Source organism: Zalophus californianus, chromosome X, assembly GCF_009762305.2.
Source record: "Zalophus californianus isolate mZalCal1 chromosome X, mZalCal1.pri.v2, whole genome shotgun sequence".
NCBI classification, from domain to species: Eukaryota; Metazoa; Chordata; class Mammalia; order Carnivora; family Otariidae; genus Zalophus; species Zalophus californianus.
The window spans coordinates 57,891,494-58,179,851 of record NC_045612.1 but is presented as its reverse complement, the minus strand read 5'-3'; the positions used below and the strand labels follow the sequence as shown (position 1 = coordinate 58,179,851).

Here is a 288,358-nt window from a genome sequence, read left to right as displayed (position 1 = left end):
TTCTTTCTTTTTTTTTAAAGATTTTATTTATTTATTTGACAGGGAGAGACACAGCGAGAGAGGAAATACAAGCAGGGGGAGTGGGAGAGGGAGAAGCAGGCTTCCCGCAGAGCAGGGAGCCCGATGTGGGACTCGATCCCAAGACCCTGGGATCACGACCTGAGCTGAAGCCAGAGGCTTAACGATTGAGCCACCCAGGAGCCCCTGGCCTTTCCTTTCTATTGAAAAAATTCTCTTTAACATTTCTTGAAAACACTGTTTTAGTAGTGATAAACACCTTTAAGTTTTGTTTAGGAAACTCTTTCATTATGCTTTCATGCTATGATAGCCTATCTTGATAGAGTATTCTTGGTTACAGATTTTTTCCTTTCAGACTTTGAATTAATCACCACACTCTTCTGGCTTGCAAATTTTCTGCTGAAAAATCAGAGGATAGCCTTAAGCAGTTTCCCTTGTATGGAACTGTTTTCTTTTGCTGCATTTAAAAGTCTTTATCACTAATTTTTTTAAGTTTTTATATTAATTCTATATAGTTAACATACAGTGTTATATTATGTTCAGGTGTACAATATAGTAATTCAACACTTCCATACATCACCCTGTGCTCATCAGGACAAGTGGACTTCTTAATCCCCATCACCTATTTAACCTGTTCTGTACCCCCTCCACTCTGATAACCATCAGATTGTTCCCTATATTTAAGAGACTGTTTCTTGCTTTCTCTCTCTCTCTCTTGCTTTATCCATTTGCTTCTTTGTTTTGTCTCTCAAATTCTACATATGAGAAAAATCATATGGTATTCATCTTTCTCTGACTGATTTATTTCACTTAGCATTATACTCTCTAGCTCCATCCGTGTGGGTCCCTGGGACTACCTCTCAGAGAACTGCTGTGGGTGTGCACCAAGGGAGGCTGTGGTTTTCAGCAGTGCATACAGTAGTGGAGACTCTTTGTCCTGGAGGGTTTATTAAAGGGCAGACTGTGAATTTTCTGTTCTGTGCCAGAGGTTTGGCTGCAGCCATTTTTGCTCTGATCATCTGAAGAGAACAGGAAACCCCCCAAGGAAAAAAAGCTACACAGAAGACTGGTTTCCACTGGGCCCATACCACTGACAGGGGGTGGGAAAACTCCACCCATGCAGGGTTACTTGAGAAACAGCGGGGCAGGCCCCTCTCCCAGAAGACAGGCTGGAAGAACAGGTGGACAACAATTCTATGGATTCCATAAGACTGTAAAATCCTAATGCTAGGGGAAAATTATATATTGAGCTACAGGTGTGGCCTCGTCAATTGTTTATTTTTCAGATAAAATTCTCCTTTCCTTTTTCTTTTTTTCCTTTTCTTATGCTTTATCACTGTTTTTTTCCTCTTTTTAACTTCTCATCTCAACTAGATGTTTATTATATCAACTTATATTTCATAGTTGCTTTTTAAATTGTATTTTTTCACACCTGTATTTTTTATAGATATATGCTTTATTGTAGTCCTTTTTACACTATTCAATTTTACCTTTATATATATACGTTTTACTTTCCTTATAATATTGGGACATAATGTCTTCTAACACAAGACGAAAATACACCCAGAAACAGCTGAAACACACCATTTTGTCCACTCTAAGAGATTATAACCCCCATTCCTCCCCGATTTTTAATTTTTTAATTTATAAATTTTATCCTTGTGTTTTATTTTGGCTTTGTTTTCTAAGTGGTGGTTTCGGACCATTCCAGATTTTGCTAGGGTGTATGTTGCTTGGGTCATGGTTGATATCTTGGACTATGGTCATTCACTGAATCATCCCTCAACAGAATGACTAGCAGGAGGAACTCTCAACAGAGAAAAGAAAGAGAGACAATGTCCTCTGCCACAGAACTAATGTATATGGATATAAGCAAGATGTCAGAGGTAGATTTTAGGATAGAAATCATAAAGTCAATAGGCAGGCTTGAAAAAAGCATTAGTGACAATATAGAATCTCTAAGAGCAGAAATGAGATCTAATCAAGCCAAACTAAAAAATGCTATGAATGAGATCCAGTCTAAACTAGATTCTCTAACAGCCAGGGTAAATGAGGCAGAAGATAAAACTAGTGATCTAGAAGATAAGCTGATGGAAAGAAAGGAAGCTGAGGAAAACAGAGATAGGCTGCTAGTAGCACATGAGAAAAGGCTTGAAGAGATTAATGATTCCATAAAATGTTACAATATCAAACTTATTGGGATTCCAAATGGGGTGGGGGGGTCTAGAAGGTATATTTGAGCAAATCATAGCTGAGAACTTCCCTAATCTGGGGAAGGAAACAAGCCTTTGAGTCCAAGAGACAGAGAGGACCACTCCAAAATCAAAAAAATAGATCAACACCCTGACATATATTAGTGAAGCTTGTAAATTTTACACCCAAGGAAACAATCCTTAGAATAACCAGGGAGAGGAGGTTCCTTACATATGGAGGGATGAACATCAGAAAAACATCACACCTGTCCACAGAAGCCTGACAAACCAGAAAGGGCTGGCAAGACATATTCAAGGTACTAAATAAAAAGAATATGCAACCAAGAATACTTTATCCAGCAAGGCTGTCATTGAGAATGGATGGAGAGATAAAGACCTTTCAGGACAGGCAGAAACTGAAAGAATATGGGACCAGCAAGCCAGCACTGCAAGAAATATTAAGGGGGAATTTGTAAGCGAGGAGAGAACTAAAGAATCACATAGACCAGAAACAAAAAGAGAAAATCTATAGAAACAGGGACATTACAGGTTATACAATGGCACTAAATTCATATCTTTCAATAGTTACTCTGAATGTAAATGGGCTGAATGCTCCCATCAAAAGAAACAGGGTTTCAGATTGATTAAAAAGCAGGACCCATCCATATGCTGTCTAAAACAGACTCATTTTGAACTTAAAGACACCTTCAGCTTGAAACTAAGGACATGGTCACAGCTTTGTAATATAGCTTGAAATCGGGCAACGTGATGCCCCCAACTTTTTTTTCTTTTTCAATATTTCCTTGGTGATTCAGGGTCTTTTCTGATTCCATTCAAATTTTAGAATTGTTTCTTCCAGCAATTTGAAAAATGTCATTGGAATTTTGATCAGGATGGCATTGAAGGTATAGATTGTTCTGGGTAGCATAGACATTTTAACAATGTTTATTCTTCTGATCCATGAGCATGGAATGTTTTTCCATGTTTTTGTGTCTTCTTCAATTCCTTTCATGAGTGTTCTGTAGTTCCTAGAGTATAGATCCTTTACCTGTTTGGTTACGTTTACTCTGAGGTATCTTATGTCTTTTGGTGCTATTGAAAACGGAATCGTTTCTCTAATTTCTCTTTCTACAGTTGCATTGTTAGTGTATAAGAAAGCAACTGATTTCTATGCATTGATTTTGTATCCTCCCACATTACTGAATTGCTGTATGAGTTCTAGTAATTTGGGGGTGGAGTTTTTTCGGTTTTCCACATAAAGTATCACGTCATCTGAGAAAAGAGAGACTTTGTTCTTTGCCAATTTGAATACTTTTTATTTCTTTTTGTTGTCTGATTGTGTTGCTAGTACTTCTAGTACTATGTTGAACAATAATGGCGAGAGTGGGCATCCTTAACGTGTTCCTGATCTTAGGGAAAGGCTCTCAGCTTTTCCCCATTGAGGATGATATTCACTGTGGGTTTTTCATAGATGGATTTTATGAACTTGAGGAATGTTCCCTCTATCCCTATACTCTGAAGTGTTTTAATCAGGAAAGGATGCTGTATTTTGTGAAATGATTTTTCTGCATCAATTAAGAGGACCATATGGTTCTTCTCTCTCCTCTTATTAATGTTTTATCACATCGATTGATTTGCAAATGTTGAATCACCCTTGCATCCCAAGACACCATGGTACTGGCACAAAAACAGACATATAGACCAATGGAACAGAATAGAGAACCCAGATATGGACCCTCAACTCTATGGTCAAATAATCTTCAACAAAGCAGGAAAAAATATGCAATGGAAAAAAGACAGTTTCTTCAATAAATGGTGCTGGGAAAATTGGACAGCCACATGCAGAAGAATGAAACTCAACTATTCTCTAACACCATACACAAAGATAAACTCAAAGTGGATGAAAGACCTCAGTGTGAGACAGGAATCCATCAAAATCCTAGAGGAGAACATAGGCAGTAACGTCCTTGACATCATCCACAGCAACTTCTTTCAAGATAAATCTCCAAAAGCTAGTGAAACAAAAACAAAAATGAACTTTTGGGACTTCATCAAGATGAAAATCTTCTGCACAGCAAATGAAACAGTCAACAAAACAAAGAGGCAATCCATAGAATGGGAGAAGATATTTGCAAATGACACTCTGTAGTGTCAGGGCTACAGGGCTAAAGGGCTGGTATCCAAGATCTATAAATAACTTCTCAAACTCAACACCCAAAAAACAAATAATCAAGTCAAAAAATGGGCAGAAGACCTGAAAAGACACTTCTCTGAAGAAGACATACAAATGGCTAATAGACACATGAAAAAATATTCATCATCATTAGCCATCAGGGAAATTCAAATCAAAACCACATTGAGATACCACCTTACACCAGTTAGAGTGGCAAAAATTTACAAGGCAAGAAACAACAAATGTTGGAGAGGTTGTGGAGAAAGGGGAACCCTCTTACACTCTTGGTGGGAATGCAAGTTGGTACAGCCACTTTGGAAAACAGTGTGGACGTTCCTCAAAAAATTAAAAATAGAGCTATCCTATGACCCAGCAATTGCACTCCTGGGTACTTACCCCAAAGACACAGATGTAGTGAAAAGAAGGGCCATATGCACCCCAATGTTCATAACAGCAATGGCCACAATAGCCAAACTGTAGAAAGAGCCAAGATGCCCTTCAACAGATGAATGGATAAAGAAGATGTGGTCCATATATACAATGGAATATTACTCAACCATCAAAAAGGATGAATACCCAACTTTTACATCAACATGGATGGGACTGGAGGAGATTGTGCTATGTGAAAAAAGTCAAGCAGAGAAAGTCAATTATTATATGGTTTCACTTATTTGTGGAACATAAGGAATAGCATGGAGGACATTAGGAGAAGGAAGGGAAAAATGAATGGGGGGAAATCGGAGGTAGAGATGAACCATGAGAGACTATGGACTCTGAGAAATAAACAGAATTTTAGAGGGAAGTAGTGGGGGGCGATGAGTTAGCCCAGTGATGGATATTAAGGAGGGCAAGTACTGCACGGAGCACTGGGTGTTATATGAAAACAATGGATCCTGGATCACCACATCAAAAACTAATGATGTATTGAATGGTGACTAACATAACATAATAAAATTTAAAAAGTTAAAGAAAAAAGAAACTAAGGAGATGGAGAACCATTTACCACACTAATAGACCTCAAAAGAAAGCTGGGGCAGCAATCTTCATATCATACAAATTAGATCTTAAACCAAAGACAATAGTAATAGATGTAGAAAGACACTATATCATACTTAAAGTGTCTATCCAAGAAGAAGATCTAACAATTGTAAATATTTATGCCCTAACTTGGGAGCAGCTAATTATATAAACCAATTAATAACCAAAATAAAGAAACATATTGATAATAATATATTAATAGTAGGAGACTTCAACACTCCACTCACAGCAATAGATCATCTAAGCAGATTAACAGAAAAAGGAGAGCTTTGAATGACACATTGGACAGATGGACTTCACAGATATATACAGAACATTCTGTCCTAAAACAACAGAATATTCATTCTTCTTGAGTGCACATGGAACTTCTTCAGAATATATCACATACTAGGTCACAAATCAGGTCTCAACCACCAGCAAAAGACTGAGATTATTACCTGCATATTTTCAGACCACAGTGCTGTGAAACTGGAACTCAACCACAAGAAGAAACTTGGAAGGAACTCAAACACTTGGAAGTTAATGAGCACTCAGCTACAAAATGATTGGGTCAACCAGGAAATTAAAAAAGAACTTAACTTATTGAAACTAATGAGAATGAAAACACATTGGTACAAAATCCATGGGATACTACAAAGGCGGTTTTAAGAGGGAAATACATAGCCATTCAATCCTCTCTCAAAAAATTAGAAAAATCCCAAATGCACAAGCTAAACTTACACCTAAAAGACTTGTAGAATGAACAGCAATTAAGGCCTAAATCAAGCAGGAGAAGAGAAATAATAAAGATTAGAGCAGAAATCAATGAACTAAGAAACAGAAAAACAGTAGAACAGAAAAAAACAACAACTAGAAGCTAGTTCTTTGAAAGACTTAATAAGATCGATAAACCACTGGTCAGATTTATACAAAAGAAAATGGAAAGGACCCAAATCAACAAAGTTATGAATGAAAGGAGAGCGATCACAGCCAACACCAAGGAAATAGAAACAATTCTTAGAAATTATTACCAGCAACGATATGCAAATAAATGAGGCAATCTGGAGAAATAGATGCATTCCTGGAAACTTATAAATTACCAAGACTGAAACAGGAAGAAATAGAGAATCTGAATAGACAATAACAAGTAAGGAAATTGAGAAGTAATCAAACTTCCCCAAAAACAAGAGTCCAGGGCTTTCCAGGGGAATTCTACCAAACATTTAAAGAAATAATACCTATTCTACTGGAGCTGTTTCAAAAAAAAAAAAAAAAAGAAAGAAAGAAATACAAGGAAAACTTCCAAACTCATCCTATGAGGCCAGCATTACCCTGATCCCAAAACCAGAAAAAGACCCTGGCAAAAAGGAGAATTACAGACCAATATCTCTGCTGAACATGGATGCCAAAATACTCAAGATCCTAGCCAATAGGATCCAACAGTACATTAAAAGGTTTATCCACCATGACCAGGTGGGATTTATTCCTGGGAAGCAAGGATGGCTCAACATTCACAAATCAATCATCATGATAGAGGACATTAATGAAAGAAAAGACAAGAACCCTATGATCCTCTCCATTGGTGAAGAAAAAGCGTTTGACAAAATATAGCATCCTTTCTTGATTAAAACTCTTCAAATTATAGGGATAGAAGGTATATTCCTCAATATCATAAAAGCCATCTATGAAAAACCCACTCAAATATCATTCTCAATGGGGAAAAACTGAGAATTTTCCCTTAAGGGCAGGAACATGACAGGGATGCCCACTCTCACCACTATTGTTCAACATAGTACTAGAAGTCCTAGCTTCAGCAATCAGCCAACAAAAAAAAATAAATAAAAGGCATTCAAATTAGCAAAGAAGAAATCAAACTCTCACTCTTCGCAGATGACATGATACTTTATGTAGAAATCTCAAAAATCTCCACCCCCAAATTAATAGAACTCATACAGAAATTCAGCCAAGTGGCATGATACAAACTCAATGCCCAGAAATTAGTTGCATTTCTATACACTAACAATGTAACTGAAGAAACAGAAATTAAGGAATTGATTCCATTACAATAGCACCAAAAACCATAAGACACCTAGGAATAAACCTAATCAAAGAAGTAAAGGATCTATACACTATAAACTATAGAACTTATGAAAGAATTGGAGGAAGTCACAAAGACTTGGAGAAACATTCCATGCTCATGGACTGGAAGAATAAACATTGTGAAAATATTTACACTGCCCAGAGCAATTTACACTTTCATTGCAATCCTTATTAAAATATCATTGACATTTTTCACAGAGCAGGAACAAACAATTCTAAATTTTGTATGGAACCAGAAAAGACCCCAAATCGCCAGGTGATTGTTGAAAAAGAAAACCAAAGCTGTGGGCATAACGATGCCTGACTACGAGCTATATTACAAAGCTGTCATCATCAAAACAGTATAGTCCTGGCACAAAAACAGACACATAGACCAATGGAACAGAACAGAGAGCCCAGAAATGGACCGTCAACTCTATGGTCAACTAATCTTCGACAAAGCAGGAAAGAATGTCCAATGGAAGAAGACAGTCTCTTCAACAAATGGTGTTGGGAATATTGGACAGCCACATGCAGAAGAATGAAACTGGACCATCCTTTTACACCATACACAAAGTTAAACTCAAAATGATCTCAATATGAGACATGAATCCATCAAAATCCTAGAGGAGAACATAGGCAGTAACATTTTTGACATCGGCCTCAGCAACTCCTTTCAAGAGCCGTCTCTAAACACAAGGGAAACAAAAGCAAAAATGATCTTTTGGGAATTCAAGTTAAAAAGCTTCTGCACAGCAAAGTCAACAAAATTAAGAGGCAAACCAGGGAATGGGAAATTATGTTTGCAAATGCTATTTCAGATAAAGGGCTGGTATTTAAGATCTATAAAGAACTTCTCAAACTCAACACCCAGAAAACAAATAATCCAGTCAAGAAATGGGCAGAAGACATGAACAGACACTTCTCCAAAGAAGACATACAAATGGCTAACAGACACAGAAAATGTTCAACATCACTAGCCATCAGGGAAATACAAATCAAAACCACAATGAGATACTACCTTACACCAGTTAGAATGGTAAAAATTAACAAGACAGGAAACAACAAATGTTGATGAGGATGTGGAGAAAGAGGAACTCTCGACACTGTTGGTGGGAATGCAAACTTGTACAGCCACTCTGGAAAACAGTATGGAGGTTGCTGAAGACTTTAAAAATAGAACTACCCTATGACCTAGCAATTGCACTCTTCAGTTTTTACCCCGTAACACAAATTTAGTGAAAAGAAGAGGCACAGGCACCCCAATTTTCATAGCAACAATATCCACAATAGCCAAACTGTGGAAGGAGCTGAGATGCCCTTCAACAGATGAATGGATACAGAAGATGTGGTTCCTATATACAATGGAATATTACTCAGCTGTGAGAAAGGATGAATACCTACCATTTGCATCAACATGGATGGAACTGGAGGGGATTATGCTAAGTGAAATAAATCAAGCAGAGAAGGACAATTATCATATGGTTTCACTCAGATGAGGGACATAAGGAATAGTGCTGAGGAGTATAGGGGAAGGGAGGCAAAACTGAATGGAAGAAATCAGAGAGGGAGACAAATCATGAGAAACTCTGGACTCTGGGAAACAAACTGATGGTAACAGAAGGGAGGTGGTGGGGGGATGAAGTAGCTGGGCGATAGGTATTAAGGAGCGCATGAGTTGTGGTGTGCACTGAGTGTTATATGCAACTAATGAATGTTGAACACTACATGAAAAACTCTTGATGTGGGGCGCCTGGGTGGCTCAGTCATTAAGTGTCTGCCTTCGGCTCAGGTCATGATCCCATGGTCCTGGGATCAAGCCCCTCATCGGGCTCCCTGCTCAGCCGGGAAACCTGCTTCTCCCTCTCCCACTCCCTCTGCTTGTGTTCCCTCTCTCACTGTCTCTCTCTCTGTCAAATAAATAAATAAATAAAATCTTAAAAAACATTAATGGTGTACTGTATGTTGGCTAACTGAACATAATAATAAAAAAAAGTGTTTGGAAGAAGTCACCTGTAAATCCATCTTGCCCTGGACTTTTGCTTTTTGGGAATTTTTGATTACTGACATAATTTCTTTGCTTGTTATCAGTCTGTTCAATATTTCTATTTTTTCCCGTTTCAGTTTTGGTAGTTCATATTTCTAGGAATTTATCCATTTATTCTACATTGTCCAATTTGTTGGCATATAGTTTTTCATAATATTCTTTTTTTATCACTTGTATTTTTGTGGTATTTGTTATTTTTTCTCATTCATTTGAGTCCTTTCTCTATTTTTCCTGATAAGTCTGGCTAGAGGTTTATAAATTTTATTGATATTTTTCAAAGAACCAACTCCTAGTTTCATTGATCTGTTCTTTTTTTTTTTAGTTTCTATATCATATATTTCTGCTCTAATCTATTATTTCATTCTTTCTGCCAGTTTTAAATTTTGTTTGTTCTTTTTTTTCTTTTTAAAAATATGTATTTACTTGAAGGGGGAAATCAGAGGGGGAACCAAACCATGAAAGACTATGGACTCTGAGAAACAAACTGAAGGTTCTATAGGGGAGGGGAGTGGGGGGATGGGTTAGCCTGGTGATGAGTATTAAAGAGGGCACATATTGAATGGAGCACTGGGTGTTATATACAAACAATGAATCATGGAACACTACATCAAAAAATAATGATGTAATGTATGGTGATTAACATAACATAATAAAATAAAATTTAAAATATATATATGTGTATTTACTTATTTTAGAGAGAGACAGTATGAGTGGGAGGAGTGGGAGAGGCAGAGGGATAGGAGGAGAGAAACACAGGTAGACTCTGAGCTGAGCCCAGTGTGTGATGTGGGGCTCTATCTTACGACCTGAGCTGAAGCCTAGAGTTGGATGCATAACTGACTGTGCCACCCAGGTGCACCTGTTGTTCTTTTTCTAGTTCCTTTAGGTGTAAAGTTAGGTTGTTTATTTGAAATTTTTCTTGCTTCTTGAAGTAGGTCTGCATTGCTAGAAACTTCCCTCTCAGAACCACTTTTGCAGCACCTCAAATATATGGACTGTCGTGTTTTCATATTCATTTGCTTCCATATACTTTTTTATATATTTTCTTATTTCTTGGTTGCCATATTCATTGTTTAGTAGCATGTTATTTAACTTCCATGTATTTTTTGTTTTTCCATATTTTTCCCTTGTGGTTGACTTCTAATTCCATAGAAGAATGGAGAGAGGCTGTTCCCTCTTCATGAAGTGCGTCTGTGAGAGGTGGCATTGCCTCTTCAGGGACAAAATTCACCATTTCCCTCTCCCACTGCTCAGCATACATGCAGAGAAAACCTGCTAGGGCAGCTCAGCTGGACACTGGCTGTTTAGACTGCTTTGCTCCAAATGCCATGCCCCTTCACTCTGGCATCACCGCCCTTCTGGGTCAAAACTGCATCAGTCCCAGGACAGTAGGATCCTCTCTCAGAAGACCAGTGCATGTGCCTGCCACACCAGGTCCCTAAAGTTTGGAGTTTTAAAAGTCAGGTGGCTTGGCTTGGAAAGAACCCAAAGTGCACTGAATTGCTCCAGGCAGGTAGGCAACCTGGAGACAGTGTGATAACAGTGATCTGAAAAATGCCTAAGACACACAAGGGGAAATTGTTAGCTCTTCTGGGAGGTCTTCCTGAGAGCAGAGATCATTGGAATCCCTTTTCCTGGGACAAAAGAGCTGAATGGAACCATTTTCTGGCCCCCTTTCTCTCTCTCCTTCTTCTGGATTCCTATGATATGAATATTATTACATTTGCTGGAGTCACTGAGTTCCCTAAGATAGAGTTTCCCAGACAAACAAAAACTAAAGGAGTTAGTGACCACTAAACCAGCTCTGCAAGAAATATTAAAGGGGACTCTGAGTGGGAAGGAAAAACCAAAAGTGACAAAGACTAGAAAGGAAGAGAGAAAACCTCCAGAAACAATGACAAAACAAGTAAAAAATGGCAATAAATACATATCTATCAATAATTGCTTTGAATGTAAATGGACTAACTACTCCAATCAAAAAACATAAGGTGCCAGAATGGATAAAAAAACAAGGCCTATCTATATGCTCCCTAAGGACACCCATGTTAGACCTAAGGACATCTGCAGATTGAAAGTAAGAGAATGGAGAAACATTTATCATGCAAATGGATGTCAAAAGAAGGCACAAGCATGGGGAGTGGTAGGCAGAGGGAAAGGAAGAAACAGGCTCCCTGCTGAGCAGAGAGCCCAATGTGGGGCTCCATCCCAGGATTCTGGGATCATGACCTGAGCAGAAGGCAGACGCTTAATCCACTGAACCACCCAGGTGCCCCAAATAAATAAAATCTTAAAAAAAATAAGTCAGAGAAAGACAAATACCATATGATTTCACTCATATGTGGAATTTAAGAAACAGATTAACATAGGGGAAGGGAAGGGAAAACAAAATAAGATAAAACAGAGGGAGGCAAACCATAAGAGACTCTTAACTATAGGAAACAAACTGAGGGGTGCTGGAGAGGAGTTGGGTGGGGGGATGGGGTAATTGGGTGATGGACATTAGGGAGGGCATTTGATGTACTGAGCACTGGGTGTTATATGCAACTAATGAATCACTAAATTCTACCCTTGAAACTAATAATACACTATATGTTAAGTACCTGAATTTAAGTTAAAAATGTTGAAAAAAAAGTTAGGTGGAGCATGTTCATGCTGGTTGCCAGAGATAACTGAGGATCTAGGCTGGTTGGGGGGGGGGAGAAATAGAGAAATTGTACCTGCCATTCTTTCATTCTTGGAAACATCTCTTAAAGATCCCTGCCCTTCCAGCATACATTCTGAGATTAGTAAGGAAATTGCATTCAAATATACCCAGAAGGTTTTCAGACTGTTGCTTTTATACTATATTTCAGTGGGGTTGTTTGTTATGCTATCTCTTTAACGGTGGGAACTCAGTTTCCTATCACCCTCCAGCTCTCCCATAGTTGAGCCTGCCAGTTTTTAAAGTACCCAGAGTTAAGTCCTGGTGGTTGTAAAAAAAAACTTTCAAAGTTAAGTCCCACTAGTTTTCAAAGCCAAATTTTATGGAGACTTGTCTTCCAACTGCAGGTCCCCCATGCATGAGGTACCTGGTGTGAGGCCTTCTCCTCCCTTTTTGCCATGATTGTGGCACCCTCCCATTTGTGGTTTGTCTTGCTGGGAGTTTGGTTCCCTACCAAGTCTTTGCCCTTCCTACTGTTTTTGAAGTGGTCTCCTCTCTACCATTAATTGTGGAAAGTCTGTTCGACCAGTCTTCTAGTCATTTTTCTGGGTTAGATGAACTGATGAGGCTGTATCTAGGTGTGTCCGTTGTATGAAGGGAGCTTAGAATCCTCCTACTCCACCATCTCCTGAGCAGCCTCACTATCTGATGAATTTTTTTATCTTCATTTGAGGTTTTGTTTTATTCTTTCATTTGGAACATATTCTTCTGTATCCTCATTTTGCCTAACTTTCTAATTGTTCCCATATATTGTGTAAATCAGTTATATCTTCCAGTCTTGAAGGAGTGGCTTTATGCTAAAGCTTTGGATTACAGTAGCACATACACCCCCCCTGGTCACCTGAGCCAGGTGTCCCAGCAGTGACCCCTGTGTGGGCTACATGCATTCTTCCATAGTTGCTGCATCACAATTGGTGTAGACTTGCTGTTATATAGGGGTGACCCCCAGTATGGCTGTCTGTAAGGTCCAGCTGTGACTGCTACAAGCTTGCTAGTGAGTGGGTCTGGCCCTCAACCCATCTAGCTGAGAGGCCCAACCACAACAATTGTGGGTATGCTGATGTATGGGGTTGAATCCCAACATGGCTGGCTGCCAGGCCTGGCCATGACAGCTATGGGTGCACTGGTGGGCAAAGCAGGCCTCCTGTGTGGCTTGCTGTGAAGTAGATATTCTAGTGTGGTGGGCTGGTCCCTTGGGACAGGAGCCCTTGGGATGGGCTCCAGTGCCAGTTGAGGATGTCCACAAGGAGTTTCAGGGCTGTGAGCTGCTTGAGAGGGCCTCTGCTACTGGCCAAGCCTGTCCACCAGGATTGGCAAGGTAGTGCGATGCTGGGGACAGGCTCTGGCCCAGTGGGTGGTTTGGGTGAGGTGAATTCTCAGAAGTAAGTCAGGACGGGGCAAGCTGTGCTTATACAGTAGATGGAGAATGTTAGAAATAGGGCTCACCAGCACTGGGCCAGCTAGGTAGAAGGGAGGTGCTAAATAACCAAAAGGTACCTGCCAGTGCTTCTGTCCCCAGAGAATGTTCCAATAGATCCCTGCCTCTCTGCACCCACCTTAGAATTAGTCAGTGGATCCTCGCGTGTAACCCAGGTATTTTTCAAACTGTTGCCTCTATGCCAGGATTCAGAATGAGTGATATTGTGTGCACATCCTTTAAGAGCAGAGTTGCAGTTTCCTAGTGCCCTCCAGTTCTCCTGAACATAAGCTTTGTTGGTTTTCAAAGCCACACACTATGGGGTCTCATTTTTATCATGCAGGTCCCTCAGGCTGTGGATTCTGGTGTGGGGTTCAAACCCCCCATTCCTCAAGGAGAATTTCTGCAATTGTGATACCCCTCCTGCTTGTGGGTTGCTGTGCTGGAGGTGTGGGTCTTGAACAAATCACATCTCCATCCCTCCTACCATCTCCAGGTGATTTTTTTTCTTTATATCTTTAGTTGTGTATGATCTGTTCTGCTAGTCTTCGGTTCATTCTCAGAGATAGTGGTTCTATATGTAGTTGTAGATTTGGGTGTAGATTTTGACAGGAGAAGATTAGTTCAGGGTCTTCCTATTCCACCATCTTGATCCTACCCTTGAATCTTGTTTCTTTTCACATCTTGTCATTTTATATTTAAAAACTCAACATTTTATGTGATATATTGTAGGAGCTCTGGATTCTTATTTTTTTTTCCCTGAAGCTGGTTGTTGTTGCTAGTTTTATTTCATTTATTTGTAGCTTTTCGGTGGAATCTGTCTCCCCCATGCTTTGTGCTCTCTGGTGCTTGGGCTTATTTTTTAAATCATTTTGTTCCTTTTAAGCCTGGCTTCCTAGGAGTCACCTCTGTGTTTTCATAATTTAATTGTCAGCTAAAAATTGGTCGAGGTTGTGCTCAAATAACTTGTGTCAGTAGGCATCCACCCACTGCTGTTGGATTTGTGTGTGATTTTATGTATATGTACAAATTCAGGTCATTTTCAAGTACTGCCCAGACATTAATTTCCACCAAATCCTTTCAGGTCTCCCTTTGTATTGTAACCTCCTGGACAGGCTAGGAGAGCTCCACCAGAGGTCTCTCATATCCAAAATTTTTCACTTAAGTTTCAGCTGGTTGTTCAGTCTGCCACTGACTCCGACCAGGGCTTCACCCTGAGATTACCATTGCTGCTAGCTTTTCCTGCTCATCTTCTACTGAGGTAGCTGCTTTTATTGACAGTGCCATTTGACATAGGTTTTTCATTCTCTACTCCAAATCAAGTCAGCCCCTTCTACCAGTGATGCTGCTGATTTCCACTGCCAGGTCCACTGTAATAGAAATACCTTACACTGATATGGTGATGGGATGGGAGAAGTCCCAGACAAGAATGCCACAGACTTTCATTGTTCATTCCTGAAATTCAGTTTTACATGAATAAATGTTTCTCGATTTGTTGGTTGCTTTTGTTCTGTTCCAGATCCTTGAAATGGTGACTTTTTTAAAAAAACAATACTGTAAAGTTTTAGAGTTGTTTGAGAGCAGAGAATTTTTGCTGCCCTCATTACTACACCATAGTCAGAAGTCCCCACATTAAAAATATTACCTATGATTTTGAATTCTCATTAGTTCTTAGGGTTTCTATTTAACTATTCTGAACTAATAAGAAACAATTATTCAATGCATCAAATATTTGTTGAACACTAAAAATGGGCTTACGTGGGGTGCCTGGGTGACTCAGTCGTTAAGCATCTGCCTTCAGCTCAGGTCATGATCCTAGGGTCCTGGGATCAAGCCCTGCATCAGGCTCCCTGCTCCGAGGGAAGCCTGCTTCTCCCTCTCCCACTCCCCTGCTTGTGTTCCCTCTCTCACTGTGTTTCTCTCTGTCAAATAAACAAATAATATCTTTAAAAAATTAAGATAAAAAAATAAGTAAGATAAAAATGGGCTTACTTGGTTTACATCCTATATCACAAAGCCAAACACAATAGCTTCTCTCAGTATTACAATTCAGTGTGTCTAAATAACATAAAGGCATGGCTCTGGAGCTTTAGGATGCATAAAATTCACCCAGGGTACCTGTTAAAACTGTAGATTTCTGGCCAAGAGGAATTTATTTGTAGATTCTGATTCAACAGATTTAGGGTAGAACCCAGGAAACTATTTTAAAGAAGGTTCTCCAATAATTCTGGTGCAATTGGTCCAAAGACTGTACTGGAGAAATACTAAGAATGAAAGCTGTTGTGCTAGTTTGGCAACAAAAATACTAAAATCGGAATTATACAGAGAAGATTAGCATAGCCTCTGCACCAGGATAACACACAAAATTGTGAAGCATTCCATTAAAAAAATGAAGGCTATGACCTGAAAAAAAATGGGCATGTGTTCCACTTATACTTTTATATGGAACATCCAGATAATTGAGATTGAAGTATTTTACTTGGTTTTTGCTATACTTATATTATACGTGCCCTTCTCACATCATCAGTTTGGACATATTGCTGGTAGTCTATTGTGTTAGCTACGGTTTTGTCTGCTTAACATGATTTTCTTCCACCTCATTCTTTCTCTACTAATAGAACATTTTTCTTGTTAGGTTGACTTCTCTGACTGACTGGAGAAGTTTTAAGATAATAAGCATTTTCAATAAGAATATCCCATTTTCTTGTCCAAAATGATTAGTTCAGGAATGGGCAAGTGATCTAAGCCACTCTGTGGGGGAAATTGCTAGAACTCTTGCTGGAACTTGAGTAAGAAATTCTAGCTCTGTAATTAAAAGATATAAAGATGGTGTAAATCTATATTTGTTAATACAATGGGAGGGAATTTTCCAAAAGATAAAGCACACGGAGAAAATCGGAGTCAAGGAGGAAAAGTGAGAACTATCCTTTGAGTGGCTGGAAACAAATGTGCTTGAAGCTCTGGACTTTCCAATAGGTTTCTCTCTTATTTAAACTAGTTTGAGTTGGGTTATCCTTCGCTTGAAACTGAAATTGTCATAGTGTACTTTGCCTTTGAGTAATATTTCCATCTGCTCCACTCACACCATTAGTCCCCCGCTCCTGGTCTCTCTCTCTCTCTTTCTCACACACACACACTCCCTCTTTGTCAGTAGTTCTGAGTATAGCTTCCATATTAAAAAGACATATTGAATCTCTTTCTTAGATCTTAACATGAATTTATCACAATATATTTTTATAAAAAGTAAGATCTAACATGTAATGTCCATAGATGAATTACAAAGGATTTAAATTCTCCAATTTTGCCTAAACTCTACTCTTTTGAATTCTTATTTTACCCTAAATAACTAAAAAGCTAAGGAATACACTTGTTTCATCTTCCCCACCATCCTATGCTGTCTTTAGTGCTCCAACCTCTCTCACTTTTCCTAATGTTTTAGTTTTTCCCACGTGTTTCAAAATTCAAGGATATCTTTCTGGATTCTGGCACACCTTCATATGTATTCTGAGTTCCTTAGACTATTCCACACTGTTCTGCTCACAGTATCCTAACTTTGGAAGAGTAAAAAGAACCAAGTTGCAATTTCTTTCTTTCTGCAATACCTCCTCTTAAAAAGGGCATGACTCATCCTTAGTACCAGTAACCTGGGAAAGCTTTCCCAATCCATCCATAAATCACTAGCTATCAGGGAAATACAAATCAAAACCACAATGAGATACCACCTTACACCAAGTTAGAATGGCAAAAATTAACAAGGCAGGAAACAACAAATGTTGGCCAGGATGTAAAGAAAGGGGAACCCTCTGACACTGTCGGTGGGAATGTAAGCTGGTACAGCCACTCTGAAAAACAGTATGGAGGTTCCTCAAGATGTTAAAAATAGAGCTACCCTATGACCCAGAAATTGCACTACTAGGTATTTACCCCAAAGATACAGATGTAGTGAAAGAAGGGGCACATGCACCTCAATGTTCATAACAGCAATGTCTGCAATAGCCAAACTGTGGAAGGAGCCAAGATGCCCTTCAACAGATGACTGGATAAAGAAGGTGTGGTACATATATACAATGGAATATTATTCAGCCATCAGAAAGGATGACTACCCACGATTTGCATCAACATGTATGGAACTGGAGGAAACTATGCTAAGTGAAGTAAGTCAAACATAGAAAGACAATTATCATATGGTTTCACTCATATGTGGAACATAAGCAATAGCATGGAGGACCATAGGGAAAGGGAGGGAAATATGAAGGGGGGGAATCAGAGAGGGAGATGAACCATGAGAGACTATGGACCCCGGGAAACAAGGTTTCAGAGAGGAGAAGGTGAGGGATGAGGTAACAGAGTGATGGGTACTAAGGAGGGCACGTTTTGTGATGAGCACTGGGTGTTATATGCAACTAATGAATCATTGAACACTACATCAAAAACTAATGGTGTACTATACAGTGGCTAACTGACCATAATGAAAGAAAAAGAAAAACAAAGCCCCCCTCAATAGTAACTTGTGGATTACAGTACCAGCATCCTTTATCCACCACTCCTAACCCTTTGCAGTTATATATTTATACACCCATGTGCTTCCTTCCATTTTCCTTAGTTTTCTCTCCCTTCTCTAGACACAAAGAACTATAAATGAGGACGTTTATACCTATGAGCATAGATTTCTTATCTCATTTAATAATAGAAAAATACATAAGACTCAATGGCATACATTCTTATAAGAATGCCAATTTCAAATAGGCATAAAATGAATATTTTTGAAAGAACTTAAAATAATGTATTTCATAGTCAGAACTATTTTAGTAAAAAATAATATGACTTTTTTTAACACTTGGTCATAAACAGGAAAGCTCACAGCCTTATCAAGCAAGAATATAATGACATTAACATTTGGACATAATTGAAGAATGAGCCAGTTTTCCTTCTGCTAGCAAATCATGTACAGAAATAAAATAAAATGTCATTTTGTGTTACACTTTAATTAACTCTGTTTTTATTAAACCCCAAACGAAGCAGAGTTTCTGTAGGTCAATTAAAGTGGCTTAAAAAAATAAGAAAAGTATTAGTGATGGAAGTGATACTTCTTTTGGGAAACATCTGCTCTTCTATCACATATCATTACAGCTATATTTGATTTTCCACACAGAAAATTGTTTGCACCTGTCTTCAGCATTTTTTTCCAGCACACATTTACAGCATATCATTAACACTCACTCTTTCTTCTGCTAAACCACACTTCATACTATTGAATCAGTGTTGCTATTCATGTCAGAAGAAGGTGATCTAGCCATTTATCACTGTTCTGGCAACGTTTATGTACCTGGACTCAGGTAATCTCTTCAGAAGGCATTAGAATGGATTGCTTGCACTGAGTGTTGCCAATCAGGCTGCATAATTAAATCAGGCAGAATAAATAGTTTGAGTTGCATACCAAGATTATGCACTTTCAAAGATATACTGGCACTTTTGATTGCATTCTATTGCCACATTATATCAGATTATTTAGAGCCTTTGGAAAATATGATCTTTATATGCTACTTTTGACACACCAGTTAACCTTGAATAGTGCCACTTAACTCAAATTTCAATCTTTTGCTCACTTCCCAGAATCTTTTAAGAATTGAACAGGGCCATATCTCTTGCATTAGGTGAAAAAGGATGCGATCTCTCATTTCCAGGATATAATCTAGACTCTTTAGCAAACAACCTGGGCCTGATTGATCCAGTTTACCTCTCAGGGCCCAATTTTCATGGGCAAGATGGCCCACTTAAGATGGGACTCATTTAATTTTGTTGAAATATTTGACTAGGTATTCATTTACCTGATGGTGTAACATACTCTGCACTGCTCTGTGATAGTGAAAACTGCACCTATAAACCTTTTTCTCATCAACCTACATTATTAGACTAGAAGATTCTAAATATGAAATATGTTACTTTCTTTTAATGGAAGTCAAATAAGAAAACTCTGCCTCAGTGAGGTTATAGATGGTTATCATAGCATTTCTACTCTAAAGTTGTTGGTTAAAAAATTCTACAGAAATTGAACAACTAAAATTGTCCAATATGTGCTTTAAATAAATGAGAGAGATTTGCATCAAAATCAAGCATTTGACAGCTGCTCTCTCTTTTTAGTTTAACCCCCTAAATGAAGGAGACAATGAAAGGGTAGTGGAGGAAAAGGGTCAGGAAATGTGGGTACTATGTATTTAGATTTATTTATTACTTTTATAAAATTCAAATACCAAACCACCATAGGTTTTAAATGTCCTGGCTTTGGAACCAGATTGCTTGGGTTCAAGCCTTGGTTTGCTTCTTGGCTGTGTGATGTCAGCCAAGTTATTTAACCTCTTTATGCTGCAGTTTCTTCATCTGTAAAAATGGGGATAATAATAGAGCCTCCTTCACGATTCGAATTATGTATATAAAACACCTGAAAAATGCCTGTTACAGGTATTGCTATGTGTTAGTTACTAGCTAATTATTAATCTTAGTAAATCATAAAATTGAGTTAATAAAAGTTAAACCTGACTTTCAAAAAAACACATATCTCATTCTAAAGAGAAGATTGCTTTGCTTGTTGTATTTTTTTCTATTGACCTCATTTGTTTAATTGTTAGATATTTTGTCTGACCTCTCCCCTGCTTTCAGATTTAGATTGTCTAGAAATGAAAACTCCTATTTCAGCAGGCATATCATACCTGCCACTCAGCATGTTCAAGTTGAATGAAAGCAGCATTTGCAACATACAAACTTCAGCTTATTGACCCAATTTAACTTGGATCCATGCTGAAAGCTCTGATTGAAATTTTGAAATCCTTTTGCTGATGATCAATTTTAGGAAGTTCCCATCTCCTGAAAGCTTACCAGTCTAAACTATATGGCAGATACATGAAGCAGAATAAGTAGACATTTCTTTGCTGGAAAAATGAGTAGGAAGAAGATAGAATCCTGTTTTTTGCAAGTTACAAGTGTACACAGTAATTAATTTTTTGCCATCATACCAGTGCTAAGATGGTTCCTTATCTAAACGGTATCTTTTTAGCTCTAAAATTCCATGATTTCCCAATCAGAAACTATTATGTTACAAAATGCTTTCGACCAAACCCTATATAGCCTAAATAAACTTTATTTCTAATCCTATCTTTAGCAAAATCTTCTTTATTTTATTATAAGTACTCAATTTAAAACTGAACTGAATTCAGAATGTACAACTTATTTAAATTAGTATCAAGTGTGTTGTGTACTTGAAAGAAAACACTGGAGAATTTTGATCTGCTTTAGGCAAAGCAAAAAGAAAAACTGAGAAACTCTCAAGGCTTTCTCTACTAGTATAAGTCCATTGTCCTTAAAGGAGCATCTTTATTCTGTCATAGGATCATTTATCAAGATACTAATTCAGGTTTGTTCCCACATTTTGTAGACATTTTTCTCTTCCTCATTCCAAGAAAGAAGACACACTTTGTATTCTGAGTTCTGAGCAACTTGTTTCAGAGTATGGTAGGATTCTTTTAAGATTTTATTTATTTATTTGACAGAAAGTGAGAGAGTACAAGCAGGGGGAGAGGCAGAGGGAGGGGGAGAGGCAAAGGGAGAGGGAGAAGCAGGCTCCCCACCAAGCAGGGAGCCTGACATGGGGCTTGATCCCCAGGACCCTGGGATCATGACCTAAGCCAAAGGCAGACACTTAACCAACCAAGCCACCCAGGTGCCCCAGAGTGTGGTAGTTTTTTAATGGATTTAGTGTTGCCGTAGAAGAATTGTAGGATGCAAGATTCAGAGAAAGTCTAGACCTGTCTTTGCTGAGAACAGTTATATAATTCTAAAATACACAAAACCAAGACTTAAGAAAACATAATTCAGAAACCTTCAGATGACTTCAATACAGTTTCTGCTCTCAAGGAGCTCTCCAGTCTACTGAACAGACAGACCTGTAAAAAAACAGGCAATGGTAATGCTAGGCAATAAAATGAGGTATAGGGAATATACTTTAACTTGGCACTTAACCTGGACTGGTGGTAACAGGGAAAGCTTCTGGGCAAGGTGATGCCTAAGAGTCTTAATGTAAAAGATATCCAGGCAGAGAAAAGCATTCAAGAAAGTAAGAATGTCATGAACAAATGCACAAGCAAGAGAGCATGGCACCTTCAATGGACTGCAAATAATGCTGAATTGTAGGAGCTTAGACTGTGAAGTGGTAAAGATAGGGGTTAGAAAGATATTGAAAGATTTCAAGCAGAGGAATGATGTGGTCATATTTGCATTTTAGAAAGTCTGTACTGGTAGCACTGTGTTAAAAAGATTGTAGGGGATCACAAGTGGTGGCAAGAAGATCAGTTCAGTTAGCAGACTAGTGCCCAGGTCCAGCTGAAAGGTGATAATATTTTAGACAACAGCAGAGACAGTTGGGATAGAAAAGAAAAGACATATTAAAGACAAATTTTGAAGTAGACTCATAATGATTTGGTGACAAGAATTAGCATGGAGTAGTGAAAAAGACAAAAGAAAACAAGATGATTCTTAGGTTTCAGGTTATGGTTAACAAGCTGGTTTCATATGAGTGCCATTTCTTTTCTTTTCTTTTTTTAAATTTTTATTTAAATACCAGTTAGCTAATATACAGTGTAATATTAACTTAAGGTGTACAATATAGTGATTCAACACTTCCATACAATGCCTAGTGCTCACCACAGGAAGTGCACTCCTTAAGCCTCATCACTTATTTTACCCACCACCCCACCTCCTTTCTGCTAACCATCAGTGTCCTATAGTTAAGAGTCTGTTTCTTGGTTTGCCTCCCTCTCTCTTTTTCTCCTTTGCTTCTTTGTTTTGTTTCTTCAATACCACATAGGAGTGAAATTATATGGTATTTCTCTTTGTCTTAGCATGATACATTCTAGCTCCATCCACTTTGCTGCGTATGGCAAGATATCATTCTCTTTGATGGCTGAATAATATTCATATATATATATATATATATATATATATATATATATATATTCTTTTTCTTTATCCATTCATCAGTCAATGAACGTTGGGCTCTTTCAATACTTTGGGATTGTTGATAATGCTGCTATAAACATTAGGGGGATGTACACATTTGAAATAGTATTTTTGGATTCTTTGGGTAAATACATAGTACTGCTATTGATGGGTTGTAGGGTAGTTCTATTATGAACTGTTTGAGTAACCTTCATACTGTTTTTCAGAGTGGCTGCCCCAGTTTGCACTCCCACCAAAAGTGTAGGAGGTTTCCCCATTCTCCACATCCTCACCAACATCTGTTGTTTCCTGTGTTAGTAATTTTAGCCATTCTGACAAAAGCAAGGTGATATCTCATCATAATTTTGATTTGTATTTCCTTGATGATGAGTGGTGTTGAGCATCACTTCATATGTCTGTTGCCCATCTGTATGTCTTCTTTGGAAAAATATCTATTCATGTCTTTTGCCCATTTCTTAACTAGATTATTTCTTTTTTGGGTGTTGAGTTTGATAAGTTCTTTATAGATTTTATATACTAATCCTTTATCAGATACATTATTTGCAAATATCTTCTTTTTTCCATAGGCTTCCTTTTAGTTTTGGTGATTGTTTCCTTCACTGTCAGAAGTTTGATATCTTGAAGTCCCAGTAGATCATTTTGCTTTTGTTTCTCTTGCTCCCAGAAATGTGCCTAGTAAGAAATTGCTATGGCCAGGGGTGCCTGGGTGGCTCAGGCATTAAGCGTCTGCCTTCAGCTCAGGTCATGATACCAGGGTCCTGGGATAGAGCCCCGCATCAGGCTCCCTGCTCCGCAGGAGGCCTAATTCTCCCTCTCCTGTGCCCCTTTCTTGTGTTCCCTCTCTCACTGTCTCTCTTTGTCAAATAAATAAATAAAATCTTTTTTAAAAAAGGAAAAAAAGAAATTACTGTGGCTAATGTCAAACAGGTTGCTGCCTGTGTTTTCCTCTAGGATTTTGATGGTTTCCTGACTCACATTTAGGTCTTTCATCCATTTTGAATTTATTTTTGTGTATGGTGTAAGAAAGTCGTCCAGTTCATTCTTCTTCATGTTGCTGTCCAGTTTTCCCAACACCATTTGTTGAAGAGACTGTCATATTTCCAATGGATATTATTTCCTGCTTTGTCAAAGATTAGCTAACCATTCAGTTGTGGGGCTATTTCTGGGTTTTCCATTCTGTTCCATTGATCTCTGTGTCTAGTTTTGTGCCAGTACAATACTGTCTTGATCACTACAACTTTGTAATATAGCTTGAAGTCTGGAATTGTGATGTCTCCAGCTTTGTTTTTTTTTTTTCTCAAGATTGCTTTGGATTCCAACTGATCCCTGGAATTGAGCTGGATATCTACCAGACCAGTCTGAGCACCCACAAAATCACCCTGAGATGTAAGAAGATAGATCTGGATCTCCACAAACAGAATATCACAGGCAGTTGGTTTCGAGGTATGAAGCGGGGAGCCATGATTCCATGGGCAGATATCAGAGAATAAACAGCAGCGAGAGGGAACCTGGCTGCGGGGATCCTACACCACCGGTGAGCGACATCCTTGTGTGCAGGGGACAGGGCAAAGACTCCCAGACCGGTAGCGGTGGGGAAAGGACTTTAGGGCAGCTTCCCGGACAGAAACTGGAATGGCGCAGGATCACACATGAAACCTGGGAGTGGCTGGCGACTTTAGAAGTACAAAGGGCAGAGAGGTGCCCCGACCTGGAGGCAGGACTGGGAGCTCGGCGGAGGGGCACACAACCCAAGATGCTGCAGTTTATAGCAGCACAGACAGAAATGGAGAGTGTGGGCTGGAGAGCTCACTGAAGAACAGACTGCAATCTCTCTGCTCTGAGGCAGAGGGGTGGAAACGGTCTCTTCTGCTCTCTCAGAACAGATGTGGAAACCTGCCAGGGAAAGACGCCAGAGAACAAAAGCCCCCCAAAAAGGGTTCCCACCGAGCCCATGCCCTGCCACAGGGGAACAGGGCAACTTTGCCCAAACGCTATTGCCTGAATAACAGATGGCAGGCCCCTCCCCCAGAAGAAAAGCTGTGAGAACAAGGGGCCAGCAACCCTAAGGTCCCTAGAAAACAGGTGCATCCTGCTTGGATTCTGGTTAATAATTTGACTCTATACATTTCCTCAACCACCCATCAGCAAAATACCTAGGAAGAGGAACCCCCAAAATAAGAAAGACTCAGAGATTATGAGTTATGCCACAGATATACAAATGGATGCAGATATAACGAAGATGTCGGAGATGGAATTCAGGGTAGCAATTGTGAAAGACTATACCTAGAAGGGAGAAATCAATTAATGGCAACATAGAGTCTCTAAGGGCAGAAATGAAAGCTGAATTGGCAGAAATTAAAAATGCTATCAATGAGATCCAATCCAATCTAGATAATCTAACAGCTAGGGTAAGTAAGGCAGAAGAAAGAATTACTGACCTGGAAGACAATTTAATAGATAAAGAGGGAAAAGAGGAGGCCAGGGAAAAACAACTCAGAATCCATGAAAATAGAATCAGAGAAATAAGTGACACCATGAAGCATTCCAATGTCAGAATTATTTGAATCCCGGAGGGAGTGGAGAGAGAGAGAGAGGACTAGAAGATATATTTGAGCAAATCATAGCTGAGAACGTCCCTAATCTGGGGAATGAAACAAACATTCGTGTCCTAGAGGCAGAGAGGACCCCTCCCAAGATCAAGGAAAACATGCCAACACCCTGGCATGTAATAGTAAAACTTGCAAATCTTAGAACCAAAGAAACCATCTCCAGGGCAGTTAGGGGGAAGAGATTCCTTACATACAGAGGGAGGAACAACAGAATAACGTCAGACTTATCCACAGAGACCTGGCAAGTCAGAAAGACCTGGCAAGACATATTCAGGGTACTAAACCAGAAGAACAGGCAGCCAAGAATACTTTATTAGGCAAGGCTGTCATTTAGAATGGATGGAGAGATGCAAAGCTTCCATGACCGGCAGACACCGAAAGAATATGTGACCACTAAGCCAGCCCTGCAAGAAATATTAAGGGGTGGGGTCCTATAAAAGGAGAAAGACCCCAAGAGTGATATACAACAGAAATTTACAAAGACAATCTATAAAAACAACATCTTCACAGGCAACATGATGACAATTCATATCTTTCAATAATCACTCTCAACGTGAACGGCCTAAATGCTCCCATAAAACAGCACAGCGTTTCAGATTGGACAAAAAGCCAGGACCCATCCATATGCTGTCTACAGGAGACTCATTTGGAACCTAAACATACATCCAGACTGAAAGTGAAGGGATGGAGATCCATCTTCCATGCCAGTGGACCTCAAAAGAAAGTAGGGGTAGCAATTCTTATATCAGGCAAATGAGATTTTAAACCAAAGTCTGTAGTTAGAGACACAGAAGGACACTATATCATTCTTAAAGGATCGATCCAAAAAGAAGATCTAACAATTGTAAATATTTATGCCCCCAACATGGGAGCAGCCATCTACATAAGCCAAGTGTTAACCAAAATAAAGAGTCACATTGATAACAATACGTTAATTGTAAGAGACCTCAATACTCCACTCTCAGCAATAGACAGATCATCTAAGCAGAAAAGCAACAAAGAAACAAGAGCTTTGAATGACATACTGGACCAGATGGACCTCATAGATATTTACAGAACATTCCACCCTAAAACAACAGAATACTCCTTCTTCTCGAGCACACATGGAACGTTTTCCAGAATAGACCATATACAGGGTCACAAATCAAGTCTCAACCAATACCAAAAGATTGAGATTATTCCCTGCATATTCTCAGACCACAATGCTTTAAAACTGGAACTCAAACACAAGAAAAAATTTGGCAGAAATTCAAACACTTGGAAGCTAAAGGACACTCTTCTCAAGAATGTTTGGGTCAACCAGGAAATCAAAGAAGAAAAACAATTCATGGAAACCAATGAAAATGAAAAAACATCCGTCCAAAACCTATGGGATAGTGCAAAGGAAGTCCTAAGGGGGAAATAAATAGCCATCCAAGCCTCACTCAAAAAAATAGAAAAATCCCGAATTCACCAACTAACTACACCTTAAAGAACAAGAGAAAAAGCAACAAACAATGTCTAAGCCATGCATTAGAAGAGAAATAATTAAGATTAGAACAGAGATCAATGAATTAGAAACCAGAAACACAGTAGGTCATATCAATGAAACCAGAAGTTGGTTCTTTGAAGAATTAATAAGATCGATAAACCACTGGCCAGACATATCCAAAAGAAAAGAGAAAGAACCCAAATTAATAAAATTAGGAATGAAAGGGGAGAGATCATGACTAACGCCAAGGAAATAGAAACAATTATTAGAAATTAGTATCAACAAATATATGCCAATAAACTGAGCAATCTGGAAGAAATGGAGGCCTTCCTGGAAACCTATAAGCTGCCAAGACTGAAACAGGAAGAAATTGACAACATGAATAGGCCAATAACCAGGAATGAGACTGAAGCAGTGATCAAAAACCTCCCAACAGGGGCGCCTGGGTGGCTCAGTTGGTTAAGCAACTGCCTTCAGCTCAGGTCATGATCCTGGAGTCCCGGGATTGAGTCCCACATCGGGCTCCCTGCTCAGCGGGGAGTCTGCTTCTCCCTCTGACCCTCTTCCCTATCGTGCTTTCTGTCTCTCATTCTCCTCTCTCCCAAATAAATAAATAAAATCTTTAAAAAAATACCTCCCAATAAACAAGAGTCCAGGGCCTCAAGGATTCCCTGGGGAATTCTACCAAACATTCAAAGAAGAAATAATACCTATTCTACTGAAGCTGTTTCAAAAAATAGAAACAGAAGGAAAACTTCCAAACTCATTCTATGAGGCCAGCATTACCTTAATCCCCAAGCCAGGCAAAGACCCCATCAAAAAGGAGAATTTCAGATGCATATCAGTGATGAATATGGATTCCAAAATCCTCAACAAAATCCTAGCTAATAGGATCCAAAAATACATTAAAAGGATCATCCACCACGACCAACTGGGATTTATAGCCGGGATGCAAGTTTGGTTCAACATTTGCAAATCAACCAATGTGATAGAACACATTAATAAGAGGAGAGAGAAGAAATATATGGTCCTCTCAATTGATGGAGAAAAAGCATTTGACAAAATACAACATCCTTTCCTGATTAAAACTCTTCAGAGTATAGGGATAGAGAGAACATTCCTCAAGTTCATAAAATCCATCTATGAAAACCCCACAATGAATATCATCCTCAATGGGGAAAAGCTGAGAGCATTTCCCTTAAGATCAGGAACACATCAAAGATGCCCACTCTCGCCATTATTGTTCAACATAGTAATAGAAGTCCTAGCAACAGCAATCAGACAACAAAAAGAAATAAAAGCTATTCAAATTAGCAAAGAAGTCAAAGTCTCTCTTTTCGCAGATGATGTGATACTTTATGTGGAAAACCCAAAAGACTCCACCCCCAAATTACTAGAACTCATACAGCAATTCAGTAATGTGGCAGGATACAAAACCCATGCACAGAAATCAGTTGCTTTCTTATACACTAACAATGCAACTGTAGAAAGAAAAATTATAGAAACGATTCCATTTACAATAGCACCAAAAACCATAAGATACCTCAGAATAAACCTAACTAAAGAGGTAAAGGATCTGTACTCTAGGAACTACAGAACACTCATGAAAGAAATTGAAGAAGACACAAAAAGATGGAAAAATATTCTGTGCTCATGGATCGGAAGAATAAACATTGTTAAAATGTCTATGCTGCTGAGAGCAATCTATACTTTCAATGTCATCCCGATTAAAATTCCAATGACATTTTTCAAAGTGCTGGAACAAACAATCTTAAAATTTGTATGGAATCAAAAAAGACCCCGAATTTCCAAGGAAATGTTGAAAAAGAAAAACAAGTTTGGGTGCATCACATTGCCCAATTTCAAGCTATATTACAAAGCTGTGATCTCCAAGACAGTGTGGTACTGGCACAAAAAAAGACATATAGACCAATGGAACAGAATAGAGAGCCCAGATATGGACCCACAACTCTATGGTCATATAATCTTCAACAAAGCAGGAAAAAATATACAATGGAAAAAAGAGAGTCTCTTCACTAAATGGTACTGGAAAATTGGACAGCCACATGCAGAAGAATGAAACTTGACCATTCTCTAACACTATACACAAAGATAAACTCAAAATGGATCAAAGACCTCAATGTGAGACAGGAATCCACAATAATCCTAGAGGAGAACATAGGCAGTAACCTCTTTGACATCTGCCACAGCAACTTCTTTCAAGACACATCTCCAAAAGCTAGTGAAACAAAAGCAAAAATGAACTTTTGGGACTTCATCAAGATAAAAAACTTCTGTACAGCTAAGGAAATAGTCAACAAAACAAAGAGGCAACCCACAGAATGGGAGAAGATATTTGCAAATGACACTACAGATGAAGGGCTGGTATCCAAGATCTATAAACAACTTCTCAAACTCAACACCCAAAAGACAAATAAGTCAAAAAATGGGCAAAAGACATAAAAGACACTTCTCTGAGAAAGACATACAAATGGCTAACAGATACATGAAAAAATGTTCATCATCATTAGCCACCAGGGAAATTCAAATCAAAACCACATTGAGATACCACCTTACACCAGTTAGAATGGCAAAAATTGACAAGGCATGAAACAACAAATGATGGAGAGGGTGTGGAGAAAGGGGACCCCCCTTACACTGTTGGTGGAAATGCAAGTTGGTACGGAATTTGGAAAATAGTGTGGAGGTTCCTCAAAAAATTAAAAACAGAGCTACCCTATGACCCAGCAATTGCACTCCTGGGTATTTACCCCAAAGACACAGATGTAGTGAAAAGAAGGTCCATATGCACCTCAATGTCCATAGCAGCAATGTCCACAATAGCCAAACTGTGGAAAGAGCCAAGATGCCCTTCAACAGATGAATGGATAAAGAAGATGTGGTCCATATATACAATGGAATATGACTCAGCCATCAGAAAGGATGAATACCCGGAAAGGCGGAGCAAGATGGCGAAGGAGTAGGAGACCTGGATTTCCTCTGGTCTCAGGAATTCAGCTGAATAGGGATCAAACCATTCTGAACACCTACGAACTCAACAGGAGACCGAAGAAGAGAGTAGCAACAACTCTCTGAACAGAGAAGCGACCACTTACTGGAAGGTAGGACGTGCAGAGAAGTGAATCTGAGGCGATATTCGGGAGGATAGACGGCGGGGGAGGGGGCCTCCATCGGCCGTTTCTGGCAAGTGATAGAGTCGCGGAGTACGAAATTGGAACTTTTAGAAGCCGGCTCCGCTGAGGGACGTCGCTCCAATGGCTAAGCGGAGGGTGGAACCCTCACGGGACAGTGTGGTCTGAGGACCCTCGGGGTCACAGAAAGACCGGGGGTGCTTGAGTGCAGCAGAGCTCCCAGGTATTGGAGCGGGGAAGCCGACTGCAGAGACAGAGCCAAGGCGCAGGCTCTCAGCTCGGGGTTGCCATAAACTGTGATATGTGGCCCAGTCAACCACTGCTCCTCCAGCAGGGACCCAACAAGCGGCAGATCCGGGGAGACTTCCCTCCCTCCCCCGGGAGGAGCGGCACAGAAGCGCACCGCAGGGATCTGCTGGGTTTGGAGACTCCACACAGGGTCGAGTGCCAGAGATAGAAATGCTTGGTCACAGGCCGGATGAGCACGCAGTGCGGCTGAAGACCAGGGAGACGGGAGTGATTGCTTTTCTCTGGGGGCGCACTGAGGACCGGGACCCTGAGTTCTCAGCTCCTCCGAGTGGAGATTAGGAGGCCACCATTTTCACCCTGGTCCTCCAAAGCTGTACCAGAGCTTGCAGGGAACAAAAGCTCCTGAGAGCAAACCCGAGCAGCTTGCTTAGGCCGGACTGACAAGGGTGGGGCAATTCCGCCTCCAGCAAAGACAATTGAGAGCTACGGCAACAGGCCCCTCCCCCAGAAGATAAGCCCGAACAGCCAGTAAGCCAAGACCAAGTTTACCGATCAAGGAGAATGGGAGAACTTCAGCGATAGGGGAATACTGCACATAGAATTCATGGTTTTTTTTTTACCATGATTGATTAGTTTTTCAAAGTTAATTTTTTTAACTTTTTTTAAAATTTTTCTTTTTCCCTTTTTCAACCAACATCTTACCAATCCCTTTAAAAAAAAAAAACATTTGGGGCGCCTGGGTGGCTCAGTCAGTTAAGCGACTGCCTTCGGCTCAGGTCATGATCCTGGAGTCCCGGGATCGAGTCCCGCATCGGGCTCCCTGCTCAGCGAGGGGCCTGCTTCTCCCTCTAACCCTCCCCCCTCTCATGTACTCTCTCTCTCTCTCTCATTCTTACTCTCTCAAAATAAATAAATAAATCTTTAAAAAAAAAAAAAAAAAACATTTTTTATCTTTCATTTTTAAAGTCATATTTTATCCCATCATAGTAGTTACCCTTATTTTTGGCATATATATATAAGTTGTTCTCTCTTTAAAATTTTGAGATACAGTTTCTACTAACAGATCAATATATACCCTAAATCACTAGTGTATGGCTTTGTTCTAGTCTCCTGCCTGATCACATTCTCTACCTTTTTTTTCTTTCGTTTATCTTTTTCTTTTTTTTCTTAAATCTTCTTTCTTTTTTCAAACAACTTCTTATCATCAATCCCTTTTATAAAATCTTTTATAATTTTCATCTTTACAGTCATCTTCCATCCCTTCGTTGTATCAACCCTTATTTTGTACATATATAAGTCTTTCTTCCTTTAAAATTTTAGGAGACAGTTTTTTCTAACAGACCAAAATACGCCCAAAATCTAGTGTGTGGCATTGATCTATGCATTAGCCTGATCATATTCTGTTTTTTGTATACTGTTCTGTTTTTGTTTTTATCTTTTTCTTTTTGTTTTTTTTTTTCTTTCTTTTCTCTTACTTTTTTCTTTCGTTCCCTTTCTTTTCCCCTGGTTTCAGTTCTTTTCTGATTTCTTTAGAGTATATTTGCTGGGGACATTGTTAACCTGTTAGCATTTTGTTCTCTCATTCATCTATTCTCCTCTGGACAAAATGACAAGACAAAAAATTCACAGCAAAAAGAACAAGAGATAGTACCGTCAGCCAGGGACCTACTCAACATGGACATTAGTATGATGTCGGACCTAGAGTTCAGAATCATGACTTTAAAGATACTAGCCGGGCTTGAAAAAAGCGTGGAAGTTATTAGAGAAACCTTTTCTGGAGAAATAAAAGAACTAAAATCTAACCAAGTCGAAATCAAAAAGGCTATTGATGAGGTGCAATCAAAAATGGGGGCACTAACTGCTAGGATAAATGAGGCAGAAGAGAGAATCAGCGATATAGAAGACCAAATGATGGAAAATAAAGAGGCTGAGACAAAGAGAGAAAAACAACTACAGGATCATGAGGGCAGAATTCGAGAGATAAGCAATACTATAAGATGAAACAATATTAGAATAATTGGGATCCCAGAAGAAGAAGAAAGAGAGAGAGGGGCAGAAGGTATATTGGAGCAAATAATAGCAGAGAACTTCCCTAATGTGAGGAGGGAAACAGGCATCAAAATCCAGGAGGCACAGAGAACCCCTCTCAAAATCAATAAAAATAGGTCAACATCCCGACATCGAATAGTAAAACTTACGAGTCTCAGAGACAAAGAGAAAATCCTGAAAGCAGCTCGAGAGAAGAGATATGTAACCTACAATGGTAGAAATATTAGATTGGCAACAGACCTATCCACAGAGACCTGGCAGGCCAGAAAGGACTGGCATGATATCTTCAGAGCACTAAACGAGAAAAATATGCAGCCAAGAATACTATATCCGGCTAGGCTCTCATTGAAAATTGAAGGGGAGATAAAAAGCTTACAGGACAAACAAAAACTAAAGGAATTTGCAAACACGAAACCAGCCCTCCAAGAAATATTGAAAGGGGTCCTCTATTCAAAGACAGAGCCTAAAAGCAGTATAGGACAGAAAGGAACACAGACAATATACAGTAACAGTCACCTTACAGGCAATACAATGGCACTAAATTCATACCTTTCAATAGTTACCCTGAATGTAAATGGGCTAAATGCCCCAATCAAAAGACATAGGCTATCAGATTGGATTAAAAAACAAGACCCATAGATATGCTGTCTGCAAGAGACTCATTTTAAACCCAAAGACACCCCCAGATTGAAAGTGAGGGGGTGGAAAACCATTTACCATGCTAATGGACACCAAAAGAAAGCTGGGGTGGCAATCCTTATATCAGAAAAATTAGATTTTAAAACAAAGACTGTAATAAGAGATGAGGAAGGACACTATATCCTAATTAAAGGGACTATCCAACAAGAAGATCTAACAATTGTAAATATCTATGCCCCAAACATGGGAGCAGGCAATTAATAACAAAAGTGAAGAAACACATTGACAACAATACAATAATAGTGGGGGACTTTAACACCCCCTGACTGAAATGGACAGATCATCTAAGCAAAAGATCAACAAGGAAATAAAGACTTTAAATGAAACACTGGACCAAATGGACTTCACAGACATATTCAGAACATTCCATCCCAAAGCAACGGAATACACATTCTTCTCTAGTGCCCATGGAACATTCTCCAGAATTGATCACATCCTAGGTCACAAATCAGGTCTCAACCGGTACTAACAGATTGGGATTATTCCCTGCATGTTTTCAGACCACAATGCTTTGAAACTAGAACTCAATCTCAAGAGGAAAGACGGAATGAACTCAAATACATGGAGGCTAAAGAGCATCCTACTAAGGAATGAATGGGTCAACCACTAAATTAAAGGGGAGGCGGGTGGGGGGATGGGTTAGCCTGGTGATAGGTATTAAAGAGGGCACATTCTGGGTGGAGCACTGGGTGTTATGCACAAACAATGAATCATGGAACACTACATCAAAAACTAATGATGTAATGTATGGTGATTAACGTAATAAAAATTATTTAAAAAAAGAAAGAAAAAAACCTAAAAACAAACAAGCAAAAAATTACTGACAACTACAATGTACATCTCCTTGTAAAACCCTTCATTTTCATTAAAATTTAAAAATGATTCTGGTGGTTGGCTCCAAAAAAAAAAATTTCATGGAAACCAATGAAAATGAAAACACAACTGTTCAAAATCTTTGGGATACAGCAAAGGCAGTCCTGAGAGGAAAGTATATAGCAATACAAGCCTTTCTCAAGAAACAAGAAAGGTCTCAAATACACATCCTAACCTTACACCTAAGGGAGCTGGAGAAAGAACAGCAAATAAAGCCTAAACCCAGCAGGAGAAAAGAAATAATAAGGATCAGAGCAGAAATCAATGAACTAGAAACCAAAAGAACAGTAGAACAGATCAACAAAACTAGGAACTGGTTCTTTGAAAGAATTAACAAGACTGATAAACCCCTGGCCAGACTTATCAAAAAGAAAAGAGAAATGACCCAAATCAACAAAATCATGAATGAAAGAGGAGCGATCACAACCAACACCAAAGAAATACAAACAATTATAAAAACATATTATGAGCAACTCTATGCCAGCAAATTAGATAACCTGGAAGAAATGGGTGCATTCCTAGAGATGTATCAACTACCAAAACTGAACCAGGAAGACATAGAAAACCTGAACAGACCTATAGCCACTAAAGAAATTAAAGCAGTCATCAAAAATCTCCCAAGAAACAAAAGCCCAGGGCCAGATGGCTTCCCAGGGGAATTCTATCAGACATTTAAAGAAGAATTAATACCTATTCTCCTGAAACTGTTCCAAAAAAATAGAAATGGAAGGAGAACTTCCAAACTCATTTTATGAGGCCACCATTACTTTGATCCAAAAACGAGACAAAGACCCCATCAAAAAGGAGAATTACAGACCAATATCCTTGATGAACATGGATGCAAAAATTCTCACCAAAATACTAGCCAAAAGGATCCAACAGTACATTAAAAGGATTATTCACCATGACCAAGTGGGATTTATCCCTGGGCTGCAAGCCTGGTTAAACATCCGCAAATCAATCAACGTGATACAATACATTAACAAAAGAAAGAACAAGAATCATATGATCCTCTCAATAGATGCAGAAAAAGCATTTGACAAAGTACAGCATCCTTTCTTGATCAAAGCTCTTCAGAGTATAGGGATAGAGGGTACACACCTCAAAATCATAAAAGCCATCTATGAAAAACCTACAGTGAATATCATTCTCAATGGGGAAAAGCTGAGAGCTTTTCCCCTAAGGTCAGGAACGCGGCAGGGATGTCCACTCTCACCACTGCTATTCAACATAGTATTAGAAGTCCTAGCCACATCAATCAGACAACAAAAAGAAATCAAAGGCATCCAAATCGGCAAAGAGGAAGTCAAACTCTCACTTTTTGCAGATGATATGATACTGTATGTGAAAAACCCAAAAGACTCCACCCCAAAACTGCTAGAACTCATACAGGAATTCAGTAAAGTAGCAGGATATAAAATCAATGCACAGAAATCAGTGGCATTCCTATACACCAACAACAAGACAGAAGAGAGACAAATCAAGGAGTCGATCCCATTTACAAATTGCACCCAAAACCATAAGATACCTAGAAATAAATTTAACCAAAGAGGCAAGGGATCTGTACTCAGAAAACTATAAAATACTCATGAAAGAAATTGAAGAAGACACAAAGAAATGGAAAAACGTTCCATGCTCATGGATTGGAAGAACAAATATTGTGAAGATGTCCATGCTACCTAGAGCAATCTACACATTTAATGCAATCCCCATCAAAATACCGTCCACTTTTTTCAAAGAAATGGAACAAATAATCCTAAAATTTGTATGGAACCAGAAGAGACCCCGAATAGCCAGAGGAATATTGAAAAAGAAAAGCAAAGCTGATGGCATCCCAATTCCGGACTTCCAGCTCTATTACAAAGCTGTTATCATCAAGACAGTATGATACTGGCACAAAAACAGACACATAGATCAATGGAACAGAATCGAGAGCCCAGAAATGGACTCTCAACTCTATGGTCAACTAATCTTTGACAAAGCAGGAAAGAATGTCTAATGGAAAAAGTCTCTTCAACAAATGGTGTTGGGAAAATTGGACAGCCACATGCAGAAGAATGAAACTGGACCATTTCCTTACACCACACACAAAAATAGACTCCAAATGGTTGAAAGACCTAAACGTGAGACAAGAGTCCATCAAAATCCTAAAGGAGAACACAGGTAGCAACCTCTTCAACCTCAGCCGCAGCAACTTCTTCCTAGACACATCGCCAAAGGCAAGGGAATCAAGGGCAAAAATGAACTATTGGGATTTCATCAAGATAAAAAGCTTTTGCACAGCAAAAGGAACAGTCCACAAAACCAAAAGACAACCTACAGAATGGGAGAAAATATTTGCAAATGACATATCAGATAAAGGGCTAGTATCCAAAATCTATAAAGAACTTATCAAACTCAACACCCAAAGAACAAATAATCCAATCAAGAAATGGGCAGAAGACATGAACAGACATTTTTCCAAAGAAGACATCCAAATGGGCAACAGACACATGAAAAAGTGCTCAACATCGCTCGGCATCAGCGAAATCCAAATCAAAACCTCGATGAGATCCGACCTCACACAAGTCAGAATGGCTAAAATTAACAAGTCAGGAAATGACAGATGTTGGTAGGGATGCGGAGAAAGGGGAACCCTCCTACACTGTTGGTAGGAATGCAAGCTGGTGCAACCCCTCTGGAAAACAGTATGGAGGTTCCTCAAAAAGTTGAAAATTGAGCTACCATATGATCCAGCAATTGTACTACTGGGTATTTACCACAAAGATACAAATGTAGGGATCAGAAGGGGTACATGCACCCCAATGTTTATAGCAGTAATGTCCACAATAGCCAAACTGTGGAAAGAGCCAAGATGTCCATCAACAGATGAATGGATAAAGAAGAAGTGGTATATATACACAATGGAATATTATGCTGCCATCAAAAGGAATGAGATCTTGCCATTTGCAACGACGTGGATGGAACTGGAGGGTGTCATGCTGAGTGAAATAAGTCAATCAGAGAAAGACATGTATCATATGACCTCACTGATATGAGGAATTCTTAATCTCAGGAAACAAACTGAGTGTTGCTGGAGTGATGGGGGTGGGAGGGATGGGGTGGTTGGGTGATAGACATTGGGTGGGGTGTGTTCTATGGTGAGCACTGCGAATTGTGCAAGACTGTTGAATCACAGATCTGTACTTCTGAGACAAATAATGCAACATATGTTAAGAATAATGAAAAAGAAGAGGATAGCAGGAGATGAAGAATGAAGGGGAGTAAGTCGGAGGGGGAGACGAACGATGAGAGACGATGGACTCTGAAAAACAAACTGAGGGTTCTAGAGGGGAGGAGGGTGGGGGGATGTGTTAGCTTGGTGATGGGTATTAAAGAGGGCACATTCTGCGTGGAGCACTGGGTGTTATATGTAAACAATGAATCATGGAACACTACATCAAGAACTAAGATGTAATGTATGGTGATTAACATAACAATAAAAAATTTAAAAAAATTTAAAAAAAAAGAAAGGATGAATACCCAAATTTTACATCAACATGGATGGGACTGGAGGAGATTAAGTTAAGTGAAATAAGTCAAGCAGAGAAAGTCAATTATCATATGATTTCACTTACTTGTGGAACACAAGGAATAGCATGGAGCACATTATGAGAAGGAAGGGAAAAATGAAGTGTGGGATATTGGAGGGGGACATGAACCATGAGAGACTATGGACTCTGAGAAACAGGGTTTTAGAGGGGAGGGGAAGGAGGTCTGGGTTAGCCTGGTGATGGGCATTAAGGAGGCCACGTACTGCATGGAGCACTGGGTGTCATACAAAAACAATAGATCATGAATCACATCAAAAACTAATGATGTCTTGTATGGTGACTAACATAACATAATAAAATTTAAAAAATTAAATAAAAAAAGATTGTTTTGGCAATTTGGGTTCTTTTGTGGTTCCATACAAGTTTTACAGTTGTTTGTTCTAGCTCTGTGGAAAATGTTTGTTTTTCTAATCTAGGAGTATGGAATGTTTTTCATTTCTTTGTGTCATCCTCAGTATAGTCTTCAGAGTACACATCTTTTACCTCTTTGACTGGGTTTATTCCTTGGTATCTTATGGGTTTTGGTGCAATTGTAAATGGGATGGATCCCCTGATTTCTCTGCTACATAATTATTGGTGTATAGAAAATCAGTAGATATTTGTATGTTGATTTTTGTATCCTGTGATATTGCTGAATTCATGTGTGAGTTCTAGCAAATTTTTGGTGGAGTCTTTTGGGTTTTCTATATAGAGTTATCATGTCATCTGGGAATGGAGAAAGTTTGACTTCTTCCTTGCCAATTTGGATGACTTTTATTTTTTGTTTTGTCTGATTGCTGTGGTTAGGACTTCCAGTACTATGTTAATTAACAATGGTGAGAGTGGACATCTCCTGACTGTAGAGGAAAAGCTCTCAGTTTTTCCCCATTGAGGATGATATTAGCTGTGGGACTTTGTATATAGCCTTTATGATGTTATGTTCCCTCTATCCCTACTTTGTAGAGAGATTTTATCAAGAATGAATGTTGTACTTCCTATCCTTTCCTTTATTAATGTGGTGTATCACATTGATTGGTTTATGAATATTGAACCACCCTTGCTGGTCAGGAATAAATTCTACTTGATTGAGGTGATTAACTCTTGTAAGGTACTGTTGGATTTTATTTGCTAAAATCATATTGAGAATTTTTGCATCCATGTTCTTCAGGGATATTGGCTGGTAATTCTCCTTTTTAGTGGGGTCTTTGGTTTTAGAATCAAGGTAATGCTGGCTTTGTAGAATGAGTTTGGAAGTTTTCCTTCCATTTCTATTTTTTGGAACAGTTTGAGAAGAACAGGTATCAACTCTTCTTTAAATGTTTCGTAGAATTTGCCTGTATAGTCATTTGGCACAGGACTTTTGTTTGTTGTGACATTTTTGAATACTGATTCAATTTCATTGCTGGTTATGGTCTATTCATATTTTCTATTTCTTCCTGTTTCAGTTTTCATAGTTTATATGTTTGTAGAAATTTATCCATTTTTTTCCAGATTGCCCAGTTTGTTGGCATATAATTTTTCATAAGAGTCTCATAATTCTTTGTACTTCTGTGGTGTTTGTTATAATCTCTCCTCTTTAATTCATGTTTTTATTTATTTGGGTCCTTTCTCTTTTCTTTTTGATAAGTCTGGCTAAGGGTTTATCAATTTCATTAATTCTTTCAAGGAACCAGCTCTTAGTTTCACTGATCTGTTCTACTGCTTTTGTTTGTTTGTTTCTATATCATTTATTTCTGCTCTAATCGTTACTTCCTTTCTTCTCTTGGTTTTAGTCTTTACTTGCTATTCTTCCTCTGGCTCCTTTAGGTGTAAGGTTAGATATTTGAGACTTTTCTTGCTTATTGAGGTAGACTGTATTGCTATATACGTCCCTCTTATGACTGCTTTTGCTGCATCCCAAAAGTTTTGGGCTGTTGAGTTCTCATTTTCATTTGTTTCCATGTATTTTTTTTTAATTTCTTCTTGCATTTCCTGGTTAACACACTCATTCTCTAGTAAGATGTTCTTTTCCTCCATGTATTTGTGGTCTTTCCAAATTTTTTTTCTTGTGGTTGTCTTCAAGTTTCATAGCATTGTGGTCAGAAAATATGCATGGTATGATTTCAATCTTTTTTTTTAATTTGTTGAGGCTTGATTTATGACCCAGTTTGTGATCTATTCTGGAGAATGACCCATGTGCACTTGAGAAGAATGTGTGTTCTGCTGTTTTAAGATGAAATGTTTTGAATATATCTACTAAGTACATCTGGTCCAGTGTGTCATTCAAAGCCATTGTTTCCTTGTTGATTTTCTGGTTTGATGATCTGTCCATTGCTGTAAGTGGGTTGTTAAGGTCCCCTACTATTATTGTATTGTTATCAATGAGTTCTTTTATGTTTTATTAATTATTTTATATGTTTCAGTGCTCCCAATTTGTGGGCATACATATTTACAGTTGTTAGATCTTCTTATGGGATAGAACCCTTAATTATGATATAGTGCCCTTCTTTATCTCTTGTTATAGGCTTTGTTTTAAAGTCTAGTTTTTCTGATATAAGTATGGCTACTCTGGTTTTCATCCATTTGCATAATAGATGTTTCTCCATCATATCACTTTCAATCTGCAGATGTCTTTAGGTCTGAAATCAGTCTCTTGTAGGCATCATATAGATGGGTTTTGTATTTTTATCCATTCTGATACCCTATATCTTTCCATTGGAGCATTTGGTCCATTTACATTCAGAGTGATTATGGATAGATAAGAGTTTAGTTCCATTGTATTATTTGTCAAGTTGTTGTTTCTGGAGATTTTCTCTGTATTTCCCTAGTCTTTGTTTCTTTTAATCCTTCTTTCTCACTCAAAGAGTCCCCTTTAATATTTCTTGCAGGGCTGATTTAGTGTTCATAAACTCCTTTAGTTTTGTTTGTCTGGGAAGCTCTTTATCTCTCCTTCTATTCTGAATGACAGCCTTGCTGGATGAAGTATTCTTGGCTGCATATTTTTCCCATCCAGCATATTGAATATTTCATGCCACTCTCCTCTGGCCTGCTAAGTTTCTGTTGATAAGTCTGCTGCTAACCTGATATAAGGATTTCTTTCCCCTTGCTGGTATCCAGATGTTTCCCTTATCTCTGTATTTTGCAAATTTTTCTGATATATCTTGGTGTTGACCTCCTTTTGTTGATTTCATGGGAGTTCTCTGTGCCTCCTGGATTTGGATATTTGTTTCCTTTGCAGATTAGGGAAGTTTTCAGTTAAAATTTACTCAAATAAAACTTCTGCCCCCTTTTCCCTCTCATCTTTTTCTGAGAATCCTGATACAAATGTTATTATGCTTTATGGAGTCAGAGTTCCCTGTCTACATTTGTGACCCAATATTTTTCTTTCCCTCTTCTTTTTAGCTTCATTATTTTCCATAATTTTATCTTCTATATCACTTATTCATTACTCCATTTCATCCATCCTTGTGCTCATTACATCCAGTGAGCTTTGCATCTCAGTTATAGTGGTTTTTGTTTTGGCCTGACTAGTTCTTAAGTCTTTTATCTCTGTAGTAAGGAACTGGTGTCTTCTAGGCTTTTCTCAAGCCCAGCTAGTACCCTTATGATTATTGTTTTAAATTCTTTCTCAGGCATATTACTTATATCTGTTTTGATTAGCTCCCTAGCCATGACCTCTTGTTCTTTCTTTTGGGGTGAATCCCTCCATCTTGGCATTTTGTCTAGGTTTCTGTCTTCTCTGTGTTAGGAAATTCTGTTATGTCTTCTGCTTCTGAGAGTAATGGCTATATAAAGAAAATGTCATATGCTGACCAGGGCATGGTTCTTCCAGAAGTGTTTCTGGTGTATGCTGTTTGCACTCTGTTATTGTGTTGGAGCCGCACTTTCCCTCAGGTCAGTCCTCTGTAGTGTTTCACCTTGTCTGCAGTGGGGAGTGTTTGCACCTTGTCCGATGTGTGGCGAGTTTTAACTACATGGGTTTTGGTCTCCTTGTTAGGAGGCCAGATCCTATTTCCAGTAGAGCTGAATGTTTACAGCACTTTATGATCACTAGACTTGATGAATGTGTGTGTGTGGGGGTTGTGCTTGTCTTCTGGGGGAGTGACATGCTGCTTGTCTGCCTCTCAAGCACACTTGTGCTAGTTCAGACTCACCTGCAGAACACAGGGGGTTAGGCTTGATATAAGTGGCTCAAGCCTCCACTGTGGGCACTGTGCTGCTTACTGAAGTTCCTCCAAGCTGATGCAATGAGGGAAAAATTGTGTCAGCCAGCTTTCTTGGCCCTCAAAAGGAGAGTTTGGGCCCCCTGCTTTTCAGGAAGCCCTCACAGACTAGCACATAATCTTCCCTCATTTGTCCCAAGCTTCCCTCAGATCCCTGCCTTCATCTTGTCTATGTCTGTGGCATCTGCCCATATGACGGTACATTGTTCCTGTTTTATCTCAGGTGTGCTGGCTGGTTTTCAAAACTCCAAATTTTAGAGACTCGGCATGGCCTGGACCTGTGCTGATACCCTCAGACAGGGTCTCACTGTGCTGTGGTTGGTGCCGGTTTTTTCCGTAAGGCCAGTCCCATGGACTTCCTGGGGCTTGGAGTTTATGGTAAAGTGCAGCAAAAAGCTGGTGTCCAGGTCCAGGTTAGCTGCCCTCAACAGGTATCTCTGCTCATATGCTAATGAATGGGGCAGCTCAATGGCACCTGCTGAGGTGTCCTCAGAGAGGCAGTGCTGCCTCTCCCAAATACCCTCCAAGATGGGGAACTCTCTCTCCCAGCAGGATCCAGGGGTTCCTCAGACCACACTCTCCACTACTGGTCCTCTGCCCTCCTTCACAGGAGCACCTCTACACCCACCAGCCTCCACCTGGGAATGGTGCTGATTTCTAAAACTTTATTCTTTGATCTCTGCTGCTTGTGAAAATTTGCAATAATCAGCCCCTCTCGTTTTCCCCATCAATGATTTTGGGGAAGTGTTTTCTTTGTGCAATGCCCTGTGTTCGGTTACTCTCTCTCTCTCTCTTTCTCTCCTCTCCACCTGATCGGGGCTCCCTACCTTCTGTAGCACCGCTGATTCTTTTCCCCCCAAATCATGTCTCTACATCTGCGTTGCATGATGTGGCCTCTTTTCTCCCTCTAGTTGTACAGTTTGTTATCTCAGTTCTCAGATTAATTTCCTATGTGTTCAGAATGATTTGATATTTATCCAGCTGTGTTTGAGGGACAAGACAAGCATAGGGTTCTACTACTGTGCCATCTTAACTCCTCCCTCATGATTTATTTCTCCTATAATCATATCTCCATGCCCACTACCTTCCATGATGTGGCCTCTTTTCTCCCTCTAGCTGTTCAGTTTGTTCTCTCAGTCCTCAGATTTCTTGGGTGTTTGGAATGATTTGATATTTATCTAGCTGTGTTTCAGGGATGAGGCAAGCAGAGGGTCCTCCTACTATTCTGCCATTTTCTCTCCTCTCCAGTGTTTAATCCATTTTTAGCTTACCTTTGTGTGTGGTGGGAAAAAGTGGCCCAGTTTCATTCTTTTGCATGTAGCTGCCTAGTTTTCCCAACACCATTTGTGGAAGAGGCTATCTTTTCTCCATTGTATGTTCTTGCTTCCTTTGTCATAGATTAATTTACTATAAAAATGTGGGTTTATTTCTGAATTATTTTCTTTTATTGATTTATGTGTCTATTTTTTGTCAGTATCATACTGTTGCAATTCCTGCAGCTTTGTATTATATCTTGAATTTTGGCATTGTGATACCTCCAGTTTTGTTCTTCTTTGTTAAGATTGTTTTGGCTCTTCGGGGTCTCTTCAGGTTCCATACAAAATTTAGGATTGTGTGTTCTAGTTCTGTGAAAAATGCTGATGGTATTTTAATAGGGATTTCATTGAATCTGTAGATTGCTTTGGGTAGTATGGGCATTTTAACAATAATTGTCCTTTAATCCATGAGCATGGAATATCTTTCCATTTGTGCCATTTTCAATTTCTTTCATCAGTGCTTTCTAGTTTTCAGAGTACAGGTCTTCCACCTCTCTGTTTAAGTTTATTCTTAGGTATTTTATTCTTTTTGGTGCAGTTGTAAGTGGGATTGTTTTCTTAATTTCTCTATTGTTACTTCATTATTAGTGTCTAGAAATGCAACAGATTTCTGCGTGCTAATTTTGTATCCTGCAAATTTACTGAATTCTTTTATTACTTCTAATAGGTTTTTTGGTGGAGTCTTTCAGGATCTCAATATGTAGCATTATGTCTTCAGCAACATATAAAACTTTTACTTCCTTACCAATTTGAATGTCTTTTATTTATTTTTGTCTGATTGCTGCATCTTTTTTATTCTGATTTTTTTCATTTAACATTAAAGAGTGTTCATTGACATATGTTGATTGTCTCTCCTTAGTTTGTTTCTAGGGAGTGTTTTGGAAAACAGTGTTTTGGACTGTAGATAATACTGTTTCCAGGGAAAAATAAGACAAGGGCTTTGTGCATGTTAAACCTGAATCTAAAATAATTTTACCTATCACCAAAGGAAGTTACAACTGGGAACAAAGAAGACTCTACAAAGGATACTCTTACACCATAAAAAGTAAAAGACAAAAAAGAGTTTACATGACTCATATAACAAAAAGTTCATAAGTAAGTAGACCAAGTCTGTTACAGGTCCCAGTGATGCCCTCAAGGATCCAGGCTCTATCTTTCTACTCTGCCATTCCTTTTTTTTTTTCTTTAATTCCAGTATAACATACAGTATTATATTGATTTCGGGTATACAATATAGAGATTCAACAATTGTATACATTATTCAGTAGTCATCAAGATAAATGTACTCTTAATCCCCTTCACTTATTTCACCCATCTCCCTTCTGGTAAATATCTGTTTATTCTCCCTCGTTAAAAATCTGTTTCTTGGTTAGTCTCTTTATTTTTCCTTTGCTCATTTGTTTTGTTTCTTAAATTCAACATATAGTATTTGTTTTTCTCTGACTTACTTCACTTAGCATTATACTCTCTAGGTCCATCCATGTTGCTACAAATGACAAGATTTCATTCTTTCTTATGGCCAAATAATATTCCATTGTATGTATGTATGTGTATATATACCACTTTCTTTATCTGTTCATCAATCGATGAAAATGGGCTGCTTCCATAATTGGCTATTGTAAATAATACTGCAATAAACATAGGATGCATATATCATTTGGAATTAGTGTTTTCATATTCTTTGAGTAAATACCAAGTAGTGCTTGCAATAGCAACACACTGGAAACACCTAAATATTCATTAATAATAATTGGTTAGAGACTTCCAGGAAGATGGTGGAGTAGGAGGACCCTAAACCCATCTTGTCTCGTGGATACAACTAGATAACACTCACATCACCACAAATAATTCAGAAAATGACCCAAATACTGGCAGAATAAACTCCACAAATAAATGTAGAGAAGAGGCCACATCAAAGAGGATAGGAAGGGCAGAAATTTGGTGAGAAGCTAAATCTGACAGATCTGGGCATAAGACAGAGGGAGCTGTGGGTGTAGAGAGGAGCAAGAAAAAGACTATCAAACTGGGGACCCTGCACAGGGAAGACGAATCCCCATAGCATTTGCTTTTGAAAGTCAGAGAGGCCAAATTTCATGAGGCACAAGTCTCCTCCAATAAAACCAACCCAAGGAGGTCCACACCATGACACATAGTAATTAAAATGGCAACAAGTAGTGATAAAGAAAATATTTAAAAGCAGCAAGAGAAAAGAAGACAGCTACATACAAGGGAAACACCACAAGGTTATCAGCAGGTTTTACAGCAGAAATGTTGCAGGCTAGAAGAAAGTGTCATGATATATTCAAAGTGCTGAAAGGGAAAATTCTGCAGCCTAGAATATTGAATCCAGCAAGGTTATCATTCAGAATAGAAGGAGAGGTAAAGAATTTTCCAGACAAACAAAAATTAAAGGAGTTCATGACCAATAAATCAGCCCTGCAGGAAATATTAAAGGAGACTCTTTGAGTGGAAATATCAGTAATGGAACTCACAAAATAAAAGGATGTAGAACATGACACCATATACCTAAAACATGAGGGGAGAGGAGTAAAATATGGGTTCAAACTTAAGCAAACATAACTTAAAATAAACTGCTACATGCAGATGTTATATACAAACTTAGTGGTAATGACAAGTCAAAGACCAGTAATAAATATGCAAACAATAAAAACAAAGGAATCCAAATATATCAGTAAAAAAAAAAAAAAAGAAAAAAAGAAAAGCCAAAAATCCATGAAGGAGAGCAACAGAAGGAAGGATCAGAGAAAACTACAAAATCCACCATAAAACAAGTAACAAAATGGCAATAAATGCATATCTATCAATGATTACTCTGAATGTAAATGGACTAAATGCTCCAGTCAGAAGACATAGGGTGACAGAATGGATAAAAAAACAAGACCCACCAGGACACCTGGGTGTCTTAGGTGGTTAAGCATCTGACTCTTGATTTCAGTTCAGGTTATGATCTCAGCGTTGTGAGATTGAGTCCTGTGTTGGGCTTTGTGCTGGGTGTGGAGCCTGCTTAAGATTTTCCCTCTCCCTCTTCCTCTGTCCCTCCCTCCTGCTCACGTATGCACTCTCTCACACTCTAAAACAAAACAATACAAGACCCATTTATATGTTTCATATGACAGACTCATTTCAGAACTAGACACCAGCAGATTGAAAGTGAGGGGATGAAGAAACACTTGTTATGGAAATGCATATCGACAGAAAGCTGTGGTAGCAAAACTTGTATATATCAGACAAAATAGACTTTAAAACAAAGACTGTAACAAGAGACAAAGAAAGACACTATATAATAATAAAGGGAACAGGGCACCTGGGTGGCTCAGTCAGTTGAGCATCTGCCTTTGGCTCAGGTCATGATCCTGGGGTCCTGGGATTGAGCCCCACATCAGGCTCCCTGCTCAGTGGGGAGCCTGCTTCTCCTTCTCCCCCCACCCGTGCTCTTTCTCACTATCTCTCTCCCTCTCTCAAATAAACTCTTGAAGAAAATAATAATAATAAAGGGGACAGTCCAACAAGAAGACATAACAATTCTAAATATTTATGCACCCAACATGTGAGCACCCAAATACATAAAGCTGTTAGTAACAAACATAAAAGAACTAATCAATAGTAATACAATAATAGTAGAGGCTTTTAACACCCCACTTACACCAAAGGACAGATCATCTAAACAGAAAAATCAATAAGGAAACAATGGCTTTGAATGACACACTGGGCCAGATGGACTTAACAGATATATTCAGAACATTCCATCTTGAAACAGCAGAATATGCATTCTTTTCAAGTGGGCATGGAAAATTCTCCAGAATAGATAACATATTAGGCCACAAAACAAGCTTTAACAAATTAAAAAAGATCAAAGTCATACCATGCATCTTTTCCAACCAAAACACTGTAAAACTAGAAGTCAACCACAAGAAAAAATATGGAAAGACCACAAATACATGGAAGTTAAATAACAGGTTACTAAACAATGAATGGGTCAACCAGGAAATCAAAGAAGAAATTTAAAAAATTACATGGAAATAAATGAAGATGATAACGCAGTGTTCCAAAATATTTGGGATGCAACAAAAGCAGTCCTAAGAGGGATGTTTATAGCAATACAGGTCTAACTCAAGAAAAAGAAAAATCTCAAATAAACAACCTAACCTTATACCTATAGGAGTTAGAGAAAGAACAAACAAAACCCAAAACCAGCAGAAGGAAGGAAATAATAAAGACTAGAGCAGAAATAAATTATGTAGAAACTAAACAAAAACAAAACAAATGAACAAACAAAAATAGAACAGATCAACGAAGATCTGGTTCTTTGAAAAGATCAACAAAATTAATAAACCTCTAGCCAGATTCATCAGAAAAAAAGAGAGAGGATTCAAACAAAATCACTAATTAAAGAGGAGAAATAATAAAAACACCACAGAAATAGAAACAATTGTAAGGGAATATTATGAAATATTACATGCCAAAAAACTGAACAACTTAGAAGAAATGGATAAATTCCTAGAAACATATAAACTACCAAAACTGACACAGAAAGAAAATTTAAAAAGACCAATAACCAGCAAAGAACTTGAATCAATAACAAAAAAACTCCCAATAAACAAAAGTCCAAGCCCAGATGGCTTCACAGGTGAATTCTACCAAATATTTAAAGAAGAGTTACTACCTAATCTTCTCAAACTATTTCAAAAAATAGAAGAAGGTATACTTCTAAATTCATTCTATGAGGCCAGCATTATCATGATACTAAAACCAGATAAAGTTACCAAAAAAAAAGAGAGAGAGAACTACAGGCCAATATTTCTGAGGAACATAGGTACAGAAATCCTCAACAAAATATTAGGAAACTGAATCCAACAATACATTTTAAAAAATCACTTGACCTGAGATCAAGAGTCAGATATTCAACAATAGCCACCCTATGGCGAGAGCCTAAATCTCCCTCAACTGAAGAATGGATAAAGAAGATGTGGTGTATATTTATATATATATAAAATAAAAATAACTGTATATACATACACACACACACACACACACACACACACACACACACACACACACACAATGGAATATTACTCAGCCATCAAAATAATGAAATCTTGCCATTTGCAGTGACATGAATGGAGACAGAATGTATTATGCTAAGTGACATAAGTCTGTCAGAAAAAGACAAATACCATATGATCTCACTCATATGTGGAATTTAGAAAGAAAAAAGGTGAACATATGGGAAGGGGGAAAAGAAAAAAAGAAGAGAGGGAAACAAGCCATAAGAGACTCTTAATGATAGAGAACAAACTGAGGGTTGATGGAGGGAGTTGGATGGGGGATGGGCTAGATGGGTGACAGGTATTAAAGAGATCACTTGTCTCCAATGTTCATAGCAGCAATGTCCACAATAGCCAAATTATGGAAAGAGCCTAGATGTCCATTAACAGATGAATGGATAAAGAAGATGTGGTATATATATATATATATATATATATATATATATACACATATACATACATACATACAATGGAATATTATGCAGCCATCAAAAATAAAATCTTGCCATTTGCAATGACATGGATGGAAGTAGAGGGTATTATGCTAAGTGAAGTAAGTCAGTCAGAGAAAGACAAATATCATATGATCTCACTGATATGAGGAATTTGAGAAACAAGACAGAGGATCACAGGGGAAGGGAGAGAAAAATGAAACAAGATGAAACCAGAGAGGGAGAAAAACCATAAGAGACTCTTAATCTCAGGAAACAAACTGAGGGTTGCTGGAATGGAAGGAGCTGGGAGGAATGGGGTGCCTGGGTGATGGACACTGGGGAAGGTGTGTGCTATGGTGAACACTGTGAATTGTGTAAGACTGATGAATCACAGACCTGTACCCCTGAAACAAATAATACATTATATGTTAATAAAAAAATATATATATAAAAGAGGGCACTTGTTATGATGAGCACCGGGTGTTGTATGTAAGTGATGAATCACTGAATTCTACTCCAGAATTCAATATTACACTGTATGTTCACTAACTAATATTTAAATTAAAAAAAATCATTCATTATAATCAAGTGGGATTTATTCCTTGAATGCAAGGGAGGTTAAATATTCACAAATCAATCAGTGTGAAACATCACATCAATAAGAGAGGATAAAAATCATATGATCATTCAAGAGATGTAGAAAAAGCATTTGACAAAGTACAACATCCATTCATGATAAGCACATCAACAAAGTAAGTTTAGAAGGAACATACCTCAACAGAATAGAGGCCATGCATGAAAATCCCATACCACACATCATATTCAATTGGGAAAAACCAAGAGCTTTTCCCCTAAGGTCAGGAACAAGACAAGGATGTGGACTCTCAGCACTTTTATTATTCAATATAGTTGGAAGTCCAAGCCAGAGCAATCAGACAACAAAAAGAAATAAAAGGCATCCAAATTGGTAAGGAAGAAATAAAACTTTTACTATTTGCAGATGACATAATATTATATTTACAAAACCTGAAAGACTCCACCAAATAACTACAAGCACTGATAAATAAATTCAGTAAAGTAACAGGACACAAAATCAATGTAGCATTTTTATACATCAATAATGAAGCAGCAGAAAGACATATTAAGAAAATAATCTTATTTACAATTGCACCAAAAAGAATAATATACCTAGGAATAAACTTAATTAAAGAGGTGAAAGACTTGTATTCTGAAAACTATAAAACATTCATGAAAGATGTTGAAGACAGCACAATCAAATGGAAAGATTTCCCATTCTCATGGATTGGAACAACAAATATTGTTAAAACATCTGTACCACCCAAAGCAATCTACAGATTTAATACAATCCCTATCAAAATACCAACAGCATTTTTCAGAGAACTAGGACAAACAATCCTAAAATTTGTACAGAACCACAAAAGACCCCAAATAGCCAAGGCAGTTCTGAAAATGAAAAGCAAAACTGTAGGTATCACAATTCCAGACTTCAAGTTATATTATAAAGCTGTAGTCATCAAAACAGCATGGTACTGGTCCGAAAGAAAAGACACATAGATCAGTAGAACAGAATACAAAACACAGAAATAAACCCACAAGTATATCATTGACAAATCAGGAAAGAATGTGCAATAGGAAAGTCTCTTCAACAAATGGTGTTGGGAAAACTGGACATCTACATGCAAAACAATGAAACAGGACCCCTTTCTTACACCATATATAAAAATAAAATCAATATGGATTAAACACCTAAATGTGAGACCTAAAACAATAAATATCCTAGAAGAGCACAGGCAGTAATTTTTCTGACATTGGCCACAGCAACATTTTTCTAGTTATGTCTCTCGAGGCAAGGGGAACAAAAGTAAAAATAATTGTGACTACATCAAAATAAAAACCTTCTGCACAGCAAATGAAATAATCAATAAAACTGAAAGGTAACCTACAGAATGGGAGAAGATATTTCCAAATGACATATCCAAAAAACAGTATCCAAAATATATAAAGACCTTGTACAACCCAACACCACACCAAAAACAAATAACCCTACTTAAAAATGGGCAGAAGACTAAGAAACAAAACTGAAGAATATGAGGGAAGGGGAGAAAAAAATAAAATAAGATAAAAACAGAGAGGGAGGTAAACCATAAGAGACTTATAACTATAGGGAGCAAACTGAGGGTTGCTGGAGGGGTGGTGTGTGGAGAGATGGAGTAATTGGGTGATGGGCATTACAGAGGGCAGTTGATGTGATGAGCACTGGGTGTTATATGCAACTGATTAATCACTAAATTTTACCTCCAAAACTAATAATACATTATATGTTACCTAAAACTTAAATATAAATAAAATATAAAAATTGTAAAAAAAAAAAAAATGGGCAGAAGACATGAAAAGACATTTCTCCAAAGAAGACATACAGATGGCCAACAGACACATGAAAAGATGCTAATCATCACTTATCATCAGGGATATGCAAATCAAAACTACAAGAGATATCACCTCACACCTATCAGAATGGCTAAAATCAATAATACAAGAAACAGCAGGTGTTGAAAAAAGCAACACTTGTGCACTGTTTGTAGGAATGCAAACTGGTGCAGTCACTCTGCAAAACAGTACAGAACTTTCTCAAAAAAGTTAAAAATAGAACTACCCTACAATCTGATAATCATGCTACTGGGTATTTACCCCTGAAATACAAAAACACTAATTCAAGGGCATACATGCACCTCTCTGTTTACTGAAGCACTGTTTACAACAGCCAATTGTGAAGTAGCCCATGTGTCCATCAATAGATAAATGGAGAAATAAGTTGTGATACACACACACACAATGGGATATGATTCAGCCATGAAAAAAGAATGAAATTTTGCCATTTGCAACAAGATGGATGGATCTAGAAGGGCATAATGCTAACCAAAAAAAATCAGTCATTGAAAGACATATACCATATAATTTCACTCACATGTGGAATTTAAGAAACAAAACAAGTAAAGTTAAAAGAGAGACACACACCAAGCAACAGGTGCTAACTATACTGATGGTTACCAGAGTGGAGGTGGATGGGAGGGTGGATGAAATAGGTGATGGGGATTAAAGTATACATTTATCATGATGAGTACTGAGTAATGTATAGAATTGTATTGTACAGTTGAAACTAATATAACACTGTATGTTAATATACTGGAATTAAAATAAAAAACTTAAAAATAATAATGATTAAGTGGACTTCATACCATGGAACACTATGCAGCAATTAAAAGGGTGGATGCAAATTTTTATGTATTGGTGTTCTATGTCTAAGATATATATATGTGTATATATATATATTTTAAAAACTCCAGGTACAGAACTATGATATGAACCAATTTATGTTTTTAAAAAGTGGAAGAAATTGATGCATTCCTGGAAATTTATAAACTACAAAGACTGAAACAGGAAGAAGTAGAACATCTGAACAAACCAATAACCAGCAAGGAAATTGAAGCAGTAATCAAAAACCTCCCAAGAAGTCTTCCCAGGGGAATTCTACCAAATATTTAAAGAAGAAATAATACCTAATCTACTGAAGCTCTTTCAAAAAAGAAAGAAAGAAAGAGAAAGAAAGAAGAAAGAAAGAAAGAAAGAAAGAAAGAAAGAAAGAAAGAAAGAAAGAAAGAAAGAAAGAAAGAAAGAAAGAAAGAAAGAAAGGGAAAGAAAAGAAATACAGGAAAACTTCCAAACTCGTTCTATGAGGCCAGCATTACCTTGATCCCAAAACCAGGCAAAGACCCCATCAAAAAGGAGAATTACAGACCAATATCTCTGATGAACATGGATGCCAAATACTCACCAAGATACTAGCAAATAGGATCCAATAGTACACTAAAAGGATTATTCGCCAAGACCAAATGGGATTTATTCCTGGGATACAAGGGTGGTTCAATATTTACAAATCAATCCATGTGATAGGGCACATTAATAAAAGAAAAGACAAGAACAGTATGATCCTCTCCATTGATGCAGAGAAAGCATTTGACAAAATACAGCATCACTTCCTGATTAAAACTCTTCAGAGTACAGGGATAGAGGGAACACACCTCAATATCATAAAAGCTATCTATGAAGAGCCCACAGCAAATATCATTCTCAAGGGGAAAAACTAAGAGCTTTTCCCTTAAGGGCAGGTACATGACAGGGATGCCCACTCTCACCACTATTGTTCAACACAGTACTAGAAATCCTAGCTTCAGCAATCAGACAACAAAAAGAAATAAAAGGTATTCAAATTGGCAAAGAAGTCAAAATCTCTCTCTTTGCAGATGACAAGATACTTTATGTGGAAAATCCAAAAGACTCCACCCCAGAATTGCTACAACTCATACACAGATTCAGCAACATGGCAGGATACAAAATCAAGGCACAGTTGCATTTCCATTCACTAACAATATGTCTGAAGAAAGAGAAATTAAGGAATCAGTCCCATTTACAATTGCACCAAAACCCACAAGATACCTAGGAAGAAATTTAAACAAAGAGGTAGAAGATCTCTACTCTACAGTATAGAAACTACAGAACACTTATGAAAGAAATGAGGGAAGACACAAAGATGGAAAAGGATTCCATGCTCATGGATTGGAAGAATAAACATAGTGAAAATGTCTATGCCGCCCAGAGCAATCTACACATTTAATGCAATCCTTATCAAAATACCATCAACATTTTTCACAGAGCTGGAACAAACAACCCTAAAATCTGTATGGAACCAGGAAAACCCTGAATCACCAGGGGAATGTTGAAAAAGAAAACCAAAGCTGGGGGCATAACGATGCCTGACTTAGAGCTATATTACAAAGCTGTAATCACCAAGACACCATGGTACTGGCACAAAAACAGACATAGATCAATGGAACAGAATAGAGAGGCCATAAATGGACCCTCAACTCTATGGTCAACTAGTCTTTGACAAAGCAGGAAATAATATACAATGGAAAAAAGACAGCCTCTTCAATAATTGGTGCTGGGAAAATTGGACAGCCACAAGCAAAAGAATGAAACTGGACCATTCTCTCGCACCATAAACAAAGAAAAACTCAAAATGGATGAAAGACCTAACTGTGAGACAGGAATCCATCAAAATCTGAGAGGAAAACACAGGCAGTAACCTCTTTGACCTTGGCCACAGCAACTTCTTCCAAGATACGACCCCTGAGGCAAGGGAAAAAAAGCAAAAATGAACTTTTGGGACTTCATCAAGATAAAACGCTTCTGCACAGCAAAAGAAACAGTCAACAAAACTAAAATGCAACTTAAGGAATGGGAGAAGATATTTGCAAATGACATTACAGAAAAAAGGCTGGTATCCAAGATCTATAAAGAACTTCTCAAACTCAACATCCCAAAAACAAATAATCCAGTCAAAAAGTAGGCAAAAGACATGAACAGACACTTCTCAAAAAAAGAAATAAATATGGCTAACAGACATATGAAAAAATGCTCCACATCACTTGCCATCAGGGAAGTGCAAGTCAAAACCAAAATGAGATATCACCTTACACCAGTTAGAATGGTCAAAAGTAAGAAGACAGGAACCAACAAATGTTGGAGAGGATGTGGAGAAAGGGGAACACTCTTACACTGTTGGTGGGAATGCAAGCTGGTACAGCCACTCTGGAAAACAGTATGGTGGTTCCTCAAGATGTTAAAAATAGAGCTACCCTATGATGCAGCAATTGCACTACTGGGTATTTACCTCAAAGACAGATGTACTGAAAAGAAGGGCCAGATGCACCCCAATGTTCATAGCAGCAATATCTGCAATAGCCAAACTGTGGAAAGAGCTGAGATGCTCTTCAACAGATGAATTCATAAAGAAGATGTGGTCCATATATACAATGGAATATTACTCAGCCATCAGAAATGATGAATACCTACCATTTGCATCGACATGGTTGGAACTGAAGGGGATTATGCTAAGTGAAAATAGTTAAGTATTCAAAAAAATATACTCATTGTGTCTGTATGTTCATGTGTGTATACAGTTTCACATCTCAAGAGGAGTGATATTAGAAGGGGTGAATGAATATCTAAAAAATGTAGACAATTAAAAAATATAAGGAAAAAGATTATTCATAAAATCACACTATTCAAAATAACTATTACCATTTTGTGGGCACTTATCTGGACTTTGCACATACATACACATATGCATATAGACTTTCATTTTTTTCTTTTTTAAATTTTTTATTGTTATGTTAATCCCCATACATTATATAATTAGTTTTTGATGTAACGTTTCATGATTCATTGTTTGGGTATAACACCCAGTGCTCCATGCAGAAAGTGCCCTCTTTAATACCCATCACCAGGCTAACCCATCCTCCCACCTTCCTCCCCTCTAGAACCCTCAGTTTGTTTTTCAGAGTCCATCGTCTCTCATGGTTCGGCTCCCCCTCCGATTCCCCCCCTTCATTCCTCCCCTCCTACTATTTTCTTCTTTTTTTTAACATATATTATTTGTTTCAGAGGTACAGACCTGTGATTCAACAGTCTTGCACAATTCACAGCGCTCACCATAGCACATACCCTCTCCAATGTCTATCACCCAGCCACCCCATCTCTCCCAAACCCCACCACTCCAGGAACACTCAGTTTGTTTCCTGAGATTAAGAATTCCTCATATCAATGAGGTCATATGATACATGTCTTTCTCTGATTGACTTATTTCGTTCAGCATAACACCCTCCAGTTCCATCCATGCTTTGTGCAAATGGTAAGATCTCATTCCTTTCGATGGCTGCATAATATTCCATTGTATATATATACCACTTCATCTTTATCCATTCATCTGTTGATGGACATCTTGGCTCTTTCCACAGTTTGGCTATTGTGGACATTGCTGCTATATACATCGGGGTGCACGTACCCCTTCAGATCCCTACATTTGTATCTTTGGGGTAAATACCCAATAGTACAATTGCTGGTTCTTATGGTAGCTCTATTTTCAACTTTTTGAGGAACCTCCATACTGTTTTCCAGAGTGGCTGCACCACCTTGCATTCCCACCAACAATGTAGGAGGGGTGCCCTTTCTTCACATTCCCGACAACATCTGTCGTTTCCTGACTTTTTTTTTTTTTTTTAAAGATTTTATTTATTTATTTGAGAGAGAGAGAGAACGAGAGATAGAAAGCACTAGAGGGAAGAGGGTCAGAGGGAGAAGCAGAGCAGGAAGCCCGATGTGGGACTCGATCCCGGGACTCCAGGATCATGACCTGAGCCGAAGGCAGTCGCTCAACCAACTGAGCCACCCAGGCGCCCCCTGACTTTTTAATTTTAACCATTCTGACTGGTGTGAGGTGGTATCTCATTGAAGTTTTGATTAGGATTTCCCTGATGCCGAGCGATGTTGGGCACTTTTTCATGTGTCTGTTGGCTATTTGGATGTCTTTTGAAAAATGTCTGTTCATGTCTTCTGCCTATATCTTGATTGGATCATTTTTTCTTTGGGTGTTGAGTTTGATAAGTTCTTTATAGATTTTGGATACTAGCCCTTTATCTGATATGTCATTTGCAAATATCTTCTCCCATTCTATCGGTTGTCTTTTGGTTTTGTGGACTCTTTCTTTTGCTGTGCAGAAGCTTTTTATCTTGATGGAGTCCCAATAGTTCATTTCTGCCCTGGCTTCCCTTGCCTTTGGCGATGTTTCTAGGAAGAAGTTGCTGCAGCTGAGGTGGAAGAGGTTGCTACCTGTGTTCTCCTTTAGGATTTTGATGGACGCCTGTCTCACATTTAGGTCTTTCAACAATTTGGAGTCTATTTTTGTGTGTGGTGTAAGGAAATGGTCCAGTTTTATTCTTCCGCATGTGGCTGTCCAATTTTCCCAACACCATTTGTTGAAGAGACTGTCTTTTTTCCATTGGATATTCTTTCCTGCTTTGTTGAAGATAAGTTGACCATAGAGTTGAAGGTCCATTCCTGGGTTCTCTATTCTGTTCCATTGATCTATGTGTCTCTTTTTGTGCCAAGACCATGATGTCTTGATGATGACAGCTTTGTAATAGAGCTGGAAGTCTAGAATTTTGATGCCACCAGCTTTGCTTTGCTTTTTCAACATTCCTCTAGCTATTCAGGGTCTTTTCTGGTTCCATACAAATTTTAGGATTGTTTCTTCCATTTATTTGAAAAAAGTGGATGGTATTTGGTAGGGATTGCATTAAATGTGTAGATTGCTCTAGATAGCATTGACATTTTCACAATATTTGTTCTTCCAATCCATGAGCATGGAACGTTTTTCCATTTCTTTGTGTCTTTCCCCATTTCTTTCATGAGTATTTATAGTTTTCTGAGTACAGATTCTTTGCCTCTTTGGTTAGATTTATTCCTAGGTATCTTATGGTTTTGGGTGCAATTGTAAATGGGATTGAATCTATAAATGCTTTTTCTTCTGTCTTGTTGTTGGTGTATAGGAATGCCACTGATTTCTGTGCATTGATTTTATATCCTGCCACTTTACTGAATTTCTGTATGAGTTCTAGCACGTTTGGGGTCGGGTTTTTTGGGTTTTCCACATAAAGTGTCATAACATCTGCAAAGAATGAGAGTTTGACTTCTTTGCTAATTCGAATGCTTTTTATTTCTTTTTGTTGTCTGATTGCTGTGGCTAGTACTTCTAGTACTATGTTGAATAGCAGTGGTGATAGTGGACATCCCTGCCATGTTCCTGACCTTAGGGGGAAAGCTCTGAGTTTTTCCCCATTGAGAATAAATTTCACTGTGTGTTCTTTATAGATGGCTTTTATGATTTTGAGGTATGTACCCTCTATCCCTATACTCTGAAGAGTTTTGATCAAGAAGGGATGCTGTACTTTGTCAAATGCTTTTTCTGCATCTATTGAGGGGATCATATGGTTCTTGTTCTTTCTTTTATTAATGTATTGTATCACATTGATTGATTTGTGGATGTTGAACTAACCTTGCAGCCCAGGGATAAATCCTACCTGGTCGTGGTGAATAATCCTTCTAATGTACTGTTGGATCTTATTGGCTAGTAATTTGGTGAGAATTTTTGCATCCATGTTCATCAGGGATATTGGTCTGTAATTCTCCTTTTTGATGGGGTCTTTGTCTGGTTTTGGGATCAAGGTAGTGCTGGCCTCATCAAATGAGTTTGGAAGTTTTCCTTCCATTTCTATTTTTTGGAACAGTTTCAGGAGAATAGGTATTAATTCTTCTTTAAATGTCGGATAGAATTCCCCTGGGAAGCCATCTGGCCCTGGGCTTTTGTTTCTTGGGAGATTTTTGATGACTGCTTCAATTTCCTTAGTGGTTATAGGTCTGTTCAGGTTTTCTATGTCTTCCTGGTTCAGTTTTGGTAGTTGATACATCTCTAGGAATGCATCCATTTCTTCCAGATTATCTTATTTGCTGGCATACAGTTGCTCATAGTATGTTCTTATAATTGTTTGTATTTCTTTGGTGTTGGTTGTGATTGCTCCTCTTTCATTCCTGATTTTATTATTTGGGTCATTTCTCTTTTCCTTTTGATAAGTCTGGCCAGCGGTTCATCAATCTTGTCAATTCTTTCAAAGAACCAGCTCCTAGTTTCGTTGATCTGTTCTACTGTTCTTTTGGTTTCTATTTCATTGATTTCTGCTCTGATCTTTATTATTTCTCTTCTCCTGCTGGGTTTAGGCTATATTTGCTGTTCTTTCTCCAGCTCCTTTAGGTTTAGGGTTCGGTTGTGTATTTGAGACCTTTCTTGTTTCTTAAGAAGGGCTTGTATTGCTATATACTTTCCTCTTAGGACTCCCTTTGCTGCACCCCAAAGATTTTCAACAGGTGTGTTTTCATTTTCATTTGTTTCCATGAATTTTTTTTAATTCTTCTTTAATTTCCTGGTTGACCCATTCATTCTTTAGTAGGATGCTCTTTAGCCTCCATGTATTTGAGTTCTTTCCAACTTTCCTCCTGTGATTGAGTTTTAGTCTCAAAGCACTGTAGTCTGAAAATATACAGGGAATGATCCCAATCTTTGGTACCAGTTGAAACCTGATTTGTGACCTAGGATGTGATGTATTCTGGAGAATGTTATATGGAAACTAGAAAAGAATGTGTATTCTGCTGCTTTGGGATGGAATGTTCTGAATATATCTGTGAAGTCCATTTGGTCCAGTCCATCTGTCCATTTCAGTGAGATGGGTGTTAAATTCCCCCACTATTGTTGTATTGCTGTCAATGTGTTTCTTTGCTTTTGTTATTAATTGGCTTATATATGTGGCTGCTCCCATGTTAGGGGCATAGATATTTACAGTTGTTAGATCTTCTTGTGGATAGACCCTTTAAGTATGATATAGTATCCTTCCTCATCTGTTATTATACTCTTTGGTTTAAAATCTAATTTTTCTGATATAAGGATTGCCATCCCAGCTTTCTTTTGGTGTCCATTAACATGGTAAATTGTCTTCCACCCCCTCACTTTCAATCTGGAGCTGTCTTTGGGTCTAAAATGAGTCTCTTGCAGACAGCATATCGATGGGTCTTGTTTTTTTATCCAATCTGATACTCTGTGTCTTTTGATTGGTGTATCTAGCCCATTCACATTCAGAGTAACTTTTGGAAGATATGAATTTAGTGCCATTGTATTGCCTGTAAGGTGACTGTTACTGTATATTGTCTGTGTTCCTTTCTGGTGTATGTTACTTCTGGGCTCTCTCTTTGCTTAGAGGACCCCTTTCAATATTTTTTGTTGGGATGGTTTCATGTTTGCAAATTCCTTATTTTTTGTTTTTCCTGGAAGCTTTTTATCTCTCCCTCTACTTTCAATGACAGCCTAGCTAGATATAGTATTCTTGGCTGCATATTTTTCTCATTTATTGCTCTGAAGATATCATGCCAATCCTTTCTCACCTGCCAGGTCTCTGTGGATAGGTCTGTGCCAATCTAATGTTTCTACCATTGTTGGTTACAGCTCTCTTTTCCTGAGCTGCTTTCAGGATTTTCTCTTTGTCTCTGAGACTTGTAAGTTTTACTATTAGATGTCGGGGTGCTGACCTCTTTTTATTGATTTTGAGGGGGGTTCTCTGTGCCTCCTGGATTTTGATGTCTGTTTCTTTCCCCAAATTAGGGAAGTTCTCTGCTATAATTTGCTCCAATATACCTTCTGCCCTTCTCTCTCTATCTTCTTCTTCTGGGATCCCAATTATTCTAATATTGTCTCATCTTATGGTATCACTTATCTGTCGAATTCTGCCCTTATGATCCAGTAGTTGCTTATCTCTCTTTTTCTCAGCTTCCTTATTTTCCATCATTTGGTCTTCTATATCGTTAATTCTCTCTCCTGCCTCATTTATCCTAGCAGTTAGAGCCTCCATTTTTTTATTGCACCTCATTAATAGCCTTTTTGATTTTGACTTGGTTAGATTTCAGTTCTTTTATTTCTCCAGAAAGGGTTTCTCCAATATCTTCTATGGTTTTTTCAAGCCCAGCTAGTATCTTTATAATAGTCATTCTGAACTCTAGTTCCGACATCTTACTGATGTCCGTATTGATTAGGTCCCTGGCAGTCGGTACTGCCTCTTGTTCTTTTTTTGAGGTGATTTTTTCCGTCTTGTCTTTTTGTCCAGAGAAGAATAGATGAATGAGAGAACAAAATGCTAACAGGGTAACAATGACCCCAGAAAAATATACACTAAGCAAATCAGAAGAGACCTGAAACCAGGGGAAAAGGAAGTGAAAGAAAGAAAAAAGAAAAAAAAAGATAAAGATAAAACAAGTAACTGCCCTCCTTAATAGCCATCACCCATTTAACCCATCCACCCGCACACCTACCCTCCAACAACCCTCAGTTTGTCCTCCATAGTTAAGGGTCTGTTCTATAGTTTGCCTCTCTCTTTTTTTTTACTCCTATGTTCACATGTTTGGTTTATTAAATTCCATATATGAGTGAAATCATATGGTATTTGCCTTTCTCTGACTTATTTCACTTATCATAATATTTCCTAGCTCCATCCATGTTGTTGCAAATGGCAAGATTTCATTGTTTTGGATGGCTGAGTAATATTCCATTCTATATAATAGATTATATATATATATATATATACCATTCTTCTTTGTCCATTCAGCAGTTGATGGACATTTGGTTTCTTTCCATAGTTTGGCTATTGTTGATAATGCTGCTATAAGCATTGGGTGCATGATTCCCTTTGAATCAGTATTTTAGTATCCTTCAGGTAAATACCTCGTTGTGCAACTTCTGGGTCATAGGGTAGTTTTACTTTAACTTTTTGAAGAATCTCAATACTGTTTTCCACAGTGGCTGCACCAGAGTTTGCATTCCCACCAACAGTATAAGAGGGTTTCCCTTTTTCCACATCCTCAGCATCATCTGTTGTTTCCTCTGTTATTAATTTTAGCCATTCTGACAGGTGTGATATCTCATTGTAATTTTCCTTTGTATTTCCATGATGATAAGTGACGTTGAACATCTGTTCATGTGTCTGTTACCTATCTGTATGTCTTCTTTGGAAAAATATCTATTCATGCTTTCTGGCCCATTTCTTAACTAGATTATTTGGTTTTTGGGTGTTGACTTGATAAGTTCTTTATAGATTTTGGATACTAACCTTTCATCAAATATGTCATTTACAAACATCTACCATTCTGAAGGTTGCCTTTTACTTTTGTTGATATTTCCTTCACTGTGCAGAAGCTTTTTATCTTGATGAAGTTCCATCATTTCATTTTTGTGTATTTCCCTTGCCTCTTGAGACATGTCTAGTAAGAACTGGCTACAGCTGATGTCAAAGAGGATGCTGCCTGTGTTCTCTTAGTATTTTGTTCGTCTCCTATCTCACATTTAGGTCTTTCATTCATTTTGAATTTATTTTTGTGTGTGGTGTAAGAAAGTGGTCCAGTTTCATTCTTCTGCATGTTGCTTTCCAGTTTTCCCAACACCATTTGTTGAAGAGACTGTCTAATTTCCAGTGGATATTCTTTCATGCTTTGACAAGGATTAGTTAACCATTCAGTTGTGGGTCCACTTCTGGGTTTTCTATTCTGTTCCATTGATCTATGTGTTGGTTTTTGTGCCAGTACCATACTGTCTTAATCACCACAGCTTTGTAATATAACTTGAAGTCCAGAAATGTGGTGCTTCTAGCTTTGCTTTTCTTTTTCAAAATTACTTTGGCTATTTGGTTTCTTTTGTGGTTCCATACAAATTTTAAGATTATTTGTTCTAGCTCTGTGCAAAATGCTGATGGTATTTTGATATGAATTGCATTAAATGTGTATATTGCTTTGGGTAGTATAGACATTTTAACAGTGTTTGTTTTTCCTATCCATGAGTATGGAATGCTTTTCATTTCTTTGTGTCATCCTCAATTTCTTTCATAAGTATTCTATAGTTTTCAGAGTACAAATCTCTCTTTGGTTAGGTTTATTCCTAGATATCTTACAGTTTCTGGTGTAATTGTAAATGGGATCGATTCCTTGATTTCACTTTCTGCTGCTTCATTATAGGTGTATAGAAATGCAACAGATTTCAGTACATTGACTTTATATCCTGTGACTTTACTGAATTCGTGTATCAGTTTTAGCAATTTGTTGGTGGAGTCTTTCGGGATTTCTACATAGGGTATCATGTTGTCTGTGAAAAGTGAAGGTTTGACTTTTCCTTGCTGATTTGTTGCCTTTTATTTCTTACTGTTCTCTGATTGCTGAGGCTAAGACTTCCAGTATTATGTTAAATATAAATGGTGAGAGTGGACATCCCTGTCTTGTTCCTGACTGTAAAGGAAAAGCTCTCAGTTTTTCCCCATTGAGGATGATATTAGCTGTGGGTGTTTTGTATATGGCCTTTGTGATACTGAGTTTTGTTCCTTCTATCTTTACTTTTTTGAGGGTTTTTATCAAAAATGAATGCTGTACTTTGTCAAATGCTTCTTCTGCATCTGTTGAGAGGATCCTATGGTTCTCATCCTTTCTTTTATTAATGTGTATCATGTTGAATGATTTGCAAATATTGAACTTCCCTTGGAGCCCAGAAATAAACCCCACTTGATCATGGTGAATGATTCTTTTAATGTGCTGTTGGATTCAAGTTGCTACCTTCTTGTTGATAAGTTTTGCATTCATTTTTCATCAGGGATATTGGCCTGTAATTCTCCTTCTTAGTGGACTTTGATTTTAGAATCAAGGTAATGCTGGCCTCAGAAAATGAGTTTGGAGGTCTTCCTTCCTTCCTTCCTTCCTTCCTTCCTTCCTTCCTTCCTTCCTTCCTTCCTTCCTTCCTTCCCTCCCTCCCTCCCTCCCTCCTTCCTTCCTTCCCTCTCTTTCTTTCTTTCCTTTTCTTCTTTCTTTCTTCTTTCTTTCTTTTCTTTCTTTCTTCTTTCTTTCTTTCTTTCTTTCTTTCTTTCTTTCTTTCTTTCTTTCTTTCTTTCTTTCTTTCTTTCTTTCTTTCTTTCTTTCTTTCTTTCTTTCTTTCTTTCTTTCTTCCTTTCTTTCTTTCCTTTCTTTCTTTTTCCTTTCTTTTTCTTTTCTTTCTTTTGGAACTGTTTGAGAAGAATAGATATTGACTCTTCTTTGAATGCTTGGTAGATTTGCCCTGGGAAGCCATCTGGTCCTGGAATTTTGTTTGTTGGGAGATTTTTGATTATTGATTCAATTTCTTGCTGGTTATGGGTCTGTTCAATTTTCTATTTCTTATTTCAGTTTTGGTTGTTTACATGTTTCTAAGAATTTATCCATTTATTCCAGATTTCTCAATTTGTTGGTATATAATTTTTCATAATATTCTCTTTTAACTGTTTGTATTTCCGTGGTGTTGGTTGAGATCTCTCCTCTTTTGTCTGTGATTTTGTTTATTTCGGTTTTTTTCTCTTTTCTTTTTGATAAGTTTGGCTAGGGTTTTATCAATTTTATTAATTCTTTCAAAGAACCTGTTCCTACTTTCATTGATCTGTTCTTCTGGGTTTTTGTTATTGTTGTTGTTGTTTCTATATCATTTATTTGTGCTCTAATCTTTGTTTCCCTTCTGCGGGCTTCAGCCTTCATTTGCTCTTCTTCTTGTTGCTCTTTTAGGGGTAAGGTTAGGTTGTGTATTTAAGATTTGCTTTTTGAGGTATTATTATATACTTTCTTCTTATGACTGTTTTTGCTGCATTCTAAAGGTTTTGGGCTATCATGTTTTCATTTTCATTTGTTTCCATGTATTTTTTTTAATTTCTTCTTTCATTTCCTGGTTAACCCACTCATTCTTTAGTAAGATGTTCTTTAACCTCCATGTTTTTGTGGTCTTTCCAAATTTATTTTCTTGTGGTTTTCTTCAAGTTTCGTAGCATGGTGGTCAGAAAATATGCATGGTATAATCTCAATCTTTTTTTTTTTTTATTTGTTGAGTCCTGATTTGTGACCCAGTATGTGATCTATTGTGGAGACTATCCCATTTGCACTCAAAAATATTGTGTATTCTGCTGCTTTAGGATGAAATATTCTGACTGTATCTGTGAAGTCCATCTGGTCCAGTGTGCCATTCAAAGCCATTGTTTCCTTGTTGATTTTCTGCTTAGATGATCTGTTCATTGCTGTAAGTGGAATGTTAAAGTCCCCTACTATTAATGTATTAATATCAATGAGTTATTTTGTGTTTGTTATTGTTCCATATATTTGGGTGTTCCCAAGTTGGTGGCATGAATATTTACAATTGTTAGATCTTTTTGTTGGATAGACCCCTTAGTTATGATATAGTGCCCTTCTTCATCCCTCATTATAGTCTTTGGTTTAAAATCTAGTTTTTCTGATATAATTATGACTACTCTGGCTTTCTTTCAACATCCATTAGCAGGATAAATGGTACTCCATCACCTCACTTTCAATCTGCAGGTGTCCTTAGGTCTAAAATGAGTCTCTTGTAGGCAGCATATAGATGGGTCTTATTGTTGTTGTTTTTAAAGATTTATTTATTCATTCTAGAGAGAGAAGTGAGTGGGGGGAGAGGCAGGAGAGAGGGAGAGAAAGAATCTCAAGCCGAATCTGCGCTGAGCACAGAGCCCCATGCAGGGGTTGATGTCATGACCCTGAGATCATGGCCTGAGCTGAAACCAAGAGTTGGACACCTAACTGACTGAGCCACCCTGGCGCCCCTTTTTGTTGTTGTTGTTACTGTTGTTTTTATCCATTCTGATACCCTATGTCTTTTGATTGGCACATTTTGTCTATTTACATTCAGAATAATTATTGATAGATATGAATTTAATTCCATTGTATTGCCTATTAAGTCGTTGTTTCTGGAGATTTTTTTCTGTTCCTTTCTAGTCTTTATCCATTTTGGTCTTTTTTTCACACTCAAAGACTCCCTTTAATATTCTTGCAGGGCTGGTTTAGTGGTCACAAACTTCTTTTGTTTTTGTTTGGGAAACACTTTATCTTCTATTCTGAATGACAGCCTTGTTGGATCAAGTATTCTTGGCTGCATATTTTTCCCCTTCAGCACGTTGCCACTTTCTTCTGGCCTGCCAAGTTTCTGTGGACCGATTTGCTGCTAACCTGATTTATCTTCCCTTGTAGGTTAGGGTTTTCTTTTCCCTTGCTGCTTTCAGGATTCTTTCCTCATCTCTGTATTTTGCAAATTTAACTGTGATATGTCTTGGTGTTGGCTTGCTTTTGTGGTTTTGATGGGAGTTCTCTGTGTCTCCTAGATTTGGATGTCTGTTTCATTCCCCAGATCAGGGAAGTTTTCAGCTAAAATTTCCTCAAGTAGACCTTTTGCCCCTTTTTTGCTCTCTTCTCTGCAACTCCTATGATATGAATGTTATTACACTTTATGGATATGCTGAGTTCCCTAAATCTACATTTGTGATCCAATTTTTTTCTTTTCCTCTTCTTTTCAGCTTCATTATTTTCCATAATTTTATCCTCAGTATCACTGAAGTATCACCTCTGCCTCTTCTATCCTTGTGGTCATTACATCCTGTCAGTTTTGCATCTTGGTTGTAGCAATTTTATTTCTTCCTGGCTAGTTTTTTGGTCCTTTATCTCTGTGGTAAGGGACTCCCTGGTGTCTTCTATGCTTTTCTCAAACCCACCTAGTATCCTTATGATTGTGTTTTATCTTCTTGATCAGGTATATTATTTATATGTTTCAATTAGATATCTGGCCATGACCTTTTCTTGTTCTTTCTTTGGGATGTATTCCTCCATCTTCGCATTTTACCTAGGTCTCTGTCTTCTCTATGTTAGGAAAGCCTGTTATGTTTCATGCTCCTGAGTGTAATGGCTTTATTAAGAAGAGGTCATATACTGTCCAGGGTCTGGTGCTTCAGGAAGTGTTTCTGGTATATGCTGTGTGTACTCTGGTGCTGTGCTTTGGCTGCTCTTTACCTCAGTTGTGTCCTCTGCAGTTTCTCCTTGTCTTTAGGTCAGTACTCTGCAGAGTTTCTCCTTGCCTGCAGTGGGGAATGTTTGGACTTTGGCAAGAGTGTGGTGAGCTTTAACGAGGTGTGCTCTGTCTGCTTAAAAGAGATCTGATCCTATTTCCATGAGAGCTGAAGTTTTGCAGAACTCTATGGTCAGGATACATGGCACATGAGGAGGTTTTGTGGTGGTCTTCTGGAGGAGGGGCCCACTGCTCTGGTTCTCAGGCATGCTTGCCCTATAAAAGCAGACACCTGCAGAGTGCAGGGGGGCAGGGCTTTTTGTAAGTGGTTGAGGTTTCTACCAGTGGCACTGTGCCGCTTACTGAAGTTAGTTTATGCTGAGGGGTTGGGGAGATAAATGGCGCCAGCGCCCTCCACTGTCACTGAGAAGGGAGTTCCTGTCCATCCCTGTCTGGGAAGTCCTCCCAAAAGAGCAACAATCTCACCTCATGTGTCCTAAGCATCCCTCAGATCCCTGCTTTCACCCTGTGTCCAGGCGGTCTGCCCACCCAGCAGCCCCGCTTGTGTTCTATCCCATGCAGTCTGGCTGAGTTTTAAAACTCCAACTTTAGGGAACTGGTGTGGCAGGGACCTGCACTTATCCTCTGGGGTAGGGTCTCAGCATGCTGGGACCGATGCATTTTTGTTTCAGAAGGACAGCTGCACCAAAGCACAAGGGAGTGGATTTTGGAGTAAAGTGCAGCGAAGAGCCAGTATCCAGGTTAGCTGCCCTCAGCAGGTTTCTCTGCACCTATGTTGGGGGATGGGGGAGGGTAATGATGCCCACAGGACCTTTTGTCCTTGGAGAGGCAATGCCACCTCTCCCACATGCTCTCCAAGGAGAGGGAACCATGTCTCCGGTGTCCCAAGGGATCTTCATATCAGGACATCCACTACTGGCCTGTCCTTCTCCATGGGAGCACTGCAGCCCCCACCAGGCTCCACACCAGCCATGGCATGGACCTCTAAAACTCCAGTCTTTGAGCCTTTCTGGTTGTAAAAACTCACGAAAATCAGCCCCTCCCATTTTCCCAGTCAATGTCTTTGTGGAAGTGTTTTCCTTGTGCAATCCCATGTGCTCCTCTCTCCCTCTTGCCTCTCTCATCTCCATGATGAGGGCTCTCTCCCCTCTGCAGCACCTGCAATCCTTTCTCCTCCAAATCGTATCTCTGCACCTCCTACCTTCCACAGTGTGGCGTCTTCTCTCCCTCTAGCTGTGAACTTTGTTCTGTCAGTCCTCAGATTTCTTGGGTATTCAGGATGATTTGATATTTTTGTAGCTGTGTTTGAGGGATGAGGCAAGCCTAGGTCCTCCTACTACTCCATCATCTTTCCAGACATGTTTATTTAGTTAAAACTTGGTGTTTGCAAGTACCAAATCAATACACGTTTCTTGAACATCAAAGGAAATCTTATTATGAGGAATCAGGAGTGTCTCAAAAAACTGAAGAGCAGCAATGATACTGGGTCTCCGAGAGGACTGATCTTGGAATTAGAAACTTCACAGAAACCAATGCTAGGTTCACCTGGCAATTCAGTGTCTCATCAGTGCTTCTTTCTTTGCAAACTGCCTTTGCTCCCCTGGCCACCTGGTAGAAGATATAGCTGCTCATAGCTAATTTTCATTATGGGCCAGTCACTCAGAACGTCAAACTCTTGATGAGTCCCAATTCCAAAGTGCTTCAGGGCCGTTTCCACCCTAGATTGAAACTAGTATGGCCAGAGGAGCAGGGTTATGCAGGACATGCATGGTCATGAGCCAAGGGTTGTTTAGGTCCTGGAGATACATGGATGAATAGCAGGGTCCCTACCTTCAAGTTGTTCACTATCTAGGAGACTGGAATAAAATCAGGAAACTTGGAATTCAGTGAGATAAAGGCTTTATGAGCAGTACTGTAGGGAGCACAGAGGGAAAAGTAAATTTGCCAAGTGAGGTTAACAAGTGTTGGCAGTTGAAATAATATTAAATATGGGTTTTAAAGGCAGAATAGAAAGTTTATTAGAAGAAAAGGGGTATAGTGGTAGCAGAGAGACGTCAGGGCATTCCAGAATGGATATATGCAAAGGGCCAAAGAGGTTGAAGATCCTGAGGAATTCATTGTGACTGAAGTGTGAGGAGAGGTAGAATGATAGATGAAGGCAAACCGAAATATGTTTTTTGGGGGAGTGTGGTCTCATATGCAATGCTAAGGAAGTCAGATTGTAATTAGTATGGAAAAGGTTTTAGGGAGAGAGTGACATGATCAGGGCTATTATTTGTATTTAAGTGAAACTCTACCACTAGAAGGGCAGATAGATATAGCTCATTACGATGAGAAAGAGTATAATCTTGTTACTAGATCACAACCATGTTTCAGTGCACAAAGAATTTAGAGGAGCAATCCAAATCTTTGTGTGACCTTGGACAAATCATTTTATCTCTCTGTCCTTCAGTTTCATCATCAAGATCCTCATCTGTAAAAGACAGAATGATTAATAGCTACATGTTGTTTTGAGGTTAAAAGTGTTAATAGAATAGTGCCTGGTACATAGGAGGCACTGCAAGTGTCACCCTTCATTTCCTTTTCTTCTCTCTACCTGGACCTCAGAGTCCCAAGCTACACCCTGTCACAACCATATTTGGTGTAGGCTAAGGATGCACACTCAAGAGCTTCACTCTTACTTAACTTTGGTGTGTTATTATGCTAAATAACTCCAACTCACCATGTGTAAGCCTGAGAAGGAATCCATGCAGTGGTTTCTGGAACCACCATTGGAATAGAATGTGGAACTTTGTGTCAAGAAGACCAACCGTAGGGGCACCTGGGTGGCTCAGTCATTAAGTGTCTGCCTTCGGCTCAGGTCATGATCCCAGGGTTCTGGGATCGAGCCTCATATTGGGCTCCCTGCTCGGCGGGAAGCCTGCTTCTCCCTCTACCACACCCCTTGCTTGTGTTCCCTCTCTCGCTGTCTGTCAAATAAATAAAAAATCTTGAAAAAAAAAAGACCAACCGTAATAATTAATCTGAAAGAAAATGAAAACAGTGAGTTGTGGAAATAGAGGAAGCTGTGATCAGGAAGATATTCCTGAAATAAAAACAGTAAGATTTTGCGTCCAGCTGAATGAATGTGGGGATTGAAGATTTGTAATTCTACATATATGTGAGCAAGATAGACCTTTTTATACTTCTGTATCTACTTCAATTAAAAAAATTGTCTACATTTCAGATGGTAGCTACACTTGTGGTGAGCATAGAATAACCTATAGGGATGTTGAATCACTATGTTGTACTCCTGAAACTAATGTTAACATGAACTATACTCAAATTAAAAAAAAAATTAAAAAATCTATTCACATTTCAATTGACTTATTAACTTGTTCCACTGGTAGCTCTAATTGGATAAAAACAACTGATCTCCACTCAGTAGTAGCCCTTGAAGAAGAATGGGGGATCTACTACCCCATCAGCAACAATTTTTGAGAGCAACAGTTGCTAAGAGTTGAACTATATTGTTAATATAGGAAATAAGATTGAATTTTTGATGTGGATAATTGGGGCATGTTATATTTTACAATATGTATATATTCAGTTTAGTTTCTAAAAAAATAAGATTATATTCAACAGATTCCCATAGATAGCAGTCACAAGCCCAAATATGTACAGGTACCAGAGAGGTTTCATGTTGGAAATTAGTAGCAGTCTCCATGTTGCAACATCTGAAAACATGAAGATAGAAACACTGTAGAGGTTAAAAAGCATTAAAATTTTATCATTGATCTTTAATCAAGAAAGTACAAAGTATAGGTTATGTAAGTTGCAAGAATATAAATTTCCCCACTCCATGTGACTCAGTAATGCTATTTTCATTTTCAATTTGAGATAGAGACTCTCTAAACATGCTTATTTTTCCCAAATTTGCCCTTGTACCAAGGTTGCTCAGCAAAATTCTTTATCTCTCTGACCCTAGAAGCCATTGACCTAAGGTAATAAATTCAAATACGTTATTTTTATAGCCCATGGTTTCAAAACATTATAAAACAAAATTTAGGACAGGACTGAACATATAAGTCCTCCTTTTCAGAAATAGAAAAGTAGTTGTGTTGTAAAGTAAGATACTACCTATAGGTTATTATTAATCAATAGACTTTTATTTACCATTTAAAAATTTTGCTATGTAAAGTTTTAAATACAAAAATACAAAATAGAAAAAATCCAAACCCATATAGCATAACCTAGATTTAATCATTAATATTTTATGTATTTGCTTCACCTATTTTTAAAAAATCTCTAACAGATGCTTTTTAAAATTTTAACATTACCACACCCAGTAGTTAAAATTAATTCCTTGATGTCAACTAACACCCAGGCAAAGTTCAATCCTTACAATTGTCTCAAATGTTTTTTTTCTAACAAAAGTTTCATTTATTCAAAGCAATGTCCAAAGTCAGCATGTTGCACTTGGCTGATACATCTCTAAAGTCTCCTTTAATCTGTAACAGTGCTCCCTTCATTTTTTTCTGTGCAAGTTATTTGTTGATAAAGTCAGGTTATTTGTCCTTTAGAATTTTATACATTGTATCTTCATGGTGTCATTTAATAAGCTCTTCAATCCCAATGTTTACAAATTGGTAGTTAGATCTAGAGGCTTGATTATATTCAGATTGAGTTTTTAATTTCTATTTTGGCAAGAATTCTTCCCAGTTAGTGCTGTGTACTGCTATTACAACACAACAGGAGGTTTATAACATCTTATTTTCTCCTTGTAGTGATTTTTAAGATTGATCACTAGGTTCAGGTGATGTCTGCATCAAACTTTCACCTTAAGGTTTTAGTAACCACTGATAATCACTGCCTAGGTCCATTACTACACTGGGTTTACAAAATGGTGATTTTTCTATCATTCTTCATGTAATTATTAATGGTGATTTTTCTATAAGAATTTTCCTTCAACAACTATTTGAATACCCTGAAATAGTTTGCATAGGAAAGATACAATAATTGCTTCTTTCATATTAGTTTCTAGAATAAAAGGTTGGTGCCATAGCAAGATGAAAAAGTATTTAATAGATATTAGTATATAATAGAAATGGGAAGAGAAAATTAAGAGGTAGTATTTTATCTTTTCAAGCTCTATGAACAAATCCTGTGCCAATTTAGGTACAGTCTATTTTTTTTCCACACATGAAAATCCTGAATAGAACAATTTATTAACAATTCATTAATGCTTCTAGATCAGCAAGTGTCCAAGTCTAAAGAATATTTCTTTTAGGGGTCAACTGTCTGAGAGGAAGAGGATTTACACATGCACGTCCCATTAACATTAATAGGAGTTACCAGCATAAATCCCCCTGCAGTGATAGGTGAAAAGACTCTTACAGGCTACTAGGATTCAAGTTCTAATGATTATCTGTCAAATAGCCCTAAGAATCATCACCACCAGAAAAAGCAAACACGGCAACTTGTATGGGAAGAGCATCTCATTGCAGCCCTACAGCCAAACTATATTAATGGAAAGAAAACTGGCCTTAAAAAATGTGATTTGGGGGGGGGGGGAGGCGTCTGGGTGGCTCAGTCGGTTAATCAGCAGAGTCTTGATTTTGGTTCAGATCATGATCTCAGGGTCATGGGATCGTGCCCAGCATCAGGCTGTGCTCAGCATGGAGGAATCTGTTCCTCTCCTTCTGCTCCTCCCCTTGTCCTATCTATCTCTAATATAAATAAAATCTTTTAAAAAAATGTGACATGGGATGTTAAGGGTTAAACCATTTAACATTTTATTTAATTTTTTTAATGATTTCATTTATTTCTTTGACAGAAAGAGAGCACAAGCAGGGGGAGCTGCAGAGGGAGAGGAAGACGCAGGCTCCCCGCTGAGCAGGGAGCCTGATGTGAGGCTCGATTTCAGGACTCTGGGATCATGACCTGAGCTGAAGGCAGACGCTTAACCAACTGAGCCCCCCAGGGGCCCCTAACTTTTTAAAAAGCCACCATACAGTACATCATTAGTTTTTGACATAGTGTTCCATGATTCATTGTTTGCATATGGTGACTAAAATATAAAATAAAATTTAAAAAAGAACTAAAGCATAAACAGATGCTAGTAAAATATAAAAAAAATAAAAAATAAAAAAGCCATCATTAAAGAGAATTCAAACATCAAATCACTTGTTTAAAAAAAAAAAGTGTGAATACTGTATGAGCTCCAAGGTGTTTGAAGGATAATACAGCTATTTGTTTAAAAATTCAATTAACCTTATTTTCCCAAATTTGATTTATGAATAATCTCACAAATTGTCAGTTTTGAAGGAGTCCTGTTATCTTCTGAATGCATTCTGAGAAGCTTTAGGAAACTACCTGGAATTGACAGAAAATGTCACTCTGCTTTAATTATTTGATCCAAGAGCAAATCAGAGTTCAATGAATGATTTCTGTACACGAGGAACACCAGCAGTCTCTTATTTATTTCAAGTAAATTGTTGTGGACTCAACCACCACAGAGAAAAACATTTCAGGTTCTCATTCAACAAATATGAAAAACATTTCATATTCTCATATACTAAGTGAGATGTGAAAACAGTTTGTAGGCAATGTACTATAAAGCCATAGCCCATGCCTCAAGCACCAATTTCAAACAGAATGAGATCTGATGCTGGCTTCTAGAACAATTTGCTAAGTAAATCAACCCAGGTATCATTTGATTTTGCCTTTCTCACAAACCTGACAAAGTTGACAAGTGCTTAGAAACAAAACCAAGTATACAGCTGGACAATTGTTTAAATAATAGACTGATATCAACAAATCAGTTCCAAGACAATCTTTAATTTCTTGGTATATATGCAAAGTTTTAATAGTAAAAAATAGGAAACCACACTTGAAAGGCATCACTTTTATTTCTTCTGAAAACTTACTGCTACAGTGTGAAAATTATGAATAATCATACTTATGCCTTTGAAGTGCATATAAGAAAATTAACCTAGAGATAAATTATTCAATATCAATGCAGTAAATGACTTATAAATATAAGAAAATATTTAATTCCTGCTTTAAAGCATCAATACTACTTACTGATCAAATTTCAACAACATTTTTTGAGGTCTTTGGGACTTTAGACAAAGGGCTGCCTTTTGGGGAACTATAGGTATGACAGAAGTTATAATCATTACCATGGTCATTATTTTAAATAAAAGGCTGCTAATCTCAGAAACTACCATTCTAGAAGTTAACCATTAACATGGCCATTTTACTATGGGTAACTAAATATCATCAGAGATGGGGAAAATTTTAACTCAGTTTTTCTATAGAAAAATGCCTACATTTATAATATCTACCTACCTACCTATTTGCTTTTCTGGGCAGGCATGCCAACTAGATAAAGACACAGTAGCAACACAGGGTAACTGGTTTTCATGTAGATCACTAAACTGAATGTTATCATTTTTGGTTAATAAGCAGCATGTATAACTAAACATTTTAAACATATGAATCAAGATTCTTTGATGACAATATTCAAAATTTTAAATTAGCTACTGAGATTTCTGTATCACATATAACATATTAACTTTATTCATATAACTTCAGGCTTATGGTTTTACAACAAAACCAAAAGGTTTTTCCTTTTTTGGCTTAAAACTATGAAAAAAGATTTATTTGCAGTAATTAAGATAGCTGAAAAGAAAGCTCTTAGAATAATTTCTATTATATTCTGAGGCAACAAGAAATATCTAAAGTTCTCTACCACAATGTTTTTAACAGTTGTGTAATATTTTAATCACCATTAATCATATTCAGGAGCTTTTAAACACTTAAATAGTATTTAATAAATAACCCGGAAGAGAGATTATGATGCTGGCTAATGGATAAAATAAGGTACAATATGGGTTGGGCCATGAGACCACAGAGCATCTCCTTCCTTGTCTACATATAGATAGCTGCAGTAAAGCTATCATAGTCTTTCTAGTTATTATTCTGGCCTACCCTGATTGGTTGCTTTCATAAATGTGTATGCTGCATTCAAAAGGCCTTAACTCTTAGACTATAACAAAGTACAATATCTTAATTGGTGCAACTTACTGCAATTGTATTCAGACTCAATACTTTCATATAGTGGAACCTTGTATATTGCTTGTATTGAGGGGCAGGGAAAATACCTGGTGCTTCAAGGTAGGTATTGTGCATTTAGCACATGGCATAGTTGGGTTTCAGGAAACATGATTTGACTTAAGATCTGAATCTATATAGCAAAATGGATTATAATGTGATTCTGCTATCCCTAATTTGTAGGACATTATAAAACGGGAAGAGAGGGAGAGGGCCAAAGAGATAGGAGATGGGGTGTACAATGGCAGAGGAGTTAGGAGCAGCCTGAGAGGCTGGGAAGGTTTTCCTTCCATCTGGATTCAGCTATATCCACAGGGGATTGGAAAGGTGAGGCAAGAGCTACATTCCTTGTTTCTTTCCATTTTCTATGAATCTGTGACCTGACAGAACTAGCCTCCTTTAAGATCTCTGAAATCTGGAGAGGTCATAGCCTCACAGCAACTATGTGCTTTCTACTGTAGCAATGGCTCTCTCATTGGTAATGTAGGCCAGAATGCACAATAAACTTTTTATATATTTAATTATTGAAATAAATCCAAAGTATTGCTCAAATAGAGCAAACCATCAGAACTTGGCATCCGGAAAAATTTTAACAGTCACTGTCACTGTAACTAGATTTGCTGGCTACGTATAGCCCCAACATTTTTATGTTAAGTGTATATTAAGGTTTACTAATGGTCATACTGTATTCAGAGTCCTTAGTGGTTCAGGTTTACCTAGCAGAAGAGGAATATGAAGAATTTAGAGTGCTTTCCTTACTAACATTCAAAACCACAATTCCATGTTACTATGCTTACTGGTCTACAAGACTATAAAATACTCATTTAGGAAACAGATTTTTTTTTTTTTTGGCTTAGTTGCAATAAAAACACTGTGCTCTATTGTGTTGGGGGGAGTTGACAGCAAACAATTATTTGCTGCAACAGATTTTTGATATTCACCTCCAAGTCAAGGGGAAAACAACTTTTTTTCCCCCCAGAACTACCATTCTAAGGATTGAACTGCATTTATCTTCAAAATTATTCTCCTACAGTAGGCAACATGTTACTCTTTCTACCTTACATATGGAGAAAGTGAGGCCTATTAAGTTAAAGAATTTGTCTAATATCATCAATAGTATAGCTAGAACTAAATTGGGTCCATACACAATTAGGCTTTAGTTACCTGACCAGACAGATTTCCACATACTGATGAGCATATCCAAATCTTTCCTTCCATTTCTTCAGTCCTATAAGCTTTCCTAGTGCGTAAATGATTCACATACAAATATCACTACTAACAAAAAATGTTGAGTAATGGATTCATGGTTTATTTGTAAAAATGTATACTTTAATATTGGCATTTTTAAGAGTTCTCAAGATAGAAAACAAACCAAACCTCTATTCCAAACACAGGCTCCTGCCTCGATCATGATACTTTAGCTTTCCTCAACTACATTTACATGTGCTTTTATCATTGGTGTCATCATGCCCATACCCATGAAGAAAATAGAATTAAAATAATCAAAGGGAATATGTGATCTGATTCTGAAGATGTGGCTTTCAAACAAAGATCCAAAGTGGTAAGCAAAAGCTTTCTGAATATGACAGAATTATTAACAATGCATAGGTACACTTTCATATCCATAGCTACTATACTCCTGGGAACCCATCCATTTATATTTATCTGCTAATTCTACAGGTTTGGTAACTTAAAGCAAGCAAGCCAATGTGCTTTATAAGTGTTTTGTGTTCTTACAATGTCCTCTTTAAGGAAAATCCCCTTTTGGATTTCTATGACCTGCTTCTCTCGGTAATTATGTCAACTGGCTGCTGTTTTCTAACATTTTTCAAACAGTTCTTCCATGAAGAAGACTGAGGCCAGGAGGGATTTCCAAAGTGGGATATTCAGTTTGGCATATATCCATTACTGAGAGGCCTCCTCTGGGTTTCCCAGGCTTGTGCTTTCCTTGGGAGTCTCTGAGTTAGCTTCTGGTATGACACTGAATTCAGAAGTCTCTGATTGTAAACTGTCCCCATCAATGATAATGTCTTCAGGATTTGGTGGGGGTGGACAGAAGTCTTCATTGGGGCAGATTAGCTGGAAAAGTGTTTCAGCCTGGCAAGGGAAGAAAGGACAAAATAGTTTTTGGGTATCAGCTTAAAATGTATATGCCTTTCTGAAATTATTTAAAAAATGAAGTATCACCCTTGAAAATTTCTTCAAGTTATAGACCTTTATCAAGTATACATGACCTTCTAAAAATCTGCTTTCAGAATTCCGTGACTTCTCTCCAATTCTATGCATGCATTCAGGCCCACTATTAAGTATATCAGTACTTGATCAGATTATCAAGTGTTAGATAGCTGAGAGTTTAAGGACATTCATTCTACACATCGGTAGAAATACAATTTCCTTTAATATTCTTTATGTAAATTCCCAATAGAGTCTATTTGTGATAGCTGTACAATTAAACTTGGCATAAAATAATCTTAACAAGGGCGCCTGGGTGGCTCAGTTGGTTAAGCGACTGCCTTCGGCTCAGGTCATGATCCTGGAGTCCCGGGATTGAGTCCCACATCGGGATCCCTGCTCAGCAGGGAGTCTGCTTCTCCCTCTGACCCTCCCCCCTCTCATGCTATCTCATTCTCTCAAATAAAATAAAAAAATAAAATAATTTTAACAAGTCATTATTAAAATCAAGAAAATTCTTATTTGTTCAACTATTTGCTTTTCTGGTATAATTTAACTACCCCCCCCCCCCGGGCTTTAAGGAGTATAACATGGTGTTCAAGATGACGGACTCTGAATAGAAGGCCATGTGTAAATGCTGGCTCTGCCAATTAGTAGCAATGCAATTTGGGGGAATGCTTAATAAACTTTTGAGCCTTGCTTTCCTTGTCTATGAAAAGGCAGACTAAGCCTCTATATATGGTAGCTGTCATCTCTGTTAATAAGTTAAAAAGTCAAGATTTTATTTTTAAAGATTTTATTTGAGAGAGACAGAGACAGAGAGAGAAAGAGACTGCGCACACATGTGAGTGCAAGCGGGGGGCGGGGGGAGGAGCAGGGGCAAGAGGGAGAGAATCTCCAGCAGACTCCACCAACATTGGCCAATGCGGGCCTATGTGGGGGCTTGATCTCGTGGACCTGAGCCGAAACCAAGTCAAACGCTTAACCAACTGAGCCACCCAGGAGCCCCAGAATGTCAAGATCTAAGCTGAGCTTAGTCTGGCAGGGTAAGAGAATAAGAAACTGAATGTGATTTTAATGAAGAAACTAAATATTTGAGATGCCTACTTTACTCTCCACCCCAGGAACTCACCACAGGTCTTTGCTGGAGAAACTTAGCTCTTAGAAGCAGGAGGACTGAGGTCAAAGCCTCTATCTCATCCTTTAGTTCCTCTTTTTGTCTTTTATCTCAACCTTGTCTGCCTATAGAAGTTCTCCCTCCCTCTTACTTCCTTTCACTCTCAGGAAGCAATCAATGGCCAAATCCTGACAATCTTATCTCTTAGTTCTTGACTCCCTTTTTTTTTCCTTCCCTATAGATATAGCCCAGGCATACATCATCTTTCCCTTAGATAACTGCAACATCTCAGAACTGGTCACCTTGCCTCTAGGTTTACCCCATGTAATCCATTTCCATGCTGCCTTCAGAAGGGGTCTATGGAAATGAAATTCTGGTTATGCCACTCTCTGGCTTAAAACTCTTCATTGACTCCCCATTTCTTAAAAGGATAAAAATCCAAGATCTTTGCTATGGCATACAAAACCCTACAAGCCTCTTTCTCTGGTCTTATCATTTACTCCATCCCATCTTCAACTTTCAGACTTTTTGCTTCACTAATACCTATTTATGTGCACTTTCTTAAACACGTCATGATGTTTCTATCATGGGTTGGTGCAGATGCTGGAATGTTTCAATTATCTTCCATTTGTATGGGGAATTGCTACTCATCTTTTATAGTCCTCTCTGCAAAGTTCTCTGACTCCTAAATAGACCTCATGGCTCCTTTGTATTATTTTTGAACTTTGTACATTATTCTATTATTGCATATACTGTACTGCACTGTCATTTGTTTACATGTTCTCCTTTACTAGACAGTGATTCCTTCAGGGATGACAAGGACTGAAGGAATCAACTCTGGATCCTTAGTTCCTGGTATGGAGTAGTATTCCAATATACATTTTTTAAAAAATGAACTAAAGAACTTTTAAAACTGTATATTGTAGAAATGCTGAACATAAATATAATAATTATTATTACTACTTTACTTCTATTCTAGTTCCTCTGTGTCTCACACCTTCTCTCCCTTCTGTTACCTACCTGTAGGATACATTTTCCTCTGGATCTCAGTCCCTGTGGCTGATTCCACACTCTGTTTCCATATATCCTTGTCATAATCTGTCTCCTAGGACTGCTAACCAATTGCAGGCTGCTGCACCACCCTTATTTGTTTTCTACCTGCTTGTGGAACTCTCACCATCAGCCCATCTGCCATTGGCCCTCACTGATGCCAATTTCCTACAGCCAGTCTCCAAAACCCTTCCCATCTCCTCTCTCTTACTGCTGGAACCTTTGAAGGTCAACTGCCATGCTCTGGAAGGCCTATCTAATATTTCTTGGTCTGTTGTATTTCATTTGTCAACTAAGCCTCAATTGTGAGAGCTGTCAGAAGTAGAGGTTAGTTGAGAGGAGTTATTAACTTTTAATCCTTTTTGCTCCCCCTCCCCACCTTTTTTAGAGAGAGAGAAAACATGAGCGGGGAGGGGTAGAGTGAGAGGGAGAGAATCACAAGCAGGCTTCATGCTCAGCATGGAGCATGATTCTGAGATCATGACCTGAGCTGAAATCAAGAGTCAGAGGCTCAACCGACTGAACCATCTGGGCACCCCAATCCTTCTTGCCCTTTTAAACCAAAAGCTAGCTTAAAGAGTAGAGTTTCGTGTAGTTAAAAAAATTAAAAAGGCATAATTATATTGTGACTTGGTTTCTTTATATTGAGAAGTATAGAGAGGACACACTGAGTTACTGAAGACATTCCCATGTTTATTTAACATACATCTAGACAAAACAAAAAAAATATTTTGTCAATCTAGCAGTTTAATATATTTAGGATGTATCCACATTAACAAGAGGAAAGTAGCACAGCACAGTAGATGACTGTATAAGCACTGGGGTCCAACAGATCTGAGTTAAAGTTCTGGCTCACAAATTTACCAGATCTATGATCTTTGGACAAGTTATTTAGCCCCTCTGGGTCTTAGTTTCCTTATCTTGGGCATGTCACAGATACTTACCTCATAGGGTTCTGAGGACCAAATGAAATAATATACATGTGATGTTTAGGATATTGTCTGGTACACAGAAAATGCTCAGTGAATGGTAGCTTTAAAAAATGTGACACCTAAAATTTCCCTCTCCTTCAATGGCATGAGAAAGTGAACGATACTGCAATATGTGAGCAACTTGATAGGTCATATGATCTATAAAACTAGTCTTCAACTTACAAATTCTGTACCAAAAGTCATAAACATATTGCTAATATGCCATAAAGACAACATTCTAAATGGTGGTAAGGCTGCCCCCATCAGCCAATTTAAACCATTTTACACCTGAAATATAATACAAAGAGTACATTACTATGGTAGTGGCACCTCCTAGGAGATGGGGGCTCCTGAAGGAGGAGTGAGCTATCAATGATCTTGGGAGTAGAGAACTATAGACCAGTCTGTTCATCAGTATGTGTGGGTAAATGAGACACTACCTGTATTAAGAAAAGAGATATCATATGTCAGTTTCAGAAAAAAAAGAAAAAATTAAGTAACAAACTATAAATACCAGCAAGTCACAGAATCACAATTTTCACTTAGGCTACTTATGCTAGCATCACTGTGGTGATAATAATGTCTTGGTGTGCTCCTCCTGCACACAACTTTAACTTGTATTAAACACAGACCACTTTATATTTTTTAGTATGTTTTCAAATCACATGGATTGGTGCAGATGATGGAATGTTTCAATTATGTGTTCCATATGAACACAAGGGAGACAGGTCTATGCTATGCAACATCTATACGTTTACAAATAGGAAAAGCAAATGCAAACTTGCTAACTGGTAAAATAAAGCATTTGTGAAAAAAAAAGAAGTCTGCGGGTGCTTATGTTTACTATGTAGACAAAGCCTAGGTGATGCTCTAAGAGCTTTTATCGACAATTTGGAAAACAGAAGTTATCAATTAGTGACTAGGCTGAACATAGGATGAAATACTGGAATTAGAACACAAGTTTATTTAAATACACTGGCTATTTGTAAATATTATTACTGATGCCCTTCAAAATAGGTATTATTTCTCCCCAAACTGATGTGAGGTTTAAAGCTATATAACAATTTAAAACTACTCACATTTACTAGTATATAATTAGTACCAAAAGTAGCATTATTATTGTTTTATACTAGGATTAAACACTAAAATCTATCTTCTTGGGAGCAAATTACCTCATAACAAAATTATCCTTTAATTATAATCTTCTAGCTGTTTGTTAAGATCACATTAGCATTTGTATAATGAGCCCTTATGTAAAAGACCTTCCCATTTTGGTTAAAAAAAAACATTACAGTCCACTCAGGAATAAAAATGACCTAAGCTAGGGACACCTGGGTGGCTCAGTCAGTTAAGCATCCTACTCTTGATTTCAGCTCAGGTCATGATCTCAGAGTCAGGAGATGGAGCCCTGCCATCAGGCTCTGTGCTCAGTGGGGAGTCTGCTTCTCTCCCTCTCTCTCTGCCCCTCTGCACACATGCTCTCTAAAATTAATAAATAAATCTTTTTAGAAAAATGACCTAAGCTATCTGCCTGAAAACATGTTGGTGATTCTGCTTGGAAAAAAATGGATCATCAAAGCAAAAATGCCTTGGTCATTTTAAGCCATAAATGTGGAACTTGAACCATCTTAGGTTCCTATTAAACTAACAGAATGAATGATGGGTGACTTCCCACTTCTGATATCACTGATTGAATAGGATTATCAAGGATCACCACTAGACTCTGAAGAGAGAAACAAAGAATGTGGCAAAAAAAACTATAGATACATGGGGTCATGGCCTTGCCACTATGATTAAAAATTAAAGGGTCAATGAGGCCATTTGCTCCTATGAGATCCCTGCCACTAGTTGGACTGAAACTTCCATCTGTGGTCTTAATGTTAAATTATCCACTTGCTGATTCAATAGACAGATATGCCAACTGTATCTGTGAAAAGTTTAGACTTGTGCCTCAAAAAAATATATTTTATGTTCTCTTCCTGTCAGGTACAGAGAAGTGTATTTATATATACAAATGGATCTTCATCTGAATGGAATCATAGTTCACTTTTGTCAGCTTGTGTTGGCTTACGCTGTACCAGTTCATAGCCCTGCCCAGAAGTGCTGTCACAAAATTCCACCTTGATTTAACATATTCCTCAGCAGCTATGACAGTAACTTCTGGGACACCAGCTTGTGTCAAAACATTAAAGGAATCATGTTAACTCTGAAAAACTGTAAGTTACATATTCTTTTCCAAAATAAGAAAATGTTTTAAGATCAATTAAAAATTATATTTTGTATGTGATTAGTTACTTGGTTACACTCCTTTTAAAATGACTCAGAGGTTAACAAAGAAAAATGGTTAGTATATTTCAAAATAATAAAACAACAGGCCTACAGTTTAAATTAGAAGGAGGGCATGTACTGCATGGAGCACTGGGTGTTATATGAAAACAATAAATTGTGGATCACTACATCAAAAACTAATGATGTACTCTATGGTGACTAACATAATAAAATAAAATAAAATTTAAAAAAAAGCAATGTTTCTTTAGAAAACTGGCATAACTTTAATTTTTCAGAATGTGTATTTCTAACATCTTCCATCCTTATTCCCACAATGGAACTCATAAATGCTCTCTTGCAAATTCATCATTATAGTCAAGAATGTGAAAATATTGGATACTATATTTAAAGTATATTTAAAGAAGTTTGGTCATTTATAGGAAAAAGTTTGGGGGCAAGTTATAGAGATGGTGTTAAATGACAGAGACACTTTTCTAGTCTTTTTTCCCACATCCCAGAGGAAAAAAACAATTCACTTTCCCAACCACACCAACTTTTTAACAGAAAATGAGAAACACGAACAGCTTACCTGTTTGACTGCATTATCATTTCCTAAACCACAGTCTGGACCAGAGCAGACATAAACGTTGGAAGGTAAATCATTATAAGAGTTCCTGCTGACATCTGAAGAATCTCTCATATTGAAGTAAAGAGCCCACAGAAGTCTTGGTTTTTCAACTTCTTCATTTTCTAAATGTAGGCATAAATTTTACTTACATCTATAGCACAATAAGCCTGTCAATTAATACAATACATAGCCAATTACTAACAAAGCCATGATTATATAGTGTAGTAAATCAGAGCTTTGTATGTAAAAAACAGTAAATCTTTATCCACACACTCTAATACATGTATATATTTCAAGCAGTGATGGCTTTTCAACCTAAGACAAGTTAGATTTTAAAAATTATTTTGATTACAAGTTACTTAGATGTAAGTCCAATTGTGTTCTCTTGGATTTCTATTATTTCTCCACAGCAGTATCAAAGCATTTCTGAACACATTCATCCTTAAATTATGCCACTGAAGATAACAAATTTTTTTATGTTTCACATAAACAAACTAACTTGAAAAAATTATTAAGTCAATGATCTATACAGGATTATGAGATGTCTAGAAGACATCTATAGAGACAGGAAGTAGATTAGTGGTTGCTTAGGGCTGGGGGAACTGGGGTGAGGGATGACTGTTACCAGGTGTGGGGTTTCTATTTTGGGTGATGGAAATATTCTAGAATTTACTGTGGTGATGTTTGAACCATTTGGTGAATATATTAAAAAACATTGAATTTTACACTTTAGGTGGGTGAACTGTATAGTACCGTGGATTATATCTCAATAAAGCAGTTATTAAAAATATATATCCAGGATTAACACATTGATACCATAACTCACTAACACTTTGTCCTACTGGATTATAAAAGTCATGGCAACCAACAACAAAAATAAGGTTGTGAGACTTAAAGTTGTTTTAGCACATATTCTCTCATTTAACAGTGAGCATCTATTATGTGTGGTAGGCTTGGGCTAGGAGACAGAGATGCACAGATAAAGAAGAGTTAGTCCTTAGTCTCCTGATTTTTCATGTTCCCTAATACAGAGAGGGCCTAGCACACAACAGACATTCAATGAACAATTTCTATATTGATTTTCATCCTGTTTTCAGGTATAATCAAAGTATGATGTGCTTATTAAAAGGTTCTACCTTATTAATACCTAAAAACTATTCTTTGCAATCTTAATAATTATTTCCTTGCCACTCTTCCTTAGAAATGTTATTAAATTTTCTTTGCTTGAAATATTGCTGTTAATATATTTATTGACTACAGAATTTTCTTTAGCCTGAATCTGAACAAAAATTCAAATTCTGTATAATGGTAACAATAGATGTATATTAAATTACTCAAGACCATGCAGTACCTTGTGAATCATAAAGAAAATACAAAAGGTATAATTAATTAATTAGCTCTTATTGTTAAATTGGTAATTAATGTAGCGAAATTCACAGCTAATTGCAGCATTCAATTAATAAGAATGCCCAATTCCTCAATTCAGGATAAACAGGATTTTGTTATATTTAAAATATCTCCACTACAAGAATACCAAACATGTTATTTTTCTAGTTCATTTTGAATAATCCATAATTATTAGTGTGACAGGATAAAGAAACTCTGAATGGAAGAAGTGATTCCTTATGATGTCCCTTCCTAATGCTAAGATATATTGAATCTAAGGTATCACTAACTTCATGTAAACACATGAAAGATGGTGAAACCTATTTACTGACAAAATAAAGGAACTTAAGGAACTCGTATTTCACAGCTAAAACCATATGGCTCTTAGTAAATTTATTGGTTTTAAGTTTAGTTTCACTAAATCTTATGGGAAGACAATTAAACATACCGCCTATGATTTGCAACACCAGACTCCAGGAGCACTGCAGAAAGAAAAGTGGGCTAAGGTCTGGAATTTCCTTTAATATTGCCCAGTCCATTTCTAAGCATACATTAAGAGAGTTTATCTTGTATTTCATGAAAGTTCCAGCTCAAAGGAGGGCTTTCACTCAAAAGAAGTTGGGAAAAATGAATAATCCAATAGATTATAGGAAAGAAATTTCATAGAGGTTGAAGCATTGAGAAGGAACCATGAGAGAGATGAAAAGTTGACATAGGCTGAAGATAAATGCTCTAGATAGAAGAGAGTTATCAGGCTTTGACCTTAAAACCCTCAAAATGACATATAATTGCTTCATCTTTCTTTGAGGTCAGCTGGAAGGCAGAGAGATAGTTGAAAAAATAACATGCAGTTGTGAACTACACAGTTGTCAAAGAAATATTAAAGCTGCTGAGGTTTGGCTAGGAATACATCACCTAACCAGGAACAAAACTGGTTTTCTGTAATAGCTCATTTCATCAGTTAGATAATGTAAAGGACTGAACAAGTGAAAGGTAATTTAGAATAAGACCTTAGGCAAATTAAACTGAGATAAGTACAAAATAAGGTAGGCAGAAAAAAAAATCAACAATGGCATACCAAATACAAGCAATAAATGGTCTACAGTTACATGCCATATTTAGGAATAGACTATTTTAGCAACACAGCAGAGGAGTGTGAGGACAAGAGTGTAAGAGACTGTCACAGCTGTGACCTACTCTGGATACAACAAATACAAAAAGGAATTAAGATAAGGCATTTGACTTCTGAGCCCAACAATTACCTAACATCCTTATCAGCCACGGACCTCAAAATAACACCTGTAAGGGTAATTTTTGTTTTTAGGTAGTTTTGTTTTTTTGAGATAGGACATGAGTGAGATGGGATGAGATAATTCCACATGCCATGCACAATCAAGGGAAAAAGAGAACATGGTGCAGTAATGATACTACACTGTAGACATTTCAATATATAGTACTAATGAAATTCTTGTTTCAATTCATATAGAAAAATCTCAACTTCCTGGGTAAAATAGGAAACCACTGAGGATAGTTATACCATTGCTCACTCAGTCCTTTGAAGGGTATTCTGAAGTCTGGAAGAACTAATCCAGACTGGTATGAATGGTTAGCAATCACCTAATTTTCTTACCTATACAATCAGGTTCATTAGACATAATAACACCTGAAAATTCTTTGGACAAGGAAATAGGGAAGGGTTTAGAGATCTCTGATGTTCTTAAAGGAGGCCAGGGGGTTTAGAGATCTTTGATGTTCTTAAAGGAGGTTGGGAGGTAGGGCTCTTGGAAGTATTGGTACAATTGCGTCTTAAGACAGTATATGTCAAGAGCTCCAGCTGATACCTTAAATGTGAAAAAGTAACAGAAAGAATAGAGGGAATACCATTCACAAACCTACTGAAATTTCTTATATACATCAGCAAAGAAGTACTGTATTTGAGAAGAGAACATGATCTTTTACAATAAATAAACTTCCTTGCAAGGTAACTAGGCTGACTTTCACAAAGGCTTATGAAGCACAGCACTAAACAGAATGTAGAACTCTAAAAGAAAAAATAAGCTCAAGTAATGTTATTCCTTTGGCACACATTTTAAAACAAACATTAGGAGAAGGAAGGGAAAAATGAAGGGGGGAAATCGGAGGGGGAGATGAACCATGAGAGACTATGGACTCCGAGAAACAGGGTTTTAGAGGGAAGGGGGGCGGGGGGATGGGTTAGCTGGTGATGAGTATTAAGGAGGGGCATGTACTGCATGGAGCACTGGGTGTTATATGGAAACAATGAATCATGGATCACTACATCAAAAACTAATGATGTATTGTATGGTGACTAACATAACATAATAAAATTAAAAAAAATAAAACTATTTACAATGCTCTAAAGCATAAGATTTCATATCACTATCAAGTAATTAAAACATAATAATAAAAGCCACTAATCTGTGAAAATAGGTGCTTTTGCTACAGAGAAGAATGTGCTTTAATGCACTAAAAGTTGATACTGCTCATAAAGTTCTTTCTCATTTAGGCAGGAAAATGAATTGAGCTCTCTTCTCCAGGTGACTTTGCCTCTTTGACCTGCCATGGCCCAGTGCTCACTTTATCTGGTGATTCATTTTCAATAACTCCAACAGTATTTGTTCTGACATTTTAATTAAAATATGACCACTACCTCATCCTGATGATAAAAAGGCCTATGTGTCAGTGAAAACTAGCTTTTTAGTGCCTCAGTGCACCTGAGGACCCCTCTGAGCACATAGTTCTTACTAAAGAATTTCACTCAGGTTCTAAACAATACATCATTTCAAAATGGGATCACTTTAACCATTAAGATTAATGTTTAAAAATCTAAAATGACTAGAGGATGCTAAATAATGAATATGTGATTTCCTCAGCTTTTTTTTTTTTTAAAGAAAATTAAATGCATTTAAAACATGAAGAACAATGATACAAGATTCAAATTTAGTGTATTATTGGGACTATCACAAAATGAAATTAAAACAAAAAATTATTAAAAATTTCAGAAACAAGGAAAAAATTCAGTTTTTAAAAGCAAGGTAATCAAAGCCAAGGATAAAACCATGATTCCATATTAGGTTTAAGAATATTCTCAGGTATCAAAACTTCGCAATCAAATTTTTAACAAAAATTCAAACACATATATGAGACTTTCCAATGAATAAAATGTAAATATGAAACAAACTAAATTCCAAACTAAAGTGAAATAAAGTTTCAGATTTCAGGATTTTATTCACGTAGCTGAAAAAAAAAATAATTATACTGGTATTAGTTCTTAAAACGGAGTTTTCTTATGTAAATATAAATGTCCCACTACATACTATCTCTGCATTAAGAAAACAAATAAGACACATAGGAGATGAACTAAAAGAAAATACAACAGGTAGGAGTAAATAAATGGTTGCCTGAACAAACATAACATCCAAAGGAAATAAAGATATATGACTCAGTGAGGAAACTGGTCATGATTCAAGTGGACATGCAAATCCTAAAATGAAAATCATCCTTGCTTCATATAAATGTATAATATCCATTAGGCTACTTTTTGATCACTTACACCCTAAATACACTACAATTTACTCCATTCATAGCTATAAGAGCTCCCCTATGAGGAGAAAAATTTAAAAATTTGTGGTTGAAAAACATTTTTCCACCATGAATAAGTAGCATAGTGGCACATATATTTTGAGAGCTAAATATTTATCACATCACTAGCAAGCTACACATTAAAGGACAATTAGGAGGGATTCTGACATTTGTCAATTAATACTGTAATATTATCTCAGCTTTTTTTTAAATAAAGATAACTTTTTCTGATAAAGGTATACTCTCTGTATAATATCTGTAAAATGAAGAAAATTAAAAGGAAAAAAATAAAAGTTGTCCATAATTCCACCAAAACTGAGAGATTTACAGGCAGTCTTTTTCCTATGCATGTGAGTATGTATGCATATAAATGTATATTTTTTGCACCTAATTATACATGTTGTGTGTGAAACATATTTTTCCTTTACCATTACAGAGTGAACATTTGCCCATTTTTAGGAAGAGAATGTGCTCCTTCATGCTACTAAAACGTGTAATACATCACATTTCAGTCCAGGTTGCAGAAACCTTCACGAGATACCTAAGAGGAGTAAAGTTGTTATATTACCTTTTCATCATGAATCGCTGATTATTATTCTTACCTATCTCCGTTTCAGTATATGGAGTAAACAATTTCTGCACAACTGGTTCTAAATCTTCTCTTGCTGTTTTAGAAGATGTACAAGTCAAATGAACCAGATCTGTTTAAAAAAAAAATATCTTGAGTTCCTATTACACACATTTGGCACTAAACTGGTGCCAGGGGAAACAGAGACCTAAGCAAGTCATGGCTCCTGCCTTTAAGGAATTTATAATCTAGTGATGGAACATGTAGAAACCATAACAATATGCTGTATGTGTTAATAGCTAAAATATGTGTTAACTAATAAAGAGCACACTAAGACACAAGAGGAAGTAGCAGTTGGTGGTTCATTTTATAAAACTAGCAGAGTAGAAAAGCTTAGGAAACCACTTATTCATAGAAAGAGCTTAACTTATCCTTATAACATTCCCAAAGAGGCTGGATAAAGGAAGAGGCTGGATAAAGGATTGCTAAGCAAAGTAGAAGTATGTAAAAAAGAATGAAATGGAGTATTTACCTAGAGAACACACTTCATATTCTTCAGATGGAAGAATCCATTTATATAAACTTTACTGATAAGTTAACATATCTATTCATTATAGGGTTTTCTTTTTTCTTTAAATTTATTGTTATGTTAATCACCATACATGATTAGTTTTGTTTTTTTTTAAGATTTTATTTATTTGACAGAGAGAGAGACAGCGAGAGAAGGAACACAAGCAGGGGGAGTGGGAGAGGGAGAAGCAGGCTTCCCGCCGAGCAGGGAGCCCGATATGGGGCTTGATCCCAGGACCCTGAGATCATGACCTGAGCCGAAAGCAGACGCTTAACGACTGAGCCACCCAGGCGCCCCCATCATTAGTTTTTGATGTAGTGTTCCATGATTCATTGTTTATCTATAACACCCAGTGCTCCACACAGAACGTGCCCTCTTTAATACCCATCACCAGCCTAACCCATCCCCCCACCCCCTCCCCTCTAGAACCCTCAGTTTGTTTTTCAGAGTCCATCATCTCTCATGGTTCGTCTCCCCCACCGATTTCCCCCCCTTCATTCTTACCCTTTCTTTTTTTTTCTTAACATATATTGCATTATTTGTTTCAGAGGTACAGATCTGTGATTCAACAGTCTTGCACAATTCACAGCGCTCACCATAGCACATACCCTCCCCAATGTCTACCACCCAGACACCCATCCCTCCCACCCCACCCCCACTCCAGCAATCCTCAGTTTGTTTCCTGAGATTAAGAATCCCTCATATCAGTGAGGTCATATGATACATGTCTTTCTTTGATTGACTTATTTCACTCAGCCTAACACCCTCCAGTTCCATCCACGTCGTTGCAAATGGCAAGATCTCATTCCTTTTGATGGCTGCATATCAAAACCTCAATGAGATACCACCTCCCACCAGTCAGAATGGCTAAAATTAACAAGTCAGGAAACAACAGATGTTGGTGGGGATGCGGAGAAAGGGGAATCCTCCTACACTGTTGGTGGGAATGCAAGCTGGTGCAACCACTCTGGAAAACAGTATGGAGGTTCCTCAAAAAGTTGAAAATAGAGCTACCGTACGATCCAGCAATTGCACTACTGGGTATTTACCTCATTATAGGGTTTTCTAAGAAACCTTTTCGGGGAACACTGCTGGCTAGGTTTGAGTGATACATATACTTGAAAGTCCATAAAATGGCACAATTTAAAGCAGTATATAGTATTTTCAGAAATCCCAAATCACTTCCTTTTTCCATTTACAGATTCATGGGGCCTGGCCTTGGAGAATGTTTGCGTTAGAGAATATCATGAACAAAAAAGGCCCTTCGTAGGAGTAAAGTACTGTAGCCTAATACACTTAGAATTGCTAAAGCCCAACACACAAATATAAAGTAAGGACAAACAGTTTTGTGTACTGAAAGAAAGGACTAAGGGGATCCCCAATGGGAGAAATTCTTATGGTCCAGGAAAGGGCTTGGGGCAGGATAAAATGATAACTGAAAGAATATACTAGAGAAGAGTATAAGTACTGAGAAATTCTTTCCCCTAAAACACCGGTAGAAAAGTATACTCACTTCTTTTCTGAAAGTTTAGACCAGTAGACTTTATTTTTAAACCCCAGGAAGACAGTTCAAAGCTTATCATGGAAGTTGACATCAGAAGTGGAGGCTTATTATTAAAATTCCATTCTAAGCATGAACTGAGGACTCTTAATAACCATCTGAGCTAAAATCAAATTTTGTAGATTTTTTTCAGGTCCACCAAAAAAAGTGATATTCTAAGAAGGTTTCTATTTTATTTGAGTATAGTTTTTACATGATTGTAACAATGATTCCTATTGATTCTGGGATACAATAGGACGTATGGTACTAATCATTTCAAAAGGTATAATAACCTTCACAACAAAATTATTCCTAATTAACTAAAATTTTCCAAATGCTATATAACTTTGCTGGGGAGTTTAAACTCCCTACGTAATTGCTGAATTAAATGGGGTATATAACTACAAAGGCAGAAATTCCTGATAAAATTTGAGAGAAACTGTCCTGTCTCATAAAATACCAATACCCATGCCAAAGTTCTCAATTTTCCAGTTCTTCCTATTCAGTTAATGTGTACTAGAGAAAAAGCAGATGAACATGAATATAAATAAAAGTATATTTTTAATATCTTAAGGGTAGACTACTGGTTCCATTTAACAGGATATATAAAAGAAATATATAATGGAGTAATTACATCCTTATGTTTTGTAACAATATTATCATAGTTTGGTTCAGGGAGTGCCACCAAAAATTTCTAGTAGTCAAGTCAGATTATCATCTTACACTTAATGAGTTTTATACCAATTCTTAGAAAGAGGGGTGCCTGGGTGGCTCAGCTGGTTAAGCATCTGCCTTTGGCTCAGGTCATGATCCCTGTGTCCTGGGATCAAGCCCCTTGTCCAGCTCCCTGCTCAGCGGGAAGTCTGCTTCTCCCTCTTCCTTTGCCTCTCCCCCCAGTCATGCTCTCTCTCTCAAATAATAAAATCTTTATTTACAAAATAAAATAAAAATAAAAAATAATATAAAATAAAAGCAAAAAACAATTCTTAGAAATACTAAAACATTCATAACCTGAATTGTAATGTCTGAACATGATTCTGATTAGATGCTACATTATTAATTGACCTAAAAATTTAAGTTATAAACAACTATTTTTTTCTCCCTACACTTCCTACTTTTCCTGTTATGATCAAAGTAATATAGACTACTATTTAGTAAGTTATATATGAACCGCATAGTAACCACAAACCCCAAAACTATAAATAGATACACCAAAAATTAGGAGAAAGAAAGTCAAACATAACACTACAGAAACTCATCAATCACAAAGAAAGTAAGAAAGCAAGAGAGGGAAAAGAACTACAAAACAACCACAAAACAATTAACAAAATGGCAATAGAGATACCTAGCAATAATTACTTTAAATGCATTATGTGACTTTAATTCTTCTCCAAAAAATTAACTTGCTCAATAAATGCTAAAAATGACTACAAGTTATATCAGATGGGGCAAGTGCTTTCCTAAAAGCATTATACTTATTAATACAAATCAATAACTATTACTAAGATTGTAGAAGATACATCAGAAGTGAAAATATTACCCATTGGCAGCATGTGATATTATAACGGACTCAAAAATTTTTAAACCTTGGCTCTTTTATAAACTATGCTCCTATTAACTTCATTTAGCAACTGCTTAAAGTCTTAATGGTCTTAAAAATGATGAAATGTATTCTCTATCACAATTTCTCTGCTGGCAATAATACTTAGATTTGATTGGCATTAAAGAAGCCTTAGTGCAATATATGCTTTAATTCATAGAATAAAACAGTAACACTTGAAAAAGTTTGGTGAATGGAGTGCTAGTCACAATCAGTACTACTGAAACAAAGATATCTGAAGTTCACAAGTCTGACATCACTCAACACGAAACTAGAAATACAACCACGCTTTCATTTTAGTTCTCTAAAACTTCCTGGTCAAAACAGCATCTGTCCCAATGCAGTGAGACCCTCCCCCAAAAGAACAGTGCAGGCCCCCGCCACAGCACTTCCCTAAAGTTTGGAGTTTTAAAAGTTAGCAGGCTTGGGGTAAATACCCAGTAGTGCAATTGCTGGGTCATAGGGTAGTTCTATTTTCAACTTTTTGAGGAACCTCCATACTGTTTTCCAGAGTGGCTGCACCAGCTTGCATTCCCACTAACAGTGTAGGAGGGTTCCCCTTTCTCCGTACCCTTGCCAACATCTGTCATTTCCTGACTTGTTAATTTTAGCCATTCTGACTGGTGTGAGGTGGTATCACATTGAGGTTTTGATTTGGATTTCCCTGATGCTGAGCAATGTTGAGCACTTTTTCAAGTGTCTGCTTGCCATTTGGACGTCTTCTTTGGAAAAATGTCTGTTCATGTCTTCTGCCCATTTCTTGATTGGATTATTTGTTCTTTGAGTGTTGAGTTTGATAAGTTCTTTATAGATTTTGGACAGTGCTCACCATAGCACATACTTTCCCTAATGTCTATCACCCAGCAACCCCATCCCTACCACTCCCCACCACTCCAGCAACCCTTAGTTTGTTTCCTGAGATTAAGAATTCCTCATTTCAGTGAGATCATATGATACGTGTCTTTCTCTGATTGACTTATTTCACATAGCATAATACCCTCTCATTCCATCCACGTCATTGCAAATGGCAAGATTTTGGTTTTTTTGATGGCTGCGTTAATATTCCATTGTATATACAGACCACATCTTATTTATCCATTCATCTGTTGATGGACATCTTGGCTCTTTCCATAGTTTGGATATTGTGGACATTGCTGATATAAACATTGGGGTGCACGTACCCCTTCAGATCACTACATTTGGGGGGTGGGAGGGATGGGGTGGCTGGGTGATAGACAATTGGGAGGATATGTGCTATGCTGAGCGCTGGGAATTGTGTAAGACTGATGAGTCACAGACCTGTACCTCTGAAACAAATAATACATTATATGTTGAAAAGCAAAAAAGTATGAAGGGAAAAATGAAGGGGGGGAATTGGAGGGGGAGATGAACCATGAGAGACTATGGACGCTGAGAAACAAACTGAGGATTCTAGAGGGGAGGGGGGTGGGGGTATGGGTTAGCCTGGTGATGGGTATTAAAGAGGGCACATATTGAATGGAGCACTGGGTGTTATATGCAAACAATGAATCATGGAACACTATATCAAAATTTAATGATGTACTGTATGGTGATTAACATAACATAGTAAAATAAAATTAAAAAAAAGTAAAGCACCCACCCTGCACCATTAAAAAAAAAAAAAAAAAAGGTAGCAGGCTTTGCTGGGATAGAGCCCAAAGTTCACTGCACTGCTCCAGGCAGGCAAACAACGCAGAGGCAGCATGAAAACACGTATCTGAAAAACGCTTGGAACGTACAAGAAGAAATTATTCCCTCTTCTGGGAGTGCTTCCCTGAGAAGAGCAGCACAGAGACCACTCTCCAGGAACAAAGGGTGGCTGGCTGGTGCCATTTCCCTCCTCCACCAAGTCCTACCCACCCTGCACTCTGCTGGAACTACTTTTCTCCTGCAACTGTGCATAAGTCCCAGTGCAACAGGCTCCTGCCAGAAAACCAATAGAAATCCCGACACACACAATGTATACTGACCAGAGAGTTCAGCAAGGCTTCAGTTCTAGTGGAAGTAGCACCAGGTTTCATTTAACAAGTAGACCAGAATACACCTAGTTAAAAGTCCCTACACACTGGCCAAGATCCAAACAATCCCCACTGCAGGCAAGGAGAGCCTCTGCAGAGGCTTGCTTGAAGGACAGAACAGTGGAAACACAGCAGCAGAGTGCACACAGCACACACCAGAGACACTTGCCAGGCCCTGAACACTATATGACACCTTCATAAAGTCATTACTCTCAGGAGAAGGAAACATAAGAGACTTTTCTAAAACAGAGAAGAAGACAGAGACTTACATAAAATGCCCAGATGTAAAAATTCATCTCAAAAGAAAGAACAAGAAAAGTTCACAGACAGGGATGAAATTTAAACAGATATAAGTGGGGAGTCTGCTTCTCCCTCTTCCTGCTACTCCCTCTGCTTGTGCTCTCTCTCTGATAAATAAATAAAATCTTAAAAAAAAAGAAAAAGATTTCTGGGGTTGTGTCAGAAGGATACAGGAGCACTGGCCAAAGGTTCGAGAGATGGGAAAAGATGGTGGAGTAGGGGTCCCTATTCTAAGCGGTCCCCGGAATTGAACTGGATATCCACCAGAACACTCTGAACATCCATGGAATCAGCCTGAGATGTAAGAAGATAGATCTGGAACTCTACAAACAGAATATTGCAGGCGGCTGGTTTCGAGGTAGGGAGCGGGGAGCCGTGATTCTGCGGGCAGATATCTGAAGATAAAAGGAAGGGGGAGGGAGCCGAGCCCTCGGGATCCTAAACCGCTGGTGAGCGACAGCCTCCTGAGCTGGGGACGGGGCACACACTCGCAGACTGGTAGAAACGGGGAAAGGACTTTAGGCGACCGCTGGGACTGAAGCTGGAGCGGTGGGGCTGCGCGTGTGAACTGGGGGCAGCTGGCAGATTTAGAAGCACAAAGGGCAGAGACGTGCCCTGACCTGGAGGCAAGGACTGGGAGTGCTGTGGAGGGGCGCACAACCCAAGACGCTGCAGTTCATAGCAGCACGGACAGAAACGGAGAGAGTGTGGCCTGGAGAGCTCATTGAAGAACAGAATGCGATCTCTCTGCTCTGAGGTAGAGGGTTGGAAATGGTCTCTTCTGCTCTCACGGAAGAGACGCGGAAAGCCTCCAGAGAAAAAAAGCCCCAAAAACCTGGTTTACACTGAGCCTGTCGCCCACCACAGGGGGCAGGGCAACTCTGCCCAAACAGGGTTGCCTGAGTAACAGCGTGCCAGGCCCCTCTCCCAAAACACAGGCTGAGAAAACAAGAGGCCAGCAACACTAAGGTCCCTACAAAACAGGTGCATTTCGCTTAGATTGTGTTCAATAATTTGGACTCTATATATACCCTCAACCACCCATCAACAGAATGACTAGGAGGAGGAACCCCCAAAATAGGAAAGACTCAGAGACTATGACTTATGCCACAGATTTACAAATGTATTCAGATATAACCAAGATGTCGGAGGTGGAATTCAGGTTAGCAATTGTGAAGACAATAGCTAGACTGGAGAAGTCAATTAATGGCTACACAGAGTCTCTAAGGGCAGAAATGAAAGCTGAACTGGTAGAACTTAAAAATGCTATCAATGAGATCTAATCTAATCTAGAAAATCTAACAGGTAGGGTAAGTGAGGCAGAAGACCAACTAATAGACAAAAAGGGAAAAGAGGAGGCCAGGGAAAAACAACTGAGAATCCATGAAAATAGAATCAGAGAAATAAGCGACAGAATGAAAGGTTCCAGTGTCAGAATCATTGGGATCCCTGAGGGGATGGAGAGAGAGACAGGACTAGAAGATATATTGGAGGAAACTGTAGCTGAGAACTTCCCTAATCTGTGGAATGAAACAAACATTCCTGTCCTAGAGGCAGAGAGGACCCCTCCCAAGATCAAGGAAAACAGGCCAACGCCCCAGCATGTAATAAAAAAACTTGCAAATCACAGAACCAAGGAAACCATCTTAAGGGCAGTTAGAGGGAAGAGATTCCTTACGTACAGAGGGAGGAACATCAGAATAATGTCAGACCTATCCAGAGACACCTGGCAAGCCAGAAAGGCCTGACAAGACATATTCAGGGTACTAAGCAAGAACATGCAGCTAAGAATACTTTATCCAGCAAGGCTGTCATTTAGAATGGATGGAGAGATGCAGAGCTTTCAAGACCGGCAGAAACGGAAAGAATATGTGACCAGTCTGATGGCCTTGCAAGAAATATTAAGGGGGGTTCTATAAAAGGAGAAAGACCTGAAGAGTGATACAGAAAAGAAATTGGGGCACCTGGGTGGCTCAGTCGTTAAGCGTCTGCCATTGGCTCAGGTCATGGTCCCAGGGTCCTGGGATCAAGCCCTGCATTGGGCTCCATCTTCGGTGGGAAGCCTGCTTCTCCCTCTCCCACTCCCCCTTCTTGTGTTCCCTCTTTCGCTGTGTCTCTGTCAAATAAATAAATATTAAAAAAAAAAAGAAAAGAAATTTACAGGGACCATCTATAAAAACAAGGTCTTCACAGGCAATATGATGATAATTAATTCATATCTTCCAATAATCACTCTCAACGTGAACAGCCTAAATGCTCCCATAAAAAGACACAGGGATGCAGACTGGATAAAAAGACAGGACCCATCCACATGCTGTCTATAAGAGACTCATTCTGAACCTAAAGATACATTCAGACTGAATGTGAAGGGATGGAGATCCATCTTCCAGGCCAGCAGACCTCAAAAGAAAGCTGGGGTAGCAATTCTTACATCAGACAAACTAGATTTTAAACTAAAGACTGTAGTTAGAGACACAGAAGGACACTATATCATTCTTAAAGGGTCTATCCAACAAGATTTAACAACTGTAAATATCTACACTCCCAACATGGGAGCAGCCATCTATATAAGCCAACTGTTAACCAAAATAGTCATATTGATAACAATACATTAATTGGAAGAGACCTCAATACTCCACTCTCAGCAATGGACAGATCATCTAAGCAGAAAATCAACAAAGAAACAAGAGCTTTGAATGACACACTGGACCAGATGGACCTCATAGATAAATACAGAACATTCCACCCTAAAACAACAGAATACTCACTCTTCTTGAGTGCACATGGAACTTTCTCCACAACAGACCACATACTGGGTCACAAATCAGGTCTCAACTGATATCAAAAGATGGAGATTACTCCCTGCATATTCTCAGACCATAATGCTTTAAAACGAACTCAATCACAAGAAAAAATTTGGAAGATATTCAAACATTTGGAAGCTAAAGACCACTCTGCTCAAGAATGTTTGGGTCAACCAGGAAATCAAAGAAGAACTTAAACAATTCATGGAAACCAGTGAGAACGAAAACACATTGGTTCAAAACCTATGGGATGCTGCAAAGGCGGTCCTAAGGGGGAAATACACAGCCATCTAAGCCTCACTCGAAAAAATAGAAAAATCCCGAATTCACCAACTAACTCTACACCTTAAAGAACTAGAGAAAAAGCAACAAACGATGTCTAAGCCATGCATTAGAAGAGAAATAACTGAGATTAGAGCAGAGATCACGGAATTAGAAACCAGAAACGCAGTAGATCAGATCAACGAAACTAGTAGTTGGTACTTTGAAAGAATTAATAAGATCGATAAACAACTGGCTAGACTTATCCAAAAGAAAAAAGACCCAAATTAATAAAATTATGAATGAAAGGGGACATCATGACTAACACCAAGGAAATAAACAATTATTAGAAATTATTATTAACAACTATATGCCAATAAACTGAGCAATCTGGATGAAATGGAGGCCTTCCTGGAAACCTGTAAGCTGCCAAGACTGAAACAGGAAGAAAGTGACAACTTTAACAGGCCAAAAACCAGTAAGAAGATTGAAGCAGTGATCAAAAACCTCCCAAAAAACAAGAGTCCAGGGCCTGATGGATTCCCTGGGGAATTCTACCAAACATTCAAAGAAGAAATAATATCTATTCTCCTGACGCTGTTTAAAAAAAAAAAAAACAGAAACGGAATTAAAGCTTCCAGACTCATTCTATGATGCCAGCATTACCTTAATCCCCAAACGAGGCAAAGAGCCCATCAAAAAGGAGAATTTCAAATAGATATCCCTGATGAATATGGATTCCAAAATCCTCAACAAAATCCTAGCTAATAGGATCCAACAATGTATTAAAAGGAACATCCATCACAACCAAGTGGGATTTATCCCCGGGATGCAGGGGTGGTTCAACATTTGCAAATCAATGAATGTGAGAGAACACATTAATAAGAGGAGAGAGAAGAACCATATGGTCCTCTCAATTGATGCAGAAAAAGCATCTGACAAAATACAACATCCTTTCTTGATTAAAACTCTTCAGAGTATAGGGATAGAGGGAACATTCCTCACGCTCATAAAATCCATCTATGAAAAACCCACAGCGAATATCATTCTCAATGGGGAAAAGCTGAGAGCCTTTCCCTTAAGATAAGGAACAGGACAAGGATGCCCACTCTCGCCACGATTGTTCAACATAGTACTAAAAGTCCTAGCAACAGCAATCAGACAACAAAAAGAAATAAAATGTATTCAGATTGGCAATGAAGAAGTCAAACTCTCTCTTTTCACAGATGACATGATATTTTACGTGGAAAACCCAAAAGACTCCACCCCCAAATTACTAAAACTCATACAGCAATTCAGTAATGTGGCAGGATACAAAATCCATGCACAGAAATCAGTTGCTTTCTTACTAACAATGCAACTGTAGAAAGAGAAATTAGAGAAACGATTCCATTTACAATAGCACCAAAAACCGTAAGCTGCCTCGGAATAAATCCGTAAGGATCAATACTCTAGGAACTACAGAACACTCATGAAAGAAATTGAAGAAGACACAAAAAGATGGAAAAACATTCCATGCTCATGGATTGGAAGAATAAAGATTGTTAAAATGTCTATGCTACCCAGAGCAATCTATACCTTCAATGCCATCCTGATCAAAATTCCAATGACATTTTTCAACATGCTGGAACAAACAGTCCTAAAATTTGTATGGAATCAGAAAAGACCCCGAATCGCCAAGGAAATGTTGAAAAAGAAAAACAAAAGCTGGGGCATCACACTGCCCAATTTCAAGCTGTATTACAAAGCTGTGATCACCAAGACAGCATGGTACTGGCACAAAAATAGACATATCGACCAATGGAACAGAACAGAGAACCCACATATGGACCCTCAACTCTACGGTCAAATAATCTTCAACAAAGCAGGAAAAAATATGCAATGAAAAAAAGACAGTCTGTTAAATAAATGGTGCTGAGAAAATTGGACAGCCACATGCAGAAGAATGAAACTCGACCATTCTCTAACACCATACACAAAGACAAACTCAAAATGGATGAAAGACCTCAATGTGTGTCAGGAATCCATCAAAATCCTAGAGCAGAACATAGGCAGTAACTGCTTTGACATCGCCCACAGCAACTTCTTTCAAGTTACATCTCCAAAAGCCAGTGAAACAAAAGCAAAAATGAACTTTTGGGACTTCATCAAGATAAAAAGCTTCTACACAGCAAAGTCAACAAAACATAGAGGCAACCCACAGAATGGGAGAAGATATTTGCAAATGACACTACAGATAAAGGGCTGGTATCCAAGATCTATAAAGAACTCAAACTCAACACCCAAAAAACAAATAATCAAGTCTAAAAATGGGCAGGAGACATGAAAAGACACTTCTCTAAAGACGACATACAAATGGCTAACAGACACATGAAAAAATGTTCACCATCATTAGCCATCAGGGATATTCAAATCAAAACCACATTGAGATACCACCTTACACCAGTTAGAATCGCAAAAATTGACAAGGCAAGAAACAACAAATGTTTGAGAGGTTGTAGAGAAAGGGGAACCCTTTTACACTGTTGGTGGGAATGCAAGTTGGTACAGCCACTTTGGAAAACAGTGTGGAGGTTCCTCAGAAAATTAAAAATAGAGCTACCCTATGACCCAGCAATTGCACTCCCCGGTATTTACCCCAAAGACACAGATGTAGTGAAAAGAAGGGCCATATGCACCCCACTGTTCACAGCAGCAATGTCTGCAACAGCCAAACTGTGGAAAGAGCCGAGATGGCCTTCAACAGATGAATGGATAAAGAAGATGTGGTCCATAAACAATGGAATATTACTCAGCCATCAGAAAGGATGAATACCCAACTTTTATATTAGCATGGATGGGAGTGGAGGAGATTATGGTAAGTGGAAAAAGTGAAGCATAGAAAGTTAATTATCATATGGTTTCACTTATTTGTGGAGCATAAGGAATAGCATGGAGGACATCAAGAGAAGGAAGGGAAAAATGAAGGGGGCAAATCGGAGGGATAGATGAACCATGAGAGACTATGGACTCTGAGAAGTAAACAGGGTTTTAGAGGCGAGGGTCGTGGGGTGGCTATGGGTATTAAGGAGGGCACGTACTGCATGGAGCACTGGGTGTTATATGAAAACAATGAATCGTCGATCACTACATCAAAAACTAATGATGTACTGTATGGTGACTAATAATAAAATAAATGACATAATAACATATATAATAATAAATATAATAACATAATAAAATAAAATGAAAAAAAAAAACCCAGATATAAGTAAAATGCCTGGAGATTTTAAAGCAATAATCATAATGATACTCACCAGGCTTGAGAATAGAATAGAAGACTTCAGGGAGGCCCATACCACAGAGATAAAAAGTCAGAAATGAAAAATGCAATAACTGAGTTTTTTTTTTTAAACTGAGATTCTAAAAAGACTGGATGTAATGACAACAAGGATAGAAGAAGCAGAGGAATGAATGAGTGACATAGAAAACAGAATAATGGCAAATAATGAAGAAGAACAAAACAGAGAAAGAAGACTTATTGAGCACGAGAACAGACAGGGAACTCAGTGATTCCATCAAAAGTAGTAACATTTGTATGGTAAGAATCCAACAAAAAAAAAAGAGAGAAAAGGGGGCAGAAGCTTTATTTGAGGAAATAATAGATAAAAACCTCCCTAATATAAGGAACGAAATAGACATCCAAATCCAGGAGGCACACAGAACTCTCACTAAAATCAACAAAAGCAGGCCAACACTAAGACATAGTGTAGTGAAATTTGCAAAATATAGTGATAAAGAAAAAATCCTAAGAACAGTAAGACAAGTCCCTAACTTACAAGGGAAGGCCCAAAAGGCTAGCTGCAGATCATTCCACAAAATTGGCAAGCCAGAAAGGAGTGGCATAATATATTCAACTTCCTGAATGGGAAAAATCTGCAGCAAAGAATACTCTATCCAGCAAAGCTATCATTCAGAATAGGAGAGATAAAGAGCTTCCCAGAGAAACAAAAACTAAAGGAGTTTGTGACCACTAAACCAACCCTGAAAAAAATATTAAAGGGGACTCTTTGGGAAGGAAAAAGTGACAAAGACTAAAAAGAACAGAAAAAATCTCCAGAAAATGACAAAACAATAAAATAGCAGTAATAAAATTCATATCTATCAATAATTACTCTGAATGAAAATGGACTAAACACTCCATTCAAAAGACATAGGGTATAAGAATGGATTAAAAAAACAATACTCATCTATATGCTGCCTATAAGAGACTCATTTTAGATCTAAAAATGCCTGCAGATTGAAAGTGAGGGGATGGAGAAATATTTCTCATGCAAATGAAAGTCAAAAGAAAGATGGAGTAACAATACTTGTATCAGACAAACTAGATTTTAAACCAAATGCCTTAACAAGATGAAGAAGGGCACTATATCATAATAAAGGGGACTATCCAAGAAGATCAAACAATTAAACTTATGCCCCAACAGGGGAACACCAAATATATAGAACAATTAATAACAAACTAAAAGGCAGTAATTAATAATACAATAGTAGGGGATCTTAAACATCCCACTTATAGCAATGGACAGATCATTTAAGCAGAAAATCAACAAGGAAACAATGACTTTGAATGACACACTGGATCAGATGGACTTAACAGATATCCAACTTAAAGCAGAATACACATTCTTTTCTAATGCACAGGGGACATTCTCCAGAATAGATCACACATTATATAAAAAAAATCAAGCCTCAACAAGTACAAAAAGACAGATCACACCTATTCTATGAAAACTGAAGTCAACCACAAGAAAAATTTGGAAAGACCACAAATACATGGATTTTAAACAACATGCTACTAACAAATGGTCCACCCAGGAAATCAAAGAAGAAGAAAAAACCATGGAAACAAATGAAAATGAAAACACAATGGTTCAAAACCTTTGGGATGCAGCAAAAGTGGTCATAAGAGGGAAGTATACAGCAATACAGGCCTACCTCAAGAAAAAAGAAAAATCTCAAATACACAACTAACCTTACACCTAAAGCAGCTAGAATAAGAACCATGAACAAAGCCAAAAGCTAGCAGAAGAAAGGAAATAATAAAGATTAAAGCAGAAATAAATGATACAGAAATTAAAATAACCAGTAAAACAGATTAATGGAACCAGGAGCTGGTTCTTTGAAAGAATTAATAAAATTGATAAACCCCAGCCAGACTTATCAAAAAGAAAAGAGAAAGGAACCAAATAAATGACAAATGAGAGAGGAGAAATGACAACTGACACCACAGAAATATAACTGTAAGAGAATATTATGAAAAACTATATGCCAACCAATTGGACAACCTGGAAGAAGTGGGTAAATTCCTAGAAACAGAAACTACAAAAACTGAAACAGGAAGAAATATAAAATTTGAACAGACCATAACCAGCAAATAATTCAATCAGTAATCAAAAATCTGCCAACAAACAAAACTGCAGGTCCAGATGGCTTCCCAGGGGACTTTTACCGAACATTTAAAGAAGGGTTAATAACTACCTATTCTTCTCAAAATATTCCAAAAACAGAAATGGAAGGAAAACATCCAAACTCATTCCATGAGGACAGCATTTTCCAAAATAAAATCTAGTTTGTCTGATTCCAAAACAAGACAAAGACTCCACTAAAAAAATAGCACTACAGGCCAATATCCTTCATGAACATGGATGCAAAAATTCTCAACAAGATATTAGCAAATTGAACCCAACAGTACATTAAAAGAAACATTCACCACAATCAAGTGGGATTTATTCCTGGGCTGCAAGGGTGGTTCAATATTTGTAAATCAATCATGTGGCATACCACATTAATAAAAGATAAGAACCATATGGTCCTTTCAATAGACGCAGAAAAAACATTTGACAATGTACAACACCCATTCTTGATAAAAACCCTTAACAAAATACAGATAGAGGGAACACACCTCAACATAATAAAGGCCATATATGAACAAAACACAGCTAATATCATCCTCAATGGGGAAAAACTGAGATTTTCCTCTAAGGTCAGGAACAAGATGGGGATGTCCACTCTAATCACCATTATTTAACACAGTAATGGAAGTCCTAGCCACAGCAATCAGACAACAAAAAGAAATAGAAGGCATCTAAGGAAGAAGTCAAACTTTCACTATTTGCAGATGACACGATACTCTATATAGAAACCCCAAAAGACTCCACCAAAAAATTGCTAGAACTGACACACAAATTCAAGCAATTCACAGGATATAAAACCAATGTTGAGAAATCTGTTGTGTTTCTATACACCAAAAATGAAGCAGAAAGAGAAATCAAGGAATCAGTCCAATTTATAATTGCACCAAAACCCATAAAATACCTAGGAATAAACATAAAAGATCTGTACTCTGAAAACTATAAAACACTGAAGAAAGAACCTGAAGATGACACAAAGAAATGGAAAAACATTCCATACTCATAGGAAGAACAAATATTGTTAAAATGTCCATGCTACCCAAAGCGATCTACATATTTAATGCAATTCATATCAAAATACCTACAGCATTTTTCACAGAGCTAGAACAAACAATCCTCAAATTCGTATGGAACCACAAAAGATCCCTAATAGCCAAAGCAATCCTGGAAAAGAAAAGCAAAGCTAGAGGCATCACAATTCTGCACTTCAAGCTATGTTACAAACCTGTAGTCACCAAAACAATACAGAACTGGCACAAAAACAGAGACACAGATCAATGGAACAGAAGAGAGAACCCAGAAATGGACCCAACTAATCTTCAACAAAGCAGGAAATGCAATGGGAAAAAGAGAGTCTTTCCAACAAATGGTGTTGGGAAAATTGGACAGCCACGTGTAAAAGAATGAAACTGGACCACTTTCTTACACAAGAATAAACTCAAAAACGGATGAAAGACCTAAATATGAGACAGGAAACCATTAAAATCTTAGAGGAGAACACAGGCAGAATCCTCTTTCTCCTCGGCCATAGCAACTTCTTACTAGACACATCTCTGGAGGCAAGGGAAACAAAAGCAAAAATGAACTATTGGGACTAATAGACATGAAAAGATGCTCAACATCACTCATCATCAGGGAAATACAAATCAAAACCAGGCTGAGATAACATCTTATACCTACCAGAATGGCTAAAATTAACAACAGAGGAATTAACAGATGTTGGCAATGATGCAGAGAAAGGGGAACTCTTACATTGTTGGGAATGCAAACTTGTGCAGCCACTCTGGAAAACAGTATGGAGGTTCCTCAAAAGTTAAAAATAGAACTACCCTAATGACCCAGCAATTGCACTACTAGGTATGTGCCCAAAGGATACAAAAATACCGATTTAAAGGAGGACATGCACCTAATGTTTATAGCAGCATTATCAACAATAGCCAAACTATGGGAAGAGCCCAAATGTCCATCAACTGATGAATGGATAAAGAAGATGGTGTGTGTGGAATACTATCCACCCAATCAAAAATAATAAAATGAATAAAATCTTACCATTTGCAATGCCGTTGATGGAGCTAGTGTATTATGGTAGAGAAAAAAGCCAGAGAAACAAATAGCATATGATTTCACTCATAGATGGAATTTAAGAAACAAACAGATGAACATAGGAGAAGGAGACAAAAAATAAAAGAGGGGGAGGCAAACCATAAAAGACTCTTACTCTAGAGAACAAACAGAGGGTTGATGGAGAGGAGGTGGGCAGGTGATGGGCTAAATGGGTGATGGATATTAAGGACTGCACCTGCTGTGATGAGCACAGTGTATTATTTTTAAGTGATGAATCACTAAAATTCTACTCCTGACGCTAATGTTACACTATACCTTAACTAACTAGAATTTACATAAAAACTTGAAACAACCTCAAAAAAGGAAAAAAAAATTGTATCATGAATTTTATTAATATATACTACATACAATATATTTAGTTATATATTAGTATTTGGTAATATATTACTAATATCTTTAGTAGATTACACATATTATATATAATTATATAATACATGTTTTATATGTTTATATATAATGAAGTATTACACAGCCATAAAATGGATGAGATTTTGCTATTTGCAACAACATGGATGGACGTATAAAATGTTATTCTAATTGAAATAAATCAGACTGAGAAAGACAAATACCATATGATTTCACTCTTATCTGGAGTCTAATAAAAAAAATGAATGAATAAACAAGGGAAAAAACAGAATCAGACTTATAAATAGAGATCAAACTAATGGTTGTCAGTGGTAAGGGGAGTAAGGTGATGTGATGGACAAAATGGATGAAGGGGAGTGGGAGATACAGGCTTCCAATTGTGGAATAAACACGTCATGGGAATAAGAGGTATAGCATAGTGAATATGGTCAATGATATTGTAGCAGCATTGTATGGGAAGAGAGGGTAGCTACATTTGTGGGGAGCACAGCATAATGTATAGGGAAGTTGAACTGCTTTGTTGTACACATGAAACTAATGTAACATTGTGTGTCACCTATATTCAAAAAATTTTTTTAAGTGAAAACATATTTCTTGAGTTTTATAAGTGCCATACACTGTTCACATGAATCTGATCCTTATAACAGTCCTGAGGTATAGATACTATCATTATCCCTATTTTATAGATGGGGAAGCTGAGGTACAGAGAGATTAAGCAACTTGCCTAAGGTCATTCAGCTATTATGTAAAAGAGTTAGAACATAGCCAGTCTATGTTCTCAACTACCATATAATAGCGTATTGTTAGAATGCATCTTCCTGGTTAACTGAACTGTTTAGCTGCCTTGGAAGTACCTTTTGTATATATTATTTCTGTACCATATAAAAGTAAACTTCAGTTGTACACTTACAGTTTTACAAATTCAAAATCACGTCAAAGATAAGGCAATATGATATCCATGAAAATTCATTAAATTAAAGAGACTAAAAGGTGAAAGTAAACGTATTTTAACGTCTTAAGCACATTTTTGGTCATATACTTTAAAACTACAGTGCATTTGCATAGCATAGGATAAAGAATAAAAAGTCTAAAATATGTGATCTGTAAAAAGAAAAATTAAAAATTGCTTAACAATTGATCACTTGCTTTGTTAATGTCTACAGATTAAATTGATTTTAGTATTACATTTGAATACATGATTTTTATGATATTTTCTACTCTGAATAAGAAATCTGTATTTATTTGGTCTATTTTTGTCAAATTTGTTTTTATGAATTAAAATTCTGACTAATCATAATACAAAAAAATTGTTGAAAAATTGAAAATACTGTGAGAATTATATATCTTTTAAACAATGCCTACAATCTCCTAAACAGTATATTTTCTTTAACAAAAACTACAAAATGAATTTTATGTATTATACTTTACTGAATGCAACACAGTAAGTGAATAGTATTTAACGTAAAGTACCATAGTATTTGTCAACCCTGAATTACACCATAAAAAGTTACAAAATTCTACCTGTTCTTAATGGAAAGAAAGTAGGAGTTGGTGCTGATTCAAGAATGGGTGAATTTGATCAGTTGATACTGAAAAGAGATAAAGATAAACTGAGTATGAGGATTAGTCAAGAAGTGAGAATATTCTCAGAAAGAGTAACATAAAACCTTCATTAGCTAAAAGAGTACCTGAGCAAGTTTAAATTCTTTTATCTTCCCATATTTATTTAACTGGGAAAAATACCTTTGAAATCAGTAACAACCTTAAAAGGAAAATAAATCTTTACATATTGATTACTATGGCTAATGAAGAATGGAGTACACTAGATTTAGACATTAATTAAACCCAGTATTTAAAAGTAAAAAAGACTTAAATTTTACTAAAGAATTCCCATCTTTTCTCTAAAGCCATAATTTTGTAGTATGTCTTACAAACAAGCTAATTTGCTCATGAATATCTGTAAAATGCATTTCTTTGTTAAAAAAAACTAAATCACGAGACTTCACATCATTTACTTTCTATAAATTTCATTTTATTACCTTTGAGGAATGAGTGGAACCCACAAAGTCTCACTGGTATGTATTTTGATTATGTTTGATTTACTCAGGTGTAACTGCATTAGTTACAGTGCTTACCAACATTTGTCTTCCAGTGATTCTTCCAATAGGAAGAGCGATGAGTTTAGTTCATAATTTTGTCATTACAGTCTCAAATTTTAAGCCAAGTGAAGGCATTTGGTTCCACTCAGCTGGACATACTAATTATACGCCTGTCATTTATATGAGACCTATCTAGATGTATTTGTCTACTTAAGTAATTGTTTTAAGGGAAAACTGATAACAATGAAACCTGCTTAATAATTAAATAACAAATTTATACAGTATTAAGAATTAACTCTTCCTAAATACTATTTTACTTTTTGATTTCTACAATCAGCACATAGATGATCATTAACAGCTCAACACTATTAGTATAAATATGAGAAATCTACAACACAGCTAACTAAGCTAACCCAGATATATGAGCATTCAGACAGAATAGTAAAAAATACTCTCTCAGGAATCCTAATTGAGACTAGCTCTTCTGAAGATACTTTTTTTTTTTTAAGTATGAATACTGTCAAATTCCATACTATCCTCCCTTAATAGGTGGGATTCTTATACAATTTGAAAGTATTCATCATTTTCAGTTTTTGGTGTTTGACCTGGGAAATAATGAAATTCTTCTGTGAGGAAACAATTCTGTAAATTTTTAAAACCTGTTCTATTGTGTTCAAGATAAATTTTATTCAAAAGGTTCAGGAAAAAAGAAAAAACTCTTAAAAGAGATTTAAAAGTAAAAGTTGTGTAAGGGAAGAGAATTATTATGTAACATTGTAAGCTAAAAATTTTTGCTTATAACCAGGGAGCTTTGAAAGAGGAAAATAAATGAGCCAGGAAAAGGTCTGAATACTTAAAATAAATACATGGCATATACTTTTTTTTTCTGACTTGAAAATTTAAAAAATTAAGAGAAAGGGAAAGGGTGGTTTAAAGCCTTCTGTGATATTAGACTAGTTCTGTTTCAGAAGACAGACAAGCTAATTACCAAGAGCAGAACAACTTGCCACCAGTTCTGATATCATGACTCTCAATTAGGGCAGAAGCAGGAAAATACACTATTAAAGACTTTTAATGTCCAAGTTACAAATTATTCCTGAAAGTCTATGAACAGGCCCAAAACATAAGACAAAAAGGAGGAAAAAAGAAGCCAAACATTAAGAAAGTGAAAAAACCAAATAAACATGAACTTCCCTTGGGTAGAACAGCGTGGGTCTGCTGCAGGAGTCTGTCAAGTTTAGACACTGAAAAAATGGGGTCACAGCCCTGAGATAAAAATGCTAGTTCACAGTCAGTGAACACAGAGTTCAGATGGAAACCAGGGAGACAAGCATGACTGACTTGCTTTTCTGTGAAGCTCACTGAAGAGCAGGAGGGCACAAACTTTCAGCTCCAGGGCTAGAGATCAGGGCTCCGCCATTTTCATCCACCCCCATTGGTGCTGAAAGCCTTCAGGGAGCAAAACAGCAAAACACAGTACAATCCAGAGCTGCTTACACTGAGCATGGCCCCCTGGCAAGGGGAGTGCAATTCCACCAGGGGAAAGGAACCTGAGAATCAGTGCAACAGGACCCTCCCCCAGAAGACCAGCAGGAATATTCAGCTAATACCAAGTTTACTAATAATAGAGAACTGCAAAACTTCAGCTCCTAAGGAAAACAGTTTATACCATTTGTGTTTTTTTCTTATTTTTCTTATTATTCTTTAGGCTTTCAGTTTTACATTTTTTCCCCTTTTATTTTATCAATTCTTAAAGTTTTTTTAATTTTTATTTTCACATTTATGTTTTATATATATATTTCATTTTTGGTTTAATTTCACTGTATTCAATTTTATTTTTGTATATATATCAGTTTTTTTTTTTCTTTCCTATTTTGGGATCTTGTTTCTTCTAACAAACGGACCAAAATAAAACCAGGATCTAGTTTATTGTTGTGTTCTGTTCTACTTCTTATTTTAATTTTTTCTTTTTTTTTTCTGTTTTCTTCTGATTTGTTTAGTGTGTATTTTTCTGGTGCTGTTGTTGATATTCTTGCATTTTCTCTCTTTCACCTATTCTTTTCTGACATAATGACAAGATGGAATAACTCATCCCAAAAGAAAGAATGGGGGCAATACTCACGGCCAGGGATTTAATCAATATAGGTATAAGCAAAATGTCAGAACTAGAATTCAAAACAATGATAATAAAGATACTGGTTAGGCTTGAGAAAAGCACAGAAGACATTACAGAATCCCTTACTGGAGAAATAAAAGAACTAAAACCTAATCAGGACAAAATAAAAAAGGCTATTACTCAGATGCAATAAAAAATGGAGGATAGTACTGCTAGGATAAATGAGGCAGAAGAGTCAGTGATACAGAAGACAAAATGATGGAGAATTAGGAAGCTGAGAAAAAGAGATTAACAGCTATTGGATCACAAAGGGTGGATTCATTAGATCAGATATACCATAAAGCAAAATAGAATTAGAATAACTGGGGTCCCAGAATAAGGGGAAAGAGAGAGTTGGACAAAAGGTTTATTTAAACAAATTATAGCTGAGAATTTCCCTAATCTGGGGAAGGAAACAGGCATTCAAATCCAGGAGAAACACAGAATCCCCTTCAAAATCAATAAAAACAGGTCAACACCTTGACACATAATAGTGAAGCTAGCAAATTTTGGAGATAAAGAGAGAATCCTGAAAGGAGCTCTAGGCAAGAGATCCTTAACCAACAAGGGTAGTAACATAAGGATGGCACCAGTCCTGTCCACAGAGACCTGGCAGGCCAGAAAGGACTGGCATGATATATTCAAGGTGCTAAATGAGAAAAATATGCATGCAAGAAGACTTTATCTAGCAAGGCTGTCATTCAAAATAGGAGAGATAAAGAGCTTCCAGGACAAACAGAAACTAAAAGAATTTGTGATCACTAAACCAGCCCTGCAAGAAATATTAAAGGGGATTCTGTAAGCGAAGAGAGAGCCCAAAAGTAACAAAGACCCAAAAAGAACAGAGAAAATCTACAGAAACTGACTTTACAGGTAATACAATGGCACTAAATATGTATCTTCCAATAATTCCTTTGAATGTAAATGGAGTAAATGTTCCTATCAAAAGACACAGGGTAGCAAATTGGATAAAAAAAGAAGACCCAACCATATGCTGTCTACAAGACTCATTTTAGACCCAAAGACACCTCCAGATTGAAAGTGAGGGGGTTAAGAACCATTTATCATGCTAATGGACATCAAAAGAAAGCTGGAGTAGCCATCCTAATATCAAACTAGATTTTAAACCAAACACTGTAGTAAGAGATGAACAAGGACACTATATCATAATAAAAGTCTACCCAACAATAAGATACAATTGTAAATATTTATGCCCCTAACTTGGGAGCAGCCAATTATATAAGCCAATTAATAACAAAATTAAAGAAACACATTGATAATAATACAATAATAGTAGGGGACTTCAACACCGCACTCACAGCAATGGACAGATCATCTAAGATCAACAATGACACAATGGACCAGATGGACTTCACAGATATATTCAGAGCATTCCATCTTTTTATTTTTATTATTATGTTAATCACCATACATCACATCATTAGTTTTTGATGTAGTGTTCCACGATTCACTGCTTGCATACAACACCCAGTGCTCCATGAAGAACGTGCCCTCCCCAATACCGATCACTAGGCCAACCCATCCACCCACCCCCCTCCCCGCTAGAACCCTCAGTTTGTTTTTCAGAGTCCATAGTCTCCCATGGTTCATCTCCCCCTCCGATTTCCCCCCCTTTATTCTTCCCCTCCTGCTATCTTCTTCTTCTTTTCTTAACATATAATGTATTATTTGTTTCAGAGGTACAGGTCTATGATTCAACAGTCTTACACAATTCACAGTGCTCACCATAGTACATACCCTCCCCAATGTCTATCACCCAGCTACCCCATCCCTCCCACCCCCCACCACTCCAGCAACCCTCAGTTTGTTTCCTGAGATTAAGAATTCCTCATATCACTTAGGTCATATGATACATGTCTTTCTCTGATTGACTTATTTCCATCTTAAAGTAACAGAATACACATTCTTCTCGAGTACACATGGAACATTCTCCAGAATAGATCACATAGTGGGGTCTCAACCAATACCAAGGATTGGGATTATTCCCTGCATATTTTCAGACCATAATGCTTTAAAACTTGAATACGATCTCAAGTGAAAATTTGGAAGGAACACAAATACATGGAGGTTAAAGAACATCCTAATGAAGAATGAATGGGTCAACCAGAAAATTAAAGAAGAATTTAAAAAATTCATGGAAACAAATAAAAATGAAAACACAACTGTTCAGAACCTTTGGGATGCAGCAAAGGTGGTCCTAATGGGAAGTACATAGCAATACACGCTGTTCTAAAAAACAGGAAAAGTCTCAAATACACAACCTAACCTTACACTTAAAGGCACTGGAGAAAGACAGCAAATAAAGCCTAAATCCAGCCAGAGAAAAGAAATAAAAAGATTAGAGCAGAGATCAGTGAAACAGAAATCAAAAGAACAGCAGAACAGATAAACGAAACTAGGAGCTGGTTCTTTGAAAGAATTAACAAGATTGATAAACCCCCCACCAGATTTATCAAAAAGAAAAAAGAAAGAACCGAAATAAATAACATCATAAAGAGAGAGATCGTAACCAACACCAAAGAAATACAATTATAAGAGCGTATTATAAGCAACTATATGCCAACAAATTAGGCAATCTGGAAGAAATGGATGCATTCCTAGAAACATATTAACTATCCAAAACTGAAACAGGAAGAGATAGAAAACCAGAACAGAGCCATAACCAGTGAAGAAATTGAATCAGTAATCAAAAATTTCCCAACAAACAAGAGTCCAGGACCAGATGGCCTCCCAGCAAAATTCTACCAAACATTTAAAGAAAAATTAATACCTATTCTTCTGAAGCTGTTTCAAAAAATAGAAATGGAAGGAAAACTTCCAAACTCATTCTATGAGGTCAGCATTACCTTGATCCCCAAACCAAAGACCCCACCAAAAAGAATTACAGAACCATATCCCTGATGAACACAGATGCAAAAAATTCTCACCAAGATACTAGCTAATACGATCCAAGAGTACATTAAAAGGATTATTGGGGTGCCTGGGTGGCTCAGTGGATTAAGTGTCTGCCTTTGTCTCAGGTCAAGATCTCAGGGTTCTGGAATCAAGCCCTGCATTAGGCTCCCTGCTCTGTGGGGAGTCTGCTTCTCTCTCTCCCTCTGCCCCTCCCCCCTGACTTATGCTCTCCCTCTCTCTCAAATAAATGAAATCTTAAAAAAAAAAAAGATTATTCACCACAACCAAGTGGGATTTATTCCTGGGCTGCAAGGGTGGTTCAACAACTTCAAATCAATCAATATCATACACCACATTAATAAAAAGGACAAGAACCAAATGATCCTCTCAACAGATACAGAAAAAGCACTTGACAAGATACAACATCCTTTCTTGATTAAAACTCTCCACAGTATAGGGATAGAGGGAACATACCTCAAAATCATAAAAGCCATCTATGAGAAGCTCACAGTGAATATCATTCTTAATGGGGAAACAGGTTGCTGCCTGAGTTCTCCCCTTGGATTTTGATGGATTAGTTGACCATAGTTTTGTAAAAAGCTGTAATCATCAAGACAATATGGTACTGCCACAAAAACAGACACAGAGATCAGTGGAACAGAATAGAGAACCCAGAAATGGACCCTCAACTCTATGGTCAACTAATCTTCAACAAATCAGGAAAGAATATACAATGGAAAAAAGACCATCTCCTCAACAAATGATGCTGGGAAAATTGGGCAGCCACATACAGAAGAACGAAACTGGACCATTTTCTTATACCACACACAAAAATAAACTCAAAATTGGTGAAAGACCTACATGTGAGACAGGAATCCACCAAAATCCAAGAGAACTCAGGCAGCAACCTGTTTAACCTTGGCTACAGCAACTTCTTGCTAGACATGTCTTCAAAGGCAAGGGAAACAAAAGCAAAAATGAACTATTAGGACTTTATCAAGATAAAAATCTTTTGCACAGCAAAGGAAACAGACAACAAAAGTAAAAGACAACCTTCAGAATGGGAGAAAATATTTGCAAATGTCTTATCAGATAAGGGGCTAGTATCCAAAATCAATAAAGAACTTCTCAAATTCAACACCCAAAAAACAAATAATCATGTCAAGAAATGGGCAGAAGACATGAACAGACATTCTCCAAAGAAGACATACAAACGGTCGACAGACACATGAAAAAATGCTCAACATCACTCAGCATCGGGGAAATACAAATCAAAACCACAATGAGATACTACCTCACACCAGTCAGAATAGCTAAAATGAACAACTCAGGAAACAACAGATTTTGGTGCGGATGCACAGAAAGGGGAACTCTCTTACAAAGTTCGTGGGAATGCAAGCTGGTACAGCCATTCTTGAGAAGAGTATGGAGGTTCTTCAAAAAGTTAAAAACAGAGCTACTCCATGACTCAGCAATTACACTACTAGGTATTTATCTAAAGGATAGAAACATAGCACTTTAAAGGTGCACCTGCTCCCCAATGTTTATAGCAACAATGTCCATAATAGCCAAAAATATGGAAAGAGCCCAGATGTCTATCCACAGATGAAGATGTGGTATACATATACAATGGAATGCTACTCAGCCATCAGAAAGGATGAAATCTTACCATTTATACTGAGGTGGATGGAGCTAGAGGGTATTACGCTAAGTGAAATAAGTCAGTCAGAGAAAGACAATTATTGTATGATTTCACTCATATGTGAAATTAAGAAACAAAAAGATTATCAGAGGGGAAGGGAGGGGAAAATAAAATGAAATCAGAGAGGGAGCTAAACCATAAGAGACTCTTAACTATAGGAAAACAAACAGGGTTGCTGGAGGGGAAGTGGGGAATGGGGTAACTGGGTGATGGGCACTAAGAAGGGCACTTGAAGTAATGAGCACTGGGTGTTGTATGTAACTGATGAATCACTAAACTCTACCTCTGAAACTAATACTATGTTATACATTAACTGAGTCTAAATAAAATAAAAAAAATTACTCTAAGAAGCAGTATAGTATGGTTAATAAAAGTGTAGACTCTAGAATCGGATTGACTGGATTCAAATTCTGCTTCTTCCTGCGACAAGTTCTATGACCTTGGGTAAATCATTTACCTTTTTTGTGCCTCCATTTCCTCATCTGAATAATACAGAAGACAATTGGCCCAACTCACAGAATTGTTGTTAGGGTTAAATTAGGTTAATCCAATTAAAGTACTTAGATATTTAATAAATGTTAGTTATCACTATTTTAAAAATAAATGTTAACCCTAGAGGGAAGTTCAAGGTTCTACCTAAATAGAGCAGCAAAAGTGTAGTTAAGTGCAAGAATGAGGCAGGGAAAAGCTTGAAAACGGTGGTTAATATATGAACTAGGACTCAAAGGATGAAGAAGCATTTAACAATGGCAAGGCCACTTCAGGTTAAGGGAAGAGTTTGTGCAAAGGCACAAAGGTGAGAAAAAACACAATAATATTAAAAATAATATTTTGTTATATGTAGTATCAATACCCAGTGTATCGGCAATGGTATTCTTATTGTCAATAGGAGCTTCCATTTCTTATATGATTAACTCTTTGCCAGGCATTGTGTGTTAAATGTTTTATAAATATTGAATCTTTACAACAGCTCTAATTCATTTATATCCACTGGCATGCAACATTTCCTAGGAGCTCAATACTATCATCATTGAATGTCAGGGCACTATTTTCTTTATTGTAAGATAGGAAAAAGCCGATAGTTTTAAGGCTGGCACAGTATGATGATGATTTATGACTAGAGAAAGAAAAGTATATGAGGGCAGCATTTTTTTTTTTTAATTTTCAGCATCAGCACAGTGATATGCTTTATGGGTCCTGAATCAGAAAAAAGTTATGTCTGAATCCCTGCTCTGCCACTTACTGAAATATGTGATTTTAGGTAATCTAATTAAACTCCATTAGCCTTAGTTTCCCAATCTATAGAATGGAACTAATGGTACCTACTTCATAGGATTAAGAAATGCATGAAATAACTAATGGGAGTATGTACCCCATTACTCCCAGCAAATATGTGATGATAGCTGTTTTTGTTGTTGTTATTATAATTATTAATATATTTCAAAGATAAATATCACCATATGACCTTGGACAAATGATCTTGCCATCTCTGTGGTTCCTCTAGGCAGGCCTAAATAAGACCTATACAGTAGTCTTCAATCAGTAGGAAGATTTTTCTGAATAGGCTGATGTGAAGAAGAGGTGTAGGGATGGGAGAGTATACACACACATAAATAAATGAATTAAGTAGGAACAGAATCCAGATGACAAAGAAGGAAGGAGCCATGTGAGAAAAGATACTAATTGTTATGTTGCAGGGCAATTTGGAAAAGCAGTTTAAAATTTCAGGAAATATTTACCAAAGTAGGAAGATTTGAGAATAATGAAGATTAAGGAAAAATAGTCAAATTTAATGACCACATGAAACATTTTTATATCTTAGTGGCCTGGAAATATACACCTGAAACTGGATTCAACTGAACATAATCAAAATTATAACGGTTAAATATATGGTATAGTATGTCAAATTGTGATCACACTATTATACATTTATGCAATATGATCCTTTATGCTTGTGGCATATCTACTTAAGTCTAATTTTAATTCACATTGCAGAAAAGTCAGCAAATCAAGATAAACAAACAGAAAAACGTGCCAGTTACCTGTATTCCCATCATTTAGGGATAACCATTGCTGCGACTATTCTGGCATATATTCTTCGGAATTTATTTGCATAATATGCTGATGTACTAATACATGCACAAATGTGTGTGTGTGTATAAACATGAATATATTCATCCTTCGCAATAAAAATTAGCTCAAAAATTTACTCATAACAGAAAACTTATATAAGCAAACCTTACATTATCATTATAATATGAAACAGCAAAGAACCTTATATACCATTATTTTGCCATAAATGGAGTTTAATTAGATTACCTAAAATCACATATTTCAGTAAGTGGCAGAGCAGGGATTCAGAAATAATTTTTTCTGATTCAGGACCCATAAAGCATATCACTGTGCTGATGCTGAAAATTAAAAAAAAAATGCTGCCCTCATATACTTTTCTTTCTCTAGTCATAAATCATCATCATATTGTGCCAGCCTTAAAACTAATGGCTTTTTCCTATCTTACAATAAAGAAAATACTGCTCTGACATTCAATGATGATAGAATAAAAAGACTGTTTTCACTGTTGAGGGTCTTCTAACATACAAATTTTAGGATTGTTTCTTGTAGATCTGTGAAAACACTGTTGGAATTTTGATGGGGATTGCATTAAATATGTATATTACTTTGCACAGTATAGACATTTTAACAATATTTGTTCTTCCAATCCATGAACATGGAATGTCTTTCCATTTCTTTACGCCATCTTGAATTCCTTTTATCATTGTTTCATAGTTTTCAGAGTATAAATCTCTCATATCTTTGGTTAAGTTTATTCTTAGATATTTCATTGTTTTTGGTGCAACTGTAAATGGGACTGTCTTCTTAATTGCTCTTTTGGCTGCTTCATTATTGGTGTATAGAAATGCAGATTTCTGTACACTGATTTTGTATCCTGCAACTTTCTTGAATTCATTTATCAGTTCTAGTAGTTTTGGGTACAGTTTTTTGGGTTTTCCATATATAGTATCATGTCATCTGCAAATAGTGAAAGTTTTACTTCTTCCTTACTGATCTGGATGCCCTTTTTCTTTTTGTTGTCTGATTTCTGTGGCTAGGACTTCTAGTACTATGTTTAATGTAGTGGTAAGAGTGGACATCCTTGTGTTATTCCTGATCTTTGGGGAAAAACTCTCAGTTTTTCACCATCGAGTATGATGTTTGTTGTGGGTTTATCATATAAGGCCTTTATTATGTTGAGGTATGTCTCCTCTGGACCTACTTTATTGAGGGTTTTATCATGAATAGATGTTTTACTTCATCAAATGATTTTTCTGTGTCTATTGAAATGATCATATGGTATGTATCCTTTCTTTCACTGATGTGATGTATCACATTGATTGATTTGCATATAGTGAACCACACTTGGATCCAGAAATTCCATTTGATCGTGATGAATGATTTTTTTTAAGGTATTGTAGGAGTTGGTTTGCTAGTATTTTGTTGGGGATTTTTGCATCTATGTTCATCAGAGATACTGGCCTCTGGTTTTGTTTTATTGTGGTGACTTTATCTAGTTTTGTTATCTGGGTGATGAAGCCCTCATAGAATGAATTTGGAAGTTTTGCTTCCTGTTCTATTTTTATAATATTTTCAGAAGAAAAGGAATAAACTTTTTTTTAAATGTTTCTTAGAAATCACCTGTGAAGCCCTCTGTTCCTGGAGTCTTATGATTATTGATTCAATTTCATTGCTGGTAATCAGTCTGTTCAAATTTTCAATTTCTTCCTGCTTCAGTTTTGGTAGGTTATATGTTTCTAGGAATTTATCCATTTTTGCTAGGTTGTCCAATTTGTTGGCATATAATTTTTTGGGACTATCCTCTTACAATTGTAATTCTGTGGTATTTTAGTTGTGATTTTGTTTATTTGAGTCCTGTTTTTTTGATAAGTCTGGCTAGAGATTTATCAATTTTATTTAGTTTTTCAAAGAACCAGGTTCTGGTTTCATTGATCTGTTCATGTTTCTGTATCATATATTTCTGCTTTAATCTTTATTTCCTTCCTTTTGCCAGTTTTGGGTTTTGTTTGTTCTTTTGGAGGCTCCTTTAGGTGTAGGTTAGGTTCTTTATATGAGATTTTATTTTGCTGCTTGAGGTAGCATGTATTGCAATAAAGTTTCTTCTTACAACCACTTTTGCTTCATCCTACATGTTTTGAACCATTGTGTGTTCATTTTCATTTGTTACCATGTATTCTTTTATTTCTTCCTTGAATTCTTCATTAACCCATTTATTGTTTAGCAGCACATTATTTAACCTCCATGTATTTGTGCTCTTTCCAGATTTCTTCTTATGGTTGATTTTCAGTTTCACAAAATTGTGGTCAGAAAAGATGCATGGTGTGGGACAATGGCAGTGGAGTATAAGGACCCTAGGATCACTTTGTCCCACAAATACAAGTAGCTAACTACCAAATCACCCTAAGTACTCCAGAAATCACCCTGCAGACTTACAGAACAAACTCCACAACTAAAGGCAGAAAAAAGGCCACACAAAAGAAGGTTGGAAGTGCAGAGACATATTTTGAGAGAGAAAAGGATTTTGGATGCTATGGTGGGTAGGGAGTAACAGGTGCAGAAGGTTGAGAGATGGACTAACACACAGGGGAGCCCATGGGGAAAACAAATCCCCATAGCAATTGGCTTAGAGTGAGAAGAGTTGAATTTCGTCAGTCCTTGCAACCAGCAGGGCATAATTCTATAGTTTTAAAGGTAAGCGGGCTTGGCTGGGGGAGAACTGGAGGGCATTGCGCTGCTGTTGGAGAAGGCAGTACAAACAGTCCACGGACATACAGCATGGAAAAAGTGATCTGAAGAGCCCCTGAGCAACAGAATGGGCAGGTTATCTGCTCATCTTGGAGCATATCCTAGAGAGGCAGTGTTCATAGACTCCCCTCTGGGAACAAAGAACTAGCAGGTGCCATTTCCCTCCCCAACCCCTCAGCAGAAGAACAGAGCCACCTGCTGGAAGTGGCACAGTACTGACACTGGAGACCTAACTTGCTTGCATCAAGCCCTGCCCCCGAACGTCCAGTGCTCCAGTGGAACCAACCTTCCAAGTCACTAGCATCAGTCCCAGAGAGGGATGGTCCCTACCCCAGAAGACCAGCCCAAATCCCTGCCCACACCACAACTCCACACCCAGGAGTTCTGAAGGGGCTTGGTTGCAGCAGCACTGCTGAAAGGTCTCATTTCACAAGCAGACCAGAGCACATCTAACTGAAACTCGCCATATTCAGAACAAGGACCAAACATTATCCACAACAGGCAAAGCAAGCCTCCACTGGCGAAGGCATGAAGGATAAAGCAAACACAAGAGCAGAGCACACAAAGCAGACAATGGAGACATTCCCTGAAGCACCAGGCCCTGGGTAACAGCAGAAACTGCACTATGGGCACCACAGGACTTCCTCAAAAGGACATTACCCTGAAGAACAGGAGACACAGTTGACTATCCTAACACATACAAGAAGGCACAGACACTTACACAAAATGAGAAAACAGAGGAATTTGTGACAAATGAAAGAAAAGGACAAGACTACAGCCAGAGAGCACTGCAAAGCACTCCAGGACCTCTTCCTCATAAAGCCACTATTTTCAAAAGCAGAAAATATACCTCACTTTCTTAACACAAAGAAACAGATACAGAGAGGTAGACAAAATGAAGAAACAAAGAAACTCATCCCAAATGAAAGAACAGGACAAGGCCACAGGCCAAGATATAAGCAAAACAGATATAAGTAACATGCCTGATAAGGAATTGAAAGTAATGATCGTAAAGATACTGGACTTGAGAAAAGATTAGAAGACATGAGTGAGACTGGTAAAACAGATAAGAAATAACATAGTGGAGATGAAGAACTCAATAAACAAAATGATAACAGGCTTGATGGAATGAACAGCAGGCTGGAAGAAGCAGAGCAACAAATTAATGAACTAGAAAACAGAGTAATGGAAAGTAATCAAGATGAAAAAGAGACAGAAAAAAATTATGTAAAACGAGACTAGACTTAAGGAACTCTGGGACTCCATCAAACATAATAACATTCACTTTACAAGAGTCACAGAAGAGAGAAAAAAGGGGGCAGAAAATTTATTTGAAAAATAATAGCTAAAAAAAATAATTAATAGCTACTTTTCTAATATGGGGTAGGAAACAAATATCCAGATCAAGGAGGTATAGATACCCCCAACAAAATCAACAAAAGCAGATCTATACCAGACATAATGTAATTAAATTGGCAAAATACAGATATTAAAAAAAGTATTTAAAGCATCAAGAAAAAGAAAACGGTTAAATACAAGGGAAAACCCATAAAGCTATCTGGGGATTGTTCAGCAGAAACTTTGCAGGCCATTAGAAAGTTGCATGATATATTCGAGGTGCTAAATGGGAAAAATTTGGAGCCAAGAATACTCTATCCAGGAAGGTTATCATTCAGAATAGGAGAGACAGTTTCCAAGACAAACAAAAAACTAAAGGAGTTCATGACCACTAAACCAGCCCTACGAGAAATTTTAAAGGGGACTCTTTGAGTGGAAAGGAAAGACCGATATTGACAGTATGAAGGTAGAAAACACAAAAGTAGTAAAAATGACCATTTCTGTAAAAAGTCAGTCAAGGATGTAAAAAATGACACCACATACCTAAAACGTAGGGAGGAGAGGAGTAAAGAATGGGTTCAAACTAAAATGACCCTCAGCTTAATATAGACTGCTACATGGAGAAGATGTTATATACAAAGCTAATGGTAACTACCCATCAAAAACAAGTGCAAAAAATAAGGAGAAAGAAATCCAAATATATCACTAAAGAAAACCATCAAATCATGAAGGAGAGAAAGACAAGAAAGGACCAGAGAAAATATCCAGAAACAACCACAAAAGCAGTCATAAAATGGTAATAAATAGATCTATCAATAATTACCTTGAATGCAAAGGGACTAAACACTCCAGTTAAAGGACATAGGGTGACAGATGGATAAAAAGACAAGACCCATCTATATGCTGCCTACGACAGACCTATTTTACACCTAAAGACACCTTCAGATCGAAAGTAAGGGGATGGAGAAAAAGTCATCATGCAAATGGCTGTCAAAAGAAAGCCAGATTAGTAATACTTGTAAGAGACACACTAGGCTGTAATACAAAGACTGTAATAAGAGACAAAGAAGGACACTATATAATAATAAAGGGTGCAATCCAACAAGATGATAAAACAATTGTAAATATTCATGCACCCAAATACATAAAACAGTTAATAACAGACAAAATAATCAATAATAATACAATAATAGCAGAGGAATTTAAGCCCCCACTTACATCATTGGGCAGATCATCTAAACAGAAAATCAACAAGGAAACAATGGCTTTGAATGACACACTGGAGCAGATGGACTTAATATATATGAACATATATGATATATTCAGAACATTCCATCCTAAAGCAGACTATACATTCTTTTCAAGTACACACAGAACATTCTCCAGAATAGATCACATATCAGACCACAAAACAAGCCTCAACAAATTTGAAAAGATGAAGTTATACCAAGCATCTCTTCTAAACACAACATCATAAAACTCTAAGTCAACCACAGGGGAAAAAAATCTTGAAAGATCACAACTACAGGGAGGTTAAATAACATGCTACTAAACAATGAATGGATCAACCAGGAAATAAAAGAAAAAATAGAAAAGTACATGGAAACAAATGTAAATGAAAAGACAGCAGTTCAAAACCTTTGGGATGCAGCAAAAGCTATTCTTAGAGGGCAGTTTAAAGCAATGCAGGCCTACTTCAAGAATCAAAAATATCAAAGGAACAATTTAACCTTATAACTAAACAAGCTAGGAAAAGAACAAACAAAATATAAAACCAGCAGATGGAAAGAAATAATAAAGATCAGAGCAGAAATAAATGAAGAACAAAAACAATAGAACAGATTAACAAAATGAGCTGTTTCTTCGAAAAATTAATAAAATTATTAGCCACTAGCCAGACATATCAAGAAAAAAAGAGAAAGGACTGGAATAAATAAAATCACAAATGAGAGAAGAGAAATACCAATACCACAGAAACACAATTACAACAGAATATTATGAAAAACTATATGCCAACAAATTACATAACCTAAAAGAAATGGATAAATTCTTGGAAACATATAACCTGCCAAAACTGAAACAGGAATAAATAGAAAATTGGAACAGAGTGATTACCAGCAACTAAAATTTATTCAGTAATCAAAAAAATCCCGACAAACAAAAGTGTGGGAACAGATGGCTTCACAGGTGATTTCTACCAAACATTTAATGAAGAGTTAATGCCTATTCTTCTCACACTATTTCAAAAAATAGAAAAGGAAAACTTCCAGTTCATGCTATGAGGCCAGTATCACCCTGAGACTAAAATCAGATAAAGATAACACACGCAAAAAAAACTACAGGCCAATTATCTCTGATGAACACAGATGCAAAAATCCCCACAAAATACTAGCAAACCGAACCTAATAACACATTTAAAAAAATCATTCACCATGATCAGATGGGATTTATTTGTGGGATGCAAGGGTGGTCAATATCTGCAAATCAATCAAACTGATAAAATCACACCAATAAAAGAGAGAATACAAACCATATAATTATTTCAATATACACAGAAAAACCATTTGATGAAGTACAACATCCATTCATGATAAAAAAAAACCTCAACAAAGTAGGTCTAAAGGAGACATACCTCAACTTAATAAAAGCCTTATATGAAAAACCCACAGGAAACATCATACTCAATGGTGAAAAACTGAGAGTTTTTCCCCAAAGACCAGGAATAACACAAGGATGTCCACTCTCACCACTTACATTCAACATTGTACTAGAAGTCCTAGCCACAGAAATCAGACAACGAAAAGAAATAAAGAGCATCCAAATCAGTAAGAAGTAAAACTTTCACTATTTGCAGATGACATGATACTATACATGGAAAACCCAAAAGACTGTACCCAAAATTACTAGAACTGATAAATGAATTCAAGAAAGTTGCAGGATACAAAATCAATGTACAGAAATCTGCTGCATTTCTATATACCAATAATGAAGCAGCCAAAAGAAAAATAAGAAAATAGTCCCATTTACAGTTGCACCAAAAACAAAAAAATATCTAGGAATAAACTTAACCAAAGGTGTGAAAGATTTATACTCTGAAAACTATAAAACATTGATGAAAGAAAATGAAGACAACACAAACAAATGGAAAGACATTCCATGTTCATGGGTTGGAAGAACAAATATTGTTAAAATGTCTATACTATCCAAAGCATTCTACAGATACAATGTAATCCCAATCAAAATGTCAATAATATTTTTCACAGAAATAAGAATAATCCTAAAATTTGCACAGAACCGCAAAAGATCCCAAATAGCCAAAGAAATCCTGAAAAAGAGAAATAAAACTGGAGGTATCACAATTCCAGTTTTTTAAAATTTTTATTGTTATGTTAATCACCATATATTATAACATTTGTTTTTGATGGAGTGTTCCATGATTCATTGTTTGTTCATAACAACCAATGCTCCATGCAGAATGTGCCCTCTTTAATACCCATCACCAGGCTAACCCATCCCCCAACCCTCCTCCCCTCTAGAACCCTCAGTTTGTTTTTCAGAGTCCATCATCTCTCATGGTTCGTCTCCCCCTCTGACTTACTCCCCTTCATTCTTCATCTCCTGCTATCCTCTTCTTTTTCTTTTTTCTTAAAATATGTTGCGTTGTTTCAGAAGTACAGATCTGTGATTCAACACTCTTGCACAATTCACAGCGCTCACCATAGCACATACCCTCCCCAATGTCTATCCCCCAGCCACCCCATCCCTCCCACCCCCAACCACTCCAGTAACACTCAGTTTGTTCCTGAGATTAAGAATTCCTCATATCAGTGAGGTCATATGATACATGCCTTTCTCTGATTGACTTATGTCACTAAGCATAACACCCTCCAGTTCCATCCATGTCGTTGCAAATGGCAAGATCTCATTCCTTTTGATGGCTGCATAATATTCCATTGTGTATATATACCACTTCTTCTTTATCCATTCATCTGTCAATGGACATCTTGGCTCTTTCCACAGTTTGGCTATTGTGGACATTGCTGGTATAAACATTGGGGTGCACGTACCCCTTCGGGTCCCTACATTTGTATCTTTGGGGTAAATACCCAGTAGTGCAATTGCTGGATCGAATGGTAGCTCTAATTTCAACTTTTTGAGGAACCTCCATACTGTTTTCCAGAGGGGTTGCACCAGCTTGCATTCCCACCAACAGTGTAGGAGGGTTCCCCTTTCTCCACATCCCCGCCAACATCTGTCGTTCCCTGACTTGTTAATTTTAGCCATTCTGACGGGGGTGAGGTGGTATCTCATTGAGGTTTTGATTTGGATTTCCCCGATGCCGAGCGATGTTGAGCACTTTTTCATGTGCCTGTTGGCCATTTGGATGTCTTCTTTGGAAAAATGTCTGTTCATGTCTTCTGCCCATTTCTTGATTGGATCATTTGTTCTTTGGGTGTTGAGTTTGATAAGTTCTTTATAGATTTTGGATACTAGCCCTTTATCTGATATGTCATTTGCAAATATTTTCTCCCATTCTGTCGGTTGTCTTTTGGTTTTGTGGACTGTTTCTTTTGCTGTGCAAAAGCTTTTTATCTTGATGAAATCCCAATAGTTCATTTTTGCCCTTGCTTCCCTTGCCTTTGGCGATGTTTCTAGGAAGAAGGTGCTGCGGCTGAGGTCGAAGAGGTTGCTACCTGTGTTCTCCTTTAGGATTTTGATGGACTCCTGTCTCACGCTTAGGTCTTTCAACCATTTGGAGTCTATTTTTGTGTGTGGTGTAAGGAAATGGTCCAGTTTCATTCTTCTGCATGTGGCTGTCCAATTTTCCCAACACCATTTGTTGAAGAGACTGTCTCTTTTCCATTGGACATTCTTTCCTGCTTTGTCGAAGATAAGTTGACCATAGAGTTGAGGGTCCATTTCTGGGCTCTCAATTCTGTTCCATTGATCGATGTGTCTGTTTTTGTGCCAGTACCATACTGTCTTGATGATGACAGCTTTGTAATAGAGCTGGAAGTCCGGAATTGGGATGCCGCCAGCTTTGCTTTTCTTTTTCAATATTCCTCTGGCTATTCGGGGTCTCTTCTGGTTCCATACAAATTTTAGGATTATTTGTTCCATTTCTTGGAAAAAAGTGGACGGTATTTTGATGGGGATTGCATTGAATGTGTAGATTGCTCTAGGTAGCATTGACATGTTCACAATGTTGGTTCTCCCAATCCATGAGCATGGAACGTTTTTCCATTTCTTTGTGTCTTCTTCAATTTCTTTCCTGAGTATTTTATAGTTTTCTGAGTACAGATCCTTTGCCTCTTTGGTTAAATTTATTCCTAGGTATCTTATGGTTTTGGGTGCAATTGTGAATGGGATCGACTCCTTGATTTGTCTCTCTTCTGTCTTGTTGTTGGTGTATAGGAATGCCACTGATTTCTGTGCATTGATTTTATAGCCTGCTACTTGACTGAATTCCTGTATGAGTTCTAGCAGTTTTGGGGTGGAGTCTTTTGGGTTTTCCACATAATGTATCATATCATCTGCAAAGAGTGAGAGTTTGACTTCCTCTTTGCCGATTTGGATGCCTTTGATTTCTTTTTGTTGTCTGATTGCCGTGGCTAGGACTTCTAATACGATGTTGAATAGCAGTGGTGAGAGTGGACATCCCTGCTGCGTTCCTGACCTTAGGGGAAAGCTCTCAGCTTTTCCCCATTGAGAATGATATTCGCTGTAGGTTTTTCGTAGATGGCTTTTATGATATTGAGGTATGTACCCTCTATCCCTATACTCTGAAGAGTTTTGATCAAGAAAGGATGCTGTACTTTGTCAAATGCTTTTTCTGCATCTATTGAGAGGATCATATGATTCTTGTTCTTTCTTTTGTTAATGTATTGTATCACGTTGATTGATTTGAGGATGTTGAACCAGCCTTGCAGCCCAGGGATAAATCCCACTTGGTCGTGGTGAATAATCCTTTTAATGTACTGTTGGATCCTATTGGCTAGTATTTTGGTGAGAATTTTTGCATCCATGTTCATCAAGGATATTGGTCTGTAATTCCTCTTTTTGATGGGGTCTTTGTCTGGTTTTGGGATCAAAGTAATGCTGGCCTCATAAAATGAATTTGAAAGTTTTCCTTCCATTTCTATTTTTTGGAACAGTTTCAGGAGAATAGGTATTAATTCTTCTTTAAATGTCTGATAGAATTCCCCTGGGAAGCCATCTGGCCCTGGGCTTTTGTTTCTTGGGAGATTTTTGATGACTGCTTCAATTTCCTTAGTGGCTATAGGTCTGTTCAGGTTTTCTATTTCTTCCTCGTTCAATTTTGGTAGTTGATACATCTCTAGGAATGCACCCATTTCTTCCAGGTTATCTAATTTGCTGGCATAGAGTTGCTCATAATATGTTCTTATAATTGTTTGTATTTCTTTGGTGTTGGTTGTGATCTCTCCTCTTTCATTCACGATTTTGTTGATTTGGATCATTTCTCTTTTCTTTTTGATCAGTCTGGCTAGGGGTTTATCAGTCTTGTTAATTCTTTCAAAGAACCAGCTCCTAGTTTCGTTGATCTGTTCTACTGTTCTTTTGGTTTCTAGTTCATTGATTTCTGCTCTGATCTTTATTATTTCTCTTCTCCTGCTGGGTTTAGGCTTTATTTGCTGTTCTTTCTGCAGCTCCTTTAGGTGTAGGGTTAGGTTGTGTATTTGAGACCTTTCTTGTTTCTTGAGAAAGGCTTGTACTGCTATATACTTTCCTCTCAGGACTGCCTTTGCTGTATCCCAAAGATTTTGGACAGTTGTGTTTTCATTTTCATTGAGGTCCATGATTTTTTTAAATTATTCTTTAATTTCCTGGTTGATCCATTCATTCTTTAGTAGGATGCTCTTTAGCCTCCATGTATTTGAGTTCTTTCCGATTTTCCTCTTGTGATTGAGTTCTAGTTTCAAAGCATTGTGGTCTGAAAATATGCAGGGAATGATCCCAATCTTTTGGTACCGTTTGAGACCTGATTTGTGACCTAGGATGTGATCAATTTTGGAGAATGTTCCATGGGCACTAGAGAAGAATGTGTATTCCGTTGCTTTGGGATGGAATGTTCTGAATATGTCTGTGAAGTCCATTTGGTCCAGTGTGTCATTTAAAGTCTTTATTTCCTTGTTGATCTTTTGCTTAGATGATCTGTCCATTTCAGTCAGGGGGGTGTTAAAGTCTCCCACTATTATTGTATTGTTGTCAATGTGTTTCGTCGCTTTTGTTATTAATTGCCTTATATAATTGGCTGCTCCCATGTTCGGGGCATAGATATTTACAATTGTTAGATCTTCTTGTTGGATAGACCCTTTAAGTAGGATATAGTGTCCTTCTTCATCTCTTATTACAGTCTTTGTTTTAAAATCTAGTTTGTCTGATATAAGGATTGGCACCCCAGCTTTCTTTTGGTGTCCATTACCATGGTAAATGGTTTTCCACCCCTTCACTTTCAATCTGGGGGTGTCTTTGGGTCTAAAATGAGTCTCTTGCAGGCAGCATATCGATGGGTCTTGTTTTTTAATCCAATCTGATAGCCTGTGTCTTTTGATTGGGGCATTGAGCCCATTTACATTCAGGGTAACTATTGAAAGGTATGAATTTAGTGCCATTGTATTGCCTGTAAGGTGACTGTTACTGTATTTTGTCTGTGTTCCTTTCTGATCTTTGCTGCCTTTAGGCTCTCTCTTTGCTTAGAGGACCCCTTTCAATATTTCTTGGAGGGCTGGTTTCGTGTTTGCAAATTCCTTTAGTTTTTGTTTGTCCTGGAAGCTTTTTATCTCTCCTTCTATTTTCAATGACAGCTTAGCTGGATATAGTATTCTTGGCTGCATATTTTTCTCGTTTAGTGCTCTGAAGATATCTTGCCAGTCCTTTCTGGCCTGCCAGATCTCTGTGGATAGGTCTGTTGCCAATCTAATATTTTTACCATTGTAGGTTACATATCTCTTCTCCCGAGCTGCTTTCAGGATTTTCTCTTTGTCTCTGAGACTCGTAAGTTTTACTATTAGATGTCGGGGTGTTGACCTATTATTATTGATTTTGAGAGGGGTTCTCTGTGCCTCCTGGATTTTGATGCCTGTTTCCTTCCTCACATTAGGGAAGTTCTCTGCTATTATTTGTTCCAATATACCTTCTGCCCCTCTCTCTCTTTTTTCTTCTTCTGGGATCCCAATTATTCTAATGTTGTTTCGTCTTATAGTATTGCTTATCTCTCGAATTCTGCCCTCGTGATTCTGTAGTTGTTTCTTTTTCTCAGCCTCTTTATTTTCCATCATTTGGTCTTCTATATCGCTGATTCTCTCTTCTGCCTCATTTATCCTAGCGGTTAGTGCCCCCATTTTTGATTGCACCTCATTAATAGCCTTTTTGATTTCGACTTGGTTAGATTTTAGTTCTTTTATTTCTCCAGAAAGGGTTTCTCTAATAACTTCCACGCTTTTTTCAATTCCAGCTAGTATCTTTAAAGTCATGATTCTGAACTCTAGGTCCGACATCGTACTAATGTCCGTATTGAGTAGGTCCCTGGCTGACGGTACTACCTCTTGTTCTTTTTGCTGAGGTGATTTTTTTCATCTTGTCATTTTGTCCAGAGGAGAATAGATGAATGAGAGAACAAAATGCTAACAGGTTTACAACGTCCCCAGCAAATATACTGTATACAAGTCAGAAAAGACCTGAAACCAGGGGAAAAGAAAGGGAAAGAAAGAAAAAAGAAAGGAAAAAAAAGAAAAAAAAGATAAAAACAAGAACAGAACAATACAAAAAAAGCAGAATATGATCAAATATGATCAGGCTAGTGCATAGATCAGTGCCACACACTAGACTTTGGGCGTATTTTGGTCTGTTAGAAAAAAGTGCCTCCTAAAATTTTAAAGGAAGAAAGACATATATGTACAAAATCAGGGTTGATACAATGAAGGGACAGAAGATGACTGTAAAGATGAAAATTATAAAAGATTTTATAAACGGACTTGATAAGATAAGAAGTTGTTTGAAAAAAGAAAGAAGATTTAAGAAAAAAAAAGAAAAAAGGGAGAGAATGTGATCAGGCAGGATACTAGAACAGAGCCATACACTAGTGATTTCGGGTATATTTTGATCTGCTAGAGGAAACTGTATCTCAAAATTTTAAAGAGAGAACAACTTATATATATATATGCCAAAAATAAGGGTAACTACTATGAAGGGATAAAATATGACTCTAAAAATGAAAAATAAAAAAAAGTTTTTTTAAAAAAAGAGATTGATAAGATGTTGGTTGAAAAAGAGAAAAAAGAAAAATAAAAATGTTAACAAAAATTAACTCTGATGAACTAATGAATCATGGTAAAAAAAAAAGCCATGAATTCTATGTGCAGTATTCCCCTAGCACTGGAGTTCTCCCGTTCTCCTTGATCGGTAAACTTGGTCTCAGCTTGCTGGCTGTTCGTGCTGATCTTCTGGGGGAGGGGCCTGTTGCTGTGGTTTCCATATGTCTTTGCCGGAGGCTGAATTGCCCCGCCCTTGTCCGTTAGGGCTGAGCAGGCTGCTTGGGTTTGATCTCAGGAGCTTTTGTTCCCTGCAAGCTCTTGGTACAGCCTTGGAGGACCAGGGCAAAAATGGTGGCCTCCCAATCTCCACCCGGAGGAGCTGAGAACTCGGGGCCCCGCTCCTCAGTGTGCCCACAGAGAAAAGCAGTCACTCCCCTGTCCCCGGTCTCCGGCCGCTCTCCGCGCTCACCCGGCCTGTGACCAAGTGTTGCTATCTCTGGCACCCGACCCCGTGTGGAGTCTCCAAACCCAGTAGATCCCTGCGGTGCGTTCCCACGCCGCTCCTCCCCGGGAAGGAAGGGGAGTCTCCCCGGCTCTGCCGCTTGTTGGGTCCCTGCTGGAGGAGCAGTGGCCCGACTGGGCGGCGGATCATAGTTTATGGCAACCCCGAGGTGAGATCCTGCGCCTCGGCTCTGTCTCTGCAGCCGGCTTCCCCGCTCTGATACCTGGGAGCTCTGGCGCACTCAGGCACCCCCGGTCTTTCTGTGACCCCAAGGGTCCTGAGACCACACTGTCCCGGGAGGATTCCACCCCCTGCTTAGCCACTGCAGCGACGTCCCTCAGCGGAGCCGACTTCTAACAGTTCCAATTTTGTGCTCCGCAGCTCTAGCACTTGCCAGAAGCGGCCGGCGGAGGCCCCTCCCCCGCTGTCTATCCTCCCGAATATCACCTCGGATTCACTTCTCCGCACGTCCTACCTTCCAGTAAGTGGTCGCTTCTCTGTTCAGAGAGTTGTTGCTACTCTCCTCTTCGATCTCCTGTTGAGTTCATAGGTGTTCAGAATGGTTTGATCCCTATTCAGCTGAATTCCTGAGACCAGACGAAATCTAGGTCTCCTACTCCTCCGCCATCTTGCTTGGATCTCCACAATTCCAGTTTTTAAGTTATACTACAACGCTGTAGTAATCAAAACAGTATGGTATTGGCACAAAAATACACGCATAGATCAATGGAACAGAACAGCAAACCCAGAAATAAACCTACAATTATATGGTGAATTAATCAAAAAAGCAGAGGAATATCCAATGGGAAAAAGAGAGTCTTCAATAAATGGGGTTGGGAGAAGTGCATGGTAACATGCAAAATAATGAAACTGGACCACTTTCTTACACCATACACAAAATAAATGCAAAATGGATTAAAGACCTAAATTTGAGACCTGAAACCACAAACATTCTAGACAAGAACACAGGCAGTGACTTCTCTGACATTTGTGGTAACATTTTCCTAGATATGTCTCCTGAGGCAAGGGAAACAAAAACAAAAATGAACTCAAAATAAAAAGCTACTGCACAGTGAAGGGAACAATCAACAAAACTCAAAGGCAGCCTATGGATTGGGAGAAGATATTTGCAAATGACATATCCGATCCAGGGTTAGTATCCAAAATATGTAAAGAATTTATCAAACTCAAGACCCTAAAAACAAATAATCCAGTTAAGAAACAGGCAGAAGTCATGAATATACTTTTCCAAAGAAGACAGAGATGGCCAACAGGCACATGAAAAGATGCTCAACATCATTCACCATCAGGGAAATGCAAATCAAAACCACAATGAGATACCACCTCACGCCTGTCAGAATGGCTAAAATCAACAACACAAGAAACAACAAGTGTTGGCAAGAATGTGGAGAAAAAGGAACCCTCTTGAACTGTTGGTGGTAATGCCTATTGGTGCAGCCACTGTAGAAAACAGTATGGTAGGTTCCTCAAAAAGTTAAAATTAGAACTTCCATAGGACCCAGCAATTGCACTACTGGGTATTTACCCAAAGAATACAAAAACACTAATTCAAAGGAATACATGCACCACAATGTTTATAGCATCATTATTTTCAATAGCTAAGATATGGAAGCAGCACAAGTGTACATCAATTGTAAATAGATAAAGAAGAAGTGGTATGTATGTATACACACAATGAAATATTATTCAGCCAGTAAAAGAAACGAAATAATGACAATTGCATGACAACTGCAACGACATGGATGGAATTAGAGACTATAATGCTAAGTGAAATAAGTCAGAGAAAGACAAATACCGTATGATTTCACGCATATATGGAATTTATGAAACAGAAGAGACAAGCAAAGGGAAAGAGAGACAAGGTAAGAAATAGACTGTTAACTAAAGAGAACAAACTGATGGTTACCAGAAGGGAGGTGGGGGGGGATGGGTGAAATATGTGATGGGGATTAAGGAGTGCAATTGTTGTGATGAGCACTAGATGATGTATGGAATTGACAAATCATAATACTGTACACCGGAAACAAATAGAACACTGTATGTTAACTATCAGGAATTAAAATAAAAAATAAGAAAAGATGAATGGTGTGACTTAGATCTTGTTTAATTTGTTGAGACTTCTTTTGTGACCTGATATTTGATCTGTAGTGGAGAGTATTCCATGTACACTTGAATATATATTCTGCTGTTTTAGGATGGGATGTTCTGAATATACCTGTTAAATTCACCTGGTCCAGTGTGTCATTGTTTCCATGCTGATTTTCTGTTTGGATGATCTGTCCATTGATGTTAAGTAGGGTGTTTAAGTTCTCTACTATTATCGTATTACTACCGATTAATTCCTTTATGTTTGTTATTAACTGTTTAATGTATTTGGGTGCTACCATGTTGGGTGCATGAATACTTATAACTGTTATATCTTCTTGTTGGATTGTCCCCTTTATTATTATATAATGTCCTCGTCTCTTGTTACAGTCTAGTTTGTCTAAGTACTGCTAGTCTGGCTTCCTTTTGACATCCCTTTGCTGGGTGTTTCTCTATCCCCTCACTTTTAACTGCAGTTTCAGTAAAGACCATGACAGCATCCTGGATTTTGACCTCTCCCCAACAGTAATGAGACACTGGGGTGGTGTCAGGGGAGGCCTAATGGAGAGTCAGGACTCCCACCACTGCCTGAGTAATGAAACCATACCCCTCTCCCATCCTGTCAATGAAGACCATGTGAGGAGCAGTAACAAGGCACTCCTATGCTCTTCCTAGCCAGGGTGGAAATCAGTGGAGGCCTACTAGACAGCCTACACTATAATCACTCTGCAGTAATGAGGAAGTTCTCCAACCTCTAGGTGCCGGCAGAGGGCAAGTGGGGAACTGCTACCTCCCTGGCTAACAAGATGGCACCTCCTTTCCCCACCAGAGCAGTATCAGAGGAGGTCTGCTAAAACAGAATAAGATCCAAGTCCCACTATATAATAATAAAAATGCCCAGGTATCAATCCAAAACTATTCATTATGTCAAGAAATAGGAAAACCTCACCTTGACTGAAAAAAGATAATCAACATATGCCAACATGACACAGCTGTTGGAGTTAAGATTTAATGGAGCCATCATAAAAATGCATTAGTGAGCAATTATAAACCCGCTGGAAACAAATGAAATGACAATCTCCAGAAAGAAAGAGAAAGCCTCAGCACATAGGAGATTTAAAGGGCAACCAAATGGAAATTTTTAAACTGGAAAATACAATAATTAAATTTTAAAAAACCCTCAGTAGATGGGTTCAACAGAATGGAATGGAGAAAGGGAAGAATCAGTAACCCTGAAAGTAGAACCATGGAAATGATACAATACGAAATGAAAGAAAATAGCCTATATAAAAATGAACTGAAACACATGTAGTTTGGGCTCTTCATAAAAATGAGCAGAAACACACATAGTTTGGGCTCTTCTTGCTCTCTGTACTAGCTTATTATTGTTACTCCTTTGGTTATATTCCTTTGCCTAATCCATTGTCCCCAGCATGATGTATTCCTCTTAATAGGTATAATAAATATTTTTTTCATTATGTTATGTAAGTCACCATTAGTTTTTTTTAATTCTTTTATTCTTATGTTAATCACCATATATTACATCATTAGTTTTTGATGTAGTGTTCCATGATTCATTGTTTGCATATAATAAATACTTTTGAATTAAAAAAAGGAACAGAGCTTCAGAGACATGTGGAACCATAATGAAAGTTCTAATATTCATGTCACATGAGTCCCAGAAGAGGAGAAAGAGGATAAGGCTGAAAAGTATTCAGAGAAAAAAAGGATGAACATTTCCTGAATTTGGCAAAAGATATAAACCTGCAAATTCAAGAGGCTACATAAATGTCAAATAGAATAATTCCAAAGAAATCTATGTCAAGACACATCATATTAAAACTTCAAAATTAAAGACTAAGAAAAATCTTGAAAGCAACCTGGGCGGAAGGGAGCACATTACCTACAGGGGAAAAACAAATCAAACAGAAGACTTCTCATTAGAAACCATGGAGGCCAGAAAGAAGTACAGCTTATCATGGACTACTACTCAGCAATAAACAGGAATGTACAATTGATACATGCAACAAGTTGGGTGAACCTTAATTATACTGAGAAAAAAACAACAAAAACTCAAAAGATTACCTACTGTTTTAAATAAAAAAAAGAAAAAAATTAAAAAAGAAAAAAGATTACCTATTATAAGATTCATTCTATATGACATTGTCAAAATGACAAAATTACTGAGATAGAAAACAGATTAGTGGCTGCCAGGGATTAGGTAGCTAGTGTGGGGAGGGAGGGATACAGCTATGGCTATAAATGGGCAATACAAGGGATCCTTGTGGTGATGGTCGTAAGAATCTATACATGTGATAAAATCACATATGCACATTAGAACAATGTCAAACTCCTGGTTTTGACATTGTACTATAATTTGGTAAAATATAACTACTGGAAGAAACTGGGTGAAGGGTACATGGGACTTCTCTGTACTATCTCTGCAAATATCTATGAATCTATAACTGCAAAATAAAAAAAAAAAACTATACACGTTGACCCAATAATTCCAAAGAAGTTTTTAAAAAATAATGGAATTTCACAAATATTTATTAAGCTTTTTTTTTATAGGACTGTGTAGTAAAAATTTTCAAAACTCTTTATCTCAACAGCATGGGATTAAATAAAAATGGTATACCCAAAATCACTGAAAATATCGACATGCAGAAAGATTTTTGTTGTATTAAGTCTTTAAAAAGCAGATTATAAAACAATATATAAAATAGTATTGCGTATTTATGGAAATATATATGTATACACATATAAAAAGCAAGATAAAGAAACACACACCAAGTGTTTATCATCTATGGGTAGAAGGATTATAGTAATTTTACTTTTTCTATATCTTTCAAACTGTCAATAGTGAGTACGTATTATTAGACTGGGCATACAAAAATATTTCACACAGAAAAATAAAATAAAATAAATTTATAAAAAAAGTTTACAAAAATATTCACTAACATAAAATAAATGTAATTTAGAAAACCAAAGATGAGTGTAGTTTTATTTTATATCTAAGATATTAACACAGATAAAAAAACATGAAAAAAAACCAGTTAAGGTAATAGGGAAAAATAATGGTAACTGTCATGGTAAAAATTTACTTAATTCACAAATCACTATATAAGGTAGAAAACCATCAGTGAGCTACTTTTCAAACTGAAATTTAGGATTACAGCAATAAGGGACAAGTTTTCTTCACTCTTCCTGCTGGCAACAAGCTCCCAATTCTCTGTTTAACTACATTTCTGACATCTTTTAGTAAGCAGAAGTTCTACACTTGAAGACATAGTCATGTTTTCATTGACTATGCCAAACCAGATTAGTCTTCTGCTTCTCATAATTCATGTAACAGTTTGAATAAAACAATATAAATTTACAGAATTTTAAAAAATCTAGCTAATGACATTGTTGCTGCCCTCCTATGAATCTACAGTCCACTGTTTTTTGGTACTGATCTTGTGGTACTTTCATATTCTGGCTCTTACAGCTACTTTTGTGTTTGTCTTATCTGTCCCAGTAGATTGAGTCCCCTAAGGTCAGGCCTATGTCATACTGATCTTTACCTATCCTGAAATGTCTAGCAGAATACACTGCACACAGTTAATACTGTCTTGTTCTATTAGATGTGCAATAAGATTATGAACATTTCAAATCAGGCATGCCACCCTCTGCTTTTTGTAATCACTACAGTACACAGTTTAGGTCTAGGCATAATGATACCCAATGTATCCTTGCTGATTTCTACTCAGTGAAACACCTTTAAGAAATATATTCTACAAGCATGGTATCTGACAGTGTTAGAGACAGAAATTTTGATACATATTGGTAAAAGAACATAAAGTAGTACCTAACTTTAGACTCATAAAAAAACAGAGGATTTACATATGGTAGAAGTTCATAAACTGGATTAAGAATTCTAAGGAAAAGCAAAGAAGAAAACTAGCAGTAGAGAAAATAAATTTTATGAAAGTATATTCCTAATAAGCTTAAGTAAAATTACAGAAAGAACTGGAAAGTCACAGAAATTCTTTCACTGGAGGGTTTATAAATTGTGCCTATGAAGATTTAGCCACAAACATGATTAGAAGCAAGGGGAAGGTATAAAATGACTTACTGTATGAACATAAAGCGTGTGAACAAATAGTGTGAATAAAAAAATATATGGCAAAATTATAAACAGAGCCCAGGCAACTTTATCAATGGCTGCCCCCCTTTACTTCCTCAACAAGTACACAAGATGACTAGATTCTACTGTGCTTACATGTGCCTTTCATGCATGTCATTGTTGAAGGACACAACTCAATGACTCGAACAGCAAAAGTTCCTGGTTCCTCTCCTGGCACTGTCAAAATGGAAATCTAAAAAGTGGAAACAAAATATTAGACATAGCTGGTAGAACTTATTTTCATTCTTCTATCATTAGAGTGCAGTTTACCTTCAAACTGAGTGTCTTTTCTCAAACTCCACTGATGTTTGAAAAAATTTAACTTGTAAGGGTTTAATTTAGAACAGAATTTGAAACATGTAACATGAACATGTGTCCGAACATCAAATTTCTGCTTTATATACTTATATATCATATACATTGCATTCATATAATTCATAGACAATGAATATTTCAAATATCTTTAATATTTAATTCTTCACTTATTTTCAAAGGATTCAATTATGACTTATTATTTCTGAATTATATACACTTCACTATTTGAAAACAGATCATATTAAATCAAGTTTGATTATTCATAATGGCTGAAAGCAGATATAGAGTACTAAAATTTAAAAATGTTACAAATCCCAAAGATATTGAAATAAGCAAAGTAATTGGTCAACATATACCAAAGTACAGCTGAACATATACCAAAATGTTTCAAAATAAAGGTCTTCAAATTAATTTAAGGACTCCATTAATAAAATTAGAAACCCAGAATTTAGAGTAAAGTGGAAAATTATTTTTAAGTAACGTTTATTGATATGCAGTATGCTGATATGCTATAGGCACTACTAATATATTACATGGCTTTATACTTACAACTTTAAATGACCATCAGGTCAATGTTTCTCTATAAAACCAAAAGTTTCAATATGAATTCTCAATAATCTTCAATCTGAGGAAACTATACCCTCTCATATATAAAATACTTGCCAAAAGGTAAAGCCCTATTTATACTTTTATCTGTAGGCACTAAATGCCTAGATTTTGACTGGTGATGTCATATTGATAGTCCACATAGGAAATGCCTACAAGTTTTCAAAACAGAAATTCTTTTAATAACCCTGACTATTCTACTATCATATTCCTCATAAGTCCATTTTGGGGTTTAATATGTCTCAAAAACTGTGTTCTCCATATTCCTCTTAACTCCCTTTTGCTACTGGCTATCCATGATACAAAATGTTGTACCTTAAAGAGAGAGGAACCACTAAAACATGTATCTAATGTTGTACAATAATTATCAAATGATTATAAAAACATGTGCATAACCAGAAAGGTATCTTAGGGACTGCACCAACATGGAAGTGCAGGCATACCACATTTTATTGCACTTCACTCTACTGCACTTTGCAAATACTACTTTTTTTTTTTTTTTTTAACAAATGAAGGTTTGTGGCAACCTTGCATTGAGCAAGTCTATTGTTTTTTTCCAACAGGATTTTGCTTACTTCATGTCTCTATGTCACATTTCGGTAATTCTCACAATATTTCAAATTTTTTCATTATTATATTTGTTATGGTGATCTGGGATCAGTGATCTTTGATGTTACTATTGTAATTGTTTAGGGGCTCCATGAACTGTGCCCATATAGAATAGCAAATTTAATTGATAAATGTTTTGTGTGCTCTGACTGTTCCACCAACCAACCATTCCCCAGTCTCTACCCTCTCCTTGGGCCTCACTATTCCCTGAGACACAATGATATTGAAATTAGGCAAATTAATAACACTATAATGGCCTCTAACTGCTCAAATGAAAGGAAGAGTCACACCTCTCTCATTCTAAATCAAAAGCTAGAAATAATTAAGCTTAGTGAGAAAGGCGCATTGAAAGCTGAGACAGGCCAAAAGCCAGGCATCTTGTGCCAGTTAGCCAAGTTGTAAATGCAGAGGAAAATTTCTTGAAGGAAATTAAAAGTGCTACTCCAGTGAACATGAGAATGATAAGAAAGGGAAACAGCCATATTGCTGACATGGAGAAAGTTTCAGTGGTCTGATCAAACAGATCTGGATCAAAACAGATAAAGCTAAAACATTCCCTAAGCCAAAACCTAATCCAGAGCAAGGCCCTAACTCTTTTTAATTCTATGAAGGCTGAGAGAGGTGAGAAAGTTACAGAAAAGTTTGAAGCCTAGCCAGGGTTGGTTCACAAGGTTTAAGGAAAGAAGCCATCTCCATAAAGAAGTGCAAGGTGAAATAGCAAATACTGATATAGAAGCTGCAACAAGTCATCCAGAAAATGTAGCTAAGATAATTCATGAAGGAGGCTACAGTAAAGTACAAATTTTCCAGGTAGATTAAACAGTCTTCTATTGGAAGATGTCATCTAGGGCTTTCATAGCAAGAGAGAAGTCAAGACCTGGCTTCAAAGTTTCAAAGGACAGGCTGACTTTAAAGGCTAATGTAGCTGTTGACTTTAAGTTGAAGCCAATGCTCATTTACCATTACAATAATCCTAGGGCCTTTAAGAATTATGTTAAATCTACTCTCCCTGTGCTCTGTAAAAGGAATAAAGCCTGGATGACACAACATGGTTTACTGAGTATTTTAAGCCCACTGTTGAGACCTACTGCTCAGAAAAGATTGCTTTTAAAATATGAATGCTCATTGACAGTGAACCTGGTCACCCAAGAGTTCTGATGAAGATGTACAAGATTAATGTTGTTCTCATGCCTGATAACACAACATACTTTCTGCAGTTTATGGATCTAGGAGTAATTTTGACTTTGCCATAGACTGTGATTCCTCTGATGGATCTGGGCAAAGTAATTGGAAAACCCTCTGCAAAGAATGCACCATTCTAGATGCCATTGAGAACACTCATGATTAATGGGAAGAGGTAATATCAAAATTAATAGTTTGGAGGAAGTTGGTTCCAACCCTCAGGAATGACCTTGACGGGTTCAAGACTTAAGTGGAGGAAATAACTGCAGATGTGGTGGAAATAGCAAGACAACTAGAATTAGAAGTGAAGCTTGAAGAAAGGACTACATGGCTGCAATCTCATGATAAAACTTTAATAAATGAGGAGTTGCTTCTCATGGATGAGCAAAGAAAAGTGTTTCTTGAGATGGAATCTACTTCTGACAATGATGCTGTGAAGATTGTTGAAATGACAACCAAGAATTTAGATATGACATAAACTTAGTTGATAAAACAAAACAGATTTTGATGGGACTGACTCCCAATTTTCAAAGAATTTCTCCTGTGGGTAAAATGCCATCCAAAAGCATTGTATGCCAGAGAAACCACTCATGAAAGAAGAGTTAAATGATGCAGAAAAGATTATTGTCTTATTTTAAGAAATTGTCATAGTCACCCAAATCTTTAATAACCACCACCCTGATCAGTCAGCAGCCATCAACATCAAGGCAAGACCCTCCACGAGCAGAAAAGATTAGAATTCATTGAAAGCTCAGAAGATGGTTAGCAGTGTTTAGAAATAAAGCATTTAATTAAGGTAAGTACATTTTTTTAGACATAATGCTATACTGCACACTTAATAAACTACAGTGTAGTGTAAACATAACTTTTATATGCACTGGGAAACCAAAAAAATCTTTTGACTTGCTTTACTGTGACATTCGTTTTACTGCGGTGGTCTGGAACTACTCACAATATCTCTGAGGTATGCCTGTATTTCTTTTGTTTCCTACAACCATCATGTCTAATTTTTAAAAATTTAAATATAGTCAGTAATCCCCTACCCCAGTACCTTCTGTGTCCTGAACTGAGAAGGTACTGTCTTAAATCTCATAGAGATTAATAAAAGCCATCAAAAGGGAATTTCCTCAATCCTCTAATACCACTTTCATAAAATTTATCTAAACTTACACCTATTCTTTCCTCTTTTTAAGTCTCATTATATATGCTTCAAAAATTTAAAAAGAGGAAAAACCCATGCAGGAAACAAAGAAAAGCATACCAAATGTATATTTTAGACTGATCACTCTGATAGCTCTGTGGAGGATGGATCTGAAGGAGACAAGATGAAAGGCAGAACAAGTTAGAAGGCAGAAATGAGGTCCAAAACCAGAGCAGTGAGAATAAGGACTAAAAGGAAAAGCAGATTGTAGCAACTTCTAGAAAGTACAATGAGAGGACCTGGAGGCTCAGGAGATACCAGAGATGGGAGGAAGTTGTTGTTAGTTGGAAGGATGTCAATGCTTTTCATCAAGGTAGGGAGCACTGGATGAGTAGTTTTGAGAAGGAAGATGGTGAGTTCAGCTCAGAGTATGTTCAGTTTGAGGGGCCTTTGAGATAGATGTCCCGCAGGAAGTTTGGCCAACATTCCTGAGAGATATAGAAATGGCTGTCACCAACATTTATGCAGAGTTAGAACCATGAGAGTATATGGAATCAAGCAGCAAGTGTGCACAGAACAAGAGATAATGTGGGCTGAAACAAGAACCCTGAGGAGCCCCAACATTTAAGAGAAGGACAGAGCCCACAAAAGAAGCAGAGAGGGAATATTCAGAGTTATGAGGAGAACCAGGAGAGCAGTGTCATGGAAGTCAAAAAAGAGAATAATCAACATTGCTAAATGTACCAAAAAAGACAAAAACCAAAAAAATGTTCTGTGGTCCTGACCATTATAAAGTTATTAATAAACTTAGCAAGAAAAATTGTGGTAGAAATGTGGAGATAGAAGCTGGGTCTAGAAATGAATGAGAGGTAAGGAGATGGAGGCAGCAAGTATAGATACTGTCTTAAAAATGCTGACAAGAACAGGTGAGAGATGGGATACATTTAGAGATGGGGGCAAAGTCAAGGGATAATTTTTTTTGTTTCTTGTTTTTGTCTTTTTAATTTTTAGTTTTGGAACAGAAAATGCTAGTACATGTGTATAGGTTTGAGGGGAAGGTGCCAATAGCAGGGAAAGCCTGAAGACAGAGGAGAGAGAGCAAGCATACAGGGTGGGTGGGTGGGTGGGGTGTGTGTGTGTGTGTGTGTACGTACGTACATACGTACGTGCACGAGAGCCAATAGCATTTGTGAAAAGGGCTGCTGGCCTTGGACAAGGAGGGGAGCCCCCTCATTAGTCTCTGTACTTGTGCATTAGTTGTGAGTGCTGGGGTAGGGGCTCCAGGGTCACTGTGCTTAGTAGGTGGCCTTGCTTTTCTTGGTGAAGCAGGGGGTGAGGTGAAAGAGCTAACAGAGAGAAGGGTGGGTAAAATAGTAAAGATTTGGATGAGGCAATGGGGGGAAAGGGAGAGGGAGCTATCTGAGGCCAGTGGAAAAACTAACTGGTAGTAGGCAGAGGGTCCAGATGAATGAGGTTGGCAACCCCAGCTCTGTGGCTGTGCCAATCTGTCTGGTTGTGTGGTTTTCTCAAGTATCCCTCTGTAATCCAGATGTAGATTATAGCCTCATCCAGGTACAGGATTTTCCTCTGTGGGTGCAGTAGAGCGTGGCTACATGGGAATTGAAGGTATTGGGGGAAGGGCAGTTCAGAAGATAAACCATGGGGTCTAGGACATGGAAAAGGAAGAGGGCAGAAGGAAGCTGGTAAACTGGGAGGAGAAAGAGGGGACAAGGAACTGTAGGTCTCTTAACAGGTCAATGAGCAGACTGGGTGAGGGTAAGAGAATGGAAGAGCTGAAAGGATAGGGGCAGATTAATGCTACTGTACACCCATAACCTCCAGACTCAACTGGGCCACTGATGCTGTGCAGCCATCTGACCATGAGATAGGTCATTCTCCAACTCCTCACAGTTATTACTGTATATCCTTCCTTGAGCTGTGACCTGTTAAGCACTCTTATACCCTCATTGTCAGGAGATGACCTCACTTTGTAATTTAAAGAGTAAATGGAGGGGCTCCAGGGTGGCTCAGTCGGTTAAGTATCTGCCTTTGGCTCGGGTCCTAATCCCAGCGTCTTGGGACGGAGCCCTGAGTCAGGCTCCCTGCTCAGCAGGTAGTCTGCTTCTCCCTCTCCCTCTGCCCCTCCCCTGCTCGTGCTCTCTCTCTCGCTCACTCTCAAATAAATAAATAAAATCTTAAAAAAAAAAAAGTGAATGGATCCTATCAGATGGGAACTCCCGAGACCTACAAACAGTCCTGCATTCACCCTCTTATTTCAAGATGCCTCACATCCCATCTAAGGGCAATGCTTTTTACCTGTTCTCTGAATCCCATCCTCCCCAGCCTTTACCTGGACCTCGCTGCATTGTCTTCCTTTTCTCCAGCATATCTTCAACCTTTCCTTCCCTCTCTACTAGCTCCAGCATCAGCTGAAATATACACAGTCTTTTAAAGAAAAGAAAAGCCCTCTTCACTTCCACATCTCTTCAGGAATCACTTCCTCTTTCCTACTCTTTGCAGCTCAGCTTCTACAGAATTGTCTCTATTTTCTCTCTTCACTTTAATGCCTCCCTGTCATTCTTCAACATACTCACAAAGCTTATAGTTTACTGGAAGATACAGACAAGTTAACTGGTAATTATAGGACAGTGTGATGAGCATTACAATAGCTGCTGTACCAATCCTTGCTCACACTTGCCATGCTTAACTTAAATAGCTACTATTTATCTGTCTATATCTGTATCTTCCAGACTGCAAGCTATAAGGGCAGAGATGCTATCATGGTTAGCACTGTCTTCAGATCTCAGCACACTGGATGGCATGTAAAAGACACTCATTGTTTACTGAATAATCATTCAGTATTTATTATATTTATGCTCATATGCATAGCAAACATTTGTTTATATATCAGAAAGCTTCACTTAAGGAATGTTTGGAACCTATTTTTAGCAGTAGCATATAGAAAAGGTCTGAGAGTCATACTAAGTAAACTGATTTTATCAGTCACTGTGTAATCAGAAGAAGGGGCATACTTCTTGGAATTTAAGAGTTCAGACTGAGGAAAAACCATAGGCATAAAGACATTCCTATAGAATTGGCAGTGAGGAGAAGGAAGAGAGTACTGAAAGGAACAATGGTGATGAGGAAACATTAGAACCAGAAATGTGTGCGGTACTCATTCACACCAGGCCTAATGGTAAGCTTACCACCACTGTTCTAGGGTTGGTTACCATAAAGCCTTTCCTTCAAGAGTTTTAAATGTATTCCCTGGGGTCTCTCTTTTTTTCCCCATAACAATATATTTTCAATTACATAGAATAACTCAAAAATTAGGATTTAGTCCAATTTCCATAGAATAAAAATATTACATAAGATGTAAATATTTGTCCTGCTGGAAGGAAATCTTTAAGAAACCAAGATTATTACAGAACTGACATTATGTATTTTTTAAAAAATGCATTAAATACATTAGCACATATGGCTTAATACATTTTATTTCACCAATATTAATTTATACATAATACCATGTAGATTAGGTTAGCAACATTTATTAAAAAGTACAGGACTAAAATTACCTGTTGATCTGAATCCATTTTTAGTACAGATCTATCTGTAATCAGGACTGACCTGGAGATCTGCCTGTAATGCACAGAACAGTTAATCAGTGATTCAGATTCCACAAATAAGTTTCATTTATAGTTATATAACTACCATATTTCAAAGATTTAAGTCATGATAAAAGTGTTGCCTCCTCAAGCCAAGTCAAACTCTGCTTTAATCTATTCTTGGCTCACTGAAGGGAGAATACTGTGGGGGCATCTAGGTGGCTCAGTTGGTTAAGAGTCTGCCTTCAGCTCAGGTCATGATCTTGCACGGGGCTCCCTACACGGCGGGGAGTCTGCTTCTCCCTCTCCCTCTGCCCCCACCCCGCTTGTGCTCTCTCTCTCTCTCAAATAAATAAAATCTTAATTAAAAAAAAGGAAAGGAGGATATGTGACGTGCAGACCAACCCCAGGTGATACAAAGGAGTCAAAATTAGACTGGACTCCCCTACAACCAGACTCAGTGGATATATTGGATATATCTTTGGTTTGGTACACATTTGCATCTAACTTGAAGAACACAATCATAGAGAAGTGTCAATATAATCACACAGATAAATTTTCCAATGTTTCACCTTCCCCTGGACAGTGGGTGGAGGGGTGCCTTACCGGTATTGTACATGTGAGCATGTGTTCTCAGAAAAGTAACTGTCCTCCACAAGGAAATGCTTAGAGATTATTCTCTGACCAAACTGATCTATGATTGCTTTACATCTACAAAGAAAATAAACATAGCAAAAAAGTTCTCATTAATGATTACACAACTGAAAAATAAACATAATCAGCTACAATTCTGAATCTGAAACCAATTTCTTAGAAGACAATTTAAAATAGTATACAATTTCACATTTTGAAATAAAACTGACACTAAATTACAGAATATATATTCTTGTTGCTTCTTTGAAATCTTTAAACTATAAACATAGAATAGAATTTAAATATTTATTTTGAATACCATTAATAAGAATAATGTTAGTGTAAGTATTACAGTATAAGCATAAGCTTTCTAATGTTTAGGAATATAAGAAGCTTTTCTTTTGTTTAGAAAAGCCTTTTGTCCCCTTAACAGATCTAAGAAAAGGAGAGAAAAGTTGATTAAATACCTTGTTATATCATTCACAGTCTGTAAAAGTCACTAAAGCCTTTTTATTTTTGTTAAGTGTTGCTTTCTCTTTTGTTCAAGAATAGCTATCTGGTCACACATGTGATAACGCTTTAAACAAACAAAAAAAGAGGGATAAAGCTTCTTTTAATGTTTCTACTTTACTTCAAAGAATGATCAAAAAAAGATTTCTTTCAAGTGCTATTTCTAAATAAGGAAAACACTTATGCATGGACATTATCAGGTCTCTGTCACGTGATATGTGTTGGGACAATGATTCATACAGAACCCTCCATTGACCTTCTTTCAATGTGTCTAGATAAAAGGATGAAAATTAGAATCCATCTCCTTGCAGTGCCACAAGTTATAAATGAACTTTATAGGCTCATTATCCAAACTAATGGACTAAGGGCAACATCCTTGAAATGGACTTACCAGTACTGACAAAGCCAGTATGTAATATCTCAGGAATGATATGCAAATGGCTGCATGGCTTTTTATTATGAAAATATCACAATTTACTTTTGTCACAGCTTCTCCTTTTGGGATCAGAATTATTTTATTAGAAATACATTTGTATGTTACTCCTCATAAAATGCAAGTAAATAATTTCAAACTTATACCATATTTTAAATATACGGATATAAATTAAAATATGCTACATCACTCTAAAAATAAGCCAATTAAGAGATATTTACCAGGCACAAAACAAAATGATGAACACCCAAGACTGACAGTAAGAGAAATTTAATGTGTATTTCCTAAAGGCAGATTATGATATGTTTATTCTTGAATAAATGACATGCCACTGTTGTCAGGACTGTGATACCTCATGATGTTAGATATACATAATACATATTTTAACCAATTAGCCACATATTAATATATGCTATATTACATTTATTTATGTGATTTCTTTCCCATCTCACCTCCAATTCCTTTCTCTTCCCCAGTTGTTTCTATGCGTATGTCCTCACATTTCATTAAACTAGAGCTTTTGCCTTATAAAATACTTAACTGAACAGATATAAGGTATTTATACCTATAGTATTTTCCAAAATAATTATTTAAAAACTGAAAAGATAAGTTACTTACTCAGTATCCTGTTTTAATACATTCACATACAATTTAAAACACAAGGTACTTTAGGCAATGGAGAAGAGAAATCTGCTGATCCATCATTAAACACTGATCCCTATTTGTCCTGGAAACACTGACAAGCCTTTTTCTTACCTTTAAGTCAGAAACTATAGAAGTCAAGAGGGAATAATCTGGGCAGAAAAAAAGAGGGTGTTATAATCTATATCTTGATAGGGATTTGGGTTATTCAGATTTATCATTTATCAAAACTCAGCTACTGAGCACTTAAGATTTGGGCACTTCACTATGTAAATTTTACTTCAAAAGGAAAGGCTATAAATAAATATTAAACTCTTAATGATAGGAATGCCAAGGTATTTAGGGGAAATTGTATTGAATATCTGGAATTTACTGCGAAATTCTTAAGAAAGGTGAACAGATGGATAGAGGAATAAATAGGGTAGAAACATGATTAAGCAAGCAATATATTAAGATGTTAATTGTAGAATCTGGGTTGTGGATATACAAAAATTCATCCCGGAATTCTTTCAACATTGGTGTAGATTTGAAATTTTCATCATAAAATGTTGGAATAAAATTGGTGGGGCGGGGGGGAGTGGTGTTAGTATAAATCCTGGACTCTTAGTCTAAGTCTTCGCAAAGGACTCCCATTTAAATAAACCACACCATTAAACCTGGCCCTCAAGCTACTGGAGACCTTGTTTTGTAGGCTTCCAAACACTAACAGGGCTGCTTTGGTGGTAGCTACACCCTTGGTGACAGGTAGAAACTGGTTTCAGAAGTTATGGTATTAGAAAAAACTACTGGTACCACTCAAAAGGGAGGTAAGGGTGTAGGAGGATTACGGAGTATATAGGTCAATATACCAATAAATGTGCCTACTTATGCTGAAGCTTCTAGATGAAACAGTGATTCTCAGAGGAGGAGGAGGAGTAGAAGGAGGAGGAGGAAGAGGGAGCAAATCAGAATCACACCTGGGGGACTTTTTCAAATTTTAAGTACCCCTGGAGATTCTGATAAACTCCCAAATCCCGGAGAAAAATCATTGTCGAGCATGCCACTGTTACTGTTGTAGTTTTAGGCTGTGCTAGGTAGAGAAAAGTCAAGAGCTATTGCTACAAAAAAAAAAAAAAAAAAGGTGATTTCTGCAGAAATTGATGTGATGGTCACATATGCCCAATCTGGTAGATGATGGTAACAACTCACCTGATAGTCTCACTCTGAAGTACTAAGGCTCTAGGCCTGAGCAAGGCTGTTCAAACCAACACATGTTTAAGCAAGGAATAAGGTTTGTTTTCCCCCCAGATACTTGACTTACTATCATATATTAGGCCTAATTAGGAGAAAAATGAAGAAAGGAATATTAATTTGGGACCGAGACTTAGACTTTGTATTAAAAGATTAATATAAAAAATTAGATGACACTTAAATAATGGAAAACAGCACAATGAAACAGTACTGCCAGAGACATTAAAACACCCTTCCACATAAACCTGAGGAAGCCATTAAAGATTAACAATATTCTGGATTTAGTTGAGGGCCTTGCTGAGCTTCATAAATAGTAAACTGAGGAGGAACACGATAGAGTTCTCAATTACAGAGACCCAAGGACCAGGCTGATCATAAGAATCACTGAGGCCAGACAGAACATTTCTAGAGGTGAGTTTTCCAAATCAAAAATCACAAGTTATTCAATTCTTGGTTCAATGACATGAGGACATATACAGCAAAATGATAAGGAAGAAAATGCTCAGCAAGATGAAAACTCTTTATCTGGAATTTGGCCCAGAAAAGAAATATAACATTATAACAAGTATCCAATGTCTATGATTTTCAGACTATCCCAACTAACTGTATGATAAGAAATGCAGCAATCATATGAAATAATAAAAGAAAAAATACATTAATTAAGAAAATTAGAAGATCCCCAATCATTGAAGGAAACAAAATAATTTTCTCTGTTCACTATGCCCTTCTATGCTTTTTAAAACACATTAGTTCAAATGTCACCTCTTCAATAAAACGATTCCAAAATGCTTATCATTCATTTTTCTTGGGTAAAAATCCACTCCAATAGTTTCAAATACATTAACAGATAGATAACTCCAAATCTATGGTTCTGTGTTCTGACCAATCCCAAGCTCTGTATCCATATTTTTAACTGTGTCTTATCTGTTTCTTTCTGTGTTTCTCAATGTGTTTTTGGATAGACTCCAAACCCTTTTTAAACCTAGCATACCCCTGGGGCACCTGCGTGGCTCAGATGGTTAAGTGTCTGCCTTTGGCTCAGGTCAAGGTCTCGGGGTCCTGGGATCGAGCCCCACATCAAGCTTCCGACTCAGTGGGAAGTCTGCTTCTCCCTCTCCCTCTGCCTCTCCCCCTGCTCGTGCTCTATCTCTCTGTCTCAAATGAATAAAATCTTTTTATAAAATAAATAAACCTACCATACCCCAAACTGAGTTCATCATGACTCCTTACCTGTTTCCCCCCTTGGAATACCTATCTCATGTAATGACATGACCAGCAGTTAGCTTCCCTAGCTTAGAAACTTTCTTCCCATATCTAATCTGCTACTCAATTTTGATTCTACCTTATAAAGATTTCTTGAAACTAGCTTCTTTTCTTCATCTCTACTATACTGCCTTAGACTTGTGTTTAGTCTAATAAGATAATGGACTGCTAGCAAGTCAGTAGCTCAGTTGTTTGGTGTAAATGACGACATAACAATCATGTGCCAAGCACTGTTCTAAGATATAAGAATAAAAATATCCTATCCTTAAGAAGCTCCCAATATAATGAAGATGCAGACACAGGCAACTGTAAGATAATACCCAAGTCCAGGGATAAAAAATGAGGACAGGACATCATGAGAGTACTAAAGGAAGGTATCTAACTAAACTTAGGGGGTAAAGGTGGAGTATCAGGGAATGCTCCTCAGACAAAGTGGTAACATTAGCTGCTTTTAAAGGATGAAAATTAGTTAAGCAGGCAAATAAGAAGAACATTTCAGGTAGAAGGGCAGCATTTGCAGGGGTACAAAGGCAAATGAGAAAAGTACAGGGAACCACATACAGTTCAGTGTTAAATGACAATAAAATGGAAGCAGGGAGGGAGGAGAGATGAGCTTAGAAAGGCAGGCAGAGGCCAGATTCCAGAGCCTCACATGTCATGTAAAAGGGCCTTACACTTTATTCGGAAGTGATACAAAGCCACTGAAGCTTTTTACACAGGGAGGGACAGAGCTAGATCTGCATAATGAAAAGATCTCAATGTGTAACTATCTCATTAATTTATTTTTCTTTAATGTCCCCCAGTAGACTCTAAGCTCCATGCTAACAAAGACCATGATTGTCTTGTTCTCGGCTATATTCCTAGTGCATGAGACATTGAAAACAACTAATACTTGTTGCACCGATGGCTAATGGATGGATAGACAATGGAAGTATTCCGTGCATGTGAACAGTGTGGAGACAAAACCAAAGATTCAGAATCTCTGATTTAGGAGGTAAAATAATATCTTATCATCAAAGTGTTTCTTCCAAATCACTGCCGGAATTGGTAACTTAAACTAGCAAATCTAATCGTGTTATATACCCACTTAAAACCACCACTGATTACAGTCCAAAGTCCTTAGCTTCCTTCGGCACAGAAGGATCTTCAGGATATATCTCCTCCATGGGATTCCAAAGTATCCAATTACATTAACAATTGCAACTAGCTAACATGTACTGAGCTCTTACTATGTGTAACAAATGGTTCTACCTGCTTTATTTGTTAATAATCATAATAACCAAATAAGGTAGTTACTTTATACAGAAACTGGAGCACAGGGAGGTTAACCAATTTTTAAAGTCCATTCAGTTAGTAAGTGGGGAAGCCAGGATATAGATCCAGGTCTATATGACTTTAGAGACTGCTCTGTTTATTGCTCTCTTTGTACATGAAGGCAAGGTACATGTTTTATTCATCCCGTTATTCCCATAGCAACTAGCATGGAGGATGGAGGTTGCTGGAGGTTAAATGTATAGAATATTATCACTACCATTTTGCAAATGAGACATGCTAAAATCAGAAATTCAGCAATTTTTCTACAATGACTAATGGTAGTAAGATCAGTCACCCCACATGCTCTAACATACTATTCGTTACTAACTTCCAAGTATCTGGAAAAGGTATAGTTATTCCTGACATCAGAAAAAAAGATATTTCTAAGAAATACTTAGAGCAGGAATTCTAGCAAGTGAGACAGCTGAAGTATAAAAGAACAAAAGAACAGCAGCTGAAGTAATTAGATTCAGACTACTGGTTACAGACATATCTAGTCCAAGGTCATCCATACCCTACCCCAGTATCAAATACTATATTGCTAAATGGACAAATCTGCTTTATAGGAGTTTTACACAGCACAGCTGCGAAGAAAAAGAAAGCTGCTCAACAAGAGCATTCAGTGTTTCTAGAAACAGTCAACAGAGGGGTCCAGTATTAGAATTTAGTGACAGGGTATAGAAAAGAATTGTTGATATCTGTCCTCTGAAAATTGAAAAGCAGAGCCAATGGATAATATAGCAAAGAAAGCACAGTCAATGTGGCTCTCAGGAAAAGCAAACTAAACAAAAATGAAAAATAAGACCTAACTGAAAGTAAGTATGGTTAATATTCTATATTTCTTCTTTCCAAAGTTTGTACAATACATCGATGTGTAATCACCACATTGAATTCAATGCTATGATCGTTTATGCTTCTACAGCTTTACTCAATGGATGGTGAAAAGAAATCACCAGAAGATTATCAACAGTTTTTTAAGATTCATTCATTCATTTAACACACAGCCACTGAGTATAATGGGTGATATGAACCTGCTTTGTTTCTGGACATACAGTCATGAGATCCTGCCTTTTCTTACACGGAATTTACAATCATACAAGGGGACCTGGCTCAGGGGGCCAGCAGAGGGTTCTGATCTAGTCTGTGGAATCAGGAAATAAACTTAGACCTTAGAACTCAAGCATGAATAGTTCTTTGCTACACCAAAGGGAATGCCAAGTGTTCCACACAGAAAAACAGAGCAATCTAAGACCATAAGGAGACAAATGCAAATCATTGCTGATTTCTTTATTAATGTTCTAATTACACTTAAAATTCTTTATTAATGTTCTAATTACACTTAAAATAAACAATTTAAAGTTTAAGTCAAGCTGGGTTCCTTAAAAAGAAATGTATGCTGGATATGTCTAAATATAAGTTCAAGATTTTTTCCCTCAAAAAACTATGCCTCACTTTATATTCAAGTCCTGACAAATTAACTCCTATTGATGTGGGAAACAAAGGCAAAAGAAATGTAACTTAAATTAAAATCTCCTTACAGCTTGCAGCCCACTGATAGGTACCTGAAACATTCAGAGCATGATCTTCCTCAATGAACTCATGGCTGCCTTAGTGCCTTCATGTTTCAAAGTAACCTTATCTTGGCAGCGGCTGGCCCCTCAAAGTCCTGATAGCCTTGCTTCCGGATTCCTTGGAGACCTGTGTTATCCCTAGCCCCCACTAATTAAAAAATATAGTCACTCCTCACAATCCCAGTATAGCTCTTTCTGCCCACAGGTCCTGTCTCATAAATAGGGAAGGGGTTAAGGTATAGGCAGGAGAGATAGGAGGCCCCTGACTCCCCTGACTAGGCTCTAAAACTATTCCTGGCAGGTGGAGACACTGAGAAGGAGCTGAACAAGAGATAAGGGAACAAACCAAGACGGCACAAGAAATCTCAAGGAAACAAGCTTCCCAGTCAGTTCTCAATAAAAGACTGCCACTAAAAGCCCTCAGTGGCAATCCATTCAGGCCCCCTCACACTCTAGAGAGTTTTCTTTCCTTTCTGCTCTCACTTTCACTTAATAAACTTTCACTTCACTTCAACCGTTTGCGTCCACGAGATGCACTCTTCAACTCTGTGAGACAAGAACCCTGTAATCCTGCAACACTATTATCGGTAGCTCTCTTAAGTATTTGATTTTGAACATGAAAGCAGTGTTTGGGAAAGATGAATTAGCCTGAGTCAACTTTAATCAATGCTAGCTTTAAATATTTATAGAGACTGTTTGACTTAACAAAATGGGATTCTTATTAAAAAGGCAAAAAATTATTATAAATTTGGTAATTATTAGTGAAGGTATGAATTTAAAATGTTTAAGTATTGGTGGTCTCTTAAAACTTTTAAAGATCACTTAAGCAATACACTATCGTGAGACTACTGGAGATATCATGAATACTATGAATGTAGGTCAAATTTAAAAATTGTTCTATTCTTAAGGAGGTAAATAATTGTGGCTTGGAATAAATGTTCAAGTAAGAGAATCACAAGCAGAATCCAAAATGGCTGTATCTTAAACAACCAAGATGGACAATAAAAAAAAATATTCATTGGAAAACTGGAGGTCTAATAAAATGATGGTCTAAGTAGACGTTTTGCTATTTCATTTATATCCATAGAAGTTTTTTTTGATTTCTCACTGGGACTGAAGATTACCTAGTATGTAAGAATGGTCTATATTTAAGCTTATAAATCATGTTGGGATAATTTATTTATAAATGTTAAGGAAAAACTAAGTACTTTCTAAGTACTTTTATTAACACAGTCAAAGCACGTTATATATGGGAGGAAACTAAATGATTACTGGAGAGTCCATCTAACTCATCTTACAGATAAAGGAACTGGCCCAGAGAAAAGTGACTTGCTCACTGTCATTCACAGCAGTGATGGAGTTCCAGGTCTTCTCTCATTCAAGGGCTACCTGACCATGAATGCCTTAGGAGTTATTGGGCAATAATTGTTATGTTTGAGGTCTTTCCATGAAGACATAAAACAAAATGTTAAATAAGTAGCAGTATGTCCGCTATTTAAAATTCAGGAGAGGAGCTTGTCTGTGACTTAGCAGAAGGAACCTCGGCTTCCTGGGCGCCTGTGGCTTGGATGGTTAAGCGCCTGCCTTCGGCTCAGGTCAGGATCCTAGAGTCCTGGGATCGAGTCCCACATTGGGGTCCCTCCTCCTTGGGAGCCTGCTTCTCCCTCTGCCTCTCTCTCTCTCTTTCATGAATAAATAAATAAAATCTTAAAAAAAAAAGAAGGAACCTAGGCTTCTCTCTTCCCTCGAACATAACTAGATAACTATCAAATCATTCTGAATGCACAAGAAATTGACCTGAGGACTGAAAGAATAAACTCCACAACTACAGGGAGAGAAGAGGCCACTCCAGAAAGGTAGGAAGTCCAGAGATGTGGTTTGGGGTAGAAATGGATCACAGGTGCTGTGGAAGGGAGGAAGCCCTGGTTGCACAGAAAGGTAAGAGAAAGGAGCACAGAGAGAAACTCACAAGGAGAACACTTCCCCAAAGCCACTGGCTGGGAAAATGAGAGGGGCTGATTTTTGTGAGTTTTTGCAACCAACTGGGCTCAAAGACTGCAGTTTTAGAGGACTTCTGGACTGGCTGTGATAAGAGCCCTGAGGGCACTGCCCTGGAGAGATGACAGGTAAACAACCTGAGGGCAGATAGCTCATCTGAGGATCACCTAAGGCCCAAGGGGAGACTGTTCTCTCTTCTTGGAGCACCTATGTGACAGGCAGCATTCAGAGAGACACCTCTCCTCCTCTCCCGGCAGGGGGTGGGGGGTGTGGGGGGGTGGTGAACCGGCAGTAGTCACCATTTCCCTCTACCACCCCGCAGCATAGGCAGAGATACCTCCTAAGGGCTTCTTTCCCCCAACTGGCTGTTTAGCCTACTTGCTCCAAATCCCATTCCTCTGTGCTCTGTGCAACTGCCCTTCTCAGTCAAATGTGCAGGCCTCCCAACACCGCGAGACCCTCCTCCAAAAGACCAGAACAGGCTCCTGCCACGGCACTTCCCTAAAGTTTGGACTTTTAAAAGTCTGCATGCTTAATGTCCACAATAGGCAAAATACGGAAAGAACCCAGACGTCCATCGACAGATGAATGGATAGATAACAGGTGGTATATAGAGTGGCGTATTACTCAGCCATCAAAAAGAATGAAATCTTGCCATTTGCAATGATGTGGATGGACCTAGAGGGTACTACGCTAAGTGAGTTAAGTCAGAGAAAGACAAAAATATGATTACACTTGTATGTGGAATTTAAGAAACAAAAGAGATGAACATAGGGGAAGGGAAGGAAAAATAAAATTAGATGAAATCAGAGAGGGAGACAAACCATAAGAGACTCTTAACTATAGGAAACAAATGGAGGGTTGCTGGAGGGAACGTGGGTTGGGGGGATGGGGTAACTGGGTGATGAGCATTAAGGAGGGCACTTGATGTAATGAAAACTGGGTGTTACATGCAACTGATGAATCACTAAACTCTACCTCTGAAACTAATAATATACTATATGTTAATTAATCGATTTTATAAATAATAAAATAAAAGTCTGCAGGGGCACCTGGGTGGCTCAGTCGTTAAGCGGCTGCCTTCGGCTGAGGTCATGGTCCCAGGGTCCTAGGATCGAGCCCTACATCGGGCTCCCTGCTCAGCGGGAAGCCTGCTTCTCCCTCTCCCACTCCCCCTGCTTGTGTCCCTCTCTCACTGTGCCTCTCTTTGTCAAATAAATAAATAAAAATCTTAAAAAAATAAAAAATAAAAACATAAAAGTCTGCATGTTTGGCTGGGATAGAGCCCAAAGTGCAGTGCATTGCTCCAGTCAAGCAAGCAACCCAGAGACAGTATGAAAACAGTGATCTGAAAAAATGCTTGGTACACATACTCTTCTGAAAGTGGTTCTCTGAGAGCAATAAGCACTGAGATCCCTCTTGGGGGATAAAGGAGCTGGCTGGCACCATTTCCCTCCCCAGCCTCCCAGCATAAACAAGCTTCAGTCAACAGCACAGTGCCAACACTGTCAGACTAACCCATTTATACCATGTCCCACCCCCTTGAACTCTGCCTGTACCACTTTCTCAGGCAAGTGTCCCTAAGTCCCAATACAGCAGGCCCCTTCCCCAGAAGACCAGCAGAAAACCTTGAAAACACCACATTTCCCAAACAGAGAGTTCTGCAAGGCTTCAGTTCTAGAGGAAGTAGCATCAGGTATCATTTAACAAGCAGACCAGAGCACTCCCCTAGTTAAAACTTGCCACACTCTGCCCAAGGACCAAACAATCCCCACTTGAGGCAAGGAGATCCTCTGCAGAAAAGCCAAAACACAGCAGCAGAGTGAAACCCAGCACACACCAGAGATACTCCCTGAAGCACCAGGTCCTGGACACTATATGACCTCTTCTTCATAAAGCCATTATTCTCAGGAGCAGGACACAAAATGGGCTTTTCTTGATGTGTGTTTTTTTTTTTAATGGGCGTTTCTAACACAAAGAAGAAGACAGAGACTTAGACAAAAGGCCAAGATGGAGGAATTCATCCCAAACGAAACAAGAGAGGTCACAGCCAGAGATCTATTTGAAACACATAAAGTAATATGCCTGCATGGAGAATTTAAAGCAATAATCATAAGGATACTGACTGGGCTCAAGAAAAGAATGAGACTTCAGGGAGGCCCTTACCACAGAGATAAAAGACAATCACTTAGAATGAAAAAAATGCAATAACTGAGATTGTAAACAGACAGGATATAATGACCACAAGCATGGAAGAAGCACAGGAATGAAAAAGTGATAATGGAAGACAGAATAATGGAAAATAATGAAACTGAACAAAAGAGAAAAAAAAGAATTATGTATCATGAGAATAGACTTAGGGAACTCAGTGGCTCCATTAAACATATTGCATTTGTAGCATAGGAGTCCCAGAAGAGAAGAGTGAGCAAAGGGGACAGAAGGTTTATTTGATGAAATGACAGCTGAAAACCTGCCTAATCTGGGGAAGGAAACAGACATCCAGATCCAGGAGACAGTGAGCACTCCCATCAAAATCAACAAAAGCAGGCCAACACCAAGATATATTATAGGTAAATTTGCAAAATATGGTGATAAAGAAAAAATCCTAAAAGCAACAAGACAAAAGAAGTCCCTAACAAACAAAGGAAGACCCATAAGGCTAGCTGTAGATCTCTCCACAGAAACGTGTCAAGCTAGAAGAGAGGGACATGAAAAATTAAAACTGCGGAATGGGAAAAATCTGCAGCCAAGAATACTCTATCCGGCAAGGCTATCATTCAGAATAGGAGAGAGAAAGAGTTTCCCAAACAAAAACAAAAGGAGTTCATGACCACTAAACTAGCCCTGCAAAAATATTAAAGGGAACTGAGTGGGAAGGAAAGACCAAAAATGAAAAAACTATACATGAACAGAGAAAATCTCCAGAAACAATGACAAAACAAATAATAAAATGGCACTAAATTCATATCTACCAATAATTACTCTGAATGTAAATGGACTAAATGATCCAATCAAAAGACAAAGGGTGCCAGGATTTTATACCTAAAAGACACCTGCAGATTGAAAGTGAGGGGATGGAGAAACATTTCTCATGCAAATGGAAAAAGAAAGCCAGAGTAGCAATACTTCTATCAGACAAATGAGACTTTAATCCAAAGATTTTAATAAGAGATGAAAAAGGGCACTATATCATAATAAAGGGCAATATCCAACAAGAAGATCTAACAACTGTAAATATTTACACCCCCAACTTGGGAGCACTCAAATATATAAAAGAACTAATAACAAATATAAAGGAACTCACTGATAATAATACAATAATAGTAGGGGACTTTAACACCCCACTTACAGCAATGGATAGATTAAGCAGAAAATTAAGAAGGGAACAGTGGCTTTGAATGACACACTGGACCAGATGGACTTAACAGATATATTCAGAACATTTCATCCTAAAGCAGGAGAATACACATTCTTTTCGAGTGCACATGGGACAGTCTCCAGAACAGATCGCATACTAGGTAACACACCATGCATAATTATGATAACAACACTACGAAACTTGAAGTCAACCATAAGAAAAAATTTGGAAAGACCACATATACATGGAGGCTAAAGGGTACTAAAGAATGAATAGGTCAAACAGGAAATTAAAGAAGTTTAAAAAAATACATGGAAACAAATGAAAATGAAAACATAATGGTCCAAACCTTTGGGATGCAGCAAAAGCAGTCACAAGAGGGAAATATACAGCAATACAGACCTACCTCAAGAAGCAAGAAAAATCTCAAATAACCTAATCTTACACTTAATAGAGCTAGATAAAGAACAACAAACGAAGCCTAAAGTCATCAGAAGAAGAGAAATACTAAAGATTAGAGCAGAAATAAATGATACAGAAACTAAAAAAAACAATAGAACAGATAAATGAAACCAGGAGTTGGTTCTTTGAAAAAACTTTAAAAATTGATAAACCCCAGACTTATCAAAGAGAAAAGAGAAAGCATAATATGCTTAATAAATAAAATCACAAATGAGAGAGGAAAAATAGCAACTGACACCACAGAAATATAAACAATTATAAGAGAATATTATGAAAAACTATACACCCACAAATTGGACAACCTGGAAGAAACAGATAAATTCCTAGAAAAATATAAACTTCCAAAACTGAAGAGAGAAAAATAGAAAACTTGAACAGTCCAATAACCAGCAAAGAAACTGAGTCAGGGCCAAAAAATCAAAAATCTCCCAATAAGCAAAAGTCCAGGGCCAGACAGCTTTCCAGCGGAATTCTATCAAACACTTAAAAAATAGTTAATATCTATTCTTCTCAAACCACTCCAAGAACTAGAAATGGAAGGAAAACTTCCAAATTCATTCTATGAGGCTAGCACTACACTGATTCCAATACCAGACTAAGACTCCACAAATAAACTTTAGAATAAAGAAAACTATAGGCCAATATCCCTCATGAACATAGATTAAAAAAAATTCTCAACAAAATACTAGCAAATCGACAGTACATTAAAAGAATCATTCACTACGATCAAGTGGAATTTATTCCTGTGCTCCAAGGGCAGTTCAATATTTGCTAATCAATCAACATGATACACCACATTAATAAAAGGGTAAGAATCCTTTCAATAGATGCAGAAAAGGCATTTGACAAAGTACAACATGATAAAAACCCTCAACAAAATAGGATAGAGGGAACATACTTCAACATAATAAAGGCCATATATGAAAAACCCACAGCTAATATCTTCCTTAATGGGGAAAAACAGAGCTTTTCTTCTATGGTCAGGGACAAGACAGGGATGTCCACTCTCACCACTGCTACTCAACATAGTACTGGAAGTCCTAGTTTCAGCAGACAGCAAAAAGAAATAAAAGCCATCCAAATCAGCAAGGAGGAAGTCAAACTTTCACTATTTGCAGATGACATGATACTATATATATATATATATATATATATATAAAACCCAAAAGATTCCACCAAAAAATTGCTAGAAATGATACACGAATAGAAAATCAACAAAAAGAAATCTGTTGCATTTCTATACACCAATAATGAAGCAGCAGAAAGAGAAATCAAGGAATTGATCCCATTTACAATATCACCAAAAACCATAAGATACCTAGGAATAAACATAAACAAAGAGGTAAAAGATCTGTACTCTGAAAACTATGCAACATTTATGAAAGCAATTGAAGATGACACAAAGAAATGGAATAACATTCCATGCTCATGGATTGGAAGAACAAATATTGTTAAAATATCTTTATTATCCAAAGCAACCTACACATTTAATGCAATCCCTATCAAGATACCAACAGCATTTTTCAGAGTTACAACAAAGAACCCTCAAATTTGTATGGAACCACAAAAGACCCCAAATAGCCAAAGCAATCTTGTAAAAGAAAAGCAAGCTGGAGCATTACAACTGCAGTATTCAAGTTATATTACAAAGCTGTAGTGATCAAGACAACATGAAAATGGCACAAAAACAGACACATAAATCAATAGAACATAATAGAAAACCCAGAAATGAACCCACAACTATGTGGTCAAGTAATCTTCAACAAAGCAGGAAAGAATACCCAATGGAAAAAAGACAGTATCTTTAACAAATGGTACTGGGGAAACTGGATAGCAGTATGCAAAAGAATGAAGCTGGACCACTTTCTTAAAACATAAAGAAAAATAAATTCAAAATGGATTAAAGACCTAACTGTGAGACAGGAAACCATTAAAATCCTAGAGGGGAAGAGAGGCAGTAACCTTGACACTGGCTGTAGATATGTCTCCTGAGGCAAGGGAAACAAAAGCAAAAATAAACTACTGAGACTTCCTCAAAATTAAAAGCTTCTGCACGGCGAAGGAGACAGTCAGTAAAACTAAAAGGCAACCTTTGGAGTGCGAGAAGATATTTGCAAATTACTTATGTGAGGAAGGATTAGTATTCAAAATGTTTAAAGAACTTATCAAACTCAACACCCCAAAAAACAAATAATCCTGTTAAAAAATGGGCAGAAGGCACAAACAGACATTTTTCCAAAGAAGACACACAGATGGCCAAGAGACATAAAAAGATACTCAACATCACTCATCACCAGGGAAATACAAATCAAAACTACAATGAGATATTACCTCACACCTGTCAGAATGACTAAAATTAACAACACCGGAAACAAGAGCTGTTGGTGAGGATGTAGAGAAAGGGGGACCCTCTTACACGGTTGGTGGGAATGCAAACTGGTGCAGCCACCCTGCAAAACAGTATGGAGGTTCCTCACCAAGTTAAAAATAGAACTACCCTAAGACACAGCAATTACATTACTATGTATTTACCCAAAGGAAAGAAAAATACTGATTCAAAGGGATACATGCACCCGATGTTTATAGCAGCATTATCAACAACAGCCAATTTATGGAAAGAGTCCAAATGTCCATCAGTTGATGAATGGATAAAGATGTGGTGTACAGGGGCATCTGGGTGGCTCAGTCGTTAAGCGTCTGCCTTCGGCTCAGGTCATGATCCCAGGGTCCTGGGATCGAGCCCCGTGTCAGGCTCCCTGCTCCGTGGGAGGCCTGCTTCTCCCTCTCCCACTCCCCCTGCTTGTGTTCCCTCTCTCGCTGTGCCTCTCTCTGTCAAACAAATAAAAAATCCTAAAAAAAAATGTGGTGTATATATATACAATGGAATATTAGCCATCAAAAAGAATGAAATCTTGCCATTGGCAATGACATGGATGGAGCTACAGACTATTACGATAAGCGAAATAAGTCAGTCAGATAAAGACAAACACCGTATGATTTCATTCATATGTGGAATTTAGGAAACAAGACAAATGAATATAGGCGGGAATAAAAGAGACAAACCAAGAAACAGACCAACTATAGAGAACAAACTGATGGTTATTAGAGGGGAGGTGGGATGGGTTAAACAGGTGATGGCTATAACGAGGGCACTTGTGATGAGCATCGGGTACTGTATGTGATGAATCACTAAATCCTACACCTGAAATTAATACTGCACTTTATGTTAACTAGATGGAATTTAAATAAAAACCTGGGGGACAAAAACACATTTATAGCTTAAAGAAAATAACAAAAAAACAAAAAAATAAGTAAGATTCATATTTGACTCCAATAGATCTGGAAGAATCATCTTCATAAGGGCCTAGAATGAATTAAGATCTAAAGCTCCCACTCTTAGAATACTGGCTAGATCCTGAACTTTACATTACAGATCAGTGTTTCTTAGTGTCATCTATGGAGCACCTACATTAGATTCATTTGGGATGTTCCTCAAAACTGCGAGTTCCCTGACTCCATTCTAACCATATTATCCAATTTCGCTCTCTGAGGGTGAGGCATAGAAATCTCCCTTCAAACAAAAACAAGAACAGAACAAGTTTACCTGGTGATTCTTAGGCACATTAAAATTTGAAAACTATCATTGTTTGGTCTTTAGACCCTTGGCCCCCAGCTATTTGTTGCAAGGAAGAATTCCTCTCTTCAGAGTTTATAATAAAAACTACATCAAAGTTAAGGTAAATGTAACCTTTAGTTGAACAAATGTTATTACTATACTTAATGTAGCCATTTTCTAAAAAAAGAAACACGAGCCATGTAAATTCTTGTCACTAAGAGTAACAAGTAGAACTGGAATTGGGCCCAAAAAAGGTAAAAGGATGTAAGTAAATAAACACCAAGTAAAAATAAACAATTCACTATCTGGCTTTCCATCATGGGAACACATTCGTGCTTCAAAATGACTATATAAGGAAAAATGACTCTAAGAGGCTTAAAAACAACAATTCCTTCATGAACCTCCACAGAGTTATTCATGACCCAGTATATGAATATCCTGGGCCTTCAAAGATTTTTCACTATACATTATCATTTTTCATTTATGTGGTATCTTTGCATTAAGGTGCTAAAAGTACTTTACATACAAGCCTTTAAACTGTGTGTTTCTATTATCTTATACTAGAGAATTACTTTCTAAGTCAAATTCACTGCCTAAACATTACATGTTCTAGACTTGAATTTTTTTCCACCATATCTCAAAATACCAGCTCTTGGTGTTATAATTAGTCTGTAAGAAATTATGCCGCTTAGACTATATAAAATTACTGTAAAATCAAACAGCTTAAATTTTCTATTTTTAAGCTTCCAGTTCATGATATTAAAGTATTTTATGGTCTGAACAATACCATTTCTTTATATACCCCTAAAAATAGTCATATTAGAGATGTAGGTTAGATGCTTAACAACATGTAACTAGAAAGAAAAATACATAGTAATTTAAACAGCTCCTAAAACTTAATCCAGTTTTAATTTAAATACAGAAATCAAAGACTACTACTTAGTGTAATTCAGACAAGGGTGTATCTTAGTAACTAAATAATAAATCCTAGAAAAATATAATTGAAGTATAAAAACATAGACATAAATAGTGCTTGGCATTTTCTAAAAGCAGGTACATTTTTATTCCAAACCTAAACCAGTCTGCAGGCCTAGTATGATTGTATAAGAATTTATCCTCAGATAACAGGGTAGCATAGTTTATGACAACAATCTACCTAAAAAGTCATTAAAGTGTTTTTTCTCTTGGGAGTGACATGCATTATCAGCAGAGATTAATCTGATGAGTCTTTAGGTGAGTTCCATTTTTAAAAATGCAATAACAGAGGGCTTTGTTGTCATCTGATAAAAATCAATTAGAGGAGGTAAGGCCACAAGGAAAACTAACATCACTCACTACCCACCCCCGGCAGCTGAAATGATTTGTCTTCCAAGCCTGGATGATCAGGAGCTATAGTTATATTGCAGGGAAATTAATTTAGTTTCTATATTTTGAACTCACTTTCTTTGTTCTGGAGGATCTAAATACAAATTACTTTTAATCAAGGTTGGTATGATATTAATACCAAGGAGGATCTTCGAAGAATCATTTTTTTTTAAATTGACTTTAGCATCTTTCACCTGTGCTTGGGGTGCAACTATAGGAACGTAACTTATATCATCCTTACTTTCTGGATTCTTTGTCCACAACAAGGCACTGTACTGAATGGCGAAGACAATAGATTCCACCAAACACTGCACACATCCTAGGAAGAGAATAGAAGGCGTGAATTAGGATTCTTGAGTTGAAAATTAAGGTAGCATTATCTTCTTTGAAATGTCTTCCATTTAATAAGTGATCTTACAGAAAAAGAATTTTGACAACTTATTATTTTCTCTGTCATGGTATTAAGAATCCCTCAGAAGTAAGATAGATTAGTAATATTTTGATGCAGCAAGAGGTACCAGTATTAATAATACAATGTGCAAGCCTAGAATTATGATCAAGCCAAAAGTATCCCCAAAGCTCAGTTATTCCCCCAAACCACCTACTAACTACAAATAGCCTCAAGAGGTAATGTCTGAAACCCCCAACAGAAATGACCCCACAGGGGAGCCTGGGTGGCTTGGTTAAGCATCTGACTCTTGATTTTGGCTCACATCATGATCTCATGGTTGGGGACTGAACGGAGTCAGGCTCTGTGCTCAGCAGGGAGTATGCTTAAGATTCTCTCTCCTCTCCCTCTGCCCCTCCCCCCACTCATGCGCACTCACTCGTCTCTCTCTAAAATTCAAAAAAAAAAAAAAAAAAAAGTGGCCACAGAGAAGTCTTAAGGAGGAAACAAAGCAGGAAAGACTGGTAGACCCCTGGAGATTTTGCTTACCTTAAAAGTAAACAAAAACTACACTGGGAACTGAAAAGTAGAGCAGTAAGCACATGAGTTAATGCTGCAGAAGTTCTAAGGAGTTTGCCTATCTCATGAAACTAAGGGCTTGGGTTTTAATGCTTACGTAGGGACAGGAGAGGCTTCAGGATCCAAGTAAGGCAGGGAGTAGAAAATGAGATATTCTCTCATAATGTCTGGATCATTAAAGGACTACACTTCAGTGAAAACCCACTTAACCACAAAAGGGAGAAAAGAAAAATTGTTTTATCCAAAGCCCTGGGTGGAGAAGATTATACCTCTGTATTTATAACCAGTGGTCTGTCCTCACACAGGTCGGGGGTTTGCAATTATACTACATGATCCAAGAAACCCTTAACCAATAAAACACCATGAAAGAAAAGTGGCTCTGGGTCAGTAGTACCTCTGGAGACTTGGTGGAAGCAACTGCTAAAACTTTGTGGAGCGATATGAAGCCACATGAAAGAGCCACAGACAGAATCCCCTTATATGTTTATAATCTAAAATTATACATGAAGAAAAATACCTTAGCCTGAGTGAGGATTATCAGAGACAACAAATGGGGTGGGGTAGCTGAAGTATGGACAGTCTTGTGGGGACTGCATCCTCTAACTGCACAGTTGGCTTAACCTCTCACATTGTACAATGGAATACATTAAGCAATTTAAATGAATGAACTACATTCCCATCTATCAACATGGATAAATGGCAAAAACATAAAAATTGAGAGATAATAGCAAATTAGGGAAGAATATATTGTGATGTCATTTATGAAAAGTTTCAAAACTTCATATGCAAATATGTAGTAAAAGTGCAGAAACATTTAAGGGAATTATAAACACCAAATTCAGGATAGTAGTTATCTCTGGGAAGAGAGGGAGTAAAAGTTACAATGGAAGTTTCAGTTGTTCAGTTTCTTAAAAAAATATATTGAGAGCAAATATGGCAAAATGTTAAGATTTGACAAAACTGTGAATGGCTACATGGTGACCTTTATATTATTCTATGTACTTCCTGGAGCATTCTTGAAATATTTCATAACCAGATTATAATGAAAAATATAAATAGAGATAAGTGACATTCACCAAGTATGGCATAATACTATTATCTTTCTAAGTTTAATTCATTTTACTGAACATGACTAAGCTAGTTAGGATAGGTGAGGTTAGGTAATAATTCATTCTGGTATAGGATGACATAGATCAGGGTTTTTCTTCCACTGAGAAATTTAGAATATAAGAAATGGCACATCAGAGCATGCAAGCAAAATTTCATGAGCTTAAAAACCCTTAGACTGCAAGTTTTACCCAGGGCACCTGCTACAAGATATTCTCCCTTCTTGCTAATCTTGTTCACTAGTCACATACCAAGTTCCAGAATATTTATTGTCTGGTATACCTGGTACTATTTGAGACACTGCACTCGACAGATCCCACAGAGGGTTAGAAAAAAATCATCTATTAGACTGTTTAGATACATTTCCTAGGTGGTATTCTAACCCCTGTTGTTGGTAGGGGAGTACCAATTTAGTGAAATTGATGTGACTAAGATAATCAGTCCAACCTTCACCATCAATTTCCTGTTAATACTGAAAGAGGCCACAGTCACATGAAATATTACTGGCCCACTAAAAATAAATAGGTTAAATTAGGTTAAGCCCCAAAATGGATAATCAAGTTAAAAATGTGAATCACACAATCAGCATTCTCATTTGCCTGGGGATCTCTGTTACCTGAGTAGCAGCATCAGTGTTTCCAACTTCCTTGTAAGCAGCTATAGATGAGCGATAACCAACTGACTGACCTACAGAATTTCTCATTTCAGTCATACTGGTCTATGTTTTTACACACACACACACACACACACACACACACACACACACACACACACACACACACCAACACCCCCCCTCAGGAAAAAAATTTTAAGTATCTTCCCACATTCCAAGAAAAGCAAGGGGATCAAGTTCAGAATCAGAAGTTGTATAAAGTTAAAACAAAATCATAAAATATCATACCATAGACTATTATGGTATTATCAAAAGCCTGAGAAATCCACTTAATTAAAATTAAATGTATTTGTTTACAAAGACCTCCTTTCATTATATATTACACTATTTATGAAATATATTGCTACTTTAGTATCCCTTTGTTTGAAAATTAATTTCTATTAAGTTTTGGGGTAAATGAGGTCTCTGAAAAATATATTTAAATATAAAATGCAAGAGAGGCATCTTTAACTATTTATTTTAGTAAGCCATCAACAAATTACCTGGTTTTCAACACAATTTAACAGTAGTGGACATATACTACATAGAAGGAACACAAGAATGTAAAGAATGTTTAGGATTGGTTTGTGTGGATGTTATTTTTTTAACTTCAATGTTTTAATATCACGATATACAAATACAAAACATTGTACGAGTCTATGTTGTACTACATGGAGATGGAATAATATATGTGTTTTTATCAGAATCTGTATCACCCAATGCTAGCCACTGTACCAAAGGCTTTCCACAGGAATTTTTCTACTCTATGAGGTTTTATCATGAATAAAAAAGCTCACAAATATTTTCAACCACTGCAGATTCATATTTATCTTAAATTCTTGTTCAGCTGCTTTGGAGAACTGCTAAGAAATACAAAACTGCCTTAGCCAAGAGTTCTGAGTGGCTAAAGAATTTTATTATTTCTTGTTGGCCAGATCTCCCTTATGTTGGCATTGCAAAGACACTGTGCACTTCTATGGGGTAAGAAAAAAGGATCTCGATAGCCCTCTTACTGTTTAGGGAGGCAAATTACCATTTCCTGAAAAACACAGAATATTATAATTGTTATTGGCTAAACAGTAATTAATGAAAATCCATTTATATAAGATAAACAACAGCAACAGAGAGCCATAAAGCCCCATATGTGCTAAAGAAAAGTTTGGAAATATTTCAACTGTTTTTCCTACCTCTACATTGGTTTAACCAAATCAAGTGAGAGTAACATCAGCCAATAAAGCAAAGTGTCCAGAATTCAGCTTCCATAGCATACCTCAGCCATTTTAGCTAATATTTTTATGAAAAACCAAAAAAGATGAAAGTAGATTTACTTTGTTGGAAATAAAAAAAAATGAAAATACTGCTAATTTCATAAAATATTTGAAACTAATTTCGTTTTTATAATAAAGTGTTTATCTTTTTTTAGTTTTAATTGTCATTCCTGCTGTTAAAAAAAAATCAGTCAAAGTCATGTCAACATTTAGGGATAAACTTTGGGGTATTTAAAATAACATGTTTGGAAAACTGAACCACATTTTTAATTGCCAGCATTATGCTTTGTTCTTGGTAGAATCATCCTTGTTTCTTCTTTTTACATCCCAATTGTAAACCCTGGCCATATTGACTTCTGTGGTAATCAAGATTCTTCGTGGCAGTCAACAAATTCTTTTCCAACAATGCCTGAGCTTCATCAATACCATATTCAAACATTACATTAGCCTCCAACCACAGACACACTTTATCAGTAGGAGAAATTGAAGCTTTGCAATACAGGTTATCTGCCAGTAAGAATCCGGTCTCCAGTGAACTGGTGGATTCTTTTTTCCTTCTGCATGTATTTTAGAATTTCTACAGTCTGCTTAATTTCAGGAATCTGGCCTTTTAGCCTCCTTTTCTTTTGAGCAAGGTTTGAGTTCCATAAACTTTTACTTCTGGTACTATTCATCCAGCTTCTTTAGTACTGTATCTGCAGTCTCATTCCCAGGCTGTTTCATGAAGGAATCTACATCTTTCACAAACAGGACCTCAGTAATCCCTAGGTGGAGCCGCCACCCATTCCCCATGGCCACTTCTAAGCCATAACCGTCCTTTGGGGCCGCCATCTTGGGGAAGCGAGCACACGACTTGTGTGGATGTCATAAAGGAAGAAGTCCAATGATCAGACAGTCAGAATCCAACAAATTTCCTCTTCATTTTAAACGAGAACAGGGTGTGTTTTGTGCTCTTGGGAAGAATTACTTGATATCTACCATAAATCAACACAACTGCAAAAGTGTACACCTGCATATGTATATAAGTTTTTTATACTCCTTCTCAGTGGCATTTTTTTTTTCCATTCCAGTCATGCCTGTTAGGGAAAACATGTGTTGCTCACAATGGTGGCATTTGTTCTCTCAGTGGTTTTGTTACCAGCTAGATCCTAAGAGCTGACCTTTACTGCCCACCTGCTTGTACTCACCAACCTTTGTCCCACATTCTTCCTTAAGCTCTTCTTGCCAGCTTATATCATAACTCAGGCAAACAGAAATCAAAACTACCCCTCAAGCCATAGCCACTGCCCTGACAAGACCTCCAGCCAGTCCAGATCAGTTTGAGTGCAAACCCGGGCCCTGACTTGCACCTGCGCAGAGACCATGGACTATATCTTCTTCTTCTTCTTCTTCTAAGATTTTATTGATTTATTTGACAGAGAGAGAGAGACAGGAGAGAGGAAACATAAGCAGGGGGAGTGGGAGAGGGAGAAGCAGGCTTCCCGCGGAGCAGGGAGCCCAATGCGGGGCTCAATCCCAGGACCCTAGGATCATGACCTGAGCTGAAGGCAGATGCTTAATGACGGAGCCACCCAGGCGCCCCTATATCTTCTTTTAACTTTAAAAAATTTTAATTCCAGTATAGCTACCATACAGTGTTATATTAGTTTCAGGTGTACAATACAGCAATTCACCAAGTCTATACATTACTCAAGGCTCATCATATTAAATGTACTCTTAATCCCCTTCACCTATTTCATGTACCTCCCCCACCTACCTCACCCCTGGTAAACATCAGTTTCTTCTCTATGAGTCTTTTTTGTTTTTATTTTCTTAAATTCCACATGAATGAAATCATATGGTATTTGTTTTTCTCTGCCTGACTTATTTCACTTAGCATTATATTTTCTAGATCCATCCATATTGGGGTGTGTATGTGTGTGTGTGTCCCCATCTACACACACACACACACACACACACACACACACCATCTTATTTATCTATTGATGGACATTTTGGCTGCTTCCATAATTTGGCTAGTGTAAATAATGCTGAATAAACATAAGGGTGCTATATCTTTTTGAATTAATGTTTTCACAGTGTTTGGGTAAATACCTAGTAGTGGAATTACTAGATCAGATTTATATTTTTTTAAAAGATGAGCTTGGCTGCTGTGTAGAGAACTGTCAATGGGGCAAGAGTGGAGAAGAGGAGGCCAGTTATGTTTGCAGTAGACCAAGTGAGAGATGATGGCAACCTGAAGCAGGGTAGTGGCAATGGAGATGAAATGGAGACACTGGAGACAATTTGAGACATAAAGCTGACAAGAATTGCTGATGGACTGGATGTAGCAGGGAGATGTCCTCCTGAAGACAAGTTTAAGGTAATTCATAATACTTTTTTTTTTTTTAAAGATTTTATTTATTTATTTGACAGAGAGATACACAGCGAGAGAGGGAACACAAGCAGGGGGAGGGTCAGAGGGAGAGGCAGGCTTCCCGCGGAGCAGGGAGCCCGACGCGGGGCTCGATCCCAGGACCCTGGGATCACGACCTGAGCCGAAGGCAGACGCTTAACGACTGAGCCACCAAGGTAATTCAGATATTCATGAGAGCAGTCTCCCCTCTGAAATGTTTAACAATCAAATTTAACTGTTCAAGCCTGATTCAATCTCCCTGTACAGATAGAGCTTTGAAGGATTCTGCAGAAACACTTCTCTTCCACCTAGGGTGTGATTATTAGAGCCAGCTAATTGTTACCAACCTCAACAACCACTATATCTATTCTGGCCATTCATTACATAATACTCTGGGTATAAATATCTAGATAGGAGGGTACCAGGAACAGATTAGTTTCTGGCCTTCAAAAAGTTACCACGCACCTGTAAGGACAAAGCACTGCTGCTAATTCAAGAAATTATATGTCACAAGTATCTAAGTCCAATGGGGCTTTTGATGCAAATTTCACACTCATGAAAAAGTTGTGGACAGATGGATTGCCCTTTAGGCATTGCCGTCATTCTTGAAAGGCATAATCATCATGCTTAACTTAGAAAAAGCTGCCAAAAGGAATACATAGCCTTCAGAAAACTCACCCCAGAAACTGCCTCTATTTTATAGCTCTTAGCCATATATCTAGCTTCCTCTGTTCTCGGTGACATTCTGTAGATGATGTATTCATTTTTTTTTTAGCTTTCCCAGCTGTCCTTAAATTAACCTTCTATAGGAAAAGTCACAATAAAACTATATATTATATGACAGAAACAGATCTGTATTAATAATTGCACAAGGGACCCAGAATAAATTAATATAAGTTATAGAATACAAGTCATCATTCCGTCTTTTTTTTTCACTAGTTCTCTTTTCTTTGGGGGGATGGGTGAAATAAGTGAAGGGGATTAAGAATATACTTACCATGATGAGCACTGAGTAATGTATAGAATTGGTGAATCACTACACTGTACACTTGAAACTACTATTACACTATATGTTAATTATACTGGAATTTTAAAAAATTAAAAATTCATCATTCAATATTAAAAAAAAATTAAGCCTTCCAAAAATACTGGAGGTCAATTTATATGCTTGGGTCACAACCTAGGCTCTGTATCTATACATCATGTGTAGAATGGCTCCCTGGTTTGTACGCAAACCAGAAACATGTCAACTCAACAATTCTCCAATACAGCCTATTGCAATGACATCAATGGAGCTTTTGATGGGAAAGCACCAATATTTCCTAACTACTCTTTTTTTTTTTTTTTTAAGATTTTATTTGAGAGAGAGAGAATGAGAGACAGAGAGCACGAGAGGGAAGAGGGTCAGAGGGAGAAGCAGACTCCCCGCTGAGCGGGGAGCCCAATGCGGGACATGATCCCAGGACTCCAGGATCACGACCCGAGCCGAAGGCAGTCGCCCAACCAACTGAGCCACCCAGGCGCCCCCTAACTACTCTTTAAACATAATTTAAACTAAGCTTTTTTTTTTTTAAAGACTTTATTTATTTGACAGAGAGAGACACAGCAAGAGAGGGAACACAAGCAGGGGGAGAGGGAGAGGGAGAAGCAGGCTCCTTACGGAGCAGGGGGCTCAATCCCAGGACCCCGAGGATCATGACCTGAGCCGAAGGCAGACATTTAACGACTGAGCCACCCAGGTGCCCCTACACTAAGCTTTTAATAAAACTGAAATTTTTAGTCTGAATACACAGACTAGCAGCTTCATTTTCTTTTTAATCTGCCACATATCTACTTAAGCAAATTCATTTAAAAAGATCTTTCAAATTCAAAAGGAAGCCCTTGGTTCAAACTTTTAAGATGTAGCAAAGAAGACTATAGTAGTAAATCTACTTAGGCTCTCTGGATTTCTTTGGGTTAACATCCTTTCTCTGCCTCTTTCTCTGCTTTGACATTCTGTACATGATATAATCACTTCTTATATAATTCTTATTTAAATCATTGATCCATTTTGCTACCTAGTCTTCAAAACTCAAACTGTACAAACAACACAGGTAAATAGGCATCAATTTTAAATCAAGACATTAATATACTTTTATTTGTAATGCCCTTCATGACTATGTCCTATATAGTGTGGGTTTTTCTTAATGCAGACACAAGAATACCCAAAGCTAATGTTTTCTGAGATCCCTACATAACAACTCCTAGATCTTTTCATGTGTTGAAAAATATGGGCGGATCCATTTAGAGTTACAGTCACTTATGCCATTTTCCTGCCTTCTCACATAACGTTATGAAACAATCCTTCAGCTAATACTCTTCAGTTCGATATTTTACTATCTACAATAGCCCTCCGTGTCTATTACAAATTGGGAAGCAGCTGAGTTACTATGCTCACTGTCCACAATCATTTACAAAAATGTTAAAAAAAACAGTAAATATTATATTCTTAAATAAATCAAAATTATATATAATAATTATATATATATTAATATTACAGCTTACTGTAAAAATCTCCCCATGCAAGGAGGAGTTCATTGAATCCACCCATTCCTTTTTTCCTATGTTTAAACTAGATCTCTATGCATGACTAAACATTATCCCCAAACCCATGGTAGGAGGACATTTTTAAAGCAGTATTTGGTATAAAATCTTATTAAAGGCTTTTTGAAAATCTAAATGTTCACTGACTCCTCCTCATTCCCACTTTATTTAGCCCTCTCAAAGAAACTTGTCAGATGGCTGATGTATAATTACCTCACAAAAACCATATTCTTTCTTCCTGTGGATTACACGTCCAATAATTTTCTCCTTTGGCTATTTATTAAAAAATTGACTGTCAGGTCAAATAGCCTTATTCCTCTGCGATTCCTGGGCTCCTTCTTTAAACTATATACCCTCTATACCTTCTCCATACCCCCAAACCAAATCCCTGCTCAGGACTATCTTATTTTAAACTGAATTGGTTCACACACAGAAGTGCCCCAGGCCCCTTCAGTCACCAATACATTCACTTTTTCCCCATTGGATGGTATGTATCAATTCATACAGTAAAATAAAATAAAGGATAGTCATTTGTGTTATGCAAATCCTAGGAAAGACCTGCAAGCTTTCTCAATTCAAAGGCTAATGGTACTAACCTGGAACATGAGTCCCCTAGGGCTACATATAAAATTGAAATTGCTCAAATCAACCAACTAGCCACTGGTACTATGCTAGTTTCACAGTAGATGCACAGATTTAGCCCCCTGTTAGATAAATGAGAAAAATTATAGTATTAAGCGTAACAACTGAAAAAAAATAAAGAATATATTTTGTGGTAGACTAGAAGTATTATAAGGGAATTGAAAGAAAAGGTCAACACGTGTTGGAAGAGGAGTTACAGAACGTCAAAAGTAGAGAAAACCTTTAAAACAGCTAGACCAATTTCAGAGAAGGTAAACTACTTGCCTAAAAGCATATAGCTTCTAGCAGTCAGGTGTAGTGAAAGAAGATCTGATGGCTAGGCCTGTGTCAACCCTTGAAGAGGAACAGGCCAGACTGTTGGGGGCGGAAATAAATCCTAAAAGGTAGAAAAGTAATGAGAAAATGCAGAAAGGTGAGAGTGTGCACAGACACTGGAATAATTAAATGGATGTACAAACTGGTGCACCTGGTGGCTCAGTCGGCTAAGCGTCTGCTTTCGGCTCAGGTCATGATCTCAGGGTCCTGGGATCGAGCCTCGCGTTGGACTCTCCGCTCAGCGGCGAGTCTGCTTCTCCCTCTCCCTCTGTGATCTTTCGCTTTCACTCTCTCTCAAATAAATAAATAAAATCTTTATAAATAAATAAATAAAATGGATGCACAAACTGGGGAATGACAGGAAAGAGCTGAAGGATAAAATTATTACAAAATGGGGCTAAAAGGTAAGTAGAAGTGTTTGCATTTGATGTGACAGACGAGAATGCCACTGGAAGTGCCATGTTGGTTTGATGAAGGAGGCAGATAGTGGGAGCAGGAGAGCAGCTAGCAATTATGGTCCTGACCACGGCAGAAGAGTAGAAACTGAGGAAAGCATACTCTAAGAAACTGAGAAGCGGGGCGCCTGGATGGCTCACTTGGTTGAGCGGCTGCCTTTGGCTCAGGTCACGATACCAGGGTCCTGGGATCAAGCCCCACATCAGGCTCCCTGCTCAGCAGGGAGTCTGCTTCTCCCTCTCCCTCTGCCCCTGCTTGTTCGCTTGCTCACTCTCTTTCCCTCTCAAATAAATAAGAAACAGAAGAAATAACATAGTAGTTAGACAGAATCAAAGGTTAATTCCAGAATTACTCGGCTGTTGATTTGTGAGAAGAAAAATGCCACTGGAATGCTCGTGGTTTCCTTAAAGGATGCTCAATTTATAGAGTAACTCAAAATCCAAATCTAGACTTCTGAGGTTATATGGACATGGCATAAATTCACTACATACCATAGTTGCTAACTATGAGTGATATAATGAAGGGCATTTTCAAATAGCTATAATACATTTTCTTTTTTTTTTTAAAGATTTTATTTATTTGAGAGAGAGAGAATGAGAGATAGCACGAGAGGGAAGAGGGTCAGAGGGAGAAGCAGACTCCCTGCTGAGCAGGGAGCCCGATGTGGGACTCGATCCTGGGACTCCAGGATCATGACCTGAGCCGAAGGCAGTCGCTTAACCAACTGAGCCACCCAGGCGCCCTATAATACATTTTCTAAAACCTCAATTTGGTGAAAGATACCATCCTCTGACATGTACAAATAAAAATTGTCATTTACCTATAGCAAGGAGTTACCAACTAGACGTCCATGAGATAAATCTGCTTGTAGATAAATTTTGTTATGATCTCAGTTTGAAAGAAAAAAGTTACTCTGGCATAAACAATCTGGATCTCTGTCTTCTTTGAAAGAGAAAATCAGGCAACACTAGGCCTACAATCAAGACTTACGGTCACATAGCAATTTCTCTCAACAGCTCAACAGCTCTTCTCTTCTGCTCAACAGCTCACCATGGTTTCTACTGCTCTAACCATCTTCTTCCAGGCCACTTCACTTCCTATGACCTGCCTTGTCCCTGTAGACATTTGGCATTGCAATCCCTATGTCTCAGTTGTTCAGTAAGTTTTCTTTTGATATTTTTATTTGCCTTGTCATGAGTGTTATATGTTAAACAACTATTATTCAGGATGTTATACATTAAAATTTTAAATATGAATCTTCTAAAACAAATCAAAGACAGCAAAATGCAAATGTTAATAGAACTGGTACAATTTTAAGAGTGTCCACTCATTTTATTAGCTATAGAACATGTGGGAAAAGGGAAAGGTATTTGCTACTCTGAGGTGGTCACAATTTATTTTTCTGAAAACAAGTAGGGTTGTAACAAGTAACAGTGGTATACTGCGAAAGCCTGTGAATCTAGATTTATCCCAGCTTTTTTATTTTTAAAGATTAAAAAAAAATACCTATGAAATGAGAGCCAGTGATAAATCAAAATTTAAACCTTACATTGAATTCCTCTTACTTAAAATGCTAACAGAGTTATACTTCAGTTTTAACCATTTATACATACTCTTCATACTTTTCAAACATTTGATAGAGTTAAGAAATTAACACAATGAAAATATAAATTTGAAAAATAAGCAACTGTCATTAATGTGAAATTAATATATGGGTCTGCCAAATAAGAGTAAAGACAAATTTCCTCACTTGTGAATATGTCTTTCTTTTGTAAAATTAGAGGGGAAAAAAATGTCACTTTCAAATATATGAAATAATTATACTGTACATTAATTTAAAAAAAACAACTTGCTTTCCAACTTCACAAAGTCTTAGATTTTTTCCAAAATTCACTTTCTTTTACTAGGCTCTGACAAAGTGTAATGCTTGACTCCACAAAGCTATGGTTAGAGCATGTTTTTAAATATCATCAATTATCTGACATGAATGGTGGAGACCTACTATTCCCATACATACAACTATGAAAAATACAAAAGCTTAGCAGCAAGGAAATTTCCCATTGTCCCACTGTAATTAAAAAGAACATGGGAATCCATGTAAATTCCTCAGAAATATGAAGCACTGAGTCTATAATGAGATATGCTGTTTTCTGTAAGTTTCAAATATTAAACTGCCACTTAAGCTCAAGGAAAATTCACAAAAGCAACCTAATGTCTAGCCAACACATTATTTAGATAACTGTGTATATTTGGAGTATAATCTAACTCTGATGCCATTAACCCCAAACAACATTCAAACGAACAGAATTTTAATTAATCGAGTACTGCTTCCAATAAGTCAGATTTTACTGAAAGAGAGCAAACCAACATTGTACTCAATTTCAACTTTGCCCTGGTACATCAAATTGTATTACAGATAAATTAACAGTGCGAAAATTTTTGGCTGGTATCCCTATCCTACACAGCCTTTTAAAAAGCAATTTCAGTGCCTATCAAGGTAGAAATCACCAGTTTTAATTTTTTTAATACAGGTGCAAAACAATGGGACCCATTAATAGCTGAACTTTTCACAACACTATTCATGATGATTTATGAGTTAGTATATAATTTGATTATTCTATTAATTCTGATTACTGCTTTGGCTAATAAAGTGAAGGTCACTTCCAAAATAAATCTTCATTACATTTCACGGAAAGTAATTGCCTTCAACTAGTTGTTTTCTTTAATTAAAAACTAATGTAACAAGAAAGAAAACAGACTTCAGGGTTACCATGTCTGCTGCTATTAAGAGAAATATACTGTGTGGATGTAATGTTCTCAAGACAAATCCAACAAAACAGAAAGTGTCTCTTCATCTAATCTCTGTATTTTCAAAATGGAAGAACTATTTTATATGTATTTAGAATAATTTTGAAATTACAAGAATAAAAACTGAACTGTATTAATGCTTTAGAAAATGAAAACAAAAAATCTTTGAAAATATTCTCCAAATTCATGAATGTAAAATGTAAGGCAATATTTTTTTTTTTTAAGATTTTTTATTTATTTGACAGAGAGAGACACAGCGAGAGAGGGAACACAAGCAGGGGGAGTGGGAGAGGGAGAAGCAGGCTTCCCGCAGAGCAGGGAGCCTGATGTTGGACTCGATCCAAGGACCCTGAGATCATGACCTGAGCCGAAGGCAGACGCTTAATGACCCAGGCACCCCAAGGCAATATTTTAATTTCTAAAATTATGTATGTGGGATTCAGCATATGAAAAATTAACAGTAGGTCTCTGTCTTAACCAAAGTTTCTCCTAAGGGTGGCAAGAAACCTTCTCTGCCTCTTAAGATAAATATTAGGTACAGGGCCCTGACAGCTTTGGAGGGAGATTACAGGAAAAATGAAAAAAAGGCTCACTTTATTATTCTCATTTAACCTATTTTTACACACAGAAGATTCTGTGTCCAAGATTTAACATTTCGTTTTATCTTTTATAAAGTCCTTTAGACCTTCAGCTGATGTCCTATTATCAAAGCTGCTGAATCATACTACCATATAAAATGAATAAAGGAAATTAAAGATGATACATATTTTCCCACAGAAGTAAAATACTAATCCTCAAACAGGAAATATTTCAAAAGCTAGAAAGCCTGAATATAAGAAATTACTGGGGCATAACAATGAAGCAGGTGGCAATAATTTGTATGCACACCAATGGTCTCAATTGATACATTGTCACAAATCCCATTCCTGATTAACTTGCTCACTCTGTCCTGGTTATGTTAATCTTTCTGTTATCTCAAAAGACCCCAACTTAGACCTCTGCCACAGTTCCTGATGCCTAGAAAGCTCTTCCCTCAAATCTCCAAGAGCTTATGCCTTACCATATTTTGGTGTCACTACACTCAAATATCACCCTCCTAAACGGCCTTCCCTGATCACCATAGCATCTAAAAGGACACCTCCCTACTGCTTATTGTCACTTCCTGCCATATTAGCCTATTTTCTTTTCTTCACAAGACACATTACTCTCTTAAATTTTATCTTTCTACTCTCTGTCCAACACCCTTCAACAACCCCTCCCAACCAGAGAATTTCTCTGTTTTCAACAATGTATGTCTGGCACCTACAAAAGAGCTAGTATAAAACGTTTTATGTGTCTCTCTACATATTTTTTAACGAATTCTAATTTTTATTCTAAACTCGCATATGATAAAACAGAAAGCCCAAGTTTACAGCCAATGCTCCCTTAATATTTTATGTAAGAAAATAGTTTTAAGTCTTTGGTAAAAAATTCAGTAACTGTTACCCATACCTAACATGCCCTGAGTGAGCATGTGTGTATGAGTGCATGTGTGCTTAGACAAAATACATATGGCTATCAAAGAATGTACAAAAGTTGCAAATGTACTGGTGGTAACAAACACAATGAACACTCTTACTAGGTTCCTCTCGTGATTGTGATCAAGAGTACATATTTGCAAGACAGGTTTAGGGGCTCATTAGCCAGGGAAGATATCTGTTTCAAAAGGAACATATTTAGTGCATAGGAAAATGTGAGATCAGAACCACTGTAAGTCCCCAACATCTCAGAAACTTTTTGTATTTTTATACCTTTTTAAAAAATCTCTAATGTAGAAAAGATTGATTTCAGTTTGACTTCTAGTTTCCAATTAAAAATCATAATAACTAGTGTTCTTTACTCTTGCAAAAAGTAGTACTCAAACATATAAACACTGAACTGTTCTCGATGCTATTCCTACATCTGGGAAAAAAATTCTTTAACTTTGAGGGCTTGACCTCCGAAATATACTCTCTTTACAGTCCTCACAGAAACCTTGTGATAAGACTTTAAAATTTTAAAAATAAAAACAAATAAATGCTATCCTTTCCTATAACTTAATTTCCCCGATATATGAGTTATATATAAGAGTGTATTAACTCTTATTACTCTTCCTCTCATGGGAAATTCAAGCATCGTGATATCAAGACCCGTGCGGGCTCCACACACTACTTGGATTTCTCTCTCCCTCCGCCCCTCCCCCCTGTGCTCACTCACTCTCTCTCTCTCAAATAAATCTTTAAAAATAAAAAAATGACTTCCTTTTTCCTTAAGTCACAAAGAAACACACAATAAGCCAACTCCCAGTTAAAAGACTGATAAAAGCCATCACTCCTAGATGAATTCCAGATCTAGTATGAATTTCATGCTTAGTTTAATAACAGTGGTTCTCAACCTTGGTGTTCTGTGAGATAGTGCTCCCTAAGTCTGTGGGAGGAAAAGGGAAAAAAAGGCTGTGTTACAGTGGGTCCTATGCAGAGCCTGCAGCCTCTCTTATCTATGCCAAAGCCTCTAAGAATGCTGGGTATATCCCTGGGAATGGGTCAAACATGCAAATACATCCATCATGTATGCTGACACAGAAAAGGGTTGTGAACTACTTATAGTCTAAATATGCTGTTCCTGGGGCGCCTGGGTGGCTCAGTCGTTAAGCATCTGCCTTAGGCTCAGGTCATGGTCCCAGGGTCCTGGAATCAAGCCCCACATCGGGCTCCCTGCTCGGCGGGAAGTCTGCTTCTCCCTCCTGCACTTCCACTCCCCCTGCTTGTGTTCCCTCTCTCGCTGTGTCGCTGTCAAATAAATAAATAAAATCTTTTTAAAAAAAATAAATATGCTGTTCCTAACAAAAAACAAGAGAGTATCCTGTAACACAGAGAGCCTCACAGCTGTTCAACTACCTTCTACTATGCTTTTGTGCTTTGGTCCTCCTTCTTGCTACCTTGCTTTTATTTTCCATAGACAAGTAGGGTGTTTTTCTCATACCATTGCAACATTTAACTAGAAACTCCAGACATAAGGAATTAAACTCACATAAGTTTGCAAACTTAGCTTTGTATCCCTAGAGAAAACATGAGCGATTTTATCCATGGTTTAGCATCTATCAGGAGGAAAAAAGTGCAGAGAAGCTCAAATTTAATCTGCAAGGCTGACAGGCTAATTTTCTTAATCTCACTAATTATAGATCACATATGAGGGTAATTTTAAAAACCGTTCTGAATTGGTCAGGACAATTTTATTAGTATATTTCTGTGGCTAAGACCATCTCCACAGGAATGATTAACAGTAGAAACATTTAGTCTGTTCAACTGACTGAACATCAATAACCATCAGTGTGTTTGTTGGGGTCTTAAAAATTACCAGTTCCAAAGTTTACATTCTAAAGAGAATTATTTTCTCCCCAGCAACTATTCAGAAACAAAGCAGTATTTCTTTTCTCATGTAAGTTTTGACATTGTTAGATATCTAAGATGAAACAAACTGCATTGGAGATAAGTAGAACAGTCTCATAAGGCCAGAGATTTAAGCTAAAATGTAGAAACAGATAACCAAGTTCTTCTGATTCATACTTGATTTATCTGTGCCATACAGACAGTGCCTTAGTTTGCTATTTGCTATTCTTAAGAGCCAATTTCAAGCATTAAAATATTCATAGCCTAGAAAGACCCTCCATAGTCTTTATTTCTACTTTAGGAGTACAATGAAAAAGAATGCTTGTTTTCATCTGCATTTGCTTGCTGAAAGAAATACATCTAACCCCACAGAAGAAGGAACAAACAAGAAAGCTAATTCCAGGGAGGGGAACAGGTATACTGCACTAGATTTCAGATAGTAGCACGTCTAATCTTGGTATATCCACCTCTGTGAGAAGACTACATACAGGCTGACAGTAAAGTTCTGATTTCAAAAACATCATGGAAGGTGGAAACAGTACAGTCAGAAGTTTGGCTCTCAGTTCATTAGGCATTTGGGACCACTCCACTATATCGAAGAATGTGAATTCATATATGCACAGGAAAATTAACATGGTTTGGAAATTATTTCACTTTATATAACAAAGGTTCATGCTGTGCTTATTTGTACCAGGTACTGTTCTAAGAGCTTAGGCAAATAATTTCCTTAAAACTCCTAACAACCCTAAGAGGTAGATACTATTGTTATTCCCTTTTTATAAGGGAGGAAACTGAAAAAGCAGGATTTAACCAGTAGGTAAGTGGCAGAGGATTCAAACAGAAAGTCTGTTTAAGAGTCTCTACTCTTAACAACTACACTGTTGTACCTCTCAGGATACATTAAAACATAAAACTAGGATCAAGATTAATTGTTCATTCAATAAAAATGTATTATTCAAAAGCTTATTTTAGAGTTAATTCCTTCTATTTTTAAATGTACCTGAAGAATATGGGTCTATGCATACAGGACCATGATTAAAGACTGTAGATTCAAGAATGAGTATTTTCAAATTCTAATATAGTCAAAAGAAAAACAGCCACACTGTGAATCCCATTTTTCTTTTAACAAACTCCAGATTGGGGGGAAAACAAAGAAGAGAGGGAAACAAACCACCAGAGACTCTTCACAATAGAGAACAAACTAAGGGTTGATAAAGGCAGGTGGGTGGGGGATGGGCTAGATGGTGAAGGATATTAAGGAGGGCACTTGTGATGAGCACTGGGTGTTGTAAGTGATGAATCACAGAATTCTACTCGTAAAACCAATATTGCACTGTATGTTAACTAAAATTTAAATAAAAACTAAAAAAAACTGGTCGGAAAGCAAAAAGTTGAAAGATATGGCTGTTTACAAATACATGTGCATTTGTATGAAATAATGTAGGGATACCAGTGTAAGTGCAAATTATAAAGGACAGGTTTATGACTTTCAAGTGTGCATGAATTAAAGACTACAGGAGTCATTTACAAACAGCTGAAATTAGTTTGGTTTCTTGAGTAGGCTACATATACTTTCCCGTTTATGCTATTCATTTGTTTAGCAGACTGTTTACAGACCACAAAGTAAAAACATTCAAATTATTATGAATCCTGACTTGGTGAGATTAAAATTGGTGAAGTTTTACCACAGGGAAATGGCACTTTTTGGACAAAACTTTTATTCTATTTCACTATACTGGGCAAGTAAGAGTCTACTGCCTAATTTGGGGAAAGGGGAGAAGAAAGAGAGGAGAGGTTGAGGCATGAAGGGATAGAGAAATAAGGAAGAGGAATGGCTAAAAGCTGTATTAATTATTTCAGCTCCAACACAGAGTTCTTTTTTATAAATCATTTCTCTAGTACATGAAAAAAAATAGTTCCTGTCTTACAATATTTAATTTCTATGGTAAATTCTAATCCGATTTTTTTAAATAAGTAATTTATTAAGCACCTACTATATGCCAGCTGAAGTTCCAAGCAGTTCTACTGAAGCAGTTAATTACATGAGTAAAATACACCAAATTCAATAGTAAGGCAAAAATTATGGCATACCCATTTTGTAAAAGCCTATGTACTAGAAACTACAGGAGACATAAAGAGGACTACATTATATACAGTAAATATACCTATCAATAGACATACTATAAGGTAATTTAATTACATAATTAAATTCTAAATACCATATCTTGTTTGTATAAAGTGAATGAAGAGTCTATAAAATATGTTTCAGTAATTACAAAAACATTAATTCCAAATACCAAGACCATGAAGTCATACAACTTTTATGTTATAATACCCTACTTGGTGTTGGACAATCTTCAATGCACTTTCCCTAACATCATCACATTTGAGTTTCAGAGTAGCCCAGGGCAGGAGTTAGGATGAGATTTAATTACCATTTCCATTATATAGGTGAAACAATGGAGGCTCTGAGAATTTAAATGACATGGTCAAGTTCATGCAAATAATAACATGACAGAGCTAGAATTAGAATCCAATTCTGAGACTGATAGTTTCGTAACATATGGAAAACCTTGTAACTTTCATGAAACAAGACAAGGAATTTTATAAAAACAGTTTTTTGAGCATTCCCTACCAAAGTAGAGAGCAAATTGATGAAAAAGTTGAAAATGAAGAGCTTCATTAAAATTCTATGCAATCACACTAATTGGATCACTATGGAACAAAAAACAAACAGGGGAATAGTAGAGAACACATGGAAATCCAGCTATCTAACAAAGACACTTGCCAACAAGTAAAGCCTTAGATCTTTGTAATTTGGCTACGTTCAGGGTTGTTTTTTGAATTGGCTTGAAAATAGATACACTGCACATACTATTTCTATTATACTTGCACAAAAGTACATTGGTTCCAAAGAGATAGTTCAAGAATTGTTTTGAATGATCCTTAAAAAGTCAGTCTATGCCTTAACACAGTGTTACCTTTCAATTTAATCAAACTAAAATCTCAGCTCCAGACACTGGGCTTAAATTCAGTTGTCATTTTGGCCCTATATGAAGTCAGCCGCCTTTCACTCTACTACAAGGTATTAGAATTAAGATCTGGAGTAGTATGCATTATGTAACAGGGGGAGAAAACAACGGGGCTGAGTGTTTGCATCTATGTGTGAGGATCATCTAGTATCTGAATTTTTAGCATTGAAGGAGGCTATTACTAAAATAAAAACTCAAACTATGTAATTTGGGGACAAATATAATTCTAATATGTTCATGAGAGTCACAATAAATGCTCTAGCACCACACACTTATATATTTCAATAAGAAGTTATTCCCAAATTAAGTCTTTTCCTGTCACAACCTGAGGAATAATGCCGTCAAGGACACAAAAACATTCCATTGCTTTATTAACGACAATGCTCAATGATCTGTGAATATCCTGGAAAAAAAAAATGAAGATTACTGAGTTACTTTACCAATCTATCCATCCATCACCAGAGAAGAGGTTTCAAAATGATGGATTATATCACCACCCTGCTGTTTATCCCACACAACACTCTCTCCTCAAGGGAAAAACAAATGATCATACAAACATAATCACGTCTACCCTCTATACCTTATGTATCATTTCTATGCCAATATTATTAACTAGAGGGCTAAATGTCTTTAAAATTGTATGCAAAAGATTCAGAAAATGAGGTATGTTGCTCTTTTACCCTCCAGGATTCTACAATTTATAAAAATTCTATTCAAACAACAGCCCTTCAACTTTTGGGAGACAATCTTTTGGTTAAGCTATTCAACTCTGCTCTTCAAATTTAATAAGGGCAGTTCTCAATTGAGATAGTGCATCTCAGTGGTTCTTAACCTTTTTGGGAGGTGACAGACTCCCTTGATACAATGATAAAACTATGAACGCCCTTCCTAGAAAAATGCAGCCATGTATATCAACACAAAATTTGGCATGCAACTTCAGAGTATTCTCCCCCAAAACCCAGATGATTATTCCAGGTATTGGAATGCCAGGTTAAGAACTCTGAATCTGAAGAACTCCCCTTACTATACCCAGCCTTCCAATGCTATTTTAGGCTGTCAGATACAAGTTTCTACAAAGATGGCTGCAAGTTTGCTTATACTATAACTGAAGATGGCCAAATAAAAAAATTTCTACATATGAAGTTATATTTCTTATATAATAAAGACAATTTTAATTTTAGCATGGTAATACCAACATTCAATGGTATTCAATTCAACTCAATTTTAGCATGGTAATACCAACATTCAAATGGTTGAATGAACTATGGTATATATATCCATATACCAGAGAACTGCTCAGCCATTAAATTTTTTTAAGTATGCATGTATATACACATTTATACATAGATGCCCGTATAAGCGTGGAAAAGATGGGGAAATATGCAACTGAACAATGTTAACTCAAGGGGTGGAATTTGAGGGTGGGGAACAGGGCTTGTATTTCTTTATAAAAGTGAGTGTGTTTGTTTTCCTATTTTTTTCAGTATTTTTATTTTTTCTCTAACTACTAAGATTGTATGTTACCAAGAATTTGCTTTATAATGGCTATTTAGTAACTTCAATATGTCAGGAAATTTGCTAAATTACCTAAGTTGTTCCACTGATTCAAATGTCAAGATCTTTTAAAATGTTCTGGTCCTTAAAGAATTTTTACACAGCTCCAGATTAAAGAACCAAAAATTGAGTAGTAAGACTTTAAGAAAGAACTGCAAGAATATTTTATTCTCCCTGCCTTTCAACATTTTGGCTAGAGTCGACTATACCAATTCAATATATACTAAATTGGACTAACCCATTATTTCTCAAACAGGGAGTAGTTTGTCCTTAGGGGATATCTGTCAATGTCTGGAGACATTTTGTCTGTCACAAGTAGGTAGGTGGGTGAAGGCAGAGACGTCTAGTGCATAGAGGCCAGGGATGCTGCTAAACATCCTACTATGTACAGGACAGCCCATCCCCCAACACGGCCAAGAATTATCCTAAAAATGTCAAGTATCCTGTCAAAAATGAGATTAAGAAATTCTGGCCTAAACCAAAAGCCTCAAAACAATTATGTATCTCATATAATCGGGCCATGTTCAATGACAGGTGGGATCATGCCACTCACTGATGGTACTTGGCTCAGAGTAGAACCCAATCTTCTTGCTCTTTTCTGGAAATGGATAGGTTAACTGAGCAATCTGAGATTCCTATAACTCCATCAAAGTATCATCTTGTGTGCCTTGATTAATTTCATGTAAAATCTCTTTAGACACTCTCTGATCATTTCTGAGTACTGATGTTATTCATACCTACATTACACACTCTGGAACCTGATGAAATACTTTCTTATTCTGTAATTGGTCCGTAAGTGTGCATTTTCTTTCCTCAACTAAACACTCTTGACATTAACATCAAAGTCTACATCATATTCTTTTTCATATATATCTATTATACCTAGGCAGAGAATGGATGCTTTAAAAAATAGCTGTTGAATTAAATGGGAAGAAATGAAAATCAAATTTACAATAAATGACATAGATGCTTCTTCACAACTTTTCTGTCTCTCTAAATCCTTTTCTTCTTGTTGATCAGAATTGGGCCCAGAGAGCAATTACCCTGGTTACTTACTCTTCAGCTAGGTTCCCTAGACAACAGCAACACTTGGAAACTTATTAGAAATGCAAATTTTCAGGCTTCACACCAGATCTAAAAGTCAGAAACTCTGGGAATGGGGCCCAGTAATGGTGTTAAATTCTGACACAGGTGAAGGCTTGAAAACACTGCTCTACCAATTCTGTGACACACAATTTTTTGCAGCAATTCATAAATACCTACTATTCATTAATTTACCCATTAAATACTTAATGACTAATGTACACCGGGCAGTGCATTGAGGCAATCTTGTAATATCCCCTAATATCAGGGTTTTTAAAAAGTATTATTATTATAAAAGTACATAAAAAGTATTATTATGTTTGGTAGATAAAAGATTACTCAACTGATTAAACGGGGGTCAGAAAACCTGCCACCTATTTTGTAAAGAAAGTTTTTGGAACACTGCTGTGTCCGTCCTTTTACATATTGTCTATGACTGCAAATAGTTTCAATGGAGACCACATGTCTTACAAAGCCAAAACTATTTACTATCTGACACCTTACAGAAAAAAATTTGTTGACCCACTATATTAGAATACTAAACCTGGCTCAGTCCCTAATTCAGACAACAGCAGCAGCAGCAATAATTATAATAATCATACTAAGAGTAATAGTAATAACAGCTAACACTTATGTAGTACACTAAGGCAATCAATGTTTTAACCACTTTCTAGATATTAATTCATTTTCATCCTTACAACCTATGAGGTAGATGCTATTATCATCCCCATGAAAAATGAGGAAACTGGAGCAGAGAGGTTAAATAACTGGCCCAAGAATACACAGCTAGTAAATGGCAGAACCAGGATTTAACCCCCATGGGTCTGGCTCTAAAATGTACCCTCTTGTTCATTATACTATACTTAACTTCTCTTTCACAACAATAGAGCATAAATATCTGGTTGCATCTGTCCCAAGAGGTGCCTGAAAATTCAGTTCCAATAGCAACATTTTCCAAGTTTTCCCATCCCTCTTCTGTCTTTATACTCCAGAAGCACCTTTATTATAAACTCTTTAGGACCTCTTCTTTTCATAAGCCCTTAAGGAATGATTATCTGAGTAAAAAAATGTTTTCTTTTATTGAAAATTCGTAACAATAGTTCTCAATCCTTGTTTTTAGGTCATGGATGACTATGAAAATCTGATGAAACTATGAGTTCCTTTCATAAAGACATACATATAACATTTTGTATATAAATTCCAAGGACCCACAGACCCTAGGTTAAGAACCTTTGGCATAGGGCGCCTGGGTGGCTCAGTCGTTAAGCGTCTGCCTTCGGCTCAGGTCATGATCCCAGGGTCCTGGTATCGAGTCCCACATCTGGCTCCCTCCTCGGTGGGAAGCCTGCTCTCCCACTCCCACTGCTTGTGTTCCTGCTCTTGCTATCTCTGTCTCTGTCAAATAAATAAATTTTTTTTAAAAAAAAAAGAACCTTTGGCATATAGCATATCTCAGTGCAGCTCTACTCAGCTGCAGGGCTACAAAGCAATAATATGTAGTGATCCACAACGAAAATATTTCTTACTTAACTATAGGACTTTTGCACTCAATGTTCATTTAATTAATGTTTCTGTTGAATTCACTTTGGCAATTTTTTAACCTTTAATTGCAAATATTTAAGGTTCAATTCAATAATCAAGCTTTACACACACAATTTGGACTGGTCAAATCTACCTATCAGATATAGGTTGTTTCCACACCCACATTTTTAGGTGTATCATGGAGTTCTACCTATGACACTGAGGTGAGGGGGGTAGGGAACCAGTGGGGTTGGGAGCATGAAACACAGGAATGATAACTAGCCTCCAAAACATATAAAATCTAACTGCTACTGGGCTCATCTGCATTAGTGTTCATCAAATGCAAACATAAAAATTACAGGGCTGAAGGGGAAATTTGTTTGCTTGTAATGTTTTTCCTTTTACCTTTATCTGTTAGGTAAAATGTGGGAAATTGAAAGAATTCCTTTATTCATCTAAAGTAGTATTTCCTACTGGGCACAGAATTGGAACATGTTTCTAAGAATACTGTAAGAATGGCCCTTAGTCTCATCTGTTTTTTTTTTTTTTAGAAAGTGACTGTGTATTGACAGTAAGAAATTATAACAAATTACAAGTTGTTAAAAGCTGACAAATATCACAAATATTTTTTTTAAATTCCCCCAAAATAACAATATTTTTATTAACTAACTCCTTTTAGTTTTTTCAGAAAATGTTTAAAAATTGTGGGGCACCTGGGTGGCTCAGTCAGTTAAGCGTCCGACTTGATTTCAGCTCAGGTCATGATCTCAGGGTCGTGGGATTGAGTCCTGCGTTGGGCTCTGTGTTCAGTGTGGAGTCTGCTTGTCCCTCTTCCTCTGCTCCTCCCCCCTGCTTGTTCTCTCTTTCTCAAATAAAAAAATAAAATCTTTAAAAAAATTGTGTAAGATTGTGTAAGAGGTAAGTCATGAAGAATGCATACCAGGAAATCTGCTTTCTAGCCTCAGCCTCTTTTTATCTTTCCTCATTTATAAAATTAGACCAGTCAAAACAATATGAAACCATTCTTTCAATTCTAATTTTTTTTTTTTTGTGATATTACTACCAGAATAGTAGGGAGATTTTTACAAGAAAAGAGATTAAACAGAATGCTGTTAAAGGGAAATAATAATGTACTGTTAAAAGTATCTACATCTATAATCTAAGCCATGCTTATGTGTGTGGAAGGGCAAGAACACTGGGGGCAGACTTTAAGAAGCCACCTCAATTTTGCTCTGACTTTACATGCAACTGAACATATAAACTCATAAAACTTTCCATTGGTATAATCTTTGGCCAATTTTAACATTTCTCTTGGTTTTCCAATAGGTCCATCCAGGATAACAAATGTCTTAGATTTCTGAAAATTCTCTGAATAAAAAGTGTTGGTTATTAGAGAATAAAATAGGCAGGTTACTTTGGTCTGAGAGATGTTTTCTACAGAGTTCTCCAAATATAACAATAAAGGAGAGGAAAAAGATAAAACAATAGAAAATACTTTATAATTTATATTAAAAATAAATTCCATGATTATAACAAAATCAGAGTAGCATCTATGTGGTCCCTTGTAGGCATCATTATTCAAGCCATTGCTGAATGAATTTATCAAGTGGGAGATTCCCTCTCCTATCTTTCCATGCTATTCTTATAATCTTGAGCAAGTTACTTACATATTTTGGGACTTTTGGTGTTCCCTCATTCTCTCTTTTTAAAAGCTATAAGTTAGAGATCAACTTGTATTCCAAAATTTCCTGAGGGAGATCTCGCATTTGTTCAATTTTCCATAGTCAATACTCAGAAAAATGTCACTTGAGTACAAACATCTAGTAAAAAGTATTTGGTGGTGATTCTACATGTGTGTGCATGCACAATATTTATATTACATGTTAAAAGTAAAAAAAACACATCTTTTATGTTTTAAGAATCCTACTACATTAAAGGAAAAAAGAAAATAAAATTTAGGCCACTGAAGAATGGAAGACTGAATTACCCAGTAAATTATCAGTTGAATAAATCCTTCTTATAAAAATCAAGTAACAATCCCTGGGCAGTCTAAGTCTACTTATAAAAAAGTGTAGTTTGTTTGATCCCACTGGTACTGTTCCATTTCACAGGTTATCACACATTATGTGAAACCTACTCTGAACTAGAAAGTTCTAAAAGCTACCATGTTACCAACCACACAGATAACAGAAATAAATTAGTCAGGGCTTAAAAAGGACTTCTGTTTAGAAGATATATTGAGAGAGTCTAAAAACCTATATACTGCACACATATCCTGTCCAGTGTGTCAGAAAAAATACTAACCAATATATGGTAGGGAAAATTCTATGGCTTGCTAGACTAGAAAAAATACAGTTTTCAATGACTTTTCTTCCCAAAAGGTCCAATTTATGACATATTAGTGGGTAGTATTACAATAAGTAAGCTTCAGATTTTTTACTTAAAAATAAGTCTACCAGGGCTCCTGGGTGGTTTCAGTTGGTCAAGTGTCTGACTCTTGATTTCGGCTCAGGTCATGATCTCAGGGTCCTGGGATGGAGCCCAGTGTCGGGATGCCCACTGAGTGAAGAGTCTGCTGGTCTCTCTCTCCCTCTGCCCCTCTCCTGTTTGCTCACTTGCTCTCTCTCTCTCTCTTAAATAAATAAACCTTTAAAAAAAATCTACCTATTTAAATGGATAAAAACCTCAAAGGGTGTTTATTAATGAAAGTTATCTCTAATAATTAAAATGTTATACTGAATTCATTTAGAATGCAAGGATATGACTTAACAAATGTCTTTGAATCCTCACATAAATATGCATGCATGCCATTTATATCAGTAGCCTTGATGAGTACCCACTGTAACTGGCTGAGAAATGCTTAGGCTTATAATAAAACAGAATATAGAATGGTGGTTAGAAATCACAGAACAGGTGACATCTAATTCTGATAAATTGGTGATAAAAAGTGTAGCCTATGATGTATAGATGGTAGTAGTGTTACTATTTTAGGATATAAACAAAACAACATTTATATGAAATTATAAACTGTGATGTAAGGAATCAAATATAAAGTTAATATCCCTAGGCTAATGCATTTTTATTATAATTCACATACATATGTGTGTGTGTAAGTGTGTATATATTTTATACACCTCAGAGACCTTAGATTTACTTTAATTACCAAAAAACCACCCAAAAGTTTAATATACTACTTCAAAAAAAAAATGGAAAAAGTTTTTGGTTTATTTTGTTTTTAATCAACTACCTATATGTATATACATTATATAATTCCCTGAAAGTATCAATTCAAATTGCAGAGTGAGGTATCATTTTTATAATAAACATTAAATCTGTATCATACACAAAATTCTGATATACACTCTATAGAGGATAAAAAGATGTAGAAGGCTGATAAAAACTCAGCCTTAAAGAGAATACAGAGGTGCTGGGGTGGCTCAGTAGGTTGAGCTTTCGACTCTTGATTTTGGCTCAGGTCATAATCTCAGGGCTGTGAGATCAAGCCCCAGCTCTCGGCTCAAGGTGGAATCTGCTTCTCTCCCCCTCTCCTTCTCCCTTGGCTCCACCCTCTGTTCATGTGCACGTGAGCACATGCACACATGAGCACACATGCACTCCCACTCTCGTGCTCTAAAATAAATAAATAAATCTTTAAAAAAAGAGGGTACAATCATTTTTGGGGAAAAATGTCTTCTTTATCTAGGATTCAACACATATAAGGTCTCATTTTGAAATTTTATATCAGTATAGGACAAACAAAACTTTTCAGTGTTTTTTCCCTTAAAAACAACAAACAAACACCAAGTAGTATTTACTAGATGTAAATATGATCTGAATTAGGAAAGGAAATACAGGGATTTAGTGGAAAAACAGGAATGAGGTTAAGAATTCCATTTTCAAAAAATGGTAAGGAAAACCAGTGAGCTTCTGTTCACTCCCCAGTAATCTGTTCATTCTGTCCCTATTCCTTTTTTTTTTCTGTCCCTATTCCTTACCCTAAAAGCTCTGTAGGAGTGAGTAGCAAGTGGCAACACAAGAAGAAAATAGTGTGGCTCCTTTTACATCAGGCAATGCCACAGGAAGAGGAAAAGAATGATTAAGAAAACCAGAAAACCTCCCTCTTAGTTTAAATTGATAGGAGGACCTCTGGTCCTGTGGGAAATGACAGTCCCTATTCATGCCTACTTTGGCAAGTAACTGGAGAAGGAAGAGTTTGTCCGGAAATACACAGACCTATCATATTCAGAATTAAATTACTTTCAAATTTATAACATTCTCACCTCTGCATGATTAAGAAATGTGTACAGGAGAATATCTACTTCCAGCAGTATACTGGACTGGATACTGTGAAGGGACCTCTTGTTTCTACCAAAAAAAAAAATGACTTTTTACATTAAGCATAACTTTTATTGCACTGCTGAGATTGAAAGAAATGTCTACAAGAAACTCCCCAACCCCAAATACACACACACAGTACAAAAAACCTTGAGCTAAATTCAAAGCTTCAAGAAAAAAAACCAAACAAAACAAAACACTGCAATTAAATAAAAGCAAGTCTTGGGGCGCCTGGGTGGCTCATTTGGTTAAACGTCTGCCTTCGGCTCAGGTCATGATCCCAGGGTCCTGGGATCAAGCCCCATGTCAGGCTCTCTGCTCAGTGGGAGCCTGCTTCTCCCTCTCCCTGCCGCTCCCCCTGCTTGTACTCTCTCTCTCTCTGTCAATCAATCAATCAATAAAATCTTAATTAAAAAAAAAGCAAGTCTTCATTCTAGCCATAAGTAACACTCTTCCCAAGATACATGAACCATGTTTTTAAACAGTTATGTCACTACGAGATGCATTTTTTAAGTTTTATTTAAATTCCAGTTAGTTAACATACAATGTAACTTTACATTTCAGGTGTACAATATAGTGATTCAACACTTCCATAAAATACTTGGTGCTCATCACAAGTGCATTCCTTAATCCCCATCACTTATTTAACCCATTCCCCCACCCATCTCCAGTCTAGTAACTATGTGTTTATTCTAAGAGATGCATTTCTAATAAAGTTTTATTTTTATGTTAAAAAAAAGTCTTGTTGCTCATATTAATCAGTGTGGGAAACTGTACCTGGGGTTCCTTTAATAAGAAAGGATCCCCTTATTATATGCAACTGATGAATTACTGAACACTACATCTGAAACTAATGATGTACGGTATGTTGGCTAATTAAATTTAAATGAAAAAAAAAGAAAGGATCCCCTGAAAGGAGCTGAAATAGTCCCAAATCTTAGTGCCTTCTGGCTGAAGCAAACACAATCCTTGAAGGAAAGCATCCTTAATTCGGGTCCCCAGATTTCCAAAGATTAAAACCAATCAAATATAAACTCTCAAAGATAAGCATGGCACAAGAAACTAAACCAATAACATGAATCAACAGAATTTAAGATATATGAACAAAATGAACAAGCAAAAGAAAATATCAAACAACAAGAAAGATCTGGGGAGAGGAGGAGCAGAGCTTCTACAAATGAAAGATTACAATATTGAAGTAAAAAAATGAGAGGATCAGAGACAGAGAGAATTAATAAACTGGAAAAGAGATCTTAATAAAGTACCCAGAATATAGCCAGAATGACAAGGAGATAGAAAGTATGAAAGAGATTAAGAAATAGGGATGAGAGAATGCAAAATTCTAAAACATTTCTAGTTAGGGTTCCAAAAAAGGAAGGAGAGAGACAATGGAGGAAAACCAGTATTTGCAAAGATACTGGCTGACAATTTTCCAAAATGATAAATGACAATTCACAGATAGAGGAAATACATTGAAGTTGTTTGAACCATATGGAATTGTAGGTCAAAATGGTTTAATATTATTAATTACACATGATTTAACTGATACCAAGCTAAAGAAACACCTAAATTCACTGCAGTGAAAATGCAGAACACCAAAAACAATCTTAAAAACAACCTGAGAGAAAAGAAATATGATTTATAAAGAAATGAAAATTAGGCTGACATCAATTTTTCAACAGCAAAAGAAGGAATCCAAATGACAGTGGAATAAAATTTTAAAGTACTGAGAAAAAGAACTGCCAACCTAGAAATGATTTCCTCACAAATCTTCCCTCAAAACAAAAAGACAAAAAAAAGTTATGTTCATATACAAACTAGGCATTTACTGCCAACAGATGTAAACCAGAAGAACTTTTAAAATTAGGTACTTCAAAAGGAAGGAACAGACTCCTATTAACAAGATTCATCCTGCTTGGTAAGACAGAGATTGTCAAATGGGATTAAAAATATGTAATAATTTGCTATTGAGAGCCCCAAATACAGACTCAGAAGACTCAGAGATGGAGAAAGATAAAACAGGCAAACACTAATAAGTTGTAGTAGCTATTATAATATCAGATAAAGTAGACTTTAAGGAAAAAAAATGCATTATTAGGGATGGAGAAGTCAGCAAATAATGTAAAATATTACATTCATCAGGAAGATTAAATAGTTATAAATTTAAATGATCTTAACAAATTGCCTCAAAATAAATATAAGGTAAAAACTGACAGAACTATAGGGAGAAACTGAGAAATCAAACATCATAATGGGAGATTTTAAAATACTTTATTACTGGTAGATCAAAGGAAAAAACTCAACAAAATTTGCAAATTACAAAAAAAATTTGCAAATTATAACTTGAAGCCTGCCTTATTAGACTCCAAGACCAATAGAGAACCCTGTGCCCAAGAACTAAACACATTCTTCTTGAACATAAATGGAAAAATTACAAAAATTGATGACATACTAAGTCATAACATAAAGCTCGAAGTATTAATACCATAAAAACATGTTTTCCATAGCAGCAATGTCCACAATAGCCAAACTGTGGAAGGAGCCAAGATGCCCTTCAACAGATGAATGGATAAAGATGTGGTTCGTATATACAATGGAGTATTACTCAGCCATCAGAAAGGATGAATACCTACCATTTATATCGACATGGATGGAAGTGGAGGGTATTATGCTAAGTGAAATATGTCAATAAGATAAAGACAATTATCATATGGTTTCACTCATATGTGGAATATAAGAAATAGGGCAGAGGACAATAGAGAAGGGAGGAAAAACTGAATGGGAAGAAATCTGAGAGGGAGACAAACCATGAGAGACTCTTGACTCCAGAAAACAAACTGAGGGTTGTGGATAAGGAGGAGGGTGGGGGGATGGAGTAACCAAGTGATGGGCATTAAAGGAGGTCACGTGATGTGATGAGCATTGGGTGTTATATGCAACTAATGAATCACTGAACATTGTATCAAAAAGTAATGATGCACACTATGTTGGCTAATTGAACTTAAATAAAAAAAAACATTTTCCAGACGTAACTTAATTTTCTACAATGAAATTAGATGGTAAGAGCAAAAGAATCAACCAAATCAGCTATTTTAAAACCTCTCATAATGGGGCACCTCGGTGGCTCAGTGGGTTACGCGCCTGCCTTCAGCTCAGTTCATGGTCCCGGACTCCCGGGATCGAGCCCCACATCAGGCTCCCTGCTCAGTGGGGATTCTGCTTCTCCCTCTCCCACCCCCCTGCTTGTGCACTCTGTCAAATAAATAAATCTTAAAAAATAAAATAAAACCTTCTTCAACAATCCATGGGTCAATGTAGAAAACATAATGGAAATTAAGATATTTAGGACTAAAAGATAATGAAAATAATACATAATAACTGTGAAGAGTCAAAAGAGGAGTTGGCACTTTATCATCTCAAATGCTTATATTAGAAAATAAAAACGATATTTAACATTTAACATTGGGTTTCATCCTAAGAATTGGCAGGGACAGAAAAGGGGAGGGATGAACTGAACAAAACCCAAAGTAAGTAAAATAAAGGAGATAATAAAGAATGGAAATTAATGAACTAGGAACACAAAGCTGTAATAGAAAGAATCAAAAAGCCAAAAAGTTGATTCTTCGAAAACATAATAGACTGTAAAACTTGCTCAAGGTTACATGGCCAATGAATGGAGAAGCCAGGACTTAAATCTTGGTAGTCTGTCTCCATAGTCCAGGTTTTTAACTACCATGCTCCACTACCCTAAAAGTGCTAAGTATAAAAAGAAAAGATTGTTATGTTTGACTACATTAATCTTAATGACCTCCATGCATCATGAATACCATAAAGCAAGATATATGCAACACATACAACTAAGAAAAGATTAGTATTCAGAAAATCTCCTACAAATCAATAAGGAAAATACAGTAACACAAGAGACTAATGGAAAAACACAGGAACATGCATTTCACGAAAGAGAAAACATGAATATAAAATAACCATATGAGAAGATGCTCCTCCTCATAAGTAGTCTAGGAAATGCAAAATAAAAGTATAATGTGAGGCTACTTTATGTGAGTCAGACTGAAAAAAACTTAAAAACCTAATAACAAATGTTGGCAAAGATGTAGACCTATGGAAATTCTTATATACTGCTGTGGGATGTAAACTGGTACAGTGCTCTGGAGAAAAATTTGGGTACTATCTTGTATGAACATTCATATACCCCATGACTTGGAAATTCCACTCCTAGATATGTATCCTAGAGAAATTCTTGAGCATATATATCCAGAAACATACACAAAGATGTTAATAACAGCAAAAAACAAAACAAAAAAACCAAAACAAACAAACAAAAAAACCCCTGGAAACATCTTGTCTCTACCAAAAGAAAAATGGACAAATAAATTATGGTCTATTCACAATGGAATACTACATAGCAATGAAAGTAACTCTAATTATGCAAAACAAGGATGATGTTTTGAAACATAATATTGAGTGAAATAAGGAATTTACAGTGGGGTTCTATTTTATGAAGTTCAAACACAGGCCAAACTGAGTATCAGATAGGTAGGTAGGCAAATACATAGATTTATAAAAGAGCAGAACAACAAAGTATGCTTGCATATACTAAATCTTGAATAAATCTCATTTTTGTTTTTTTAATTTTCATCTTTTATTACCTTAAGAAGAAACAAGAGAACCAATGCCAGTCTTACCTGCAGAAACATTGAGGAAGTTCTCCTTGGCCATATAAAGGAAACAAAAATGGAGTGTTGCCATACCGCCCAAGACAGCGAAGAAAGTTTTTGGTAGCTTTGAGACCATCTACGGTATTGCAGGCTGTCTCTGATGTCATTGCAATTGAATGAAGGACAAAGTACCGGAGGTTGGGGGTTAATTTTTGAGTTTTTAAATACTCAGAAAATGTAATCTCCTCATAGGCTATGTAAAGATAAAAATTTATCAGTTAAAATCAGAACCAAACTTCCAATTTAAAAAACACTGCACAAAAGAGATCAAGCCTGTTCAAAACACTTGGCAAATGACCCAGGTGGTAAATATTACATTTTAGACAGAAACCACAGATTTTAGGGGAAAAAAAGGAACTAGAAACAATCTCACTATCTTAACTGAATTAATGGCACAATTTTTAAGCTTTAAACAATGAATCTTTAGTAGTTTACAGACTTAAAAAAATTAGAAAAATATTAAATAATTCATTAACCATCACAATAGGTTTCCATAATTGGCAATAATTAACTTTATTATCATTAAAACTGCAGAATAATGTCAATAATTACACTTTGAAATATTAAATATGACAAATGGCAATTTTTTGGTGAAAACAATGATAGAGCGATACTTAATTTTTTTGAAATGTGTATTTCTTACTAAAGCTAAGAACAATAAACTATGACTAAAAAGTAAGGAAGTTAATTTCTGTGTGGCTAATGGAATCAGTCTTACTGCCTTATAGCACACCTCAAAACAAGGGACCCCTAAAAACTACTCATTTAAAGAACAGAAAAAAATGTAATTGGACTGTTAGTGGTAGGAAATACAACTCCATGATGAAAGAGAAAAACATAAAAATTATAAAAATTTACTTAGAGAACATAAGTTTATACCACTGTGAAGAACGATTTGGCAGTATCTAATGGAAATGAAGCTTTAAGAGCAAGAGCCTGACTTTTAATATTCCATCAAGTAAAAAAAAAAAAAACAAAACTGCTCTATTTCTCATTGTAACCTTATAAATGAAACATCAATAGAATATTCCTATTTTGGATAATGTTTCCAGGCAAAGCACTTAAAAAGTATAAAGCTCTGATACTAAACGGAGATATTCAATTTTCAACAAACTCTAAAGTAACTGTATGATTTGGGTCAAAGCCAAGACTAGAAACCATCATGTCCTCTAATACAATCCCCATACCATCTAGCTTCTTTTTCTTAATCAGTCAAAATGAATAATTCAATATACCAAGCAAAAGTAATCCTGGGAAAATGAAAAAAATATACAGATTTTTTTAACTGCTGAAAAAAATTAATGGAACAATGAAAAGAGAATATCATCTATGAAGAACTAGTTGACAGCAGTATTTACTTAACAAGAATAAAAACTTCCACAATGATGAAAACATTCTATAGCTGTACTGTAGCCATAGTAGCTAATAACCACATGTGGCTACTGAGCACTTCAAATATGGCTAGTCCAACTGAGGAACTGAATTTTAAATTTTATTTAATTCTAATTAATGTTAATTTAAATAGCTACATGTTATTCATGGCAAACCTCCTGGAGAAATGAGCGGCTTACTACATTAGAGCAAGCATATTAAAATAAGAAAGCTCAAATAACTAGAGAACACAATTTAATAGAAAACAATACCTTTATATTCATCAGGATGTTTTTCATACTCCATACAAAATGTAAGAAACTTCATTAGCATTCGCTTTTCTACCATAGTAAGTTGTTTGCTATTAAAGACATCTGCTCTAGAACAAGGAACCTGAAAAACATTATTTTAAGTTAAAAAACTGCTTTCTAGTGATACAAATATTCCAAATTACATTTTTTCCTTTTAACTATAACAAGATCATTATTTCCATTCTAGCCATTCATGTTACCTTCCATCAGTTCTAATGGCATCTCTGTTGGCCTCAGAGCTAATTAACTTGTGAGCTCTCTTACTTAGTTCTGCTAAGTTGCTCCTTATGCCATTAAAAGGCCAATGGCATGTCACCCCTAACTGGGTACAAATGACAGCTCAAATCTAGTAATACTGCCTGATATTAACCTTTTCTCAACACCAACATCAGGCTGCAGAATAACTCATGAAAAAATTAACACTAGAAATTTTAACTGAGTAATCTCTTACTATTTACTTTTACCATGCAGGACTGGAATTTGCTGCTTTGCCAGGAAAATAACAATCCTATTTGCTTATCCTTCCAAAACATATCATAATAACTTAAGCTCATACCCAGTTACAATACTTCAGTAGCAAAGTACCTGTTCCACTCTTCCTTCTCGAAATACAAGAATCCTGGTAATATTTTTGAACTCTGCATATCGACTTACATTAGATTTGATTAAAAGATCAATTAGCAATCCTCGAGAATACAGCAGCTGTACAAAGAAAATATTTTACAGGATGAAATAAAAGGTAAAATTGTGGAAAAACTGATAAATGCTAAATAAAGATATATATAATCCCACTACATTTTTAAATATTTGTAAAAAGCATTCTACCTATTAATACTGTCGTACATAACACACTTTACAACAGGTTTACAATTGATTATCTGAAATTCAAAACCCAAAAAACTCTGGAATTCAAAGTTTTTCCATAATTTGGCAACAAAATGACCCAAACTGATATAAGGCTCTTCTGTCTTTGCCCCACTTACTGTGAATATTCATACATTTGACTGCAGGAATATTAATAGGTTTAATTATAGAGTGCGTCCTCAGACTCTGCTAAGACTGCTGTTACATCATCTATAGCATATCAGCATATGTACTGTATTACTTTCTAAAATAATTTTTTAAATCTCAATAACAGAACACACCAGTCCCAAGGGTTTTGAATAGGAGACCGTAGCCTTATAAAACAACTGGTCATTAAGAAGACACCAGCTCGCTGGACTTCCTCACCAAACAAAAAAGAAAAAGATTGGTTATGCATTTCCACCACAAGAGTTGAATTTTAAGGTCCCTCTATCATCCTAGCAGGCTAGATTTAAATGATATGTCTTTTTCAAGAAGTGAGGATGATGGGTATCGCCAGCATGCATGTGAGGAATTGATTTAATCATTCACATCGCTCATAAACAATATCAGACAGACAAAAACAACTTCAACAGTATTATCTAGCATGTTCTAAATTTAACCATATGGTTAAATGCAACAAATTTGGCTATGTCCTATAATGATATACCTTTAAGTACCTATAAATAAATGTTAAAAATGTAAATGTTACATCTGTAATAGGGGAGAAAGAAAACAATTAGCTTTACTACAAAGAAAAAGGGAATTTCAAAAAAATCAATCCAAACTGGTTAGTCTGAGTATCCAAGAGGTCAGTAAAGACTTTGAAAATCAGTATCAGTTAGGTGAATTTTTATAAAGTCCAGCATTGTACAGAACAAAGCTGGCATTGCTTCTTTTTCTGAAACTAATCCAATTACCCTGACTAAATATAGCATGTTAATTCATTATCTTCAGCCTAATACCCTACACAACTGATATAGCCCATGTTTTTAAGAATATATTGCCAAGTATTCTGTAATTATAATAAAAAATAGGTACTTCAAATACCTAATTCGTTTCAATACTTGAAATTCAATGATCCCTCAGTAGTCATAATAATTTCACAAATATTAACCAAACACAAGATGTATTTTCACTTAATAAGATCTAGTAAAGCTTAAGATTTAATGCCAGCTTAAAAATAATGCATTTAAGATAACACTGAAGAGAACACATTTCAATTAAAACTACACTAAACTTTTGTCTGAAGCTTAGTAATAACAAGTAAGTATTTAAACCTACGCCTCTTTTTCACCACTAAGTGATGTAACAGAAATTTCAGTGATGAGAGGCTAAAGAATACCAAGTATCCTTCAATAGAAAAATGGATAAAGTTGTGTGTGTATATATATATATACACAATGGAATTACTTGGTAATAAAAAAGAATGAAATCTTGCCTTTTGCAACAACATGGATGGACCTAGAGGGCAGTATACTAAGTGAAATAAATCAGAGAAAGACAAATACCATATGATTTCACTTATATGTGGAATCTAAAAAACAAAACAAATGAACAAAGAAACAAAAAACCAGACTCTCAACTACAGAGAACAAACTGGGGAGTTGCCAGAGAGGAGATGGGTGGCTGTGGTTGGGTGAATGAAATAGATAAAGGGAATTAAGAGGTACAAACTTACAGTTATAAAATAAGTAAGTCATGGAGATGAGAAGTACAGCACAGGGAATATAGTCAATAATATTATAACAATGTTGTATGGTGACAGATGGTGAGTAATAGTGGTGAGCAATTAGTAAATGTATAGAATTGTCCAGTCAATATGTTGTATAACTGAAACTAATATAATATTGTATGTTAATTATACTTCAATAAAAAGAATATTTCAATGTGATTAAAATATTGACAATTAGATTTAATAATTAATCATTTTTGCTTCACTTGGCCATGTTGGTTCCATAATTATTAAAGGTATGGACTTTCTTAGAAAAGAGTTTTAATTGGTTAAGACCTTCAACTTTGATTTTCTCTATTACTATAAGAAGCATATTATACTATAATAATAATATATACACTATATAAAAATGGTAAGTATTTTATTTAACCTACCCTGAGTAGTATAAGACTACTTTTTAAAAGGCTATATTTATGTGGGTAAAGCACCACAGTAATGTGTGTGTCAGTTTTACCATGATGACTTTGAGATGGAACGCATGTAGAAATGTCAAGTAGGTTGGAGACATCAAACTGGACTTTAGGAAAGAGGTAGGGCTTGAAATAGATATTTGGCAATCATCCTAAATTTAGATGCCATAACTGAAACTAGAACTGAAAGAATTTCCAAGGAGTAACTGATTGCCCCAATATCATGGAATGTACTGCTTTCTAGACCATAGGTACTGAGTAAATATTCACTAAATGACTTCAAAACTAAAAAATGATAATAAACCTCTTATATTGCAATGGTTCTGCATTCTTTAGCTACTGCTGCTTCTGTAGGATGAATTTATTATTGATTATTTTTTAAATATATAAAACCATGAAAATACTATGCAGGACAAAGTAAACTGCCTTGACTTCTCTAGACACATCTGTTTTTAATTTACCCTAAAAGACAAACTATTGTGATCCACTGAAACTCATGAAAATACCCAGAAATCTTAAGTCTCCTCAAACATCTTAGCATCTAATTAAACTATCTCCCTCTCCACTACAATCAGCATTCACTTTCTTTCATACAAGTGAATAATTTCCTACACTAATTCCAAAAACTGATACACCACCTTCTACCATTTTCCTTTGCAATATTTATACTGTATTTCAGCTACCATAAGGGTTAGAGACTATTATAAACTACTGCTGATTCTTTTTTTTTTTTTTAATTTGAGAGAGAAAGAGAAGAAGAGAAAGTGAGAGAGGAGTACAAGCAGGGAGGAGGGGGAGAAGCAGGCTCCCTGCAGGGGGTTTGATCCCAGGACCCTGGAATCATGACCTGAGCCAAAGGCAGACGCTTAACCGACTGAGCCACCCAGGCGCCGCACTAGTGTTGATTCTTAACCAAAATTTATATCATCATTTAAATTAGGCATTCCATATTCCAAGTAACTAACTAAAAATGAAAATTTCAGAACAAAGCCCATTTGTAACTTGACTACTTCAGTTTTTTTATTTTTTGGTTTTGTAAAACTTATTTTCTGTTCATGAGAACAGGAAACCATTAATAAACTATGATTAAACTTCCACCCAGAAATCAATAGCCAAGGTAACATGGAAAAAATGCTAGATTTCAAAGCACGGCAGGGTCACAGTAGCTGAAGGTGGAATAGATGGCACAGAAATATGAAGTAGGACCAAAGTAGCAGTTAACTCAAGAGCAGAACAGAATCAGATACAGAAAGCTATGTGATGGAAAGAAACAAAGGGTAGTAAAAATATACTCGTATTTTTAGGCATCAGGTTCAAAGAGAGCAGCAGTGCAAGTATATGGGATTATATCAGCAAAATGTGAGGACTATGCAATTAGTCTCTCTTTATTCTGTAACTTGAACTTCAAGAGAGCACATTAAATTGAAAAGCTGAGTTTTGAAGCAAGTCTAATATTATTTACTATGCTCTCCTACTTCTTTTTAATTTCTTATTGTTTGCCCTCAATTTATGGGATTTAGTCTGTTTCTTTCTACTTTCTCCCAGCCCTATATCTAACTTTTTTTTTAAGATTTGTATTTATTTATTTGAGAGAAAGAAAGAGAGCGAGTATGCACAGGAGTTGGGGGGGAGGGCAGAGGGAGAAGTAGATTCCCCACTGAGCAGGGAGCCGGACGTGGGGCTCTATTCATCGGCCCTGGGATCAAGACCTGACCTGAAGGCAGACATTTAACCAACTAAGCTATCCAGGTGCACCCTATATCTAACCTTTTAAGACCATCCTTACTGGTTTTCTGTTCTTTTTGCACTACATTAACCTTGCTTCCTATAAACCCAATATAACATTGTACTCTCCAAAGACTCAGGGACCTCCTCTGAAGTTACACTGACCTAACATCAGAGTTCGGGACTGAAACATAACCAAAGAATAGCATTGTTTCCAGCCTCCCTCCCCCGCCAACCATTAAATTATTCTCTCAAGCCCTCATACCTGAACAGGTGATTTTCAAAAATGCATTGGTTTATTCAGAATGTTGATCATCATACAGACTTTTTTTAAAGATTTTATTTATTTATTTGACAGAGAGACACAGTGAGAGAGGGAACACAAGCAGGGGGAGTGAGAGTGGGAGAAACAGGCTTCCCGCAGAGCAGGGAGCCCGATGCGGGGCTCGATCCCAGGACCCTGAGATCGAAGGCAGACGCTTAACGACTAAGCCATCCAGGTGCCCCCATACAGATGTTAAAATAGTTATAGAAGGGCTAAAAAAAAGTTCATTTAATAAACTAACTATAAATATAAATTTATAATTAGGCTCATTAGAATTTTTCTCTTGATAGATTTCTTGGTGTCCATGTAGTAGAAGAATATTAGAGTGGACTCTGCTCCAGTACAAATGTATTCTTGTGCTACAGTACTGAGCATTTTTAATGCATTTTTAAACCTGTATTTAAAGAATATTTTAACTGAATTATAAATTTCTGGCTACTATCTCTTTATAAAAAAAAATGTTCCACACTTCAAAAAATAAAATTACGATAATTGGGTTTATGGTCCCAGATGCTATTTTCAATCAATTAAAAATTTGTATTATTCTAATGATAAGATGAAGAAAATTAGTACTTACTTTTGATACCAAATCAATATTAAATCTCCTGCCTTCTTTAATAATTTGTGAGTAAGTAATCCTATTTTTCTTTGGTGGCAATGCAGTGTCTTCTGCTGTAGGCACATTTTCACTTGTTTCTTCTTCTGAAGCTGACTTCACACAAGTTTTATCGTCATAACGTTTTTCTTTTTCCCCTGTTACTTCCACATCGTTTATTTCTAGGGCAGGCTCTAGATCACTGCTTGGAGTTTGTTCTGTGGGCATTTCACAGCTCACAGTGCATAATGACTCATCTTCTGAAGGCAGATAGGCGGAATGTGCTGCTTCTGTGGGGCTTCCAGATATCACAGAAGCATGATTTTTCTGCAGTGCACCAGCTTCTTCAACATCTTCATGTAAATCCTGACTAATGAGAAACCATAATAACAACACACTTTTGATAATTGTACTGACATTTTTATATTATTTTAATGGTGATTTTTATTTCTTTACCCCATTTATATTATCAAGTTCAGTATACATTTTGCCTTATATGAACCACACACTAAACATTCATCTGTTAAAGTTTCAATACAATATGAAACATAATTAATATTTGAAAAATATACATCAAGATTTCAGAGTTTAGTAGGGTCTGTCACATGTACTTTTGAGAATTTAATGCCATCAAGGGAATTGTATTTTAGAAACAAATCAAAAGTGCTTATGAGCACAGGCTTCAGAATAAACAGGACAATGTTCAAATCCTGACCCTGTGATTAGGTAACTCGAGTTATATTTTACTATATACAAGTATATTTTATGTATTATATATATATATTTAGTATATTAGTAAAATATACTAAATACGAGTATATTTTACTACCCTCACACAACATCTCCTGACCAGAGAGTTATGCAAAGATTCAGGTCTAGTGGAAGTAGTATTGGGTCTCATTTAACAAGTAGACCGGAGTACACCTAGTTAAATTCACCGCACTCTGCCCAAGGACCAAACGCTGCCCAATGAAGGCAAGGATAGACTGCAGATAACTGGCCTGAACTTAGACAAGTTATTTATCCTCTCTGATCTAAATTATCCATCTATAACATATGGATAATAGCATCTACCTCACAAGATTGTTTTGAAGATTAATAGTTTAGTCTTCATGGTATCATGTGCAAAGAACCTGTCACAGTGCCTAGCACATAGTAAATGCTCAACAATGGTAGTTATCAAAGATTATTACTTTTGATGATGGGACAGAGCTAGAAAAAGTCTGCCATAAAATATAAGTTGGCCTATCACAATGTGGTATCTAAGAGGATCCTTTGTATTCTTTCCTGCTTTATTTTGTTTTAGTATTAGTTTCTATTACTCTACTGGAAGTCCCAATTCCAAAATTACTACTGATAAAACAGGCTCCTGTTCAATCTACCCGCATTATGCATTTCACTTTCATGGTTTATCCTCCACAGAACCTACATTTCATTGAGTTGTCCTACTGTGCAACACTAAAAATGCCAATGATAGGTCTTGGGAAGTAAACACCTGATAACTGATTGCTCAAGAACTTATAGCAGCTCTTCCTTGTATGGTTTCTAAGCCCTACCCCATAAAATCTTCTTCCTGCCTCTAACCCATATCACCTTCTTTATCAACTATTTTCTGGTCTTACTGCTCTTGTTTTCAGACATATCATCTCTCTGAATCTATCAACTCCAATCTCCATGTTTTGGACCATATCATTTGTGTCTCCTGGGTTATTCATCCCACTCCCCATAATATTGTAATTCTCCTATTCTCAAAAATAAGCACGTACTTTAACAATCTATCCACTGTAAGAAAAATTTTAAATATTTCCCCCAAAAACTTCCTTAAACCAACCATACATATCATTCTATTACTTCATGTCCCCAAAATACACACATGCAGTTTACCTTGCATTTATTTATCAGTTCCTTTTAACAGTCCTTTGGTTGTTCAGGATATACTTTATCTTCTGAAGTAGACTTTAATTCCCTTGAGGGAAGACCAGAACATCTCTACTTATATGTCCCTCACAGCACCTACAGCACTGCTCTACAGATGTGCTAATAAATTATTGAAGAATAAATGGTTTCTACATGCCAAGGGTGTGCGTGCTTGTGTGTGTGTGTGTGTGTGTGTGTGTAAACATGAAACAAACTGAATCTGTAGAAAAACATAACATAGGAAGCCAGGAAAAAGCAATAAATTATAAGTCTGAGTACACTTAAAAAATGTCTTATTACAATTAATACAAAACACTATAATAAAAAAGTTACAATGAAAGAGTAACATAACTTAAATGTCAAAAAAAAAGCGCTGGAGAGAAGAGCTAAGATGGTGGAATAGAAGGATCCTAGCTCTTCTCCCTTGAAAACAACTAGATAACTATCAAATCATTCTGAATACCCAAGAAATCAACCTGAGGACTGACAGAACAAACTACACAACTAGAGGGAGAGAAGAGGTCACATGGAGGAAGGTAGAAGTGCAGAGACATGCTCTGGGGGAGAAACAGATCTCTCATGCTGTAGAGGGGAGGGAGCCCTGGTCTGGGAGAAAGGCAAGGGAGAGAGAAGCATACAGGGGAACACATTCCACTGGCTGGGAAAACAAAAGGGGCAGATTTGTGAGTTTTTGCAACCAGCAGGGATTGAAGACTAGAGTTTTAGAGATCCACAGCATGGCTGAGATAGAGCCTGGAGAGCAAACTGCACTGATTCTGGAGAGAAGGCAGACAAACAACCTGGGGGCAGACAGTCATCTAAAGAACACCTGGGACACACAGGGGGGAGAGAATTCCCTCTTCTCAAGCTGAGTTCCTGAGAACAAGTACTGAGAACCCTCTCCAGAGACAATGGAGCTGCCTGGCTCCACTTCCCTCCCCCACCCCTCAGCATAAAAAAAGAACCAACTGCTATAAACACCAGAGCACCTACACTGGCTGCCTAACTGGCTTATACCAGGTCCAACACCCCTGCACTCTACCCCTACTGACCTTCTTTGTCAAGTTTGACTCAGTCCTAGCTGGATAGGACCCTTCCTCAGAAAACCAGCAGGAACCCCTCCTCACACAACATCTCCTGACCAGAGAGTTATGCAAAGATTCAGGTCTAGTGGAAGTAGTATTGGGTCTCATTTAACAAGTAGACTGGAGTACACCTAGTTAAATTCACCGCACTCTGCCCAAGGACCAAACGCTGCCCAATGAAGGCAAGGATAGACTGCAGATAACTGGCCTGAAGGACAGAGCAGCCAAAACAAGCAGCAGAATGCATGAGCATGCACCAGACATATGACCTGAAGCACCAGGCCCTGGGTACTATATGACCTCTTCTTCATAAAGCCAATACACTCAAAAGCAGGAAACGGAACAAGCTTTTCTAACAAAGGCAGACACTTAGGCAAAATGCCAAGACAGAGGAATTCATCCCAATTGAAATAACAAGATAAGGTCACAACCAGAGATCTAACTGAAACAGATATAAATAATATGCCTGAATGGAGAATTGAAAGCAACAATCATAAGGATAATGACTGGACTTGAGAAAAGAATGGAAGACTTCAGGGAGGCCCTTACCACAGAGATAAAAGAGTTAAAAAAAAAAAACAGAAATGTAAACTGCAATAGGAAAGATCTGAAACAGACTGGATACAATGAACACCAGGATGAAAGAAGCAGAGGAACAGATAAGTGATATAGAAGGTAAAATAACAGACAAATACAAAGCCTCAAAAGAGAGAAAGTAGAATTATGGATCAGGAGAATAGATTCAGGGAACTCAGTGACTCCATCAAACAAAATAACATTTGTACTATACAGGTCCAAGAAGAGGAAGAGAGAGAAAAGGGGGCAGAAAATTTATTTGAGGAAGTAATAGCTGAAAGATTCCCTAATCTGGGGAAGGAAACAGACATCCAGATCCTGAGGCACAGAGGACTCTCATCAAAATCCACAAAAGTGGGCCAATACCAAGATTTATTGTACTTAAATTTGCAAAATACAGCTATAAAGAAAAAAATCCTAAAAGCAGCAAGACAAAAGAAGTACTGACCTTACAAAGTAAGACCCATAAGACTAGCTGCAGATCTCTCCACAGAAACTTAGTAAGTCAGAACAGTGTCATGATATAATCAAAGTGCTGAATGGGAAAAATCAGCAGCCAAGAATACTCTATCCACCAAGGCTATCATACAGAAGAGAAGGAGAGATGAAGAGTTTCTCTGAGAAAACAAAAACTAAAGGAGTTTGTGACCACTAAACCAGGTCTGCAAGAAATACCAAAAGGGACTATTTGAGTGGAAAGAAAAGAACAAAAGTGACAAAGAGAAGAAAGGAACAGAGAAATTCTCCAGTCACGACAAAACAAGTAATAAAACGGCAATAAATACACAGCTATCAACAGTTCTGAATGCAAATGGACTAAATGCTCCAATCAAAAGGCACAGGATGGCAAAATGGATAACAAAACAAGACCCATCTAAATGCTACCTACAAGAGACTCTTTTTAGACCTAATGACACCTGCACATTGAACATGAGGGGATGGATAAACATTTATCATGCAAATAGACATCAAAAGGAAGCCAGAGTAGCAATACTTATATTAAACAAACTAGATTTTAAACCAAAGACTATAATAAGAGATGAAGAAGGGTACTATATCATGATAAAGGGGACTATCCAACAGGAAGATCTAACAACTGTAAGTGAATAAATAAATCTAAAAAAAAAAAAGAATGAATGGGTCAACCAGGAAATTAAAGAAGAAATAAAAAAAAAATACATGGCAACAAATTAAAATGAAAACACAACAGTCCAAGAGAGAAAAATCTCAAACAACCTAACCTTACACCTAAAGGAGCTAGACAAAGAAATATAAATGAAGCCTAAAGCCAGCAGAGGAAAGGAAATAATAAAAATTAGAGCAGGAATAAATGATATAGAAACTAAAAAAAAAAAAAAAAAACAGATCAATGAAACTAGGAGTTGGTTCCTTGAAAGAATTATTAAAAGTGATAAACCCCTAGCCAGACTTATGAAAAAGAAAAGAGAAAGGATCCAAATATCATTCTCCTCTCAGATTCATCTATAAAATGGGCATCAGTCCACTTTCCTTACCTTTCATGAGGCTGTTGTACCATAAATGAGCTAACGTATCTGCAAGGTATTTTATAAACTCCAAAAGACTAATCAAACATGAGATACTAATCAAACATAAGATACTGCTAAACTTCACAAAGATCAACAAACAACTCAAAATACACATACCCAGGTTTTTTGAGATCACACGTTGAAAGCTCTTTGGCCACATTACCCCACGATTCCACTGTCATTAGCAACATTAAAAATGAGGAGCAATAATATGACATGTGATTTGTATATTTTCTGCAGAATTATTCATACTCTACATTTTATTTTAAAAAGCAAATAAACCAAAGTGTGTTCCATGAAGGACCTAAGGTGACAACTTTCAGAAGTCCCACAACTACAAATTAAACTAAGGAATGACATGATAATCAATTGCATTTTACAGATAAGACAAAATATGGCAACTTATTACAGACCTTGATAATGACACCATGGAAACTGAACACAGCAACTGATCTAGTCAGTGGCTCTCTATTACATTCTGAGAAAAGGGGCTTTCTACAGTGAATGAAATGTATTAATGCTGAACAGTCTGGAAAACATGACAAAATAATTAAAGTATAAGAAAAGAAACTATTCTTTGTGTATCTGTCCTACAACCATAAATTAGTAAGTCTTACTCTTCTCAACATCATTTTGTGAAATCCCTAGCACTATGGAAAACATATGCAATAAAAACACAAGACTGTCCTTATTCTATTAACAACATTTTTGGACTTTGGCTAAGGTTAAATTTAATACTTAACTATAAGTTATAAAGACACCAGAAAATTCCCAAAACTTCACTTAATGAACTAGTAAGCAAAATTCTCTTCATCAAAATGAACTTATCTTTCCTCAAATTTAAAACTTTATATTGTGGTAAAAGAATTTCTTAAAATAGATAATTCAACCTTTTGAAGAAAAATTCAGAATAAATTAAAAACTCAAATTTATAAATTTTAAAGTATTTGAAAAATATAAAAACATATTTGTAAGTTGTTAATGAATATGGCTGATTATAAGCTCTCAATGGAAACTATGAGTTCAACAATGCTATTATGATTTTAACATATAAAGAAAAAATCTGCCTCATTAGTTCTCATAAAACTTTTCAATATCAAAGAAGATTTCACAAATGAAACCTAATATAATTTATAGTGCCAATTTGAATTTCAAAGACCATTTACAATACAGTATAACAATACTGAGGTAATTTTACCTACCTGCAACTGATGAATACTACTTTGTCTAATGCTTTTTATACTAACTGCCAAGATATATATATATATATAATCTTAAGAATCTGGGGGTATAAACTCAGGTATTATCTAGTATTGCTTATCAATAAATTATATTAACAAAGTAATACCTCAAAGTGAATGCATCTTATTTATTCACAGTTTGAGATGAATCAAATAAAAAATTGCCAACTGGTTAATTTATTCAACACAGGTTTTAACATATTCATTTTTCAACCATTTGCATCTTTTTCACCACACTATAGGTTGTTGCAAAAATTGTATTTTTACCTAGTGCTTTGTTTAAGGCCAAGCATTTCTGATTTGCACAGTGTATGTTAAACTGCTACCCAGCTGTTTATTCCTGCAAATAAATGTTTAATGGATACCCATAAGTTACAAAAATCAGACTATCCAAAAGTTATTGTTCCAGAAACTAGCAATATAAAAAACCACCGTATTCAATTTTGAATTGCTACAATAAAATATATTGGTATATCTTTTTCTCTACTCTTACCAACTTCAAATATTAACACACATTATGGAATATAGCTGAAATACTAACCTCTTGTCACATTTTTCCAGGAACAAAATTTCGTAAGATGATGTACTGCAAGTACTGCTGGTTGTCTACACAGCAACCATTAGTCTCTTCCTCCCTGACACAAGAAATGCAATTCCAGAACTAGGGAAAGGATCATGACTGATTAAAGCCAATTATAGCAATTTACATCCCTTTGCTGCTGACTTGATTTAGGAGTGAGCTGGTTATCCAGTTTTAGCCAATAAGACAAGGGAGAGTGTGCTGGGAGCTCCTGATAGAAGACTCTATAGTATAATAATTAAAAAAAGGGATACATATGGGGCACCTGGTGGCTCAGTCAGTTAAGCGTCTGCCTTCAGCTAAGGTCATAATCTCAGGGTCCTGGGATGGAGTCCCACATGGGGCTCGCTGCTCCATGGGGAGTCTGCTTCACCCTCTTACCCCTGTGCTCTCTTTCTCTTTCTCTCTCACTTTCTCTCAAGTAAATCAATTAAATCTTTAAAAAAGATAAAAGGGATACATGTTAGGAAAACTCTCCTCCTTCCTATCATGTTTAGAGGTCTTTGCTGCATGAAAATCTGTTTAGAATTTTGGCAACTGCTTTGAAACTCTAGACAGCAAGCTAAGAGAAGTGCAGAGCAGCTACCCCAAAGCTCTAATGTGATTAAGATGCTCGATTAATAAGAAAGAATACAAAAACAACCACAAAACAAGTAATAAAATGGCAATAAATACATATCAATAATTACTTTGGATATAAATGAACTAAAAGCTCCAATCAAGACATATGGTGACAGAGTAGATAAAAAAAAAAAAGAAGACCCATCTATATGCTACCTACAAAAGACTCATTTACCTGCACATTAAAAGCGAGGGGATGGAGAAACGTTTATTATGAAAATGAATGTGAAAAGAAAGCCAGGATAGCAACACTTATGTTGGACAAAACAGACTTTAAAATAAAGACTGTAACAAAAGACAAAGGATACTATATAATTAAAAAAGAGACAATCCAACAAGAGGATATAAGAATTGTAAATGTTTATGCACCCAACATGGGAGCACCCAAATAGATAAGAGTTAATAACAAACATAAAGAAACTAATTGATAATAATACGGTAATAGTAGGGGACTTAAAACACCCCACTTACATCGATGGGATTCATCATCTAAACAATCAACAAGGAAACAATGGCTTTGAATGACATGCTATACCAGATGGATTTAACAGATATATTCACATCATTCCATCCTAAAACAGAATCACATTCTTTTCAAGCACCATGGAACATTCTCCATAACAGATCACATATTAGGCCATAACACAAGTCTTAAATTCAAAAACACTGAAGTCCTATCATGCGCCTTTTCTGAACACAAAGCTATGAAACTAGAAATTAAGCACAAGACAAAAATCTGGAAAGACCACAAATACATGGAAGTTAAACAACATGGTCCTAAACAATGAATGGGTCCACTAGGAAACTAAAGAAGAAATAAAAAAATACATGGAAACAGGGGTACCTGGGTGGCTTAGTCCATTGGGCATCTACCTTCGGCTTGGGTCATGATCCCAGGGTCCTGGGATCGAGCCCTGTGTCAGGCTCCCGCTCAGTGGTGAGCCTGTTTCTTCCTCTACCTCTGACCTTATCCCCCTACTTGTGCTTGCTCTCTCATGCTCTCTCTCTCGAATAAATAAATCTTTAAAAAATACACATGGAAACATATGAAAATGAAACCACAACAGTCCAAAGTCTTTTGGGTGCAGCAAAAGCAATTCTAAGAGGGAAGTATATAGCATTACAGGCCTACCTCAAGAAGCAAGAAAAGTCTCAAATGAACAACCCAACCTTACATCTAAAGGAGCTAGGGAAAAACAAAACAAAACAACAACGAAACCTAAAGCCAGCATAAGGAAGAAAATAGTAAAGATTAGAGCAGCAATAAATGATATAGGAACTAAAAAAGGCAATACAACAGATCAATGAAACCAGGAGTAGGTTCTTTGAAAAAAATAATACAATTGATAAACCTTTAGCCTGACTTATCAAAAAGAAGAGAAAGGACCCAAATAAATAAAATCACAAATGTCAGAGGAGAAATAACCAACATCACAGAAATACAAACTGTAAGAGAATATTCTAAAACATTATATGCCAAAAAATTGAAAAACCTAGAAGAAATGGATAAATTCTCATGAACATAAACTACCAAAACTGAAGCAGGAAGAAATAAAAAATTTAACCAGATTACCACCAATGAAATTCAAATAGTAATCAAAAAACTACCAACAAACAAAAGTCCAAGGCCAGATGGCTTCACAGGTGAATTCTACCAAACATTTAAAGAAAAGTTAATACCTTTTCTTCTGAAAGTATTCTAAAAAAACCAGAAGAGGAAGGAAAACTTCCAAATTCGTCTCTGAGGACAGCATCACCCTAAAACCAAAAGCAGATAAAGACACCACAAAAAAAGAGAACTTCAGACCAATATCTCTGATGAACATAGATACAAAAATCCTCAATAACATACTAGCAAACCAAATCCAACAATACATTAAAAAAATCATACACTACAATAAAGTGGGATTTATTCCTGAGATGTAAGGGTGGTACAATATTCACAAACCAATCAATGTGATACATCATATCAATAACAGGAAGAATAAAAACCATATGATCATTTCAAGAGATGCGGAAAAAGCACTTGACAAAGTACAACATCCATTCATGATAAAAACCCTAAACAAAGTGGTCTAGAGGGAACATACCTCAACAGAATAAAGGCCTTTTATGAAAACCCCACAGCTGCTGGAGTAGTGGGGGGTGGGAGGGATGGGGTGGCTGGGTGATAGACATCGGGGAGGGTATGTGCTATGGTGAGCGCTGTGAATTGTGTAAGACTGCTGAATCACAGACCTGTACCTCTGAAACAAATAATACATTATATGTTAAAAAAAAAAAAAGAAGATAACAGGATGGGAAAAATGAAGGGGGGGAATCGGAGGGGGAGACGAACCATGAGAGACTATGGACTCTGAGAACAACCTTAGGGTCCTAGAGGGGAGAGGGGTGGGGGGATGGGTTAGCCTGGTGATGGGTATTAAAGAGGGCACGTACTGAATGGAGCACTGGGTGTTATACGCAAACAATGAATTATGGAACACTACAACAAAAACTAATGATGTAATGTATGGTGATTAACATAACATAATAAAATAAAAAAAAAAGAAAACCCCACAACTAAGATCATACCCAATGGTGAAAAATTGAGAGGTTTTCCTGTAAGATCAGGAACAAGACAAGGATGTCCACTCTCACCACTTTTATTGAACATAGTACTGGAAGTCCTAGCGCAGTAGACAATAAAAAGAAATAAAAGGCATTGAAATTGGTAAGAAAGAAGAAAAACTTCCACTATTTGCAGATGACATGATAGTATACAAATAAAACACTAAAGACTCCACCAAAATACTACTAGAACTGATAAATGAATAAAGTTGCAGGATACAAAATCAATGTACAGAAATCTATTGCATTCCTTTACAGTAGTAATGAAGCAAAATAATAACGATGAAGCAGCAGAAAGTGAAATTAAGAAAACAATCTCATTTACAATTGCACCAAAAACAATAAAATATGTAGGAATAAACCTAATCAATAAAGTGAAAGACCTGTACTATGAAAACTATAAAATACTGATGAAAGGAATTCAATAGGACACAAACGGAAAGACATTCCATGAGCATGGAAAGAACAAATATTGTTAAAAAATCTGTTAAAATGTCTATACTGTTCAGAGCAATCTATACTTTCAATGCCATCCCGATCAAAATCCCAATGGCATTATTCAAAGTGCAGGAACAAACAATCCTAAAATTTGTATGGAACCAGAAAAGACCCCGAATCGCCAAGGAAATGTTGAAAAAGAGAAACAAAGCTGGGGGCATCACATTGCCTGATTTCAAGCTATATTACAAAGCTGTGATCACCAAGACAGCATGGTACTGGCACAAAAACAGATACACTGATCAGTGGAACAGAATTCAAATCAAAGCCACATCGATATACCACCTTACACCAGTTAGAATGGCAAAAATTGACAAGGCAAGAAACAACAAATGTTAGAGAGGTCGTAGAGAAAGGGGAACCCTCTTACACTGTTGGTGGGAATGCAAGTTGGTACAGCCACTTTGGAAAACAGTGTGGAGGTTCCTCAAAAAGTTAAAATTAGAGCTACCCTATGACCCAGCAATTGTACTACTCGACATTTATCCCAAAGACACAGATGTAGTGAAAAGAAGGGCCACATGCACTCCAATGTTCATAGCAGCAATGTTCACAATAGCCAAACTGTGGAAAGAGCCGAGATGCCCTTCAACAGATGAATGGATAAAGAAGATATGGTCCATATTTACAATGGAATATGACTCAGCCATCAGAAAGGATGAATACCCAACTTTTGCATCAACATGGATAGAACTGGAGGAGATTATGCTAAGTGAAATAAATCAAGCAGAGAAAGTCAATTATCATATGGTTTCACTTATTTGTGGAACATAAGGAACAGCATGGAGAACATTAGGAGAGGAAGGGAAAAATGAAGGGGGGGAATCAGAGGGGGAGACGAACCATGAGACTATGGACTCCCAGAAACAAATTGAGGGTTTTAGAGGGGAGGAGGGTACAGGGATGGGTTAGGCTGGTGATGGGTATTAAGGAGGGTACGTATTTCATGGAGCACTGGGTGTTATACGCAAACAGTGAATCATGGAACACTACATCAAGAACTAATGATGTACTGTAGGCTGACTAACATAACATAAAAATAAATTCTGTATTACCCAAATCAATCTACAGATTTAATGCAATCTCGGTCTAAAGAGAAACAGCATTTTTCACAAAACTAGAACAAACAATCCTAAAATTTGTATGGAACCACAAAAAAAGCCCAAATAGCCAAAGCAATCTTGAAAAAGAAAAAACTAGCAGTATCACAATCCCAGACTTCAAGTTATATTACAATGCTATAGTATTCAAAAACACTATGGTACCGGCACAAAAATAGACACTTAGATCAAAAGAACAGAATAAAAGTCCAGAAACAAACCAACAATTACATGATCGATTAATCTTTGACAAAGGAAGAATGAATATCCAATGGAAAAAAAGACCATCTCTTCAACAAATGGTGCTGGGAAAACTTGATAGCAAGATGAAAAAAAATGAAACTGGACCACTTTTTTCACCATACATGAAAATAAATTCAAAATGTAATAAAGACCTAAATGCAAGTTTTGAAACCATAAAAATCTAGAAGAGAGCACAGAAAGTAATTTCTCTGATATTGGCTACAGCAACATTTTTCTAGATGTGTCTCCTGAGGCATGGGAAACAAAAGCAAAAATAGACTATTGGACTACAGCAAAATAAAAACCTTCTATACAGCAAAGTAAACAATCAATGAGACTAAAAGACAACCTACAGAGTGGGAGAAGATATTTGCAAATGACATATCCAATAAACAGTCAGTATCCAAAATATACAAAGAACTTAGAAAACTCAACACCTCCCCCCCAAAAATAATCCAGTTAAAAATGGGTAGAAGACATGAAGAGACATTTCTCCAAAGAAGTCATACAGATGGCTAACAGACACATGAAAAGATGCTCATCATCAGTCATCATCAGGGAAATGCAAATCAAAACTACGATATACCACCTCACACCTGTCAGAATGACCAAAATCAAAAACACAAGAAACAACAAGTGTTGGTCAGGATGTGCAGAAAAAGGAACATTCTTGCCTTGTTGGTGGGAATGCAACTGGTATGGCCACTGTGGATACCAGTATGGAGACTCCTCAAAATCTTAAAAATATAATTACCCTACAATCCAAGAACAGCCCTACTGGGTATTTACCCAAAAATACAAAAACACTCATTCAAAAGGATACATGCACCCCTATGTTTATAGGAACATTATTTACAATAGCCAAATTACGGAAGCAGCCCAAGTGTCCACTGGCTGATGAATGGATAAACAAGATGTAGTACAGATATACAATGGAATATTATTTGGCCATAAAAAATGAAATCTTGCCATCTGCAACAACACGGATGGAGATAGTAAAATGCTAAGCAAAATAAGTCAGTCAGAGAAAGACAAATACCATATGATTTCACTCATGTGGAATTTAAGAAACAAAATAATAAGCAAGTGAAAAGAAAAAAGAGAGAAAGACAAACCAATAAAGAATGTCTTAACTTTATTCTCTAGAATAAACTGATGGATACCAGATGGGAGGTGGGTGGGAGGATGGGTCAAATAGGTGATGGGGATTAAAGAGAACACTTATCATGATAGCGTTGTAATGTATAGAATTGTTGAATCACTATACTGTACACCTGAAACCAATATTACACTGTATGTCAACTAGAATTTTTTTAAGTTTTTATTTAAATTCCAGTTAGTTAACATACAGTGTAATACTAGTTCCAGGTGTACAATATAGCACTTCAACACTTCCATACACCACCTGGTGCTCGCCACAAGTGCACTCCTTAATCCCCATCACCTATTTAACGAATCCCCCCCACCACCTACCTTCCCTCTGGTAACCATCTGTTCGCTATAGTTAAGTAACTGGAATTTAAATAAAAACTTTTTAAAAGTGTTCATTAACAAAGTCTTCAATGATCAACCTACTGACCTACCTACCTCCTCACCTTCCCACCTCCCATCTACCTATCCCTGTACTTGCTTAAACCACTTTTAGTTGGGCACTATGTCACTTGCAGCCTAAATCAAACTTATTTGTACACAGTGATAAAAAATAGCTTCCTCTAAATTGTAATGATTACATTTTTAAAATTTATTCCTTTTTCTTACTGATATTACTCCATTTTTGCCCAGGAAGTTCAGGTTACTTTGTAATTTTTGAGTTAAAATATTAGAATCCAAAATTAAAAAGTAGAATTTTGGATTACTATTAAAGTGATATCTTTATTTTATTAATCGACTAGAGAGTTGGTTCATTTGCAAATCTAAGAGGGAAGTTTTCATCCTGCTTTAACATTATCATGCCAGAAAAGGGGAAACAATGCCCAATATTAGCAAAACAAAAAACAAAAACACTGGGGCAGAAAAATACAAGTTATTGCCAATAGTTCAGAAAGATAAAATCTCTTCTTGCTAAAGGAACTACATGGCATTATGCAAGTAACAGGCAACAATCTTTTACGTAAGAATTCTCTGGATTTGTGTGACTAAAGTGGGAATTAACGTATTGTACCTTTTCATCATCTACTGAATAAAATAAGAAATAGTAGCTGCTTTTATTCCCTCATATAAACTACAAAAGCATCCTGTGGTGTATAAACTACAGTCACCACAACTAAAGGATATAGGATTGATTCATCCCTTACCTTCCTAACTCTGGGAGTTAGGCACTTTTCATTCCTCATTATAGATGTGACTTTTTACAATACTAAATAGTATTCTAGTAAATTAAGGAAGGAAATGCACCTCATTAGGTGCTAATCTATACAAAAGAAATACTTTATTCACCTGATGGAATGGTTCTCTTGATGTGTGTGAAATACAACATGAAAAAAAAAATGGAAACAACACAAGCTTTTGAGTTAGACACGGGTTCAAATCTTGGCTCTGCTATCGCTAGCTCTCCCTGAGCTCCAGTTTATTCAGCAGCAATATACACCAATAGCTCATGCACATGGCTATAGTACAAACTGAATGAAATTAAATAAACTGTGTAAAGTGCCAGGTTATAGAAGCTGTCACACAGACATATATATACTGTGGGGAGCCTGCTTCTCCCTCTGCCTGTCACTCCCCCTGCTGTGCTTTCTCTCTCCCTCCCTCCCCCTCTCTCTCTGACAAATAAAATCTTAAAAACAAAACAATCTATGTATAGCAGAAGTATTTTTGGCTCAAACTGGAAATTGTCCTACTTATTTCAAGCAGCATTCAAGGATCAAAGCTCTGATATAACAAAACAATCTGGACTGTTCCTGATGGGAGTTTATGGTATGTGGAACTTATGCTATGATAGTAGACATATCACCATTTCTATTTTAGTATTTAGACCAATTTTGGAATAACCAAAAGTACTAAATTTAATGTTCAAAAGATCAATAAAGCCTTTAGGTTGAATACTTCAGAGTTACTTTTGAAAACAAATAAAGTCAAAAACAATAAAAAAAAAAATGCACTATCCTATATGTTTATATTAGAGTATGGTGTTACCGACTTTCCGAGTACTTTGAGGTATTTTCCAAGCAATGGTGATAAGTCTGCACTGATTTATTTGCATCGTTGCCCTGGCCTCCTTGTAATCAAAAATTAAAAATCAAGAGGCTGCTGGTTATGGCTACAATATTGTTTATGGCCAAAAGATACATATTTTATTCTCCCTTGATGAAATAATAAGTAGCATATGTGAGAATCTAATTGTAGATTTTGGCCTAATAAACATCAACTCTATAAATAAGCTAACACATCTGCTCTAAAATGAGAAAACAAGTCATATGTCAGTATTCATATTATTATAAAGCTGTCTCTACCTGATATTTTGGATTTACCAAAATATTAAAATCAGTATTCTATATATGTAGTGTATCAAGGACTAAAGTTTGACTTCTATTTGTTTGATACAACTAGCTACAATAAACATGAATGACCATTAAAGTGACCATCACTTTTGGTAATGACCATTACTTTTGGTAATCTGTCATTTGATAGATTGTGAATTTGATAAGCACATGTTAAAAGAGTAGCGTACAAAAACACGATAATTAGCAAGGGAGAGACCCTAAACGATTGGCCTTCATTAGGGTATAATTACAGGGTCATCAGAAAGTGATAACAACTTTCTTTCTGGAAAAAAAAAATGCTCATTAAGTGAGGCTAAGGTTAAGTAGAAAACAACTCATGGTGTGTGGCTATGGACAGAAAACACATGACTCTCAATAGGAAACAGACTCTTCAAAAAAAGCAAATGAAGAGGAATACATAAAACTGTTCCTCTTTGTATAAGACATTACTGTCTATGTAAAAATCCCAAGGAACCTATAAAAAAAATCCCCAGAATAAGTGAGTTCAGCAAGATGCCAGGATACAACTCAATGCATAAAAAAACAATTGCATTTCTAGATACCCATAATGAATATATGAAAGCCAACATTAAAAAGACAATGCCACTTATAATTGCCCCAAAGAGAAGTAACAATTTAGGTATACAATTAACAAAACATGCACAGGATTGGGAAGCTGAAAATTCACAATTCTGTAGAAAGAAATCGAAGTCAACCTACATAAATGGAGAGTCGTACATTGTGAGTGAATTGGAAGACTCAAAATAATAAAGGTATCAATTCCCCCCAAGTTGATTTATAGCATTAATGCAATTCCTAAATTCCAGCAACATTTTCTAGACATAGAAAAGCTTATTAAAATATTTATATGAAAAGGCACAAACTCTGGAATAAATAAACAATTCTGACAAAAAAGAATCAATTTGGAGGAATTATTCTACCTGATTTTAAGTCCTAATATATAGCTGCAGTAATCAAGACAGTGTGGAATCGGTGTGGGAAAAGACATACACATCAATGGAACAGAATATAAAATCCACAAATAGACCCATCGAAGTACAGCCAACTGATTTTTGACAAATATGAAAATTATTTCAGTGGAGGAAAAACAGTCTTTATAACAAACTGTGCCAAAGCAATTGGATAACCTTATGTTAAAAAAATTAACACTGACCTAAACCTCACACCTTATATAAAAATTACAGTAGATCATGGGATTAAACATAAAACATACTATAATTTTTTTTTGAAAAACAGGAGAAAATATTCTGGATCTATACCCAAGAAAAAAGTGGTAAATTGGACTTCACCAAAATTTAAAACATTTCACCTGCAAAATATCCTGCTTAAAGAGGATGCCAGACAAGCCACAGACTTGGGAGAAATATTTGCAAACTACATACCTAACAAAGGACACAGATATAAAACATATAAAGAACTCTCAAAAATCCACAGGAAAAAGCCAATTCAATTAAAAAACGAGCAAAAGATATGAACAGATTTTCAACAAAAAGGATGTAAGAATGGCAAACACATGAAAAGATGTTCAAAATCGGCCATAAGAGAAATGCAAATTATAACTCCAATGAGATATCACTACACAACTATCAGAATGGCTAAAAAAGTGCAAACATCAAAAGTTGGGGAGCATGCGGGGAAACTGAATCATGAAATTCTGATGGAAATGTAAAATGGTACAGCCCCACTGGAAAACAGTTTTTCAGTTTAAAACTAAACATGTAATTACCATATGACCCATCAATTATACACTCGGGCATTTATCCCAGACAAATGAAAATTTACATTCACAGAGAATTCTATAAACAAATATTCATAGCAGCTTTATTTGTAACAGACAAAAGTGAAAAAAGCCCAGATGTTCTTCAACAGGTGAATAAGTGAACTTTGGTATGTCCATAGCATGGAATACTATTCAGCAATAACAAGGAACAAACTACTAATGCATGCAACCACCTGGATGAATCTGCAGGTTAACTACAATAAGTGAAATGAGTCAATGGCCAAAGGTCACATGCTATACAGTTCTATTTACATAACATTCTCAAAATGACAAAATAATGAAGCTGGAAGGGAAATTAGCAGTTACCAAGAGTTAGAAATTGGGGGAAATGGTAGGAAGGAGATGAGCTATGGTTATAAAATGGAAACAGGAAAGATCCTTGGGGTGATGTAACTGCTCACTTCTGTAAGTTGACTGTGGTGATAGATACATGACCTGACATATATGTTAAAATTATACAAAACTAAACACATACTCATGCCCTACCTCCACAAAATGTAACATTAATATCATTGATAATGCTTATATAAAAAAGCAACAACAAGCCAAGAACCTGTACCGTATTTTTCATTATTTACAAAAGGGAAATCAAAAAGATTTTTTGATGTAGCCAACAAGAATGTTAAGGATCTATTACACGGTGATACTCTCTTACTCACATCAATAAAAGAAAATAAAAACAATATGGTTCAATATCTGCAAATCAATCAATATGATACATCATATCAATATAAGAATAAAAACCATATGATTATTTCAATAGATGCAGAAAAAGCACTTGACAAAGTACAACATCCATTCATGATAAAAACTCTCAACAAAGTAGAGATAGAGGGAACATACCTCAACAAAATAAAGGCCATATATGAAAAACCCACACCTAATATCATCCTCAATGGAGAAAAAGTGAAAGCTTTTCCTCTATAGTCAGGAACAAGACAGGGATGTCCACTCTCACCACTGTTCAACATAGTACTAGAAGTCCTAGCATCAGCAATCAGACAACACAAAAAAATAAAGGCATCCAAATCAGCACAAAGAGGAAGTCAAACTTTCACTATTTGCAGACGCCATGATTCTCTATACAGAAAACATGAAAGACTGCACTAAAAAATTGCTAGAACTGATATGCAAATTCAGTAAAGTCGCAGTATACAAAAATCAACGTACAGAAATCTGTTGCATTTCTGTACAACAATGACACGGCAGAAAGAGCTATCAAGGAATCAATCCCATTTACAAATGCTCCAAAAACAATAAGATAACTAGGAATAAACCTAACCAAAGAGGCAAGAGATCTGAACTCTGAAAACTATACAACACTGATGAAAGAAAATGAAGATGACACAAAGAAATGGAAAAACATTCCATGCTCATGGACTGGAAGAACAAATGTTGTTAAAAATGTCTATATTACCCAAAGCAATCTACACAGTTCATGCAATCCTTATCAAAATAATAACAGCATTTTTCACAGAACAAGAACGAACAATCCTAAAATTTGTATGGAACCACAAAAGACCCCAAATAGCAAAAAACAATCTTGAAAAAGAAAAGCAACACTGGAGGCATCACAATTCCAGACCTCAAGTTATATTACAAAGTTGTAGTGATCAAGACAGTATAATACTGGCACAAAAATAGACACATAATTCAATAGGACAGAACAGAAAACTGAGAAATGGACCCACAACTATAGGGCTAATTAATCCTCGACAAAGCAGGAAAGAACAGTCAATAGAGAAAAGTCTCTTCAACAAATGGTGTTGGGAAAACTGGACAGCAATATGCAAAAGAATGAAACTGGACCACTTTATTATACCATACACAAAAATAAACTCAAAATGGACTAAAGACCTAAATGTGAGACCTAAACTGTAAAAATCCTAGAAGAGACCACAGGCATTAACTTCTCTGACATCTGCCACAGCAACTTTTTTCTAGATAGGTCCCCTGGCAAGGCAACAAAAGGAAAAATAAACTATTGAGGCTATATCAAAATAAAAAGCTTCTGCACAGTGAAGGAAGCAATCAACAAAACTTAAAAAGGCAACCCACAGAATAGGAGAAGATATTTGCAAATGATATATATGATAAAGGGTTAGTAACCCAAGCATATAAAGAAGTTATAAAACTCAACACCCCCCCAAAAAATAATCCAATTAAAAATGTGTAGAAGACATGAATAGACATTTCTCCAAAGAAGATATCCACACGGCCAACAGACACATGAGAAGATGCTCATTATCACTTATCAGGGAAATGCAAATCAAAACTACAATAAGATTATCACCTCACATTTGTCAGAATGGCTAAAATCAACAACACAAGAAACAACAGGTGTTAGTGAGGATGTGGAGAAAAAGGAACCCTGTTGCAGTGTTGATGAGAATGCAAACTGGTGCAGCCACTGTGGAAAACAGTAAGACAGTTCCTCTAAAAGTTAAAAATAGAACTCCCCTAGGATCCAGCAATCCCACTACAGGTAGTTTACCCAAAGAATACAAAAACAGTTATTAAAAGACCATGTACCCCTGGGGCGCCTGGGTGGCTCAGTTGGTTAAGCGACTGCCTTCAGCTCAGGTCATGATCCTGGAGTCCCGGGATCAAGTCCCGCATCAGGCTCCCTGCTTAGTGAGGAGCCTGCTTCTCCCTCTAACTCTCCCCCCTCTCATGTAGTCTCTCTCATTCTCGCTCTCTCAAATAAATAAATCTTTAAAAAAAAAAAAAGACCATGCACCCCTATGCTTATAGTAGCATTATTTACAACAGTCAATATATGGAAGCAGCCCATGTGTCCACCAATTGATGAATGGCTAAAGAAGATGTGGTATATATACACAAAGAATATTATTCAGCCATAAAAAAGAATGAAATCTTGCCATTTTCAATGACATGGATGGAGCTAAAGAGTAAAATGCTTACCAAATTAAGTCAGTGAGAAAAAGACAAATAGCATATGATTTCATTCATGTGGAATTTAAGAAACAAATGAGCAAAGGGAAAAAATAGAGAAGCAAACCAAGAAACAAACTGTTACCACAGGAGAGGTGGATGGGGGAATGGGTAAAATAGGTCATAGGGATTAAGGAGTGCACCTGTGATGAGCACCTGGTGACCTATGTATGGAATTGTTGAATCACTATAATGTATACCTGAAACTAATATAATAGTGTATGTTAACTGGAAAACAAAAACTTAAATGAATTTTCTCACTTAGAAAGAGACACTTAAAATACTACTTCCCAATATTCTCTCCTGATTTCGAAAATATGTCCCCAAATATTATGGCCAATTGTTTTTATTTCAAAATTATAATTTTCCATTTTGCTAGACTGAATATTATCTAAGAAGAGTTAGAAGAACACTGGAGCAGAATTAAATAATGCTGGGTTTTGATCTTGGGCTCCACAACTATCTAGGCTACCTGTGGTTTGGACATTTTTCAAGCCATTTTTCCCTTCAACAAATTAATCTCTATACTGAGGATTCTATAAAAACTGCAACTAGTACTACCTCCTCTATCCTAGCACAGGATGGTTGTAAGAATCAAGTCATTAATGTGGCATGTTATTATCATCATTATCATCTAAGCAGAAAAAACTGAAAGTTATATTTTAAAAAAGGCAAACCATCTTATCAATTGACGTTTAGCAACCAATGTTACATGTTGGCTTCTTCTGAATAGATGTGAATAAGAAGTCATTAACTCAGTTTATCCTAAATAAATACTTTTCATACCTGGCATAACAAAACACTTCCACATGTTGAATGGTTTTGTCCTTCCTGCTAAGAACAATGGCTTCTTCATTTTCAAGAATCTGCTCTTGCCATGCTGGGCTTTCATTCACAACGTCACTATTTTCCTAAACAAAATACACATGAGAAATGTTAATTGCACAATCTGAACCTCTACTTTTTTGTGAAAATGTATACCCTTCTCAATTAATACTTTGCCTCTGATTCCATCAAAATTCTGAAGTGACTCTAGCATAGTGCACCATCTTCAAAGAGAAGAAAATTGTGTAAAAACCTATCCTATCAAATGTTAGCTCTGGTTGACAGTTTTCTATCAGGATATCTGACATTCTGATGCAGTCATTGGATGTGCCTGTTTTGACATTACTTAAGAACTAGGATAACTAACCTTCTATCTGCTGAAAATCAAGTGTGTCTGGTATACATATTACTTGTTATTAATAAAGTTTTTGCATTTTGTTGTCCAAAAGCAGGCCCCCAATTACTTCATTCTACTTACTTTTAGGTCCTTGAAGGTTAGTCACTAGCCATGTCAAATTCTGATTTTATGTAAAAGTATTTTTGAAAAGTATTCAGCCCACTATAACTAAGGACTGTATAATAATCAACTTCTGAATATATTCAGAAAGACAATAAAAACAATAATGTATGATAACGTATGTAAACTTATAAGGGTTGAAAGTGGCCCTTCAAAATTTTTAATAATTCCTAATTACATTTTATGGAGATAAGTTATATGCATAGCAATATGTGAATACAGGGGATTTTTGGAAATGTCAAGATATGCTTTTTCCAAATGTCAAGGATCAATTTTTAATTTGCTTAAAATTTTAAACTATTTGGTACATATTTCTCAGAGAAAAAAATTTTTGAATATATATTCTCAAAGAACTAGTAGTGAAATATAACTACAATATTCTTCGTTTTAAGTAAATTCACCTCATGAAATTTCTAAACTTACAGATTTCATAAAGTAGGACGATAATTATTTTAAAAGGCTTTTTTTCTCAGGGCCCCTAGGTGGCCCAGTCAGTTAAGCATCGAACTCTTGGTTTTGGCTCAGGTCATTTTTTCAGGGTCCTGGGATGAAGCTCCAGGTCAGGCTCTGTGCCCAGCAGGGAGTCTGCTTCCCCCCTCTCTCTCCCTCTGCCCCTCCCTCAGCTCATGCACTCTCTCTCTTTTAAATAAATCTTTAAAAAGGCCTTTTTGGGGCACCTGGGTGGCTCAGATGGTTAAGCGTCTGCCTTCGGCTCAGGTCATGATCCCAGGGTTCTGGGAACGAGTCCCACATCAGGCTCCCTGCTCAGCGGGAAGCCTGCTTCTCCCGCTCCCTCTGCCTGCTGCTTCCCCTGCTTGTACCTCTCTGTCAAAAATGGGTAGAATCTTTAAAAATAAACAAACAAATAAATAAAAAGGCCTTTTTCTCCTGAATTTAACATTTTAAACTGAAGAAAAGTAGGGCAGACATTGTTATTATTAAGTGTAATTATTAGATAGTGTTAAACATCCCAACATGAAAAGGAGGTGAAATACAGGAACTCTGAATGTGTAGACATGGGGTTACCAACCTGAAGAAAAGACTGTGGATCAGCACACAAAGAGTGAAGGGGAAAAGGATATGGTAGAAAGAAGGTGCTGGAGTAGAAGCAGCACTAAAATAAAAGAAACATCTACAAAAATATTTTTATTTTAATAAATCTAACCTAGTATCAAAATTTATTTTAAAAAATTATCCTCACTCACCAGAATTTTCCATTCAGACAACTGAGGTATTTTTGTTCTTTTGTGAGCATCTAGACTAAATTTTCTCATGGAAGTACTAAATATGCTAAATATACTAAATAAGATAACCCTTACACATACTTCCTAAGAATAATGATCAACACAAATATACAAATATTTAAGGCACACACATAAAATAGCTAAATGTCTACTAGTAACATTTACTTTCTTGATTTATACAGTTTGTATTACATGCAATATTATTTTCCAAATATTACTTGTTTCTCCACACTTATTTCATGCAACAGTATTATTCAAACTGAATCTTCACTGTATCTTCAACATCAATGTCTTTGTCATCACTAGAAGCACTTTTTTAAGTGCATAAATTAATCAGTACAACTACAATGCTTATTGTGGTGTTTGGCATACGGTAAGTGCTTAATAAGTCTTAGTTATATTATTTTTAGCTAACTGAATACAATTTTCTAGAATATATCATACTCCTTTTCCAACTGTCTAAACGCTTTTGAGATATAGCAGTTTTTGATTCCATGTATGATGCTCTCAGTAGGAAGTTCATTTCAAGCCACATATACCATTCACATAAAATTAGGACAGTTTTTTTTCATCTGTCATAAAAATGAGTAAACTCCATGACATAACTCTCCATATTACTATGACATACATGTCCTCTAAAAAACTTCTTTACAATGATATCCAATAGTTGTAGTAGTGAGATCCTAACTTAGAAAAAAACTTACTAAATTTACATTAAATTTTTCCTTGTATTTTGTTTTTACTAATTCTGTCAGATGACTTCTATAAATATGCAAAACCACCAATGACTCAGACCATTTCAAATTAATGTATTTCCCCGCCAAATAGCTGGGGTTTTTTTTCCTCAAAATGTACTACTGAAAGAGCAACTAGTAATATGTGAGATTTTATAAGGACCGAAATTTTTTTTCTGAAACACTATTTTGGAGAAAAAAATCTTGCCTTATATTTGGGAATGTAATGAGAAAATGGTATCAAGTATATATGATGTACTCTTCAACCAACATGTCTATGTATATTTAAAAAGCGGTATCTATATTTTGAAAGCATCGGAAGAACATTAACTTAAAAAATGACTGCATAATTTTTGTTAAATAAATAAAAATGGAGTCAATTCTATATTACAGAAGCTTAGCGTTTCCTTTAATGTAGGGTTACTATGTGATACAAAATACAACCTAGTAGATTAAAAATCAACTAAGAAGTTTACCTGGTATTCCTTTAGCCAGGACAGTATTCCTGAAAAGCTAAAACTGGCCCAGTTTCCTCCATAGTAGCTTCTTCTGTAACAATAAAAAATAAGAGTAAAGAAAAGGGTATAAAAATTAAGTCACTGATCTCCATCAGCAAACCACCCTGGACCCTTCAAATCATCTCAATATTGCTACCTCAGAGTTCAAAACATAACTGGGATGTTGGAAATACTAGGCTGAAATAAACGTTGGCCTCTCAGATCCCAAAGGTAACTTTCCATTGTACAAGGAGTTAAAAAAAATCTCTCTGGTCTCCTCAGAGCTTTCTCCACTGATCAAATGCCACTGATTATGTGATTATGAACAGCTTGATATGGGCATTGAGCAGGGAATATGAATAAAATTTGACTCCTGGTTTAAAAAAAAATGGCTGGAGAGAAAACCTTGGTAGATCTCAAGTAAAGCCAATGAAAAAACTGCTAAGTTTTCTATAAATATATTTAATTATTTATAGACAATTACATGTATAGACTATATATATACAGATATAGATAGACAATTATATAGACACTGTCACCACCACCAAACCCCTAAACCCATAACCCATGCCAACATACACACCCACACACACAAATGGCTACTCTATTCAATTAATTTTGATAAGTAAAGCAAGGACAATATTCCTGCTGATAACTGAGTGAACTATTATTCTTCATTCCATAGTCCTGTGAAGATCATCATTCTGTTTTAGAGAACCCAGAGGTCTCCTAATTAGGATCAGGTAAACCTTGTAGACATTGGACTTCTGATTAACTTCCTTAAGTAGGAGATGTGTGGCAAACCAGAATTCTCTAATTCTGTACTATATATCTGTACTGGGGTTTCCCATTTCTTACAAAACTCTTCATGTTTATTGATTCTTTGTATGATGAGCCCCAAAGTACACTCAGTCACACCTACAACATCCATTCTGGTTCTGGGGTGGGATAGATTCTTGGTTTTGTTTTTTGTTTTCATTTTTGCTTCTCTGTATTTTTCTCTAATGAAATAAAAATCTATAAAAGCTCTTTTTAAAATGAGATGAAAACTAAAACCTTTAATATCCAAAATTACTCATCCATAATGCTCCTGGAGATCCTCTCAATATTCTGATATATTTCTCCTCAATCAAATGTTGACATAGGCCTGCAGAACAGTCAGACTTTAGGCTCAAGTATTTTACCAATAATCACTGTTTTTGTTCTAATAGAGAAAATGGTTGAGTATCTGTGAAAGTAGGTCTATTAATACAGATCACTGCTTTACTTATAATCTGATAGTTCTTGGGACACCTGGGTGGCTCAGTCGGTTAAGCGTCTGTCTTTGGCTCAGGTCATGATCCCAGGGTCCTGGGATCCAGTCCCACATCGGCTCCTTGCTCAGCAGGGAGCCTGCTTCTCCCTCTGCCTTCAACTTCTTCCTGCTTGTGCTCTCTATCTCTCTCTCTGACAAACAAAATATTTTTAAAAAAGCTTTTTAAAAAATAATAATCTGATAGTTCTCTCAGAGACAGTGCAAATTCATAAACCATTCAGAATCTCTAATGTGTCTTAAAATTTAGATAAAATTTCAGCTCTATTAACAATTCTAGATGGCCACCCCTGCTAATATGTTGGGATCAGGAGACCTGGAAGCTATGATCCCTTGGGTCAGAGAGAAGAGTTGAAGGAGAAGGTGGGCAACAGCCAGTACAGAGAAGAGGGAGGAGTGAAGAGAGAAGGGTGTTAGAACTAGTGGTCTTTCCCACAGAAATTTATACCCTCTTCTCCCTTGCCTGAGATTAATACATTTCCGCCATCCCTCCCCATTCTCTAAATATAATACTCAACAAAAGTAGAAAACATCCTGGGTGTTAAAAAAAACAACTGTCTTTATATTTTTTGTTAAGATATTTACATTTCTTTTAAGCCACAGTAAGGTCATAAATAAGAAGCTCTATTGGGTAAAAGTTTTACGATTGAAGTAATTTATTTATTGGATACACTAATTTATAAGTAATAAATATATATTAGAAATCTGACACGAAGTAGACAAAGGTTTCTTAGATAACACACAGAAAGCAATAAAACTACTGATAAAGTGGGATTCATCAAAATGAAATAGTTCTACACTAAATACATCATTTAAAAAATGAATGGGCTAGCCACAAACTAGAAGAAAATATTCATAAAACATATCTGACAAAAGACTGGTATCCAGGACATATAAAGATCTTTTTCAACTTAATAATATGACAAATATTCAAATTTTAAAATGGGCAAAGGGCTTGAACAGACATTTCACAAAGGAAGACAGATGTGGTTAATGAGCACATAAAAAGGTACTCAACATCATTAGTCATTAGATAAGAAAACAGTCTATGGCCATACCACCCTGAACATGCCCAGTCTCGTGTGATCTCGGAAGCTAAGCAGGGTCAGGCCAGGTTAGTACTTGGATGGGAGATAAGTACACATTAAAATAAGCATTAAAAATGAACATAATGAGGGATGCCTAGGTGGCTCAGTCGGTTAAGCGTCTGCCTTCGGCTCGGGTCATGATCCCGGAGTCCTGGGATTAAGCCCCACATTGGGGAGCCCCGCACTGGGGTCCCTGCTCAGCAGGGAGCCTGCTTCTCCCTCTGCCCCTCCCCCACTTATGTTCTTGCTCTCTTTTTCTCTGGAGCTCTCTCTCAAATAAATAAAATCTCTAAAAAAAAAAATGAACATAATGAAATACCACTACACATCCACCAGCAAAACAGTTAAAATTAAAAAGGCTGACAATACCAGGTGTTGGTGTGGATGGCCAGAATGCTCATACATTTTGGTGGGAGTATAAAATGGTACAAACCCTTTGGAAAACTGTTTCAGAAAAAAACTAAACATATATCTACCCTATGATGCAGTAATTCCATTCCTAGATATTTACAAACCAGGAAAGTATGTGTTCACAAAATACTTGTACAAGCTTTTTCATATTGGCTTTATTAATTAATAGCTCCAAACTGATCAGAATTCAAATATCCATCAACAGGCGAATGGATAAATAAGCTGAGGTATATCTATAGGATTGATACTATTCACCAATGAAAATGAATACTGGTAACAACACAGATGAATCTCAAAGCTAAGTGAAAGAAGCTTTTACCCAAAGAGAGTATATTCGGAATGATTCCATCTATATGACATTCTAGAACAAATTAAATTAATTATCATAAAAAAATCCCAAGAGTGACTGCCTTTGAGGGTGGGATTAAGGGCAGGACTTGACTTGGATGGGGCATGAGAAATCTTTCTAGAGCAAAGACAATATTTTATCTCAAGAAAGTTCTGAGTTACACAAGTGTATGCATTTCCCAAAACTTATTAAATGGTACAGAAGATCTTTGCACTTCACTGCAAAAAAGAACCATAAATATTGAACTCTAGTTATATTATGCATGCTGAAGCATTCCAGACTGAAGGTACTTGACTGTGTACAACTTACTTTGAAATATACAAAAGATGGAATAATAAATGGAAAGAAAAATGAATACATGGGCAGTTATGTAATAAAGCAAATACAGCAAAATGTTAAGAGTAGAATCTAGGTAGTGATACATGCTCACAGTACAATTTTTTCAACTTTTCTGTCTGAAAATTATAATAAATTGTTAGAAAAACAAAAATACCCTGAGTTTTCAAACACGGACCAAGATGGGCCAATTTCCACAGTATTTTCTGCTATTATTAAAAACCTTAAAATAATCTAAAAGAAAGCCATCTTGCTGCTTCTTTCCATTATTAAATGACCTAAAGCCAGTTCATAGTCAAAATCTTTTTTTCCCCTATACTTGGTCATGTTTTTTGAGAGCTAACTGGTTCTAGTATTTTTCCATGCAGCTCACATTTTCAACTTTTCCTGTTGATGTGCTCTTGACATTAGCATCTGGTGATCTCATCCAATGTATAAAAAAGGTGAAATATGGTTTTCATTACTGTGGTCTTTCTGACAAAAGATGGTAACATAATTATTAATAAACTCACTATAAGACCAACACAGATTTTTACTAAGTTCATTTTGGTATTTGTATATTCTAAGTATGGTTTGTAATATCCCTTAAAGAGAAAGCAAAAGACTTTAGGTTTCAAAATCAATATGGCAAAAAGAAAATGAAAAAAAATCAATGTAACATTCTAATATGCTCTCTAGGAATATTACTGCAATGAAACAGTAAAAATAAAGTCCACCAAATATTTTCTTAAATTTTATCTTTAAAAATACAGCTTCAGAACTCTGACATTCAAATTCAGTTTATAAAATACTATTTCTCTGAGAAACAAACTGAGGGTTCTAGAGGGGAAGGCGGTAGAGGGATGGGTTAGCCTGGTGATGGGTATTAAAGAGGGCAGGTATTGAATGGAGCACTGGGTGTTATACGCAATGAATCATGGAACACTACATCAAAAAAAAAAAGAAATTAATTTAAAAAAGAAAAGAAAAATAGGAGAAACCTATAATAATGAATAAAAAATTAAAAAAAAAAAACACTGTATAAAATACTATTTCTACTCTCTTTAAAAGTGTTTCTGCAGGGAATAACAAAGCTAGGCTACTGGTTCTGTTTTTAAAACCCCATAGATAAAATTTATTTGAAGGACAAAGTGAGAACTTCCTGACAGGAAAAAAAAATGAGAAAAAAGGGGAATGGAACATTTTCTGCCAATTTTGTGTCACAACTGCCTCTGTACATCAAATAAAGGAAAAAGTAGTTTATGATGAAGGATGATGTTTATCTCTAATGGCAGGGAATGCTATTTTATATGGTGAAAAGACTTCCTTAAAACTAAAGTCTCTTTGTGGAACTAGAAAAAGACTACTCATAGTATCTAAACAGCAAATATAAAACTAATGTCTAGGGTGCCTGGGTGGCTCAGTCGGTTAAGCAGCCAGCTCTTGATTTTGGCTCAGGTCATGATCTCAGGGTCCTGGGATGGAGCTGCAAATCTGGCTCCATGTTTGGCAGGGAAGTCGGTTTGTCTCCCTCCACTTCTGCCCCTCCCCACCATTCATACACGTGTGCTCTCTCTCAAATAAATAAATCTAAAAAAAACTGATAATGTCTAAAGCCCTCTAAAATTTCATGACAACTAAGTGACCTACAATTTTCACCTAAAATAGTAAAAATCACAAATGGACATTTTTATTTTCAAAGATAAAAAAGCCCAAAAATCACAATACTGAGGTATACCTCACAATTGTGTAAAATGTTGACCTTAAAACTGTAGAAAACATGATTTTCATCTTTCTAAAGTTTTACAAAGCTTACTTAGCATACTACCCAAGTTTTTCCAGACACAGAAAGGAAATGGTTACACAATTATCTCCACTAACACCATCCAATAAAACAACAGAAAAAAAAAGTTTTAAAACAATTAACAAGAGATTTCTCATCCTTTACATAGTATTTAATATTAAAGCAACATCATTTTGCTTCATTGCTACTAACAGAAAGAAATACATTATGGGTAGACATAAAGAAAGTTGAGCTTTATGAGAAAGCTATTAAACCTATTAATCAGAGCCTATTTATTAAATCCTAACAATCTTCTTTTCCATTGTATATCATAATTATAATTCAGGGTTGAATATTCAGCAACACCCATAGCTACATGATGCTAAACTACATTGTTACTGGGAAATGGCTTCTGTAAGCAAGTACAAGAACACTGACAAAAGACAGAGCTACGGACATTCAGGCACACAGATCTGGGAATTGTTTTAATTATTAAAGAACATGGGAGTTAAAAAGGGAAGCAACACAGATCAACCTCTAGGCCTCCCCTATTCTATATTTGCTGCTTCCACAATTCCATTTCCTTATATAATAGTAATTCCACCCCTTCCACTGACAGCATTTTTAAGTTTTTGTTTTTAAAACTGTTTTTACAACTATTTTCTCACGGATTTTTCCAGCAATCCTGTGAAGGAGGTAAGGTATTATATTACAGATGAAGACACTGGAACTGTCTATGTAGAAATTAAGTCACTAGCTCAGAGCCACACAACTACAATTGTTAGAACTGCAGTTAAAGGGGGGGAGAAAAATGGCGGAGGAGTAGGGGACCCTATTCCAACTGGTCCCCGGAATTGAGCTGCATATCTACCAGACCACTCTGAGCACCCACAAAATCAGCCTGAGGTGTAAGAAAATAGATCTGGATCTCAACAAACAGAATATTGCAAGCGGTTGGTTTCGAGGTATGAAGCTGGGAGCCGTGAACCTGCGGGCAGATATCAGAGGATGAACAACAGCGGAAAGCCACCAGGGAAATAAGCCAGAGAACAAAAGGGCCAAAAATTGGCTCCCACTGAGCCCATCCCCCACCACAGGGGGGCAGGGCAACTCTACCCAAACAGGGTTGCCTGAGTAACAATGCGGCAGGCCCCTCCCCCAGAAAACAGGCTGGGAGAACAAGAGGCCAACAACCCTAAGGTCCCTAGAAAACACCTATATCTTGCTTGGGTTCTGGTCAATGATTGGGACTCTATACATACCCTCAACCACCCATCAACAGAATGACTAGGAGGAGGAACCCCCAAAATAGAAAAGACTCAGAGATTATGATTTATGAAGCAGATTTACAAATGCATGCAGATATAACCAAGATGTTGCAGACGGAATTCAGGCTAGCAATTGTGAAGACAATGGCTAGAATGGAAAAATCAATTAATGGTAACATAGAGTCTCTAAGGGAAGAAATGAAAGCTGAATTCGCAGAACTTAAAAATGCTATCAATGAGATCCAATCTAATCTAGATAATCTAACAGCTAGGGTAAGTGACGCAGAAGAACGAATTAGTGACCTGGAAGACAATTTAACAGATAAAAAGGGAAAAGAGGAAGCCAGGGAAAAACAACTCAGAAACCATGAAAATACAATCAGAGAAATAAGTGACACCATGAATGATTCCACTGTCAAAATTACTGGAATCCCGGAGGGAGTGGAGAGAGAAAGAGGCCTAGAAGATATATTTGAGCAAATCGTAGCTGAGAACTTCCCTAATGTGGGGAATGAAACAAACATTCCCATCCTAGAGGCAGAGAGGACCCCTCCCAAGATCAAGGAAAACAGGCCAACATCCCGGCATATAATAGTAAAACTCGCAAATCTTAGAACCAAGGAAACCATCTTAAGGGCAGTTAGGGGTAAGAGATTCCCTACATACAGAGGGAAGAACATCAGAATAACGTCAGACCCATCCACAGAGACCTGACAAGCCAGAAAGGCCTGGCAAGTCTTCCAGGTCACTAATTCGTTCTTCTGCGTCACTTACCCTAGCTGTTAGATTATCTAGATTAGATTGGATCTCATTGATAGCATTTTTAAGTTCTGCCAATTCAGCTTTCATTTCTTCCCTTAGAGACTCTATGTTGCCATTAATTGATTTCTCCATTCTAGCCATTGTCTTCACAATTGCTAGCCTGAATTCCGTCTGCAACATCTTGGTTATATCTGCATGCATTTGTAAATCTGCTTCATAAATCGTAATCTCTGAGTCTTTTCTATTTTGGGGGTTCCTCCTCCTAGTCATTCTGTCCTAAACGAGAAGAACATGCAGCCAAGGATACTTTATCCGGCAAGGCTGTCATTTACAACGGATGGAGAGATGCAGAGCTTCCAAGACTGGCAGAAACTGAAAAAATATGTGACCAGTAGCTGGCCCTGCAAGAAATATTAAAGGGGGGTCCTATAAAAGGAGAAAGACCCCAAGAGTGATATACAACAGAAATTTACAGAGACAATCTATAAAAACAACGTCTTCACAGGCAACATGATGACAATTAATTCGTATCTTTCAATAATCACTCTCAACATGAATGGCCCAGATGCTCCCATAAAACGGAACAGGGTTGCAGATTGGATAAAAAGACAGGACCCATCCACATGCTGTCTACAAGAGACTCATTTTGAACCTAAAGATACATCCAGACTGAAAGTGAAGGGATGGAGATCCATCTTCCATGCCAGCAGACCTCAAAAGAAAGTGGGGGTAGCAATTCTTATATCAAACAAATTAGATTTTAAACTAAAGACTATAGTTAGAGACACAGAAGGACACTATATCATTCTTAAAGGGTCGATCCAACAAGATCTAACAATTGTAAATACCTATGCCCCAACATGGAAGCAGCCATCTACATAAGCCAACTGTTCACCAAAATAAAGAGTCATATTGGTAACAATACGTTAATTGTAGGAGACCTCAATACTCCACTCTCAGCAATGGACAGATCATCTCACCAGAAAATCAACAAGGGAACAAGAGCTTTGAATGACACACTGGACCAAATGGGCCTCATATATAGAGAGAGAATATTTCAACCTAAAACAACAGAATACTCATTCTTCTTGAGCGCACATGGAACTTTCTCAAGAATAGACAACATACTGGGTCACAAATCAGGTCTCAACCAATACCGAAAGACTGAGATTATTCCCTGCATAATCTCAGACCACAATGCTTTAAAACTGGAACTCAATCACAAGAAAAAAATTGGCAGAAATTCAAACACTTGGAAGCTAAAGACCACTCTGCTCAAGAATGTTTGTGTCAACCAGAAAATCAAAGAAGAACTTAAACAATTCATGGAAATCAATGAGAATGAAAACACATCGGTCCGAAACCTATGGGATACTGCAAAGGCAGTCCTAAGGAGGAAATACATAGCCATCCAAGCCTCGCTCCAAAAAACAGAAAAATCGCGAATTCACCAACTAACTCTACACCTTAAAGTACTAAAGAATAAGCAACAAATGATGGCTAAGCCATGCATTAGAAGAGAAATAATTAAGATTAGAGCAGAGATCAATGAATTAGAAACCAGAAACACAGTAGACCAGATCAACGAAACTAGAAGTTGGTTCTTTGAAAAAATTAATAACATCGATAAACCACTGGTCAGACTTATCCAAAAGAAAAGAGAAAGGACCCAAATTAATAAAATTAGGAATGAAAGGGGAGAGATCACGACTAACACCAAGGAAATAGAAACAATTATTAGAAATGATTATCAACAGCTATATGCCAATAAACTGAGCAATCTGGATGAAATGGAGGCCTTCCTGGAAACCTATAAGCCGCCAAGACTGAAACAGGAAGAAATTGACAACCTGAATAGGCCAATAACCAGTAACGAGATTGAAACAATGATCAAAAACCTCCCAAAAAACAAAGAGTCCAGAGCCTGACGGACTCCCAGGGGAATTCTACCAAACATTCAAAGAAGAAATAATACCTCTTCTCCTGAAGCTGTTTCAAAAAATAGAAACAGAAGGAAAACTTCCAAACTCATTCTATGAGGCCAGCATTACCTTAATCCCCAAACAAGGCAAAGACCCCATCAAAAAGGAGAATTTGAGACCAATATCCCTGATGAACATGGATTCCAAAATCCTTAACAAAATCCTAGCCAATAGGATCCAACAATACATTAAAAGGATCATCCACCACGACCAAGTGGGATTTATCCCCGGGATGCAAGGGTGGTTCAACATTCGCAAATCAAAAAAGAAATGAAAGGTATTCAAATTGGCAAAGAAGTCAAAGTCTCTCTTTTTGCAGACGACATGATACTTTATGTGGAAACCCCAAAAGACTCCACCCCCATTGGCAATAACCTCTTTGACATCAGCCACAGCAACTTCTTTCAAGATACATCTCCAAAAACTAGTGAAACAAAAGCAAAAATGAATTCTTGGGACTTCATCAAGATAAAAAGCTTCTGCACAGCAAAGGAAACAGTCAACAAAACAAGGAGGCAACCCACAGAACGGGAGATGATGTTTGCAAATGACACTAAAGACAAAGGGCTGGTATCCAAGATCTATAAAGAACTTCTCAAACTCAACACCCAAAAAATAATCAAGTCAAAAAATGGGCAGAAGACATGAGCAGATACTTCTCTGAAGAAGACACACAAAAGGCTAACAGACACATGAAAAAATGTTTAACATCACTAGTCAGCAGGGAAATACAAATCAAAACCACAATGAGATACCACCTTACACCAGTTAGAATGGCAAAAATGGACAGGGAAAGAAACAACAAATGTTGGAGAGGTTGTGGAGAAAGGGGAACCCTCTTACACTGTTGGTGGGAATGCAAGTTGGTACAGCCACTTTGGAAAACAGTGTGGAGGTTCCTCAAAAAATTAAAAATAGAGCTACCCTATGACCCAGCAATTGTACTACTCGACATTTATCCCAAAGACACAGATATAGTGAAAAGAAGGGCCATATGTACCCCAATGTTCATAGCAGCAATGTCCACAATAGCCATACTGTGGAAAGAGCCGAGGTGCCCTTCAACAGATGAATGGATAAAGAAGATGTGGTCCATATATACAACAGAATATTACTCAGCCATCAGAAAGGATGAATACCCAACTTTTATATCAACATGGATAGAACTGGAGGAGGTTATGCTAAGTGAAATAAGTCAAGCACAGAAAGTCAATTATCATATAGTTTCACTTATTTGTGGAACAAAAGGAATAGCATGGAGGACATTAGGAGAAGGAAGGGAAAAATGAAGAGGGGGGAATCGGAGGGAGAAATGAACCATGAGAGACTATGGACTCTGAGAAACAAACAGGGTTTTAGAGGGGAGGCGGGAGGGGGGATTGGTTAGCCCGGTGATGGGTATTAAGGAGGGTATGTACTGCATGGAGCAGTGGGTGTTATATGAAAACAATGGAATGTGGATCACCACATCAAAACCTAATGATGTATTGTATGGTGACTAACATAACATAAAACAAAAACAAAAACAAAAAAAACTGCAGTTAAAACTCAGTTTTCCTAAACCCTAATCTAGCCATTGGAACATAATCCCAAAGTACTAAACTGGCTAGCATTATTTAGTCCATAGTATATTATAATGTACCTATGGTTCAATGAAGCCAAACACTTAGATAACAAATACTTGTGGTAAATGTAGTGTAATGTATAAACTTGCCAAATCACTAAGTTGTATACCTGAAACTAATTTAACATTGTGTCAACTATACTCAAATAAAAAAAAAATGGCACATCGACCTGATTAAGTTCAGCTTTTCCAAAGTGTACCCCATTAATAACATGGACTATTAATAGATGTTCCAAGAAAAAGGTACAATGACAAAATAAATTTGGAAAATGCTAGGTTTTTAAAAGTTAAAACACCAAAAAAATGGTTTATGACAGAGCTTCTCAGCACCATTATGAGCTGTATGAGAAGACTGAGTATTAAACCTATTAATTAGAGCCTTTTTATTAAATCCTTAGTGTTCATGTCTGTTCTCACCAAGAGGAAAAAATTTAGTTGACCAATGAGCACTTTTTTTAAAAAAGCATTTGAAAGGACTGGGGTTATACAAACATATTTTGAGAAATGCTGCCTTAATTCATATTAAGGTTAAAGAGAAAAATAGGGTAATATATATTACAGAGCTTGCCATTTTCCATTCACTACCAGTTAATGTGCACAAGAATCCCGAGACTGGTGCTAAAATTATCCCCATTTTACAATTAGGAAAGAAAAAAAACAAGAACTTGAGTATCTTGTTTATTTAACTCACTCAGCTAGGAAATGGCCTGGATTTAAGCCCAGGGCATATCAGGCCCCAAAGTCTAAGCTCTTTCCACTATAAAGACTGCCTTCCATCAACTTTTTTCAAAGAAATGGAATAATCCCAAATTTGTATGGAACCAGAAAAGACCCCGAATGGCTAGAGGAATGCTGAAAAAGAAAAGCAAAGCTGGCGGCATCACAATTCCGGACTTTGAGCTCTATTACAAAGCTGTCATCATCAAGACAGTATGGTATTGGCACAAAAACAGACACACAGATCAATGGAACAGAATAGAGAGCCCAGAAATGGACCCTCAACTCTATGGTCAACTAACCTTCAACAAAGCAGGAAAGAATGTCCAATGGAAAAAAGACAGTCTCTTCAACAAATGGTGTTGGGAAAATTGGACAGCCACATGCAGAAGAAACAAACTGGACCATTTCCTTACACCACACAGAAAAATAGACTCCAAATGGTTGAAAGACCTAAATGCGAGACAGGAGTTCATCAAAATCCTAAAGGAGAACACAGACAGCAACCTCTTCGACCTCAGCCGCAGCAACTTCTTCCTAGAAACATCGCCAAAGGCAAGGGAAGCAAGGGCACAAATGAACTACTGGGACTTCATCAGGATAAAAAGTTTTTGCACAGCAAAAGAAATAGTCCACAAAACCAAAACACAACCGACAGAATGGGAGAAGATATTTGCAAATGACATATCAGATAAAGGGCTAGTATCCAAAATCTATAAAGAACTTCTTAAACTCAACACCCAAAGAACAAATGATCCAATCAAGAAATGGGCAGAAGACATGAACAGACTTTTTTTCCAAAGACATCCAAATGGCCAACAGACACATGAAAAAGTGCTCAACATCACTTGGCATCAGGGAAATCCAAATCAAAACCTCAATGTGATACCACCTCACACCAGTCAGAATGACTAAAATTAACAAGTCAGGAAATGACAGATGTTGGCGGGGATGTGGAGAAAGGGGAACCCTCCTACACTGTTGGTGGGAATGCAAGCTGGTGCAGCCACTCTGGAAAACAGTATGGAGGTTCCTCAAAAAGTTGAAAATAGAGCTACCATACGACCCAGCAATTTGCACTACTGGGTATTTACCCCAAAGATACAAATGTAGGGATCCAAAGGGGTACGTGCAATGTCCATAATAGCCAAACTATATAAAGAGCCAAAATGTCCATCAACAGATGAATGGATAAAGAAGACGTGGGGTATATATATACAATGGAATATTATGCAGCCATCAAAAACAATGAAATCTTGCCATTTGCGGCGACATGGATGGAACTGGAGGGTATTATGCTGAGTGAAATAAGCCAATCAGAGAAAGGCATGTATCATATGACCTCACTGATATGAGGAATTCTTAATCTCAGGAAACAAACTGAGGGTTGCTGGAGTGGTGGGGGGTGGGAGGGATGGGGTGGCTGGGTGATAGACATTGGGGAGGGTATGTGCTATGGTGAGCACTGTGAATTGTGTAAGACTGTTAAATCACAGACCTGTACCTCTGAAACAAATAATACATTATATGTTAAAAAAAAAAAAAAGAGGATAGCAGGAAGGGAAGAATGAAGCAGGGGAAATCGGAGGAAGAGACGAACCATAAGAGAGTGTGGACTCTGAGAAACAAACTGAAGGTTCTAGAGGGGAGGGGCGTGGGGGGATAGGTTAGCCTGGTGATGGGTATTAAAGAGGGCACGTTCTGCATGGAGCACTGGGTGGTATACGTAAAGAGTGAATCATGGAACACTACATCAAAAACTAATGATGTAATGTACGGTGATTAACATAACATAATAATAAAAAAAATACCAGAAAAAAAAAAAAACCTCTAGAAATGTCTTATTGGCCCTACTATAGTTTAATGAGTAGCTTCTTTTATATAATAAATCTCATGACAGTGTAGAGTATTAAAAAAAAAAAAGACTGTCTTCCATAATCTACAAGACTGTAATACTGAAAATTATAAACATAAGCATATAATACAAATCCCAGAATCTAACTTACTATACATAAAGGAAATGGAATCTGTTTACAGACATTAGACAGAATGAAGTCTAATTTTTGTTTTCCTTCTCCAGTTCATCTGGATAATGAAAATGGGAACATAATTTCATGACTACATCTACTCTAATGCCAGAGCTGAAGGGACTACTCATTTCCAGGACCTAAAATACAACCAATTTTATTGCATTTCTCAACTTTAATGTGTGCAAATATCTTTCTGTATATGATAAAAGTAGGAAAATAACTGTGGTATGTCTACTACTATTGATTTGCTAGCTATGAAAGAGTACAAATATACCATGCACATTAAGAGAATTTATTCCATTTAAATCTGATTGGAATACTATAAAGAATCATGACATGTTTCTACCCTCCTGGTTGACAAATAACAGAACAGACTAGGGAATATACTGAATTTACTCCCCACACAAATTTTCCTTTACTAAAACATCCACATAACTGATACACAAGAAAGCCAAACTCCTTTCACCATCCACTCAATTCTAAGATCAAGGCAGGTGGGCTTCCTTGGTAGAGTATGCAGATGCAATTCTAATGTTAGAAAGGAAGACCAGACCCTTACTTGGTTTTAAAAACATCCCATGAAGCTACATTAAGTTGCTTTGGCAGTCAGATCAGTCTCCCAGAATGAAATACTCCCAGGCTGAGTCCCCAGTAATTAGGGCTGGACAGAGACCCTCCTATGTTGACAGTTATTAGTCACTGACACTAGGCCACCCACTCAAATCCATTTTCAGACAACCAAACCAGGTAGATGAGGAAGTAATATACACAGATTGCCCTCAATTCTTGTTTTTCTCTGTGATCTCATCTATTCTTACTGGCTAAATTATCACTTCTCTGCTGATGACTTACAAATTGTTATCTCCAATGTGAGCACCTCTGGTAAGCTCGAGACTCATGGCTATTTTGGGGCTGAAAATACAGATGAGTCATCAGCTACTGGACAAACTCCGTTTATTAGATATTCCCAATTAACTTTAACCTCTACATGATGAACAAACAAATTTATTATCTTTTACCCACCCCCATGTATCCTACTGGGTTCTTGCAGTGACTCTTCAAGGTAAGTCATACACTAGCCACATTTTAGACTTGAGGAAAACTTAAATTACATACCTAATCACTGACAGAGTCACAACTTCAATCAGGTCTCTTGACCATCAAGTCCAGTATTTGTGTCTGTTTTCCAACCCTACAACTTATCTCAGAGAAAGATCACAGGCTTTGCTGTCAAAAGGACCTGAGCTTACATCCTCGTTCTTCCCCTAATAGACATGTGACATTTGACAAGTTATTTCAATTCTCTTAAATTTGTTTCCTCATCTGCAAAAAGGGAAAAATTATACTTCTTTTACAAAAATGTAATAAGAATTAAGTAACTTAATATTTGTAAACTACCTAACACAGTACTGAGCAAATATTCCATAAATGGGAACTATTATTATTATATCACATCGTCTCTAATAGCAAACAACATGTTGAATGCCAGATTAGGTTAAGCAAAATAAAAATACTTTCACTCATAAATTAGTGCCACAAACATCATATCTTTTTAAAGTGGGAGAATATGGAAAGGAGAAAACTAGGGCAACACCTGAGTTTTTAATATTTCATAAACATTTTTCTCACCCCTATAGGAGACCACAGTTTTCTTTATCTATAATAGAAGGTAGAGGCCTTCTGCAAGATGGTTAACACAGGAAGATCCTCAATTCACCTCTTCGCACGGACATATCAAACCTACAACTACATATGGATGATTTCCCTCTGAAATATATTTGATGACTAGATGAGGTGCTTCTCCACAACAAAGAATAAAAAAACCACAACCAGATGGTAGGAGAGGTAGAGACACAATCTTGCCAAAATCCTACCCAGGTGCTGGGGCATGCAACAGAAAGGGGTCTCACAAGTCCAGTGCTTCTAGATATGTACAGACTAGTAAGCAATAACTACTTACTAATCAATAATTAAAGGAAAATGGACTAAATTCTCCTAACAAAAGACATAGAGTAGCTGAATGGATAAAAACACAAGACCATCTAGGGGTGCCTGGGTGGTTTAGTCAGTTAAGCATCTGCCTTTGGCTCAGATCATGATCTGAGATCTGAGGTCCTGGGATCGAGCCCTACATCAGGCTCCCTGCTCAGCAGGGAGTCAGCTTCTCCCTCTCCCTCTGCACCTCTCATGCTCTCTCTGTTGTCTCAAATAAATGAATATAATCTTTAAAAAAAACAAACAAAAAAACCCCACAAGACCATCTATATGCTGCCTACAAGAAACTCACTTCTTGTAGGACAAAGACTGAAAGTGAACTGATAAAGTATATTCCATGCAAATGGAAACAAAAAGCTGCTATAGCTATACTTATATCACACAAAATAGACTTTAAAACAAAGAATGTAACAAAAGACCAAGAGGGAGACTACATAATGATAAAAGTGTCAATCTAGCAAGAAGATATAACATTTATAATTATATATGCACCCAATATAGGAGCACCAACATATATAAAGCAAATATTAGCAGAACTAAAGGAAAAAATGGCAACAGTACAATAATAGTGAGGGACTAACAACCAACATACATCAATGGATAGATCATCCACACAGAAAATCAATAAGGAAACACTGGCCTTGACTGATACATTAAACCAGGTGGACTTAACTAACATACAGAACATTCATTCATTCCCAAAGCAGCATAATACACATTCTTCTCAAGTGCATGTGGAACGTTCTCCAAAATAGATCACATGTTAAGCCACAAAACAAGTCTCAATAAATTTAAGAAGACTGAAATTATATCAAACATCTTTTGCAACCACAATGATATGAAACTAGAAATCAATTACAAGAAGAAACCTGGAAAAAAAAAAAATCACAAATATGGGGCACCTGGGTGGCTCAGTCGTTAAGTGTCTGCCTTCCACTCAGGTCATGATCCCAGAGTCCTGGGATCGAGTCCCGCATCAGGCTCCCCGTTCCGCGGGAAGCCTGCTTCTCCCTCTCCCACTCCCCCTGCTTGTGTTCCCTCTCTCTCTGTGTCTCTGTCAAATAAATAAATAAAGTCTTAAAAAAAAAATCACGAATATGTGGAGATTAAACAACATATTACTGAACAACCAATAGGTCAATGAGAAAGTCAAAAAATACACTGAGACATGGGGCACCTGGCTGGTTCAGTTGGTGAAGCATGCAACTATTAATCACAGGGCTGTGGGTCTGAACCCCATGTCAAGTGTAGAGATTATTTAAAAAAAAATAAGATCTTTAAAAAGGAATACATTGAGAGGCAGAAGAAAGAGAAATCAAGGAATCAATCCCATTTATAACTGCACCAAAAACGTTAAGATACCTAGGAATACACCTAACCAAAGAGGTAAAGGATCTGCACTCTAAAAACTATAGAACACTTATGAAAGAAATTGAGGAAGACACAAAGAAATGGAAAAACATTCCATGCTCATGGATTGAAGAACAAATACTGTTAAAATGTCTATGCTACCCAAAGCAATCTACACATTCAATGCAATCCCTATCAAAATACCATCAACATTTTTCACAGAGCTGGAACAACCCTAAAATTTATATGGAACCAGAAAAGACCCCGAATAGCCAAAGAAATGTTGAAAAAGAAAACCAAAGCTGGTGACATCACAATTCTGGATTTCAAGCAGTGTTACAAAGCTGTAATCCTCAAGACAGTATGGTACTGGCACAAAAACAGACACGTAGATCAATGGAACAGAACAGAGAACCCAGAAATGGACCCGCAACTCTATGGTCAAGTAATCTTCAACAAAGTAGGAAAGAATATCCAATAGAAAAAAGACAGTCTCTACAACCAATGGTGTTGGGAAACTGTACAGCCATGTGCAGAAGAAAGAAACTGGAAAACTTTCTTACACCATACACAAAAACAAACACAAAATGGATGAAAGAGCTAAATGTGAGACAGGAAACCATCAAAATCCTAAAGGAGAACACAGGCAGCAACCTCTTTGACCTCGGCAGCAGTAACTTCTTGCCAGACAGGTCTTCAAAGGCAAGGGAAACAACAGTAAAAATGAACTATTGGTACTTCAAGATAAAAAGCTTTTGCACAGCAAAGGAAACAGTCAACAAACCTAAAAGGCAATCTACATAATGGGAGAAGATATTTGCAAATGTCTTATCAGATAAAGGGCTAGTATCCAAAATCGATAAAGAACTTCTCAAATTCAACACCCAAAAAACAAATAATCATATCAAGAAATGGGCAGAAGACATGAACAGACATTCCCCAAAGACAACATACAAATGGTCGACAGACACATGAAAAAATGCTCAACATCACTCAGCATCAGGGAAATACAAACCAAAACCACAATGAGATAACTACCTTATACCAGTATGAATGGCTAAAATTAACAAGACAGGAAACAACAAATGTTGGAGAGGATGTGGAGAAAGGGGAATCCACTAACACTGTTGGTGGGAATGCAAGCTGGTACAGCCACTCTGTAAAGATGGTATGGAGGTTCCTCAGAAAGTAAAAACTAGAGCTACCCTACAACCCAGCAATTGCACTATTACATATTTATCCAAAGGATACAAACACAGTGATTCGAAGGGGCACATGCTCCCCAATATTTATAGCAGCAATGTCCACAAGAGCCAAAATATGGAAAGAGACCAGATGTCCATTGACAGATGAATGGATAAAGAACAGGTGATTTCCATTGTGTATATATACAATGGAAATATTACTCAGCCATCAAAAAGAATGAAATCTTGCCATTTTTAATAATGTGGATAGAACTAGAGGGTATTATGCTAAGCAGAATAAATCAGAGAAGGACATATCATATGATTTCACTCAAATGTGGAATTTAAGAAACAAAACAGAAGAACACAGGGGAAGGGAAGGAAAAATAAGACAAAAACCGGGAGGGAGACAAGACATAAGAGACTCTTAACTATAGGAAACAAACTGAGGGTTGCTGGAGGGAAGGTGGGGAGGGGACATTAAGGAGGGCACTTGATGGAATGAGCACTGGATATTATATGCAACTGATAAATCACTAAATTCTACCTCTGAAACTAATAATATACTACATGTTAATTAAACTGAATTTAAATTTAAAAAATAAAAAAAATACATTGAGACAAATGAAAATGGAAATATACCAAAATCTATGGGATACACAGCAAGCTGTTCTAAGAAAAAATTTATAGAGATACAAGGCTACCTAAAGGAACAAGAAAAATCTCGAATTAACAATCTAACATTGCAACTAAAGGAACTAGGAAAAAAAGAACAAAGAAAGCCCAAAGTTAGTAGAAGGAAGAAAATAATAAAGATCAGAGCAGAAATAAATGAAAGAGAGACTATTAACAGTATGAAGTATAAAGGTATCATCTCAAAAGATGTAGAAAAACTGTTTGGTGAAATTCAACCTCCATTTATGATTACAAAACTCCCAAAAAATTGGATATATACTGAATGTACCTCAAAACAACAAAGGCCTTATTAAGCCCACATCAGAAATCATACTCAACAGTGAAAACCTAAATGCTTTTCCTTTAACATCAAGAACAAGACAAGGATGTTCCCTATTGCCACTTTTATTCAACACAGTATTGAAGTCCCAGTCAGAGGAATTAGGCGTGAAAAAAAAGGCATACAAATTGTAAAAGAAGAAAAATGGTCACTATTTGCACATGACATTATATATAGAAAACCGTAAAGACTCCACCAAAAAACTTTTAACCCTAATAAAAGAAGTCAGTAAAGGTGCAGAATACAAAATCAATATACAAAAATATGTTGCATTTTTATACACTAACAACAAACTATCAGAAAGAAATCAAGAAAACAATCCCATTGACAATCACAACATAACAGAATACCTAGGAATAAATTAAACGAAGGAGGTGAAAAATCTGTAAACGGAAAACCAGAAGACACTGATTAAAAAAAAATGAATAAGAGACAAATACAAAGATATTCCATGCTCACAGACTGGAAAAATTAATATTGTTAAATGTCCATAACACTCAAAGCCATCTACAAATTCAGTGAAATCCCTATCAAAATTCAAATGGAATTTCCACAGAAATAGGACAATCCTAAAATTTGTATGGAATCACAAAAGACCCCGAATAGCCAAAGCAAACTTGAGGGGGAAAAAAAAAAAGCTGGAGGGATCATTCTCCCTAATTTCAAACTACATTACAAAGCTACTGTAATCAAAACAGTATCATATTGGCATAAAAACAGACACACAGATTAACGGAACAGAAGAAAAAGCCCAGAAATAAACCAGTGAATGCATACATGGTCAATTCACTTACAATAAAGGAGGCAAGAATACATAATGAGGAAAGGACAGTCTCTTCAATAAATGGTGCTGGGAAAACTAGACAGCTACATGAGAAAGGATAAAACCAGACCACTACCTTACACCATACACAAAAATTAACTCAAAGTGGATTAAAGACTTGAATGTAAAACCATAAAACAAAACTAGAAGAAAATATAGACAGTAATTTCACTCCAGTCTTAACGATACGTTTTTTAGATCTAATTCCAAAGGTGATAGCAACAAAAGCAAATAAACAAATGGATCCACATTAAACAGAAAAGCTTATACACAATCATCAACAAAATAAAAAGGTAATCTATTGAAAGAGAAGACATTTACAAAACTATATCCAATAAGGGGATAATATCCAAAATATATAAAGAATTCATATAAATCAACACGAAAATAACCCAACTAAAAAATGGGCAGAATATGTGAACAGACATTTTTCCAAAGACACACAGATGGCTAACAGGCACATACAAAGAAGCTCAGTATCAGTAATCATTAGGGAAATGCAAATCAGAACCACTATGAGATACTACCTCATACCCATCAGAATGCCTATTATCAAAAATTCAAGGGGCGCCTCGGTGGCTCAGATGGTTAAGCGTCTGCCTTCAGCTCAGGTCTCTCTGTCTCTCATGAATAAATAGAATCCTAAAAAAAAAAAAATTCAAGAGGCACTTCTGGGGAAAATAGCAAAGAAGATCCTAAGCTCCCCTCATCCCAGAGATAACACCATATCAGTATAAATAACCTAGAAAATGACCTGAAGACTGGGCAGAACAGACACTCTTCAGATAAATGTAGAGAAGGGGCCATACTGAAGAGGGTAGGCAGGGCAGAGAAGTGGTCCAGAACTAAAGGAACCTGGGGGAGGGGGCTGTCCAAGGGAGGAGAGAGGGTGTGGGCACAGAAAGGGGAAAGAAAGAGACCCTCACACCAGGATACCCCAGGCAAAGGGAAACCCCACGGGGAAGATGAATCCCTGAAACATTTGGCTTTGAAAAACCAGAGGGACATAAATCTGCAAGTTCTTACAATTAACAGGGCTTCACACCAGGAACTTTAAAAACCAGCAGGCTGGGTTCTGGGAGAGCATTGAGGGCTATGAGAAACTAGATCCCTACCCTTAAAGAGACTGCACAACAAACAGCCCTGTGAAAATACAGTACAGAAGCAGCAGTTTGAAAAAGGCCTGGGGTATATGAGAAGATTTATTTACTAATTTCAGAGCCTGTGCTAGCCGGGCAAGGATCAATGGGAGAATTCTCCAGAAACAAGCTGGCAGGCACCATTTCCCTCCCCTGACCCCAGCCTAGATATGTGAACAATTGCAGGAACAAGCACAGTGACAACACCCACTACCTAACAAGCAAACAGCAAGCCCCACCCCTGTATTCTCCTCAGACACACCAGGGCCCATCCAAAGCAGTGCCACAAGTCTGGCAAGGTGTAAGTAGCCCTGACAGGGACCAGCACAACTTCAAAGTGACTTCTACCTTGGGCAGAGGAGAAGATAATGATACACAACACTCCGACTACAGCCCCAGCAGTGAGCTGGGGGCAAAAAGCTGCTCTCACTGCAGGCCCCAAGCACCAGTGAAAGCTTCTCAGGGGACAACACAGCGCAACTACCCAGCAGTTTGGTGCTACTGGATCTTTGGCAAACACATGGTCTGACTCAACTCAAGCCCAAAGGAGCCCAAGACTGGCCCACCAACAACACAGGGACCAAATCCTGCTCATAATAGGCAGAGAGAGCCATCAGAGATGGCTGATGTCTTTTCTCAAAGGACATTACACTGTAGAGCACTAAAGAATCTCTTCTAGATTAAGCCACTACTTTCAAGAGAAGGAGATGTAGCTGACTTTCCTAACACACAGAAATAGACACAAAGAATTATACAAAATAAGAAGACAGAGGAAAATGTCCAAATGAAAGAAGAGGACAAAATCACAGCAAAGAGAGCTAAATGAAACAGATATAAATAAAATGCATGATAAAGGATTTAACATAATGGCCATAAAGATATGCACTAGACATGAGAAGAGTGGAGGACCTCTGTGAAACCCTTAACAATGGGATAGAAAATGGGGCGTCTGGGTGGCTGTCAGTTAAGCGTCTGACGCTTGATTTCAGCTCAGAGTATGATTACAGGTTTATGGGATCGAGCCCCACATCGGGCTCTGTACTCAGTGGGGAGTCTGCTTGAAATTCTCTCTCTCCCTCTCCTTCTGCCCCTCCCCACCGCGCTCATGTGTGTACCACCTCTCTAAAATAAATAAATCTTAAAAAAAAAGGGGGGGATCAAAAAAAATAAAAAAGAACCACTCAGAAATGAAGAACTCAATAACTGAAAGTAAAAATACACTACAGGGAATAAATAGACTAGAAAAAGCAGAAAAACGAATCAGCTACCTGGAGAACAGAGTAATGGAAAGTATTCAAACTGAACAGGAGAGACAAAAAAAATAATAAAAAATGAAAACACATTTTGGAATTCAGTAACATCATCAAGCGTAATAACATCTGCATTACACGGATCCGAGAAGAGAGAAAAGAGGACAGAAAACTTATTTGAAAAAGATTAATAGCTAAAACTCTGAATCTGGAGAAATGGAAACCCAGATCAAGAAGGCATAAAGCCCCCCCGCAAAGTCAACAAAAGAGGTCCATACCAAGACCCGCAGGAATGAAAATGGCAAAAAGCAGTGGTGATAAAGAGAATTTCAAAAGCAGCAAAAGAAAACAGCTGAACATAAGGGAAACTCCAAGCTGATTTTCTTCAGCAGAAACTTGACAAGCCTTACAAGAATGGCATGATATATTCAAGATACTGAAAGAAAAAAAACCTGGAGCCAAGAAGACTCTATCCAGCAAGGCTATCATTCGGAACAGAAGGAGCTTTGAGTTTCACAGACAAGCAAAAGTTAAAGGAATTCATGACTGCTACACCAGCCCTACAAGAAATGTTATAAGGGACTCTGAGTGGAAAATAAAGACCATAAGCAGGAATAAGAAAAATAGGAAGAATAAAAGCAGTAAAATTAAGTATCCCTATAAAAATCAGTCAAGAGACGCACAAAGTAAAAGGATGTAAAGTATGATAACATATACCTAAAACATAAGGGGGTAAAGGAGTAAACATTGAATTCAACCTTACACCATCATCAACTTACAGACGCCATATGTATAAGACGGTCTATATAAACAGAATGATAACCACAAATCAAGAATCAGTAATAGATATACAAAAAATAAAAAGAAAGGATTCCAAATATATTACTAAAGAAAGCCAACTAACCGTGACAGAAGAGAGCAAAGGAACAGAGAAGAACTACAAAGACAACCATAAAATGAATAACAAAATAGCAATAAACACATCCCTATCAATAATTATCTTGAATGTAAAAGGACTAAATGCTCCAGTCAAAAGTCATAATGGTGACATAATGGATTTAAAAAGTCGTTTTGCTCCCAACAAGAAACTCATTTCCTACCCAGTGACACATTCAGATTGAAAGTGAAGGGATGGAGAAGCATTCATCATACAAATAGATGTGAAAAAAAGCTGGGCTAGCAACACTTCTGACAAAATAGACTTTAAAACAAAGACTAACAAGAGACAAGAACACTATATAATCATAAAGGAAACATTCCAACAAGAAAATATAATAATTATAAGTAAATATTCATGGACCCAACATAGAAGGACCCAAATACATAAAGCAGCTAGTAACAAACATAAAGGAATTAATCAATTAATTAATAATAGAGGGGACTTACCAACCACTTACAACAATGGACAGATATTTCAAACAAAATTAAAACAGAAATAGTGGCTTTGAATGACACAATGCAGGAGATGGATTTAACAGAAATACTCAGAACAATACTAAAAAAACTAGAACACATTCTTTACAAGTACACATGGTACATTCTCCAGAACAGATCACATATTAGGCCACAAAACAAATCTCAACAAATTGAGAAAAAAATGGAAGTCATACCATGCATCTTTTCTGACCACAACATTGTGAAACTAGATATCAGCCACAAGAAAAAATCTGGAAAGAGCACAAATACATGGAGAATAAACAATGCTATGACACATATGAATGGGTCAACCAAGAAATCAAAAAATAAATGGAGACAAATGAAAATGAAAACACAACAATATAACCTCTTTGGGAGGCAGCAAAAGCTATTCTAAGAGGGAAGTTTGTAGTAGTACAAGCCTTCCTCAGGAAGCAAGAAAAATCTCAAACAACTTAACCTTACACCTAAAGGAGCTAGAAAAAGAACAACAAACAGAACCCAAAACCAGAAGAAGGAAGGAAATAATAAACATTAGAGCAGAAATAAAACAGAAACTAAAAGCAGAATAAAACACATCCATGAAAGCGGAAACTGGTTCTCTGAAAAGATCAACAGAACTGATATTTAGCTAGATTCATCAAAAAAAGAGAGGATTCAAATGAAGAAAATCAGAAAGGAAAGAACAGAAATAACCAACACCAGAGAAATACAAAGGATTATAAGAGAACATTATGAAAAATTATATGCCAACAAATTGGACAACCTAAAAGAAATTGATAAATACAAAGAAACATATAATCTCCCAAAACAATCAGGAAGAAATAGAAAATTTGAACAGATTACCAGCAAAGAAGTTGAATCAATAATCAAAGAACTCCTCAAACAAACAGAAGTCCAGGATTACATGGCTTCACAGGTGAATTCTATCAACGCTTAAAGATTAATAGCTATTCTCAACTTTTCCAAATAGTTAAGAGGAAGGAAAGTTTCCATATTCATTCTATGAGGCCAGCATCACCCTGAACCCAAAACAAGATAAAGACACCACGAAAAAGAGAAATACAGGCTAATAACTTTGATGAATATAGATGGAAAAATTCTCAAGATAATATTGTTAAACCAAATCCAACAATACATTAAAAAAACATTCATCACAATCAAATGGGATTGGTTCCAAGGATATAAGGATGGTACAATATTTACAATCAACATGATATAACACATCAACAAGAGTAATGATAAAAACCGTATGATCATTTCAACAGATGCAGAAAAAGCATTTGACAAAGTACAACTTACATTCACAATGAAAAGCCTCAAAAAAGTAGGTTTAGAGGGAACATACTTCAACATAATAAAGGCCAGATATGAAAAACCCACAGTTAACATCATCCTGATGAAATTGAAAGTTTTTCCCTTAAGGTTAGGAACGAGACAAGGATGTCCACTCACACCACATTTATTTAACATAGTACTGGAAGTCCTAGCCACAGCAATCCCACAACAAAAAGAAATAAAAGGCATCCAAATCATGAAGAAGTAAAACTTTCACTCTTTGCAGATGACATAATACTACATACAGAAAACCCTAAAGGCTCCACCAAAAAACTACTAGAACCGATAAATGAATTCAGTTAAGATTGTAGGATACAAAGTTGATATACAGAAACCCACTGCATTCTGTACACTAATAATGAAGTAGAAGAAAGAGAAATTAAGAAAACAATCCCAACTACACTTTCACCAAAAATAGTAAAATACCTAGGAATAGACGTAGTCAAGGAGGTGAAAGACCTGTAGTCTAAAAACTGTAAAACACTGATGAAAGAAACTGAAGACAATACAAACAAATGGAAAGATATTCCATGCTCACAGAAGAACAAATATCATTAAAATGTTCATACTACCCAAAGGAATCTACACATTTAATGCAATCCCTATCAAAATACCAATATTTTTCACAGAACTAGAACAAACAAACCTAAATTTTATATGGAACCACAAAAGACACCGAATAGCAAAAGCAATCTTCAAAAAGAATAAAACTGGAGGTATTACAATCACAGTTTCAAGATATACTACAAAGCTGTATTAATCAAAATTGTACAGTACTGGCATAATAGACACATAGGATCAATGGAACAGAATATAAAATCCAGAAACAAACCCAAGATTATATTGTCAATCTTTGACAAAGCAGGTGAAAATACTGAATGGGGAAAAGACAGTCTTCTTTTAACAAATGGTGTTGGGAAAACCGAACAACTACATGAAAAAGAATGAAACTGGACCATTTTCTTACACCATATACAAAAATAAACTCAAAATGGATTAAAGACATAAATGTGAGACCTGAAACCATAAAAATCCTAGAAGAGGGCTCAGGCAGTAATTTCTCTGACATCAGCTGTAGCAGCATCTTTGTAGATAGGTCTCCTCCAGCAAGGCAAACAAAAGCAAAAATAAACCATTGGGACTACATCAAACTAAAAACGGTTCCATGGAGCAAAGTAAACAAAAGCACTAAAAGGCAACCTACAAAATGGGAGAAGATATTTGCAAATGACTTACCTGATAAAGGGTTAGTATCCAAAATATATAAAGAACTTATACAATTTAACTTAAAAAAAAATTAACCCAATTAAAAAATGGTCAGAAGACATGAACAGACATTTCTCCAAAGAAGACATCTAAATGGCCAACAAACACATGAAAAGATGCTCAACATCACTCATCATCAGGGAAATGCAAATCAAAACTACAATGAGAGATCACCTCACACCTGTCAAAATCACTAAAATCAAAAACACAAGAAACAAGTAGTCATAAGGATATGAAGAAAAAGGAACCCTCATGCACTGTTGGTGGGAATGCAAACTGGTTCAGTCAGTGTGGAAAATAGCATGAAAGTTCCACAAAAAATTAAAAGAGAATTACCATATAATCCGGGAATTCCACTACTGGATATTTGCCCAAAGAATACAAAAACACTAATGTGAAAAGACATATGCACCCCTATGTTTACTGCAGCATTATTTACAATAGCCAAATTATGTAAGCAGCCCAAGTGCCTATATACATATGAATGGATCAAGAAGGTATAGTGTGTGTGTTATGAAATATTAGCTATAAAAAAGAATGAAATCTTGCCATTTGCAACAACATGGACGGATCTAGAGAGTATAATGCTGTGTGAAATCAAAAACAAATACCATATGATTTTACTCATATGTGGAATTTAAGAAACAAAACAAATGAACAAAGAAAAAGAGACAAAAAAAAGACTCAACTACAGAGAATAAACAGATGGCTACCAGAGGAGAGATAGTGGAGTGATAGGTGAAATAGGTGAAGAGGATGAAGAGTACACTTATCTTGATGAGCACTGAGTAATATACAGTATTTTTGAATCACTGTATTGTACATTTGAACCTAATAACTCTGTTAGCTATATTGGAATTAAAGTTTTAGTGACAGTAAAATAAAAAAAAAAATTTAAATCAAGAAATAAGTGTTGGTGAGGATAAGTAACAAGGAACCCTCATGCACTGCTGGTGGGAATGTTAACTGGTGCAGCCTCTAGGGGAAACAGTATGGAGTTTCCTCCAAATATTAAAAATAGAACCACCATATGATCTAGCAATTCCACTTCTAGGTATTTATCTAAATAATACACTAATTCAAAAAATTTATATGCACTCCTATGTTAACTGCAGCATTATTTACAAAAGCCAGGATATGGAGAAAACCTAAGTACACACTGATAGATGAATGGATAAATATTTACACACACACACACACACACACACACACACACACACACACACAGGAATACTACTCAGCCATAAAAAAGAATGAAACCTTGCCATTTGAGACCACACGGATGAACTTGAGGGTATTATGCTAAATGAAATAAGTCATTGGAAAGGAAGGCAAGATGGAAGAAGAGTAGGGGACCTCGTTTCATCTGCCCTTGAATTGAGCTGGGTATCTATCAAATCATTCTGAACACCTGTGAATTCAACCTGAGATCTAAGAAAAGAATTGCTGGAATTCTACAAATAGAAAAGCAACTGCTTTTTGCAAGGTAGGAGATGAGGAGAAGTGAATCTGAGGGGAATATATCAGAAGATAAAAGGCAGGGGGAGGGAACCTCTGTAAGTCAGCTACCAGAAAGTAATATAGCCCTGAAGCACAAAATCGAACCTTTAGAAGTCAGCTCCAGTGAGAGATGTCCCTACCTGAAAGGTGCTCAGGTGGCAAAGCAGGACAGAATCCTAGATGGAACAGTGTGGTCTCAGGATTCCCAAATCACAGAAAGAATGGGGGTTCCTGAGCTGGCAGAGTTCCCAAGCACTGAATTGGGGAAACCGGTTATGGTCAAGAAGACCGGGAGGAGGCTCTCAGCTCAGTTTGCCATAAACCACTAAGAGCGGCACAATGGTGGTACCACTCTCGTGTGGGGCCCTTCAAAGGGCAGAAACGCAGTGACCCTCCACCTTCCCCCAGGAGGGGCGGCACCGGTGTAGGCACCATTGGGGACCGCTCTCCATGCGGGGACCCTGCAAAGAGCAGAAAGGCAATGACCCTCCACCTTTCCGTGGAGGATATATGCCAGCGTGCACCGCAGGAGTCTGCAGAGTTTGGCACACACAAAAGAGAAGACTGCTTAATACCCGAGAGTTTATTGAAGAGAGGGGGCTGTGACCCTTCAGTTCCAGGGCTGGAGATCAGGACATGACCATTTTTATTTTTATCCTCTACAAGGGCACAGAAAGCCTTCAGGGAACAAAAGCCACATAGAGCAACCCCAAGCAGCTTACACTGAGCAGCCTCCACCCCCAACAAGGGGTGTTAAAACTCAACCCAGGCAAAGACATCTGAGAATAAGGGCAGCAGGACCCTCCCCCAGAAGACCAGCTGGAACAAGTGGGAAACACCAAGTTTAAGGACCACACAGGACTGCAGAACTTCAGTGCTAGGGAAAAAGAGTGTACAGAATTCAAGGGTTTTTCTCACGATTCGTTTATCTTTCAGTATAAAATTTTCCTTTTATTTCTTTTTTTTCCTTTTCAACGAGTTTCTTATTTTATTAACTCTTTGTTTTTAAGTCTTTAACTTTCATTTTCTACATTTACATTTTATAGATATATTCTTTTTTTTTGGCTTCCATTCACTGTATTAAATTCTATTTTTGTGTATATATATAACTTTAGGTTTCTTTTCAATTTGGGGACTTAGTGTCTTCAAACAGACCAAAATACACCCAGGACCAAGTAGATCACGCTGTTTTGACATAGCTGGGAGGTTACCAATCCTCATAGAAGACAAATTCGCTTGTAAACCAAAGACTGTAGTAAGGGATGAAGGACACTATATCATACTTAAAAGGTCTACCCAAAAGAAAATCTAACATTTATAAATGTTTATGCTCCTAACTTGGGAGCAGCCAATTATATCAACCAATTAATGACCACATTAAAGAAACACATTGGTAATAACACAATATTAGTAGGGGAATTCAATACCACACTCACAGCAGTGGACAGATCACCTAAGCAGAAGATCAACAAGGAAAAAAGGACATTGAATGACACAGAGGACCAGATGGACTTCACAGATATATACAGAGCATTTCATCCTAAAGCAAAAGAATACACATTCTTTTTGAGTGCACATGGAACATTCTCCAGAAGAGGTCACACACTGGGTCACAAATCAGGTCTCAACTGGTACCAAAAAAATGGGGATTATTCCCTGCATATTGGAAACTACAGTGCTTTGAAACTTGAACTCAATCACAAGAGGAAATTTGGAAAGAACTCCTCAAACACTTGGAGGTTAAAGAGCATCCTATTAAAGAATGAATGGGTCAACCAGTAAATTAAAGAAAAATTTAAAAAAAAATCACAGAAACAAATGAAAATGAAAACACAACTGTTCAAAACCTTTGGGATACAGTAAAGGTGGTCCTAAGAGGTGAGTGCATAGCAAAACAAGCCTTTCTCAAAAAATTAGAGAAGTCTCAAATACACAAGCTCACCTTAAACCTAAATGAGCTGGAAAAAGAATAGCAAATAAAGCCTAAACCAAGCAGAAGACAAATAATAAAGATTAGAGCAGAAATCAATGAAATAGAAACCAAAAGAAAAGATGAACAAAATTAGAAGCTAGTTCTTTGAAAGAATAAGATCAATAAACCCCTACCCATAATTATCGCAAAGAAAAAAAGACCCAAATTAAATAAATCATGAATGAAAGAGAAGAGATCATGACCAACACCAAGGAAATGCAAACAATTTTAAGAACATGTTATAAGTAACTCTACACCAACAAATTAGGCAATCTGGAAGAAATGGATGCATTCCTGGAAATATATAAACTACCAAAATTGAAATTTATAAACTAAAAAACTAATAACAGAAAGAAAAGGAAAACCTGAACAGACCCATAACCAGCAAGGAAACTGAAGCAGTAATCAAAAATCGTCCAACAAACAAGAGTCCTGGGCCAGATGGCTTCCCAGCGGAAGTCTACAAAACATTTAAAGAAGAAATAAAACCTCTTCTTCTGAAGCTGTTTCAAAAAACCAAATAGAAGGAAAACTTCCAAACTCATTCTATGAGGCCAGCATTACCTTGATCCCAAAACCAGACAAAGACCCCATCTAAAAAGAGAATTACAGACCAATATCGCTGATGAACATGGCCAAAATTCTCACCAAGATACTAACCAATAGGATCCAACAGTACATTAAAAGGATTATTCACCACCACCAAGTGAAATTTATTCCTGGCCTGCAAGAGTGGTTCAGCATTCCCAAATTAACGTGATATATCACATTAAGAAAGGACAAGACCATATGTGATCCTCTCAATTGATGCAGAAAAAACATCTGACAAAATATAGCATCCTTTCTTGATTAAAACTCTCCACAGTGTAGGGAGAGAGGGAACACACCTCAGTATCTTAAAAGCCATCTACAAAAAGCTCACAGCGAATATCATTCTCAATGGGGAAAACCTGAGAGCTTTTCCCCCAATGTCAGGAACATGACAGGGAGGCCCACTCTCACCACTATTGTTCAACATAGTACTAGAAGTCCTAGCCTCAGCAATCAGACAACAAAAAGAAATAAAAGGCATTCAAATTGGCAAAGAAGTCATACTCTGTCTCTTTGCAGATGACATGATACTTTATGTGAAAAATCCAAAAAGACTCCACCCCCAAATTGCTAGAATTCATACAGGAATTCAGCAACATGGCAGGATATAAAATCAATGCACAGAAATCAGTTGCATTTCTCTATGCTAATTATGAGACAGAAGAAAGAGAAATTAAGGAATCGATCCCATGTATAACTACACCAAAAACTATAAGATACCTAGAAATAAAAATCTAATCAAAAATGTAAAGGTTCTGTACTCTTAAAAACTACAGAAAACTTATGAAAGTATTTGAGGAAGACACAAAGAAATGGAAAAATATTCCATTTGTGGGGATTGGAAGAATAAATATTGTTAAAATGTCTATACTACCCAGAGCAATCTACACATTCATTGCAATCCCTATCAAAATACCATTGACATTTTTCACAGAGCTGGAACAAATAATCCTAAAATTTGTATGGAACCAGAAAAGACCCAGAATAGCCAGAGGAATGTTGAAAAAGAAGACCAAAGCTGGTGGCATCACAATGCCAGACTTCAAGCTATATTACAAAGCTGTAATCATCAAGACAGTATGGTACTGGGGCGCCTGGGTGGCTCAGTTGGCTAAGCATCTGCCTTCGGCTCAGATCATGATCCCAGGGTCCTGGGATCGAGCCCCGCATAGGGCTTCCTGTTCCACGGGAAGCCTGCTTCTCCCTCTCCCACTCCCCCTGCTGTGTTCCCTCTCTCACTATGTCTCTCTCTGTCAAATAAATAAAATCTTTAAAAAAAAAAAAAAAAGGACAGTATAGTACTGGCACAAAAACAGACACATAGATCAATGGAACAGAACAGAGACTCCAGAAATGGACCCTCAATTCTATTTTTTAAAAATATTTTATTGTTTGAGAGAGAGAATGAGAGACAGAGAGAGCATGAGCAGGGAGGAGGGACAGAGGGAAGAGGGAGAAGCAGGCTCCTGATGTGGGGCCCAATCCCAGGATCCCAAAATCATGACCTGAGCCTAAGGCAGATGCTTAAGTGACTGAGGCACCCAGGCGCCCCTGAACCCTCAATTCTATGGTCAATTAATCTTTGACAAAGCAGGAAAGATTATGCAATGGAAAAAGGACAGTCCTTTCAAGAAATAGTGCTGGGATGGACAGCCACATGTAGAAGAATGAAACTGGATCGTTTTCTTATACCATACACAAAGATAAACTCAAAATGGATGAAAGACATAAATGTGAGACAGGAATCCATCAAAATCCTAGAGAACACAGGCAGCAACCTCTTTGACCTCAGCTGCAGTAACTTCCTGCTAAACACGTCTCCAAAGGCAAGGGAAACAAAAGCACAAATGAACTACTGGGACTTCATCAAGATAAAAAGCTTCTACACAGCAAAGGAAACAGTCAACAAAACTAAGACACAACCCATGGAATGGGAGAAGATATTTGAAAATGACGTATTAGAGAAAGGGCTAGTATCCAAGATCTATAAAGAACTTATCAAACTCAACACCCCAAAAACAAATAATCCAGTCAAAAATGGGCAGAAGACATAAACAGACACTTCTCCAAAGAAGACATACAAATGGCCAACAGACACATGAAAAATTGCTCAACATCACTCAGCATCAAGGAAATACGAATCAAAACCACAATGAGATAACACCTCACACCAGTCCAAAGGCTAAAATTATCAAGACAGGGAATAAATGTTGGCAAGGATGTAGAGAAAAGGGAACACTCTTACACTGTTGGTGGGAATGCAAGCTGCTACAACCACTCTGGAAAATGAAGGTTCCTCAAGACATTAAAAATAGAGCTACCCTATGACCCAGCAATTGCACTACTAGGTATTTGCCCCAAATATACAAATGTAGTGATCCGAAGGGGCACCTGCACCCCAGTGTTCATAGCAGTAATGTCCACATTAGCCAAACTGTGAAGAGAGACCAGATGTCCATCAACAGATGAATGGATAAAAAAGATGTGGTATATATATACACAAAGGAATATTGCTTAGCCATCAGAAAGGATGAATACTTAACATTTACATTGTTGTGGATGGAACTGGACGGCATTATATTAAGTGAAATAAGACAATCAGAGAAAGACAATTATCATATGGTTTCACTCATATGCGGAATATAACAAGCAGCCCAGAGGATCAGAGGGGAAGGGAGGGAAAACTGAATGGGAAGTCATCAAAGAGGGAGACAAATCATGAGACTCTTAACTGCAGGAAACAAACTGAGGATTGCTGGAGAGGAGGTGGGTGGGGGGATGGGGCAATTGGGTGATGGGCATTAAGGAGGACACATGATGTGATGAGCACTGGATGTTATATGCAACTGATAAATTATTGAACACTATGTCTGAAACTAATTATGTACTATATGTTGGCTAATTGAATTTAAATAAAAATAAATGAATGAAATAATCAGAGAAAGGTAAAATACCTTATGAGTTCACTTAAATGTAGAATCTATAAAAGAAACGAAACAAAACAAAACCAATCTCATACATACAAAGAACAGATTATTGGTTGCCAAGGGGTGGAGGTTTGGGAGGTGTGTAACATAAGTTAAGGGGATCAAGAGGTTCAAATTTCCAATTAAGAAATAAGTCATGGGGATGTAATATACAGCACGGTGACTACAGTCAGTAATGTTGTACTGCAAATTTGAAAGACTAAGAAAGTAAATCTTAAACGTTCCCATCGTAACAAAATACAAATGTTTTAATTTTGGTGACAGACGGTAACTAGACTTATTGTGGTGATATTTCCCAATGTATTTAAGTGTCCCATCATTACGTCATACACCTGAAACTAAGATAATATCGTATGTCAAATATACTCAATAAGAAAGAAAATGTGAAGCCCAAAATACAATAGTACATACAGGTTGTATACACCCTCACAGTTATGTAAGAAAAAAAGCAAGTGTGGGGCGCCTGGGTGGCTCAGAAGTTAAGCGTCTGCCTTCGGCTCGGGTCGTGGTCCCAGGGTCCTGGGATCGAGCCCCGCATCGGGCTCCCTGCTTTGCGGGAAGACTGCTTCTCCCTCTCCCATTCCCCCTGCTTGTGTTCCCTCTCTTACTGTCTCTCTCTGTCAAATAAATTAAAAAAAAAAAAAATCTAAAAAAAAGAAAAAGAAAAAAGCAAGTGTGACGTTTCCAAATTTTTTACATAATTATCACTTAACAAAATCACTCATGAGAAAAAATTATGCTACATTTGGTTAATTCTCAAAGAAAAAGATCACTATTTCACAAACTAGAATTATAAAACTTGTATTTTATATGTTTCACATATTTTGGTGAAAATTAATTCCAATCATTTTTCTAACTTGGCTTATACATGACATATATAGACATATATATACATACATGCGTATTGAAATTGAAATTCTGCACAGAGATATTTAGGAAGTATTAAATATTACCACTGATAAACTTACGAATCAACATGCAGAACCCTCTGGCCACTTCTTGAACATGCAGCTGCAATGATGGATTCAGGCAAACCTATAAGAACACACACCTATTATCACTCAGAATGTAGAAAAAAATATATAGAGAGAAATATTACACAAATAGTTCAATGCATGCCATCACTGCATAAAAAGGTTTATCAAAGGAGGCTCATCCTTGTATTCAAACTTCTAACATTTATACTATTATACCATTGGATATTTGTTAAATGTACACTACTTATCCTAAAATTCTATTATGTGGAGATTTTTTTAAATCAAGCACTTAAAATATTTTTATATGCAAATTTCCATAAATGAGCAACTTTCAAAATATTATTCATATAGCACTGTTATTTAGTAGCTGTGCTCACATACTAGCTCATCTCATTTTCCAAACTGCACTGACAGTGAAGCATCATCAGCACAGAAATGAAATACTGAGGGGCAAATATGTTAATTTGTTGCCCGATGCTTTAACATTTTTTCCTATTGTTGAAATTTGAATCCAAATCTAACTCCAAAGCCATCCAGTGCCTATGAGGGGGAATGGCATATATTTTTCAGTTTAAGCAATAGGTTAGGTAGTTTTTTTAAAAAAGAGGCCATTTACAAGACACATTATCTCACTTTCTGGTTAATACAGCAGTTTGAAAACAACATTAGTGTTCTAGAATCAAATCGAGCCACACCATAAAGTGGGTTATCATAAAGGAAATATATGAGTACTAACAAAAAAAATCACAAATTACCAAAGAATGATTTAATAACCTAAAAATTTCAGATGTTAACCACAGTTAATACACTATATTATACATTCAAGACTGTTCCATAACTTTTTATTGTAAAATCTACTATTTCAGTAGAAACTATTAAGAATCATTTATATCAGTCAGACAAAGCATGTTTTGAAAGTTGACTGCAATTCTGTGGTACTATCACCGACTCTTTCACTATAATGAAGCACCTTGATCCTCTTGGATTTTTATGTAGTAGAAAAGAAACAGCACAATTTTTTTTTTTTTTTGTCAAGGATTTAAACTACACACTAAGCATCAAGGATTTCAAGAAAAGAGTTATCTTCCTTATGTAAAAAGCAATAGGCATATGGAAGCAATTGACACAATCTAGCTGAAAACCACATTAAACACAAGCTCCAGCCGCATTCACAGAAGAACTAGAGTTTTCCAGTGGTGACTACTGTGGGTGTATAGTGTTTGGTTCAAAAACAAAGTTCTGACTCAATGTACTGAAGACAGCCATTAAATATTAATTATTGGAAATAAGCCATCATAAACTTTCAACTTTAACTTCAGATAATTCAAAGAAAAAACACAGTAAGAATTTGTGGTGTAGAAGGAACTAGGAGAAAGGAAGTTTTGTTTTTTTTGAAAGTTTTAAATAGTTAAGCATACTTAATTCTTCAGTCAAAACTGTATTGTTCTAATGCCTTTTATCTTAAGATTATCTGAACTTTTTACACCTAAAAAAATAACTTTCTCATTAATGAAATGCAGTCACTATGGTACTTTAAAAGCTGCCAAACATCACAGTTAAAAAGGACAACAGGAAAAATATTCGGGAAGTAGAATTAGTATGTTAAAGCATATAATAATGACAGCATTAATAATATACCACCAAACATTAGTACAGGGCTTTATGGTTCACAGTATCTTTTCATATACATCACCTCATTTATTCCTCATTATAATCCTGGGAGGCAGGCATTATTATCCGTGTGAGAAAATGGGATGAGAAAGATTAAATAACTTGCCAAAGATCAAGTAATTCATTAATTTGATATTTCAAATTCAATTACCATGGTAAATCCACTCTCTCAACTTGGACATGAATCTGAGAATGAGGATTCAAGGGAAGGACAGCAGCATAAGGAAATGAGTATGGTCTCAATCAGACAGACCTAGGCTTGAATTAATTTTGCTGCTTAACTAGCTATGTGACCTCACACAAGTCACTTGCCATCTTGAGCTTTTGTTTCTTCATCCACCAATGGGAATACCGCCATTTACCTCATAGGACCATTAAGTTGTTGGAGGGTACTTGCTCTATAAAAACTACCTACTTTTATTATTGTTCAGCAAGATACTTTAGAAGCAATACATTTTCATCTAAATACTACTCCAAACATACATCTACTTTTACTAGATGCCAACTCCAATGGCAAGCAACAACAAAATTACTCTTCTATTTGGCTCTATTAGCTCTGACTCTGGATAGGCAAATATGCATGTGGTTATTTCCATGGCTGCAATGAACAGTCAGAGGTCATGTCTCTGGCTGACAAAGCAAAACCAAGGACAGATTTCAATACTGAACATGGTTTGAGTCCAAATACAGAACACCAAAATAACTACCATTTGTGTTTTCCCTTAATACTTCTATCCAGACACTCTCCATTAGTTTGTGAAATTGATAGGCTGTTTCTACATTAAATGGCAAGGGCCTATTATCTTCATGCTTAGAATGATTAACAGACTAATAATACAGTTGGTAATGTCTTCCCACATCTCACATTTCTTCCCACCCATTTAATAAACACTGAGTTAGTTCCTTGAACAGAGGATGCATGCAGTAGATCTTCCATAAATATCTGTTGAAGGAAAGAAAAAAAGAAACAGAAAATGGGGAAAGGGAAGATAGAGAAGAATGAAGCAGACTTTGACAGGTGGTGAGAAAAAAATAGGATAAGGTTAAGACAATTACTAGCCTAAAAGAACTCAGAGTCTAAAAAATAAGAATTTAAAGGGATTGGGACACCTGGGTGGCTCAGTCAGTTAAGCATCTGCCTTCAGCTCAGTTCATGATCCCAGGGTCCTAGGATCCAGTCCGCATCAGGCTCCTTGCTCAGCGGGGAGCCTGCTCTGCCTGCTGCTCCCCCTGCTTGTGCGCATTCTCTCTCTCTGACAAATAAATAAAATCTTAAAAAAAAAGAATTTAAAGGGATTAAAATAATAATTAAAACTATTATAGGAACACAATGGAAAGATGCATTCCCTCTGTGGAGCAGTCACTGAAAGCTCCAAAAGCAGAGGACACTAGCTGCGTCTTTCAAGATCTGTAATTAACACAACTGAAGAGTAGAGAAGGAAAAGGTGAAAGAAAAAAAAAAGGAAAGTGGAAGGGAGTATTCCTGGCAAAGGGTGAAGGGAGAACAAAAGGTGATGTTCAAAAAAGAGTATCTGGAGCCAAATTGGAGTCTGAACTTGGAACCTGTAAGCAACAGGGAATCTTGAAAGGATTTTAGCCAGAACAGCAAATCAGTATTTCAGAAAAAAAACAATTCTAGTAACAGCATGAAGGATGAACTTGTATAAAATTGGAGCTTTAAGTTTCAGGGGTTTTTTCTTAATTATTGTATAGGAAAAGTTAACATATTTAAACTTGTTGGTCTTATTGATAATTTAGCAAAGTAAGTAAAATAACTGCTTGTTTTGTTTAAATTCATATTTATAAGCTCTATTTTAATAGCATTTAAACCCTTGACTGATTTAAAAATGAAACCTTTAACATTTGGCACCATAAAATGTGAACTACTTCTGAATCATTACTCAAATTCACACAATGTCCTGTGAGGCCTTTATACAAAACATATATAAGCTTACAGTGAATTACATAGTCTCTCCCACAAGGAAAAGCCAAACATGAGTTAGAAACAGATAACCTAAATCAGGGTCAAATCACAAAGCATTACACTGGAAACACACTGTAAAATACGTGAGTACAAATATATAAGCACAATGTTTTCAACTACAATATGGGACTAATAATATATCTATCTCACAGGAATGTAGGGAGGAATAGGTACAAAGTAATATAAAACATCTTACACAGGGCCTCCTAGCATGTCACTGACATTCAATAAATACTGGTTCTGTTCCCTTCTCTTCTAACCCCTTCAATAAGATTAGTTATTTGAAGATTTTATTTATTTATTTGAGAGAGAGAGAATGAGAGAGAGCACGAGAGGGAAGAGGGTCAGAGGGAGAAGCAGACTCCCTGCTGAGCAGGGAGCCCGATGCGGGACTCGATCCCGGGACTCCAGGATCATGACCTGAGCCGAAGGCAGTCGCTTAACCAACTGAGCCACCCAGGCGCCCCAAGATTAGTTATTTGAAGAGGAAAAAAAAAATCACTTGTTTACTTAAGTTATCTTCGAAGATGTAAAAATTTAAAAGTTTTTGAAAAGAAGTCCATTAGCCTTTTCTATATGTACATTACAGGCTTTTTCTATATGTTCACTAAAGAAGTTCATCCAGGGCGCCTGGGTGGCTCAGTCGTTAAGCATCTGCCTTCGGCTCAGGTCATGATCTCAGGGTCCTGGGATCGAGTCCCACATCGGGCTCCTTGCTCCGCAGGAAGCCTGCTTCTCCCTCTCCCACTCCCCCTGCTTGTGTTCCTGCTCTCGCTGTCTCTCTCTCTCTGTCAAATAAATAAATAAAATCTTTAAAAAAAAAAAAAAAAAAAAAGAAGTTCATCCAACACTTAGTATTATTTAAACATTCCATATTATTAAATATGGTTATTAAATTCATTTGTGAGGCCGTATCAAATAACTCTGCCAAAAGATTGTAGGAAAAATATCTAATTCTGATTCAAGACAAACACCTTTTACTGGCAAGTCATTTTTATCAAACCACACAAGTTTTAAGTATTAAATTAGCATTTCATAAGTTTGTAATGGGGGAAATTAAGGTTTGTTACTTCATGTCTTTTTCAGTTGAGATTCTGTATAAAGTTGACAGCTAGAAAAAATACATTAAAAGCTTATGGAACATTATATGATCATATACACAAACATGTGTAGTCCCAAATTTCTGCAATTTTCTAAAACCTATCTAGATAAGATATAGATGTTTCATTCTCAAATGAAGGAGCCAGGCTAAAATCAGAACCAAACGTATGAAATTAGTATTTTCAAGAATCTTATCTAAAATATTTTATAGGAACAAAACCATTATTCATTCATTTTCAAAATTCCCTTTTAATCCAAGTCCTTAATGTTGAACTTCATCTTTTACAACTATAAAATTTAAGTTAGTTCTCTATGATCTATTCTTAAAATTGTATTAGTGTCTGGAATTGATTTTTCCTGATGCTATACTTACATAAGATAAACATAAAATAAAATACTTACACCACTCCCAGCATATTGAACAATAAATAATAGATTCTCCTGACAGAACTTTGATGACCTGGCAAGGCCCAAGTGCTTTCAGCCGAAATCATATGAAACCATAAATCACTCTTTATTTTATAGAACATTTCAAAATGGATCCCTGCTTTCTACCTTGAAAGTCATTTCATGCGTTATTTATAACCAGTGAAGACCAGAATGGAAAGAAAATTACATAGAACTAGAAAATTTACTGATATAACTATTTTTTATAAAGAATAACTTTTTTTAGGAAAAAATATAGAACTACTGTACTGGCAAGGAAAAATCTGTGGGCATGACAAGCTTTTAGAGAGCCACATTCCTTACTACTTAACCTTATGTACAGACCTTCCACACCGTCATAAAAAAGCACAAACAACATTAGGTACATAACTGACTAAACTGAGCAATGCAAAAGTAAAACCACATGCTTAACTCACATAGCAGCCACTCAAATAAATGACATCACATAATTAAACGGAAATTGAATTTCAACCCAGGTTCAAGTAGTTTTGTTCATTCCTATTAAATTCTAATTAAAAGTTTGTATCTTTTATTTATTTTTTAGCGGTTACCTGAAAAAGAGAAAAAAGTGCCAGTGAAGCAGCCCAAGGAACTACCAAGAAGTACAGATAAAAATAGTTCTTAAATTGACAACTATTTTAATTCACTATGACTCATATGAAATACTGAACATATTAGTAAGTACTAATGGAGTATATATGGATTTCTTCATGGGAGAAAATAGTTATTAATATCTATGTAATTTTTAGAACTTTACAAAAGTATATTATCCATTAAATATTAATTTACAAAGTTTATGCCAATTTTTTTTAAATTCAATATAGTATAGCTCTGAGTGTTAAACAATAAGAACACTGTTCCAATATTCAGAGTACTGAACTGAACATCCAGAAAACTGGATTCTTGTTTTCAGATTTATACTAAATAGTTGGAAATCATTTAACCTCTTTGGAATTCAGCTTCCTTATAAATATCCTTATAGATAAAATGAAGGGCTTGAAATAAATGGCCCATAAGTTTTGTGACAAGATCTCAAAGGTGAATGTTTTTTTTTTTAAGATTTTATTTATTTATTTATTTGAGAGAGTGAGAATGGAGAGAGAGAGCACATGAGAGGGGGGAGGGTCAGAGGGAGAAGCAGACTCCCTGCTGAGCAGGGAGCCCGATGCGGGACTCGATCCTGAGACTCCAGGATCATGACCTGAGTCGAAGGCAGTTGCTTAACCAACTGAACCACCCAGGCGGCCTCAAAGGTGAATGTTAAAGGTGATCAACAACTTGGCCTCTGCTCTTGGGCGAATAACTTGAACTTAAAAAATAAAAACAGAACTCTAGGAAGATGATATTAGCAGCAAAGTTGTTGAATCTCCCCCAAGATTCCCATAAAGATAGTGTAACCAAAATATCAAAACCAAACACCTAGGGGCAACATTTATAACAAAGATAAGTGACAAAATATGATGAACTCCAAAATACAAGTGGATCATTACAAATCATCAATAGCTATAAGATCCACATGTTATCAGAAAGAATCCATAAGAAAATAAGGGAAGACAAATTTGTGACAGTCCTGAAAGCCAAAGAAACCCAAAATTGCTATTAAGTATTCACTGGAAACTTAGCAGGCCATTTGAGAACAGTAGCAGCAATTGCAAGGAATTTTTCAGGCTCCAACCTATGGAGCCTGAAAAGGAACCCCTGGGAGTGCTAGAATGGAGGGGATGTGTGGGAGGTGGAGTTGGGCCCTATAAACTTAAGGAAACTAATGAAGCAAACTCTCCATATAGATAAATCCCTGAACTGAGGAGTAACTTGGGAATCTAATCCAAAGTCAGCAGGACAGGAAAATTGGGGCAAAGGAAAGAGAAGCTCCATACAAAACTAGGAGAGGATAACACAGCCAGCAGATCTCAGGCTACATTTATTTTATTACTTTGTGAAAACAAAAAAAGAGAGATCTAGAACAGTGATGTTAGAAAAGCTATCCTGACCCACACTCCCCATTTAAAAGCACATAGAAAAATTCCACTTAAAAATGAGCAACACAAAAAGATCATGGTTGAATCCTATGCAATGTACAGGTAAAAAAAAAAAAATACAGGAAAAAGGAGTGAAATAATATCCCAAGAGACAATGAAATAAAGCATGCCAGAAAGACATGCTCACAAATTAGATAAAAACTGTAACATAGGGACGCCTGGGTGGCTCAGTGATTAGGCATCTGCCTTCAGCTCAGGTCATGATCCCAGGGTCCTAGGATTGAGTCCCGCGCATCAGGCTCCCTGCTCAGCAGGGAGTCTGCTTCTCCCTCTGCCTGCCGCTCCCCCCCCCCCCCCGCTTGTGCTCTCTATCTCTGACAAATAAATAAATAAAAATCTTAAAAAAAAACTATAACCTAACTATGGTAATAGAAGCTAAAAAAAGAAATGTAAGAAAATAATAGAAGCTCTGAAAGAACATAAATCAAAATTAGAAAAACTCAGAAGTATTAGAGAATAGTAACATTTGAAAAGAGCGAAATAATTCAAGAAGAAATTAAAGAAAAAATCATTTCAGAAATAAAAATTAAGCTAGAAAGACCACTAGAGCAAAGAAACACAATGGATACATGCCTTAGGAAAAACTGAAGATGCAAACAAGGGCATAAAGGTACTGAAATTATGTTTAAAAAAAGAGGCCTTATCTTTTACATATACATTGAAATATTTACACATAGAATATGATATCTTGAATTTACTTAAAAATAATTTAGGGCTGGATAGTGAAATGAGAAGATGGGGGGTACAGAGAACACAAGATGGTCCATAAATGGATAACTGTTGAAACTGGGAGATTAGTACATGGGGGTTATTTTAGTCTATTTTTTATGTTTGAAATTTTCCATAATAAAAAGTTTTAAAAATAAAACTTAATACCAAATTTTGGACAGCTAATGAAAGTTGGGGACTCTACCAAATAAATAATCTCTTGGAAAGCAGAGATTTAGTATTGTTTTTACCTACATAGAGAAAAATGTATCAACTCAAATTCTCTTAATGAAAGTTTTACTAAGTAATGTAAATATTGCTGAAGACTTATGGGATAAGGAAATGAAATAAGCAGATTCCATTACAATTAATTTTAACTTACTTTTCATTACACTAATATTTCTGTTTTATCAATTTAAGTGACTAAAATGATCTTTTCACAGCAAAGATTATCCCAGGTGAGCTCCCTTCAGACATAATAATATTTAACTTGTGAAGAAAAAAGTTTCTTTGTTCAGCACATATCTTATTTTTGTGCCACAGAAATGAAATTTATATTACCTATAAAGCTATGAGACTAAACAGATGAAAGACTGTATACTCATTCCAAGAATGTTATAATCATGAAACAACCTTCTTCCCTTATTTAAAATCTTATCATGAAATCTACTTTTAAAAAAAATATTATATATTTTAATATTAATACTTTAATAATATTTAATACTTTTTATTAATATTTTAATAGTATTTTTTAAAGTATTATACCAACAAATTGAACAACATGGAAGAAAGCGATAAATTTCTAGAAACATATAAACTACCAAAACTGAAACAGGAATAGAAAATTTGAAAAAACCAATAACCAGCAAAGAAATTGAGTTAATTGTCAAAAAAATTCTAACAGGGCGCCTGGGTGGCTCAGATAGTTAAGCGTCTGCCTTCGGCTCAGGTCATGATCCCAGCGTCCTGGGATCGAGTCCCACATCGGGCTCCCTGCTCCTTGCGAGCCTGCTTCTCCCTCTGCCTCTCTCTCTGTCTCTCTCTCTGTCTCTCATGAATAAGTAAATAAAATCTTTAAAAAAAAAAATCCGAACAAACAAAAATCCAGGACCAGATGGCTTCAAAGGCAAATTCTACCAAACATTTAAAGAAGAGTTAATACCCATTCTTCTTAAACTATTCCAAAAAACAGAAAAGGAAAGAAAACTCCCAAATTCATTCTACGAGGCCAACATTACCCTGATAACAAAACCAGATAAAGAACAACAAATACAGGCCAATATCTCTGATAAACATAGATGCAAAAATCTTCAACATAATGTTACTAAACCAAATTCAACAATATATTAGAAAAATCATTAATCAAAGATCAAGTCAGATTTATTCCTGGGGTGCCAGTGTGGTTCAATATCTGCAAATCAATCAATGTGATACATCACATCAATAAGAGAAATAAAAACCACATGATTATTTCAATAGATGCAGAAAAAGCACTTGACAAAGTACATCCATTCATGATAAAAACCCTCAACAAAGTAGGTCTAGAAGCAACATACCTCAACATAATAAAGGTTATATATGAAAAACTCACAGCTAACAACAGCCTTAATGGGGAAAAAGTAAGAGCTTTTCCAGTAAGGTCAGGAAGAAGACAAAGATGTCCACTCTCACCACTTGTATTTAACACAGAACTGGAAGTCCTAGCCACAGCACTCAGACAACAAAAATAAAAAGGCATCCAAATAGGTAAGAAAGAAGTAAACTCTCACTATCTGCAGATGACATGAAATATATATATATAGTTTCATGTATATATATATATACATATATATATATATAACCCTAAGGACTCCACCAAAAATCTGCAAGAACTGATAAATTCAGTAAAGTCACAAGATATAAAATCAATGTACAAAAATCTGCTACATTTCTACATATGAATAATGAAGAAAAGAGAAAGAGAAATTAAGAAAACAATTCCATTTACAATTGCTCCCAGGTCAAAGATACCTAGAAATAAATTTAACCAAAGAAGTGAAGACCTATTGAAAACTATAAGACACTGATGAAAGAAATTCAAGACAACACAAAGAAATGAAGACATTCCATGCACACGGACTGGAAAAACAAATATTATTAAAATGTCTATACTACCCAAAGCAATCTACACATTTAATGCAATCTCTTCAAAATACCACCAGCATTTTTCAGAGCTAGAACAAACCTAAAATTTGTATGGAACCACAAAAGACTCCAAATAGCCAAAGCAACCTTGAAAAAGAAAAGCAACTCTGGAGGCATCACAATTCTGGACTTCAAGTTCTATAACAAAGCTATAGTAGTCAAAACAGCATAGTACGGGCACAAATATCACATAAAGACACACAGATCAGTGGAACAGACTAGAGAACCCAGAAATGAACCCTAACTATATGGTCAACTAATCTTTGACAAAGCAGGAAAGAATATCCAGTGGGAAAAAGACAGTCTCTTCAATAAATGGTGCTGGGATAACTGGACTGCCACATGCAAAAGAATGAAACTGGACCACTGTACCCATACACACAAGTAAATTCAAAATGGATGAAAGACCTAAATGTGAGACCTGAAACCATGAAAATCCTAGAGGGGAATGCAGGCAGTAACTTCTTTGACATCGGCTGTAGCAAGTTTTTCTAGATAGGTCTCCCAAGGCAAGGGAAACAAAAGCAAAAATAAACTATTGAGTGTACATCAAAATAAAAAGCTTCTGCACAGCAAAGAAAACAATCAATAAAACTAAAAGGCAACCTATGGAATGGGAGAAGATATCTGCAAATGACATATCCAATAAAGGGTTAGTATCCAAACTATATAAGGAACCTAAAAACTCAACATCCAAAAAACCCAAATAATCTAATTAGAAAATGGGCAGAAAACATACAGACATTTCTTCAAAGAAGATATACAAATGGCCAACGGACACAAGAAAAGATGCTCAGCATCACTTATTATCAGGAAAATGCAAATCAAAAGTACAAAAGTACAATGTGGTATCACCTCACACAACTCAGAATGGCTAAAATCAACAAGACAAGAAACAACAGGTGTTGGCGAGGATATGGAGAAAGGGAAACCCGCCTGCATTGTTGGTGGGAATGCAAACTGGTGCAGCCACTCCGGAAAACAGTACGGAGTTTCCTCAAAAAGTTAAATATACAATTACCCTATGATCCAGCAATGCTCTACTGGGTATTTACCAAAAAAAATACAAATACACCAATTCAAAGGGATACATGCATCCCTATGCTTATTGCAGCATTATTTACAGGAGCCAAGATACGGAAGCAGCCAAATGATGCACACACACACACACACACACATATATACATACATATGTATACACACAATGGAATATTACTCAACCACAAATAAGAATGAAATATTGCCATTTGCAAAGACATGGATGAAGCAAGAGAGTATAATGCAAGGTAGAAAAGTCAGGGAAAGAGAAATACCACATGATTTCACTCATTTGTGAAATTTAAGAAACAAAACAAATGAGCAAGGAGAAAATAAAAGACAGAGACAAACCAGAAGACAAACTCTTAACTATAGAGAACAAAGGGATAGTTACCAGAGAGGAGCTCATGTGTGCACTCTCACTCTCTCTCTCTCTCTCCCTCCCCCCTTCTTCTTCCCTTCACCACCCCCCTAAAATAAATAAATCTAAAAAAAAACTTAAAAATATTTTTAATTGAAAAAATAACTAATAAAAATGCCTAAAATGCAGCAAGACAGCTCCTTTTTCATTTTCTCTTACTCTGTAAATATGGTATAATGCTAAAGAAAATATTTTAATCACATATAGCCTGATCCCTAACAATTTTTTTTCATTTTTCCCTTACTTTTGTGTCTTTGTCCACATGTATACATAAGGCAGAAAATGAAACACAAAGGGGTTAAGTAATTTGTCCAAAGTCATTTACCCAGTAAATGGTGAGTTAATACTGGAACCTAGCCACTGTGGCTCAAGTCTGTGCTCTTAAGTACTATACTTTTTCATGACATCTAAATCTCCTTGTCCATCCCCACCAAGCAACCTTACAATTCCATTTTCTGAATTACTTGATTCTCAGAAATGAGTACTTTAACTGGTAGATACCAGTAATGTTAGAAAGGTATGTTCCCTTTTGTGAATTAACTGGCATTCAGTAGCAGCTACTAAGTGTAGAAGGAATCAAAGAAAAAGCATCATTTTTTGCAACTCCTAATGAGAATACAAATTTCTACAAGAATTACCTACTGATGTTAAAACAATTATGTGAATAGTTGGTATCAAACTGAGTATTTGTACAGTGCCAAATTAGCAATACGCAGATTATCTTCAATACACAGGGGAAACATATCCATACAACAGAAGCATCAGATTGTCATCATTCTAATCTAGGGTTAATCTTAGCAACACTCATGGTGGATCAACCGGATATGATGTGTGTTCTGGCATAATCCAACATGGCATCCAATCACTAAAGATAAATTCTAGACAAAAATTTTAACCTTGAATCCGTCAAGCCTTTAGATATAAACTCTCAGTTTACAGGAAAAACATAGGCTAGAGTAATAAAGTAACTGATACCACAAGGAAGAAAGCAGCCAAATCCAAAAGGCAGAACATTCTGTAGGATCACTGGCCCAGTCTCAACATTTCAGTCATCATTTAAAAAAAAAAAGAACTATACTAAGATAAAACAGACTTACAGGACATTAACAACCAGCAGTGCATAATACTGAATTGGATACAAATTTGTCATATTATATCAGCTATAAAGAGTATTTTAGGGTGGGTGTTTGTAGAAAGTTAAATATGGTCTGTGTACTGGAGATAAAAATGAACTGGAATGGATAGAAAGGTATTACTGACTGAAAAAGTTGTAGAATGGTATGTACAGATGATCTTATTTTGTCATGAATGTATTTATGACATTACAAATTTCCTGGGGTGGGGGAGAGGCTTGAAAAGCTGTAAACCAAAGGGCATATAAATACAATTACCTTGGTAAATAGGCATAACCTACTGAAGCTGAAGATTTGAAAACCTAGTATACAACACAATAGCAGTGTGTGTGTACATGTGAGTGTGCAGAGAGGGGGGATTACATCTGTATTCATCTGTACAGACAAATCTCACAAGCATAAAACTGGTCAACAAAAGACACAAAAAGCATACAATAGAATTCCAGAAGTTAGAGAACGATCAAAAACAGGTAAAACAATGTATTTTTTAGAGATGCATACACATGTAATAAAGACACTTTAAAAAATATAAGGGAACAATACAATTTACCATAATCATTACATCTATGGGAAAGGAAGGGAAGACAGATGATAGTGATGCACAAAAGGAGCTTCTAAAGTTCTGGTAATGCTCTTTTTCTTTAACTGGGTCCTACATACACACCATTCACTTTATTATTGTTCACTGAAATAAATGTACACACATATAATACACATATTTCATTTGTACATATGTTATTTTATAATATAAATGAAATCTGTGGACCAGATCCCAGGCCACACTGTAAGACTGCCTACTCCACCAGTTAACTGGCCTCCTGTGTGCTTTCAGAGCACTTTAAATATATTTATATTAATTTCAAATTTAACTATGATAAGCAGCTTTAAAATAGATGTCACTCTGGTAGCTTTTAAATCTACTGATTTTCTCAAAATAAATTCTCAGATCCGGAGTTACTGAGTCTAAAAGAATAAACATTTAAAATTCTTAGTACAAACTGTCAAATTACTTTGCTCAAGTGTTATCTCAATTTATAATATCATATTAATTGACAACTTCATCAACAAATTAGTTCTTACTCTTTTAATGTTTTTAATTAGGTTATTTTACATTCAACTTATTAAGAAAAAATATTTTCCCAGCAGTCTGTTGACCATTTCTATCTTCTCTTTACATTCTCTGCCCATTTGTCTAAAGAGATCTTGATATTTTTCACATAAATTTGGAGGTACTCATTTTCTATAATTAGTCCTGTTATGAGTTGCAAATATTTCTTTTGGTTTTCTATTTTTCAGAGTAGATGCTATAATTTTTATATACTCAAATTCTACCTTTTGTTTTTTGAGATTTCAAAGAAGTTATTTCTCTATAGATCAGATGACCTAGTCTATTCCTATTTTATAGTTCCCACTTTGAAAAAGACTACACTGAGACACTCAGATTATTGTCAGAAAGTCCAAAAATTGATCATATAGTAAAAAAAATTTTAATTTCAACTCAATGAAGAACAGATTATTAGATCAATGGTGTTAGAATAACTGGATGGTGATTTAAATGGAAAAAACCCTCATACATTAAATCAAAATAAATTTCAAGTGAATTAAAATTTAAATGTAAAAAATAAAATATTAAAAAATAAACTAAGAGTTAATATTTACTTAATCTTGGAAGGGAAAGCTATCTATTATATCCAAAGGCAGTTAACAAAAGTAACACAAGTATATGTAAACCTGGTGAAATCTGAATAAGGTGATTGGGTAAGGTCAATTTCCTGGTTATGCTACAGTTATCTAGGATGTTACTCGCCATTGGGGAAACTGGGTGAAGTGTATACACTTCCCATATTATTTTTTACAACTGCATGTGAGTCTACAATTATCTCCAAATAAAAACTTTTTAGGAAGGACACTGGAAAGAATATTTGGTTGACATGGAATGATGTTCATGACATACTGTGAGGTGAAAAATAGGTTTCAAAACAGCATCTATGATAAACTTGTAAAAACAGAAAAGTAGACATATCTATATGCACACAGTGAGAAAACATCTGGAAGTACCTACATAAAAGTGTTATTAGGTTAATAACACAGCCCTTGGAGGAAAAAGATATTACCAGATTCATTCTGTCAATTAAGATGCATCCATTGTAAGTGCTGACAAATACTGAAAATTGTAGGAACCAAAAGAATAGTCAACCAAAAAAAGACAAGCTTCATAAACAGGACAATGAGTCCAATACTTGATCTTGAAATTTTAAATTGCAAGAGAAGAAAACAAAAAAACAAAAAAACCTAAAATGGCAAACTCCAGCACATGCACAAGCAGCCTATATGTTATTTTAACAATGATTTTATTTCAGTGGGAAACTATGTATCTTGAAGTATCTTGAAATCAATGAATAATTAATTCCTGGGAAAAACAGATTATCTCCTGAAATGTGACTGTATTCTCTGATCCCATTTTTACCATTACTTTAGTGGCTGTGATTTTTATTTTCAGTTTTAAATGATAAACACAACCAGGTCATGTAGTTCACCTTCATTAGAAGGTTTGCAAGCTAACACAGATGTCATGATGTTGTAAATGATGAGTTAACACTACAAGACTTGTTGGCATCTGGATTTTAATGTCAACAATGGTGACTCCCAAAAATGAAAGCAATTGCCAACCAAAAGCTAGGACACATTAAAATAATAGACAGTATAAGACATTTTTTCACTTGGAAGAATCCCACAAGCTCATTCTAATAACTCAGTTTTAGCTAGAACAACTCTAAATAGTTGGACTTAGGTCAAACTTAACTAAGTCTTAGCTTATATATTTGTAAAATGGAGTTAACTAATGTACCACAGACAGGGTTATTGTGAGAATCAGATTAAATAATGCATTTTAAGAGCTTACAACAGTACTCACATATAGTAAATATTTCTCATATATTTGTTCAACAGTGTGTTGTAGGTACTAAAACTAATTCTCTGTGATCGATTTGGCTTATATAGCTCATGCCAAAGTAACACAGTTCATAGAAAAATAAGGATTAGAACTCACAACTCAGTAAGTCATGGGAATGAAAGGCAGAGCATAACAAATACAGTCAATGATATTGCAATAGCAATGTAATGGGACAGATAGTAGCTACACTTGTGAACATAATCTATAACCTTGTCAAATCACGAAGTTGTGCATCTGAAACTAATGTAACTGTGTCAACTACACTCAAAATTTTTTATTTGAAAAAGAAGTCACAACTCAGCATCTTCCTAATATGCCTTTTATCTGTATGTAAAACCTGTTTCTCTACACTTTAGCCTGTGTAAATTTTCCATAATAACTTTAATTTACTTATTTGAGAAAGAGAGACAGTGACAGAGATAGCAAGAGAGCATAAGCCGGGAGGAGAGGGAGAAGCAGGCTCCACACTGATCAGGGAGCCCGGCAGGGGGCTCAATCCCAGGACCCTGGGATCATGACCTGAGCCGAAGGCAGACGCTTTACCGACTGAGTCACCCAGGCACCCCCATAATAATTATTTTAAACTCATATATAGAAAAGTAGTTTAACAAATTGTGCAAATTTGGATCACAGATATATGATCCAAACATTTCAAAGCAATATACAATGATAAAACTCCATTAATTAATCGCCATTGCAACTCAATGTGAACACAAGGCTGGACAAGAAAGATATGTTAGAATACTACTCAGGGGAAAAAAAAGTAGATGTTGGTACTATTCTAAATGTGATATAAACCAAATCAGTCAAGTAGTATGACTTAAACTCTTGGTAAAATCCAATATGAGATGAAATACTTACACTAAGCACCACAATGGCCTGGCTGCCCCTTGGTCTGTCTCTCTGTCTGTCTCTCTCTTTTGCCCCTGCATCTCTTATTTGCAAACTATTTTTTAAATAGCCTTAATATGATAACATGATGGCTCTCATAGTCATGCTTTGGAAAATCACTATCTGTGATAAATCATCATCTCCTCTTACACTGCCCTTTAATAAGATTATTAGAAAAGCAAAAAGACAATAAATGAACCTTTCAAAGTATCCCTATTTTGTTGGCTACAACTGAATATCCTCAAAATGTTTCCAATCTCTCTAGCATTTCATATATATATATATATGAATACAAACTGATGGAGACTTTTAGTCTATTTTACTTTTAAAACCATTTATATAGATATCAGGCAGAACCTAACATTTCAGTTAAAAGATTGCATTGAAACTGAATAGCAGGGCGCCAGGGTGGCTCAGTCGTTAAGCGTCTGCCTTTGGCTCAGGTCATGATCCCGGGGTCCTGGGATCGAGTCCCACATCGGGCTCCCTGCTTGGCGGGAAGTCTGCTTCTCCCTCTCCCACTGCCCCTGCTTGTGTTCCCTCTCTCACTGTGTCTCTGTTTGTCAAATAAATAAAATCCTTAAAAAAAAAAAAAGAAATCCTTCATATAGACCATTATTATCATCAGCCTTTAAAAAAAAAAAAAGAAACTGAATAGCAGGTGACTTAGCATGAGTAACAGGTCAATTATATGGAATTATAATTATTTCTGTGCATTGGGATTTTATGTTAAACATGAGAATATGATGGTGAGCAGCCGTATTTGATTTTAATTGCTGTAGACTGAGTTATCCAAAACATCATGAGATCACTAGAGAAAATGCCATGAGGCATGGGAGATGAAAATGATGCTGCAGAGGGAGCTCTGGTAACAGATGTAGCTCTGAGGAATTGGCTCAAACTTATGATTTACAGGGAAGGGTAAGTCTCTCCCAGAGTCTTCTCCAGAGTTGGATAACTCCCTTTACTTTCCTAGCTCCTGAGAGCAAAACAGACATACTTTTCCATCAATAAATGCCTGAAGAATTACAAACCATTTTTCGGAACAGGAAAATATGTGGGCTTTCTTTAGCTCCTTCAGCATTCTTACACTGACGAAGAGTTTCATACTATGCCCCAAATAAGATAAATCTGTTCCAAATCTTTAGACAAAACAAAATGACAAATAATTCAAGCTGATGAATGAAAGAGAAAAAAAGAAAAAACAGAAAACCTGTAAACCCACAAGATAAGAAATCTGTTAGAAATAGTGGTAATAGACATACAAAGGTCTTTCCTACCAACCAGCCAATGGGAAGAGGAGGAAGATGACTCAGACACCTGAATCTTTCTGTTGCTTTCCATGGAAAGCCCTTCCTGGGAAGCATTCAAGCAGCAACAGTGATGATAAAAGCACCTGGGAATGGCATTATGGGGCATAAAAATCAACTACATTTTCTGAGAACTAACTAAGCATCTTACAGGAATTATTTCATTGAATTCTCAACACAGTTCTGTGAGATTTATTCTCATATAGAAATGAAAAAACTGAAACTTAGACATTAAGGGACATGTGTAAGGTGGTACAAGAGACACAGCTGATTCAAACCCAATCTGTCTCATTTCAGAACCACATTGTCAATCACTACAGTATCACTACACTGCTCAAATGAGATACATACATGTCAAAGTAAATAAAATATATGAATGGTATAGCATTTGTAAAACTAAAGAGTTTTGAAATATCATATTCATTATTATTCATTGTTATTCAGTTAATATTCTCTAGACTTTAAAGACTTTTTGCCCGACAACCCCCCAAAAATATCTACATATATATGGATATATTTTACAGAGTGATCTATTACGCACACATGAAATATTTGTTTCATAAAACTATATTCATCCTTACTACATGTAATGTATTCTGATATATTCTACTCTACCTCTTTTTTTTAATGCTAGAATTGATTTCATGACCCACAAATAGGTGGCATCTTGCCACAGAAAAAAATCATAACTCAACTCTGGACAATAGGTGTATGTATGTTTGGAAATACAGACAGAGGAAATATGGGCATCCTGTCATGTTAGAAACATACACAGACATCCTGGGAGAAGAGTAAATTAAGATATAGTATTTGGTAAATATGTTTTCACAAAACCTCCCACAGTACTACTATTCCCCAACGTTTAGAGAAGTGAAGTTATACCACCACCATCATAAGCATTATAGTCAATGAGCTGCCAGCCAAAGCTGACATTATGATTCTCAAACAACATCCAAGAATGGAAGCATGCTACCTCCATGACCTTCCTGATACAGGCAGCTTACTGTTTGCAAGAAAATCTTTCTGAGCCATTTTGATACCCAAATTTCCCAAGTATATTAAACACTGACCTGACTCCTTAAAAGGACTATACAGAATTTAGCCTTTTCAAAGACCCAGGGTCATACTTACGCAGACACAACGGTCAGCTGGTAGATAGGTCACCTAATTCAAATCTCCCACTTTACAGATGAACAACCTGGCTTCCCAAGAGGTGATGCAATTTGCCCAAAGTCACCCAGTAGAAGGGTCAAGTGATTCCCATTACACCATTCTGCCACATCTGTTACTGTACTATGTCGAGCACTATCTAGGAAAGTAGTCACAATTTAGGAGCATCTCCCATGTTTGTTATTTTGGTTACCTCATTTCTTTCTCCATAATCTTTAGCAATAAAACTTTTAAATCAAAAAGGATCTATGTGTTTATCCTCTGCAGGAAAAATTTTAAGCTAGCCCACTCCATAGCCCATCTTAGGGAAAGAACCCCCAAAATATAATTGTGTGGTGTACTTCAGAAAGGAAAGGAATGCAGACTGAATCCTTATGTGGTCTTCAGAAAGCAAGAAGGATGCAACGAAAAGCCCACGTTGGCTTAAGAACAGTTCTGTGGATGTGACTATCAGGAACCCCAGTCTCTGAAAACAGGCAACACAGTAAACTTCACAAAGGCAGGGACTAGGTTCTCAGTAAATGTGGGTTGAATACTCTGAAAAATTTGTCACTATACAAACCGGTCCCAGGCCATTTTACTGTCTGACATAGGCTTGCACTTTAGGGTGTTTGTCTCTTCCCTTTCCCATTAGGATATGAACTATCACTTATATCTAATGACATCCCCCAAACACAGCTTTTACAGAAGTTAAGGATGTTTCTAATATGCTCTGAGCACACTGGAATTATTTCTAAAATACGAATATGCTCTAAGTGAGGGCCTAAAGGATTCCACTATGTAAGAAGCATGCCAATGTTATCACAGCTCTCCTAATTTCCATCTTGCCCGCTCTTCTGTTGAACTGTTGTCTCTGATGCAGATTACACAGATGTCACCTCCAATGAGGTGTTATGTTATCGGGACTATTTTTGTCCTGAAACCAATGATACTTCTCTACAACCCATCATTCCAATGTCTTTTTAAATGGCAAAATATCTTGAAAATTACAACTGTGTACCCAAACTGAAAGCCACTTCCTAGAACATCACTTACATCCAGTTTTGTCCTCCCCTTTAAGACTCCAGATGGCCCCCCTTCCTTATTCCATTTTCTTCTATATTTTTCACAGCTCAAATAGTTGATTTTATCCCTCTGCCTTTGGGTGTTTGACAGATATTTCCTCTATTTTGTAATCAGAAAGAAATGGAATAACTAAGAAAATACATACCAAACTTTATCTTCCCATAATCTCTTCAAAACATGACCCTAAGGAAAATCTTATGATATGAAAAGTAAAAAAAAAAAGACTAATTAATCAAGGACAAAGGGATTTAAATATTATCTACAGATGTTTTTACTTGAAGCAATTGTCTTTTGAAATAGAGCTAAATCTACTAAAAGAAAAATTACATTTCATAGCTTATTTCTTGTTTGTGATACATGCATGATTAATTCCGCTTTTGTCAGTAAAACTGAATCTAAGAAATGCTGCTTTTCCTAAGATTTACTCAAGCCAGTATTTAGTAATGCGAACATATATATACATATATTTTTAAGTAGGCTCCATGCCCAATGTGGAGCCCAACTGTGGGGCTTGAACTCAATGACCCTGAGATCAAGACCTGAGCTGAGATCAAGAGTTAGATGCTTAACCGACTGAGCCATCTAGGTGCCCCTAATGCAAACATTTTTAAGGCTACTTTCAGCAAACTATTTCAGAAGAAAAATATTCCAAACACATTAATAATTCCAATTAAGTAATGACTGGAATTATTAGAATCATTTGGGAAATGACTTATCCAATTTTTCCATTTTATATATTTATTTTTTTTAAAGATTTTATTTATTTATTTGAGAGAGAGAGAGAGAAACAGCACAAGAGGGGAGAGGGTCAAAGGGAGAAGCAGGCTCCCCGCTGAGCAGGGAGCCTGATGTGGGACTTGATCCCAGGACCCTGGGATCATGACCTGAGCTGAAGGCAGTCGCTTAACCAACTGAGCCACCCAGGTGCCCCACCAATTTTTCCATTTTAACATACCTAAAAACGAAGCTTCATAACATAAATTTATGCAACGTGCTTGATAAACTCAGAGTATGTTCACCATTAAGTGATATGAAAAACATAACTTACGATTAACTTCAAATAATTTCTTCCCATACTTTGAGAAATACTACTACCCTCATTGGAATAAGTCTAAAATGAATCTTTTTCTAAAAACACCAGATGCCACCTAATGCAATTTTCTGTATCACTCACAGTATCTTCTTACCTCTACCATAACGGACTCTAACAGGATGAATATAGTCCATATTATATCTGAACCAGAAAGCAACTATTTAAGAATTAACGGCATTTAATAACAGGAATTAGCACTCTTACCAATTAAAATTTGAATCCAGGTAAGAAAAATCTTATAATAATTCAAAAAATTTTAAAAACACCCCAAGTTCCTAGCTAACAAAAAAGAAAGGCAATAATATAGAATCCAAGTATGGTATAACAACTATTCAAAAATGGATGTTGTTCTCCATTTTAGGATAGACTGGAGAAAACATCCAACATTTGTTCACAGCAGCTGCAGCCAAGTTATCTGCAGTCATGCAGTTTTCAGAATGGCAATAAACATGTCCTTGTTGTCCTGAGACCACTTACCCAGGTGCAACTAGAATAAGAGAATTTTTGGTTAGACAATACCTGAAAGACTAGTTTACCCTTTCTGTGTTTAAAAACAAGAAGACTGAGGCTCAGAGAGATTAAGTGCCCTAGCAATTCAAACAGCTATTTAAAGGCCAAGCAAGGTCTAGAAACAACCTTTCTCAATTATTTCTACTAATATGGGTTAACTCTTAAGGTCTGAAGCACTGATTCTCCTTCTGAGATGGAATGGGCCTTTGGAAATCTACCAGCTGTGTGATCTTGAGTACACAGCAACCTAAGGCCCCTTTTCCTCGTCTGCAAAGTGTAGAGAATACCTACTCTAAGGAGGTTGTTGTGAGGATTACAAACAGCTTCTAAAGTGCTTAGCACATCAATTAGCAAATAATAAGCATTCAAAACCAGGTAGCTATTATTTTTACTCCCGCCCTGGAAACATGGATGCCCCCACTGTTTGAGAAGACAACAAACTCCATTCGTTAACACAATGGACAGGTTCTCATCCACCAGAGCTTCTCCGACCTACCACATTCTGCAAACAGGAGAAAGCCCCACTCAACAACCTACTTCACGCCTTCTAAAATCCGCCCTTTACACTATTAAGAAAAACAAAATACCAACTGCTGCCAAATGTCTTCTGCCACGTGCCGTACGTTGAATTTGTCAACTAGAAATTGCAGGGTTCTGACTCCATCCAAAACATGGAGAATAAATGATGGGTAAACGAGGGGAAGATAAGGTCACACACCTGAAATGGAATTCACAGAAGCTTCTTCTCAGCTCATTTAGTTGTGAGTTGATAGGTGGGTGACAGAAAGCAAAACGCTATCTTTCAGCATCATAAAGCAGGAATGGCTACCTCAACAAAATACAATTCCCTAGGCTTGTCAACACAATAGAAAAGAATCCGTGTCCTGTCCTAGTAAATTAATACGCACACGGGCAACAACTGAGCACCTTTCTCGAAAACCTGAAGACTAAACTGTATCCGAGCTGCACTACACCCTAGGACTACATAAATATATGTAAAATTTCTACGAAAGGGCGAGACAATGATGGGGAATATCACCTTGAAATCAACAAGGAAGGAATCATGTCATGCCAAAGGCGTTTCCTTCGATAAAATCCCGACCCTCCATTCTCATGACACTACAAACCGACCTCCCTCTAAGGAAATTACAGAATCACCCGCAGCAACCAACCTCAGCAATCGGCATCGACCAGATCGCCCCCTACTCAAATGGCGCTAAGTACCGTGAGTCCAAGCCCCTCCCTGGAGCCGCCAAGTCCCGCGCTGACTCCACACTACCTCACTTCCTTCCCGTCCTACCTCCCATCCTCAACCCCCGGCATTTCTCGCCAACCCTCACCACTGACAGAGAAGGTAAGAACGAGATAGATTTCCTACACTTTGTTCGGGGAGTACCAGAGCCACACATACCCGTCCCTATTACGATCACATCAAACTCCGAAGGGAGAGTATCCGCCATCTTGAAAGGAAATGTGTCATGTGACTATTGCTTGTGGAAATGAGATCTAGTCAGGCGTTGCCCTGGTAGAAGGCGGAAGGAAAAACAGTGCATTCTGGATATTGTAGTTCTTGGTGGCCGGTCCAGGTAGGCGGCTACAGCATTTTATTTGAAATGTTTACGCGAATGTTAAAAGCTCAGTTTATTTTCCAGGCTGAGTGCAGTAGCGCGTTTAGCCTGGAGGTTTGGGGTAGTAATGAGATGGAGATTTTTGCTCTGCTAGCTAGGTTGAATGGGAAAACCTGGGTACCCCTTGACAATGATGAAGCAAGAATTGTTGGGATAGATGAAGGGCGGAATGAAATTGAAAGGGGATTGGTCTGTGAACAAAGGAAATTTTCATTCCAGCCTGGTAACTTGTTTCCCCCAGTGTGTGTGCACTTTCGTTTTGGCCCCCCGAAGCATCATTTTTCGCACCAATTCTTTCAAACTATATCCTGTATCTTTTTCGTCTCCATTATCTCCCCAATGAAAACCCACGAAAAACCTCTCTCCTTAGTTTCGCCACAATGAAACCTAAATTGCGTCTGTATTTGTTCTAGTTAGTCCACGCAGCCACCCGGCAGTATATTTTTACAAAATTGGCTTTGCTTTACAGGAGGGAAAAAAGATATGAAAGCATAGTAGTTGCTTGATAAGCGTTTATTGGTTCTGAATCTGGTTTTTTATACGTATACAAGGAGTCCATACAAGATTCTTCTGATAAACTTTTGCAGAAATGATCAAGGTAAAATGGCCTTTATATTAAAGTGATTGTATTTGATGAGGGGTTTTAGGGTTCATTGTAGTTATTTTAGTTATTTTACAAGAGTTTCAAAATAATTAAGGAGAGAAATAATTCCAAAAGAGAAAGTGCCAGTAGTTGACCTTCCCTTACACCACCTGTCCGCTGAACTGTTTGTGGTTTCCCAGTCACACTGTTTTTCCTTTAGCATGGAATGATATTCCCATACTCCAGCTAACATATCCTTAATATTCAGTTCAGGTTCTACCACCTCCTCCTTTTATCTCCTCACTATATTGGGTTAAATTTCCCTATGTAGTGCTAACACCCTGTCATAGCCTCCCATATTGCACTGAAATTATTTGCATTATGTTGGTTCCTATACAGTTAACACAGCCCCACACATACAAAAATATACACCTAGATATATAACAACCTAAATTTTAAGTCCCTCTATGACAGGGACAGGGCCTTACTTATCTTTTTACCCCCTGCATCTAATATGAGCCTGTTGCTTAATAGGAATGCCAGTCAGTGTTTGCTGAACTGAGCTCAGTTCTGACTCCCCTAATAGATGGTAAGTACTATGAATACAGGGACTAAGTCTTCATCTTTATATCTGCCCACAACTATCATGTTTCTTATATATTGAAGATGCTCAATACATGTTTGTTACTTTGTTAAGGTTCCATGAAAATTCTTTAAAATTGTATTTTACCGGGTTTGGGTTTTGTTTTGTTTTGCTGCCTTTTGCCATAATCTTTAGCAATATTTTACATGTTTCATTAATTTCTTTTATGGACTATCTGGATGTATTGAACAATTCTCTTGTGATATAGTCCTTTGATGAATATTTTGTGTAAGATACTCCTCTAAGAAATGTAATGTATTGTTCAGTAAATCACTCTGCCATTTGCCTTGATATGGAAAGAAAGTTTTGAGTACTATCAGAAGTGAAATAGATCTTATCCATGAGACTCTTAATACCACCAGTGGAAATGAAAATTAATAGGTTTCCCAAAGTAAACACAGGGAACTTCAAAATCTCTAACAGAAGCTATGGATGGGTGGTTAAAAACATGATAAATTAAGGTATCTCTATCTTACTTTGGCGATATGTGTATATGTGTGTATATACATATCTTTTTCAATATGAGTATATCTAACTTTCTATGGACTCAGAAATTTTCTAACAAATAGACACAATATGAAGACACAACTTATTATTTCATTCAATTTTCCTTAAATATTTATTGAATACCTACCATGTGCAAGGCACTGATTTAAATGCTGGAATTACAGCAACGAGTAAAACAGACAAAAACCCCTGACTTCATGAAGTTTACAGCTAGTGGGGTATAAAACAAAATAAACAAGTAATATTACTCTGCTGTGCTAATTTTCCAATATGTTTTGCCCCAAATAGGAAATTCCTTTTATTCTGAAGCTAGAAAGCAGGACCCTCAGAAAGATAAAATTGCCACCCTGTGTTTTAGCTGTCCTCTATCACACCCTCTCTGAGTATGAAAAATATGATTATGTTAGAAAAAATTAAAGCCTCTGCATGGAGAAAATGCTCAAAATACCTTTTCTGTCAAATGTATTTTTATAGATCTTCTGCAAAGTAAAGATGAATATAGGGGTTGATAATGCCATTAAAATAGCATGAAGCAAAGCAGCTTAATTGCTGTCCATTCTATTATTCTAAGGACATCTGTTTTTGAGAACTGAAATATTTTATTTGGATAAGTCACAGTACAATGAGATGACGGATACAAATTGACTTACCCTGTTAAATCACTGAGATCCTAATTTTGTACTTAATGGTTTCCTGAGTTGAAAAACCATGATTCCCTGAACATTTACCTTGTATTCAGAAGCTTACGTAACTGTGGGATCTGATGTGTCATCTTTTTACAAACCAGTTATTTAACGGTCTCTATCCCTGGGCTTTCCTTTGAGCTCCAGATCCAGATATCCAAGCCCTTACTCAACATCTCTTCTGAACATGTCCAGTACCAAACTCCTGAACATTTCGGCCCCACTCCCAAACCTCTTCATCCAGTGTTCCCTACCTTAGAAATGGTACCACCTTCTAATCAGTTACTGAAGTCAAAAACCTTAAGAATCGTCCTTGATATATCATTCTCTTTCACTCTTAAGCCAATTTCATCAGCAAATCTTGCCAGATCTGTCTCAAAGTTATATTGGAAACATACCCACCTCACAATCTGGACTGCCCATATAATCTCTTACCTGGACTACTACAATAGGTCCCAGCTGGACCCCTCATTTATTCTTGCTTCCCTTCAGTCCACTGTCTACACTGCAGGTAAACTTTTAAAAATTCAAATATAGGGGTGCCTGGCTGGCTCAGTTGGTGGAGCATGTGACTCTTGGTCTCAGGGTTGTGAGTTCAAGCCCCGCATTGAATGTAGAGATTACTTAAAAATAAAATCTTTTTTAAAAATTTCAAATCTAATTATGTCCTCCCCTCCCTAAAACTTGCATGATTTCCCTTGCTCTAAAAATACACTCCAAAATTTTAAACATGGTCTAAAAGTCCCTGCTGAACTTTCTAGGCTCATATACCTCTCACCCTTGTCTTCCTAAGCTCCAGCCATATTGTCTCTCCATTTTGTCTGATACCCCATGCTCCTTCCTGCTTCAGGGCCTTCATTCATATTCTTCCATGTGCCTGAGGTGCACTTTTGTCCTTCTCCCTTTCTTCTACTTTAATCCTACTCATTTTGCAGTTCATTCAAAACATCATTTTCTCTGGCGAGTCTTCATCTAGTCCTCAGTCTGCCTTAAGTCTCCTATACTCCTTTGTTGAACTTTTCATGATTGGAAATATCAAATTGCTTATGCAATTTCTTATTTCATATTTGTTATCCTCCTAGGATGTAAGTTACACAAAGGCAAGGACTGTGCCTATATTGTTCACCATGATATTTCTAATACATCACTCAGTGCCTAGCACATAATAGGCACTCAAAAATATCTGCTGAAATCCCACTTCTGTGTATATATCCAAAGCAAATAAAATACTATCTCAGAAAGATATCTGCACTCCCATGTTCATTGCAACATTATTCACAGTAGCCAAGATATGGGAACAACTTAAGTGTTCATCAACAGATGAATGATATATATATATCCATATATATATATATATATAACTTATATAAAGGAATACTATTCAGCCCTTAAAAAGAAAGAAATTCTGCCACTTGTAATGACATGGATGAATCTAGAGAACATTATGCTAAAGTGAAATAAGCCAGACACAGACAAATATCGCATGATCTCATTTATATGTGGAATCTAAAAAATATGTATTTTTAAGTCAAACTCACAGTAACAGAGAGTAGAATGATGGTTACCAGAGAGAGGCTGGGGGTAGAGGAAAGGGGAACATATTGATCAAAGGGTACGAAATTTCTGTTGTAACATGAATAAATTCTGGAGACCTAATGTGCAGTATGGTGACTATAGTCAAAAATGTATACTTGAAATTTACTAAGATTATAGATTTCAAGTGTTCTTACCACAAAAAAAGGTAACTATGGGAGGTGATGGATATGTTAATCAGTTTGATTGTGCTAATCATTTCACATCATATATATCAAAACATTACATCATACACCTTAAATATATACAATTTTTATTTGTCAAAAATAAGTGATTTTTTAAATCTGTTGAATGAATTGGTAAATAATAAGGTACAGGAAGTCTTCAGGAAACCACACATGAGTACTATTTTAAATGAGAATAAAATGAGTTGATTGCCCAGTAAACTTATTTCATCAGCTGGTTTTGTGTTTATAATTGAACAATACACATGTGGTTAATAAACAATCCAACTAGCAAAAGATCATACAAAAACTCGTAAGACTGAGAAGTCTCCATACCCTCCTAGCCCCGCCCCCAGGTTGTCCTCCCCAGAGATATTATCCATTTCTTGTGAATCCTGCTAGAGATTGTGTATGTGTATGCATGTGTGTGTGTGTGTGTGTGTGTGTGTGTGTGTGTGTAAGGGAAGCAGTAATCCCTTTATTTCTTTTTTGACACAAATGGTAGCATGCTATAAACATTATTCCTCACCTTACACCTGTATATTTTACTTATTAT

General features: G+C 36.8%; 1 protein-coding gene, 1 non-coding gene and 1 pseudogene across 5 annotated transcripts; 1 reads left to right on the top strand and 2 right to left on the bottom strand.

The window, feature by feature from the left end:
* The first annotated feature begins 15,924 nt into the window (after positions 1 to 15,924).
* Positions 15,925 to 16,032, top strand: LOC113931626. The gene has a single exon (XR_003522789.1). It is a non-coding gene; the product is annotated as a U6 spliceosomal RNA (small nuclear RNA).
* Positions 16,033 to 72,174: 56,142 nt separating this feature from the next.
* CHM (CHM Rab escort protein) lies at positions 72,175 to 283,477 on the bottom strand. 4 transcript variants are annotated; one of them, XM_027608506.2, is made up of 15 exons: positions 283,413 to 283,477; positions 260,275 to 260,341; positions 225,819 to 225,891; positions 222,809 to 222,933; positions 201,749 to 202,136; positions 196,719 to 196,835; positions 196,095 to 196,215; positions 194,419 to 194,644; positions 161,832 to 161,909; positions 143,802 to 143,906; positions 143,166 to 143,229; positions 135,834 to 135,930; positions 87,635 to 87,733; positions 82,005 to 82,165; positions 72,175 to 75,934 (listed from the first exon to the last, which is right to left on the bottom strand). In XM_027608506.2, exons 1-15 carry the CDS (start codon positions 283,459 to 283,461, stop codon positions 75,743 to 75,745), a joined length of 1,962 nt encoding a protein of 653 aa, XP_027464307.1. In that variant the 5' UTR covers positions 283,462 to 283,477; the 3' UTR covers positions 72,175 to 75,742. The 4 variants fall into 4 exon arrangements, with proteins under 4 accessions (XP_027464307.1, XP_027464308.1, XP_027464309.1 ...); XM_027608507.2 differs by having other exon boundaries at positions 196,788 to 196,835; XM_027608508.2 differs by lacking the exon at positions 72,175 to 75,934 and adding an exon at positions 75,955 to 79,587.
* LOC113930900 lies at positions 165,799 to 166,424 on the bottom strand (annotated as a pseudogene).
* Positions 283,478 to 288,358: the final 4,881 nt, after the last annotated feature.

What these genes read in the sequence shown, in the direction of transcription:
- CHM (XM_027608506.2), bottom strand. Translation starts at nt 283,461, where the DNA reads ATGGCGGATACTCTCCCTTCGGAGTTTGATGTGATCGTAATAGGGACG. An exon ending in GAGAAGGAAGAGTGGAACAG is followed by an intron (nt 196,216 to 196,718) that starts GTACTTTGCTAC and finishes AATGTTTTTCAG; the next exon opens with GTTCCTTGTTCTAGAGCAGA. An exon ending in GACATGCATGAAAGGCACAT is followed by an intron (nt 87,734 to 135,833) that starts GTAAGCACAGTA and finishes TTTTTTAAACAG; the next exon opens with ATCTGGTTCATTTGACTTGT.